The 275,041-nt window shown below is 39.4% G+C and overlaps 13 protein-coding genes across 26 annotated transcripts; 7 read left to right on the forward strand and 6 right to left on the reverse strand.

Annotated features, from left to right (window-relative positions):
* Positions 1 to 14,075: 14,075 nt before the first annotated feature.
* phax (phosphorylated adaptor for RNA export) lies at positions 14,076 to 16,013 on the reverse strand. 2 transcript variants are annotated; one of them, XM_058625191.1, is made up of 2 exons: positions 15,920 to 16,013; positions 14,076 to 15,671 (listed from the first exon to the last, which is right to left on the reverse strand). In XM_058625191.1, exon 2 carries the CDS (start codon positions 15,662 to 15,664, stop codon positions 14,438 to 14,440), a length of 1,227 nt encoding a protein of 408 aa, XP_058481174.1. In that variant the 5' UTR covers positions 15,665 to 15,671; positions 15,920 to 16,013; the 3' UTR covers positions 14,076 to 14,437. The 2 variants fall into 2 exon arrangements, with proteins under 2 accessions (XP_058481174.1, XP_058481173.1); XM_058625190.1 differs by having other exon boundaries at positions 15,854 to 16,007.
* A 1,102-nt stretch (positions 16,014 to 17,115) lies between these two features.
* On the forward strand, positions 17,116 to 19,502 carry LOC131456983 (PWWP domain-containing DNA repair factor 3A-like). The gene is made up of 6 exons (XM_058625711.1): positions 17,116 to 17,313; positions 17,926 to 18,065; positions 18,621 to 18,716; positions 18,798 to 18,983; positions 19,108 to 19,196; positions 19,309 to 19,502. The coding sequence occupies exons 2-6, from the start codon at positions 17,970 to 17,972 to the stop codon at positions 19,433 to 19,435; spliced, it is 594 nt and encodes a 197-aa protein (XP_058481694.1). The 5' UTR covers positions 17,116 to 17,313; positions 17,926 to 17,969; the 3' UTR covers positions 19,436 to 19,502.
* A 1,145-nt stretch (positions 19,503 to 20,647) lies between these two features.
* On the forward strand, positions 20,648 to 28,143 carry pmpcb (peptidase, mitochondrial processing subunit beta). Its single transcript, XM_058623580.1, has 13 exons — positions 20,648 to 20,761; positions 21,520 to 21,657; positions 22,216 to 22,302; positions 22,492 to 22,621; positions 23,190 to 23,388; positions 23,496 to 23,575; positions 23,700 to 23,812; positions 24,976 to 25,119; positions 25,225 to 25,385; positions 26,185 to 26,270; positions 26,356 to 26,444; positions 26,612 to 26,687; positions 27,965 to 28,143. Exons 1-13 carry the CDS (start codon positions 20,684 to 20,686, stop codon positions 28,027 to 28,029), a joined length of 1,446 nt encoding a protein of 481 aa, XP_058479563.1. The 5' UTR covers positions 20,648 to 20,683; the 3' UTR covers positions 28,030 to 28,143.
* dnajc2 (DnaJ (Hsp40) homolog, subfamily C, member 2) lies at positions 28,080 to 36,492 on the reverse strand. The gene is made up of 16 exons (XM_058623579.1): positions 36,319 to 36,492; positions 35,710 to 35,900; positions 35,108 to 35,183; positions 34,918 to 35,016; positions 34,575 to 34,797; positions 34,415 to 34,480; positions 34,232 to 34,323; positions 34,022 to 34,143; positions 32,232 to 32,381; positions 31,561 to 31,649; positions 31,352 to 31,421; positions 30,381 to 30,562; positions 30,005 to 30,105; positions 29,378 to 29,488; positions 28,330 to 28,490; positions 28,080 to 28,236 (listed from the first exon to the last, which is right to left on the reverse strand). The coding sequence occupies exons 1-16, from the start codon at positions 36,371 to 36,373 to the stop codon at positions 28,168 to 28,170; spliced, it is 1,857 nt and encodes a 618-aa protein (XP_058479562.1). The 5' UTR covers positions 36,374 to 36,492; the 3' UTR covers positions 28,080 to 28,167.
* A 249-nt stretch (positions 36,493 to 36,741) lies between these two features.
* On the forward strand, positions 36,742 to 44,745 carry psmc2 (proteasome 26S subunit, ATPase 2). Its single transcript, XM_058623582.1, has 12 exons — positions 36,742 to 36,915; positions 37,232 to 37,269; positions 37,493 to 37,574; positions 37,713 to 37,812; positions 39,142 to 39,273; positions 39,377 to 39,449; positions 40,699 to 40,794; positions 41,440 to 41,604; positions 41,695 to 41,782; positions 42,353 to 42,555; positions 42,711 to 42,807; positions 44,459 to 44,745. Exons 1-12 carry the CDS (start codon positions 36,843 to 36,845, stop codon positions 44,614 to 44,616), a joined length of 1,305 nt encoding a protein of 434 aa, XP_058479565.1. The 5' UTR covers positions 36,742 to 36,842; the 3' UTR covers positions 44,617 to 44,745.
* On the reverse strand, positions 44,707 to 62,496 carry slc26a5 (solute carrier family 26 member 5). 2 transcript variants are annotated; one of them, XM_058623578.1, is made up of 18 exons: positions 62,308 to 62,496; positions 60,238 to 60,526; positions 59,288 to 59,427; positions 58,949 to 59,059; positions 55,076 to 55,257; positions 54,795 to 54,959; positions 53,601 to 53,836; positions 53,153 to 53,300; positions 51,554 to 51,667; positions 51,365 to 51,442; positions 50,835 to 50,930; positions 49,975 to 50,081; positions 49,800 to 49,869; positions 49,621 to 49,713; positions 47,859 to 47,966; positions 46,697 to 46,888; positions 46,528 to 46,582; positions 44,707 to 45,964 (listed from the first exon to the last, which is right to left on the reverse strand). In XM_058623578.1, exons 2-18 carry the CDS (start codon positions 60,393 to 60,395, stop codon positions 45,855 to 45,857), a joined length of 2,163 nt encoding a protein of 720 aa, XP_058479561.1. In that variant the 5' UTR covers positions 60,396 to 60,526; positions 62,308 to 62,496; the 3' UTR covers positions 44,707 to 45,854. The 2 variants fall into 2 exon arrangements, with proteins under 2 accessions (XP_058479561.1, XP_058479560.1); XM_058623577.1 differs by having other exon boundaries at positions 60,238 to 60,530.
* An 8,451-nt stretch (positions 62,497 to 70,947) lies between these two features.
* Positions 70,948 to 95,507, forward strand: LOC131456585 (chloride anion exchanger-like). Of its 2 annotated transcripts, none has more exons than XM_058625050.1 (21): positions 70,948 to 71,036; positions 77,418 to 77,595; positions 79,968 to 80,107; positions 81,444 to 81,554; positions 82,124 to 82,284; positions 84,537 to 84,701; positions 85,145 to 85,297; positions 85,962 to 86,044; positions 88,098 to 88,245; positions 88,335 to 88,448; positions 89,398 to 89,475; positions 89,578 to 89,673; positions 90,498 to 90,604; positions 91,135 to 91,204; positions 91,959 to 92,051; positions 92,304 to 92,399; positions 93,478 to 93,705; positions 93,791 to 93,845; positions 94,424 to 94,569; positions 94,654 to 94,713; positions 95,427 to 95,507. In XM_058625050.1, exons 2-21 carry the CDS (start codon positions 77,465 to 77,467, stop codon positions 95,454 to 95,456), a joined length of 2,265 nt encoding a protein of 754 aa, XP_058481033.1. In that variant the 5' UTR covers positions 70,948 to 71,036; positions 77,418 to 77,464; the 3' UTR covers positions 95,457 to 95,507. The 2 variants fall into 2 exon arrangements, with proteins under 2 accessions (XP_058481033.1, XP_058481032.1); XM_058625049.1 differs by lacking the exon at positions 70,948 to 71,036 and adding an exon at positions 75,819 to 76,048.
* A 5,291-nt stretch (positions 95,508 to 100,798) lies between these two features.
* LOC131456586 (chloride anion exchanger-like) lies at positions 100,799 to 115,488 on the forward strand. Its single transcript, XM_058625051.1, has 19 exons — positions 100,799 to 101,012; positions 101,090 to 101,229; positions 102,469 to 102,579; positions 103,507 to 103,658; positions 103,756 to 103,920; positions 105,825 to 105,977; positions 107,629 to 107,711; positions 107,806 to 107,953; positions 108,180 to 108,293; positions 108,438 to 108,515; positions 108,997 to 109,092; positions 109,164 to 109,270; positions 110,194 to 110,263; positions 111,326 to 111,418; positions 111,499 to 111,594; positions 111,680 to 111,901; positions 113,151 to 113,205; positions 113,318 to 113,454; positions 114,712 to 115,488. The coding sequence occupies exons 1-19, from the start codon at positions 100,885 to 100,887 to the stop codon at positions 114,730 to 114,732; spliced, it is 2,169 nt and encodes a 722-aa protein (XP_058481034.1). The 5' UTR covers positions 100,799 to 100,884; the 3' UTR covers positions 114,733 to 115,488.
* A 697-nt stretch (positions 115,489 to 116,185) lies between these two features.
* cbll1 (Cbl proto-oncogene-like 1, E3 ubiquitin protein ligase) lies at positions 116,186 to 122,719 on the reverse strand. Its single transcript, XM_058625052.1, has 6 exons — positions 122,569 to 122,719; positions 121,425 to 121,589; positions 119,086 to 119,192; positions 118,779 to 118,862; positions 118,622 to 118,695; positions 116,186 to 117,488 (listed from the first exon to the last, which is right to left on the reverse strand). The coding sequence occupies exons 1-6, from the start codon at positions 122,579 to 122,581 to the stop codon at positions 116,483 to 116,485; spliced, it is 1,449 nt and encodes a 482-aa protein (XP_058481035.1). The 5' UTR covers positions 122,582 to 122,719; the 3' UTR covers positions 116,186 to 116,482.
* A 696-nt stretch (positions 122,720 to 123,415) lies between these two features.
* On the forward strand, positions 123,416 to 144,165 carry LOC131456584 (serine/threonine-protein phosphatase 6 regulatory subunit 2-like). 5 transcript variants are annotated; one of them, XM_058625047.1, is made up of 24 exons: positions 123,416 to 123,857; positions 126,678 to 126,847; positions 132,138 to 132,392; positions 132,519 to 132,705; positions 132,790 to 132,927; positions 133,007 to 133,072; positions 133,691 to 133,803; positions 134,029 to 134,142; positions 134,374 to 134,500; positions 134,623 to 134,775; positions 135,304 to 135,528; positions 135,692 to 135,756; positions 136,008 to 136,123; positions 136,216 to 136,301; positions 136,702 to 136,782; positions 138,071 to 138,168; positions 138,372 to 138,429; positions 138,834 to 138,961; positions 139,054 to 139,178; positions 139,292 to 139,400; positions 140,245 to 140,333; positions 140,454 to 140,619; positions 142,142 to 142,258; positions 142,737 to 144,165. In XM_058625047.1, the coding sequence occupies exons 3-24, from the start codon at positions 132,166 to 132,168 to the stop codon at positions 142,783 to 142,785; spliced, it is 2,637 nt and encodes an 878-aa protein (XP_058481030.1). In that variant the 5' UTR covers positions 123,416 to 123,857; positions 126,678 to 126,847; positions 132,138 to 132,165; the 3' UTR covers positions 142,786 to 144,165. The 5 variants fall into 5 exon arrangements, with proteins under 5 accessions (XP_058481030.1, XP_058481027.1, XP_058481029.1 ...); XM_058625044.1 differs by having other exon boundaries at positions 123,417 to 123,857; positions 139,292 to 139,436; XM_058625046.1 differs by having other exon boundaries at positions 123,417 to 123,857; positions 140,451 to 140,619.
* A 2,107-nt stretch (positions 144,166 to 146,272) lies between these two features.
* Positions 146,273 to 215,354, reverse strand: sbf1 (SET binding factor 1). 5 transcript variants are annotated; one of them, XM_058623747.1, is made up of 43 exons: positions 215,133 to 215,354; positions 190,249 to 190,334; positions 187,947 to 188,084; positions 184,200 to 184,328; positions 183,990 to 184,100; positions 183,123 to 183,200; positions 179,545 to 179,574; positions 176,457 to 176,562; positions 175,535 to 175,667; positions 175,313 to 175,421; positions 174,128 to 174,241; positions 171,961 to 172,038; positions 170,890 to 171,003; positions 170,652 to 170,780; positions 170,436 to 170,534; positions 169,511 to 169,718; positions 167,569 to 167,681; positions 167,092 to 167,241; positions 166,597 to 166,665; positions 166,237 to 166,398; positions 165,878 to 166,143; positions 165,122 to 165,294; positions 164,948 to 165,021; positions 163,057 to 163,249; positions 162,324 to 162,451; positions 162,059 to 162,234; positions 160,782 to 160,918; positions 159,695 to 159,905; positions 159,390 to 159,586; positions 158,556 to 158,693; positions 158,364 to 158,459; positions 158,113 to 158,187; positions 157,293 to 157,465; positions 156,415 to 156,591; positions 155,848 to 155,949; positions 155,578 to 155,763; positions 154,365 to 154,491; positions 154,112 to 154,242; positions 153,074 to 153,415; positions 151,853 to 152,058; positions 151,651 to 151,738; positions 151,410 to 151,541; positions 146,273 to 150,747 (listed from the first exon to the last, which is right to left on the reverse strand). In XM_058623747.1, exons 1-43 carry the CDS (start codon positions 215,185 to 215,187, stop codon positions 150,649 to 150,651), a joined length of 5,838 nt encoding a protein of 1,945 aa, XP_058479730.1. In that variant the 5' UTR covers positions 215,188 to 215,354; the 3' UTR covers positions 146,273 to 150,648. The 5 variants fall into 5 exon arrangements, with proteins under 5 accessions (XP_058479730.1, XP_058479733.1, XP_058479731.1 ...); XM_058623750.1 differs by lacking the exon at positions 183,123 to 183,200; XM_058623748.1 differs by lacking the exon at positions 179,545 to 179,574.
* A 13,557-nt stretch (positions 215,355 to 228,911) lies between these two features.
* adm2a (adrenomedullin 2a) lies at positions 228,912 to 242,925 on the forward strand. Its single transcript, XM_058626245.1, has 3 exons — positions 228,912 to 229,041; positions 229,287 to 229,543; positions 239,459 to 242,925. Exons 2-3 carry the CDS (start codon positions 229,446 to 229,448, stop codon positions 239,865 to 239,867), a joined length of 507 nt encoding a protein of 168 aa, XP_058482228.1. The 5' UTR covers positions 228,912 to 229,041; positions 229,287 to 229,445; the 3' UTR covers positions 239,868 to 242,925.
* Positions 242,926 to 263,026: 20,101 nt separating this feature from the next.
* LOC131457043 (suppressor of Mek1-like) lies at positions 263,027 to 266,945 on the reverse strand. 3 transcript variants are annotated; one of them, XM_058625810.1, is made up of 2 exons: positions 266,876 to 266,945; positions 263,027 to 266,590 (listed from the first exon to the last, which is right to left on the reverse strand). In XM_058625810.1, the coding sequence occupies exons 1-2, from the start codon at positions 266,922 to 266,924 to the stop codon at positions 265,608 to 265,610; spliced, it is 1,032 nt and encodes a 343-aa protein (XP_058481793.1). In that variant the 5' UTR covers positions 266,925 to 266,945; the 3' UTR covers positions 263,027 to 265,607. The 3 variants fall into 3 exon arrangements, with proteins under 3 accessions (XP_058481793.1, XP_058481794.1, XP_058481795.1); XM_058625811.1 differs by having other exon boundaries at positions 266,777 to 266,915; XM_058625812.1 differs by having other exon boundaries at positions 266,854 to 266,905.
* Positions 266,946 to 275,041: the final 8,096 nt, after the last annotated feature.

A 275,041-nucleotide genomic window follows, 5' to 3' on the forward strand; every position in this document is an offset into this window, starting at 1 on the left:
GTAAACTCAGAAATCCTTAAGGGGCGATAGAGGTTTCACACTGGAGCTTTAAAGCAGAACTATGCGATGTTGCCCCCAGACAGCTAGTGTCGTTGAGTATATTGTGTAGCTATAATAACCACAACAAAACTTGTTTGCAGCTTGGGAGTGATGTGATGGTTAAATGGCTGCCTCCACTCCTACTACTGTCTCATAGTGGAAAACCAGCCTTGCATGATCAGCGCTGCCACACTCTAGGCAGGTACCAGCTATAAGTTCAGGGCAGTGATTTTATTTTAGACATACATCATGGCAGAGCTGGCAAAAAAAGAAGCAGAGAAAAACGGGGGCCACAAACGAGTAAACATCGGACTGGCTTTTTTCGAATTGTGAGAATTGAAGAACAAAGCAGCATGAATCGGGCTGGTGGGCTGAATCCCCACCAGGTCAAGGAATGGGGTACCTGACACTCTTATTTGACACCAGCCAAGGGGAGGATACCCAGTGTACTCCTAGTGCCGACCGGCCAAGCCTGTGTAAACGGAAGGGTTGTGTCATCCAGCATAAAAATCTCTGCGCAATCAAATATGTGGATTATCCACTGTGGCGCCCCCTACAGAGGTAGAAGCCAAAAGACAAAAAATTACATTACCTTACTTCTCAAGTCCAGATGATTCAGCTAAAGCACTTGAAACATCATAAAATGAATGTCTATATATTTTTGATCTCTTTATTGGCTATAATATTGGGTGATAGTTTCATAGCCCATTTATCTAGAGATAGGGTATCAATGGTAGTGCAAGTTGTCTTTCAAGTGGAAGGTTGTGGGTTCAATTCCTGGGTCCGTTGGTCTATATGTTGATGTGTCCTGGGCAAGATACTTAACCCCAAATTACTCCTGACGGCTGTGCCAGCAATGTGTGAATGGGTATGAAAGATGTGTGATAGGAAATGCGCTACACTGCATGAATATGGGTGTTAATGATGAGTGACCATTTATCGTAGAGAAAGGTTAGACTTGGACACGGTGGAAATACGGCTGCGATTTTCATAATATTCCTTTTCATAACAAAGACGTGACATCTGTTTCTGTCACTCTCAGACACTCCTTCATGTCTCTGTCACTTTTCTGTTTGTTTTCATCTGAGCTGATAAGATGAGACTCCCAAAACACCAATCACACCGCTGTTTGTCTTCCCTCCCTGTGTTGTTTGTCAGCTCACTCTACGGAGCTCAATTACGACAGCTGTCTCAGGTGAATAAAGATGTATTTATCGTCATGGCAACACTGAGACACTCAATTGCAGTCTATTAAAAGAAGTTGGATGTAGGTTGGATTTTCACGTCCCAGATCAACACGCATAAAAAAAGTCTGCTTTTGATAAAACAATGATTTTTGTCACATGGGAGGGATAAAAAAAAAAACACTTTGAAGTTGTGTGATGTTAGAAGAAGAATTAAAAACATGTCACAGACTCAACACAGCCGTCCTGGCAGTTTATAGCGGATGCCATCAGACAAGCAGGCCAAAAGCTAAAGCTGCATGAAAGCAGCAGTGAAAGAGAGGATTAGTGAGAAGCCGCTGTTATCAACGAGTGGGTAAAAGTAAAACGTGCAGGCGTTGATTGGCTTGCTGTGGAGCCTGAGTCAAATTTATTCACCTCTCTGTCACCACCTCGATTATCCAGAACCATAAACGCAAAGACGGGTGAAGACAGGGATGCCTTGATTCACACCAGCGGAACCAAGGGGCTAATTATGGCACCACGGTTACCATGCCGACGAGAGGCGGTCCATTTCTATAAAAAGCAAGTCGTGTGTTACTTTACATAATTCCAGTCACTTTGGATTTTCCACTGTGCTCCTCCAGACGAAAGGGGCTGCATTATTACTGAAGCAGGTTTAGAGAGGCATTGGCCAATCAAAGTGCAGCAGCTCCAGCAGCTCCAGCGTCATCAGTGTATGTAGACATGACACAGACATGGCAGCTCCAACTGGATTCACTAAGTCGGGGGTGGCTAGTAAGTTTGGCCTAAAAAGGTATTCAAAGCAATTGAATATTGGGCGAAAACATTGTATTCATGAGGCAAAACCTGATTTATTAAACTTCTAATCGAAATGATCCTGTTGTTGTAAAAAAATAATAATTCAATAAATTAATTGTTTAAAAAAGTAACTCAAATGTGTCGACAAATGTGGCTAGTGTCTTAAAACTTCTTCAGTCAGAGACAAAACCCACATTTGTAAACTGAAGCTAACAATAGTGGCCTGGTGATCATGTGGACGTTGTCTTTAATCACCAACTTGTTACGAAGACTCGCTTAAGCAGTGCTGGCCCAAGGCATAAGTGAAATAAGCACCTGCTTAACTTAGGTTTTTTTGACAAAGGTTATTTACGTATTTTGTATAGTGCAGTCAAACGATTAAATTACTTAATCGCGATTAATCGCATTAAGGTCATAGTTAACTCACAATTAATTGCACATTTTTATCTATTCTAAATGTTTCTTATTTCTTTTTGTCCCATTATTTTTTCTCATTTTAATACTCTTAACAACATAGAAAAGTGGATCTGCTTGCTTTGTGCAAATGTTTTTTTTTATTGAGACACTATCTGTGTCACCCTGCATATTTTGAGTTATTTATCTTATTGTGAGAGCCGCACAATGATAAGAGAGGCTGTGTATCACCCTGCAGTGCTGTGAATAAAGTCCCGCGGTTTACTGTCTTGTTGCCGTAATGAGCTAATCCGAGCTAAAGGAGCTAGCTGTCTTCGGTGGTCTCCTTACTACGGTTCGGGGTTTCTGCCAGCTTAGTTGGTAACACTGCATACATCATTATTGGATGTGGGGAGTGCGTTGAGAAACGATCCAGGCTGCGCTGGACACGGAGAGCCTGCTTGGAGACGGTCTAGCTAGATCCGGTGTGGTGTTGTATTTTTTCTAACGTTACCAGTTGTTGAAACAGCATGTGAAAAATTGACACTGTTAAAATGTGTTTGCGTTAATACCGTTAATAAAGTGTTAAACTGACAGCAGTAATATTTTGTTCTTACACCATTTTATTATCTTGTTATAGTTCCATCTCTTCATTTAAACCAGAGTGAAAAAGAAAGAGTTGGGTTTGGTACATATTATTTTGCGTTTCCATTAGGAATAGTACCAAAATAACTGGTCCATTCTTTGGCAAACTTCCCTTGGGGTACCAGAGTAAAATGGTACAGTTGGAGCTAGACATACAAAGCTCGACCTCTTGTTGAGACAGTCACAAACCAAGCAGTCATTGTCATGGTTACAATAAATGTGTTTTATATTGTTTTATTGTGTCACTTTGTATTAGACTAACACCATATTCACCTCACCTCACTGGCTGGTGGTAGCAGCGTGATTATTTTAAGAGACTCAGTCTCCTCTTTAAGAAGCTGATGAATTGCTTGCGTTTTCCCTTCTCACTGTTGGAAAGTGCTTGTAAGTGTGGAAGCTGCTGAGTATCTCTATGGCCCCATTTAGACTTGATATTAATATCTGTCCTGAGAGAGCTGAGCACAGATGGACAGCACTGAGTACAACTGACCACACATGAGTATATACCCTGCTGTATGCAAATAAATAGGACAGTGGGTCAGTGGAACAGCGAGACGTCTTTCAACTGGAAGATTGAGGGTTCAAACACACTCCAAAGATCACAGTCTTAGTGACGAACCGACGTGAGAGGTTTGGTGCTGTCCGTGGTGCTGAAGCAACTCTTACATCTAACTAGTTGAAAACTTAAAAAACGTCTTAATATGTTGTCTAGATACAAGAGAAGTTATTAAACACCAATATTTGTGAAGTGATATATAAAGTTGAAATAGCGATTTTGGTAGAAAAAAATCTGGTCTCATTGGACACTTTAAAAACATCTTTATGTCTATATATTATATGACTGTAGATGTTTTGCCTAAATGCACTTTATTGATTTTATTGAATACTTTGCTGATTATGTGATTTTATGTCACACTGTATATGTTTTTATTTTTGTTTGTGTATGCTGTATATGCTTGAGTGGTCTAACCTGTATGCACTGCTACCTGTCTTGGCCAGGATACTCTGGCACATGCAGCATGATACTCATGCAAGATAGTAAATAAAGGATCTAATAATAATAATAAAAATAAGGTATTTATGTCTATGTATTTTTATTTTTATTGCTTAAATGAGCTATTGAGTTATTAAAAGTTCTTAGCCTCTGAATTTAAAACTGCAACGACGCAAAACACAAAACACTTTTTTTGTGGATTTTTCTTCTTTGGTCAGTAGGGGGCAGGACAAGTGAAAAAAAGTCCAACTTTTTGAGCAAAAGCAACAGTTCAGTAGGTTTGGGCAATATGAGTTGAAAATGATGACATAAAATTCTATCATGATATCGCAATAACAATATTTATGATGCTATTTTACATAATAAAAGAGGATATGGAACAACATATACTTCAAAATAAAAACATATTCATGAGGCAAGTTAATCTATTAATTTTTCTTTTAAAACTACATAAATAAAGCACTTTAACTTGATATTAAAATGGTGGGCTGCATGACATTGAATGAAGCAGCCACACGTGACCTGTGGTGTAAAGAGTGCATTCAAAATAACTGAAAAACAAAAAAAAAAATACAACCCAAACACAGTTGCATCGTAGTGATGAAAATATAGTCTCATGGAAATACTTTTTTTAAAGGATTCCAAGCGTCATTACAGAGAACATGCTTATGTCCGGTGGCAAACTTGGTTATTTTCTAATTTAACAGTAAATAAAACATCCCACATCCATCAGCCAAATTGCAATCCACTAAAGAAGAAGTAGAAAGAGTGTTAGAATCTGGCTTTGTGGAGGTGCTCATTTAATGCTTTCTGAATTTATACCATATAAAACTCAAGGGATTTGGGGTGAACTGTATTAAAAATGCTTGAAAAGCATTGGAAAATATTTTTAATACCGTATCCTTCAGAGGATGTTTTGTTAGATATACATTAAAATGTTATTATTAGTGACAAATCATAAACATTACACTTGTAATTACATTTATGCTTCCCCTGCTGCCCTAAGGAATGTGAGTTCTGATGACAATATATGCATGATTCATTTACTATTATGTAAGTGGAACGCTGAAACTGTGCGGAGCGAAGCAGACAAACATACAGGGAAGATTGCAACAGTATGTGCCACTAAAAAGTACTCATTACTCTGGTTTGGGATTATTTTAGTCTCACAGGCCATAAACTTGATTACAGCTCATGCTAATGCAGACATGTAGATGAATTTTATCCCTGCTTGTGTCATCACCACAGTTTGCAGTGCAATGCTGGGACAATTGTGTTTTAAATCAGCCATTTTGAAAATATGCAAATGCAATTTGGTTGTGAGCACAACAGTAATTATGTGATGTTTCTACCGACATGATTCCACTCAGAGTCGCAGTAGCATAAATCATTCTCCTTAAGTCGTTGATAATGTTGTTGTATTGACTGTCAGTTTACCACGTGAACTGTATTCTCATCGCCGTACATTTTCTAGAGATGTCCAGAGACGTGCATGTCGAAGTGGTAGCTTTTCAAATGATTGTGGTTCGTTTGATTTAAATGAGAAAACGGTCATGAATGTGGTCAGGACCTGATTGTATCACATTAGCAAAGATTTAGGACACAAATGCAGTATTTTAATCGAAATAAAGCTGAACCGAGGAGGCAAAAACAGCTAGATAAGAAAATATGGACAAAAATTCATCATCTACCACTTTATCCTCCACATTAGGGTCAGCTGGAATTAATCCCAGATGAAATAACACACCACTAGACAGGTCACCAGTAAAATATTTAATTTTGATTCATTTAAATTGAATTTACCTTTAGTCAAACTAACAGAATAGTTTGATTTCTTTTTTCTTTAATGCCACCTAAACATACTGACAGACTCACAGACTTTAAGGCAGGTTCATGTTAAGTCAGGTCTGGTCCACTGAGAAATGATCAAGTGTCTAAGGGGGCTTTGCAGCCATCTTGTCCACTTTGTGACCTCTTCTTCTTCTTCAGCAGAACATCTGCCTCCATCGTGTCTTCTCCCTTGTGTCCTCTTCTGTTACATCGACTGCCCTCATGTCCTCCTTCCTCCTGCCCGGCATCTCCATCTTCAACAACCTTTGTCCAATATAATCACTCTCCCTCTTCTGCATGTGACCAAACCATCTCAACCGTGACTCTCTTGCTTTATCTCCAAACCGTTCAACCTGAGCTGCCCCTCGAATATGCTCATTTCTAATCCTGTCCATCCTGGTCCCTCCCAAAGAAAATCATCGTAGCATCTTTAACTCTACCACATCATGTCTTCACATCGTCCTCCTTAACATCCACCAACCATTATGACCATTTTCTCTATTGTCGCACTTCACATCAAAACAGTGTATAAATTATGTCCCACGGTTGAAGTAAAGCATTATTCTGATCTCACCTCCAGCGTGCGTTGTGTATCCCTTTAAAGTTATTCAGTGTTCTTCTCACTGTTGTGTGTTTTTCTTTGTCATTTTCAGGGTGGAGTGGAACACCACTCCACCAGCCTTCCATGCTGACTGATTTGCTTGTTCCACGGTCTATTTTTAGCACAAGCGTTTGATTTTAGGGGGGAAAAAACAATACACATGTGACCCCACACTTGGAGTACTTCTGCTTCACATAAATTGTAGATGAGTGGTCTTAAAGAAATGTGTTATTTGAGAAAAGCTCCCATCCTGAATTCCTCATCAGGCTTAACGGAGATGAAGCTTATTAATCTCACAGTGTCAGTTGGATGGCAGTGATTTAATGAAGCAATTAATGTTAAATAGATGAGTTGCACAGATTAGGAGCAATTCATATGAAAAATGATTCCTTAATGATGTGTAACATGTAGACGCAGTGTATGTGCTTTTCTGTCTTACTGGAATTAGAGAGAGTTCCTTTATATGACAGTACATGGTTTTCATGAGCATATAATCCAAACAAATTCACTGCCATGGCCTTATCCGGGCATGGAAATGGATCTTAATTGTGATTCCATGTTTATTTTATTGTTGTATTTATTATTTTGTTTAAATGTAAATGCTGGCTGTAACCTAAATTGCCTTGAACCAACTAAAAGGTGAAATGTGCTTTAGAAACAAATTGCAGACCACACAGACTTTTCATCATGTAACATCCTGTGCACTGCCATATCAACAACCACAGTGTTGCCGTGAAGTTGCGCTATTATATGACCTCAGAGCTGTGATCTGAGCCACCAACATATTTCCACTCACGTAGTTGTGGGTGGAGCAGAGACGCAAAGTGGTTTGGCAGATCGGATAACAATCCGTAAAAAATGGGATTGCAGAAGACATATTTTAATGACAGGGGGCCTTTTGAGGTTTAATAGCAATCTATTGTTGTATGTCCCTGTTTTGGAGTAGCTCTATACATTTTGCACATCAGAAACAATAACTTACAGATGAATCCACAACTAAAGCTACTACCTTATAGGTCACAATCAATCACCTCCAAACATAGTCGAAACCAAGATCGTTCCTCTTTCATGCCAACTCACAGCAGGCATCACCAGCGACCTACATCCTCACTGACCTGGGAGACAAATGAGACACAAACGTGTGTGCACAGTGACCAGAGCACGGCCTCAGTGCCACCAAAAGAAATTCGAGTGGTCAGTGCCTCTGGGCAATTCCACAGTGGTCGCCATAATTGAAAGCCATTATATGAGAGCCAGAGAGAAATGGTTTGAGGACACTGCTTCTTGGTCCAAGCTTAACAATGTATTGCCACATATTTCACATTAAATCAGACACACTGCTGGAACATCAGGACATTGTGCTCAGGAATCAGGAAAATCATTGAGAAAGGAAAGCCTTGGTTCTTTACAGACTGCATGTTCCATTTTGAACTCACTCATCATTTTCTTGTTGAGGCCAGAACACTGCACAAACCTGGTGGAGTAGTTGTCCTTCATTGGTTCTTGTTTTGACAAAGACTCACAAAGTCAAAGCTCAATCAACATCAACCAACACTCAATCCTCTGTCCTGAACCATGTCCGCTATGAATAAAATGAAATGTACATGAGACCCATCAGTTCTTCTTACAGTCAAGCTAACAATTACCGTTTCCCAGAACGTTCTGGGAACGTTATCTTTTAGTTGCAGGAACGTTTTCTAAAAGTTTGCCCTATCCTATGATTGCCATGGAAAGTTTTCCAAATGTTCTCCTAACATTAGCTTTAGGTTGCACATTCGGTTCCCAGGACATTCTCCTTATGTTACTTTTGTTACAACCTTCATTCAACCTTTGTAAGTCATTCTCCCCATCGACATCTGGACAGCGGAAAGCCTCCACATCTTACGCCGCCGACTAAAAACACATTTCTTCCGACTCTACCTCGACTAAGACGATGACGACGACAAAAAAAAAACAAAAAAACGTATACATCGCACTTATGACTAGCACTTCATAGTTTGGTTTACTTGAAGCTCTTACTTACTTCTATCTCTTATTTTTACACAAATGTTTAAATGCACTTATTGTAAGTCGCTTTGGATAAAAGCGTCTGCTAAAGGACATGTAATGTAATGTAATGTAATTCTCTTTTGGTTGCATTAACATTTTCCTTACGTTACTTTTGTCACAACCTTTGGGGAAACTTTGTAGAAGATTATATTACTTTCATTGATATATGGTAGCATTTGGTACATACATGTATTACCAATTGTATTATAAGATTAGTGATGTAGCAAGAGTTTATGCTGACTTGCAGTAGTAGAAACAAGCTCAAACGACAAAATGAGTGAGAGATGGAGGCAAACTTTGGCTGTAACTAAGCAACAAGCTGATGTGAAGAAAAAGAAACTCACTTGTTATTCAGTAAACTCTTTTAAATGAATATACAGCACTTTCCTGCTCTGTTTCACTCACACACACACTAGACCAGTGGTTCCCAAAGACTGGGTTGGGACCCACAGATGGGTCGTGGGAGATTTTTTTTGGGTCCACAAACAAAATTTGCTGAATTTTCCCAACTGTTTAATTCAGATTTATGTGTAAATGTTTAAAAGAAATTTTAAAAAATCCATAAAATTAAGTTATAATTCCTTTCTCATTTGAAAAAGATTTGTTTTACCAATTCAAAATGAGTACACTTTATATTGAGAAAGGGTCACAACATTTTTCTGCCTTTAAAAAGTGGGTCCTCATATAGAAAGTTTAGAACACAGCACTAGACAGATCTATAGACTCTCCTCACTCGTGATATACAGTATCATGTTATATCTACGAATAGATCTATAATATTTGGCCAAATTGTGTAATCTGAAGGTATGAAATTGTGTATTATCATGTATGTATCTGAAAAGAAAAGAAATTAAATAAAAGCATTGCTTTTTCTTTTGCATTTTTGTTTTTTTAAAGTCCCGTACCGTGCCAATCAAAAGGGAAGCCATTAGTTTGACATGGTTATTTCCCTCTTCCCTCTTATTTCCGGCCACTATGATTAATTTCATGCTTGGTTTGAAAGGACGTGTCTTTATTTGAAGCGACAGTGAGGATTTCTTGTCAGCCCACAATCAATTTCACGCTTCATTTGATGAGATTGTCACATCATTTGGTCTGCTTCATCACTACAACAGTGACGGAGCGTCGTCATTTATCGTGTATGTACAAGAATCATAAATGTGTGCGGTGACACATTCATATCTGTAAAGAGTGTTAGAGTCTACTTAGGAGCCTCACTGATTTTGCGGTGGTTGAGTGATTTATTTTAGGCCAACACGTTTGGTCCAGACTTAAGCATCCAGATATATTGCAATCATTTGGTCCACTTTTGTTAATTAAATCATACGCCACCATCAGTTTTGAACTTTCCACTGTTTGTTTTTACTAGCAAGCATTCTATGTTTTTCTACTGCCCAATAAGTTCAAAATATTTAATTCTTTTGGGCTGACCCAAAAATGCACTGGTCTGGATTTGACCAGGATCTAGATTTCTTCTGTATACTGGCACCCTTTAAGGCAAGAACTGTGGAACATGTGCAGAGGCCGGTTTGGGTCAAGTTCAATGTATACTTGCAGCAGTAATATTACTCTTTACTTTACTTACATTATCCGAATCTGAGAAATTCTTTTAAAGTCATATCAACCCATCTGCTTTATCCTCCACATGAGGGCCGTGAGTCACTGGAGCCAATCCCAGCTGAGCTGACACAAGGTGAAAGGCAGGGTACGCTCTAGACAAGTCGCCAGTTCATTGCAGGGCCAACCATTCACTCTCCCATTCACACTTACACACGATTTAGATTTACCTCTGTATGTTTTTGGATTGTGGGAGGAAACTAGAGAACCTGGAGAGAACCCATGCGCACACAGGGAGAACATGCAAACTTCATGCCAAAAAGCCTGTGTACCGACCAGGTTGTGAAACCGCAGGTCTTTTTGCTGCAAGGCAACAGTGCTAACGGCTACTCCACTGTGTGACACAATGAGTGTACATTTTTCTCACATCATGTAAATGTGCTGACTAAAAATAACATTGTCTCTCTTTGCAATGACAGATCCAGCATGTAACCGATGTAACGTGCCCACTTCTGTCCTTGATTTTCTGGGTCAGCAAAGGCTACACTGATAACTGCATTTTCCTTATCCTATGTGATCATTACCGGAAAAAGGAAGACTTTAAACTACCTCCTCTGATTCTCTGAGTGGTGGCGTTCAAGGCAATGAGCACCTGCTCTTTCTGGTCTGTCCATGATCGGTGAGCCGCGTCACAGAAGTTTCATTTGCTGCAGTGAACCTCTCTGAGTGCTGATGTCATGCTGACACAAGCCACAACTCTTTCAGCCGGTTGTCCTGTTTGATCCAACGGAAATAAGAAACAAGGCATTGTATCTAGGCAACAAGTTTGTTGCCAGGTGACAGATAGAGAGGTCATGAGACCAGAGACTACATGGAGCAGTTCCACATAAATGAGATGCGGCAGAACATCAGACACCCACTGCAACGCTTTGATAATCCTGCTTTGATCAGCTGTGCCATTGAAACAAACAATGCAGCTCTTTTTTGCATAATATATGAACATCAAACCATACATCCTCTTCCTCCAGCGCAGGAAGTGATTGTAAAACTCATTTGCTGGAGGTTGCTCTCCTGACCTTTTGCAAAACCTTTAATCACCTTGCCCAACCGCTGCGTGGAATCATGCTGTACACAGTGGCGTCTTATCAGCCAGTATGAAAACACCCGTAAGTGGTTGGGATTATCAGATGTGTTTCTGCTGTGCTTCTCATGTGGCAGCCACAAGCAGAGATAATGATCATTTCTGAGGCGACTCGGCTGACAAATCCACTGTCACCATTACGGGCGTTCGTTCCACCCCGGAGCTGTGTGGGACGATTACATACTTTTATTTTGATCTAGATGCAGCTGCTGCAGCAGAGGGCATCTGTTTATGTTGAGCACAAGTAAAAACACAGTTTTTGTGAGGCAAATATTCAATGGTGAATCGGTTTGTAGCCCTATGTATAAATATGTTGCATTCAAATGGGTCTGTTCTTTGTTATTCCAATAAAGTTTCCAGTAAAACACAACACTGTTTACGGAAATCGCTTTGTCATCCACACAAAAATCCTAAAACCAAATGCTGTAGTACATGTGCCAGGCCTGTACACGGCACTGCCTCGGAGAAGGTGTTGAGCATGCACATAAGACAGGCACGCTGTGTATAAAAAAAGCTTTATTTGAATAAGAATACATTACAATGTATACAATCATAGCAACAGAGACATAATGGAGAAAGCCAGGTTGACTAAGGAAAAAAATAAAAGTTATCATAAATTGTAACAGACCAACTCCAAACCCAACAAAGATAAGCAACATCAAGGTGACATCATTGCTTCCCTAAAGTAGTGTTTTGGTTGTCTACACCCATGGTTCTCAAACTGTGGTACGTGTACCACTAGTGGTACATGAGCTTCCTCTGGTGGTACTTGGAGTGGAGCATAGAAATTGAAACAAATAACAAAAGAATTATATAATAATAACCAGAGTCAGCTTATCTTAAAATGTTTGGGCTATACCAGTGTCTGAAGTGTATGTGAGGAAGAGAAGGATGATGTAATCCCCCGTTTTTTGATGACAGAGTGAGCTGTTTCACTATGGGATTAGCAGTCAGTGTCATTTTTGTTTTGGTTTGACATACATGCTCTACTGCGAAGACTGCAGATGCTCAAGTATTGCATATTGGCCCTTTAAGTTCTTTTTGCACATTATCTTCAGTTTCCTGATAACCACTGTCAAATTCTATCATATGTGCCAGGAAACTGTACAAAAAAAGGTTTAGCAAGCAATTACTTATCATTTTATTTGATTTAAAGATATCTGATGAATCACATTTTTATGTTTCTATTGCACCTTTTCACCACCATCACTGAGGTACCATGAATGAACATTTCAGTAAAGTGTGAACTGCTGCTGCCACCATAACCGGGCCTTTGCTGCCATCTATGTATTGTGTCTGGTAACTGCAAGAATACTTTTTCCTACGCACACATAACAACACAAACAACACAAAGTGGCCACTGCTGATTCAAACTATAACTTTAAAGTAGCATGATTTGACTGAGCTTACATGGTAGCTACTTGTATTATATGTATGTATATTCTTGATGCAAACATCCTAATTACAGGTTATAAGATTTCAAGATTAGGGTATTAACAAATGAAGAGAAAAATGTGAGGAATGCTAATATTCAGTCAGTCAAGTAAAAGTAGGGATTTGTTGAATTTGTAATATTTAAATATTGTTTTATACTGTATGAGCTATGTGTTAGATATTTAAATATAGGTTTGATAGTGTTGTTAGTTTTTGTTTTCATCACAATTAGATTTTTGATTATCGGTATTTTTTTAGTTATCTTTTGTTAACTAAATTACTAGTTTTGTTTAGTATATGTTGTGTGTTGTGTTGTTATTTATGATTGTTTTTTGGGCATAGAGGGTATTGTGTTTCTCCACAATCACCTGACCTAAACCCAATTGAGATGGTTTGAGATGAGTTTGACTGCAGAGTGAAGGCAAAGCAGTCAACAAGTGCCCAGCACCTCTGGGAACTCCTTCAAGACCTCATGAAGCTGATGTAAGAGAGAATGTGATAAGTGTGCAAAGCTGTCATCGAAGCAAAAGGTGGCTAATTGGAAGAATCTAAAATGTAAAACATATTGTGGCTTCTTTAATGCTTTTTTTTCCCTACTACATAATTCCATGTGTTCCTTCATAGTTTGGATGTCTTCATTATTAATCTTCAATGTAGAACATTTAAAAAAGAAGGAAAAACCATTGAATGAGAAGGTGTGTCCAAACCTTTGACTGGTACTGTATATTTTTAATTCATTAATTCAATTGGTGTACTTAATTGTGGACACATATAGGACATGAGGCTTTGTCAATGTAATGCAATGTTAGTGATGAAAGTTTCTGCCTTCCTCTGAGGCAGTGCTTTTAAGCCTGTTTCTTATTTCTCAGTGCATGTGTTTTTCATGTCTCTGGTCTTGTTGTCTTCATGTCTTGCACTATGCTGTAATGCAATTTGCTCCACTAGGGAAAAAATAAAGTTGGACTTCAATACAGACACTGTTTTTCATTGATCGTAATTCTTTTAAAGTGATTTTTACTAAACGCACATTATTAAGCTACTTTTTCCCCTTGTCAATACACTACCTTTCCATGGTGCAAAAGCGTGTGTCTGCCATCTAGTGGACATGAATCTGCACCACTGTGCCTACTTACATTCTCTCACTATACAGAATAGGAGAAGAAAAGCATTAATGTAACACATCCTGGAATGTGAGGAATCAAGCTCAATAATAAAAAAAGTAATTATCTCTTTTAGTTTTAAAGGTATAGTGTGTCAAATTTAGCAACATTTATTGGTGAAGTTATATGCTGCAGCTGAATATCCATATCCCTTAAAACCACTTCATACCACCAGGTGATTGTACACTTATTTTAAATTAAATATAAAAATAAGTACACAGATGTATAAAGAATCTACACATTATTTTATATAATTATTCCATTGTCACCTTTATTTATAATCCAGACAAAAACAGTTGAATTTAACAACTCAAAACCTCAAGAAGAGTAAATGAAAATTATAGAACAGAATTAATATTTTGAAAACATAAAGTTTGTTGTACACACCCACAACTTTTATGATTCAGTTAAGTGTCTCTGCTTACATGTGCTGGACTCTAAGAGGCAGGTTCATAGAAAACACGCTATTATTATTTCTTACTTGCTAAGATAAGATACAGGTGTGATTATGTACTCATCTATTATATAGTGCACTCAGTATTTCGTTCGAATTTTTCATCTCAGGTCGTCCTTGTTCTTTGAACTCTGACTCCAAACAGAAGACAGTTTTCAGAACACCTCCAGGTCTGTGGAGCTGTAGACCACAGCTGTCTCCTCTATCCCCACTGCAGCTTCCTCCTGACCCTCCTCTTCCTCCTCCACAGCTTCCTCCAGCGACTCTAAGGCCTCGTTTGTGTCACTGGCAAAAGTCTCCCTGGATCCGTCATCGTGCTCCTGTAAGTTCAGCGTGGTGATGGCCTGCTTCATCTTCTTGGCCACCATGTGCCGCCTCCTCTTCTGTGCAGCTTTCTTGACCTTTTGGTCTTTCTGACTTTCTTCCATGAATATCTTTCGGACCTGAGATTTGGTGATGCTGGGCGTGTTCTTCAGCAGATTGAGGTACACCCCACCAGGCGTCCGCCGCCTGCTGCCGTCCATAGTGTACACGCCACCGCTCTCCTCCAGTGTGGCGGTCTCTCCGAGGAGCTCTATAGCCTTTTTTGTTCCAATAACTTTAACAACGCGCTCTATGAGTTCCATTTTAGACTCTTGCAGCCTGTATGCGATCTCATCTGCCACTTTATCCTCAGAATCATCCTCTGTGATCTCATATCTGCCCTTGATATCCATCTCAGCTCTGGGGCCCAGTCTATCTTTGGCTGCCCTTTTCCTTTTTGCATCACTTTCTGGCCTCTCCTCAGATCCACGGCCCTTCATGTACTCCTCTAGCTGGTCGTCCAGCATGTTCACCTCTCCTTCATTCTTGGACAGCATTTCCATCTCTTTCTCCTTCTCCATTATTTTACGAGCCAGGACGAAGTTGTAAGTCTCCACATTCCTGCTAGACATGCTAACTTCGCCCTCCATGCCAAATATACCCAGCTCTGCGGTCATGGCGTCCTGACACTGCTCCTGGACCACGGAGCCCCAGATGTTGTTCACCTTGCGCTCTCCCATCGCGCTGGGACCGAGCAGGCGTGTCGGCCCTGGTCGGGCGGTGGAGGCGGGCGGAGGCTGCGGAGCATTGGACACTTTCTGGCGCTTCTTGCGCCAAACTGCCGCCTCCTCGTCCGACGAGTCCGGGTCACTGTCACTGGACTCCGCCGTTCTCCCGACATTGCGGTAGGCGGCTGCAGGGAGCTGGACAGCGGCTCTGCTCTGGAAGGACTGACCGCCGAACGCTGGAGGAACCTGGGGTCGAGCTTGTACTGCTGCTGTTGTCCCCATCTCAGTGTCCGAGCCGGAGATCTCTCCATCTTCCAGATCTCCGTCCATTACGTCTGCACCATCCGCCATTTCTTATCTGACAGAATTTAAGCAAAGAAAACAACTGGTCACTGAACTGTAGCTGAACAGTAAAGGTTTAGGTCAAGGCCCCCAATTAGCGACAATAGCTAACTGTGCACCACTGTTAGCTAACAATACCCACACAACTTTATAATAAACCCGGCAAAGAACCAGGTGAGTGAGTGAATGGAGAAATACCGTCAAATGTTTTTCACAGCAGCTGACTCCCTGCTGTCTGTAGACTCGCGTGGCTTCTCCACTCACCGTGAACTGCTATGGAGAGGTTGATGATCTCGAACAAAACTTGCAAGATCCATTGAAGAAATTCGCGCTTGGTTAACGCCACGCTTCCGCTTTTACAACTGTCACACCCTTTCAAAATAAACGTGATTCAGGCAAATGGGTGAACGACCTGTATTGTTGAAATTGTTGAAATGTTTTTTTGGATCTTAGGCATTAACAGTGTATTAATGTGATCAAAAAATGTGTGTATTTTTCAACTGTGACAATAACTAATTGTGTTTTAAGATTTAAATATAAAATTGCATCATTTAACTTTGAAACAAGGTGAAATTGCATAATTGATTATGCATTTTAAGTGATATTTGTTAAATGGTTCAATGTAATAATACAATTAAAAAAGCTTTATTGCCCATGTAGAGAAACGGTTTTTCAGTAAATAAAATTTGTGACATTTACTGGTGAGCAGTGACATGCACAGACATTTACTTTGAAAATTAAAAGGGCACCTACTGCACACCGGTGGGGCAGGCACCACTAGTAAATTCCCCACATTCTCACACATCTATGTATACCTATACAGGGACATCTTTTACAGCCCAGAATCACATTATGTCACCACTGTGATGGGTATTTTCTATACAGCACTGAATATAATTTCCTCTCAGGACACCCTTTGGGGCACTGTCATGTAAGGGGCAGTGGGGAACTTCATAACAGCACCCTTTTTGATTGGAAGGGCACCCATAGGAAGCAAAATTGCAAGGGGATCTTATAAAGCACTGCATCACGTTTCTCCACTAGAATGTATGCCACTACTGGTGTGACAATACAAGCTGGGTAAATATATCACTTCAACCATTCCACACCTCGATCATTCAACATGCAGTTTAGTCATATCACGGTGTTAGTATTACATTTATCCTAATAATGTTCAACACCATTCCCTTAGCAAGCACATGGCATTAGTCCAGGGGCCCTCACTGTTATAGAAGTAAATACAATAAATAAAACAAGATTTTACTGTAACTCATATTGTAATGCTGAAAAAAACATGTCACCCCTGAACATAAAATACTCCATTTGTGTGAATATGTGTGCATATTTCTTTCTGTTGTATTTTAGACTTTTACTTTGTAGTCTTTTCACCTCGTCATTCCGGTTGGACGCTGCATCCTGTTTGCGTCAGTGATAACGAGAAGGGTCTAGCTGCAGACCCGCAGACCACTCAACGAAACGCCCCTTTACTCAACGAAACGCCCCTTTACTCAACGAAACGCCCCTTCACACTACACGACACTCTGATTGGCTCTCAAGAGACTGCGTCTGAAACGTGATGAAGTTTACGTTGACCGAGTATGAAGAGAGAACCCGAAAAAGTAATACGGGAAAAACACGGGAAAATTACGGAGGAAAAGGTAAGAATGGATAAAAAACACATTTTGATATTGAACACTGGATGAATAGTCATTATTTGTATCCATTAAATCAATTAAGTGCAGTTTATTAACCAGTAATGTCTGCATGCTGTAACGATAGCGATTGTAACAGCAAGCAAGACGCAGCGATTTTCTCCCTTTTTTTTCTTTTTTTCCTTTTTTTCTTTTATTTATATGTACAGGTTATAACATTGACAATATAACATTGTCTCATTTTCAACCAAGAAACGTATAAGATAAACTATATGATCTCTATATATTAGTATTATCTGTTTTTTAATCTTTAAATGACTCTGACAAGTTGCACACAGCTTTGCTCATTTGAAAACGTGTGACCTCAGTTCTACAATTGTTAAGATAAAAGATTTGATGATGAATAATATTTTTCATGTTTAGAAATGAGAAGTTCTGTTAAATCACAGTCAACAGTGTCATTTGATTTGATTAATTTCAGTTAGCCTGCATATATTTTAGGACAGGGAAAGTCTTACAGGCAAATGCAGTCCAGTTCATTACTTCTTGATTCTGGATTAAAAATGTTTCCATGTTAAAAATACAAAATACAATTTTAATTTACATTTTCTCTTATAGAGCAACACTACGTTCAGTGAAGGAGCAGACCCTGAGCTGAGGAGATGCGACTCGGACACAGATCTGCACAAAAAAGGGGAGCTATGCAAAGCTTGTGTCCCATCTGCAGGGACACCAAAGGTCAATGGTGGAGTACGGTGGTAAGTCCTAAATGATCAAATATTTTTTCATTTCAACGCTGAAAGGCTTTAATTTCCCCATGAGCCTTATGTATTATGAAATGTGATGTTATTTCTGTTTGTCCTGACCATGGATAACTGTGACCATCAAACTATTCAACTCATCCATTTGAGTATCAGAAACTCAAAATAAGTAAAGTAAAGTAAACTAATGCTGGAGCCATTTCATCTATGTGTACTGTACTTCATGTGTGTAGAATCTTAAGTCAATGTGTATTTTATTTTCACTCTTGTTGAGAATTTAGATATTGAGAAAAAGTTTCAAGATTCCTGCATTTTTATAGATGCCCCTGATAATAATGATTGTTCTCAGAAGTAATGTAACAATTTGCCTCTCAGACAGGCTTATCTGTATATCCATTTAGGGCAGTGATGTTACTGTGGCCAAACAAGTTGCCAGCCAGGATGACACCTCTTATCAGAGGAAGTGCAAATAATCAGGGAAAGAAAATGTCTTATTCAAAGTTCTTAATCACATGTATTCAGTGTTGCATATTATGTGTAATTTAATTTTAGGAAAGGGCCCAACAAGCCCAACAGAAGCGACGCGAGGCATGTCGTCTGTTAACCAGTGTAATCACAGAGGATCAGGGCATGCTGCAACACCTTAAAGTGAGTGACAATGGCATTTAGTGTGGTGTTTGTGTATTTGTATATGAATACCCAAACTAAAATCCTAAACAATTTTTATAGAACATCATCACAGGCAACATGGTGTCTCCTTGGGCCAAGAAACAGGACAGGGTCATCCTTCTTTTTGAAGATGATGAACAAGTGGACAAAGTCATGCACTTCTTGTCTGAAGTACTCGAACGTACTGAGACAGACAAGAAGTCTGCAGATCCAGTGGCGTTTGTAATGGATGTACTTTTGCCAGAGGTGAGATCTCAGACACTGACACTGATTTGTAGACTACATGTTTTATATGACTGCATATGTCTGTCTCCTTTTAACACATGGTCACTGTCTAACACAATCTTAAATCTTAATCTTCATGCCACAGGCAACAGTACACGCCCTCAGAGCTGTTCACTCCATCTCCCTGGACAAAGCCAAGGAGATGTACATGCGTGGCACAGAGTTTGACTCAAGGTAAGCCGGATAGTTTAGGAAACTGTTAATCCAATTTTCAGTTTATATCTTATTATGTATTTGAGTGTCTTTAACGACTTCATTATTTTGCTATATCATTTTGTCTTGTCAGCGAGATAACCCAGCTTGGGGAACAGCTTCAGAGCCAAATTTCCTCAAAAGCGAGGCAGAAACTGGATAGCTTCCTGAGCAATTACAAGAAAGCCTTGGAGTGTGAGGAATTCCTCAGGCGCCTGTAATCCCTGGGTAGTGAATGTGTCTGCTGGATAGTCTGTTGTGTATAAAATAAAGAAAATATATCATTCATCACTTGTATTCATTACATGGATTTGAAAATTAAACAACTTTCTGTGCAGAATCAAGGGTTTCAGTGCATTTGTTTTACATTCATCAAAAGACCTACTGATGTCCAACTGGCTGGGTTTGATTCAGATACCAATGTTTAACATATCTTCCTGGAAATAGGTAACATCTCCTTAATGACGCACTCAGCAGATCTTGTCTACTTAACTTCTGTCTACCACCACCTGGACCACACCAGCACAGAATTTAAGGAGGGTTTCTTTCAGGTTAAAAACCTGATCAAGTAGACTTTTATTAGTTCTAATCGTTGTTCTGTCCAGTTGAACAACATGTCAAACTACAGACTAATAAGACATTCAATAAATGTAGGCCTATATTAAACACACCTTTTTGTAACATACAGGTTGCCATGATGTTGGAAGTTTGCAAAAACAAATGAAATTATTCAAAGTGTGTGTTCAAAGTGGAATTTGTGATATTATATTGTATAAACGTGATAATATATTGTATAAACGTGATATTATATTGTATAAACATTGTATAAACGTGATAATATATTGTATAAACGTGATAATTATATTGTATAAACGTGATAATTATATCACATAAACGTGATATTATATTGTATAAACGTGATAATTATATCACATAAACGTGATACTATATTGTATAAACGTGATAATTATATCACAAAAACGTGATACTATATTGTGTAAACGTGATGTTCAAAGAACTTTTCCAATCAGCATTTATATATTTTAGCAGTTTGGCTATAACATTTCATACTTTACAAAGTGACTTTAATTATTCACAAATTTCACAGAAAGTACATTTCTGTGTTCATAAAAGTCAACACGAGTATTTATTCTTCTCTATTCCTGTCGCACACCGGGATAAAAGTCTCTTGTCAACAAGTGTCTGTGAAATACGCGTGTGTAAATAAAGTTTCAATAAAAGAAGACGTTATCACGTTAGTAAACGTCATCACGTTTCAGACGCAGTCTCTTGAGAGCCAATCAGAGTGTCGTGTAGTTTGAAGGGGCGTTTCGTTGAGTAAAGGGGCGTTTCGTTGAGTGAAGGGGCGTTTCGTTGAGTAAAGGGGCGTTTCGTTGAGTGGTCTGCGGGTCTGCAGCTGGACCTACTTGGGTGATAACGGCACATCCGTAATGTAACAGATAAACAACATGGCGGCGTCCTTACAGCGTTTCGCATCTTCTGGGAGATATCTCCTGCAAAGACTGAAAACTAATTCTTTAATTCGGGTAAGAAGAATGTGTCAACTGTCATGTTTTTGATACAACGCCTCTTCGAAGGTTGTTCGACAATTATACATATAGAGTGTTAGCGGAGGGAACCCTCCCCGCGTGTCTCCCGGCGTAAGGTAAAGCTAGCTGACAGCTGTGACATGGCCGGCTATGTTAAGGACATTTAAAGTAGCATGTTATGTTTAGCTTGCGTAATACCGTAAAATATAGACAAACAGTTTTAACATTTAATCGGTGGACAGGATATTCACTGCCGATATCTGCGACGTCAATCTTACTAGTCAAAACTACAGCTATATGCAATTCTGACTAATTTTACTAGTCAGGATGACTAGTCACAATTCAAATTCTGGATATCTACATCTTCATTCTGACTGAAACTTAATTCAAGATATCTAAAGATATAAATGTATTTAATATTTGAACTGGGGACTGAAGATGGAGATCTCTATACGCAACTTAATTGTATGATAAACCCCATACACATGAGTAGCAAATGTGACGTCATTCTGACCATTTAAAAACTGAATTACAGATATCTGAAACTGTAGTTTTGACTAGTAAGAATGACATTGCAGATATCTACAACTACAATTCATACTACTCACAGTGAAATTACAACTAGTGAAAATGAAGTCACAGATATCTGTAATGGTAATTCCAGGTAATCAAACTTGGCAGTGACTAGTCACAGATGACGTAAGTAGTGTAATTGTGACTTGCTGGTTAACTGTCCACCTGTGCTTCACCTGTAGGTCACAGCAGGACCACAGAGACTCTTGGCGACAGAGGCTGCTCAACGGGTCTCCCTCAATGTTCCTGAAACCAAGGTGACAGCTTTACAAAACGGGCTCCGTGTGGCTTCAGAGGATTCGGGGCTCAGCACGTGTACGGTAAGTACAAGGGCAGTTGCTGTCCCGCTTGTGTGTTTGACACCTCTGCTTCTACAGTAAATGCAGGGTAGATGTGTGAAGGTAAAATGCTGTGCATAGATGCGCTGTATGAATACATTCACTCACCTGCATTTTAAGCGGGTCGTGTAGATATTTTTTTATATCCTCTGTATTCATAATTGTTGAGATTATGTTACATTCTAATATGTATCACATTTGTCTTTTCTTGTGATATATGTATTTTAAAATAAATAAGGTGGAATTTAACATGTAGTTGGCTGTAATCGCCTGTAATTGAATGCATTTTGAGTTGGTATTCAGTCTGCTATTCACTGTTGTTTGTCACTCTGTAAATGTGTTTAACACAATGACAAGAAGGAACATTAGACAATGACCTTGAGGTCAGACAAAATATTGTTTCAAAGCATTGACAATCACAAGGCTACAAGTTTTATTTCTAGAACAGAAAGGTGATCGGGAGGTTACGGACTTGGATGATGTGCTTCTGTGCAGCACCCAGTGTGAAGATGTAATCTAATGTTCACTGCCTTTTTCTAGGTGGGTCTCTGGATAGACGCTGGCAGTCGCTATGAGAACGAGAGAAATAATGGCACGGCACATTTCCTGGAACATATGGCGTTTAAGGTGAGATGGAAGCAGTGCATGATTGTTTTTACTACTGTGATCTGGACTTGCCTATTTGATTTTTAATTGTTCTAATTCATATCATATGCAGCAATGTGTAGGAATAGAGGACGTTGTAGTTTTAGTGAATAAAAATAATAATAATTGTATGTAATATTAAATGTTTTGTTGTGTGTACGCGTATGTCAGGGCACCAGGAAACGGTCCCAGCTGGATCTGGAGCTCGAGATTGAGAACATGGGAGCTCATCTGAATGCCTATACGTCCAGGGAGCAAACTGTGTATTACGCCAAAGCTTTCTCCAAGGATCTTCCTCGAGGTACAGTACAGCAGCGCAGAGGAGCTGAGTGCCTGTGACATTAAGGCCTTTACCGAGGTGATAAAATGACCCCGATGGCAATTCAATTAGTAATGAAGAGAATATAATATATTCTTATATATTAGATTTGATCATTTTGAGGTTTTTATTTTTCATTCATTATACATGGATGACGAACCTATTGCCCCCTTTGCTTTGTATATGTGTATAATCTGTATATTTCACATGATCGGTTGTGTACTTGAGGTGAAGAAGAGAATGCAGGGTGGAGTGGGTAGAGACGAGCATTTGGGGTGATGTGTGACTGGATGCCAAAAGTGAAAGGGAAGGTCTACAAAACGGTAGTGAGATCTGTTATGATGTATGTACATTTATGAAATGTCCAATGTGACTTGTAGGTACAACATTGCCACTAGTTTAGGGGCGTTTTTCACACCATGAATCATCTCAGTGTTTTAGTTAGTCTTACTGTTGTCCATGACAACCCTGCCCCCAGTCTTTGACTTTCAGATGTGTTTAAATAATTACCAGTCTCTCATGAGTTTTCTGTTTGTTTGTTTGTTTTAAGCTGTGGAGATTCTGGCTGACATAATCCAGAACAGCACTCTGGGTGAGGCGGAGATCGAGAGGGAGCGAGGGGTCATCCTCAGAGAGATGCAGGAAGTGGAGACCAATCTGCAGGAAGTGGTCTTTGACTACCTTCATGCCACAGCATATCAGTCCACAGCTCTGGGCAGAACCATCCTGGGTCCCACCGAGAACATCAAGTAAGAGTGACCAGCCATTAGTAATGCACTGCTGCTTTGAGGTGGTCAGAACAGTGTCATTGCAGGGCTTGTTCATGCTCAGTTGTGTGTGTGTGTTTGTGGTGCAGAACTATCAACAGAGGAGACCTGGTGGAGTACATCACCACTCACTACAAAGGGCCCAGAATAGTGCTGTCTGCTGCTGGAGGTCAGAGCTGTTTATGTTATGTTTGTACTCTCATACGAGCTGATGTGCCATTTTAATATGAACCTGTACCCATGGTCATGAATTCACACCAGAGTGAAAATTCCTACTTTCTGTATCTAAACAGGAGTTTCTCACAACGAGCTTATCGATTTGGCCAAGTATCACTTTGGAAAACTTCCCGGTCATTATCAAGGCGAAGCTCCGGCACTTCCTCCCTGCCTCTTCACAGGAAGTGAGGTAAGGTTCAGTCTCAATGCTAATTAAATGCAGTTTATTTAAGTATTCATGACTCTCGAGTGGGTACAAAATATGCCAGCACCCACACACTGTATGTGGTCATGCTGCTTAGCAACCACCATTACACAACCAATGCAGAAGAAAAGTCTATACCACACAACATTTAACATGTTGTGTTGTCATGGTGAGTTCAGATAACACACGGGAGATAGAAGACCTTTTTGTAACGTGTTCTCATGCTCACACGGCAAGAAAAACTAAATTGCTCCACCAGCAGAGAAACACTGCCACTGCAGAGAGTGAATCAGAGACACGTAAGCTATTTTTCATACAATCATTGATTGTTTTATATTAGTTATGATGTAAAGCAGTGGGTTTACATCATACAAACTGGGCCTGTACCTCATGACTATTATAAAATACTATTTAAAATACTGTTTATAGCAAAATTCCATCTGTCATGTACAGTATATATGAAGTACTATGAGTGGGTGTTGCGATATATGAAAAAATCTCACCCAGAAATGTCATCACTTCTGAAAACACATGAAGTCTACTAACTAAATGCTTGCTGCTGCCACCTAGTGATGATAGATGCATCACAAATAGGTAGTCTTTGGCGTGGATGGTAGAGCTGCAACTACCGATTATTTTCATAATCGATTAATCTGTCGATTATTTTCTCGATTAAGCGTTTGGTCCATAAAATATCAGAAAACCTTAAAAAATGTTGATCGGTGTTCATCAAACCTGGAAATGATGATGTTCTCAAATGTCTTGTTTTGTCCACAAACCAAAATGATTAACTTTTGTAATATTATGTTTGCATTTATTTATCTCCTGGCATTTAAGATTTTCATTACCTCATGATCCCTTTATTTAATGTAGCAGGTGCTCTTCCATGGAGTGACCATGTCCAGGTGGTTGCAAAATGCAGTCATTGAGGAAATATTTGTTTTGTATTTTTTTAAATACATAACAAGTAGTAATTGATTTTTTTTATAATCAAGCGAATAACATTTTTTTTAATACTAATGATCACGTTAAATTTTAGCAGTGATGCTTACTAATGGAGATTGACTGAAAGTGTGGGAAACACTGTTATCTTATATCTTAGTAATAATAATATTCATTCCACACTTTGTGTCTTGTTGTTGTCACAGATCCGTGTGCGTGATGATAAGATGCCTCTGGCTCATATCGCCATCGCCGTGGAGGCAGTGGGGTGGTCTCACCCTGACACCATCCCCCTCATGGTGGCAAACACACTCATTGGAAACTGGGACCGGTCTTTTGGTGGAGGCGTGGTAAGAACTGGTCTACAACAGTGCAGCATACAGACACACACACACACACACGAAGGTCCAGTTCATATTTTTCTCACATGTCCGTGTTGTCCTGTGTGACCTCAGAATCTGTCCAGTAAACTGGCTCAGATGGCCTGTCAGGGAAACCTGTGCCACAGCTTCCAGTCCTTCAACACCTGCTACACAGACACTGGCTTGTGGGGTCTCTACATGGTGTGTGAGCCTGGCACCGTCAATGACATGATGCACTTCACTCAGATGGAATGGTAAGTTCACTAAACTAGCACTGGACACTCATCCAGACACTTATTTCTTACAGGGTTCCCACAGGTCCTTGAAATCCTGAAAGTCAGTGAACTTGAAAAAAAAAAAAGTCCAATACCCTTGAAGGTTTTTGAAAATCACCCTAAATAGTGCTTGGATTTTGTGCAAGAAAGAATTTATATTTAGGTAAATGTCTCCCACCGCTGATGTGCCCTTTGTTTATTACAATGCCACCCACTATCAAGAAGACAAGAAAATCAAGTAAAAGTACTATGAGTGGGGGTGCAGTATATGAAAACTATACCCAGAAAACACATAATGTAACAAAGGATAATGTAAATTTATCACAGCTGTGAGGTGCTGGAAAAGCCTGAAGAATGAATAAAAAAAGTGCTTGAATAGCTTGGAAAAGTGTACGAACCCATGACTTTTGGCCTTAAAGGTGTCTTGAATTAATGTTATTCATCTTGTTAAAATGTATTCAGTTTGTTTCAAAGATACTTTTTCATTTCTCATCAAAAGCACAGGCACAATTATTTGTATTAGCTTCATATTGTAAATTTACATAATGGAATATCTTAAATTGAGATGGCCTCTGATTTTAGCCTGTTTGTGTCATTAGTTTTAAATGCTGCTATTCTTAAAATTCTATTGCTAGATCTATTTTTTACATATATTATTCCAATAGTACTTTAGGACCGTGCAATAATAAAAATACACATTCTTTAGAACAGACAATGCAGGTCTGAATGCTGCCTTCATGGAACCAGAGTGGCTGACATGTTTGTTGTTTCCTGTTAGGATGTCTCTCTGTACGAGTGTGACGGAGAGCGAAGTGGCTCGGGCAAAGAATCTGCTCAAGACCAACATGCTCCTGCATCTTGATGGTAAGACTGTGCGACGTCAGGGGAGGCAGAGCAGAAAGTGCAGCAGCGTCACCGTACATGTCTCCCGTTTGTTTTCTCTCTCCAGGATCTACCCCCACCTGTGAGGACATCGGCAGACAGATGTTGTGCTACAGCCGCAGGATCCCTCTGCACGAGCTGGAAGCCAGAATTGACGTGAGTGGATTCAGTTGTTGATTGAAAAGGAACAAGTCTTCTCCAAATGAGGCTTAAGCTATTTCAGTGATTTTAAATGTTACAAAGAATTCCTTCTACCTTTTTAATAGATGTGTTCAGAAATGGCTGCAGCGTCTTACTTTGTTTTTTTTTTTAACTTTCATTAGGCCATTGATGCGACCACGATTAAGGATGTGTGCACCAAATACATCTACAACAAGGCTCCTGCCATCGCAGCAGTTGGTATGTTGGTGATTATTCATTATTAAATAATAGATTTAGAGCATCATGTTGTAGCAGGTAAACCTGTGTAGTGACGGAGTCCCTGAAGTCTTGAAAGTTCAAGCTACGCAGGTTATGAATTCTTTTCGTGAGGTGCATATCATTTTGATGGCTCTCTTACATACTCTTATACAACTGGCAGAAATAAAACTTAATTTGGGCTAGGGCTGAACATCAAGTCATTTTGAAATCAAAACAGCACTTTGACAGCACAATTGGCAAACTAGCTGCAATTAAGGATTTATATCATGCAGCACATCTGATTTAAAGTCCGATTCACACTAAGCTTTGTGTTGCCAGTCACGCTCATCATGTTCCCCACGGTCAAGTGAATGACCAACATGTTGCACTGTTACTAGACGTTCCTACCGTTTTTCTTCTGGAATTATTACTTTTTATTAAGGCTGCAACTAACCATTATTCTCATAAGTGATTAATCTGATTTCCAACCAGAAACTATTGACGTTTAAGAAGCTGAATTATTAAACACTCTGACCTATTAATCATTACAATTTATTGCAACTTTATTTTAAAAGGTAATGCAGTACTGTAGTTAATATATTGCCATGTGATACTGTTTAAAATCTTTTTAAATCCATTAGTGTATGTTAAAGTGACACATAACTTGAAACACATCTACTACTACTACTACTACTACTACTCAAATTGCAGATATTGTAATATTATTCACACTAATTTGGACTCCATCCATCTCAGTATTAGTCTACCTGAAGAAATAGCTTACTGCTTTTGTCTCACTGTAACAGCCTTTTACTACAGGACACTGAAGTCAGTGTCACTTTGTAATCCTGCCCCAAAGTCCGTAGAGAAAAATCAATGTTTTTAAACGACAGTGCACAGCAGTTATTGATCCACTGCTGCTTCCATCGTATGTTATTTTGTGACTTCAAATAACAAAACAATGTAGCAGCAGACAAGCATGAATTTCTCTATGGGCTTTGGTGCAGGAGTAAACATTTTACTGACTGAAAAGACTTTCTAATGGCGAGATAAAGCACCCGACCTGTTAAGATATCGTAGACTGAGGCAGGCATTGATTTTATCAACTGAGCATTTTGTTAAGTGGCTAAGATGTGTTTTACCTGATGTCCCAACTGGCAATGGAAAAAACTACAATTCAAAAGCATATAGAACTTTTAAAGTGATCATTGACCTCTGAAAATCATGTGTGAGCTTTGCTTCAAAATGTCCTCACATACAACCTGTGTTTGTTTCAGGTCCGATTGAACAGCTGCCAGACTACAACAAGATCCGCAGTGGAATGTTCTGGATGAGACCCTGAGCAGAGACTCACTTTTTAACTGTACAGCATAGAAACAGACACTATTTAACTCCTCTTTAATTTCTTTTTTATTATAAAATAAAGACCAACACAATAATGTTAAAATAACACAGATACTATTGTCTTTTGTGGTTCTTGTCATTTTTTACTCTTGCCTGACACTTGTTCCAGGGCAGCTTTCTTTGCTTTAACCATCTCCACCAGTTCCTGTCAGAGAAACAGAGAAGTGTGTTTCCGAGTTAGTCCAACACTTAAAACATGACGGGACATGATGAGCCTCATGACAGGACACCGTCTTACCTTGTATCTCTTCATACAGTCTTTCTTGTTTCGTCCTGGGACGGCAGCAGCTATCTTCTCCCACCGCTCGGGTGTGCTGACTGGGTACGTCTTCAGAGCCTGTTCCAGAAGCTTCTGCTCCTCTGTGGTCCATGGTGCAGCGCTACCATCGCCACCAGAAGCTGAGGGGCACAGACGGCATCATTATAAAGAAAAACCCAATACATTAACCAACAAAAAAAGGAGAACTGTTCTTTTTTTGTTGGTGGAAGAATAAAAAGTTGTAAAATGACTGGTAAGGCTGGGCGATATGGCTTATAAATAACATCTGAATATTTTTAGGCTAAAATAAAGCTGCACACGAGTTGTTTCTCTGGACTCATGAACACTTTTCTTTTGAGATGCTTGTGCTTCTCAGAGTGACATTGTAAATACACTAAAATAAAATATCATTTATGATCCGTATTACAGGATCTTAATACAATTACCTTTCACTTCAGATTATACCTGGTTTGTTTCTTTATTTTAATGCCAAATGAAGGATATTTGTGTGTGTTACAAAGTTGGTGATGGACAAATTCTGCTGTAACACCAATAATTTGGCTTAAATTTAAAGACATGGCATATAGATATTTCATTTACAATTTGTATTTCACTAGTTTTTCTATTCAATATAATGATTATCAATGCAACAGCATTTAAAGCCAGGAAAAGTAATCATGGATACTTTATTATGATACGAGATCCAAACTCTAAGACCATATTCTGATATAGATATATACATACTATTGATCAGCCCTACTTTAAGGTTTTAATAATTGGCTGTTTAATAAATAATTAGTCAAAGCTGATTACTAAAGGGAAAAAAAATCTATCCACCAGATTAATAAATCTACTCGTCTTTTAAAAATTAAGTTCTGTAATTACTCCATTTAAATGGAATATGTTTTGTTTTCTTCTATGACTACACTACAGTTTGTGAACAAAAACAAAATGAGGACATTTTCAGGTTTGGGGTGAAAACAAAATAAAAAACATTTTCTGACAACAAGAGTTGAAATATACTCACCATCAAACCTCTCTGAGGGCACAGCGTTGTCTATGGTTGGTAGCACTGACGAGTGTTCCTTCTTGAATTTCTCATAGGCTTTTTTGTTGATCTCATCTTTCTGTCCTGGATCTGAGAAGATGACATCAGCAGTTTAAAGGGGTGGGGGCAAAGAATCGATACAGTGACATTTTTTGGATTGTATTGAATTTTACATTTTTATCTGTCTGATATCCTATCCAATGATATTGCTAACTAATCTATCAGCCAATGAGCTATGTTTGTGAAAGAAGCACTTTAACCAAAATGCAAGCACTTTTCAAACCTTAAAAACACAACATTAAAACTCAAGCACTTCCTTCCTCTTTTCTGCACTTTATTAGATGAAAAATTACTTGGTATTTTTGTCATTTATTATTAATGAAATGTTCTCAAGAAAAACTCGGCTATAAATGTATTTTATCTGCTGATTTGTTGAAAGAAAACTGCCCACTACTGTAAATAAAGTTTCTGGGTTTGGTTTCTTTAAGCAGCTTTTAGCAAGTTTTTTGATATTGAGTTTTGTTTATTTAAAAATAAAAAGTCACTACTGATGAACGAGGAAACAGTGATGCTGGGCACAGTCTTGTGTTGCACAGTGTTGCTCACCAAGTCGTTGGAGATTCTTGGCTTTGTTGATGACATCTTTGGCTGTCCTCTTCATGCCACTAGTGGAGTGTAGGTTCATGTAGTTGGCGATAACTTCCCATCTGGAAAGAGAGAAAAAAACATTTTTCATCTTTCACATCAACTTCATTGACCCAAGCAGGGTTCACATGATCTATTAAAACAAACAAAAGCATAATAAAAAAACAAAAACACATAGCACCTGCTAGGGATGGAAGTCTGTATCCAGTGCAATAACAATAAATCAGTAAGATGCACCATCAACTCCAGATGGAACACACAAGAAATGAGTTTTCCTTTGTTTTCTCTTCTATCATGGATCTATCTGCATCGACAGTCTGTACTTGTATGACTGTACCTGGCGTTGGTTCCAGCAGGAAACAGGTTGACAGCTTTAATGAGAAGCTGGAGGTCTTCCTCGTTCCAGCCCTTTCCACCACTGCCTCCTCCCCCGCTGGCCTGTTCGGCACTGCGAGCCGCCTGCCGCGCCTGGATCTCAGCCTCCCTCTCCCTCTGCAGCTGAGCGTTCACCTCCTGCACCTGAGAGAACACAAACAGCAACATGTTTTTATTTGAAAATTCAATATCATTTTGAACACAGATTGTAAAAGTCATGTTGGAATGACATGCAAATGCTGTAAGCTCATAGGCACCTAAGTACTAACTCCTTAGAGTTCAGTAGAGGTGACCTTGAAGATGCAGGCCTACAATACATGAGGGAGACTTGTGTCTCTGCAGATTTAAACTAGGAATGGGAATCAGTATCAGTCAGTATTGGTATTGGTCAGGCGTGAATGTGTTGTTATTAACTTCATAGTTCATCAATGGGTCTAAAATGACTGTATGACACTGCTTTGGGGAGAAACATGGGGTGCACAAAGTAAGTGCAACTCTCTGTAAGCTCACTCATCAATATCTTTGTGTTGCAGGGAAATCTGTGCTCTATGAGAGTGTTCTCATCAGTGGGTAATATTGTAAATAAAAAGAGGACCGCACTTGATCCCGGTCAAGATGATAAATTTCAAGGCCTTTGAAAGTTTTTGAAAATCATACTATATATTTTGTACATATAAACTGTATACTATAATATGCACTACCTACTGGCAGATACTTCTTGTGTTTTTCCTCTGACAAATACACACTACTGTCATCTGCTAGTAGGTCTGTGTGCAAGTGCAAGATTTACCCCCAAACACATGCTAACTGAGGCAGGATGGCAGTTGATCATCGTTCTTTGCCAATGACCAACTATGGGGACAATGTGTCCTGGGCTTGTGAGCTATAATAAGCAATCATATGCAGAAAAACACACATTCATTGTTTTTTTACCTGCTTCTCCACAGCAGACTTGCTTTCCTCTTTGGAGCCAGAGGCCAGGATTTCATTAAGAGACTGCAGACTGGAAAAACACAGCATTACAAACTGTTTAAAATCTCTTCTGGATGTAAGCACGGGCTTATTTTAGGACTAGATCAAATCAAACAAAGATTATCTCAGATTTAAGATGTACTGTATTTAATGATGTTTCTGCTGTTTACCTGGTGAGCTCTAGTCTGTCACAGAGCTTCTCCACCTCCTCCATCATTTTCACATTGTCCGCTTCATTGTCAGCAAAGTAGCTCCAGTTCTGTGAGTGAGGGAAGAGATGGAGGCAGACATTACAGACAATCATGGACACACCCACCACTTACTCCACTTCTCCAAATCACTTTTTCGTGTCCATCACCAAGATAATATCACTGCCATCACATATATCAATCCAATAGGCATTTCAACTACAAATCAGTTATGTTTATCACTTACTCATCATGTATATGATATTATCCTGAGTCAACTGTAAAGTAACTGTGTAATGGTGTAACATGTGTCATTTCTGTATTTATTCTAAAGGCCTTTACACACCAGACCTGTATCCAGTCAGTGCGAGGTCGATTTTTTTCCGAGCGCTACACGTATGAGCTCAAAATGATATCATCATATTCCATCATGATATAGCAATAATGACATTTGCGACAATATTTCGCATAATTTCAAAAGAGAAGTGTTTGTTTTGATATGGAACGATATATAGTTCACTCATTAATGATACATAATTAATAAATAGACATTTAAGTGGTGGGTTGTATGAAATCTGTTGGGGATTTTGTGATGTTACTTGACACTCGAATGAAATGAAAGGCCAGAATGAGATAAAAGACAAAACTCAAACCTTGCAGGTGGTCCTAAGTTTCTGTCTCTCCTTCTTGATGGCCTTCTTCTGGATATCCTTCTCTTTCTTTGCCTGCTGAGCTACCTGTTTGGCCTCCTCATCTTCCTTCTCCTTTGCCAAACGAGCCACCTCCAGCTCTGCCTGACGGGCCTGTGTAAAACAGAGGAAATGTCAGTAAAAAAACAAAACAAAAAGCAAACCTGTGACATTTAAGAATCAAAACTCATCTGACCCTAAACGTGCTGGTTAACAACCTGTTGCTGGGCCTCTGGTCTCTCTGTCACACATCGGTCTCACAGACAGACATTTTACTCACATTTGTGCCACTGGATAAATCAGATCTCGAGACAAAATACTTCCTTGACTAACTCAATTAAAGTAATTAATTAGCAATATTTTACTTTTAACATCAAACACCACGTCCCACTCCTTCAGATCCTCACTGGTCGTTATCAGATCTGAGCTGACACCAATTAGGTCTCCCAGACTGTGGAACGACCTGTCTGAAGAAATCAGACCTATTAATTCTGTTGCCATTAACTCAGACTTAAGAATGGATATTTTTTAAGATTGCTTTTACTACTAGAGCAATGTTATCCATTGCCATTATTTTGCTTAATTGCTCTGTGTTTTAGTTTGTTTCGATTGCTATTGCTTGTTTACCGCCATTTGGAGCTCGACTGATTGGATTTTCAGTGACAGGTGCCGATCTTTAGAAATCAGGGCAGCCAATTGCCACGATATGATTACCGCTTTTTTCAGGCGAATTTTCTTTTCGTCTACATCTGGTAACTTAACAGTTTAATAACAAATTATACACAAAATTGCTCAGCTGAACGAGATGAATTATCCATCTTTACTTACCTATAATACCAACTTTTAGAATGTCACTTTCAGTTATTTAGCAGCATTTATTTGCATTGTAAACATGCATAACGCTCAACTGACGCAACGTTTTAATGTGTTATGTAAATTAACACAAGTTATTAATAAATTGTTAAAGGTCTAGTGTGTAAAATTTAGGTGAAATTAACACCTGATTGTATGAATTAACACTAAATGAGCCTTTTGTATTTTCAGGGTCAGCTCTTTGGAGGCATAGATAGATAGATAGATAGATAGATAGATAGATACTTTATTCATCTCACAGAGTTTTTACAGTAACTTTTTTTTAAGACTTTTGATGCTAACTGAAGGCTACATACAGTATAATCAGTTGGAAGGGAAGCGTAGGAAGAGCTGCAACATGCAACTTCACACACTTTGCACACTGTACCTTTAAAATAAAATAATTGCAGCATTTTTTTCTAAACTGAGTAACAAGGGTGCAGCATCCTCTTACCAAAATGCCGACTTAGTGTTGGATGGTATTCATTTGCACTATCCCACAACATGCAGCCTTGCTTAAAATGATGATTTGCCCCAAAATATATTACACTGATGGCAGTTAACAATATTTTATTCTGGTAGAAAATGCACAATAACTCTAAAAATGACAAAATTGTGGTAAATAAGATAGTCAGGCAGCTTAAACAGCTTTGGATTCACGTGAATTCTGCCATCGCTGGCCATGTTGCTATTGCCAAAACATTACCTTTAAGGTACATAAAAGAAGAAACAATAATTTCCCCCTTAGTGACCCCATTTCACTTCAGGGTTTTCAAACTTTCTTTACATCAGTGTTTTCCTCATTTGCCACATTTCCTAGAAAAAAACCCTATATTGTACAGCACTTTGCAGCATCACTACAGTTGTCAAACACTATGTTAAGAGTGATAATGGAGACTTACCCGGTCCTTCTCCTCCTGCTCTCTTCTCTTGGCTTCAACTTTGGCCTTCTTCTCAGACTCCTTCCGGGCTTTTTCCTCTTCTTTGAATTTCTTTATTCTAGGGTCATAACTGTAGGCAGTATCTGCAGTAAAACAATAAAACTCATCAACACGACACCATTTAAGTAAGACTTATTAAAGATATGTGTGTTTTGCTCTGTAGGACTGTACCAACTAGTGTTCGTATTCTGTTCATCTCCTCCTTCTTCCTCTGAGCTCTGGAGGCTCGATTCTGCTTTTCAATCCACCTCCTCTCGTCTCGACTGCAGGACAAAACATGTTTGTCAGGGTTAGTCATGGTTAATCATAACATTTGGTTCTGTACTTTGAAAGGCTGCGATATTGTTAGCTCACCATTCAGCCTTTTCCTTCTCCTCTTCATCCAGGTAAGAGAATTCCCTCCATGAGTCAAAGTTGTACCTTTAAAAAGCAGACAATTACATCCTATTAATACAATTTTCCCCTCAAAATTATCGTCCCTTGCTACATAATTACCAGAAAACCTTCCACTTACCAAAAAGAGTAAAAATTATCCACCTCTTCAAACGATGACTCCATGGTGCCAAGTTTGGGAACATGCTTTTTGGAAGACCATCTTGCGTTTCTCTCAAAAACTGGAGCAAACACTTCGAAAAACTTTTCTTTGCCTTCGTTCTTTGACGGCACAGTGTTGTCAAAGGTTGGATCTACGCTGTCAAAGGCTCTTCTCTTCACAGGATCCGACAGGGTTTCTATAGCTGAGATTTAAACAGTGACAACAAAGTGAGTACAGCAACTATAAGACACTACAAAATTAGTAGATGGTAAAATGTGTGTCCCCATATGTTGAGGAAACATATAGCAGCTGCATCACATACCTTTAGTTATACAGGTGAAGTAGTCGTTGTCTCCTTCTACAATCTGCTCACCAGCTGCTTTTCTTTTGTCAGGATGATGCTTCAACACAATCGCTTTGTCTGTCCAAAAAATAGCAAAATGTGACTAACGTATGTTTCAAACATATGCCAGAATTTCTTCCTTCAGAACAGGAGGTGAAAAAATACTCACGGGCAGCTTTGATCTGTCTCTGTGTGGCTTTGTACCTCAAATGTGGGAGCCCGAGGACAGCATAGTGATCCTGATTCTGATAAACAAGTGACCAGACACAGAGATTAAATAACTCTTTAAGTTTCATTTGTGTGTACAGTGACCTTGAGTGTCAGAAAGACACCAACAATTTAAATCTATTGTTATTATTATTATCATCATCAACAACAACCACCAAAAGTTACACACTGCAGCTTTAAACGGAACTGGCTCACCCTCAGTAAAACATGGCTGTCCACAGTGACACAATAACAAATTAATTTAAGCCTCACCAGAAGGCTCATCTACAAAAAAATATACCCCAGCTTAGTCTAAAAAATCTGCACCAAATTCCATGTAGAAAATCAACTATTTTAGCTTCCAGAGACACAGGAGCTGCTGCTCTACTACTGCCTTGCTGGTACATGTGTGTCAGAGGTAAATCTGAATGAAGGAGTTTAAACACCGAAGTCCCTGAATAACACATTTAAACTTACAGATGGCAGCAATGGATCAACAACGCATGTGTGCAGGGAGAGTGAATGGTTTACAAAGTGACACAAATCTCTGATCTGGCCCAATACCTTCCAGTCTTTGGGGTCCAGCGTGCGGAGCAACGAATGCTCCTGCAGCTGAAAATCTTCATCGTCCGACTCCTCAGATGAAACCTCCTCTTCCTCCAGCTCCTGGAAAGAGGCAGACGTAGTTCTGTTCCGTCTCTTCACATAGGCCTCGAGCCATCGACCCACAGGCTCCACCTGAACTTGTACAGAGGCTGAGAGAGAAGAAGAAATGTAAAGCCAAATGCACACTGATACCCGTCAGGTTTGGACAGGAATACATGAGAGGAATAAACCTGTCAAATTGGATTGACTGTTGGATTAAACTTGTATAACAATAACAGCAACAATAATAATTGTGTTAATGTAGCAATTTTATGACAATTATACAAAGTGCTTAACACTGATAATGAATAGGCCAAATACAAAGCGCGTAACAAGTAGTAGGAAAATGACGTAGATAGTAAGTTTCCGCTGTGTAGGACATTCAAAGTCAAATCTAACACAGTATAACAAATTATTAAGTCCTTGCTGCTGTGTGCTCTCTAGCTGCGTGCTAACGAGCACACAAGTCTTCATGTAAAGCACTAGTATCTTAGCTAGCTCCTTCCCTGTGGCCTCCTTCTTTCTTACCGGCAGCGGCTGCAAACACAACCGTCTCATCACTGTCCAGCGCTTCTAGCAGCATCTTCTTAAACTGCCCTTCACGAACATTCAGGTGCTGAAATCGCAGACTTAAAGCTCTCTAAAGTGCTGAAGTGAGTAAACCGCTTGACAACCACATGGGCCTCGCTTCACAAGTGCTTTTCCGGGAAAAAAGCGTTGTAACACCGCTAAACAGTCCGGGTTGAGATTGTGGTTAGTCGCCAGTACTGTTCTAAAACCGACGGTTTATTCAGCCATTTTAATTCACTAAAAATATCGTATAATTAATATGAATTGCATATACGATTTATTATTAAAACACAATAATATTAGTATTACATATTTTACGAATTTTCTTTTTTAATTAGTGTTACGTCTTCGATAAAATCCCGACCTCTACTTCCGGTGAGTAGCGCACAGCGGCGGAAGTCCAAAGCTGCTGTGTAATTGTACTGTTTAGCTACCGAAGCGGCTCATTCTTATTTGCTGGACACAGTTTAATCAGACTCAATATGCCGGATTATTTGGGAGACGACCAAAGGAAGGTAAAGAAAGAGGAAGAGAAGGAAGACGGTCCTATCCGAGGTATGTCTTTAAAATAAATAACACCGTTAAAACATAGTAAGTTCATTGCTGCGGAGACATATAGACATTAGCTACTCTGCTAACGCTAACTCACTTTTTTATATGACCCCTTGCTCTGCACCACTGGTTAAGAATGCTGTTTTTCATTTAGTAAACATATGATCATGGTGTACGTGGTGGAATTTAACCAAACAGTTTTGTATAATTTTTGCAGACGCATAAATAAACCGTAGCACCTAGTTCGACAACAATGTTAGCGGCCTACAGACACTGTCAGACTGCATAGTCACTGATGTTGTTTTCACATTCATCACAGCTTTGGATGAAGGAGACATCGCGCTGCTCAAGACCTATGTAAGTGTGGCCGTTGCAGTTGTCATTCTTTATGTGTATTAGTTGTTGCACGACAATTGGCATCCGTAATGTGGCATTACTGCCTCCCCTTTCTCCTTTCCTTTACCTCCTCAAACTCTTTGTGTGTGTGCACCAAGTGTTGTTTACTTTTATTAACAGTGAAAGTGAGCACAGTTATTATACAGTCAATGTCCTTGAAATGTTGCTTGTTGTCTCTCGCCAGGGTCAAAACACCTACTCCAGGCAGATCAAACAAGTGGAGGATGACATACAGCAGCTGCTTAAAAAGATCAATGAGCTCACAGGTGGATCATAGAACCAGTAATGCATTTGTAATGACAACAGAGCTGTTTATTTGGTGGCGTTACTTTGGTTAATATGTCTTTTTCTCAGATTGTATCACACAACCACTGACTGGTGTTGTTTTTTTCTGGATTTTGCAGGAATTAAAGAGTCAGACACAGGTCTGGCCCCACCAGCACTCTGGGACTTGGCTGCTGACAAACAGACTCTGCAGAGTGAACAGCCGCTGCAGGTGGCAAGGTAAAATAAACCAGGCAATGGCCCTGTTTAGATCTGGTGTTAACAAAACATGATATATGTTCTTTGACCACTTGGGATTAAATTCAGAATTAGTTATTTTTTGTTATATTTGACCTCTGCTTTTAACCCATCCTTATTACACACCAGTAGTGAACACACATAAGCTGGGCGCAGAAGCAGTGAACAGCAGTAAACTGTGCAACGCCCCATTCCTTCACCTGTCCCGGTATTTGAACTGGTGACCCTCTGGTTACAAGCCCATTTCCGTTCCTCTTGGCCATGGGCCGCCCATTATTTTTTATTTTCCAGAACAAAATGTTGTTAACATGCTTGTCTGCACACATTTGTTGCAAATGTGTTTGTGTGTGTATTCATGTCTGTATCAGCACAAATGACCAGTAGAGTAGATCTTCATATCTTCATCAGTGTTAATAATGTGACAGTGGCTACCAAATAATCAACATATGAGGCTTGAGAGGTGTAAAAACATAAAACACTATGAAATTACAGCTGGTCAGAGGACGTCAGCTAATGAGCATGGATTGCATTCATACATGTGGAAAAAAGTGGTTGCATGCTCCTTAAACCACCTCCAATGTAGTTTTTGTGATCAAATCTGAGGATTTATTCAGATCCTGATCTTAGAGATGAACATTTGTGATCAGATTACTCAAGATGTCTGAATGGGGTCCATACACAGTTCAAGATAATTTGGTAATATGTTTGGACAGTTTTTTGCTTATCATATTTAATGGGATGCACACTGGTCAAAAAGAAAGTGAAGGTCAGTGTTTTCGATCTGGTGTTGTCCACCATAAAGTATCCTAAATATCTTGTGCTTCAGGCTGTAAAGACAGACCTGTGCCACCATCATTTGGTGATTAGAACATAAGGGCGAGTGAAACTATGGTAAGACTGTAGTGGACTAATATTTGCGTAGATACTCAAGGTTGTGTTATAAGATTACAAAGCTCCAAACTGTATAGTCTTAGTCCGTCGTATCAATTAAATGTCCTGGCTTTAAATGGTTGGTTCTTTGGTTTGGTTGTATGAGGTCAACACTTACTTGCATGTTGTCGAGAGCAAGCCTGAAACACAGATGCTCGCTCTTGTTGAAAACATGGCTGCCAGCAGGGACACAATGGAATAGATTTGAACCACTTGTGTGTAATTTAAGGCTACACCTACTTAATCCATGACTGCTTAAGTCTATGATATCAAATTTTTGCTGCTTTATCTAACTTAGGCAGTCTTGCTTTGTTGCTAGTTGTAATTTGATGAGTTAATATGAATTAACATTGACTATCATAACTTTTTTTGACACCACAGATGCACCAAGATCATCAACGCAGACTCGGAGGACCCAAAATACATAATCAATGTCAAACAGTTTGCCAAGTTTGTGGTGGACCTGAGCGACCAGGTAGCTCCAACTGACATTGAGGAGGGCATGAGAGTCGGGTGAGCCATACGTTTTATTTAAAAGTATAAAATATTACTGCTATAATCTACGAACTGTCTGGTGAAACAACCTGCTAAAAGCAATGTTTATTTCTTCTTGCAGGGTTGACAGAAACAAGTATCAGATCCATATCCCTCTGCCACCCAAGATTGATCCCACTGTCACTATGATGCAGGTATGAGTCCAGGACAGGTCTGGTATTAAAAAAAAAAACACCTATTGGCTTCGCATTATATTTAAAAGAATTGTTGATGAATTAAATGTTGTAAACACTATTCAGCAAAGGTTAATGTCATTAGTTTCTTAGAATAAAATAGAGATTTGCTACAAATAACACTTTTTTATGATCATAGGCTACATCCACACTACCAGGTTTTTGTTTGAAAAACAGGCTGCATCCAGATGAGCATTTCAGCTGAAATATTTTCCATATTAACACACCTAAGAACATATATCACATGAGCAGTTAGGTACATTGCGCATGCATGTGCTAGCGTAAATGGGAAGTAGATTTTCCCCTCTGTAGTTATTTGATTTGTTCAGAAAAATAACAAAAAAGAACAATGATTTCGAAGCACAAGAAACAATTGTCTTTGACAAGCGGAAAACTGACGAAAAGCAGAGGAGACTGCGCAGTTTTGTTGCCACTGCCACATTGGTTGGGCTTAGAGCCACCAAGTACCTCCACTCCGCTCAGTTGTGGATGGAGTGGAGACACATTGGAGATGCATCGCATTTACACTTCAATCTGGTCATAATGCATCTCCAACCAGCAGCTGGAGTGGTTTTTGCAGATTGGATAACGATCCATCCTTGGGTTTATTTACACCTGTGGTCAGGTGCTATTCGATTGCCATCTGATCACAGAAAGCCCATTTTAATGCCAGGTGTAAAGGGGCCCACAAATGTACCATAAACACAATAAGGAAGAAGAAAATGGCAACATAGCACTGTGGCAGTGTTACAGTTGTAAACTTTTTTTTTTTTTTATCTTTTACTCTTTTATTTAAACTCAACAGTGAGTGAGAAAATTTAAAGCACTAATACAATTTAATGTAAAAAATAGTGCTGTCCTAAGTCGTAAAAAATGAGGTTCACTAAAACATTCATGGCTTACAGCAATGCTAAAAGACGGAAGATGAAACTCACTATAGTGCAGTCATTTGACCTGTGAATGAATGCTGATTAAATGCATTCCAACTGGTCAAAAACCTTTTTTAATCTGGAATTAAGTGGTTTTTATGACGTGTGTTGTGGAATATTATCATTAATGTGTGGATATGTGTGGTGATTGCTCCTGCGAACCGATTAAAAATGTAGTGTGAACAGCTGGCATATCCAGAGTAGAAATAAAGCATTTTTAACACAAATACAGTACTGTGGATGTAGCATTAATGAGTCTATGTCCACATGTTGCACTGTAGGTGGAGGAGAAACCTGATGTGACATACAGTGATGTTGGTGGATGTAAGGAGCAGATCGAGAAGCTGAGGGAAGTGGTCGAGACTCCACTGCTGCACGTGAGTGTTCACACAGTCTTATTCACAGATTTATAGAAATCCACTCTTCACCTGCAGTTTGTCCACGACTACTGTTCTTCTAGCCACATTATTTTGCGCCCACAAGCGGCATATGAATCACATATTGTCAGCACATAAGATAGAAGTGTAGTGTCTTTACTATTGGCAGAAGTGGCAGCCGTCTTGCAAGCCTATCGGGGTTTGTGAGGTTGCTCTAAATATCTAAATTGGAAAATCTGACCTGAGGGGCATTTTTCAGGGTTCCCACGTTGGAAGTTAGTACATTTGAAAAAAAAAAAAAAAGGCCCTTGAAAGTTGTTAAAAATTCCATACAGAACAATGAGAGAGTAAGGTTAAGCAAGAGAGGGCAAATTACGTGATGCCTGGGAAATGCAAATTCCAAGATCTCTGGCTCACCAGAGGAAATTACAAAGACTGGCTTGCCAAAGATCCCAAGAACAATCACTTGGCCAGATGCAGAGCATGCTGCAAATCAATGAAAGTGGTCGTCATGGGCGAAGCTAAAGCTGTGTCGGCGCATTTTTACAATTATCGCAGTAATATTATGAATCACAATTATAATATTTTTTCATGAAGTATCTTGCATAATCCTGACTGATCAATAACACTCATGTTTCTCAACAGCCCGAGAGGTTTGTCAATCTGGGTATCGAGCCTCCTAAAGGTGTGCTACTCTTTGGACCCCCTGGCACAGGAAAGACGCTGTGTGCCCGTGCTGTGGCCAACAGGACTGACGCCTGCTTCATCAGAGTCATTGGCTCAGAGCTGGTGCAGAAGTATGTGGGGGAGGTGAGTCTTCACGAGAAACAGCGGTTTAGACGATAAGTGTGGACTAAAAATTAAGATTCACTGATTCTGTTGTCTGATATTTGTTTGTAGGGAGCCAGGATGGTGCGTGAGCTGTTTGAGATGGCCCGCACTAAGAAGGCCTGTCTGATCTTCTTTGATGAAATTGATGCCATTGGAGGTAAGAGATGTGTTCAAATTTAAAGTTCCTTTTTTTTGTAATGGTGTATTGCATGGTCATTGAGCTTACATAAGGACAACATTAAGAATTGGTTAGGATTATTGGTTGATTGTAATCCCATTGAACAGTGGCATGTTAGTCCCATCTTGAATTTTGCCCACTCTCCCATATCAAAGTCCACAGAATAAATGAGCATTTTTAGCCTATGGGACAAAGGAGCTGCTGGTCTACTGCTGCCTTGTGTGGTCATTTTGTGTCATTGGGGTAAATCTGAGCAAGTCAAAAAATAACACATTTGAAATCACTGATGGAGGCAGCAGTGGATCAACAGCTCCTGTGTGCTGTGATGTAAATCACTGATTTTTTTTCTATGGGCTTTAGTGCAGGAGGGTGAGTTGTTTACAAACTTCAGTTTCCTGTCAGAAAAAGCTGTCTAACAGCAGGATAAAGTTGCAGACATCCTTTAGATAAAGTAGACTTAAGCTGTAAGTGGCTGTAAAATGTCTAAAAATAAAATAAATAAAAACCTGAACTATACTGTAAACAGTCTTTTGTGCTCGATCCTGCCAGGTGCTCGTTTTGATGACGGCGCAGGAGGAGACAATGAGGTCCAGAGGACGATGCTGGAGCTCATCAACCAACTGGATGGTTTTGACCCTCGTGGCAACATCAAAGTCCTGATGGCCACCAACAGACCAGACACACTGGACCCAGCCCTGATGAGACCAGGTCGTCTGGACAGGAAGATCGAGTTCAGCCTGCCTGACCTGGAGGTGAGTGTCCGAGTGTCACAAATCAACCGCAACATTGTAGTATACATGGGTTTTCGTGTGGTCTGCAGTTTTTTTTTTTGTTTTTTTTTTAACCCTTCCTTCAGCCATTTTCCATCAATTAGCCTCTTGACCTGTGCACTTCTTTGTGTTTTAAGGGTCGCACGCACATCTTCAAGATCCATGCTCGCTCCATGAGCGTGGAGAGAGAAATTCGCTTTGAGCTGCTGGCTCGCCTTTGTCCCAACAGCACTGGTAAGACTCCACACTACTCCATTTTCTGTTCAGGGCACGTCGACAGTTCCCATCACTCCGTCATTTTAGAGACCAGAAAATTAGAATTTTAGTTTGAAAACTCCAGGAATCTTGACAGTTACTCACATTTACTTTGTGATTGGTTCTCATAAGCCACAACTCAATTAGGGCTGCATCAAACGATTATTTTCATAATGGATTTAACTGGAATGGAATTATTCTTTTTTTTTTTTTATCGTTTTTTTAAGATAATGTCCAGATTCAGTAAATGTCTTGAATTGTCCACAAACCAAAATGAGTCAGTTTCAATAATTTCTTTGTTATATGAAGCAAAGAAACCAGAAAACATTCAAGGAGCTGAAAAATCAGAAAGTTTGTTTTAATTATTGAAAAACACTCAAACCGATTACCAAAATAGTTTTAATAGATAATTAATTGATAATTTAATAATGTATTCATCGAATAATTGTTGCAGCCCTGGACTCAATTATTCAGCTGTAAACTGTCGTTGGTCTCATCCCTGTTTGTTGTTCTTTATGAAGCAAACAACTGTTGAGGAGAGAATCAACTCCCTGTTTACACTTGCATGCACATGACCAGTGTATCTGAACGGTCATGTGATATGTTGTTGCTGTGTGTTTTAGGGATGCAGATTAATCCTGATACAAAGCTGACCCGGAGGAAAACACTGTTTAAATAAAAATATTAGTATAGATGTAGCCTCACTTTAAATAAGTCATTGCAGGAACATTGCTAACCAGCTATTTCTACGTGCACATATGTTTTGGTTGTGTTTACCCATAATGCCCTGCGCTGCAGTCTGCTTCCTGCACTTGGTTCACTTGAAGCAAACCGAGACCTACATTTTTAGGCGGACCAGAGTTTGCTGCTTTGATGCGCATCAGAATTCGGTTGCACATTCTCACCTCCCCAAACAAACTGAATGCACTAGGGTTCAATTAAGAAGGGCTGGTGTGAATGTACCCTTAAATATCTTTGGTCCATGTAGTTCTAATGTATAACCACAAGAGGACACTGTAGTGTCATTCTCACATTGCACAAACAGTGCCCTGCTTACATTGAACTACTTAACACTCCTGTTATTCTCGAATTTACGAACACCTTAAATCCTTTCAGTCAATTTGACCCCAGCAATCTCAAGTTTGTGTTAATTATTTTAAGCGTGTCTGTTAATCTGTATAATCCTTTTAAGTAAAATATAACCCCCTCCCCACACCCACATCCAGAGTACATATTACAAAATATGAAAATCTCCTTTCTATCAAACTGATTGACCTAAAGTTGGACAGATAGACCTTGTTAGTGTTTAATGACTATATCATTTCTAAATACAGAATTTATTTATAACATTTCATTATATTTGAAGTCATTAAATATGCTAAACTATATAAATTTCATGTAAATTCTTTTTTAGACATGAAACATATAGATAAAAGGAGGTAGTGACCCGTTCAAAGTTTAAAATCTAGTTTATTTAACTACACACCAGTATCTTTGAAACAGTGCACTTAACGTGTTTGATTGTAAAAGAGACGAAAATTCACTATCTCCCAAAATGAAGGCTGTCGCGCGTGAGTGACCGAAATGTGCGTTGGTCCTGATAGACTTGTCTCGACTTGTCTCCCGTCAGGTGCTGAGATCCGCAGTGTGTGCACAGAGGCAGGCATGTTCGCCATCAGAGCGCGCAGGAAGATCGCAACAGAGAAAGACTTCCTGGAAGCTGTCAACAAGGTCATCAAGTCCTACGCCAAGTTCAGCGCCACCCCCAGATACATGACCTACAACTGAGCGTGAAGGCACGTGTGTTTGTGTGTGTGTATATGAGAGTGCGTGTCCACTCATACTTTTTACCATCAAAGAAAAACAAATGTCAACATCTTTTGTTCGCTTACAATTAAAGTTTATTTCAAATGTAAACTCTCAGTGCTTTGTTCAATGTCGGACAGTCATGTGTTAACTTTGAAGGCATCCTGTGTTTCTACTGTAAAAGCACGACTGAAGCTTTGTCAAAAACACGGTAATTGTTTTTAAACTAAACACAGACTTCTGTAACATTAGACTCAGAACACAAGTGCAATTGTACCGTAACAAACTTGATAGCGTTGGTCATTATCACTAGTTTAAAATACAAAGTGCTCTTTGTGCGGAAGCCATTTTAAGGTCAAAGTAGGAAAATCACAGGCAGGTACGTCTTAAAATGAAGGGAGTTCCATTTAGCTTGAGAGTGCATTGTAGACTTACTGTCACGCTGTTCTGACTGACTATAATGTGATCAGTATCACCTGTGATGTTCCTGAAAGTCCTGAATGGCTGCGGCGCACAAACTGTCAACTCACACTCACTCATCCAGCATCAGGACACTATTAAATCACATGTAACACAAATCTTTCACTGTCACTTGAACATCAACAGCAGCAGCTCACTTTAAATCACAGTTCTTCCCGCAGAGGAGTGAACTTACACACAACTACAAATACTGTAATAACAGCTTAAATGATAACTCACAAGTGTAGATGGACAGAAAAGAAAGGCTTAATCCTACACTCCTGATTGGCTCTCTATCTACTTCACATGAGATGAGCTGAAACGATATCGATGCTCGTCGAGTCACTGAACTGGATATCGGAAAATGTAAAAAAAAAACAACATAATCTAAAAATCCAATATACTTTGCACAGACTAGAAAAATGTAAATAAATATCAGCAATAGCATTTCAGCTGATTCCTGTTGTGGACTGTTTATTTCTTCTTTATGGGAGAAGAATATTTGTTACACTGTTGGAGAATGATGTCTTTGGAATAGCTGTGCCGTTAACACAGCTTTTCCGACTCATATCGGTATCATTAGATTCTCCAGTTTGTGATATCAGTATTGGACAGGACATGAAAAAGTGATATTGTGCTATCCCTATTTTTTATTTAGTTTATTTAGTTGTTTTTTTTACCATAAAGCACCATGGAAAACGGCTTTGTCTCTCTCTTGGCAGTCAGGCTGTGTCAGAGTCGCTCTGCTCTCAGGTTGGTCATCAGCTGGCAGAACAGTGCAGCGCGGCGTCATGGACTGTGGGGAACACCATGCATGTGCTCATGACTCCGGTGAAGAACTCTAACCTCTCCAGCTCAGCCAATAGGCTTCCTTGTAGATTAAAGCAGAGATTAAAAAAGAAAAAGTCAGAGAACCAGTCAGACCGCAGGTGAACTATATGTTCATATTTTAGGATTTAGTTGAAGAAGCTGCCTTTAGACAAAAACTACTTTCTATTTAATTGAACGACTTATTAGATTTTTCTTCCCCCTCTGAATTCAAGTCTTCACATTTTCACAGACAAAAACAACATTTTGTAACATGTTTAAGTTACACAATGTGTAATGTTTTTTGTAACATTATTCCATCCATGTCTGCTGTATTAAATAAGCTTTAAATGTGAACAGAAGAATCAAACTGAAGTAGATTACGTCCATTTATGCTTAAGAATCAGGGCAAAAAAATATTTCATTGAAGAATATTTTTACAATTATCGCAATACTATCATGAATGGCAGTAATTAAGGTCATAAAATCCCATTGATAAACTGATTCTCTCAAATAAAACCTACTGTACTGATTAAATGGGTCACTTATAAAAAGATAAACGGAGCTTGTTTTAACAGCAAATGATGTTTTAAAAGAAATGCAGACACAAATCCTGATGATACTCACTGCTGCAGGCGGCGATCACCACCTGCACGTTCACAGCCGAGTATTCCTTAATGACCTGCACAAACACAAACACACACACACACTGATTCAAAGTCTGAGGACAAGATCATTATATTTCTGCACAGTGTTTCCTAAACTGACAGTGTAACTGATGTAAACAAAGAAGAACCTGTTTGATGGCTTTGGCGCCCACAGAGTCGATGAAGTTGACGTGCGTCCAGTCGAGGATGATGGTGTGGACAGTGGCAGGAGATTTCAGGAAGACCACGTCCTCCGATTCTGATTGGTTGTGTTCATCTGTGCACTCCTTCACCTCGTGATTAGAGGACATGACCTCCTGAGTCGTCCCCTGCTTCCCCAACTACATCAATCAAAGATAAGGACTTTTGTTAAGGGATTTATAAACACATCTTAACCACAAAAAAAGGGTTAAGATGGGATATTACAAAAACATATTCTTGAAAAAACCTGCGAAAATTAAGCCACATATGTGTATATGATTATTGAATGACGAACATTTATATATTCATTTATTTATTTATTTATTTACTTACAGCAATGAAATATTAAAAGGACACATTCTAGACATCATTTGAAAGGACAAAAGTGAGGGACAGTTGCCTAAAACCATCCAGGTGCTTCAGCGTAGACTTAAAAAACGGTTTCAGCCACTGAACAAAAGTCGATGATATCTATGTGGCACATGTTTATCTCACGTGTTTTAAGGTCAAGGGAACACAGGAGCTGCTGGTCTACTGCTGCCTCCTTTGACAAGTTTGAGTCACTTAGGTGCAATTGAGTGAGTAGTTCACAAAGTTCAGTTTCCAGTCAGAAAATGCCGTCTCAGAGCAGGTTAAAGCATCGCTGTTAACCTGCTTAGAGCCTTTTGCTAAGATGGTTCAAATCAGTTTTTCCTTGCGTTACCACCGGCAGCCATGTTTTTAATGTGGACGAACGAAAGTGTCACTTCCAAATACAACCACACTTTAAAAAAAAAGTTAAACTACCCCCTTTAAAGAGTCTTTTCCATTATACGGTTCTAGCGCGACACAATAAAGGATAGTATACTATTTTTGGTACTTGCTCTGACAAGGTTCCAAGCAAGCAGAGCCAAAAATAACATGTGACGTCAACAGACTGCCACTGCCACTCTGGGAGGCGTTTTCAAAAAATACTGTTTCAGATCCCCTAAAATGCCGTCTCCGTCAAAAAACAAAAAATGCGTATTCACGTAAACCAGATTCTGTGTGGCCTAAGATACACATACATGTACAAATACAACTGTCAAATTTGCATTTGTAGTAAAGTGGACAGTGAACCAACTGACTCACCTTGACACAAATCATTCGTGGTGAGTTGTTCTTGCCATTTTTCTTCCCCTCCTCCTGTTTTTTTCTGGCTTTGTGAGCAGCCTGTAAGAGTTCAGGGTTTACTCCTGTCTGGAAGTTTAAGGGAAGTAATATCAAGATAATGTTAGAAAATGCATCTTCTTGTCATCTTTTTTTTGATAAATCTAAATGTCTCAATGATTCTAATGTGCTCTCTTTAACTTGTCCTACTCTGTAGCAGAGTCTCTTTGAAAGGAAGCCATCATTTATCATATCAAAAATTGTAATTGTCTCTAAATGAGTCATGGTCAAAAGGTTTTCTGGTCTAAGAATATTGCAGAATACTGCAGTATCTAAATGGTATTCCCTAAGGATGAGCTGATACTATACTTTGCCTAAATCACAGAATAAGACATCACAGAGAGAAGAGAAAATCTTTTTGGTGAGTAAAACTCTCCACGTGCTATTTTGTTTGACGACTGTCAACACGTTTCGTGCTGCTGCCGTTTGTTCGTTTTGTCTGAATAAACAGATCTTTAGCCAACCGAAAACAACACCCAATCTTCACCCAACGAAACACAAAACCAAAGGAACTGTGATTCACAATATGAATGTGATAATTGTAGAAGATCTGCTTCAAATAGCCGTAAAACACTCCTCTGTGTTCAGCCTGGTAGCCAGGAACTCTAGCTGCACCGCTGCAGAAAGATGATGGGCTGCCCTCTCCCCTCCCTACAGGACCTCTATAGCTCTGGCTGTCTCAGAAGACAGCGGTGGTGTGAAGTGTCCAGATTCAACTATTAGAATGACCACGGCATACTGTGTGTAGGCCTTTTTGGTAAAAGACTGAAATTACAATATTCGTTTCACAGTAAATGTTTCACCATTGTTATGTTGCTTCACTGTTTGTGTGCACAACATTCCAATCTTTGTTATCATCTGCTATTGCCAACAACGGCCAACAATGGCTCCCTCAAGATACGTTTGTATGCATGTTTTTTTTACTGGAACATGGTGAACATGACATCACTCCCAGCTCTGACGTCTGAGTTCTGAGAGATGATTTTCTTGTCGGCACGTTGAACATTTTAATGTAAATATTACTTTGCTTTGTTTTTTTTTTGCTTGGCAACATAAAAGTTTGACTTCCGTCTGTCCTGAACTACAGATATATACACAATCTTTAGCCGCATATTTCAACCTGTGCAGCGCAGCAACGACTGTGAAAGGATTGGAACGATCAGCAAAGACGATCTGAACATTTTGTTCACAACGTCACACTAACTTTCAACAAGAACACAGTCCTAAATCAACCTGTAACACCTCCACCTCCTAACAACTCATTTAACTAAGAACTGACTAAAGAACTGAAAGGGCCGGGCACAGACAGCAGGAGAGCATGGCAACATTTTTGTTGCAGCACCATCGGCCATAAACACTGAAGTGACTTCTGTCAAACTACACAGTAGTTCCTGTGTCTGCCCTTTCAAAAAGCCATGCATGGGTTCAGCCATATAGGTTATGATTTTATTTTGACAAGATGCAGCTTCAAAAAGAGTGCGGATGGATTTTCAGTTTTTTTTTTCCCCACAGCGACAAAACAACCAATGAAATCACAAACAGCAACATATAACTATGTGTATCTGGAAAGTGGTAATGATGGGCTGCTGCGTGACAACAATTGTCAGTACATGGGAGGGAGGGACACACACACACACACACACACACACACACACACAGACACACAGAGAGTGGGTAGGATTACCTTCTTCTTGAGAGAATTCACGTAAAGGTCAGAGTTGGCAAAGTAAATTGAAGAGTTGGAGTGGAAAATCTTAATCCCGTCATATTCAGCTGCCTGGGAACAAAACACAAGTCAATGACGTTCATAACTCCCACCATCAGAGCTGCTGGGAACATTTGGTGTCAAGTGTTAAGACTCACTTCCTCATACTCATCTACATCACAGTACAGCTCAGTACCAGGAACTTGGCCTAAAATGCCACTTTTAGGGCTGAAAAGATAATCTGGCATTACATGATATGTGATATTAGGTGTACATGATTCATAAATAAATAAATAGTGGGAACAAATACAAACACATTTGTATCGTTAGTACCTCTGAGTTCTGTAGATGACTGTCAGGATGGCAAACATGAGGGACACTAAGAGGCCATAATCCAGGCCCAACAGCATAGATGCTACAAAGGCTACGATCCAGATGCTCTGAGCGAGAGAAAAGAGAAGAAAGAAACATTCAACTGAGTTCAGTTACTGCAGAAAAGCTGCTGTCAGTGAAATAGTTTGGCTCACATGTTTTAAATATATTCTCGATATCCTGATTTGCTGAGGGACAAGGGTTTCTCAGTCTCTGCACGCTGATTGAGGATATAGTAACACATTTAAAGTTTAAATCCAGGGTTAAAAAGGGTTTTGACCAGTGGGAATGTGTTTAATCCACCATTTTGAAATGATTTCATCATCTCTTATCAGCACTGGTGGGAACAAGACCCAGATGACCGTTCTATTTCCGTCTCCTGTGTGTATTCATCTTTCAGCCACCTGCTACGAATGCTACGAATAGCAAAACTTACTTTACAATCATTTGGACTGAATGAAAGAGGGGAACAAAGATAAGATAAGACGCGTAGGATAAACTTTTCCAGCATCGTACGACACTTAAGGTTATAGGTTTGTCGGTGAATACATGCCCCGCCCCCTAACCAAACATGTTTATGACATGTGCTATGGCAGGAAGTTAACAAAAAAGCCTGACATCACTGGCAGAAATCTTTGAGTGTTAAAAATGATAAGTGAAAAAAATAAGTGAAAAATTGTTAAGGGAAAGAAGAAAAGATGAATTATCTACAAAATCTGTAGATAAAAACATAATCAAGTACAAAAGTGAAACTGCTGAAGTATAGTTACACACACACACACACACACACACACACACAGAGAGAGAGTTAACTCACTGACCATTTCGATCTTGCTGGTCCTCCACAGATGAGGAATGTCCCGGACCTGTTTGAACATCCCCAGCAAGTTGACCATGATGATGGACGCCAGTGCAGACTGAGAAACACAACACACAGACACGTAAAATGATATTATTATCACACATAAAAACAGAAAGTACCTAGAGCAATTTCAAATTTACATGTAAGTGCAAGAGACAGTTGTAAAGCAATAAATAAATAAAATGTAAATGTGTTTTAAAAGGGTTTAAAAAAAAAGACATTGACATAGCTTATCCTATTGACAAAAGTATTGTTCCAAAGTTGTGGAACAATAAAAACTGAAAGCTTGTTGTCTCAAGATTTGCCCTGGTTGCCCTGAGCAACAGCCAGGTCGCAGAACAAACAGAGCAAGGAAAAGAATATGGGACAAAAAGGTCTGCCAGGTACTGCAACACAAGGTCAGATCATCAAGTGAAACATGGGGATTTTATTAGTTGTACACAGTAAATAAAATACAAATGTCGGCAGCTCTGTCACTACTTCACCCACCTGAGGCAGTGGCTGGAAAACAAATCCAATGGCCACCACAACCAGCAGCACGATAAAAGACGCCAGCAGCCCCGCAATCTGTACACAAACAAAATGTTAACTGTGTCAACAGCAGCTCACATTCCATTCATGGTTTTACGACCTTAAGGGAAACCAGTTAGTTTGGTGTGAGTGTGCGTTTTTATTAACCTGGGTTTTTCCTCCTGTGCTCTCCTGCACCAGGCTTCTCGACATAGAGCACGTGATGGCAAAGGTTTGGAAGAAAGAGCTGATGAAGTTGCACAGACCGTAGGCAATCAGTTCCTGATGGAACAGATTCAACATGAATTTAAATGGAATGAAAACATTCCATGTGAAGCTGCTTCTGCTCCAGTTTTTACAAATAAGCCCACCAGAGGCCAATGTTTGCAGATGAAGCAAATAAGCATCACCTGGGTGAGACACATCATCAAGCACAGACACAAAATATATTATCTATATCATGACACGACACAATTTATAGTCTTAGATTTTGGATAGCGTGATGAGGCGTCTGTGACGACTTATCCTGGTTTTAAAGGCTGTTGCATTGAAAATCCTCATATTTATTACACTTGTTGTGAAACACAGTAAATATTACAAATGTAATACTTAATTTTTTTAAATTTATTTTAAGCCTAATTATTTGACTATAGTGACTATAAACCATATTTATAGTGACTTTCACTGTTTCTAACACAAAATAAATATCCTTCATTTAACATTAAAAAGCCAGAGAAATAAACCAGGTGTTATCTGAAATGAAAGATAAGTGTATTTTAAGATCATGTAATACAGATCATAAACGAGTCCAGAGAAATAGCCCGTGTGCAGCTTTATATCTCCATATATATCTTGTTTATCAGGATATAGCCTAAAAATATTGAGATATCATTTAGAAGCTATATAAGCCAGCCTTACAGAAATATTTATTTAGACAAAAAAAAAAAAAAAAAAACTTGCTTACACAACACACTTATGACTAGCACTTGATAGTTTGGCTTACTTGAAGCTCTTACTTACTCCTAGCTCTTGTTTGTACCCAAATGTTTAAATGCACTTATTGTAAGTGTCTGCTAAATGACATGTAATGTAATGTAATGTAATATAAAAAAAAGGTACATCGTGATAATATTTTTTCCCCATATAACCCAGCCTTACTTCGACATGGGATTATTCAGACACTGTATCATACAGCATGTTAATTCCAATTGTTCTGTCTGACCAAACTCTGACTGTAAAACCATGTGACTGGCGTTTACTTTCCTTTGTCAAAGGCACACGTGAACTAAAACAAACCAAACACACCAATAAGGTCTTTGGTTTCGTTATTTTTATTAATTTTTATTCTATGTCTATTTTTTTGTTTGCTGCAAACATAACACATTCAATATTGTTACAATATACAATAATTGAGTACACTCAATATGGTGTAAAAATCTTACTTTACTGATTTATCTGGGGAAAAAAGAGTGATAGTGTTTGCTGCCTAAGTGAGACTTGAGACCTGTCTGTGTTGACCTACATTTCAATATGTTTTGTTGTCACAAAGAGTTTTGGAGGTGAGATGAACTGTTTAGCTGAGATTCATGTTGCTAATTCAGACTGTGAAGTGAGTTTTGAATAGACTAATGCTTGTTAGCAAGAGAAAGTTAGACGGTTTTATATGTGAAATAATACACTTTCTTTGTGCCTTACATCAAATTGTCCAGTGGCAAAGAGAACAACGTCGTTAAAGGAAGAATTAAAAAAAGATTATTCTGCACTCACCTGGTTGCCGTCCACACTGTAGCCATGCTTCAGGGCAAACATCTTTGCAAGTGAGATGCCCATTGAGAATCCTACGATCGCTACAGCGAAGGCGTCTGTGATCAGGTTAGGTAACAGAGAGAACTCTGGGACAGCAGGGGGAAGAAGCCTGAGAACGCATGGGAAAACATTTCAGCTTCATCCATCCCAGTGTTCTGAGGTGTTCTGAGGGCTCCTTTTACAGTTTGACGTGGAGAAGCAGATAAAAACAAAAGGTCTATTTCGTTTTGCACTTTCAGATATCACAGTCAGAAAACCCTTCAGGCTACAGAAGCGGAGACAAATAAAGATAAATTGAAGTGATAAAGGGCAAACATACACCAATGTTCACAAAACGTAGCTTGCGTTGTCCAGCCTGGTGCAATAACCCTGCCTATCACCCCCCTGACTACAGAAACAGAAAACGCACCCTGTTGGTATCTTCCCAACCACATCCACCTTGTACTCTTCTGACAGAGACATGCCATACGAGACACCAGTGGACACCATCACGACAATGATCTCTCCTGGAATTGGGATGGGTAGTTTTTTCTTGAAACGTTCATTGATGACTTTGATTGCATACAGGAAGACAATACACGCAAGGCCCAGGATGAGAGTGGTGACGTTGGTGCTGGTGATGTCACTGAAAACAGCTATGACCATCTGGACAATGAGACAAATAAAGATAAATTATAAAGGGAAAATACACTAATATTCACACCACTTAGCCTGCTTTGTCTAGCCTGGAGCAATAACCCTGTTTTTCCTGTTTTGACATGTCAATGGTCACTGTTATAAAAGTGACACTTCAGGTTTTGTGAGGTGTGGTTATATGAGGTTATATGAGTGCTGCCATTGCCAGGAACCAGTCAGAGACATAAACAGTATGCTCCCCCTTACTGAAAACATGGCTGGCAGCTGGTACACAAGAAAAGGCTAAACATAATAAAACCTATGCCTGTTTACATCTACAATATCATAATACGGTTGCTGCTTTCTCGCACTTTTTGACTTTTCCAACAAAAAAAGAAGTTCATAAACTGCTCATGCTCCCACACCAACTTCCATATAGAAAATCATCGTCTTTAACTCGTGGGGATCCAAGAGTTGCTGGTCAACTGCTGCATCATTTGGTAAATGTGACTCCAAACACCAAAGTTACTAACTAAAACTCAGTGACAGAGACAGCAGTGGATCAGCAACTCATATTTTTGCCGTGATGTAAAATTGCTGATTTTCTCTATGGACTTTGGTGCAGGGAGTGAGCAGTTTCCAAAGAAATACTTTGGAAATACTAATTGTAGTTACCACTCAGATCAGGTGAGAAAAAGGCAGCAAATAGACGTTATTCTCAAGATTTCATATACATAATGAGGTGAACATTTTTTGAGAGCCTTTCATTTTGGCTAATCCGTTTTTGCTTGAGTTTCTCAGGCAGGTTCCCAGCTATGACAATACACTGGAGGTGCTCACAGTGCAGTCAGTGCTGACTATGTGTAACTGAACTATGATTTAAGTGTTTTAAGGCCTATGAGAAAGGAGTCAAGTTCCTTATTTTTCTGATATTTAAAAAACCTTCAATCTTCCCACATTTAAACCCTGTACAAGTCATTACACTTACATAAACAGCAGAGAGAGGCCCACTAAAACGAGGCGTCTTCACCCCCATTAGGTACTTTAGCTGGGAGATGCACACATGCAGAGATGCTGCTGTAGTGAAGCCTCGTACCAGGGGCTCAGTGAGGTAGATCGCTACAAAGCCAAACCTGAGAAGACCGAAGATGATCTGTAAGGAAAGCAAAAGAAAGGTGTGGATACTTCACCACATCCCTTTACTTTGAGTAAACATTGACTGAGTGTGGAAAGATTACAGCACAGCATGTGGGTTGTTTCCAGACTCACCTGGATGATTCCCACCAGGGTTGTAAGAGCCACGGCCACCTGAACCCTCCTGGCGTCACGGGCCTCTATGTCCAAGACAGCAGACGCATTGGATCCATTTGCAGGCAGGACAAGAAACATAGAGTCCGGTGCTTCCCTCACCGCAACGCCCCCGATCATCAGACTTATAACTGCAAATGTTCCTGAGGAACACAAACACAGATGCGTGTGATGTTTGAGTTTGACAGTCTGTGGTTTTCATTTAATTACTTCATGTTAGTGCAGAGAATTAAGGCAATGCTCATCTACACTGCATGTGTGCGTTTGTGACAGCACCCTATTACGATAAAGTGGGTAGAGAAGTCCTCCATCTGTTACAGATGTCTCTCCATTAGATGTCACTCATTTTAACACACTGGATCTTAACAAACTTAACAGAATGGAAACACAATTTAAAATACCACTGAAGCTTCATGTAGTTTTTGCGTTAAAGATTCAAAATAAGATGGAACGTTATAAACTAATGCAAGGATGGGAACTTGAATTGAATTGTTTTAAGTATTGAATGTTTTCAGCTGGCACAGAACATAGAACAACAAATAGCTCTATTTGTTATTTGTTAATGATGTTTGATTTTGCAAATTGCTCAGCAAATAGCAAGCAATGGCTTGTTGGTAATTGTGCTGTTTGAGTTTGCACATTGTTCAGCCCTATTCCTCAAAATACAATGTCAGTGGTTTTTGTAACTACCAAACCTTCTGGCTGGTCGAGACTTATTTTCACAGCTGCCATTTTGTCTCGTCATAGTCGGAAAAGAATGCTAGTAAGAGTTACTGATAATTACTGACAGCTACTGTTCGTATTTTTATGTGTGACATATAGGGAATTTTCATTTTTAATGCCAGTGTATCTTTTATATATTTTAAGTGTATTATTTTCACCAGAATCCTTCACTGGTTCCACTGTTTTTGTTTTGTTATTGGGAGTATTGTTTTAGTTTGCATTCTTCTGCTTTTACTTTGATACTTGTTTGTTTTTTGTTATCTTGGGCGTTTATTGTGAAGGGTAGAGGATGTGTTGCGTTAGTTCCTGTCTCTCGTCAGTCTACACTGAACTTGACAGAGAGTGGTACATACCTGAGATGGAGTGATTAGAAAATAACTAATGAAAACTCATTAAACTGATCATTAGATGTATCATCTTGAGGACTGACCTTCAGAATTGAAGGTAGCGTCAGGTCATGTACATGCCTTTCTCAATGTTTCCTCCGTTCTATTTTCAAATAAATTCCTTCAATTTAACTCATCACAGACTCATTTCACGGTTCTCCAAAACCCTACAGGCAAAACTTCCCCAAAACAATAGTATTATTAACTTGTTCAGTAAAAAAAACATACCATAACATGCTGTATTTGCTCAATATGTAATGTGTAACTAAGGGGGTAGTATGGATTGCTGTTATTCTACATGACACCCTGATTTTTTTCCATGCACATGTACTGAAGCTACACTATGTGTAATAATGTTAGACAATTAATAAAACATGCACAGGGTTGTCAGAGGCACAGGCAAAACAGGTGAACTAGGATCAAATTAAACGGTTGTAAAAATCCTACTATACATATATACGGTCACCTCTTGCTGCATGAGTTTCAGTTATACATTTACAGCAGTTTCTAGTCAGCAGCCCTTAACTGCTGACAAAGCATACAATTTCTTGAAACAAACGTTTGTATCATGTCATGACATAATGAGCACAACCCTGTGCAGATTCAAGGTAAACTCTCCATTTTGGAAATGGAAAAATGGTATTTTGTGTCATAACTCTATTTTTTTCTAACCCTAATATACAGTATATATTTTTTTAATAATTTATGAATTAATAACATAAATTATATTAATTTAGCCAAAGGATCCAACTAGTAGGGATGAGCATAAAAAATATTTGATTGTTTGATTACAAAACGTCAATCAGTGAATGTGACTATTTGTAATTTTAATAAAAAGGTACAGAAGTGAAACATGTGTTTTGTCAGTGATCAACAAACTGCAGATACCGCAGAAGTGATTCCATTTTTTTAAGGTCTTTGAATGCATTTTATAAGCTGCTCCTTGCAACTGATGTCACAATCTTGAATTCTTACTGACACAGATATCACTTTTACCTCTTTTATCCAACTATACCACCTCGACGCAACCAACAATTTATACAGCATGATGCTCTTACTATGTGACAGACATCCCTTATTGAACCTCACTGCAGGAGAACAAACATTGAGTCTACATCACCGCGTCCAGACTTGGTGCTGTGCAGCACCATGATTTCCACTTTACATGGACAGGACAACATAACCCATTTTGGTATAGTTGTGTTTTGAGTGTGCATGTTTTTTTTTTATTATTTGTTGCTTTGTTTTCACTGTGAAAACACAGGGCCTTTAGTTATCAGCTTCAGCACTGATCAGCAATGATAAAAGAGAGATATGCTGGGGTGGATACGCTGATTATTGCCTCTGTCCTTATGCAAACCAAAGTTACACATCATTGGAAGACCAAAGGTACTCTATAACTTCTGTGACTAATTCCATGTTAAGCATCAAATGCCACCCATCTCCCTTCAACGAGCATTGGAACTTATTTCAGTGGGGATCCAGTTTGAAGAGACTAAACTTGTGATTAGGTTTACTTTACTCCATCAAGCACTGCTGAAAGGGATTCACAAAAATGCTGGTGCTGTTGCAAAACCCATTTGTTGCAATGCCTGTTTTGCTGCGCTCATCTGTGTCGCACCTAGATTAAAATGTCAAACATTTTGGAATGCAGCCTCTTTCAGCACGTCTTTGGATACTCAGGGCAAAGAAATCAGCTTTTTTTTTTGATTAATTAAGGGTTCAGCAAATCCACACATCACAGCAGCTCACGGGTTTTGGTTGCTTGTTTAATAACAAAGGTGTAACCCCACAAGCGCTTTGATTAAAATTTCTTTCATATGTTTCATTATCAGGCTGTTCCAACAAGCTTCTAGCCGTTTTTAAAAAATATTGCTTAACGAAGAGAAACCGCTAAATGTAGTATTTGGCAGTTTGACTCAAAAAGTATCGGAGGGTTGTGTTTTTCTGTGTTTTCTGCCTGTCTGTGTCTGACTGTGTCATGTTGTGAGAGGCTCTATTCATTTTGGCAAGGCATTTTATTTATTTTCTTACATCACAAAGCTAAAAAAAACAACTTGTTTTCTACTTGGCTTCGTTTTATTATTATTATCGTTTTATTATGTAGCAGTTAACTTGTTGCTCATTGCTAATGCCATGAAACACTGGCCATTGAATTTAGATATGGGTCAGACTGAATGACTGACATCATTATCTGAAGTTATATCACCATGGTAAGAAATACCCTCATTAAATTCTGGTATATGGCAGTGTTTCCCAAAATTTAAACTGGTAAACAAATAATTTACATACATTTTAATAGGGAGAAAAAAAATTGGCGAATTGCTTTGGAGACCCCAAAGCAATTGGGGGTCAAATCTCCCACGAACCCATCTGTGGGTTCCGACCCAGTGTTTGGGAAACATTGGTAAGAGTAACAGAAAATCTCAAATATTGATACTACTGAAAAAAATTAATAAATAAATAAATGATGCCCAAGCCCAACTTGGTGAGATGACCTTTTTGCTAAAAATCTGTCCCTACTGGCAGGCATGTCTTCACTGAGAGTGCGTCTACCTGTCTCATACAAGTTCTTAATCCATGTGGTCTACACAGCACAGTAAGCACTGACTGCAGTATATTATACAACCACAATTCACAAAAGAATGTTTGCAAAAAAAAAAGTACATTTTGCGTGTTTTATGGAGTCTGTCAGATGTCACTGCAGCTCAAGCTCATTTCTTACCTACTGATACGTGTCTGGACGTGCCAAAGAAGGTGTAGAGCAGGACGGGGTAGAATGAAGAGTACAGACCATAAACTGGAGGCACAGCAGCCAACATAGCGTAGGCTAGACCTGTGGGCCAGAAGACAGAGAGAGCTGTAACTAAAAAGTACCATTTCCACCAGCAGAGTGATTGCATCACAAACTCAGAGCTGCAGATCTACCAAAACAAAGACAGCATGAAGTCAATAACAGCCCATCAGGATTTGGCAGCTGCTCCTTCACACTCTTTAGTGTCATTCCAACCACATAGCAAGTGTACAACAGCAGTGGTGCTTCTGCAAACTGCTGGACACTGACCTTGAGGGAGCTGCACCACTCCCGTGCTGAGACCGGACACCACATCTGAGAACAAGTACTTCTTGACTGGATAAGATGGCAGCCATGTCAGAATAGGTAGGAAGCTCAGAGCTGCTGCTTTGGCCCTCGCTGATGAACACCTACAGCATGAGACAGCAAATTCATTTTACATCACTCAGTGATACAAGCAAAGACGGAGCATTTACTGCAGGGCTCTCAAACTCAAATGATTTGGGGGGGCCACTGAGCATTTAGTCTGATCAGTAGGGGGCTGGTCAAATGAAAAATGGTTAATAAATGTTTTTTAGGGAAAAAGCAACATTTCCATAAAGGTTGGTGATATGATGTTAAAATTAAAAAGTACTTGTGATAATATTTCACAGAGTTTCAAAATAAAAGTGTTTTGTTATGGAAATACATCAATAGCCCATAACTTGATTTTAAATGGCGGGCCACATGAAATTGTTTGGTTGCCGCAAATGGCACATGGGCCGCAGGTTTGAGAGCCCTGATGTACTGGAACCCAGTCCAGTGTCTGACATGAAACACAATAGGACTGCACAATATGTTCAAACATTTATATTGACATTTTTTTTAGAATTATTCAGAATTGGTCAGCAGTTTGGTCAGTTTTTTTTTTTTAAATGAAACCATATAATTTATAATTGGTCAAGACAATCGCAACCTATTGAGCAATATATGTATATATATATATATATATATATATATATATATACACATACACACACATATATATACACATACACATACATACACACACACACCTCCATTTAATCAGGTCGCATTAAAACTGAAAACTGAAGAAACCTAGTTGATTCTACATGTTGCATCATTCTCCCATTTCCCATAGTGTTTCTCAGCCTGATGTACCAAGATACTAACCACTGAATAAAGCAAGTACAAGTACATTTCTCCACCCAAACACTTACCGGAGGTGATGTGCCAGCCTCTTTTTGAGGGTGACAGAGTTTTCTTTGGGTTTGAGAAGCTTCGACTGCAGTGCGGCTTCATTGTAGACAGGACGCTCTATCCTGTACATCAGCTGTGAGACTGCATCCACCCTGGCAGCCACATCGTCTTGCTCCATACCAGAGACGGGACAGTATGTCTCTGCAGAGTTAATTGTCTCCCCGACTCTCCATCATCGTCCCAAAGAGTATGTAGTATGTAGTAAAGAGTAAGAGTATGTTCAATTTCTTCTACTGCTCCAACGTTAATCTGTCTACACATGAGGCAAGAAGAGATAAACCAGACAGTGGTTATCAACAACAGTGCCCTTTGCCCTTTTTGCAGTGATAGTAAGATTGAAAGTGATGATAACCAAACAGTTTCAAGAGGGAATTGTGTCAGATTTCAATTAGTTAAGGTAAATGTGTTATCTCACTTTCAGTTAACATTTATTCCTCAGAATATTTACACAATATTATAGGTTGGATAATACATGACCTATTTTTTGGACAAACACTTCCTCTGTGTGGACTATAAAAATTTGACAGAAAAGCTAAAAAAAAAATTAAAGAATGCAAATAGATGTAAATTAAATTAAATTAAATTAAATTAAATTAAATTAAATTAAATTAAACATAAACTAATAACTGTGGAAGGGGAAGAGTATGAGTTTCTTCTGGTAAGCGTAATCATACAATGCTATGCCTTATACAGACTACTGTCCTGATCTGGTTGACATCAGAATACTGCTATCAATGTACATATAATGTATGTCACATACATTATATTGTTTTTCATAGGGGAGTGGAGGAAGAATACAGATGAAGACAACAAGGCATGACTTTTCAAGTACTTTCCACGGTCACCCAAATTCAAGAAATAAATGTGCTGACACAGCTTAAGATGGACAAGTTGTAAGAGGCATCTACTTTAACTGATTTGCAGCATCAATAAAAGCATCCGACCAAGTGATTGTTCTTGTGATCTTGGGCAAAACCAGTCTTTGTAATTTTCTTTGGTGAGCCAGAGCTCTTTGACATTTGCTCTCTCTTGCTTACTGTTAGTCGCTCATTGGCCTGCATGGAATCTCACGTCAACAGCAGACAGAGAGACGGTGTACAGTGTACAACCCCGCTAGAAATTCCGATTCTGTTCTGTGTAGGCCTAGTCTACAAGTATTACATTTGTATCAATAAAAGTCAAGCTTGGGTCAGTACTGGTCAGGAGTAAATAAGGCTGCAGGGAATTTCAGTTCTGAAGTGAATAAGCCTCTTGGAGAGGTGAAACGTCAAACTATCTATACTTCAGTTACCTCCAGCTTACTACCAAAGACAGCTATGTATGGCGAGAATTCTGTTCCTTTATTATTCAATCAAACAGAATAGATTTAAAACTAACTCTTTTTTGCTCTTAAATACCTTTTTTGGTTTCAAATCTATTCTATTTGATTGAATAATAAAGGAACATAATTCTCTCCATAGCTATGGCCTGGACGACTGAAAACCTTCACAGATATATTTGACAAAGTTTCAACTCTGTATTTATTGGTACATTGCTAAACATTTCTGTAAATGTGCCATAATTATCCATATCCATATCCATATTCATGTAATCCATGAACAGATCATGTAACAGTGCCAGCCTTTCTAGCGCTTGTCACTAAAAACTGTCAGCTGATATTATCATTTACAATTTAAAAACAAAACAAAAACAAAAAAAATGTTCCAAAACGGAAAAGATGACTGCTGACTCAGACAATGACTGCGTGGACTGAAGTGTAGTGAGAGAACTTGGAAATGTACCGTCTCATTCAAATGACAACAGCTGTGAGAAAGAAGACAGTAGCTGCCACCGGAAAAGCCTCCACGAGATGCAGGTGACGATGTTTGCGTATTCTCTCAAAGAGATAACCCTAATGTTGGGGTCTCCATTTTGGGCACCACTATCCAGCCACTCTACCGTCACTGTGACATGTGTTTATTTACCTATCTCACCCCACTGCGAGCACTAAAGCTAACACAGAGATGCTAACAAAGTGTGGCAGCTCTTACCAACATCCTCCTCCAGCTCCTGTGAGGATACCGCCGCCGGCAGAAGAACACCAATTTATAGCGGCAACTTCTTCGTGTTGAACATTAACCGTGGCAACGACCTTTCGTTCTGACTGCAAACACACAGGAGCGACAATTTATGGCACACCAAAGATCGACTATAACGACAGGATGAATGAATCTGGAGTGGATCTCTTCCCACTAGCCACTCTCCGGTTAGCAAATATGGGGGTCGGTGCTCGCGCATGCGCTCTCGTTCTCTCTCGCTCTCTCCGTCGCTCTTTTGCCACGTTTTTCAGTTGGTTACCAATTCAAACACATAACATAAATGTATTCTTGATATGGGTCTGTATGTGTTGTACGCCATTTTGAACAAAACAGTTGATAAACACAGGTGTTAGAATCACATTGATAAAGGCTAAGCTTAATGTGATTAGCAACACCTGTTTGTGTTTACCCCCAGCAATGGTTGCAGTTTAATCTTACTCCCTAGCGATGGGAACAAAAGTTATTTTCGGTGTACTGAACATCCGTTCACAAAAAAGATTTGTTCACTAAATCGTTCAGATCTACATGTATCTCGTATCTCTTATAACACAGCTATCAAAGGCATTTTGATTAAAACTGCTCAATAAAGCTGTAATCACATAGAAACACAGTAAAAATATACAATTTAATACGAATAAGAATCATTTCATTGCTAATTTACCTTGGATATTTGGTGCATTTACACACACAGGAATAAGAAAATAGAATATGGAAGGTATCCAGTATCAATAAAGATGAAAGTAGACAATATAACACAACAAAGGAAATGCACAACAACATTAGTGCAGCATCTGAATACATGTGTATATACTATAGGTATAGAATTATAGTCAATTAGCAAGCAAATTATGAAATTGCTGTGTCACTTTGGCTGCTTATGACATGTTAAGACTAATCACTAGACATGTGTGTCTCGTGTCTAGTGAACTTTAAGTCTAAACATCTGATTGGGATGGGTTTTGGCAATGTAACAATAATATAGTATAATAACAATCCACAGTCCATCTTTTAGTTCTAAAGACCTAAATCTCTGGGATATTATATATATTTTATATTTTTAATGTTGGCTCAGATTACATGAAAATATGTGAAGCCATTTTATTGAGAAGAATTGGGCGATGACTGGTGTGAGTCATGTGTCCGGAAGCTGCCATCAGAGTGAGAGCTCTGTGCTTGTGTAACTCTCTGTGTGTTTGGGGGCAGGGATGTGTGTGACGTAAGCACTCCATCCTGAGCAGTCATACACTTACATGCAGTCACGAGCTCCCTCCTGTGCCCTGTTAAACTTCTCACATGGTCCAAACACAGTAAATAAAGACAGGCTTCCCCCTTCTCTAACACCTAACGATGACAGAAAACTTTAGTTTCCTGGATGGTTTGCTTTTTCTTTCACATTTAAATGACACTCAAATGTCACTACTAAAGGCGTATTAAAAAAATAATAAATAATCTGTGTTTAATCAGGCAATTTTATGCTTATAAGGATGTCTTTGACAAGACAGAGAGACACGGAAACAGGAAACAAGAAGTCAGAACAATTACATAATACTTGGTGGAGGGAATCTACTCCATTATGTACCAGTTCTGCAATAAAGACTGTATAAAAAAGGAAGCTTGATCTTTATAAATGATTAACCGGAAACCTTCTATTCCCTTTTGAAAGTAAAAGGCAGACCTATGTCATTTCTGATGAAATGTGTTGTGAATAGTGCTGCAGCTTGACAATGCAAAACATATCAAAATATAGACCATCCTTTTATTCTATACAACAAACCTTGTTTGATATTTAATTTTTTTGTCTTAAGTAAGAGTTTACTATCATACCACACCTAGTGTATTGGTATGACTGGGTGAGAGTAATGTTTGACATTTGGTTTTGCAGAGTCATTGCTTGTAAAAAAAAAAAAAAAAAGACACAGAAGCCATTGTCTTTTACTGGTGGGGGGGGAGAAAACCATGCTCATGGTCCTTCCAGCATGATCATGGAGTGATACCTGAAAGACAGACCGATGATAAATCGGGACCTGGGCTGAGGTGAAGCTTGGATCATTTAAAGGTCCAGTGTGTAACATTAGGCAGGTTCATTTGCAGAAACTGATCATACTACCATTATAAATACGTTGCAAAAGTGTATAATTGCATTAAAATACTTTTATGTAGTGTGAGAATAAGCCTTTAATGCAGGGGTCTCAAACTTGAGGCCCATGGGCTGCATGTGGCCCCCAAGTCAAATTCCTATGGCCATCCACTTAATATCAAATTTTAATGAGTTATTTCTGTATGCTTTTCAACTATTTATTATTCCATATCAAAACAAAACAAAAAATCTGTGAAATATTATCATAAATATCATTATTTCAATACCATGAAGGAATATTGTGATATAATGTTGAGCTCATGTTGCTAACCCTGAATGAGCAGTTGCTTTTTTTTTTCACTTGACCGGCCCCCTACTGACCAGTTTGAGACTCCTTCAATGGTTTGGTTTGGTTTGGTTTGATTTGGTACAGTACAGTACAGTTCAGTGCAATAAGGTTTTGTGTGGTGCGGCCCCAACTCTTCCATATTTGGCACCCTTCCCTTGGGGTACCAGAGTAAAATGATACGGAAAAAACTCACTCCCTTGCAACCGGTGTTACAGTCTATGCTCATACAAAGATTGACATCTTGTTGGGACAAAACTGCCACAAACAGAGCAGAAAAAACCCTGCTGAATGTCCTCTGTTGTGTTGCATTTGTTGCTGTTGTCAATTGTCGGTGCACACTACGTACAGTATATCACTGACGTGGCCATCGGTCCCAGCCCAAGTAAAGGTACTGTGCTCAGTCTGTTCTCAGTATAAATGCATTTTTAATGCATTTAATTTTTGTAAAGTTTCAACATTTAGCAGTAGTAACATTTAAAAAAGGTTTTTGGGAGGTAAGTAACATCAACCAAATAAATGTAAATTACTGACAGAAGACCCATTTCCATTTATACATATATAGTGAATTGCAATTACTTTGATCAGGATAAACGTGACATGAATCCTCCAGTAACAGCTTAACATTTCTATCTGTAAGGTTGTATAGTCTAGTTTGTGATAGTTGTTAAAAAATAATAATAATGAAAAAAATAATAATGTTGGAGAATTGTGTTTTACAGTTTTCTCCAGCATCAGAACAGCTCAGAACTTCTGATACACGATAAGAACCTTTCATTTGCCCAAAGCTCTATAACTATGGATACCGATTGTGTAACGAACTGCAGATGCACAGCGAGTCAGAGACACTCAACATGTCCACGTGGAGTTGTTCCAACAAAGCCCTCAAGGGGGAGACATTTGAGCCAAAGAAAACTTCAAGACCTCAGTTGTTTCACAGTCTTTGCAGGTGAACAATCACAGCACACGAAGACTAATGATTGATGATGATGATGATGATAGCACTGTCAATTATTTTGCCACGATTTTTAGGCTTTAACTGTAACTGTGTTTTATTAGGTTTTGCTATCGCAAGATATTCCTCGAAAGTGATTGTTTTGTTCTTTGAATACCTACATTGTTAAACTATTGTAATATACTGTATGACATAATTATTGTGAAGTATTTGTATACTCCTGAATAACAGTAATATATGGTGTAACTCTGAAGTTACAGTAAATGTTGTCAGTTTACAATAGTTTACTTTGAAATGGTACTGTATGGTATGACATTCTGTGAAGTTACAGTAGAAGAACATATTTATACAAGAAAATACTGCTAAATCATAGTATTAAACTGTATGACATAATTACTGTGAAGTTACAATAATAAAAAATACCAGCATTTACACAGGCCTTTCTGCATGGAGTTTACATGTTTTCCCCATGTGTGCATGGGTTTTCCTGTCAGCTGACATTGGTGCAGCACCCCCCCATGACCCTCATGTGGAGGATAAAGTGGTAGAAGATGCATGGATGGATTATTTACACAGGAAAATACAGCTTCTTCATTGTACTCCTAAATGGCATAACTGTGAAGTTACAGTAAACATTGTCAGTTTACAATAGTTTACTTCAAAATGATACAGTAAATACAGTATCATAGTAACAATAAGATAATAATTCATCTTCTAACGCCTTATCCTCCACTTGAGGGAATAACACAAAAATAATAAATAATCCCTCAAGCCATACGGCTTTAGTACAGTTCTACCATCTCTAAGTCACTGCATGAGTTTCTGGACATGGAAAAGTTGAGTTCATATGAGGTTGATAGCATCTGTTTTATAATGTGATTTAACTATAGTAACAAGATAAGAGCAGTTGGTCTGTGGAGTGTGACCCAGTCGCTGAATCAAAGCTTGTTTATGAAGCTCATTGTGGAAAAAAAAAAAATGATAACGTCTATCAGATTGGGAACACAATTGTGTTTATATTATTGTTATCTAGGGGTGTGTCCCAGTCATTCTCTGAGTGAGTGTGGATCCATCCATTATCCTTGCACACATACATAGCACAGACTATTATAATGTGCACCGTGTCTATGTTAAAAGTTACAAGTGTGGGCCACTGATGGGCTTTGGAGGTATTACAGTTTGGCCTTCAGGATGAAATATAGAAATTGTGCCATTTACCAAATGTATGTAAATATATATTCTTTGTACCACAAGAACAAAAATCACAGTTAAATTATGTCTAATAAAGATGTCTTACTTTGTTATTGACATTTGTAATGATATATGTTATGTTTACAAGTAAATCTATTCTCAGTTATGACCAATTACTTTACTCAATATTTGCGATTGCGATTATTTAACAGTTGTTAATTTCCTCTTCTGGTAGCCCAACATCACAACTACAATTTGACTCCAAGGGCTTTACAGTACCAAAGTAAGCCAAACATCAGAGGCTGTTATTTATGCACACATTTATGCACAGTCTGGACACAAATGAATACTGGAATTCTGCAATTCTGCAGGGCACCCAGGGTCAATAAAATAAGAGGCAGGAAAAAGGCAGATCAATAATGACAAAAATTGGCAAATAAAGATAACACTATACAAAATAAAATACACACTTTAAAACAATTGAAAAGAGCTCAAAAAGATATGCAACACCTGATACTGACATTATGTTTTGGTATTTTTGTATACAATCCTCTGAAATACAATTTGCCCTTTTTGTTAATCTAAATAAATAGAAGAGAACAATGTGTAAGACATTATCCTCATTCGATGTGGCCCAACAATGGCCCAACTGAATTGGCCCTGATTTAGTGTACAGTGCGGGGTATGTGCAAATGTATTTCTTAAATTCCAAATTAGCTTATAAAAGTGATTCAAACACGTAAAATATGGACGTCTGATTAACCTGTGCCAGTTAGGTCAAATTATGTTGGTACAACTGATGATTGAAAATCATAAACATTAAAGAAGAGCATAAACTTCACGTAAACAAAATTATGTTAGTTTAGCAGTTGATAATTGAATATACTTAACGTCAAAAGAAGTTAATCCAAACAAGTCATGCTGATTTGACAATAACAACAATAATTTAATGTGTAATGAATATATGATTTTGAGTAAACATAACTTTAATATGTGCAAACGATTTCTTTATGCAAATCCAACAGAGTTTGTACTCACAGACCTTTTCTGTGCCCTTCGAGGCAAATTGTGTTTGTGATGTTGGGCTATATAAATAAAATTGACTTAACTTGACAATGTAAATACAAGACAGAGACCTGTACCACAAAACATCCACAATGAAGACAAGCAATAAAACAGAAGTAATATAAAAAAGAAACAAAAAAAATCCCAAAAAATAGAAATACATAAAATAAATAAGCAAACAAGCAAAGTTCCAATAAGGACACAAGGTGCGTCTCTTATCCACGGCGTGCATCAGAATGAATTCAACTTGTCCTTCAATTCAAGCAAACATCTATCTTTAAACTTTTTCATATTATATTTTTACAAATTTTTCCTTTGTTTTTTCTCAAGCTACACCCAAATGTTACGTTTGTGTTTGCATGTGATTATAGATCTTTCTATTCTATTGAACGCACGTGACTTGAACCTGTAAACTTTGTATCCCGCCGTGAAGTCTGACCCTGACCTTGAACATGGCCGCAGCTAACAGTCACAAAAGCAAACTTGCATATTCAGCGCCACACGTCCACTACGGTTCAGTCTGCTGTGAATCAGCAAGGCGTAAAGGCATGAGATGGTGACATATTAGAGCAACTGTAATTACACGTGAAGAGTGACCTGTCTACTTCATTCAGTAAGTCATGTTTTTGCAGCTCAATATTGACACTCTTACACCATCCTGTCAACACACATCTGATGAATCAGTGGCGTATTAGTTTGGGGACATTTTGAAATAGCAGCTTAATCATTATAAGCCCCTGGAAAACCTGCTTTTGTTTTTCATTATCACACTGTCCTCATTCATCTTTGATGGTTGTTATCTCTGTGAGCAGAATCTCACCTCTGAGAATAGTAAATAGTTCTGTTGTCTATGGTTTAAAGTCTGTGTCATAAAAACACACACTTCATGTGTATCAAGCCTCAGCTGTTCAGTGAGGCCATGTGTACGAGGAGAACATGATCGTAAAGGATCATTTGTTTTGACTTCTCAGTCACTTATTGGCTTTGATGATAATTACTATGCAACACAACACTGATATACAGCATATACATTTTAAAATAAGTTAAAATTATTGTAATTCAAATTCGTCCAAATTTGTCCCCATGTGGCAATTCAGGGCAATTGTCAACAAACAGAACAACCAAGTTCTGGTAAAAAAAAGCAAACAAAAAAAACATACAGACATTATTTGCAAGGTGCAAATGGTTTGAGATACAATATATGTTCAATCAAAAAAGATGGATAATTCCATAATAACCCTTTAACTCAGTGCAAGTCTGCAGTTCACCTGGTGGGTCATATAGTTACTGCAGATCAGCCATGAGAGGTCATAAAATTAAAAAAATAGAAAGATCTTTCTGATTTAGGATTCTTTTTTTTCTGTTTGGGTTGTTTTGCAAATTGTTTGCTTCATGTGGGCTGATTTGTTTGTAGTATAAATTACATTGTTTTGTGCCCTACACAAGTGTAAATATTTCCTAAGCAAATTCAATAAAATCTTAACTTTTTTTCTTAAAAAAGTTAAGAAGTAGAGTAGTAGTAAAGTAAATAATGGTGCAGAACTCCGATTTCCAACTCGGAACCTCGATATGGGCTGCCACCATACAAACACTGCTTTTACAGTTAATGTTGCACTTATGTCATATTTCTTTCACAGTAAATCAGTCATACACATAGCAATATTTTATTTTAATGATTACTTTTATCAATAAAGGTAACTTTTACATTTTACAGTATAGATATATACACATTAATACAAATTCCAAATATTATTTTAATGAGACAAAATAATATATAATTTCAGTTACGACTAGAGAAGATTTTTCAGAATTTGTATCGGCCTGCAACATTCTAAAGTTTGTTAATGCTGCTTTAGCAAAGTGATAAAAATCCCTGGTCAGCAACTGGCAGCCTGTGGGCCAAAACTTTGAAGGTGCCGTGGTGCTTTACTCTTTATTTCTTTTCCTAGATAGCAATGTTTTACTAAAATCTCAAAATCTCCTTATAATAAGTTGTGTTTTTTTGTTTTCTTCTGTTAAAGTTTTGATCATGATTGGATAGTTTAGATTAAAAGAAAAAAAAGTTCTGCAGAAATTAGATTTCGCCTGATGAACACATGATATTTTTTTGCCCAATATTCAATTGCTCAGGAAAAACTGACCTAGACCACATTTACTTGCCAACCCCTGATGTAAACCTAGTGCTCTGAGACAAAGGCCCCCTTTACACTTGGCATTAGAATGCACTCTGTGATCAGACAGCAATTGGATAGCACCCCACCACATGCATTTACACCTGGTATTAACATGCATGTCTGGTGTAAACATCCAATTGCCATTTGATCACAGTCATCTCCCCTTTATGTCACCTCCCCCTCTTTTTCTGCAAAGATTTCCAGCAGCAGACAACAGTGTCACATCCTGTGCGCTGCTGCCATATCAACAACAACAACGTTAGCCGCATCATGACCATCTTTAGGTGTATTTACACCTGGTCAGGTGCTATCTGATTGCAATCCGATCACAGGAAACACATTTCAATGCCAGGTATAAAGGGGGCAAAAGGAGAGAGAGAGAGAGAGGGGGAGAGATTACCTCATCTGAGCTATGTTTATAACCTTTGCTAATTTTTGACAGGAAACTTTGACCAATAACCTTTGACCAAAAAAGTTCAGAGAGAACAGAACAGGCACTCCTTTTGGCTGTTCTCATACAGATCTATTTTTTTTGGAATGGTTTGCCACTCCAGCCCTGATTACAACCTCTAACCCTGCAAAATAATCTAAAAATAGAAAGGCAACTCAGAAAAGTGAATGCAATAAAACACAATAATATTGTCACAGATGGAGAAATTCCCTCAGATCATCTGGCCTATATAAGAATAAGAATGAATTTTATTTGCACACACAACAATTAGTGATAGTGAATTTAACCTATCCTTTTTTTACACACTAGTTGTGAACACACAAACTGGGTGCAGGAGCAGAAGGCAGAACTTGTCCTGGGATTTGAACAGGGAACCCTCCAGTTACAAGCCCAATTCCCTTCATCTTAGCCATGGTTGCCTGGTATGTATGAAACAAGTGCGTCTGTCTGTGCTCATCTGATGAGAGGAGCTCGGCTGTGACCCCTGTGACCTGCAGATGAAACTTTCTAGTGATTCTGCCTATAGCAGCTTTAACTCTAAAGTGGCTACGAATGGATTCAGTGATGATTTTCTGTGACCCTGTTGAGTACGCATCATGTTTACCACTGTGGGACATTATATGGACACATATGGGAGGGAAAATGTAAGTTTGATGCAAATTAAGCTCCATTTAAGACAGGAATACCATGATAACAAGTCAGTAAAACTTTATTTTTCATTTAACTGGAAGTAATAATGCTAATAATAAACATTTTTGATGAGGTACTGTGAAAATCATTCTCCATTTTGCAGCTCAAAAGTATCCTCTATTAGACTTTTCCTGTACATTTTATGAACGATGAAGTTCATCGCCGTTCCAGTGATGAATGACGGATGACTAATACATTACAACTGTTTACACATGTGACCTGTTACTCTGTGAAAAATAAGCCAACAGTCAAGTGGATATTGCACTGAAAGATCAGATAACATTGAGTGGAGAACAATTTATCAGTTAACGCTTCATGAGTCACTGGATTGTGTGAGTAAAGGGGAGAGATCATAAATGAAAAAAAAGGTTAGTCATTAATGAATGAAAAGGAAAGAACACTAATAATAATAATAATACAAAAATCTAAAAGGAGGCAAATAACTGAGTTTAGGCCATTAGTTGCTGTTAGATCATGAAAACCAAACTGAGAACTACAATCTATCTCTAACGGAAAACAATAAAAAAATAAAACCTAAAATGTTTTTATTCCAGCAATCTGTTAATTAATGTTCAAAAAACTGAGGAACAGCCAAAAAAAACATAGGTTTGATTAATATAAAACAGGTGCAGGTGACATTGCAAATTGAGAGCAAAGATATACAGTATATACAGTACATAAATACATAAGTGTATACCATATACGTACAGTATATAGATTTTACACAAGAATGAAGAAATGATGAGAAAAATGATAGAAGCCAAAGATGCTGCAGATTGTACCTATTGAAGCGTGCAAATATACTCCTACATGTCAAAGATAACGTAACAAATGAAAAGGAAAAAACAAAACAAACAAAATCGAAACAGCAACCCTGTATGTACAAAAGTAAAACTATATGAGTAAAATCAGTGAATCAAACCAACTCAGGAAACACAAGAGCCTCAGAAACATACAAATACACCAGCCTGACTAATCTCAATAAACACAATAATCCCGGACAGGTAGATTATCTGTGGGAAGGACTCAATTCTTCACTGGAGCAGTCCTTCTGTGTGGTCCACTGACACAATATCCTTAAAAGTCAGTCATTAGGGGATCCTGCCTTGACTTTGAGAAACATTCAGTAGGTGAAGGACATAAATGACCCATGAAACACTTGGGCCTGGTCACCTGTGACATATTAACATGTGTGCTGTAACACAGGCCTACATATGGAAACACAGGACATTTTTACAGTGTTGCAACATCACATTCTTCTTTCAATGACTTTACATCCCCTTTATCTATCTCACCACAGTCAGTGCCCTCCAGGTCAGGACACTGTGTCTACTGAGAGCTGACGTGACAAGTCGTTCTTGTTCTCTGTGTGTGACTTTGTTTCGTTTTTCTTTTGTTTGCAAGCACGCTTCGCTCGCGTCTCTTTAAAGCACGTGGTAGTTAGTAAGACATTTACCAAGTGACATTGCTGTCCTACTTTTCTACATCATTTGTAGCAAATCAATGCGTCGAGAGAATATCACGGTACAAACTATGGGGACCGAAGGAGAGCTGAATATGACACAAGCTCCCCTCAAAGCCTACTTGGAGACATTAGCTATGTTAACATGTGCAACATTTCTTTACAATTCCATCCTTACATGGACACCAAATTAAATTAGGACTATTTTGACATGTGCAGTGTTGTCTAATTCTCTCTGGAAGTAGAAGACGAAACTTCACTTCTGCTCCTGTAGTAAACAAACACAGCACATGTCTGCTCATCCCCTCACTGTCCACTATATGTCTCATTTGCCTCCTCTTATGCATCTGTGCCTTTTGTGCCTGTTCATTATTCCTTTTTTTGGAATGAAAATACAGCAGTAACAAAACAGGAACAATCTTGATTGGATCAAATGTTTATTTGAACACTGATCTGAATGATGTTACCAGCCCTCTCCTTTGGAATTAAATTAGTTTGGGCCGTATCAGATCAGAGTTTTCGTTTTGGCATGTTTACGTGACATATTTTTATTGCAATTACTTGTCCGTGTACACATAGTTGTTGACGGGGAGCTTTAAAACATTTTTGTGTCACTTGTAACAAACTTTAACTGCGTTTCCACATGGTGGAACAGTTCGGTACAGCACGGTACCACTTTTTTTTTGCAATTCCTTTGATTGGTACCAAAATAACACTCCCTCGCAAGTGTTTTTTTCTTCCACACTCACAGTCTATCCTCATAGAAAGCTTGACATCTTGTTGAGACAGCCCAGCAGGAAAAAAATTACCAATGTTTTAATCACCATCATCATGATGATGAATTAATTTATGGGTAACATTCATTGACACACACAGATACACACATTCACACGCTGTCACCTTTAGAATTTCTGTTTTATTAATGGAAAATAAATGCCAACTGAGTGGAAATTCAATGACCTCGAGGCAACAACCAGTCATTGTTCCAGCGTTTATATCAGATATTAAACTGTCACTTATCACTTATAGTGTGGGGAGACAAAGAGAACAGCTTTCAAATTACAGTGATTTATTATACTAATTTAGATGAGATGGGGATTTTACACACAGGCACTACTGTTGCACTGATGATGTGTGACAATACAGAAAAGGAAAATAACAATAATAATCACACAATAATGCTGGCAAGTGAAAACATTTGGAAAATAACCATGAACATCTCTGAAACTGGAGCTTTTGTTTTCAGAAGGACAAACTGTACAATCATTGTTCTGGATTTACACAAACACACTTACACTCACACACACACACACACAGAGGTCATTCTTCTTAGGACACTATTAAATTCTATTCATTTGGACAACCTAATCAAAGTGTTTTCCCTTACACAGTTAATGTCTAACCCTAACTCTGAACTTAACCAGTTGCTAAGAAATGAGGTTCTGCCTCATTAGGACCAGATTTTGGTCTATATGAGGACTACTGGTCCTAACAAGGTCAGTGTTTATGCCAGAAAATGTCCTAAAGAGGTAACAAGTACAAGTAACACACATGTAACACACACATGTTTCTGCAGCATTTGTAGTGAGGACACCCCACCCTTACCCTAACCGTAACCATCCCAACTAAACACTTTACCCTAACTTTTACCCTAATCTAAACCCAATCATTTTAAGCTCTTTTAAGGACCAGCCAAAATGTACTCACTCCCACAGTTCAAATCTTAGTCCTAAATGTTACCAGTTCCTTTAGAAATTAGGTTCTGCCTAATTAAGATCAGGTTTTGGTCTCCATGAGGACTACTGGTCCTGACAAGGACAGTGTTTGTGACCGAAAAGGTCCTAAAGAGGCACAAGAACACACACAAACTGTTCCCATAGTGTGAACCGTGCATGAGCCTTGACAAACAGTGGTGGGGCAGATGATACCTCCACTTAATTCTGAGTCGACACTTCAATAAGGTCATTCACACACTTTCCTGTGACGTTTGCATTCCAGCAGTCCACTAGTGACTCAGACACACACACAGTTACAGTTACAGTTGCTGCTCTTATCAGTTTGTTTGGCGTTACTTTAAATAAGAAAAAAAACTGTCTTTCTCTGTCTGTTCTGTCCACTCTTTGTATAACCTTGAGTAAAAGAAGCCAGGGCTTTTGGAAGCATTCTCCCTTTAATCTTATACAGAAAGTGTATAAAACTAACAGAATCACACCAAACACATGTGGAGCCCATAAATAAATTTAAAATAAAAATAAGTTTATATATAACAAAAACAAAACATAGTAAAATACTTATTTAAAAAGGAACCCCAGCCTCTTTGACATCTCCTCAAGGGACTACCACGGCAATTTAAAAAAACAAAAAGGTTGGTGAGAAATAAGCAGAGGCACTTCAGCAACCTGGTGAGTAATTCAATTCAATTCAATTCAGTTTTATTTGTATAGCACCGAATCACAACATACATTATCTCAAGGCACTGTACATAGACAACATCAAGAGCAGAGAAACCTAACAATTCACACAAAGAGAGAAAGGACAAGAGGGAGGTGAGGTAGAGACACAAGAAAGAGACCAGGAGCAGATATACAACAATTGATGACATGTTTATAGAACTACAATGTCATTTATACAAGCAGTAATGATTGGCAACTCCTCGTCCCACTAAGACCAAACACAGGCAATGTTGACAATGTCACCAAAAGTTACGGACTGCAGCTTTAAGTTTTAAGACGTCTTGAGCTTGTGATGTGTGTTGTGAAGCCCAGTCCTGTTTTTGTCAGAGCACCAGATCATCTGATCTCACACGCTGACATTAGAAATCCAACTCCTTCATTCGGGCAGTTATTTCCGCCAACAATCCCAGTTCCTGCAGAACACAAACCATTGTTGCCGTCAGAGTGCCTCCCTCTGAAAAGTCACTTGATTTCCAGTGCACAACAATAACCTGTTCTGTCCAGTCTGTCCCGTCCACATCCTCCCTATCCTGCCCATCGATACAGTATCATTCCGATGCTCCTCTGGCCCGGAAACCCACCGCAGAAAATTGCAGTTTACAGATATCAGTGAGAACAATGGTCAAGGATAGCTCCAGCATCCAGCAGCTGTGCAACACAGCTTTTGAGTTTATCATAATTAGTGTTAATAATTACAGTTGTGATAAGAAACAAACAAGGCTTTTATTGATGGCATAACTGACGCCGATCCCAGATCATCTCCAGGAGTGCGACGAGTCAGAAGAGAGAGCAGATACTTTGGATTTGGGACAGTTTTGAGCATTGTCAGGTATGTGTGGGATAAATCTCTGCAGGTATGAAGGTTAGTGGAGAGATAGAAAGCTTTTGAGCAAGGGCTTACAAACAATATCTCATTATTTGTAGGGCTTTTTCCTTATATGCCACTGACTATTTTTTTAGCTTCTTTTTTAGAGGTTTGTGAAATGAAAATGGCAATAAAAAAGTAACATTAAATAAAGAAATTTCAAGGGAGACAAAACATCCCCTGCTGCTTTTGAAATACAGGTCAACTCAACTTGATGACTCATACTGTTGCAACACAGCTATCAAGTTATTTAAACTCACTATTTCTTGTTGGCTACTGTTTGTAGATATTATCTATATCTGTACTATAAATGACTAGTTTGCCAGTGTAGAATATAGAATTAATTTAAAGAGGCACAAAGCTACACTTTGCTTTCTCAGTTTATCTTTTTTTTGTACTTTAAAGTTTGCAGACATGTGTGAAATGAGACCGCTTGGACAAAATCACAATCAACATCATTCACAATGAGTCATGACTTTTTAATACTTGGATACTTGGTGACAAAGATAAGAATGAAGTTCAATGAACTTAATGAGGATAAAGTATATGACAGTGTAGGCTACTCTAATTAATTCACTACAGTGAAGACATTTCTTTAATCTAGCTGTATATGTATCTGTATTATATTCTTAAAACACACTCGTTATCTTTAAATGGTATTTGTTGTATTTATGTTATATATACATCTTTTATGTACAAGAGACACTGACATTCCCTATAAATATGGTCAAATTCTGCTTTAACACAAATAATGATAATCAAGTTTAAAATAGAAAAAGAGCTGTCAGGCTACGTTTTTTTTTAAATAAAATTTTTAGGTCGGTTTCCTGTTTCAAACAATACCTAAGTTAACATCACTAAATGCCTAAATATGAGTTCTCCAACAAAACCAGTAAAAGACATCAGAGAGGCCAAATCCTGATATGACAATATCCTAAATATAAGGCCATATCTTGTCTCTATTGATATATCAATATATATCCATATATAGAGATAGATTAGATGGGTATAATATTTTACACAACACAGGATATTCATAAGCAGTCAGAAACCCATGGTGCTCAACATTCTCATATCTCTAAAGATGTCAAAAGTTGATGGTAGAAGTGAGGAAGTGTTAAAACTGTAAAGCAAGCCATGCTGGTGTGAGTCTGTTTCTCCGGCTCAAATGAAGCCTGACAGTGCAGGTCCTGATGTGGCACATGTCTTCTTGCCCAGGTTTGGGGGGGGGTCTGGACCTTTGTTGTGTGGCCTCTTAATGTTCTTTGATAAAGTAATTTTCAAAGCAGGACAGGATCCTCTTCCGAACTCTAATGCGATTACTGCACCTCAGAGCCACATAGAGAGGAAGCAGCGGTCCTCCAAGCAGCAGAGGCAACAATGATGCGACCAGGAGCCAAGCAGTATGTGGTGGCCAGGCCCATCTACTCTGAGGAGTCCTTCAGCGAGGAGCATGAGAAGGTCTACAGGCCCCGCAAGACCATCCTGAACCACCTCGAGCAGTTCTTCACGTGAGGAAGATGCTTTTCTTTGTTGTCTGTGTAGATTCTCATTTATCCAGACCATAGTTCTCCAGAAGTAAGTGAATCGTTGGCAGTGTTTCTTCAAAAACTTTCAAAACTCAGGAAGCCTTTTGGATAAGAGATGAATCATCTTTGAGAAATCTAAAAGTCCACTTGCCACTGATTCACTTACTTCAGGTTTTGGTTGTTGATTTGCTGTGTTGTGATGAATTTACAGCTGGGTACAAAGAGTTTCTCCTTGTTCCTTTACATGTATTTGTAAAACTGTACTTATTTTATTTATATCAGAGATTTATTCTTAAGGACAAGATGGCCAATAGCCCAAGTCCGTAGAAATCTGAACGTTTTACTACCATAACTGGCATTTTGTGTAATGTTTTGCTCATTTTTAACACTTTGAGATCAAGCTAGAAATTGGTTGTTGTTATCGTCTCGCTATAACACAGATATATTTGTATTTATTTGCAGAGATTGAAGAACCAAAATGTTCTTTAATCAGGTAAAATTTGAGGAAGTAAATTCAATCTTTTTTTAATCTGATGTCACTATTCAGCTAACAAGTAACTTTCTAATGCATTACGTTCAGATATGCAATAACTTTTTTAAAACATTGTTTGAGGAAAATGTAAGCAAAGTGGTTCAGTTAAAACTCATTGAGTTAAGAAAAATAAGTAGAGCATATGTCCAAGGAAGATCATTTGTAACACTTTACAATGAGAGTATATTACTTGACGGATTACTTCATGCAGTTAGCAGCATTTACTAACAGATAATGAATGGTTTAACTAACTATTTATTCATCTTAATGAAGTCGTTAGTTATTAAAGGTTGTGTCTGTAAAGTGTAAACTGTAGAGTGACACTAATTGTTTGTGTAATAGCACTAAATAATCATTACTTAACTCTGTTAAGCATTTATTAACCATTATTACCCTTAAATCAGAATCAACTTCCCACATGGAAATTAATGTTCCAGCATTGATAAATATTAATGACAGTTAATACATGCCAAATTATAGTTAATGGATGCTAATTAAGTACTCCCATAAACAGTTGCTCCCTAATAAATTATTATGAAATAATTAGTTAAAATGTTAATTAGTCAATGCTTATTACAAATATTTACTAATAACTAATAACTAACTCATGTACCCTTATTGTAAAATGTCACCAGATAAATTACAAAGTATTAAATATGATATGCAAATGAGAGCAGCCAGAATTGTTTACTAACTTAAACTTTTTTTTTTATATAACTTTTTTATAACTTTTAAGCTTAATGGTTTTAACCTAATGAGTTAAGTTTGTTTTTATCTTCACCTGGTATTTGCTGCTTCTCAGGGCCCTTAATCCAAACACTAATTTCACATGAAAACAGCAAAGTACATTATTTATGAAAAACATTCACTTGAAAAATCATGAGGACTTAATGATATTATGCATTTTATTTCTGGAATGAATCATTTTAAAATTGCCCTTGCTCATTATACATGATTGACTGATTAAATACACTATAACTGACTCATGCTACAATGAAATGTCACTGAGCAGAAGAATTAAGTGTCATCAAGTGGAAATTCTGAGAAGGGAATCTATACCTCATATCATTTCCTTCCAACATTCTACCTCAACATGGAAAGAGCCAGTATGGTTGTATGAGTTATTGACATGTTATCAACACTGACTGACACTGCTGTGATAACATATCTGCCAGCAAGGATACAAAGAAAGCCAGTTTAGCCTATCAACAAAAGGTTATTCTACACTTGATTACATATCTTAAGGATATGTTAACTGCTTTAATTGCTGTTAGACAGTGGTTTTTACTGTTCACTCTCCTGTGCCAAAGTCCACTGAGAAAATCAGCATTTTTATCTCACGGGTAAAAAGGGTGGCGAGTCTACTGTTGCTGCATTTGATTAGCTTGTTTCTCTCGGATAAATTATAAAAAAAAAAGGATTTCAAGCAGCAAAGTCACAAAATAATACATCTGAATTTACTTATAGAGGCAGCACAATTTACTGTCCCATGATGTCTAACTGTTGGATTTTCTCTATGGAATTCAGTGTTGGAGAGAGAAGGTGAAATGAGAAAAGAGATTTTTTCAGAATAAGGACAGCAAATATTGATGATATAAGTTTTAAATTCAATAAATTGAGACTGAAAATAGTATTTCCTTCTGTCCCAGGCTATTTCATGTCAACGGTGACACACTCTCTGGGAATAAAGTGTGCAACCGTGTTTGAAAAGCTTGACGTATCCCTTTAAGATCAATTTACACTGTCAAAACCTGCTCTCTGTTCACACATATGGAAGCTGTACGATGTAGACTTTATCCTTGTCTCTGTTGTATCCTTGCAGGTGTGATGCCAGGCGTGCCAAGAATGCAGCGCTCTCTCTCCTGCCCATCATTGGCTGGTTGAAAATCTACAGAGTCAAAGAGTGGCTGCTCAGTGACATCGTGTCAGGGGTCAGCACCGGACTGGTCGCTGTGCTGCAGGGTAAGTATCAACAACACACACGCACACACACACACACACACACACACACACACACACACACACACAGATGGCCAAGTATTAATTTGCACATTGCATTTACTGTAGATAAGTAAACCACTTCAATGGCTTTCCAAAATGTGAACAGATGTGCAATTCTCAACCACAAAATAAAACCAAATAATTTAAGATAAAAACTATATAAATATCTAAAGATATCCATTATTTATATTTATTTTTTACAACACACTATTTGGGGGCCCCGGTCTTGTCATGTCTTTGGCCAGCTGTGCTTAAAAGAGTCACAGCAGCAGCAGTGGAATTTCCTCACTAGCAAATTTGAATTAGACTAATAATAGAAAGGAATTATTAAAATAAAAAGATTGCTGTGATGTAAGCCTGATGTAATGTCCCTGTCAGATTCTGATAGTTGAGACCTTTTTGCATCTTATCATCTTTTCATATTTGTTAAGAGACCACAGCAACTGTATCACTGTATGTTAAAAAAACCTACATGGCAATGAAGACAGATTCTGATTCTGATAAATGATCAACATAAATTAATTTTAACATTAATCATTTTTACTAATAAAAAGAAAAAAAATACATGTACTGTATTAAAAAACTGATTCATAACAAAATCATTATCTTAAGCAGCTGTAACAGACGCCAGAGGAAAGACTTGACTGTAAGGTTAGAAACAAGTTACACAAGTGTTAGTGATAGTGATTTCCCTGATATTCTGAGGGGGAAACAAGTGAAAATAGGAGCAAAAACAACAACGATAGGTTATTTGGAGGTTTTTTCTAAAAAAAAAAAATTGTGCAGATATTTCTGCTCAGAGTAAAACTAGAGATAAATCCGAATGTCCCCATGAACACTGAACTGACAAAAACAAAACTATAGATAATAGAAACAGCAGCTCTTGTGTCCTTATAAGCTAAACAATAACTTTATCAAGTACACCTGTTCAATTGCTCATTAATGCAAACATCTTATTAGCCCATCACATCTCTACATTTAGTATGGTGAACAAAAGCTACTGAAGCTCAAACTGAGCATCAGAACAAAGTATTTATAGAGAAGTGAATATACAGTTAACATCAGTTCTATGGGATAAAATGTCTTGTTGGTGCCAGAGGTCAGAGGAGAATGACCCGACTGGTACGAGGTGATAGAAAGGCAGTAACGTTACTCTTTACAATCAACCTATAAAGAAGCTTTGAAGCAGATGGACGACAGCAGGAGAAGACCTCACTGGGCTCCACATCTTATTAGATGTGCTGTCTGTGTACTTCATGGTGAGTGTATATTAAATGAGCATGTTATTGTGTTGCAGGTCTGGCCTACTGTCTGCTGGCCTCCCTGCCACCATGGTACGGACTCTTCTCTGCGTTCTTCCCGGTCATCATTTACTTCTTCCTTGGCACTTCCAGGCACATTTCAGTGGGTAAGGAATACTACTACTAATAATAATAATGTTATCTCCAACATTTAGCGAGGACATTTCTAAAATCTCAATATTTAAAAGAGGAGTCTGGTGTATTTAGTGACAGCACTGCAGAAAGCCGGCGATCGTGAGCTGAAATCACAACCAGTTCCGCCATATTCCAGTTCAGTGACTGTGACAGCCAGATGTGCTGGTCCATTCGTGCAACAAATCTTTGTAATTAACTGATTATAATGATTCAGCACAGCAAAAATAATTGCTCTGCTCATAAGTAGTTTGTGTGTTTGTGTCAAGTATAAAACAAGGTCAACCCCGTCCATGTTGAGGAGGTACTGAAGTAATGGAAAACGATGTACCTGATACCAAACCAAGAGTCAAGTCGAGCAGAGCCGAGTAGTGCTAGAAGTGTATAATTAAAAAGCACCATTAGTTCTGATGGTTAAGGATAGGGTAAGGGGCTAGAGAATGCATTATGTCAATGATGTCAATGATATCAATGTGTGTGTGTGTGTGTTTGAATCTCTATAAACTAAGACTGTAACATATACTCCCTGTGTGTCTCTTTTCAGGTCCGTTCCCTGTCCTGTGTCTGATGATCGGGTCAGTGGTCACCAGGCTGGTCCCAGACGAGGGTCCACCCCTCAACATCACAGGATTTGAAGGCCTGACGAGGGACGAGCAGCGAGTGTTGGTGGCTTCATCTGTGACCTTCCTCGCTGGACTCATGCAGGTTAAACACCTTCTGGTTTTCATCTATTTTTAACCTAACATCCAGTGTTCAGAATAAAATTTATTTATGATCTGAAGACAGAGGTATGCAGTAACCCCTCCCCCAGTAGGATTGCAGGGCTAATAATATTGTGACAGGAAGCTTTTGCACAGCTACCCTTGCTACCCTTCGTCCATTTACATTGGATCTCGGAGCTGGGAGTGACGTCACCTCAATGTTTACCCCGTTCCAGAGACAAGTCGGAAAAAAACATTGATGCAAACGCATGCTGGGCTAGCCATTGTTAGCAATACCAGTTGATAACCTCTACACCAGTGGTCTCACTTCAATCGATTTCATGTGGCCCTCCAAACAATATCAAGTTGTAACGAGTAATTATTATTATTATTTTGAAATTAATCGATTAAAAAGTCATTTCTGTGTGTTGTTTTTTTAATTTTTTTATTAATAGATTAATTTTACACCATAAACATTTTTTTTTTATTGTCAATATTGTTCCATATTAAAACAGGCATTTAAATTATCCAATTCAACTTTATTTGTAAAGCACTTTAAAACAAACACAGTGGACCATAGTGCTGTACAGAATAATTGATAAAAGATGGAAAAGCTCACACGAGGCAATAGAGTACATATAAAAAAGGGAATAAATGCGGCATATTGATATGTAATTTCGAGCTCTTTTTTTTTACTTGACTGGCCCCCGGCTGACCAGATGAGACAGTCAGTGGCCAACAGGTCATTTGAGTTTGAGACCCCCGCTCTACACAGTAGTTTGCAGAAACAAACAGCATAGCAACATGTCTATGGTTAAAGGTTTAACAGTATTATGTGCTACTAACTGATTTACTTTGAAACAAATGTTACAGAAATGCTGTTAATGGTATAAAAAAAAATAGCAGTATTTGTACGATGGATATGTGAGGTTGCTCCAAGTCGGAGTTTTGACGACAAATGGAACACACCATATAACCTTGGGACAAAATGTCTCTTTATCTTACATCTTACATTATCATACAATCATTAAAAGAGATTTGGGGCCTCTGCAGTTGCGTAGAGTACAGCCAGCAACACAATGGCATGTGTGACTCCAGTAAGAAAATCATGGAGGCTGAGCTTCAGTTTCAGCAGGTTTAAATAAGGAAGAATGTGGCATCTACTGCACAAAGAAATAAACAAGTGATATAATAATGACATAATGAAATAATATGCACAATCAGAACGTGACTAGTGATACTTAGTTATCAATAGTTACGCAAGGGGAATAAAAGTTATCTTACTTACATTTGGCATGAACACACACCTTCCCTGAAGACATGAGACGAACTGTCAGCCTTCCAACTGAGTGAATACATGGGAGACTGACCTACTGTTAACAACTGTAACTCTTAAAGGGCCAGTGCATCAGCAAGTGAATCTTGACATTGAAATAAGATTCACCAACTTATTATGCTGTAGTTGTTTTCACTGCTACTCTCTTGTCTCTCAATTTAAAGTAATTGTTTCCTTTCAACTTTTTAATATTAATAATGTGGTTGTAGAAAGCACTTTTATACAGATTTAAGCCATTTCACCACATACTCAACTAATACAATCTATGTCAGCCCAAGTCTATGATGTCTGAAGAAAATGTTTGCTGCTTTATGCCACCATTAGATAGCCTTTTCTGACTTGATGCTACAGTTTGTGTTGGTTTGACATCCACTCACTCTCACACCAAAGCCCATAGAGAAAATGTTGCCTGAATTACATAACCTTGCCAAACAATGTAGCAGTAGACCTGCAGCTCGTGTGTCTCTGTAAACTAAAAAGAAATGCTGATTTTCTCTATTGACTTTGTTGAGGAAGAGTGAATGTGGCTAAAAATAAGTTTTTCCTAGTGGCCCCTGAAGGCACCCTACTTGCTTCTTTGATAATCATCAGCTGGAAGACACGTCCTTCTTATAGGCGTTGGGTGGAGGGGATCATGTCCCATCTTACACTTGAACAATTTAAATATACTGCCCGTAGCACCACCCAACAAATATTATAAAGTATGGCAACCATTTCTGTAGCCTAAGTGTAACAACTAGTTATTCCTTATTAGTTATTTTTGCACACACAAGCTGGGTGCAGCATTTATCTGTGCAGGGAGCAATGGGGGATTGGAAGCCTTGCTCAGGAGCCGTATTGTGATTAGCATAGCTCAGCATGATGAATGAAACACTGTGGAGACAGAGGTGAGAGATGTGTGACGTCTGTGTCTCTTCCAGCTGGCGATGGGCGTACTGCAGGTGGGCTTTGTTGTCATGTACCTGTCTGACACCCTAGTGTCCGGCTTCACCACGGCAGCTGCCATCCACATCCTGGTGTCACAGCTCAAGTTTGTGCTCGGGCTGCAAGTCCCAGGCATCAGTGGCCCTCTCTCCATCATATATGTAAGTGGAGAGCTGCTTAAACACTTTCTCTTTCTGATAAACAGGGCACATCTCATTTATCTTTCATTTTTTTGGTCCTGTTTGTCCATGATACAAATGTATATTGTTCTGGGAATGAGAAATTTGATGAACGGAATTCATATTGGCAGAGTTTTTGAAACAACATTTCTAGGGGTAAACTTTGTTAGCAGCAGAGGAAAAAGAAAAAAAAGGGGCACCAAATCCCAATCTTGCCCAGGGCACCAAAATGCATAGAGCTGTATTCTTTATCTTTGCATTTAACCCATCCTCTACTAGAAAGCTACATAGAACAAGGGATTGAGAAATGTTTGCCTAAACTGTATCATTCACTTGTACTGCCATACATGTCATATTGTGAGGGAAATGGCTACAAAACAAATATATATACCCTATAATTAATTGAATTCATTTTTTTTTTTTAGACCCTGGAGATCATCTTCAACAAGATCACCTCCACCAATGTGTGTGATGTGGTCATCTCTTTGGTCATCATGGTAGTGGTGTTCGTCGTAAAGGAGATAAACGACCGATTCAAATCCAAGCTGCCAGTGCCCATCCCCATAGAGGTCATCATGGTGAGATTGAGCAGCACAGTCCTTGTAATGTTTTCATAGCATGAGGCTTAGTAGCTATGTAAACACATCATCATAATGGCAGCATTATTAATATTATGTTGACACTTGACTGTGCTTGGCAGGACTGCTTGTCCTTAACACTGTATAATCTGATTTATGAGATTATTTGAGGTATTTAAAGCAGAGCACTCATGTCTGTTCATTGCTCACATTGTCACGTTAATCGAGTCTAGAGCTGCAACTGACAATTGTTTTCATAATCGATTAATCTGTTGATTATTTTCTTGATTAATCGTTTGGTCCATAAAATATCAGAAAACCTTAAAAAATGTTGATCGGTGTTCGTTAAACCTGGAAATGATGATGTTCTCAAATGTCTTGTTTTGTCCACAAACCAAAATGATTAACTTTAAAATGATTTCTTTCTTATCCAGAGCAAATAAATGAAGAAAATACTCACATTGAAGAAGCTTAAACAATCGGAAATCATGTTTTAATCACGAAAAAAGCTTCAAACCGATTACTCGATTATCAAAATAGTTGTCGATTAATTTAGTGATCGATTAATCGGTTCAGCTCTAATCTAAAAGGTCATAAACTGGTCCTGTGAGTCCTGTGGGTATTAACAGCTGTCACTGACAGTTGCAAATTGTTTCCTCCACAGACTGTTATTGCATGCGGACTCTCTTATGGCTTTGACTTCAAGACGAAATATGGCATTGATGTTGTTGGACATATCCCAAAAGGGTAAGAAATGTTGCACATAAAACACATTTGATGTCATGTTATCCCAAAGCCTTCAGGGAAATATACACTTTGTTTAGAAATTAGAAATTACAGTAACTAGCATAGAGTGTGTAATGGGAGATTTTGATTAAATAACTCTATAAAAAAAAATTAGACTTCTTAACCCCAGTGTATTGGTTCAAGAAGTGACAGTACTTGTTATCTTAAAGGTAGATTTCAGGTTCTTTGAAGTGTGGTTTTATGGGGCAATGACACATAATGAATGTGTCAGTGCTGACATCACCTTGTGCAATGCTAGTGGGCTGCTGTGACTGGGAACACAACGAACAATTTTACCTCATAAAATCTACCCGTGCTTAAGTCTACAATACTGTATGTAAAGAACACGCTTGCACCATTAGACTGACTTTTCTGATAAGAAACTGAAGTTTGTTTTGCTTTCTTCATCGCTCACTCTCCCACACCAAAGTCCATAGAAAAAGTCAGCGATTTCACATCAAGGCAGGAAAACCTTTGCCCAGATCAAGCAACTCAAATTTACCCAACGAGGCAGCAGTAGACCATTGGCTCCTGTGTCACTGTGAGATGAAAATGGACTTGGGGTGTGGTTTATAACTATAAAAGAAAATGCTTTCTCACAGTGAGACAGCACTGACTGTGTCATTACATCATTACGATGCAAGAAACCTGAACAATCACTTAAAAGGGCTCTTTCCTCTACAAAAATTACATTTAAATGGGAAAATCTCTGTTTAATCCCAATTCCCCCATTTTTAAAACAGCAAAAGTAGAGTTAGGAAGAAAACAAATCTAAATCAGAGTGATTTCATATATGACTGCAGGTGTAGCTAACGCTGCAAAAATGTGGATCTAATTACAGTAATTCCCACATCTTTGCCATATTTTCTTTATCTTCTAAAATTGCATCTGTATTAACGTAACATATTAACACAATACTGGATTATTCCTTTATCTCTTTTTTTTACTGCTGAGTCAGAGTAATTTATACACCCATCAGTCATTGTGTAAAGGTAATGAGGACATAAAAAAAACAGTATATCTGTTTATCTGTGAAGCCGCACCCCTCATTAATCACTTAATGTGTCAAAAGAATGACTGAGTGATATCAGTTGACAAGTCATTCATCAACATCTGTAAATCAAAAAGAAACAAAAACTATTTGTTGAAATGATTATTATTGTTTAAAATAAAGGTCAAATCAGAGCAGAGGTGGAGATTTTTTATTCAATTTTACATTCCATAAAACAATACAACCTCTCAAGATGGCATAAACTGTGGATTGTATCAACAAACATCATCAACAGTCATATTTTAAATCAAAAAATTAATACAGGTGAAGGTCACAAGTGTTGATGGGCTACGCAGGTTATCATCACGGACAGATTGGCCCCAAAAAGAAACTGAAAAAGAATAGAGACGGGGCGGAGGCTTGCTTTGTGCTAAAAATGCTAACATGCTTTTAGCTACTACCGTGGATCATCAAGGAAGTCTGCTGCCTAACTAGTGGGAACACAAAATGTGAAATTGTGTTGTTGTTTTTACTAGACTAACTTGACACAAGCATTCACCATTCACAAGATTGGTGACCTTGAACATGTTCTCAAAGAGTAATTGAAAGACCAATTAAATGATGATAATAATGATGATGATGAGGAGGAAGAAGGAAAAAAAGAATAATCAGAGTGGATACAATAGGGCCTTGGCACCACTCCATGCTTTGGGACCATTTTTTTACAGTAACAAAAACTTACGGAAACTTTTAATCTAGTGAAATTTGCGGAAATAGTAAAATTGCTAACTTTTAAAGAAAAAGATTTATTAAACCTTTTCTGAAATCAACCTCCTGAAATGTGAGGATTTTCTGGAAAAGTTTGTGGGTTATTAGTATTAAAAACAATAATATCATCGAATATCAAGGAAAATAGCTCTAGTCTTAAATGTAGAAGAACGCATGGGCTAAACTACTTAAGGAAGTGTTAGGGAAGAGAATTCTGTACATGAGCATGAACAGAACTGACTTTTTCAATTTCAGGTACGAGCCTCCAATGGCTCCAAACCTGCACATCTTCCAGGAGTCAGCAGTGGAAGCGTTTCCTATGGCTATAGTGGGTTTTGCTGTGGCCTTCTCTGTGGCAAAAGTCTACTCTGTGAAACATGATTACACCATAGATGGAAATCAGGTTTGTAGAAGATAAAACCACTGTGGTAAATGTTTGAGGGTGATATTAAAAAAAATAAACCAACTGCTTTCTCTCTGACTTGACTACAGGAGCTGATAGCATTTGGAGTTAGTAACATCTTTGGAGCGTCCTTCAAGTCTTTTGCTGCGAGTACAGCTCTGTCCAGGAGTGCAGTGCAGGAAAGCACAGGCGGCAAGACTCAGGTACACCAAGGTCTACTTAGAGTTTGAGCCAGGTTTGAACAGGACATACTGAAAAGTCCTAAAAATAAATATTTTGTATGATTTGCTTGAGCTAATACCACTGTCTGCAGGAAAATATGACAAAAATCACCCAAAGAATGCCAAAATAATATTTCTTTCAAGTCAAATATTGTTTACTAAAATTTGCACTAATGTTACCAAGGACAGTTCAGGAGTCCACTGCAGGGTTATACTTGAAACTTGTTTTGTAAAAGTTTTTCTATTTTAATATATTTTTATGTTCAGTATAATTTTGCATGGAAGATCATTGTAGACTGCTTAGTTTTTTAGTGTGCCACAAATAAAAAGGTGTTGCATGATTAACTCAATAAAGTCAAAGCTTTATTTACACTAAGTCACATTTTTATACAAAGATCCAAAATAGCCAGTCTTTTGAACGGCTCTTTGAAAGGAACGGCTCCTCAAGATTCGACACAGTATATTACTGAGATTTAGCAGTGTTTTCTCTATCAATACTGTTTTAAATAACAATTTTATCATAGAACACAACAATTACAGCATTATATTTTGTTTTGTGGACTCTACCATTGAATGTGTTGATTTATACTGATTAATTTAAACCATTTTTTTTTTTTTATTGGTATTGTATTGTAAGTTTTGAATTGTGGACCCTAGGAAGAGTATCAAGTGCTTCAGGGCACAGCTAATGGGGGGTCCTAATGGAATTACTACAGTTAAAGCCTGCAATATCTTCAAACTAATTTACAGTTTGCTACTGTGCTTAATTTAGGTTGTCACAAGACAAGCACGTTTACATTCCACACATTTTCCCACAACACAATAATAATATTATTTAGGGCAAATATAATATTGCACTAATATATGAACTGAGAAAGATTTCTAAGCTTTTCATTACATTAGCTTCTCTACTTTCTACTGTCCTTTTCAGGTGGCTGGTTTACTGTCAGCTGTGATAGTGATGATCGTTACATTGGCCATTGGATTCTTACTAGACCCACTCCCTAAGGTAAACCTCCGAACTCACTCATACTTGACATTACACAACATAAGAGGACGTAAATGGACAGTGGACAGGCTTAGACCTGACTTCCTTTACCTTATTTCATAGTCTGTGCTGGGTGCCGTGGTCATCGTCAACCTGAAAGGCATGCTAATGCAGGTTAGAGAGATCCCTTACCTGTGGAGGAGGGACAAACCAGACTGTGTAAGTTCATACCTAATCCGTGAGAAGTTATAAAGAAATAGCTGTGTTTGATGATTGGTTGTGTACAGTAGCGTGATGCTGCCACACATACAAAAAAGGTGGGTGCTCAGTATTACGTTATAACGAGATGAGATGTTTTCTCGTTATAACGAGATAAGATTGTTTTGTCGCTATAACGAGAAACTATCACGTTATAACGAGATAAGATGTTTTCTCGTTATAACGAGAAACTATCACGTTATAACGAGATAAGATGTTTTCTCGTTCTAACGTGATAGTTTCTCGTTATAACGAGATAAGATTGTTTTGTCGCTATAACGAGAAACTATCATGTTATAATGAGATAAGATGTTTTCTCATTGTAACGAGAAAACATCACGTTAGAACGAGATCAGATGTTTTCTCGTTATAACGAGAAACTATCACGTTATAACGAGATCAGATGTTTTCTCGTTATAACGAGAAACTATCATGTTATAACAACATAGTTTCTCGTTATAACGAGAAACTATCACGTTATTACGAGATAAGATGTTTTCTCATTATAACGAGAAACTATCACGTTATAACGAGATCAGATGTTTGGTCGCTATAACGAGAAACTATCACGTTATTTCAAAATTGTTTTCTCGATATAACAAGAAAACATCGTATCTCGTTATAACGTGATAGTTTCTCGTTACAACGAGAACACGTAATACTGAGCACCCCACTTTTTTTGTATGTGTGGCAGCATTACACTTCCGTAGTTGTGGAACATTTTGTGGTCTTTTTGCAGTAATTAGATGATTAACCATGTGTTTTTCACCTTCTTTTATTCCCAGGTGGTTTGGATCGGGACCTGTGTTGCAGCCATATTACTGGGGCTGGATCTTGGATTGGCTGTAGGCCTCGGTGTGGAGCTGCTCAGTGTGGTCCTCAGGGTTCAATTGTTAGTATAAGCAAGTCACTAAGCATGGCTTTAGCCTCCTGGCCCTGGGTTATACTTTCCTCATTTCTCTTTTCCGAATATGCATATATGCTCTGGGGGAATTTAAGAAAATTATAAATGACATAGAAATAAGCTCAATTGGCTCTTGTGATTGCACAGTGTAATCATGTAAATCCCACTCTTGTTTTCCTGCAGTGTGTGATCGTATTTTACTTGTGTCACCACAAGTTCACCATCTTTTGTATGTCCTTGTATTATTTGAGTAATGAGTGTTGAGCGTGGTGAGCGTGGTGAGCGTAACACTCAGGCATATTTTCCATTGTTATTGTCTTCTTCGTTGTCTCTGGTGCTCAAGTTTGTCCATGTCCATGTTTGTCCGCGCATACTGTTCCAAATGATGACATTTACGTCACACAGCCCACAGCCAGCTGACCGCTACAAACACGCGGATGTGGAAAGAATGACCCAGGCCTTTGTCTTGTTAACTTTCGGAGTTATGAGTTGTGACTGAAGCTTTGTTTGTTTTCCAGTCCACGCTGCAGTGTGCTGGCCAACATCAAGGAAACAGATATCTACAAAGACAGAAAGGACTATATTGATGTAAGCTGGTTAGTGTTTCTATCATGTAAGCCATGTTAAAGGAAGACATTTTGGCAAAAACAATTCTTCTTTTCTGGTCTAACTTTAGATGGGAAGGTTGTTTTTCCTGTCTATTAAAGGTCCAGTGTGTGACATTTAGGAGGTTTAATTGGGATAAATTGAATATAATATGAGTGTATAATCTCTTAAAATCAAAAATTGTATATGCCTTTTACATGTAGTTTAGGCAAGGGCCATAAACAGACAAACATTTTGTGAACCATAGTTCCCTTATGTGCTTGGGACAGGGAGTGGTGAAGGAAGCCTTCATGTGTTTGTTATCAGTCTTAATCCTAGATGTTACTTATTTTTACACACTGGACCTTTACATGTAAGGTTAATAGTTATAAGCTAGTTAGCATAGGTAACCATAAATACTGGAACCAGGGTAACACACAACCTGGTTATGTTCAAAGTTTAAAAAAAGCTAGAATCAGAATCAGAATACTTTATTGATCTCAGAGGGGAAATTATTGTGTTACAGCTGATACTATTCAAAGAACATGAAACAAGGATAGAAATATATAAGAATAATAAAAGAAATGAACAAGAGTAAACGTAAAGTTAAGAGAGTAAACGTAAAGCTAAGATATTATCATCTCTAAGCTCACTGTTTAATGTATGATTTAATATTTTTTTTGCTGGTTTACAGTCTTCATTATGTCTTCATGTTCAAAAGATTTGTGATATTTTTTGGGGAAATTCCTCTCCTCAGATATACGAGCCAGAAGGTGTGAAGATCTTCAGGATTCCGTCGCCAATCTTCTTCGCCAACATTGAGTTCTTTAGGAACAAGCTAGTGGAAGCTGTAAGTATGCATTTTATCCATTACTTAAGTACCTTAAGTATTCTTATTCAAAATATATAGTTTGGCTTGTTGAGTTTGTCTCACAGAATCTAAATCAATTGAAAAAGCTGTCTTAAAAATAACCAAATTAAGTTTATAAACACATTTAATTTCCTTCAGGATCAATAAAGTATCTATCTATCTATCTATCTATCTATCTAATGGAGATATAACTTGATAACTAATTGATAACTAATTGATCTCTATGCTCAGGTTGGATTTAACCCACTGCGAGTGCTGAGGAAGAGAAATAAAGCACTCAGAGTGATCCGGAAGCTTTTAAAAAAAGGTGACCTGCAGTGGACCTCAGTAAGTAATGGCTTTACCTTGTTCATTGATGACAACATGACACGCCTTAGTTGCTCCATTTTTCCACTATGTCGAAAACAAACACAAAATAAGTATGATTATTGGAACATATGTAACAGTAATTGCTATTCTTAGCTAGAGATAAACATTTAGACTGTGATGACAGTACAAAGTTCACCTATGATTTCCTCATAAGCAAGTAACAGTGTGTTGTACATGATGTGTTGTGTTGACAAGATAAGGTTTGTTGTGTTTGGTTTACAACGTTGTCAAGGTTTACCGCACAGATTTGTGTGAAATGCACTACAGTATATGCAGTCAGGACAATGGCCATTGTACATTTCTGCAAACCACAGATATGAGACAGATTATATCACAAAATTCCATCACAATATTGCAATGATAGATATCTCACAGAATTTCAAAATAAAAATGACTGTGTTGATATGGAATGACATAAAGATCCCAATAACAATGTATTTGTGATGTAAAATTAATCTACTACAAAAAAAAACAGCATGTGGCCCACGGGTCGCCAATGTGAGACCTCTGATTTACACAGTGAATTTGAGCTTCCTCCTTCGGGAATGAGGTTTACAGTCCTGAGATCCAAAACCAATCAATCTTGCAGTAATTTACAAATTTATTTTAACTCTAGTATTGGTACCGGGTCAACTTCTTGAAAGGCAGCTATGTTTACCACCACAAGCCTGGAAATCATGAAACAAGTTGAGATTTACCACAACAAGTTGTAGAATTGAATCATGTTGTCTTAATGACCCCCAGTTTAAAATGAAAAAGGTGTTTAAAGGATAACTAAACCCACTCTTCTGAGGCTAATGTCTTATTTTGGAAAAATGCCAAGAAGTGGGCTGAGAGCAGAGGGAGAGCGAGTGGGGAGAAGTTCAGGGGGCATGGTCTGGTCGTGAAACCTCAACACCGAGTTGCACTTGTATCAGATTCGAGGTCTCTAGACAAGTACTGTTTTACTCTCTCAACCCTCTCTGTCTCAAATCCTCTCTGGCTGAATTATTTTTGGTTGTTTGTAATTTGGCAGACATATTATCTCCCATTACAGACAGGCTTCTTGAATACCTCTTGCGGACCAATAAAAGAATCAGAGGATGAGAGCAGCATGGAGGAGCTGGACCTGCCCACTGACTTCAAGGACCTTCCTGCCCGGATCAACTGGAATGCCGACCTTCCAGCCAACATATATGTTCCGAGAGTGGACCTCCACAGCCTCATCCTGGACTTTGCTGGTGTTTCCTTCCTGGATATCTCTGCTCTGAAGGGGCTCAAAAATGTATGTTGTCATGTCACGGCATCAAAGGTAACAATTATTTCATGTTGAATTCTCTTACAATGTTTTTGTTTTTTCCTTTTTGCAGTTACTGAAAGAGCTGATCCGGGTTGAGGTGGACATTTACATTGTGGCTTGTGATGGTAAGTATGAAACAAAAGTTATTAGTCAGTTCAATTTATCCATCATCAAATCAAGCATTTTTTTTGTATAGCACTTCTCATAAACAACATTTCATATAGAAACAAGCTGACCAAGTTGACACTCTTTTTGTGAAGACCAGAAAGAAGAGCATTGACAAAATGAATTAGACAAAGAATAAAAGCATGAATCAGAGTCATGTCTGCACTGACTTGTAAAACAAATGGTTGCACTCTGGCAATGTTCTTAACATAATAAAAAGCATTCAGTAAAATATGTCTAATCTGCGGATCAAAGAAAAATCTGCATTCAAAATGACTCCCAGATCTTTAACTTGCAGTCGAATATTCACTTGGTGTCTCTCGAGTCCAGCACCACTAACGTTTACTTCTGTCCTGGTTGAGCTAAAGAACATTCTCTGCAATCCAGGATATGATGTCAAGTTAAAATCAATTGGTCTTGGGTCAGTGTAATGTAAAGCTGTGTGTCATCAGCAAAGAATAAAATACTTTGTTTGGAAATTTGTGGATGAAAATACTTCTTATTCTAGTGACTAGTAACTTTTCCTCCCCGTCTGCAGTTTACATCCTGGAGAAACTGCACGAGTGTTGCTTCTTTGATGATGAAGTTCAGCCAACCATGTTCTTCCTGACTCTGCATGATGCCATGCTGCACATCCTCACGAAACATCCGGAGATGACACAAACGAACTCCGACTATGAAAAGGTAGGAAGCCTCTCTGTGAAGAAGTTCCACATAAGATTCAATACTGTATACACATAACACAATACTCTTCATGTTGTCCTGCAGATTACAACAACAGTCACAGTCCACTACCCTGGAGGCAGTTTGTGGAGCAGAGATGGCAACGTAAGTATTTTGATGTGTGAGCAACAGTATGGTTTGTTTCTATGGCCTTGTTTCTGGTCTGGTCTTCCACATGGATTTCTATAGTTACAGGTCACTTTCCAAACAAACAAGTGGTCTAATCAAAATAAACATGTTAACTTATTGTTCACACTGCACACATAAGATTATTTCCTGCGTTTTGACATCTTCCCTATTTTTATGGGGAAATACTGTAGATGTGGTTCCCAGCAAACACCTCTCACTGTAGCTTTAGTGTCTAGGCTTAATCAGAATTTTTGATATCTGTACTGTTTTTTTTATTAACTTCATATTTTTCAAAATTTGCTTTGTCTCTACTTGTGTAACAAAGTACGTAATATGTGTAACTAAAAATATGTCTTTTAAAAAGACAAACATTCATTCAAAGTTTTAATGTGGGATACCTGAAAGTTCCTCCTAGAACTCTTTCAAAACTGTGTTCCATTTACCTTGGAACAAGGAGTGACAGTCATTTTGGAATCCTATGTCGGTGTTTCAACTACAAATGGAACGCACCATAACAGCACAGCATTCACATAATCACTTGGGAACGTCCAGAGTTCAGTGCATATCTTAATGTAGCTATAGTGTAAAGGATGCACATACTGTAAATCCTAAAGCTTTTTCCTTTTCCTAAAAGTATATAACCATTACAGCTGGAACTGTGTTAAATGTTCAACTGCTTCTTCCCACAGCCGACTTCACATCCAGAAACCAGGTTCTAACGTCTGGATTAGAAGATGGCGACTGCTGGAAGAAAACATTAAAACAAACAAGGTTTAAACAGTATATATTATACACTGTAATGTAAAGAAACACATGTGATGCTGTTGCTGTTTTTCATACTGTACATAGTGAATTTGTAGAAATGTGAGGTGCAGGACGTGTTTTCATGATAATGAATTACCTGAATTGTCTTCTTTTTTTTTTTGACAAAATGTTTTCAAAGTTATGTTGTATGTGTATGTACATATATACTTAAAGTATGCTTTACTGTATTTTCATGTATTCAATAACACCATTTGGCTCTCAACAGCCTTGTATACTGTAGTGCAGTGGTTCTCACTTTTTATATCAAAATATTGAGCTAAACATTAAAATACTAGTGTAAATAGGCCGAGTAAAGTCTTCTACAGACTTTTCACAGGAGGCAGATTTATTCCCATCAGATCATAAGCTCTCTCATCATCCTTCTACTCAGACACTGATATATCCAAAATATTTTAAGAGAAGGTGACTAATTATTATTTGATTTGATTTGTCATTTGTTTAATTTTCTAAGCTCTCAGGTCAAAAATCCTCAGCCTCAGCTCTACTATGATCACATACCCTGGTATACAGTAGAACAGTATTTCTTATTTTCCTCCAAGTACCACCAGAGGAAACTGTTGATGTAGTGTTTTTATGAAATATTGGAGATATATGTACACAGTACACAGGTGTTATCTCTGGTATTTTTGAATGAATTTGCTTTTTTTTTTACTAGTTGTGAATGTATATTTTAAGTATAGTGTTTTGTTTCTTCGGGCATTTTGATATTTCTATAATGTGATCTAAAAGAGGGCCTAAGGGCCAAAATGTCACAAGAAATTAAAAGACAATTGTATCTGGAGCTAGATCATTTATTGATCTAATGGATGATATAACCATGATATTTCCAAGTACATCAAGTGTTTCCAAGTACTAAAAGTTGCATTAATTACAATATGAACAGCATTACCTTGAAACTAAACTATAACGGGTCAGGGGAGGACCCAAATGCAGTATACGGAGGCAGGTACACAGTTGGTAATGACGTTTATTTCACACAAAGTTCAGCGATAGTTCAATGAAAACCCAGCAAGGGGAAGCTGGGTTCACTTGTCTGAGGAGGGAGATGACCGGTCCAGTGCAGGGCTGTTCCACCAGAGGAACAAGCAGGCAGGGAGCAGGCAGAATCCGTTGTCGGGGGCGGAAGACAGAGTAGATCACCGGGGCAGAGACAGAGCAGGCAGGTCGGGGAAGGACAGGCAGGGTCGGTACCAGGGAATCAATCCGAAAAATGCCGGAGAGACTAATACTGGCGACATAGAACAATATGGCACTGAGTGTACTGAGAGGTGAGTTTATATACAGGTATATATATATATATATATATATATATATATATATATATATATATATATGAATATACTATTGGTGCAGCTGAGTGCAACAGGTGGGGAGAGTTGGACTAATGAGCAGGGAGTGGCTGGCAGGCAGGTGAGGAGAAGGAGGGGCTGGTAAGCTAAGGTGAATGAGGTGACAGAGAGAAGATCACGACAGAAACATTGTGAAACACAAAAATGAGGATGAATATTGATATAATATGGTCATTTCCAATTAGTATGTCGTAATTTTCTACATCTATCTTCATCTAATACCTGAATATTACTTTAGAAAAAAACATGTTACTAGCTACTATAATATTACCAATTAGCACCTCAAAAATGTTCATTCATCATGGATTGTTTGAAGTGATTTGAAGAGATTTGAAGTGTAACCAAACCCCCTCTTCTGAGGCTAATTTCACCCAATCCCTGAAAAGATGTCAAGCTTTGTATGAGAATAGACTGTGGGTGTTGAAGAAACACCGGTTGCAAGGGAGTTACGTTTTTCTGTCGCCTAATCAGTTGACTGTCATAGGTGGAGCCAGTCTAGATCCACCTGAACCATGACGTACAATTTTACTCTGGTACCCCAAGGGAAGGGTATCAAAAACGGAAGGGTTGGGGCTGGTTATTTTGGTACTATTCCTAATGGATATGCAAAAAAAATGCATACCATACTGTACCAAACTGAACCATTCCACTGGGTTAAGCTTAAGAAAGCCATTGGAAAAATTGAAATGCAGTAGCTAGTGTTTGGCCAGAGAGAGGCAGTAGATACACAGATGTTTATGTGTAATTTCAATATTTCAAGATCAAGAACCGTTATTATCTTTTAACCTTTATTAGTTTCACAGTCAGTAGAAATAAACATGTATGACAAGACAACAATAGGTCATTTAAAAGTATATTTGCTGCAGGGACATATTAATCTTTTAGTCTGTTAATCCTGCATCTCAGCAGCAAATATCTGCATCCGTAAGGAAGCAACCTGAACTCTTAATGTAGTGGGTGGTCTGGATCTGTTGGGATGAGTCTGGCTTTTTTCACTGACCTCACCTTGTGCAAATCAGTGAGGTTATTTAGGGCTGTGCCAGCAATTTTACTGCACACCCTGACAATTCCTTACATGTTCCTATTCTTACCTGTTCCTATTCTTACATGTTAAAAGACAAAACCAGCAGAATTAAATTAAAAGTTAGTAAAGACTCGATAAAACAAAAATAAAACATTCTCATAAAAGTAGAATTTACATTAAAACCACAGAGCCTCCAATAAAATACATTCGCTGTTGAGCCTTTTTACAAAGTGAAACCATGTGGGCATCAAAAGTCGTCAAGCACAGTTCCCAGGTATTTATACTGCTTCACAACATCTTCACCTAAAATAACCACAGGTAAGGTGAGTGTACTGTCTTTACATACTTTACACTAAACCTGGATCGGCAAATAGCATTACCAGATAACCATATATGCTAGTTTACACCTGAAAAAAGGTGGTTTCGTTGTGTAACTTTCAAGGCTCAGTGCGTCTTTATTATCCCAGGGTGCAATTTGCTTCACATCCATTAGCAACAATATGGACAACAGATAAAAAACAGATAAATACAGCAACAAATAGCAATAATCACTTCAGTCATTCACCAGGCTGATAGCAGGCAGGACAAATGTCATTTTGAATCTGTTTCTGCAATACTGCAGATTGTATCTATGCTCTGAAGGAAGTAACATGAACTCACACTGTAAAGGATGATCAGGTTTTTTCTAAAGACCTGACCTTATATGGTCATGGATATTGTTCAGATGTGTTCAGGCAATTTGGCTGCACACCTTAATGTAAAAAAATAAAATAAAAAATGTAAGAACAACCACTTGTGGGCTACAGGCTGTGAGTTTGAGACCTCTGATTTAGAGGCAAATGGTAGTGACATCACCCATATAACTTTGAACTCCTGATGTTCAGTTTGACTGGCGCCATGTTGAAGTTTTGCAACCAGAAAATGACAGACGTCACCTGCAACCAGGCAGGCAATCACACTGGTGTCCACACATTATGGGCCACGCTTTGCTATCTATTTTCATCTAAACTTGAACATTGAAAGGGAAGGTCAACTAGACGGTAGTGAGACCTATGATGTATGGCTTGGAGACAGTGGCACTGTCTAAAAGACAGGATGTGGAGCTGAAGATGCTGAGATTTTCATTAGTGTGACCAGGATGGTCAGGATTAGCAATTAGCACATTCGAGGGACAGCTCAGATTGAACGCTGCTGCTGCTGCTGCTGCTGCTGCTGCATAAGACATAACATGACCATGATGTGTTATCACAGATTGAGAAAACATTTAGTTGAAATAGAGTGTGAGAGAGTGAGGAAATTCCCCCAGCAGTCTAGGTCTATAGCAGCATAACTAAGAGATGGTCCAGGTTTCCCTGAACCAGCTCTAACTATAAGCTTCATCAAAAAGGAAAGTTTTAAGTCTAACTTTAAATACAGAGAGAGTGTCTGCCTCCCAAACTGTCATTGGGAGCTGGTTGCACAGGAGAGGAGCTTGGTAACTGAAGGCTCTGCCTCCCATTCTGCTTTTACAGACTCTGGGAACCACAAGTAAACCTGTATTTTGTGACCTAAGTGGTCTGTTAGGGTGATAAGGTAAGACTAGTTCTTTCAGGTATGAAGGGGCCTGACCATTAAGTGCTTTTTATGTGAGGAGGAGGATTTTAAATTTAATTCTAAACTGTACGGGGAGCCAGTGTAGAGAAGCTAACACTGGACTTATGTGGTCTCTCTTTTTAGTTCCTGTCAGAACTCGTCCTGCAGTATTTTCAATTAACTGAAGGGTTCTAACAGACTTGTTGGAACATCCTGATAATAAGGAGTCACAGTAATCTAATCTAGATGTAACAAAAGCAAGAAGTAGTTTTTCAGCATCCTTTAAGGAAAATTAGTTTTATGTGTGAATCAAATGACATTTCCTGGTCAAAAATAACTTCAATTTTCCTCACAGTGGAACATGGTGATGTCATCCAAAGTGACAATTTGGTCAGAATTTTTTTTTGTTTAGGGCCGAGTATAATGACCTCATGACCTAATGACCTTTTTTCTGAGTTTAAAAATAGAAAGTTACAGGTCTTCCAGGACTTAATGTCTCTGATACATTCCTGGAGTTGAACAACCTGCTTTATTTCATCTGGCCTCATTGATAAACATAGCTTTGTGTCATCTGCATAACAATGAAAGTGTATGTTGTGCTTTCTAATAATGTTCCCTAAAGGAAGCATATATAAGGTAAAACGTATAGGCCCGAGCACTGAGCCTTGTGGAACTTCACAATGTACACAGTTCTTTTCAGTGAATATCCCTTTTCATCTACTTCCAATCTATATTATGGCAAGCATCGCTCAACTAAATTAAGAGACTTGACCATCCATCATCATAACTCTGGAGTTATGACGTGTCGACGTGTCCTTGGGCAAGACACTTAAACCCACATTGCCTGTGTTTATCCTAATCTCTGAGGCCCTGTTATCACTTTCTTCATACTGTCTTTACCCTCTCTGGAATAACCTTATCTATCTATATGGATTTGACCTACATCATAGTCATTTTTGATATGAATATGGTCTGAAAAAAACAATATGTCCCTTTTTATGTAGTTTGATTAATAGTACATTTTTGAAATTTACAATGTCAAATTATACTATTTAACACAGATTCTAACTAAAAATATTTCACTGGTAGCATATTTAAAGATTAGATAGGCCTCTCTCTAGAGCAACAAGGTAAAACAATGCAAATTTGGAAGAAATAAAATTCCAACAATTAAGCCACTCCCACCAAAACAAAATAAAAATCTTTCTGACATACAGGATGAATCATAAAGTCCTCGTGTTAATGATTCAACACAGTAAAGACAAAAGTGTCATAGTGATGAAATTGATCTCAGATGACAGATTAGATAGACACAGAATCACTGCATAGCAGAAGGAGCAACAGGCAAAGGCGCTCAGACACCTGTGTAATGTGAAGATGGCAACTTTGAGGAAACACTACGTCGTTAGAAGAGAGGTGTACTCTGAGGACAGCTTTGATGAAGATCATAATAGAATCCACAGGGTGCACAAAACTATCCTGGACCATGTCAAAGAGTATCTGACGTAAGTTGGCACTGATTATACAGAGAAGAGGAGATTGGAGTTTGTGCTTCACCTAATCTCTCCCTGTGTTTGTGTAGTTGGGATTCAAAACGTGCCAAAAATGCCGCACTCTCTCTTCTGCCCATCATTGGCTGGATGAGGGTCTACAGATTTAGAGAGTGGCTGCTGGGGGATGTGGTATCTGGGATCAGCACTGGACTGGTGGCTATCATGCAAGGTGAGAAGGAAGTTAAATATTGATCATTGTTGATGAACTTTTTCTGTTCAAATCTGTGTTGAACGGCTTCATTTTCTGACTGATATCCATAAGCCCTAATCTAAAGTGTTTGTCCAGTGAAAAAAAGCTAAATGTTTTTTAGTCTCTGAGCTCTGACAGTAAATCGAGCAGAATGTTTTTCGAGTATTTCACAATGAGGTGGTTATTTCTTCTTAAGCCTGGGTCACTCCTTACTACATACTTACTGCACTGCCTGCTCCCACATTTGTATTGTTCACAATAGGGAGTGTGTCTGCTGTGGAGTTGCTGTTTTATATAGGGATTGATTTTGAAAAAAATCCGTAAATTATAGAAATTCTAGCATTCTTATGTAGCCTGATTGTATGTCAAGATCTGCAAATATTTCACAAGAGGCTTGTTGAAATAAATTAATAGATTCAGGCAACCATAATGTGAGTGCTTTATTTTGAAACAGTGTTGTGTTTTTGTCTTATATTTAACATTTAAACTGTGGTCTAAGAAACAATTGCTGTCTAGTTTGCTGTGAGTGCCAAACAAAGATAAAGTAAAGAGACACACCTGAGATGCACATTTCAAAGAACCCAGAACTGGGGGGAACTTCCATCTCAGGATGTTCATACCATGATCACATGCAGATAGCATCCTGAATGCGTCTTCAGATCCATTCACAAAATCCACATTTGGATTTGGGCATGCATGTGGCCTCAGTGGACAAAACAGACATAGCCTACTTAGCTGGTGCTCTCAAACCCGTTCCTTTTTCACTCACTCAAGGCCCATGATATTGAACTATTTGTAGCCACTCCCACAGTATTACTCCCACTGTAGTGGATGACTCTTGAATATAAAGGAATGTCCATTTCAGTCAAATCGCTATGATGTGACCCTATATATTGATTTGTAAATAGGACTGTGTATCACTACTGCTTTCCTGAATTGATTCGATTTCCGACTCACAAGGTCCGGATTCGATTAAATTTTAAAGGAAGCAACAACTGCAGGAGGGGAGTGCTAATAGAAACAGTGGAAAGGAATACTGTACAAGCCATCACCTGAAGAAGAAAATAACATACAAAATAAGGGCAAACTGGCAAGATAACACTGACACAAGTTGGCCAAAAGACAAAATTGTAGCCTTAAATAACTAAAATAACTCCACTAAAACATATGCGTTACAATGTGAAGCTTAATTTTGTGTTTTGCTGTTGTCAAACTCAGGACTGGCATTCTCTCTGTTGGCCTCGCTGCCTGCAAGCTACGGACTCTACACAGCATTCTTCCCTGTGCTCACATACTTTTTCCTTGGTACCTCAAGACACATATCTATAGGTATGTCTTACCGTGCTCAGTCACCATAGATGTGTTTCCTGTTTACACAAACTGCTGAGCACATGCTGAATCACTTCAATAGCCTGTCACAAGATGATAGGAACATTTTTTTACATTTGACCAATAACATCCAATTCCAAGCTGAAGCCATTTGTCTTTGTGCTTCTGCATGAAAATGAGCCACAAATCAATTCAAATAAACGTTAAGCTAAAAGGAGCTAAAACGTTTATGACTCCACTTTCCTGCTTTTCCTGGTTATTCTCTATGCATTTTCTCTTTTTGTTTGACAATTTTATGGGCTTGGCATAAATGTTTGTCTCGTAGTGTCACATGGAGATTCTGTCTCTGTCTCTGTCAAGATTTACACCCACTACTGATTCCTGGGTTTGCATTTTTATGTGGTTCCTTAAATTTGAGTAATGCTCTGTCCCTCCATACTCCACAAGGTTTAATAGAAATAGTGTCTGTACAAGTAGCAGTAATGGGAGTCTACCATGCCACATTTAATAAAACCTCAATCTATTAACTACTATAATATATAACTACTGCAAATTTACTGTACCAAACATAAGACGTGTGACAGTCAGCTATAGCTACAACATAAATGGTTAGTAACACAACTCAGACATCCATACAATTCAATCAGGGGAAATTAGTGACTGGAAAATGAATGAATGCAGATTAAACAGGGTAATATCCTGGTCTTTACAGAGTGTTTGGCACTTGGACATGATGGCACAAACACATCAGACCCATTTAAACTATTTTGTTTTTGTGAACAGACATGACACAAGTGTGGGGTGGGGAAGTCAGAGCTGATCTCAGTCGTATTTTGCACAACATGATGTTAATAACGGTATCACGGTAATAAGGTTTCAATAGAGCCATAGTGTCTCCCTAACCATCCACACACTTCCTCTCTGCAGGTTCCTTTCCAGTCCTGAGCCTAATGGTGGGCACTGTAGTGGACCGTCTTGTCCCAGTGAACAGCACATCAGTCAATATTACAGACTCTGACCTGGACTCGCAGAGAGTCCTGGTGGCCTCCTCTGTCACCTTCCTCATGGGGATTTTCCAGGTAGACTTGACTTCTATTTCTGTAGACTGATGATTCTGCAAGTCCTTTTTCAAGTTTTCAAACCATGCTTTTCTCACCGTGTTTCTGTTTGGTGCAGCTTGCCATGGGTATTCTGCAGGTGGGCTTTATTGTTGTGTACCTGTCAGACACTCTAGTGTCCGGCTTTACCACAGCAGCAGCCGTGCACATCGTGGTTTCCCAGCTCAAGTTTGTGTTGGGGTTAGTTGTTCCAGGCATCAGTGGTCCGCTCTCTATCATATACGTGAGTACAACATGTGACATGCGACTATAGTTTCAAATATGCAAATAGATCTTGTGCAAAGAAACAGAGCAGATGCCAGTGAGTGAAGAGATTTTTTAAAAGAATGATCATAACCAAAAACTTAGCTGACAACTCTTCTTCTCAACTTCTTAAATGTCCAGTATGAAATACTTTCCACGGATGACTCCACTATTTTTGTCTTTAAATGAACAATAATAGAGCACCACAACAGCGTCCAAGAGGAGAAGCGGTTTGATGGAGCCCATTATTAGTTTGTCAGACCACTTTCAACCCTGGTCTAATCTTTCTGTCTGAAGATTTTTTTTAGCCAAAGAAAGAGCTTTCTTTGGATGGTTTGGATGGAACCCATTTACAGTTTGTGACATTCTCCATCATGGAAATGCCAGACCTTGGTATAATCTCTGTCCTAAAGAGCTTTCTTTGGAAGTAAATCTGGAGAGTCACCTGCAGCTAGACATTTTCAGGTAATCTCTGCCATTTTACTTTTATTACCTTTAAGTGAGGAGTAGCTCTCAATCATGGAAATGCCAGATCAGTAGCAACCCTGTTCTAATTTCCCACCTTTTTACTCAAGCTTTCCCGCTATAGGCTTTCAAGTTCTCTGCCATCTTACATTCACCACCAGCAAGTGGACTGTTTTTCTGCTTTTACTTGTTCAAGTGGAAAACTCCTAATTGCAAAATAAAAAATGTGTACAGGACACCATTAACGTGTGGATATGTTGGGAGAATAAGATGGGTAAACCCAACCAAATCTGTCAGCAATTTGTTTTCGCTCCACAGACATGTCTGGCAAAGACTACTGAATCTCAGAAAAAGGGAACAGTCACAAAAGGTTTTTTTTCCCCCTGACATGCTAAAGGTGGACTTAATGTGATGATGACAGAGAAGCAACGTCTGGCAGCTTTTGCTTAAATCCAACATGAAAGCCACCAAAGAGCAGCTATCTACGGAGTTTCCCCGGGCACTAGTGTGAGGCATTTCAATCTGCATCCGTTGGCCATGTCTCTTGGAAGTGGAAGGCGACTACACTTGTTTCAGACCCATAGTCTATCTTAAATGAGATTCAGATGCAGTCTGGCATTAACCAGGCTCACTCTTCTCATGAATATGGTAAAAAAAAAAAACCATCTCCATTTGAACGCAGCATATTTATATACAGGGTCTGACTTTTCCTGCAGCACTCAAATGCAATTGCCAAAACACTATACATTTACATCATAAATATTTATTTCCTGAACTCTTGTTGGGCAGAATTTTGCATATTGGACCTTTAAGGATTAGTAATCAATTAAGATGATAAATGAGAACATGGGCACCACTGTTATACATTGTATTGAGGCTGCATTGTTGGGTGTTTCTTTTATTTTTACCATTCATGCACTTATAATTTTGTTTGTCTTCTGTTTGCACACTTGCTTGTTTTGTGTTGAAGGACCCCCTTTAAAACAAGATGGTGCAATCCAAGGTTTAGCGTTGTTCATCTGTAGTCTGAGGTAAACAGGTTTGCGCTGTTGTCGCTTTAGAGCAAAAGACAAGAAGGATGTTTTGGAAACTTTTGTTAATTATCACCCACAATCTCATTTGATGAGGAGTAACTGGCAACATCTCCTTCTGATTGCCATCATATCCATCTGATAAACTGCTGGTTAATATGTTTGTTTGAACTTTCAAACACAACCCATGCAGACAATATCTATCTGCATGGGTTGCCAGAAAGCAACTGGTAGATTTTATGATTTGATTGTAAAAGAATGAAGATCAAAATATTCTTCCCAGGTATTTTAATTTCAGTGCAAAGAGCATATCATATTAAAGTACAGTACCGTTTCCAATTTAATAGCAATTTTTGTGTGTCTCATGTTGAATACATTTCTGTTACAGACCCTGGAGAAAATCTTCGTCCAGATCACCTCTGTAAACATCTGTGACCTGGTCATGTCAATAGTGATTATGGTGATTGTGTTCATAGTGAAGGAGCTGAATGACAGATACAAAGCCAAACTGCCCGTCCCTGTCCCCATAGAAGTCATCATGGTGAGGAAATCCTGACAGGAGACTATAGAATACTACAATAGCGTCATTTTAGTTTCCACATGGCCACTGCTCCTGTATTTAGGAGGCTTTATTAGCAGAAATTGAATATGCTTGGAAGTGTATGTATATTACCACTTTAGAATTGAAACGTTTTGGTTTTATGGACTTAAAAAAGTCTTGCCACTATGTTGCCCAAATGAACAAAACAGCCACAATGTGTATTTAATGTTTTAAAGAGGAAGCTTATTACACAAATGTAAAAGAAGGACATCTTTTCTCTAAAGGCCATCATAGTTTCCTGACATGCATAGTAGAGGGAGGGTAGTTCCCCTCTTGTTTCACTCTGCATTCCCACCATTAGATTTCACTAATGCCGCTTTTCCATTATATGGTGGTATCTATTACCAGTATGTTCCAAACACTGTGGATACATACAATACAGTACTATTCCAATACATCTTAGTAGATGACCTTGTACAATTCACTCATCTTATTTTTTCTGAGTTTCTGTTCCCAACATGTTAGGGGGTTTCAAGAACCTTTAGGGGCTCATGTCAAAAGGGTCCCAAGGGCCCTTCATTGAGCCATACTAAAGCCTAGTAATCTTGACACAGGGCCTAATTTGGGGGGATTCAGCTATGATGTCATTGCAGTCTCGGGGATGTAACCAATCATACATTTTTTGGTTGGTTTTCACAAAATTGTCATGGCTGTGGACTGATGTAATCAGCCATATTCTTTCAACTCAGGGCCCCAGGCAATTGTCTGCTTTGCCTATGGCGCATTTCCACCGGCTCTACTCGCCTCGCCTCGCCTCGCCACGGCACGGTTTAAGTAGCGTTTCCACTAGCCTAGTACCTGGTACTAGGTGCTATTTTTAGTACCTGCTCAGGCGAGGTTCCAAGCGTGCTTAAAAGCAGGTACTATGCGATGATGATTAGTCAGACTGCCGGCCGCTGAGTCCCGTCACAGGAAGAGACCTCCCACACATAAATCAAGCCGAACAGCGCCAAACTGTAGATCACTTAAACTATTAACAATCCTAACAACGTGGGTTAATCTCCAACAACTACCAGAGAAACCTTTATATTCAACAGGAGTCTTTTAAAGTGGAGTGGTGTATTTAGATGTACTTTTTTGTAGTGGAGAGGCAACCAAATCGTGCCGAGGCGAGGCGAGTAGAGCCGGTGGAAATGCACCATTAGACCGTTGCAACACCCCTGCCTTTATCACTCTATATTATATATTATAATACTATATATATATTATATATTATATACTATATTATAACTTCCTCTTGTGTTTCCTGGGTTAATATCCCCAAAGATTAGATTACATTAGATTAGATTAGATTAGATTAGATTATAAAATAAGCAATATGAAATAGACACAATATACAAATACAAATAATGTGTACAATGTACAATGACAATACTAGACATTTGACATTTAATTTTCACACATTTATCCTGCGGGCCGGATTGGACCCTCTGGTGGGCCAGTTTTGGCCCATGGGCTGTAAGTTTGACAACCCTGCTCTACCCCAAACATATTTTTAGTCTTTTAAAAATATTTTCTCTCCATAATAATGGTTAGCAATAGCTGAGGTTTCTTAGTTACTTAGACTGAAGTGTATTTTTTCTTCACACAGACTGTCATAGCTTGTGGCATGTCGTATGGCTTAAACTTTAAGGACACGTATGATGTTGATGTTGTTGGCACAATGGTCCGTGGGTAAGTTTCCATATAGAAAATACTCACTGCTGTTACAGCTGATAACACCAGGTACATGTACAATTAAACACTGTTTTTTTTCTTCTTCTTTCAGGTATGAATCTCCAATTGCACCCAGTATGAAGGTCTTTCAGGAGAGTGCTGTAGAAGCCTTTCCTATCGCCATAGTGGGGTTTGCTGTTGCCTTCTCTGTGGCCAAAGTCTACTCTGTCAAACATGATTATTCTATTGATGCCAACCAGGTGAATGACACTTAAAACACAGTCTCTGTTGGAGGAAGTGTTAATTAGTTACTATAGTATAAGATTTAATAAGAAAGTCTCATAATTGTTCTTCATGAAGCTATAAAGTTGTATTAAATCAACGTTGGGTGCATGCATGTGCAGGGCAAACTAAATAAGTCCAAGCAACAGTTTCAGGCTTGAATGACGTAAAATGCAACTCCACTTGTTACTTTTTCTTCCCCAGGAGCTCATCGCTTTTGGGGTTAGCAACATATTTGGTGCAAGCTTCAGGTCTTTTGCAGCCAGCACGGCACTTTCCAGAACAGCCGTCCAGGAAAGTTCAGGAGGCAAAACACAGGTCAGACAAAACACTACTACACACAACTAACACCTCCTGTTTCCTTGTTGTGGACATTTACAGGGCCATATTCCCATAAAGATTTATTATAATAGTGACTTTACAGTTTCTTTCATGTCACATGTTTTGATTTTACAAATGCAGGTTGCAGGATTGATGTCAGCCCTGATTGTTATGATTGTTACTCTTGCTCTTGGATTCCTGTTGGAGCCGCTTCCCAAGGTGAGGTTTCCTGCTGCAATGAATTGTTAAACAACTGGGGTTTGGGTTTGTTTTATGAATGTATGAAAAGGCTACTCCCGGAATTGCTTATTTTTATATCTCTATGTACAGATATACTGTATTTTTCATTGTTATTCTGCCCAGTGTCTATGTATTTATTTTACTTTGTCTTTATTCATTTTCTCCTGCCTCAATTTGCACAGCTGCTGTTTACACGTTGTATTTCTAATTTTTTTTCCTTCATTTTTCTTAGGAGTTTTATTTTATGACTAGAAATAAAACTCAGGAGTTTTATTTTAGTTTATGACGGCTCTATGGTAGCCCTTGAAATCCATCCAGTGGACACCTCTGTTCCAAAAGAGTGTTGGAAATGTTGTTATTTCAACACAATACTGTATATAACATTAGTCCTGTCGTTTTTGTTTCATATTATATCTCTAATTAACATTTTTCAAACACCCCTTTAACACTGTGACTGCAGTCTGTCCTGGGTGCCCTGGTAATCGTAAATCTGAAGGGGATGCTGATGCAGTTCAGGGAAATACCGTATCTGTGGAGGAGAGACAAACCAGAATGTGTAGGTACTCAACTTGTGTTGTTTTAGAATTCAGTTGTCAGTGTTTGACCTCAGGTTTTTGTTTCCCACAGGTAGTGTGGATAGCAACATGCTTGGCTGCCATCCTGCTGGGCCTGGACCTTGGTCTGGCAGTGGGCTTGGGGGTGGAGCTGCTTACTGTTGTCTTCAGGACTCAGTTGTAAGGACACATTTTATGCAACTAATATTTCAGTATATGTTCCATAAAGAATGTACATTTGATGGCATTTTTAACCTAATGCCAACCAACATAGCATGTCTTCTTGACCATGTCTTCATGGCTAAATGAGTTGCTGCCACCTGATTGGCTGAATAGATGTGTGCATTAACATGTGATGGTGTGTGTGTGTGTGTGCAGTGTGAAGGTGCTTTAGGGTATATTTGTGAAAATAGGGGGAAACATATGAGATAGGTGACGTGATTGGTGAGGTGTATTTAGTTATAAACTATTCAGCACATAGATGGAGAGAGTAACTGGTAATGGAAAATGATAATACTAAGAAGAGGGGCTGGATGATTTAATAAGTACATTATTTAATAGGCACATTATGAAAGTGTCAAACTAAAATATACGTTTTCCCAGTTATCTCCAAATCTCCAAAGAGTTAATCAACCTCATGAGGAACACACACAGTCTGGTTTCCATACTTAAGAAGACATTACATTAACTTACATTCATTTATTGGAGACTTACTCTAACCTTAACCATGACTACTACTGGCCTAACCCTATCCCATACAAACATGTCTTCACCTTATGGTGAATAATGTGACTGTGTAAACAGCTTTAGGTCCCCACAACATAAGTAATACCTGAAGCACACACAGAAAGATGTATGCATTAACAAGGAGTTCAACAGGTGAACCTAAATTGGACAGTTAGTGTTGCGTGAGTAGTCATCTAGGGAGTGATTCTGTATATGACACTACAAAACCACACTTGTCGTCAGTCACATAGCACTTACAACATCTCCCAACTTTGATGTATCTTTCAGCCTGTGTTAATATGAGTCACAAATCATGAGACATGTTACTTGTATGTTGTGTCTACTGTTTATGCATTATCCTCTCTGTGTCTCTATAGTCCACGTTGTTGTGTCTTGGCTAACATCCCTGGGACTGACCTCTACAGAGATCGCAAAGACTACCTGAATGTATGTATATTACATTTTCATTTACACCTGCAGTGCGTAACTTTTGGGGATTTTTTCTTTTTAAATGTCATTGTTCTGCCTCTGCTTGTGACAATGTGACCTGATTTGTATGTTTACGCCAAGCATGTTCGTCTGTCGTCTTACTTACGAGTGCAACGTCGCTGTTGCCTCCATCTGGTGTGACATAAAACAAATGACTTGCTGTAAACAGCACTTGAATGTAGCCGGGTGACACAAGATCAATACTGAAAATCACAGAGAAAGTCGTGTGGAGCAGATAGCCTTCATCAGCATTGTGTAACATTTGTTTACATTTAACAGTTACTCTTAAGCCCATAAATTTAGCCTGGTTAACGCCAGACTGCATCTCACTATCATTTAAGAGTATGGAAAGGGTGGAGTCACCTCCCACTTTAAGGGGTTAGTGATTGGTCAAAAGCCGTGTTACATATTTTTTTTCACATTTCCATTAGTAATAGTACCAAAATAAAATGGTATGGTACGGTCAGGGTGGCACCCATGACAGACAGCTGATTGGGTGACTATCCCATGTGTGTGAATATCCCATAAAAAAGTCGAGGCAAAACATCCGCAGTCTGTTGTGCCGTTGTCGTCATTTGTTAACGACCTACTGGTACAACGTCATACTACACATCTCGGCACAGCCCACACCCCTGCTACCAAGTAAAGGTATTGTTCTCAGGCCAAACACAAGCCTGACCCAGGGCTTGACCACTCCAAAACCAAACGGTGCCATGATGGAAACACAGCAAAAGCGGCATCCTCGCCAGATGTGTCTGCAGAGAGAAATCAAATTGGCTGGGTTCACCCAGGCTTCGATAATTTCATCAGTCAACAATCAGTCGGTACAAATTGGCTTGTTGTGAGGGTTACAAACACTGTTTTATGTTTATCTTTTTTTTATTCGCAGACAGCTTCATTTATTTATTAGTGACTAATCGGACATGAAAATAATATTACAAGTAACTTGAGAGAGTGTTTCAGAAAAAATATCATCATTGTCCACTGAATTATTTTGAATCTTGATACATTTCCTTTCAGATTTTTGAACCAAATGGAGTTAAGATCTTCAGGATACCCTCTCCCATCTTCTTTGCCAACATTGAGTTCTTCAGGGAAAAGCTTGTCGAGGCCGTATGTATGAATGACGCTTCTACCGCTCATTTGGTTAGTGTTTCGTCAGCAGTGTAACATAATTGTACTGGTTGTCACAGGTCGGATTTAACCCCCTGAGAGTGTTGAGGAAGAGGAACAAGGCAGAGAAGAAAATCAAGAAACTGTTGCTGGAAGAGGGAGAACATGTTACAGAGGTCAGACATGAATGCAGTAGGAAAGGAGATGAAACTGTTCCTTCAGAAAGCTGTAAGCCTATACTGAAATAGGTCTGTCTAACAGGGAGGTGTGGGCCACTTATTTTGCCAAACATCCGACGAGTCCTGCATGAACATGGAGAAGTCTGAAAAGTCCGATGTCCTCAACGGCCTTCCTTTCTGGAAAGACTGGAATGCTGAGCTTCCCGACAACATCAGTGTTCCTAGAGTGGACCTCCACAGCCTGATCCTGGACTTCTCTGCTGTCTCATTCCTGGACATCTCTGCTATGAAGGGGCTCAAAATGGTAAAGAAAAACCTCTCAGAGGCCTCCAGTGTAAATCTGTACGTAGAGACCCACAAAAATGTATTTATCTTGCAGTGACTCCCATCATAGTGATGAGTAATGTCAGTAGTGCTGCTGACAAATCATTATCAGCAAATAAAACAATAAAATCCTTAATTTGTTCCTACTCATATCATGAGTAGGAACACATTTCTCCATTGGTCAAATATTATGTGTTAATGTCCATTTTTATAGCACATTTAAAACAACCTCAGCTGACCATGGTGCTGTACACGCACGCCCAACAAATACATGGCAGAAACAGGCAGAACAAATCAAAAAGAAAATTACAAAATAGAAATAGAAATATATAATGTAATAAATATGAGAAGAAGCAGCACAATAGAAGAAGGCAGGTTGTCCAGTTCATTCTAAATTGAACGCAAAAGAGAGAGCTGAAAAAACTGTGCTTATCTGTTTGTCCAAGCAGCTGTCAAAAATGAACAGGCAAGAGAAGTTAAAGGGACATAAGCGTGGACACAGTTGTCCACACTGTCAGGTCTCCATCTTATATTTAGTGTTACTGAATCTAACACAGTTAGGCTCTTAAAAAAGTGGAAGTTATAATTATTCTGAATCTAAGTTTTAATTTATTTATTAATTTAATTTAATTTTAGCTCAGTTCTAGGTCAAATAACAAAAAAAGCCCCCCCCCCCAGTTGGAACAAGTGTCTTTCTGCATAGAGTGCATGTTCTCCCCGTGTGTGCGTAGGTTTCTCTGGGTTCTCCCATTTCCAATCAAATCAGATCAAATAAAATAAATAAAACAAAAAATAAAATGAAATGGATACGACATCGACAACTTAAACAGTGTCAAAGGCCGATGAAAACAGGTGGGTTTTAAGAAGAGATTTAAAGACAGGCAGGGAAGACGCCTATCTAATGTGCAACGGCTGATCATCATCAAGTGGAAGATGATGGTGCAAGATGACAGGATGATAAAATACACTCAAAGGGCTTTTTCTGAGGTTGTAAACACTAAACATTTCTTGTCTTTAGTGATTATACATTTATACAAACATACTTATTGGTAATATATTCACCAATAAACCCTCCTAAAGCTGGACCTTTAAACAGTACAAAGAAATGTAATGTTGTACCCACAGTGCTTAAATAGATGAATTGTTGTTACCTTGCATTATTGCAATTGAGCAGATCAATTACAAATGCAATTCAACGTTGTGTTTATTATTACTGATTATCTCCACAGGCGATCAAAGAGTTCCAACAAATTCAAGTGGATGTTTACATTGTGTCATGTGATGGTGAGTTTCATTAGCACAAGATAAATACCCATAATACACCTCTCAGGTAGTTGTGAAGCATGAACCATGATCCCCGAGGACGACACTGAACTCAGGTGACTTGTGTTGACAGTGTACATCCTGGAGAAACTGCACGCCTGCATGTTCTTCGATGACGAGATTGTGACGTCCATGTTCTTCCCGACCCTTCATGACGCCATGCTGCACGTGCTCGGAAGAAACGAGGGGGATCACAGTAAAAGCAGAACGGTAAGAAAGAATTCTGATTATTGTCATCTGTGACAATAACAGGGCAGAGACTATGAAGCTGTTAGAAAGTTTTAAATCAGTAACACCAATCATAACCCTTCAAGACAATGTAAATCAGTGGTTCTCAAAGACGGGATCTGGACCAACAGAAGGGACTCTGCGATTTTTCTTTTAATTCCTAACAAATTTACACTTTATGTGTATATATTTTAAATAACATGAATAAAATTAAGTTTTAATTCATCTACCAAACATCTCTTGGAAATTATTCATGTTACAAATATGGCTTTAAATTTGTCTATATTATATATATTATACCATATTATGCACACATTTCTAGCTTCTACTTCCCTCTTGATTTACAAAGTCAGTAAACATTATCTTAATGGTTAATGGTCTCACTTTCTAGTTTCCGCTGTTGTTCAATAGAACATGGTGTCAATTGTGTGACTTCTGTTCCCATTTAGAGGAAAATAGCTGATAAAGAACAGCACATGTGAGTGAACACCAGTGTGATAGACAGCTGACATCGCAATTCTCATAGCTTCAAAATGGGAGTTCAGATTCCTGTGGGGGAAGTCATGACTGGTTGTCAATTGGTCAATATCAGCAGGGAGATCCAGAGTTTGTATCAGGTCATCCGTCACATAAAGAAATGAATGCTTCACTTCTTCTGCTTGAGAGTATTGGTGCGTTCCATTGACATTGGAGCTCTGATATCTCATCCCGTATCTCAGGCTAGCCATTGTTAGTCATTGTTAAAAGTCAATAACAAGGTTGTACAATACATGGTATTTTGCACAGAAACATTGAAGCAACATGTCTATGGTTAAAAATTGAACAGTACTGTGTACGAGTCATTTACTGTGAAACTAAAATACGACAGAAGTGCTTATATGGTGGCAGCCATCATGGAATCCTATGTTAAGTTTGGTGAGGTTGCTCTGAGTTGGAAAGCCAACGCCCCATTACCTTGGAAATACCAAGTTCTGAATGGAACGCACAAAACTCAGTCACTCACTCAGTCACTCACTCATCTTCTACCACTTTATCCTCCACATCAAAGTCGCTGGGGACACTAGTGTCAATCCCAGTTTGAACACACAAAACTAAATAATCAATTTATATCATTTTGGATATTTCTGCCTACTGCAGCTTTAAATGGCGTACAGTAGGCAATGCTTGCCGTGCAAAAAAATGTATTCTTATGACATCAATATTTTTTATGCTTGACAAGTTATTCTTTTTTCTTTACAGATTAAATATACCCAACTGTAGAAGAGCTGCAGTCTTGAGGAGCGTGTGAACACAAGGAAGATTCATCTACTGATGATAAACCCCGTTTACATTCTGCCAATTGAATGTACCGTCCGTCTCTACTCACTATATTGCCTTCATCAGGTGTTCTATGCATTCAGTAAAGTTCTGTTAAGTACCATAATTATGTACACATAATCCAAGACTTGCCAAGCCCCTTCTTAAATGTTTTCAGGCCATCAGCTGAGATTCACTCATACATTACACACAACTCTAGACTTTCATCTCACATTTTCTCTGACTTCTCTCAACCAACACACATTAAAGTACAGTAGACCATCTCTTTGAAACAGTTTATCTGAATCACTGCTGAATCAACATGTACATTGGTTACACCGAAGAACTGCTTAAGGACATCTGTGATCAACAAGAATGCTTGATACATATTCTGTTTTTCTAGTTTTTGTAGTGCTTATTTGCTTGTTTCTAGGAATGTGATTGTCAACATTTAACAATGCAGTTTTATGCCTGGTTTATGTTGCCGATTAGTGTAGCTGTTATTGTTTTAGACACTTTTTTTGGCCTCTAACCTCTACCTGCAATGTCTTATATACAGTATGTTTTATATAATTAATCAATGATTCAGTCTTTAGTGCCTGTGCATCAGTTCTTTGTCTGCATTTGGTGTACAAGTGGCCCAAGGCATAAATGTTCAGTGTTTAAATAACAGTTTGATGAAACAAATGCAATAAAATACACCAAAAGTTTTGCACTGGACACCAATGCCCTACAATTCAGTTGCAGAAATCATAGCTTGTCAGGTTGTAATAAATTACACACTAAGAGATCAACTGCTAGTCCACTCTGATTTCAAACTTGCTTACACCAGGTTAGAGCTGGTGTGAGATTTAATCATATGCTATGCCAATGTACATGTAAATAAATGCAATAACTGCATGGAAATTAGCTCATTTTTCTGATGTATGCATGTTTGATAAATGAGGGCCAGAGTGGTTTGGCCATCTTTAGGATGCAAGTAAGGATTTCACATTTCTCTAAATACGTACAAATGTTACATGTATTTATCAGGATGGACTTCGACTGCAGTTTGAACATTGCTTAAAAACTGGTTTCCAAGAAATGTGCCGTGCAGGGAATTTTTTTTTTTTTTCCCCTGTAAATGTAGATCTGAAATTACAAATGGTTCATCCTGAAAACCTGCATTCTTCAATTCTATCAAGCAAACAACATTTTTTGTAAGGCACCAGAAAAACTTGCAGATATGGACAGTCACTAACTATTCATTTATCAGTCACAGAATTGACTCACAATTGGCTACTCCCTGATATAAACACAAGTTTGCACGACAAGGTGTTGCTTCTCCTGCCCTTCACACTAATATCCAACTTGTTAAATAGCTTGTCATTTTGTAAATTAAGTAACTTAGTCACAGAACAAATATGAGATGGAAACCTGCTGTTAAAAATTTATTGAGCTATATTTACCATTATCTTTCATTGTACATATGCATGGATTCGGCTGACATGTATAGAAATACAAGCTTTTAAAAGGGGGAGGGGCACGATTGCTCTTCGTGTCTGTAGTTAAGTTCAGAACAGCTGTAACTAAAATGTGCACCACCTACACATTTGCTTCTGGGCAGTTTTTTTATCAAAAAGAAAGATCTATATCCTGTTACCCTGAGGTTTACTATCACATTATACAGACAAGTGGTGTGAAACAGAATGAAACTAACAGTTGAGTTGGCAGTTTACTGATAGTAAGGCCGGTAACGGCTTTGATCTGGGTGGTGTTGTCCAGGCATCTGGCCCTGGGGAGGACCTTGCATTCGTGGAGGTGGGGGGCCTCTGGGAGCTGGCCACATCCCAGGACTGAGGCCTCCTGGTTGGCTGAACGGGGGACTGAGCGTGCCCTGGTCTTCAGGGAACTGCTGCATTGAGTTGGGGTTGTAATGATGGGGTGGGGGGGCGTTTACAGGAGGGCCGCTGTGTTGTGGTGGAGGTCCAGGGGGCGGGTGGTTCATGTAAGGGGGCATCTGGCTCATAATGTGCCCGGGTGGTGGTGTGATTGGAGGGGGAGCTGTTGACATGGGAGGAGGGGGAGCCTGGTTGTACACCATGTGTGGTGTCCCAGAGGCTTGGGGAGGATGCTGCATTGGGTGGTTAATAGGGGGAGGGGGAGGAGGAGGGGGACCAAAGTGCTGCTGCGGTGGCGCCATCATGTGGTGAGAGTGGGAGACGACGGGTGGCTGGCCGGGATAGTCTGAAGGGTGGTGGTGGGGCGGCTGACCGGGGACTGGCCCACTTGGGTGGGGCTCACGGGAGGAAGAGTCGTCTTGGATGGGCACGGTGATGAGATTGCTGTGTTTGCGGGTTGTTACTGTGGAAATGCGGAATGTTTCAGGACCAAGACCAGACGTCGGGGGTGGGCCTTCATGGGCACTGGGTGGTGGCGGCTGACTGTAAGGGTCGTGACTGCCGTGCTGGAGCGGGTTGGGAAGGTGAACGTGGTTCTTGGGTAAGTGAGGTGGAGGCACACGGAAACGGTCCTCAGATGAAGGGGGCAGGTGCACGGGCTCCTGGCGGCCAGCGGAGGACTTGGCGGCCCTCAGGTGGCGGTGGTTGACATGGGCCTGCAGGTCACGCTGGGACAGGTAGGTGCGCTTGCATCCTGGCACTACACTGCACATGTAGAGAGAACCGCGCTGGCACTGCTCGATGCGCTGCACTGGATCTGTGCAGTTGTAGAGGGTGAGGCTGAACACATGAAGACAAAATGTCAACATTAAAAATGTGGAAACTATTACTTATTACTATATTTTGAATAATAACATTAAAATGCAATGAAGTTGAGTGTTTACAACACATTAAGACAAAAAAACTTATCACATCACTTGTTATCAAATTATCATCACAACAGGTGCTAGAGTCATAACAGCTGCAGCAAAATTATTTTAGTAGGGATGCAAATGATTAACCTTTCAGTTCATTCAAAATATGTAGTAATACATTAAGCAACAGTGTGTGTTTCTTTCTCTGTGTGTCATTTCTTTGAAACTAAAGTGCTGTTAGAATTTACAACAGCAGAGGGGGAACCAAAGCCCTAACATATTTAGCAGAAGTAGACAATGAGCATGAAAACAAATGAGTAGCTTGAAGAAGCAACCTCTGAGCCATGACGGCATGGGATGATATTATTGCAATGACTGAAAATATGTTTTAATATAATTTTTGCGATTCTATAACTTAAGCGGGCATAGTAGCTGCTTTTTCAAGCAAAAGTGCCCATGTATTAGGCTAATATTAGTGTTTGTGATTCATTATATGAATATACTGTACATAGACATACAAATAAACTAATGTGCCTCGAAGGTGCAATGTTTAAAATTTAAACTAAGGAAAAGACATGCACTTCAATAATCTATTGTTCACGATGAACAGACTATTGTTCCATTGTCGAGGAAAGTTGGTCAAGGGAAATAAAATGCAAAAAACTTGCAACCCTGTATAATTTTAGGGCTGCATTTACCAAATGAATCACCAAATATTTTGATAAAATTCAATACAATATTCTATAAAACCATTCCTACTTGTCTTTTTGAAAACTAAACTGGCAGTAATTAAATACCTAACTAATAACTATTATACATCTGTTCCTTCCATCTCTACCTCCTTTCCCACCTTTCCTCCTCTCGCGCTCACCATCAGTGGCATGTGCTGCACAAAGAGTCTGGTGCTTAATTGCTGCTATTGGGTCTCGCCATCTTTCTACAATTCTGTATGGGCTCTGCCTTGATGTGGTAAATGCCCTGAGATTAGCACATGTTGTGATATGGTGCAAAACAAATTAAATGGATTTCATTTGAATTGATCTGATTCAGTCGCCTCACCCAGGACACATTTTGTCTCCTTTCTTCTCATGAAGCAAAGCACAGTCGTAGCAGAAAACGTGTTTGCAGGGGATCTGAGGAGTTAGACAGGTGAGAGAATTAAACATCAGCAGCTGCCTAAAAAGTCTGCAGATAATGGATTAATTTAAGTACACACCATCCGTCCATATAACTGAATAGGGAGACCGCATTTGTCACAGAAGTGAATTGGTACTTCGTCTCTTTCTCCAATCAAATGCAACTGTGAAGAAAAAAAAAGTTTCATTAGAATATGCTCAAATTTCAGTTAATTCGAATCTGTACATTCCCCACACTAAAGGGGCAAATTGGAAGATCATTTTAACCCAGTCTAACACAGTCTGACAAGTCTGCTCATCTGGATCAGTAATGATGTACTGTGCCTTTGTCTGAAAACAAAGACAGGTGTGCGGAGTCTCTTCTGATTGTCCAGTGGGATCATGTACCTTGTAGTCCCAGAACATTTGTTGGGGAAATCTCCTCTGACTTCCAAACACATCACCAGATTTAGAGCCACAATCAAACCTGTCCTCTTGCTTGAAGCCAAAGTTATCTGTGAAACACAGGACACAAGTATTAAAGAGGCAGTGGAAAAACAAATAAAAAACGAAAATTGTATTTGGGGGGGAATAAATTGATCAGCACTCCCAGGTAGTGTCAAAATAAGATGCAGTACATCTCTCAACTCATAGGAACAACTTGGTTGTGGATTCTTAGTTGTTTTTTTTTTAGTTTCGGAGTGATACGGGAACTGGATTATTATTCATTTTAAACAACTGTACTTTCCTCTTGGTAAGCAGCGTGATGTGCTCACATTGGACAGATTGTGTAATGTAAGGAGTGAATGAGGGAGCATATTCTGTTTGACATTCAAGTGGCCGTTAAAATATATAACCATCTCTTCACATCTCCAGCAGCCTTCCACGTTTTTGTAGCACAATTCTAACAAGGTATATTATTGAGAGAAATCACCAATAACCTGTAGTTTATTAACAGTCTGTTTTAGCCTGTTACTGTTCCAAAAAGTTATGATAACTATGGCTCTGGTGTATCAGTGAGCCAGACAAATCCTGGACACTAGAATAGAGAGAAATTGTTTTCAGTCTTCAAAAGTTATACATTTTTCACATATTCTCAGAGGCACCTTTTGTCCATGCTTAGTGAGACCAATGAGGAACCAGTGCTAATTTGATACCACTTCTCAATACCCATTTTAAGCCAAAACAGAATCGTACAAATTATTGAGATTATTCAATTATGCCATTCCTTTCTCTCTGCTCACATATTAAACTTGTCCTTGGTAATCTTGTCCGGTTTCTAATTAAATGAATAACAAGCACAAATTTGATTCCACTGCACCAAGTATAACACCTGAATAATGTATCATACTCCATAAGCTATAACAGTTAACAAGGGTTATCTAATGATGCCCTCTGGTGGTAAAATGGTAACCTGAGTGATGTTGACAGTCTTCAAGATTAAAAAACAATAATTTCTCTATAGCAGTTATTTTTGAATAAATCTTTGCACAACAGATGCGTTTTGTTCATGTGAATTATTCACACATTTGAAATATTTTTTTGAATATTCCTTTTCTGACAAATTCAACATGACCCAATCAGAATGAGTGTTGTTGATAACGTACAGTCCAAACATTAATCATTTGATTGTGTTTGTTTCTTAAAACCCCTTTCTTTTTAATAAACAAGAAAAAACTATAAAACGATTACAAGACGTGTGGAGGGGGGTTGCAATAGAGCTTTAGAGGGATGGTGTGTGTAAATCAAAGACCTTAAGGCTGAACAGAAATGTCAGCTGTGACAAACTTTTCATATGTATCATCATATCAAAGAAATACCATTTTTTTATATGATCTGGTATACAGCCTTGCACTATATAATCATTATGATTTTATTGTTTATTCTTCATTTTGTAGGCTTTGGTGATATGGAATCATTTAGTATTGGAAAAATAGCTACAGTATCAGTTTCATTACCACCACTAAAATAATTAAAAAAACAGCTGTGCAGTGTGCATATATTAGGGAGCTGACATAATATTTAATATACCTTATTGGAAATCGTATTACAGAGAGTAAACCCACTCCATCCCTGTGTTGGTGAATTTTCAGGGATGACGTTTAGTAATGTTTATGGATATGACATTGTCATGTGACCACTTCTCAGAAGAGAGGAAAGGGCAAGTGTTGCGTCAAATAACCCAGCCCCCACCGGACAAAAAAATAATGCCTCTGAGCAGATATAGGCATCTCCTAACTTGTGTGGTGACAGGTTCTGTCTGCACAATGAGGAATGAGCAAGAGCAAAGGGGGTGAAACTGTCCATGGGTTATAAAAGCATGAAAACAAATAGCATCATGGTGATAGGCACGAAAAATAAACTGAAAGCACCATTGTGTGCAAAAGGTGGTTATTTCACAGTAACACAATTTGGAGTAAATGGTCTGTAATTAGTGTATATAACACTCTTCTAGTCTTGATGACCACTCAGAAGCTGTTTTACACTGTTTTGCCATTCACCCACTCACACATTCTAACAGCCCATCTATGTGCAATGGATTTTCTATCGCTCATCTTTCATACCCATTCACATGCTGCCAGCACAGCCATCAGGTGCAAAGTGGGATTCAGTGTCTTGCCCAAGGACATGTTGGCATGTAGACTAGCGGAGCCGGGAATTTAACTCATCCAACCCCAGCTAAAAGTGCTGTTTACGTTTAAAAAAAGCAATGCTGTGAGACCTGGTGAGCTGCAAAACATGCCTACCATCTTCTCCTAGGTCATTTTTGCATGGCCTGCCAATGGGTCTCTGGGTACGTGGTTGAGGCTTGCTCCTTAAAGGTTGTTTGGAGATGAGCTTGATGGGGATTCGTCTTCGGACATCTGGGCCACCCAAATTCCCAGAGCCATCACTTCCTTGAAGATCATTGTCTGTTCAAAAATTCAGTAATTCATGTTATTAGCCTAAAATGACACGCTTTAAATCTCTTGGTGAGTTCAGTCAAGAAATATCATAAAAAAACAATTCCAAACAATGAATTATACAGGACATTACAGCATCTGATGAGTATTTATTTGGTGTAAATTTCTTTAACAGTAAATAATACAGACTCTGGATGAAATGAGGGATGAATTGAAACAAATGAATCAAAACAAACATGGACACATTTAGAATTGATTAACCAGGAAACGTGGTTGCTGTAAGGAAAAAACACTGAGCCTGGCACTATATTGTCCACAAAATGACTACCTACAATGTTTTGAATAAAAAGAGCAACTACTTCTGATTTTTACGGAAAACGTGCGAGTGAAAACGTTCCAGATACATCACAGTAATACATTCAAACTATTCGCCAACGAAGTTATTGTCAAAACAAATCAAATGAAGACATAACATAGCCGTTAAGATGATATATGATTCCAAATTATGTAAGTAAAAGGTTGCGTTCAGCTAATATATATGGAATAAATACATATAATTAGAATTATGGCAACCCAGGCAATATCTTTGCAGCTTAGTTAGCATTAGGCTAATACTGGCCGAGTAGCTTTCGCGCCCCAATGCGTAGCTGGTGTTCACGCCTAACTAACATATTGTTCAGCATAGAAAGCAGCACCTGCCTAGTTCCATTCCTACACTCTGTCTGGACAATTTGGTTTAAGCCTCGGTGTTAACTTTTTAAAGTGATTTAACTTCACTCAATCGCTAGCCATTTCAGCTAACCTGACCCATGCTAGCTTGTAACGCTGCTTTGGTAGATAACGGGCTGCCGGAGTGACCCCGTACAAACGAGAGTGATGTGTCGTTATCTGAAGAGCTCGAATAACAGCAATTGAACAGCACCTGTGGAAAAAATATTCCACATGACAAAAATTAGCTAACGTTGGCCTGACAGAGCATTTTCCTTACCGCTTTGGTCCATGATCCAACGAGTGAACGCAGTGCATTGTGGGACAGAGTGGACGAGGAAGATGTGAATGAAAGGGAGGAACTGGCAGAAAACAGGTCTAAAACAGTCTAAGGAACTTAAACAACAAATGGAAATATATGTAGAGATAGATAGATAATTACAAAGAACCGATTCTAACTGAAAATACAATAGCTCAATTTATTTGTTCACCTTGTTGTTTTGACCATAGATTAAATATTACAAAAACACACAACAGAATATAAGGCAGAATTACAGCGTCCATAATGACATTTATGTCTGTAAACAAAATGTACTTGTTGGTCGTCAACGCAATGGGTGTTGAAAGTAACACTACAAATGTATGATTCAAATATATTTGTATTTGAACAAGTCACAGAAGGAGCACATAGTACAGGGTATGTGCATTGTACCTACGGAACAGGCAAATAATCAAAATATAAAATGATCAATGAAAAATAAAATGATTCATTTCATTTTGCCTGTTCTGTAGATGCAATGTCAATACCCTGTAATTCCCTGTATTTGCATTGTGCATTGCAGGTAAAAGCACCAAACAAAATCAAAAAATAGATGTGTACATTTATACGAACGTTTAGGGATATCAGGAAATAGTTAAATAACTTAAATTCATTTTCGTTTAATTTTAATAAATATAACCCGTCCAACATTATAGTTGTGTCTGCTTACCCCCCCCTAAAGTTTAAAAAAAATTCCATTTGTTATAGCACATACAGATATATTCCTATGGGTTAATTAAGAAAATAGATTACAGTGTCACCACGGCTGCATTTCTCAATACACTGTCTGAAGTCGGTGCACGTTCCCCCGAAGGCCTATTGCGCGCTCTCGTTACCCATGTCGCCATTTTGATTCGAAAAATATGACTGAGTTTTTCCTGCCGTGCATGCTAAAGTTAGCCTTGCATTTGAATTACTTTGTGCGTGAGTACGAACCACACTCTATATATCTGGAATAACAGGTATTACTTTTAGTGTCAAGCAGCTGTCGACGCCGGGGAACTCTTCATTTGATAGACTTAAAAGCAACATTTAGGTGACGTTAGCTAAGTTCAGCTAGCTAACCGTAACCAGTGTTGTCGCAGACTGACCCCTTCTTCAAAACAAATCACTATTCGCACACAGGCTAATGTGTGTTAGCTAACACTGATAGCTAGGTAGCTAGTGACCTAATAGCTGGTTGCTTGACGCAAAACTCTACCAACAATTCATCACAAACAGGAGAAACGGCAGCGGATTTCAAATCAAAGGTAAGTTTTGGACGGAGTCAACGTCATGAGTTTGGGTGAGTAGCTAACGTGTACTCTACTGCCGCATCGACAAAGTTGAACCTAAGTTGGATAGCAATTTAAGTTTGCGATCTCAGTTCTGGACACGTTAACTGCGAGGTGCTAATTAGCTTACGTGCTAATCAGCGCAAATGAGGAACTAACGTAAACCAAATGTTATAGGATTGCTGTCTTTACAAGCGTGTGCTGAAAATCGTAAATCGTAAAAACTTGATGTTGGTTAAATTGTTACATTTGCCAAGAGGAAACGGCTTACCAGTTAGATCACTTTACGCAAACATAGACGCTAAATTACGTAGATAAGTGCGATTGAGGTGAACGTAATGTATGTTCTCTATAACGCATCATGTCTTTAAATGATCAGTATTATAAAGTGCTCAACGTTAGAGTCATGCAAGCTGTGTTGTTTGGTGTAGCAATTCGGATTTGACTGAGGCCAGCAGTGCTGCTGAGTTACTTAACTCAAGCACACACCGTTTTGGTGAATTTGTTCATTAGTTACAGTTGGATAAATGAAGCCCCCGTGTTTCATAACATGTGTGAGGAATGTAATTACGGCGAACACTTCTATTTTAATCTATGTCGTTGATTAATGTTTAATCTGTGAAAGAGGTGCCCTCACTGGAGTTAAGGTAAACAGAAATCTGAGCTCCATCCGCCAGTCAGTTGATGTGTTTTTCATGCCAAGACTATGGCAGCTCACTTACATTTCTTTAGCTACATACTAGTGTGTTTCTCATTGTTGTAGCATTCCTAGGAATTTGATGCCTATTTTCTTTTTTTATTGATTGATCTTTTATTTAAGAGCCTACCAGTATAAACATCTTATTCGAGTTTGAAGTCATATCTTATTTTGTTTGAGGGGTATCAAACCCTCAGATTAGTAACCAACTGATATGTGTTTTCAATGGTTGATGGCTAGATAATTAGTAATGAACTTAATGAAACATCAGGAAACCCCAACATTTGTGGGGCTTAATAAATCGGTATGTCAACAATTTGGCACAATCACTTGAGTAGCAAGCATTACTTGCAGTTCTGTTCATTATTGTTTTTTTACAACCATGGTGCACATAAGTGCAAGGAAGCAGCAACAGGCTGACTTAAACTGTAGCTTTTGAAAACAGCTTTTGTTTGTTCTCTGAAGTGCACTATTGCAGAGTGGTTGATCATTTGCCAGTACATGTCACTATGTATCTGGAAGAATATGATAACTATTCAGTTGCCACTGGTTGCATTTTGTTTAAAATTCAGTATGTAGAGGAGAGGGCATGTAAATTTGAGGTGGAAATTCCTTTGTCTTGATTTTTGTCGCTTTTAAACCTTCCTAATTACAGACCGCTGTTGACCCACAACATCTACGTGTGTATGCCCTTTAAGTGTACCATTGTTCCTCTTTTCATTGTCCCTTATATGTGGCAGTAAACTGTTTTTGTTGAGATCGCTTCTGGCGGGGTTCTATTTTGGATGTAAAGTCAAGCGTTTGCTTCCCTGCTCAGTGTCCACAGGGAGCATTTAACGGGTTATTACTGCACTTGTGTACTCTGTAAATGTATGCCAGATGGACGTTGTTGCTGCTGCTGCATATGCAAGGAACGGTCCTCGGGAAAATAGGAAAAGAAAAAGGAGGAAGCACTTTTAATTTCCTCTTTGAGCTTTACTTCCACAATCAACAGTTGACAGCTTGTTGTTCAGAGAAGCCTGTCAGGTTTGACAAAGCCAGCAGACATAATTGTTTTATTTTTTGTCTAGATTAGCTGCCACAGTAACCACACGAGGAAAAACAAAACCAAACAACATACATGCTCGGTCATGAAACCATCAAATATTTGTTCTCCATGCAACCTCCATTTACTTTTTTATTTTCGTAGGTCATTAAAAAGCTGTTTTGTTTACAAAGTAATATGATAGGAAATATTAATCACATCTTGTTCAGCAGTGCCCAGATATAGGGTTAGTTTTCTTTTCTTTTCTCAGGTCTGGAAACCTGTCATAATCTTTTATGGTTGTTACCAAGCCTTAAAAATAGCTCATCTTCTCTTTGATACACCTGCTCATAATTTTTTACAACATAATTGGCAGGTAGATGTTCTGAGCATCTTGAGGAACTTGCCACAGTTGTCTCAGTTGCTATTGTCTGTCTATATAATCTCAGTCTGATTTTAGAGGTTTGAGATCAGGACTCTGACTGTATGTTTGTGGTCAGTCAGATGCCTTCTTGGCAGCATTAAAGGTACAGTGTGTAAAATTTAGCAATGTTTATTGGTTAAGTTGCAGGTGAATAGCCCTCACTTCACCATTACATTCCAACTGTGTTGGAGAACCTACCATACGTAGCCTTCAGATAGCATCAAAACTCAATAAACGTTTAGCTTGTCCACTGCGGGTTACTGTTAAAATATGGTGGTCTAAAATGGCCGCCTCCACAGAACTGACCCATTTCCTGATATAAATATAAAAGGCTTATTTTGAGGTAATGAAAAACAACAAATCGCAGAAAGAAGTATTATTATTTTGCCTGCCAAATGAAAATAATCCCACTTAAATTTTACAAAAACTGATGGATAAGAAGTTCCTCAACTTTATCTTGGGACACAAAATGAGGTCAGCCCAACGTAATATTTGTTCAAGAACAGTATAATACCTCCTGTGTACATGTATGTATGTATGTATTTATCCAGGATTTAAAATCTTGTGTAGTTGTTATAACACAGTTTAATTTCTTCTAAAATCTGTTTGGCTCATCTGATGAATCTCTGCTGTTTTTTGTGTTGTGTGCAGGTTATGGTGAGTCTCACAGTGTCTCATCTCCTAAAGAGGCCTGCATTTTAAGAGGAGACCCATGCTGATAAATGCCAGGCCTCGCCACACTCTCTGTCGTCTGCACAAACACAAATGCCTGCCTGCCCGTGGGGGAGGTCTGATTAAAGATATCCACATTTCATCCACTGGTATGTGTAAGCATGCTTCATCTATTTGAAATGTATAGGTTATGACAACAGTCACTCAGCACACACAGAAAAATGTAAATTATTGTGTTAATCTGACCAAATCCAGACTTTTCAATACGTAGAATCATATTAGGCCATCTGAAGCAGTACTAAAATAATGTGGTTAGGATTTGAATTACGATTGCTTGTATTCGTGGAACTGGACCCACACTGGCTTTGGAGCTCTGTGCATTTTCCACAGCAGTTTCTGTTGTCCATCTTTAATGGTCGTATACTGAAGAGGACTCAGGAGGAAACCAACTTTATGCTCAGTCAGCTTAATTAAGTCCGCTTAAATACTTTGAAGTGAGTGGTGGTAGAAAGAAACAGAATGGTGTTAGATATGGCGCAACCACTTGTCAGACAAAGTTGTTTTGACTGGCAAGTCATAGGCCAAAAACTGCAACACGCCAGGTGGAAGGGGGAAACGCTTAATTATATAAAATGATTCTCTGCTAGTGCTTGTATGCTGGGACAACGGCAGTAGTCCAATTAAATGCCATTGTCAGGCCTTGACTTTGCTTGGAAGCTTACTGATTGACGAAGGCAGCTGTAATCTATTTGTTGTGGTCATTATAAATAACAATATTTTTGGAAGCTGGGTATGAGTTGCCATTGGACTTGTGCGATTCTAAATATATATATTTATATTCAGTAATCCAGTTTTATTGGTGACTGATGACATCACAACATCAGAGTTGCCCCCCAGTGTTGTTTTTCCATGTTCAACCATAAACTCACAGGGCCCAGTGTTTCCCCTATATGCACGCGCACTAAACTCTGCTATTCCGTCCCGCGCCGCTTCTCAGCATACACCAAATTGGAGGTAACGTTAGCACCAGGTTTGGGGAAGGTGCAACGAGAAACTTTGAGCTTACTTGATAATATCAGCACAACGATTTTAACAAGCCGACAAGGTAGATGTCAGGGAAAACAGTCCTGCAACTACATGTGGGTATCGCACAGTAACATTACAGCAAACGCAATCATTTGATAGAAATAGCAAGGAAACACATCTAGGCCTATAGGCTTATCTGTGAAATAAACAACATTTGGAAGATCCATCTTCATACAAAGATTGTAGGTATTCCAAATGCACTGTTTTTTTACTGCGTTCAAAGACAAAATCAGAGGTCGGATTTGTTTAACAATGCATGTTATTCCCATTGTTGTGTGGCGTCAGATAAATGATTCTCCGTGAAGTCGGTGTAGTTAGATTTGTGCCAAGTTCAAATCTGAAGGACTCCGACTTTGAGTGGAGTTCCAGTGCACTTTTTTCTAGTAGGTCGGAAAAAAATTCCTACTGTCTCGACGCAGCATTACTCTGCGCGACGGCCACTGTGACCCACGAAAACTGTCAATCTCACATTACTGACAGATTACTTCACAGAGTTAGCCTACATATTTTTTGGATAGGATCATCCAAGAAATTTTGGGAGGGCCAGAGGTGTTAACAATGGATGGAGGGGAGGATTATGATGGGGACAGGGAAGGGAGTGGGAAGATACATGGGTTGGAGGCACAGACCTTTTGGATTGTTCTTGTAATTGTGTCACATTATCACATTATGTGATTTTACTGTATATGGTTGGTATTTTCCTAAAGCTTGAGACACCTCATATGTAAGCTAGACAGACATTTCCCCTGCTCATTACTGTACACAAATGTACTGTTATGTACTTAAAGGAGACATATTATACCCTATTTACCCAAGTTAAAATAGTTCCCTGGTGTCCTAATGAACATGTCTGTGACATGCTTTGGTCAAAATACCATAAGGATGAAGCACCATAGCAGTTCAAAAACCTGTTCAAAAGTCTGTGCTCCGGAGACCTACGACACAAGGATCAAGCCAAACTGTAAATCAGTTAAAAAGACTGAATGACTGAATGAGGAATAAGTCATGCCAATTGAGATAACTGGACATCAGTCCATGGAGATCTTTCCCAACATCCAACAATGATGGAGCCTGGATTGTGTCATCACCCAAAGTGGAAACAAATTTGTCAAATTTAAATGGCAAAATATTCAGTCATATTAACTCTAGTTTAGAGCTCATCCATTTGGTTATGATGCAAGGGAAATTTGTATAAGTAAGTATACAGTCGCGGTGTATCTAATTCTGTACACTAGTGTTTCTACAGCATACATTCAGCAGCGGATATACCGTAAATCTTCTTATCTCATCTTTTCACCACTTCTAGCTTTTTGAGCATAGCTGCAAAAATTTCACATGATCATTAATATCATTTTGCCACTAATGAGTTTCCCTTATAAATTGCAAAAGCTGCAAATTACGGTACAAATGACTAAAATCAATAATTTACACTGGCTATAAGGCTGTTTAAGTTTATTACTAAAACAGCACACGTACCTTTTCCCTTGCATTTCTTATACAAACACATTCATTCAGCACGGCACACACTAGTACCTTTATTAAGTCACCTGCCAAATTTGAAGCCTGTCAAGTGACCTGTTGGATAGTTATGCGATTTATAGACAAAAAGACAGAGAGAACTTCCTTGAATTCATGGAGAGATTTTGAGTTGAATGAATATAGGCTCTGCGATGCACTGGCGAACTGTCCAGGGTGTATCCCGCCTATCGCCCTATGTCAGCTGAGATTGGCACAGCACCCCCCCGCGAGGATAAAAGTGGTAGAAGATGGATGGATGAATGTGGCTAAGGTGCCATGGGATCTTCATGGACACTAGCACAACAGTACTGCTGCTGGAATAATTCTCAGGGAAACTCTGCTGTACATATATTTGTTCTGATCTGCTCAGAATTTGGATTAAATTACACGAACAGAACAGCACAAATTTACGAACTGTCAAACCCCAGTACACAGCACCAGGCAGAAATTATTTTTAGCAACTGAACCTCACTGGAATGTCGGGGAATCGGAATCGGAGCATTTTATACATATTATACATTTTTAAGGACATTTGACCCAAATAAAGATTGATGGTGACATAAAAAATATGCATATCTACGGTGGCCGAGAGAGAGAGATCCCACAGACCCGAGCACTTATGTTTTTGAGTACACTTTTCGTTTCTGTTGGCCGAGAGGGGCAAACGCAAATGTTTAGGGGCTTGCTGTCGTTTTGGGACTTGCCCGTATTTTGGGGTTTGTGTGTGTTTTTGCTTCTGCGTTTTTTTTGTTTTTGTTTTTGAATCTGCAGCGTTTGTTAAATATGCAGCTCGTCTCTCCTCCTGCATGTGTTTTGGGTTGTTGCAGAACGTTTGCCCCTGTCGGCCACTGTACATATCCTCTCATTAAAACATTTGGTGTTCTGTTTCAGTATGCTTATAAAATAGTGTTCACTATAAACTACATAGAATGTGCATTGGCATGAATTTGACTATTGATATAGAATTTACAAAATATAAACTACAGTGGTAGATTATCAGTGATGTAAATCCACCAGTGCACTGAACTGTGATTGGTCTGCTGAAAAAATACATTAGCTACAGGTGTTTCTGTCATCAGCTTGTGTGAGCAAATTGTTTGGAAACAGACCAGGCATAATGACACCTATACCATTGTGTAATTTTAGATAGCATGTCTATTCCCACTGTGCTAGCTCTCCCTTTGCCTCTCTGACTACCACCACTGATGACTTAAAGGCACAGACAACAAAGCCTCTCCATTCTTTGCTACCTTTAAACAGACCAGAAAAGAGGAGTGCTACATTTCTACCTCAAATGGGCTGTGAAATAGGGGTTGAAGAAATGCCTGAAAGCTCTGAACATAATAAAGAGAAGTGGATAAAACATGGTTTAAAAAGTTAGACATTGAGCAGAAAATGATGATCTACATATTTTTTCAACAGTGGTCGCAGTGTAGCCAAAGAAAAACAAACAAAACATGACTTACCCTGCAGCCCTGCAGATTCCTGACTGAAGCGAGTCCTGTTCTTCTACATGACTTCTGACTTGTGTCATGTCTCTGTTAATCACATATTGAAATTTGTCAGTTTAAGAAAAATGTAGTTGACTTTTCAGTGGTTTGTTTAAATCCAGTAGTTTGAGGGAAATGGCTACACAAGTAAGCCCTTCCCCCATTATTTACCCCACACTCAAATATTTTTTTTATTTGAACGTTTGCTTTAGCTTTGCAGATCTTAACATGCAGGTTTTCTGTTTTTATACATGTTGCATTTAAGAATGCAATGACGCTAGAGTGTGCTGCCGTAGATGCAAAGTCATTCAGAGTTAAATTAACTCTACACGGCTTTAAGTAGGGGTGTCATGATCTCGTATGTAAATCAAATATTGATAGAAACCATACCCCCAGTGTGAAGTCTTGCATGTGTGCCAGAGGGTAAAAACGGTATTGTGGTTGTAGCCATTGTACCACGACTACACATTACCTCCTCCCGCAAACATGAAGCCGTTTCTCTGAAATCACCGGTGTGGAAATATTGAGTTTTGTCAATAATGGTCGCGTTGTTGACAAGAAAACTAAGGTGTGTAAACTATGTTAATGTGCCTCTAGCAAAACACAGGACATCTCCACATGCTTCATAAGGACGTAGAGTAACTATGAAAACCCAGGCAACTAACAACTGGACATGTAGACTATATATATGTATATATATATATATATATATATATCTCTGACTGAAGCAGGCATAGATTTTATAAGGTGAGGCTTTTTGTTAGTTGGCTAAAATCTGTTTTTCCCTTATGCCTCTGGCAGCCATGCTTTCAGCCAGCGTCGATGTCTGAGGTGCACAGTATCGACTTTGTGTTAGTAGCTCATACAACGGCATTTCACAATACTGTTCTCAAATGATCTGTTGATACAAAACAATATTGTTCTGCACAGACTGGGATAAAACAACTGGATATAAATAATTAAGATATTTGTTTACTGTCATAAAAGAGCAAAGACCAGAATATGACGCTAAAATCACAGAGCCATTGACTTTTTAATATCTCATCTTAAACTGAAACTTATCAATTATCAAAATAGTCAGTGATGAATATAGTCGTCAATTACTAATTGGTTGATCGTAAGTTTAATACTCAAGCTATTCCTGTTCAGCTTCCTTGATGATTTACATCCATATTTTTTCATCTGTATATTGCTTTGTGTTTTTGAAATACATTCCTGCTTACATCTTATTTTCCCCTGCTTACTTTCCCACCTTCCCTTCCACTCTTTTGTTTCTCCACTACTGGACCTTCCTTGTTTCCTCATCCTCCCCCACTTGCATGTTTTGCGTTTTCCTCTCACCTAGGGCTGTGTCCACCATCCCAGCGGCAACCATGTTTTGGAAGTTTGACCTTCACACCACCTCCCACATTGACCAGCTCCTGGACAGGGAGGACGTGACACTGAGAGAATTGATGGAGGAGGATGATGTCCTGCAGGAGTGCAAGGCCCAAAACCGCAGATTGCTCCTCTTCCTCTCCCAGGACCACTGCATGCAGGAGCTGGTCAGCCTCATCACCACAGAGCCTCCTGCTGACCTGGAGGAGAGGAGCCGCTTCAAGTGAGCGCCACCACAAAAGTGTTACAATGTTACATAATTTACAATCCAGGTTTTATATGCATCATTAATATTTTTTACAACTCATTATTTACGCCAGGACTCATTGTCATTCTGTTTTCCATTAAGATTTCCCAACATTGCTTGTGAGCTCCTGACATCAGATGTGTCCATTATTAACGATAAGCTTGGTGGGAACGATTCTCTCCTCGAGATGCTCTACCACTTCTTGGAACAGGACCCTCCTCTCAACCCATTACTGGCCAGCTTCTTCAGCAAAACTATTGGCAATCTCATTGCGAGGAAAACCGAACAGGTAGAATGGAAAAGATCATGGCTTGTTAATGCACTGTACAACATAAGAGCTATGTTAAAATAAAGGCACCTTTTGTTTTGGCAGGTGATTACCTTTCTAAAGAACAAGGAAGGATTCATTGGTCTGGTGCTGAAACATATTGATGCATCTGCCATGATGGACCTACTGCTTCGCCTCATCAGTTGTGTGGAGCCTGCTCCGTTAAGGCAGGAGGTCCTTCATGTAAGTGTTGTTTGTATTCCTTTTGAGTAAAAAAAAAAAAAGGCAAGTAACTAATTTAGTTTTTGTTTCTCCAACCCAGTGGCTGAATGAGGAGAATTTGGTACAGAGACTCACAGAGCTCATTTATACTGGTAAAGATGAGGAGGTGAGTGTTAAACCTTTACAGCTGTGCTGTTAGTGCATGTTTTTGTGAAGTGTGGTTGTTTGAGGTACTGACACACAGCACTGAGCACTGGTTTCATAGTGCACGCCACAGGTGAGATGCTGTTGCCAGAAACAATCTTGAATCATGGGCACTGAAAACATGGCTGCCAGTGAGGAATTTACAGCATAATAAACAGCTGACCTAATTACATCTACACTTGCTTAACTGTACAATATCTGAAGAACGTATTTATTTGTATCTCACGTGTGTGAAATCCTCACTTTCCCCGCACCAAAGTGCATGGAGAAAAAACGTTCTGAATGATGGATTTGAAACACTGAAGTATCAAATTAACATATTTGAACTTACTGGAGATGGACAGTGGTGGATCCACAACTCCTGTGTGCTTTGATGTAAAACTGCTGATTTTCTCAATGGACTTAGGTGTGGGAGAGTGAGAGGTTTAAATCAAGCAGCTATCATTTTAGGTTTGCTAAAATCTGCTTTTCTTGTGTCAAAAGACCTCAACTATCACTTCAAACGAATGCTTTCTTTGTCTCAAAACTCAAAGAAATCAACTATTAATGTAGTTTAAAAATTCAACAATTTACTTTTCAGAGACAATCAAATGCATCACAAACACTTTGTGACATCATCCGCCTTAGTCGAGACCAGGCCAATCAGATGCAAGAAAACATGGAGGCTGACCCACTATTGGCTGTACTAGAGTCGTAAGTGTACACTGCATTATAGGTAAAGGCTTGTCTTAAGTTGTTTAATGGTGCTACATAATGCTATTATGCTACAGCATCTCACCCATACATTTCCATCGGTGTCAGTAAAAGTAAGTAGAAAACTACAGGACCATTTGATCTTTTTGCTATGGGAGCTCATTAAACATTTAATTGCTGATTCAATTGCTAATTGTTTACAATATGCATTTATGGACTTTTCAGGCAGGAGAGCGTAGCCGGGCTCCTCAAGAGCTTATTTGAGGGCGAGAGGAGAGAGGCCTCCATTGTTAACGGAACTCAAGTGCTTCTTACCTTACTGGAGACCAGGAGGTCTGGGTGAGTCAAACTGTTTGCTGTCAAATATTTTATTGTAAATGTTGAGAGGTTTGGTTTGTCTTGGCCCCGGTTCATCCAATTTTCTCTGAGCAATGACAGCAATAAGAACAAAATAATGAAAATCTTGTTTCATTTCCTGTAGAGCAAATGCTTAAATCTCTGTATGGAATCTGCCCTTTTAAGTTAGTTGTGTGTGTGTGTGTAATGTTTTTGTCTGCTCGTCTCCCCCAGGATCGAAGGGCTGATGGATCTGTATTCTCAGGGTTACGAAAGGTCTTACACTGTCAACAGCAGTATTATAAATGCCATTGAGCCCTATTTAAAGGACTTCCAGCAGCTTCTTCTGGATCCCCCCAAGGTAAAGCCACAGTGCATTCCCATGTGATGAAGCAATATTAATTCTAGATTTAACCATGTCTATGTTCTTCTGAGTCGATTCAAATCATTTTTGTAACTGCACTTTTCTTTTTCCACCTCTAGAAAAGTGCAATATTGACGACCGTTGGCGTTCTAGAGCAGCCACTGGGGAACGCCCGCCTTCACGTGGCCAGGCTGGTGGCCGCCCTACTGCAGACCAATGCCCTCAGCATCTGCCAGGAGCTCTGCAATCTTGCCACCATGGACCTACTACTGGTAGGCTAAGCCTGGCTTGACTGTGGACATTGTAACTCTGGACATTGTAACCACAGTTTGTAATTGCACACATACAGTAGTATGTGATATTTGAGCCCTTGTGCATTTTGAGAAGCAGTTGTATATGATGTGGCTACCTCGTTTGGTTCTGTATATCTGAAAAAAGTTGCATCAGATTTGTATATGGTTATTAAAAAGGAATGGAGCCACCGATTTACCTAATTACATTCAGGGAAGTGGGTGTGGCCTGTTTGAAGCAGGTTAATATTACACTGTAATGCTCTTTGCTGTTCAGCAGACAGGAATCAAACACTCTTTTGTTGCTTCAATTAAACAACATGGAGGAAAGTCTTGTTGATCTTTGTTAAGATATTACTACCATGACCTCTGTAGCAGAGCCATATGCTGCTGCACTAGTTCCCAAAAAAAAAAGGGAAAATGTTTCTACTGGTAAATCTTGGTGACTCTTTTTGTTAGTGATGGTTAGTGATGGTCTGTCTTTCTCTCTTTTTTCTCCTCTTTTCACAGGATTTGTTCTTCAAATACTCCTGGAATAATTTTTTGCACTTCCAAGTGGAGCTGTGTGTGGCAGCTATCCTGAACCACCCATCCTCTGAGGAGCGGCCCAGTCCAGGCCTCCAGAACCACGATGGGAGGTCTGCAACGTCCAACCCAGAGGTGCAGGGGGAGGATGTGGAAACAGGCAGGACCGTTGACCCACAGACCTCCATCCACAATGCCCTCGTGGCACATGTAAGAACCAGCACATAAAGATGTATTACATTCAAAAGTCAATGACTAAGAGTCTAATTAATTTTTGTTCGTCAATCAGTGGATGTGTTCTTTAAGATATCAGAGTTATTTTACACAGCAGTGTTGGCGTAATCGCATTCTGTTTTTTTTCCTAAACTCTCAGCTCTTTCAGAAGTGTCGATTGGTACAGAGGATCCTTGATGCCTGGGAAGAGAATGATAGAATACAGTAAGAGTCTTTTTATAGCTAGAGATATCTAATTAAAACAGCATATTTCCAACCACTACTTTCTGACGTTGTATTTCTGTACAGCTGCTTCTGTTTTGCTTCGTTTATATTTCAGTTTCATGTTAATTATTCATTTGAGATCTAAAAATGTTAACTGCTGTCTTTCTTCTGATAAGTGCAGTACAAATGTACAAAGGTTAAATTGTGTTATTGTGCTGAATATAATCAGAAGTGTCCTTGTGAATCCCCAGGTCTGAGGGAGGCACCAGGAGAGGCAACATGGGTCATCTGACTAGAATTGCCAACATGGTGGTCCAGAACCTAGAGAAAGGACCGGTACAGACCCAGATATCTGACCTCATAACAGGTGATCATGAACTGCAGTGATGTCACATGAGTTATTTGTTGAACTGACAATTCAAAAAAACTTAAAATCCCTGTCGTGGTTCGCTCTTGCAGAGCTGCCAGAAGACTGCAGAGGTCGCTGGGAAAGCTTTGTGGACGAGACCCTGAGAGAGACTAACAGGAGGAACACCGTAGAGCTGGTGAGAGTTCATTTAGAGTTAGTTTTCACATCAAGCTTACATTGTAACTTCTTCAAAGAAGCGCTAACAAACTGCGCTACAATGTATGTTCTCAAAAATGTTCACAAATTTAAATTTTAGGTGGCCTTTTCATCCTTCATCCTTGTTGAATTATTAAGCCTCAGTAAATTCAAGCTATTAAACCAGCATATACAGATAAATGTAGACGTGTTTGTAGAAAACAGTGTCACAGTTCAAAAAGGTCATATGAGATCATATCTTGCTTATTGCTAATATTCAAGTATTTGTCAGCCATATGATAATTGTGCGTACACACGTTATACAAGGCCACTGGACTGCAGGAATGAACTGTGCAATGCTAAAAATACAACTCGCCAAACATACACACTGTGTCTCGCAGGTAAGCACCCACAACATGCACTCATCCAGTGAGGACGATGACATGGAGAGCCCCTTCCCCAACGACCTGTCTCTCCAGCAGGTAGAGTGGACTCACTGCCATGGAAACAGAAGTACATCTCCCACCTAGGGTTGGGTACCATTCACATTTGAAACAATACTGTTGTTTCAAAAGACAATGCAGCTCCTGCAGAACAGCAGCTCAGCTGAGACGGTAGATGTTTCTCTGTACTGACTGTAGTCCACATGATTAACTTCAATTGTAAGGAACATGTTGCATTATGTTCTTTCCCAGAGCTGCCAGGTAGAGGTGGGCAAGATAATACTGTGATTGTTGATTTAAAGACACAATCAAGCATAATAACACACACTAAAATGCCACACAAACTCCACAGCAGAAGCCCTCCTTGCTGCAGCAGTGACCAGCATTCAGTGTCACATGACCACTAGTGGGGCCTACTTGATCACATGACCTGAGTAGCAACCTTCCTGCCACACAGGTTAGCCACGTCTGGTTATGCTAATAGGGAGAAAACGTGGATACAACAGCCCCCGCAACAAACTCTTTGGAAGTGTTTTATTATTGCCTCTTGCTTGTTTTCTGCACAATTTACATTTACAGCAGATCATATGAATGTTTACCCAGAGTCCAATGTTTCTACACTGTAGTTCAGTTATACATCTTTGAAATTTTACTTGAATGCTTAGGTTTGAAGAAAATAAGAGTTGTTTTCCTGAAACATTGTCCATTGATATAATCTGTATGAAAAAATTAATGGCTTAAACTATTAAAATCTAAATTATAAAGGATATTGACTCCTTATCATTATCATCAAAAGCCCCAAGAATATTGAGATTATGGTTTTTGCCCATATGGCAGCTGTACTGCACACTCAAAGTAGCAAGACAAATTGCATAGTTTGAGATGATTTTTTCACTTTTGGGTCATGTTCTGTCATGTTGGCAGGACTCTTTTATATTGATGTGTGTAATAATGGACTGGTTACTCTGTACATGCATGTATTCAGAGAAAATTCAACAGCGTGTCCGAGCAACAGCTTGTATTAGCTGCTTTTTCTGTTTGGGTTTGATATAAAAACAAAAATGCTGTCAGGCTTGGTTCGTTCTCTCTTTCTGGCCTACAGTTTAGAGGTGAAGTATTTGCAGAGCAGAGGATTTTAGATTTCAGTACCAAATTTTGCCACTGATTGATATAACATAAAATGAGACTCAGTACTTTCAATGGTCCCAACTGACGACTGACAGTACTACTGAGTTTGGTACCCAACCCTACTCTCACTAATGACAATATTGACCTCTTCTGTCCATAATGACATTATCTTAATGTGTGACATTCTAACCTTCTCCAGGCCTTTTCCGACTATCAGATCCAACAGATGACTGCCAACTTTGTGGATCAGTTTGGCTTTAATGATGAGGAGTTCAGTGAGCATGATGAAAATATCAAGTAAGTCTGACACAACTTGCAAATCATTGTTTATTCTAATTCTAATTCTAATTGTAAGCACTACTTGATTTGTCTGTTGTATTATTATAATAATAATTATTATTATTATTATTATTGATGTATGAATGTGAAATGTCCTATTCTGTATATGAATCACCTCACCTATATACCTATAATATTCCACTTGTTCTTTTTTTCGTCAGTGCCACATTTGACAGAATCGCTGAAATAAACTTCAATCTAGATGCTGATGATAACAGTGTAAGTGCTTACTCTGTTTCTCACTGTGGCTACTACTGCAAATGATGCCGCTATAGTTGCTAAATGGTGTTTCTACATTTCTTTGTCATTGAAATTTTAGTCCAATTCTGTGCACAATAAATTCAACACTATATTAAAATTAGAGTGACCAACCATGTGATAATGTCATAAAATAACCTGAAAATGTCCTTATTTTGTGCTATAATTTAAAAATGGTGAATAGTTTTACATTGTGGGAGAATAAGAACATTCTCACACTTCAGCCTATTATACTCGTAACCGATTAGGTTTTTCCTAATTTGTCGTTGTGATGAAAATGTTGATCACACAATAAATTTCAAAACATCATTTCATAATTTTTCCAAAAAGAAAATATATTTTTTATTATTATTATTTGTCCCCAGGCCAACGCAGCTGCATTTGAAGCCTGCTGTAAAGAAAGGATACGCCAGTTTGATGATGCTGATGAGGAAGAGGACATTTGGGAGGAGAAAGAGATCAACTATGCAACACAAGCTAAATCTAGAACAAGGTGAAACTGCTAATATGGTGCTAGCTTTTTGTTTCCTTTACATGTCAATTATTATTATTATTTTTAAATCTTCTTTTCTGTGCACTTTTTAGGTTTGGGGTCTCCCAAACCTCAGAGGGAAGCTCAAGGAGTAGCATGGAGAATGGAGGCAGGGAGCAGGACCGCGGCTCTGAATCTGACGAGGATGAAGACTCGGAGCAAAACACATCAGATACAAGTAAATTAAAGGACAGCAGCCATTCACATAACACTAGTGTTGGGGTTAGCCTGGAAACAAACCTTTATGAAAGGCTCTTTGAGTGACTTACCCATGGGTTGTCTTGCTTTTAGGTCCAGGCTGGTCATCAAATTTCAGGGAATCTGGAGGGACTGCAACTACCCAGGTCCCATCAACATGGGACAACTCAGCGGGAAGAGGAGCAGAGACACAGGAAGCAGGGTGGGCCAACTTCACTGAGTTCCAGCCTTTCTCCCGGTGAGAGGCAAACCTGTCTATACATTACAGCACATGAGTCTCCATGAACTAAAATGTTTTATTGAAGTAAATAAGTTGATAGAACACGCCAGTAAAGCTGTGCTCACCTGTACCCGAACCAGCTCCACACCATCTATATCTAACAGATGAGTGATTAACCTCCCATCTGGCTAGTTGTGATGATTCCAACGTTAATCTTGGATGTTTAACCATGACTGGATCAAGTGGATGAACAACCATCTCAGCCTCACTCAGCAGTTAGTCAGGACTGGACGACCATGCTTCTTTAAGCATAAAATGATGCTTAATACCATCAGATAGTATGAAGTGTGGTGTTGGCAGTACCATGGGACAAGGAGAGAGTGGTTCTTGAAGTAATCCTGTCCACCGAATGACTTCGGTTTAAGATCAGGGTGTACCATTCCAGATACTAGCATGACATGCTGAACTAGGCTATAGTTTTCAGATTTGAAAAGTCAAGCCAGCAGGGGGCTTAATCAATAGTTTTGGGTTGTCTTCATTAGAACATGGTATAATGTTTGTGAGTTATGTCATGTTATTTATAGGAAAATGGATGATAAAGTATGTTATTGTCCAATAGGAGCCTGGTTGCTGGTGAATTACTGGTTCCGTAAACTGACATGGTGTCAGTCTAATTCCAAATGTCAAGGCATCACAGCAAGAGTTTGTTTTGCAACCAGACAACTATGCCCATTTTTATATATAGTCTTTAGTCGAAACACAGCATTAGTGATGGATCAGTTTTCTTTTCCAGCTTGCTGACAAGTTTTTCTTAATTCTCTTACAGTTCAGATAATAATCCCAGGTGCAGCTCTCCTGTGGACATGGACAGCGGGGAAACCAATAAACAAGCCAAACAAAACCATGACAAGAGTGGTGAGTGTTAACCTGCTTTTCCACACCTTTTTGTTACAGATGGACACCAGTTTCACTTAAAAAATGTAACTGAGACACATGAAAAGCTCACTATCATGTTTGTTGTGTACATGCCAGCAGACGTCGCGTCTCCAGCAGGAGAAGGGAGGAAGGCTCCCACCATGGCCTCAGACGGCAGCTCCTCCGGGGGATCTGACAGCGAGGAGGATGACAAAAACACTGGTGCTCCTCCTACTGCAGCCATCACCATGGAAACAGCTGGCAGCAAGACAGCTGACCTCAAAAGGTTTGATCCTGTAGCTGTCGTATAGTCCTTCTGTATTGACCAGTCCATTCTGTTCTGTGTGCGTGTGCGTGTGCGTGTGTGTGTGACCACATTGAGGTATTTTTAGATTGGGGATCCAAAATGACCTGATGCATATAGTTTTGCCTTTCTAACTAAAGCTTCTCTGCTCCTCTTCAGAAACAGAAAGTCAAAATAAAAATTTGATAAAAGAAGGTAGTTACTGGGCAAATTCTTCCTTTTTTTCCACCCAAGTGGAAAAAGTAAAAACGTTTGTCCTCAGTCAAAGCAGGGGCACAAAAGCTGGTTTAGTATCAAAATATGAAATATATGATGACAACAATGGCCCTAATACAGCAACCACCAGCTGAGAGAAATATGTAAGTGACATTTTATCACCTGATGATGCTGAGGTTAATATTAGGGATCTGCTAAAAAAATAAATACAATTGTACTGATTCAAATGTTACTGAATTGGTTGTCAGCAAATGCTATGTTGGTAGTTTTGAATTATGCAGCATATCATTTGCTGTTAAAGGTTACTAAAACAGCTGTTGATGTGATTGAGGTAATTATACAAGTTCTGCTTTTGTTATACTGCTAACAAAGAGTAGCCTTCACTGATACTGAAAATACAATAAAATGCATAATTTCCATTGTAACAACATGGTTTTATTCAATAAAGTTAAAAATGTTCTGCCAGTTTAAACACAAATACACCTTAATAATTTAGATTGTCGAAATTCATTCATTCATCGTCTACCCACGGGGGGGGGGGGGGGGCGTGGGCCCACTGGTGCCAATCACAGCTGACAGAGGGTGAAAGGTGGGGTCACAACCTGGACCGATTGCCAGTCCATCACAGGGTCACACAGAGACAAACAACTCGGGGTTCTAGCCAGGATTTTAGTGTAATGGTAATGGCGAGGGAGCACAGTGACCGGGGGGGGGGGGTTGAATTGAAAATAGTCCCAATTTTGCATAACGGGCCGGTATGCTTCCATACGCTAGCTAGAAGCCTGTAACTTATAAAAGAAATCATAAATTATGTTAATTCCTTGATCAAACTAATAGAGCAGGAGGAACCATTCAATGTATCTTTCTTTTTTATGATACATACTGTATATTGTGGATTTTGCCACCATAATGATGATACATTTTCAATTTAATGTGCAGATGTAGGTGTAAGAAATATCAGTCAGCTCCCAGCAAAAACAAAAAAAAGAAATGAGGCTGAGTAAGTAGCATCAATTTGATGTTTAACGGGTGGGTTAGGACATGGAATAGCCCCCGTCGTGGCAGGAAAATAGCAAACGGTTTAAACATAAACACATGCATAGTTTGGTAAAATTGTGATGCCTTCATGTTCAAAGTGAAATGGAAGCCTCTGCTGTGTGAGTGTGAATGTGTGTGTGTAAATGAATCCCTGCAGTCATTCTTTAAAAGTAATTTAATTTCTGTGACACTTTCCATATGCTGTTGTGAAAGAAACGGTACCTCTAACTATCCTGTGTGTGTGTCACAGTGAGGAGACTGCAGTGTCTCTGGAGAAACTCTCTCTGTCAGATCCTGTGAAAGCATCAGAGCAGCAGCAGCAGCAGCCCGCTGAGGACTCACCTGTAAACACACAGACTGACAGGAAGTAAGTCCACACCTGTCTAATCTCTCAATCTCCATGTCCAATGAACTCAACACTTTGCATAAAGAAAAACGGAAAATAAAAATGAACCTCTAGTAACCTCTATACTAGCATCTGTGCATTGACTTTGTCTGTAAACCGCCTGTCCAGTGTGAACGCCCAACGTGGCTGTTGGCATATGTTGTAGGGTAACCATATGAAAGTCTGGATTTTCAATACCCTGTCCGGCGTCCATCACAGACTCGAGCCAGACGCTCATTTGTCCTCCTTTTTGGAGTTGCACTGATCGCAGCATAACTTCCAATACCCTGTGGTCGAACAGATAATTGGCTGAAAGCGGTGTCAATCAAATATGTCAAAAAACTCTTATTTCCATGTCGATTATTGTCCTGATTAATCGATTCGTTGTTTGATCCATACAAATGTTGACAAAATCAAAATTTGAATTGTATGTGACCGTTTTGTTCCGTCTTCCTAACAGAGAGGACTCGCCATCTCCACAGGAAGCGTCAGTGAACGGACCGGTGTGAGCGCCACCCTGTGGCCAAACAGCACCAGTGGACTGGTGCCCGCGGACTGTCGGCCTCCTCCAGAGTGACCTCACTGCAACTCTGGTGTTTTTACTGAATCACTCTGCCATGTTATTGGACCTGGACACTGCCAATCAACACCAATAATGAGGCGGCGGGACATGTAAAAAAACAACAACATATATGTATGAATAATAAGAAAACAAAAGCAACAGACAGGACGGAGTGTAGAGGAATCATCTTCAAAGCCTTTTTTCCCCCGATGTTGCACATAATTCCGTGCGTTTTTAAATGTAGCAGCGCTCTGTGAATCGACAGAATCCGAGGGGTCGAAATGTCATCATTCTTATTTTTTTAATCTACTTGTTCCAAAGTGTCAGAAGCGTACTGTTAGGGATTTTACACACTCGCCCCTGAATGGATAGCACAGGCTAAAACCATGAATCGACAATAATTTGTTTTCTTTTTCTCTTCAAGCTTAAGAAAAAGCACTTATGCAGCTATTTTACTGTACATGATAGCACAACGTTAAGTGTTGAAGCCTCTGGATCTCTGCCGGCTGTTCTCTGTCCTCTCACACATTTTCTGTTTCTTTGCTGAAAACATGTCGTCAAACATCACCAGGTTTCTGAATGATTTTTTTCCCCCACAGCTTCAGGAGGAGGAGGAGGCGGGTCAATGAACAGAGTTCTAATAGTATTACTGTCTTTTTGCTCATGTGCAATAATGTCAATTAGCCATTTTATTTAAAAAAAATGAAATTAAGCCGTTGTTTTTTTTGTTTTTTTTAAAGAATCAATCTATAGTATTGGACTCATTTGGTGTGGTTTGGAGCAAACATTTGGATTTAATCTCAATTTGAGGTTTTTCAGATTTTTTTTCTCTTTATTTCTTTGTAGTGCATGTATAACTGGTTCTCTGTTGACCTAGCTAGTGAGCTAAGACCTTCTGATTGTATTGACCTTTACGTTCTTATTACTCTCCCCTTAAAATCAACCAAACATTATCTACCTATATACAAATATTATCTACATTTAAAGTAATTTTACAAGCAATCTTGAGATTACTATTGTCTGTTCCTTTCTCTTTCTCTCTCCACCATGCACTTAATCACAGAATGAGAGCGGCATCTGGTCAGAGTGATGCTGTATGTTTTTGTTTTCTTTTCTTTTTTAAAGTTTAATTTGATGTCTCTGAGCAGCAGCAGGATTGGAACAAGGGCAGGTCTGCAGGGTTCTGTGAAGCTCCAGGCCGCTTCTTTTTTTTTTTGGTGTATTTACTTCAACAGCGATCAGGTTCTACGATCATTGCTAAAAAAACAAAACAAATTGAAATTAAAAGTGTCTGGTTGACCACATTAATACCAAAGGTGTGGCCTGACCCTGTCTGCTTGTTGTCTTTTCATCGCTGCAAGTTCATCAAGGACTAAACTCTGCAGCCTCGTGCAGGCGTGGTCAGTTAACATTAACGACAGTGTGAGAAAGCTGAGCAGCAGACACTTTTCTGTTTACCACCGAAACATACCAGGTGACTTTTCATTAAAATGTACTTGAATCTTAACCTAAAATTCTCTCAATGAAATGTGCTTTTATGTTAGGAATGAGGTGCTTATCGGCCCAAAACTAGTCACACTATTATGAGAACATTGGGAATTAGTTCCACAAACACAGTCATCCAATTCACAATATAAATGTCATAGGTTACTTCTTACTCCTTTAAAATGTGGCAATATTACTTAATATCAAAAGTTATCAAGTAATATTGAATAAAAAACGTTACGTTAATCGTTATATCACTTTCGGAAATAGAATTATAAAGTGTAGAATACGTTTTTTTGGAACCAAATCCACTTTACTGACGCAAAAATGGCTTTTCACAGCATATTTGTCGTTGGACCTGCCGCCGTTACGTCAATATAACACCAAAAACAACGCAGTATTACTGTTTTATAAATTATAATTCCTTACACTACTCAGTAACTTTGTAAAGTAATAACTACAGACTGAAAATAAGAATGGACGTAATGTTGAAATTTGAAAAGCGAAGCCCAGGAAGTCGAACAGAATTAGCTGTTAGCCACTAGGGGGCGAGACTCTTGAATAAAACTGAAGAATAAAACTAGCTTCTACTTCTCATTTGATTTATAACGTCAGTGAAGATTTCCTGATGAGTTAGTGGTCTCAAATCATTTGTTTCAGCCCTTCTTCAACAGAGAATGATGTTAATTATGTTCCCGTTTAGAGGAAAATAAACGATAAAACACGGTAGATTAGAGCCCGGTGGTCCAACAGTTTGTCTTTGAACTTCCGGTTACTAACACCGTCATGGCGCCGGCCGATGACGATGGCCAGGCTTTTATTTTGAAACCGGAAAACGACATACTTTTTATACATCGTAGTCTGTGGTAATAACAATTCAGGCATTACATTACATGTCATTTAGCAGACGCTTTTATCCAAAGCGACTTACAATGGAATCAAGTACAATTAGCCAGGGGTGGAATCGAACTTGCGACCATGATGTCTTTGGTACACAAGGTAGGGTCTTAACCGCTGAGCCACTCCACCCCGGGTTAGGGTTAGGGTTACTGAGAACTTCAATTTATAAATGTTTTGTGAAACGCTGACACATGAATCTTGAGTGAAATTCTAAAAATAATAATAATTCTGCAACTTTATTCGTTGACCCAGTCTGCAGAATATAGAGTTAATGCAATATCTAGAAATATCAACAACTACCTGTCACCAAAGGTGACTAAATCAACACAAACAGAAAACACATGTGGACATTTAAACCCACGGTTTTTATTTGGATTCTAAAAACTATACGAACATGACTGACAACATAACGCGGCTCAGAATGTCATTTCTAATAAAATAATCTTATGTCATATTGCTGTGATTGATGTAGCTGTTGGGTGTTGTAGGGTGGTTACCATGGAGATGGGAAGGAAAAGATGAGCTGGATTCTGACTGCTGCTGCTGCTCAGGTCAACATTAGTTTAGGAAAGTGAACAAAGACACACATTCAGTTTAAATACACACTGGCTGACGGCCGGAGACAAATTGATATAGATGTTTTGTTTCTTCTTTCTGTGTCTTTCTAACATTATTTTTTAATGATTGTTTATAGAAGCCGAGGAACCAAACAATGAAGATAATTGAGATGCTACACAGCTCCGTTAGTTATAAACCATTATAGCTCAGAAACTATGTTTAAATTGTTGAATTTGTGTCTACAAAATCTTTTTGTCCACAAGGTTTTTATTTTTTCTTTGTTATATGGAGCAAAGACACTAGAAAATATTCATATTTAAGGAGCTATAAACTCATGGAGTTTATTTTAATTTTAATTATTTAAAAAAAAACAAAAAAAAAACAATGAATCAATTATCAAAATAGTTGATTAGTGATTGATTAATAATAGTTTCAGCTCTATTTGAGTAATTCCTTTTATCTTGTTAGGACAAACAAAACAAAAACGTGGCTCATTATTGACAGAAGCAGGTTTAATGTGAGTTTTCACTGAGCTGAGAACTTGGATTTGCTGTTTCCTTGTCTTACGAGAATTTATTGAGACGTCGGAGTAAACAAGATTTTACAGAACAAGCTAACTGATCACTGAAGAACAGAAAGACGACCACTCGCTCTGCTGAAACCTGTCCTAGGAATGTCTCGCACACGGCTCTTTCCTCACAATCACAATGAACTAATTCCACAATCATCATTTTGGCCTCTGTCAAAATCTAAATTTCAAACGTGTGAAAAAGTCTCTTGACTAAAGGTCCACAGAGACAAAAACAGTCATTGTTGATTTAATAAAATGTAATTTGTCCCTGAAATTTCTACCTTCCTGTATTTAAGAAAGTTAGACGTGCATTTATTTAAAGGTCCAGTATGTAAGAGCTAGTGACATCTACTGGTGAGACTGCAGATTGGAACTGAGGACTCATCCACTCATGCATCCAGGAACTACGGTGGCCCTCACTTGCCAATTTAAAACAGGAATCCATTCAGCCCGCTTGGACCAAGACCCTCACCTGAAGTACATATAAAAGTTTGATTCTTAGACTATGAAAACAAAATTCTTAAGATTCCTAAGTTAAAACAATTATATTATTATTATGAGTAGTACATTTAATCTGCCAATAAACCATTTTAAATGTTACACACTGGACCTTTAAACAAAAGAAAAAGATGCATCAGGTACTCTTGGAAATTAGTGCACTTCAAAAAGAAGATGATGCAGGCACTTTAAACATGGAATAATGAGGAAGGGAGCCATTATAGTTATTAAATCATCCTAAATGTTTACATTTACTCAATATAGTGAAGGAATTTAACCATTTCCTCCCTAATTACTCATTACTTTTATTGTGTTTTATTTATTTATCTGATTGCTGTAAAGGAACTGTTTGCCGGGTAGAGCTGTCACTTTTTCCTAAAGTGAAGAATGATGATTACATCACACACTACAGAACTCTGGTTGCTGATGACAAGTGAGCAAAATGAGTCATGTGACGAAGTGTGGGAGTGTTTTAACTCTAACAGGTGTTTAAATGTCCTAATTTTAGATTTGACCACTTATTTGAATTAATATCTTCATTTTGGATCAAAAGTGACAGCTCTACTGCAGAGCAGCCACTAGGAGAGCTTGCTCACTCTGAACTCCTCCGTGATTGGTCAAAGCCTCATTTGACGCCTTCCTGCGTTGTTGTTGATTACTAGCGTTCAATAAAATCCCACCTAGCGTAGCTTTAATCTAACAGCAGATCAGGTCGCAGACTTTGTCTGTTCACATTTATTCAACTGTAATTTACATCCACAGATCCCAACACTGTGGGTGACCAACACAGTAAAATCCAAAAGCCTTTGAAAGCACCTCAGAGGCTTGAACACACCAGCTCCACTCCTGCGTTTACGCTTTTGCTACCGAGTAAAAACAACCGTGTTTAAAAAAAGAAAAAAGAAAAAAATACATTGAGGGGGGGAAACATAAAACAAACAAACATTAGTCACATTAATACAGAAATAAACAAATGGCACATTGAATTCCTAATTTAAAAATAAAGTGGTGCTTGAGGAACTTTCTTACTGAGGAGACAAGTTAAATAAATTACTACCATAAACGTTACATACAAATCTGGAGTAGTATATACAAAGGAGTTATTAGACACGCAAAAAGAAGAAGAAAAAAAAAATCTACAATTTCAAATTTTATGTTCAACAAAACTGCAGTAGAACCATATTTTACAGAGCAGGGACTGTGGCTGCTGAGTGCTGTGTGTGTGTGTGTGTCTGTGGAGGACAAAATATAAAAATATTTAATCAAATAAAAAGAGTTGACGTTTAAAGTCGCTCAGCTACTGTTTGTTTACTAACTAACTGATGTAAACTCCTCTATATGTACAAAGTTCCAGCACTGCAGCTAACGGGTGCTAAATTGAACCAATGCTGCGCCGCGTTCCTGACTGACACTCCACTCTCTGTTCCCGCGTTATTAAAGGAAGATTACAGTATTTTATTTTATTTTTTTTTTTTTAAATTGGTTCTTCCCATATTTGTGTCCAGTGGCTCTGAGTAATGTTTAAGGTCCAGTGTGTAAGAATTAGTGGCATCTAGTGGTGAGACTGCAGATTGCAATCAAACACTCACTCATTCACTCATCCTTCATATACCAAAAAAGATGTAAACACATTTCGTCTTCCTTCTTCATTAGCTTATGTATCAATATTATGTGGGCGGAGACATTCTCTTTCGTTTGTATAGTAATTGTGTGTTCCATTTATATCGGAAGTCAAACTGGGAGTGAGTAGCGTTCCTGTTGGGAAGTCGGGAAAAACTTAAAAAACAGGTACAAATGACAGTAAAGATGGCAGTGTTTGTATGAGAGGTAGCCATCTTGGAATATAACGTCGAGAGCTAAATTGTAAATGCAAGGTGAAGGGGAAAATGACCAAATGGAACGCACCTTTAGTTTGGTTTAAAACGTGAGACACGCACAGTCCGGCGTGATATTAGATATTAGATATTACACACTGGACCTTTGACTCTGCACTCGCTGCTTTCATGCTGTAGGGAAAAAAAATTTTTTTTGTCCGTAAATCTCCCAAAGCTTCCCAGATCAAACACTGACATCAGCTTCTATGAAAGCACAACTGCCGCCTGTTTGTTTGTTTACATGTGAGCTTGTGCTGTACATGCCGGAGACAAATAAAAGGCGTGTCATCTTACAGTCACATGTCAACCTCTACTTGTTTCTAATGCAATGCAAATATTTGTTATTTATGTAAATAAACAGAGAGCAGCTAGTCAACTGCTTGTTGTTAAAGCTGCGGAGGGAAATCCTTTGAAATTGTTTTGTTTTGGTGTTAAAAATCTGTATATTATGACAGATATGACAGAGTGTTTGTTCTGGTTTGGGTTTTTTTTTTTAGCATTAAAGGTTTTAAAAGCTGCAACAGCTGCGTCTTAGTCTGGATGTACAGAAATGAACATCTTTGCAAACGATGATGCCGTTTCTTGAAGTGTCACGCAGCTGTTGTTGTTTTGTTATTAAAACTTCCATCAAAAAGATACTGAATGCAAATGTAGCTTTTGGACACAATTATGAGCCTTGTTTGAAAATATAAAATACTGCAATGTTCACATCAGCACGTGTCCGAACATCCCACATTATCATCTTGTTCCTCCCAATTTCCTTCCTTCCACATCTCTTGTGTGTTTTAAGAACATCACTACAAAAACAAACATGTCAGTTTTCTTTGCACGGCGTGTAAAACTCTGACTGTTAGTGGTTGATGAAAACACGTGGGGGGGGGGGGGTGGATCTACTCTGTAAACACTCTCAGTGAAAAACGCTCACCGACACACACTCAAAACCGGAATGATTCTAATCTCCGACTGGCTCTACTGGTTTTGATCTCTACGACTGATTCATGGCTTTCACAGTATATCTTCATCGTCTGCTGACCGCGGCAGTGACCGCGGCAGCGACGTCCGTCCGTCTGGTACAAATTTGGAAATTTAGAAAGGAAAAAAAAATAAAAATAAAAAAAATAAAGGGAAATCCTTCATGATCCGTGGAGGAGTCGCCCTCTTCTCCTCGCAGCTGCAGCATCGTCGTCGTCGTCATCATCACCGTCCACTTCACTGCAGCTTCTGACCACACGAGGCAGTGAGGAGAGAGAGACAGAGAGCAGAAACCTCGGAGGACTGGAGGAAAGAAGGTTTTCTGCCACCATGTTTTGCTTCTCTGGGTTACTTTGGTCCGTCAACCCTTCAGTCAATCCTTCTGACACGTCTCCAGACGAGTCACACCAGCTTTCTCTGTGTGTGTGTGTGTGTGTGTGTGTGTGTGCGCGCGCGCATGGCCGTCATTCCTCCCCCTGGAGTGTGTTTGTTAAAGGGTGAGTGTGGTTAGTAGGAAGGAGAACACGTTGTGGTTTAAAGGTGGAGGGTCTGGATTCATCTTCATGCTGCTCCAAGCTGCAGGGCGCCTCACACAAACCTGCTTAAATTACGCATGGCTTCTTTGCATACACACACATCCAGCGAACATAGTGGTCAGACGGTCAGGGGTGTGAGGCTGAAGCTACTTTGTTGAGACAACAGCGAGTGGTTCTTCTTCTGGGTGTCTTTTTTTTTTTTTTTGGTCCTTTTTCTAATTTTTTTTATAACAAAAACACTGAAACGTTGTGACGCAAGGTTATTAGTTCAACACTAGCAAACAGAACAGAGCTGAAGTGATGAAAGAGGCCCCCCCCCCCCCTTTTGCCCTTTCCTGTTTCACCGGGATCATCTGTCTCTCAGTTGCTCAGTCGTTCCTGGTTGCATGGCTCCATTTTAGAGTCCAGCCTCTAATCTAGGCGTCTGACAAGCAGCTCTGAACACTGTCCATCCACAGCTGTGCATTCAGACTGTCCTGCGCACAGAAGTTATACACTCGTTTGGTCGTCTTCAGCTAAAAAAAAAAAACAAATAAAAAAAAAGGAGAGATTAATTCCACAAATGTGCAAATACAAACTGCCAGCAGCTACACTAGGAAACACTGACACTATAGGCCCACCTAATAAAAGCTTCAATATCTTAAGACTAGGTTTACTGCTTCAAACCTGGAAACTGGCACTGAAACTGAAGTTTGTTCCACTTTGTCAGCTGCTTACCTCCTGCACCAAAGTCCATAGAGAAAACCAGTGATTTTACATCTGGGCACTCAGGAGTTGTTGAACAACTGTTGCCTCCAAAAAATAAGTGTAAATGTGTTCTCATGTAACTTTGATGTCTGAAATCATTCACTTGAATTTAACTAGGTGAAAAAAACTCACTGAAAACTGTTCCGTTTCCAGTCAGAAAAGGCTAAAATCTTGTATAACTCACTTCATAAAAGCTGCCATCACCACCTAAAATGTGACTCTACATTCAAGTAGTGCTCCTACATCATTGAGCCAGTGTCAAATATTGCAATAAAATATATAAAATAGTAAATATTAGGGGTTAGTACAGTTTTAGAGGTTTTGCTTCAGTCTCGACTGCTGCATTATAACATTTCTTTGGTAAGGTGCAGACTCGTTCTCAGTCAGATTATAATCTTAGCGGCTTTGATCACAGGTCAAGCTGACTCACGTCAAAGAAGGCTTTCTCTTCGATGTTTTTCGGCGCTCCCATGGTGGGTGTTCCTGGAGTGACGGACTCCACGTCGGCCAGCTCGATCACACCTTTACACTCCTTATCCTGCCTGCTCTCGTAGTATCTCAGCTGCAGACAGGGACACGTTGTTAAGACACACAAGAACACACAGATCACTGTCGCCTGCAAAGCTCTTCTTGAGCTCTGAGAATACTGGAGTTGTTGCATATTTGTTTACCTGATGTTTGGTCTTGTCCAGGACAAACCACCGTGGTTTCCATGGTTTCAACAACGCTCCTTTCTTGTACAGGATGCCTTCGAAACTCCTAGTGAGGAAAAAAAATATAAACGGGAGGATTAGGGATTTGATTAATGTCAGCAGAGAACTACAGATCTGTCTCAGCTTTCACATGTCCTCTCAGTCATCTGCAGCCACAGACCTGTTCTCACTCTCCGTGCTCTGAAACTGGCTGTAGAGGGTGCTGGTGCTTGGACGACCAGGAACTGGTGTGGAGGTGGCACTGGCCTCACAGTCCAGACCCAGGTTGATGGAGGACCCCACACCACTCTCCTGCAGGTAGACGCCCTGAGAACGCCGCTGGTGGCTCAGGTTGGACGACATCAGCAGGGAGCTGGAGAACGACGGCTGTGGAGGAAGGAGAAATAGGCACGAGTGACTTGACAGAACGTCATTACAGCAGTGAGAGACCTTTGTTTTTTGTCAGTGGCTCCACTGACCAACAAGACTCAGAAAACATGGGTATGTAGATTTCAAAGAAATGTAATGTTAAAGAGGCAAAACATGTCTGACCATGACTATGACCTTGACCGATTGGCAAGCTTTTCCTTGAAGGACTACAACATTGTTACATTAACAATGTATGCAACACTTGTGACTAATCAAACATTAATCACACATTTCTTTCTTTTTTTTGGATATTGTACTAATAAAAATGTAAAATACGATACAATCAAAAATCCTACATCAGTCTGTAAAAATGTAAATAAAAATCAGCAACAACATTTTAGCCGAGTCATGTTGTGGCCCGTTTATTTCTTCTTTCTGAGAAAACACTATTTGTTACACAATTGGAGAATTATGTCTTGAAATGGCTGGAAAAAAATGTGTTGTTAACAGCTTCATCGTTGAAAAGGTCGAAAATGACTGTATATGACTGATACCGGAGGAGTTTGTGATATTGGACACAAAAAAGGGGTACCGTGCCACCCCTAATTCCTATGTGGGAAACTTAAACTCAACTTGCTCCGGACCCTGCAGAAGTGATGACATTTCTGAGGGTCAGTAAATGCATCTTGTTGCTGCTCCTCTAAGCTCAACATGCTGTGGACCCTGCATTACTCTCACTAGATCTCATGCACTGGAGTTTGATTTTGTGTTGTTTTCTTTTGAGTGAAGTTTGTCCCATTAAACATGTAATGAATATATAGTCTGTTATGTAGGTTTGGCTGGAGCACTGACAGTTTTCTGTGTGTTTGAAGACACACTGTTTGTTTTGATTAAAGCATTGTTTAAAGTAAAGCATTAATCACGTGTCACAAAAAGGATTGTCATTAAAAAGAATTTGCATAAACTTTTTATTATTATAACATTAATTTTGACAGCCCTAACAATAATACATGAAATGAAACCACTATGTCACCTTGCTCTCCAGTTTGGTCTCAGTTCTCTGTGTGGTTTTCATTTTATCCCATGTATCCTTCCACTTCTCTGGCGTCTGACCAAGCTCCGCCTCCAGACTCTGCATATCCTGCAGCAGCTTGGTGATGGCGTCTGGCACCACCTTGCTCAGGTTGTCGTAACACGGCCAGACGACTCGCCGCTGCGACTTAGGCCCACTGCTGTCAGGTTTATCCGGTGTATCCTCTGCCACGCGCTCATGACCTCTCGCCTCCCAGTCGTAGGACGGCCCCTCCGACAGTCTCTCCTCCACGTAGAAGTCCCACACCTTTAGGTTAGAGATGAAGGTGTACGGCCGCAGCACCTGCAGGACACGGTTACTGTGAGTCTGCTTTGTTTTAGATGTGAAAACACTTTTTTCAGGTGTAAATAATATGCATATCTAGTAATGTTATATACCGATCCAGGCGCAAATATTTACAATTTAGAGTGAAATTTTACATATTGTGATAAAATTGTTTTGTCAATGCTTGTGTCACATTTTTCAAAATCAGGCATAGGGCAGAGTTACGCTTTAAGGACGAAGCCAGAAAAAGGCAGGAATGTAACATCACAATGCCGAATGCCATAAAACACCAAAAAGAAAACCAAAACATTTTCTTAACGGAGCTCAGAGCACAAATATTAAAAAAAGATCTGAAAGCAAAACAAAAAGAGTGAGACAGAAAAGCTGCCTCTGATTAACAAGTTGGATTAGAATTTTAGGGTGAGAACATTTTAGACATGTTTCATTTTATTCATCTAAGACCTATTAAATTTGAAAAGAATTATTAAACTTAAATGTGTCCAGTCAACAAGACTTTTCACATCAAAATGTTGCTCATCTCTATAGCGGCTTTTATTTTCTGGACTGAGGTTGATTTTTTATAAGTTTCACTTACACGACTATATGTGTGTGGATGCAGCCTGGTTAGAAAAAAAGCCAGCATTTAAAAAAAGTCTGTAGTCTGAAGTCATGTTTAGTCATAGGGTTTAGGGAGAGTTAGTTTCAGGGCCTCACCTCTTCATCCTCAGGAGAGAACATGTAGTTGTAGAAGATGGGTGTTTTCTTGTTGAGTCTGTCGATGTAATCCCACACAGATTTACACACCTGAGGGCTTCTCCTCTCACCTTTCTCCTCATAAAGGACTCCTACACCAACACACACACAAACACGTACATAGAGGGCTTATCAAAACAAAACAACTGTAAGTGTGACTGTGTTTCTAGAGGTGAAGCAGTGTTACCAGACAACCGTGGAGAAATGTTCTTACCCAGCTCGATGCGTTCATAGTCGGAGTCAAGCAGGAAGGTGCGGAAGCGGTTGGACACGTAGTGGTAGGCCAAGAACTTCAAGTAGTACTGACTGAACTCAAACTCCATGGGGAACTGGAGGTGAATCTAAAGGTGGAGGAACACAGAAACACAGATGAGGATTACAGCTACAAAGTGATATTTGATCTGAACTGATGAATGAAAACAATCCATGCTGAGGCTGATGTCAATGATGCATGAATGAATGACCCAGGAGAGGGTTCAGCATCAACGTGCCATTATGGCAATGGTTCTTCTATGAGGAGCAACATACATTGCATTGAGCTGATTCTATGAGCTCCCATCTCGGAAAGCTGCCATGAGCTCATAGCTCTCTACTACTGCTGCTGAGCAGTGGCAGCATTTGAGAAATAGGTTCAGCTTTAATAAGTCTGTGCTATTTTCATACAACGCAGAGGAAACAGGCAGAGGAAACCACAACAACTGTGTCATCTGTAACAAAAGCTCTGGTGTGTCAGACAGCAGAGGAGTCACATGGGTCACAAACTCTGTGGCCACTAAAGTAAACTGAAACCACACATCCTGCAAGTGATAAGAACGACACGACCTGCGTCACGCATTAGCACTTCAGGAAACATAATCAGTCCTACAGGTAAACACACAGGCAGAGTAATATTATTTATTATATGTAAAGAGGAAAGAGAGGGGAATTCATTTTACATTTTGTTCTGGACAAAGTGTCAAGTTGTCCAGAACAGAATGTAAATGGAATTCAGGTGTTCATTTGTTCTGTTTCAGCCGTTCCGCAGTAACATAAATTGCTTAAATAAACATCTAGTGAACAGCACCTATGGTTTGTCTCTCCTATCTGCATTTTGTGTCTGCACTGCATTGCACTTCAGTATTTTAAATAAATTACATTTAAATTAAATAGGATGAAACTGAACCGTTTGAGTGAAAAAAAATTGAGCATTTATCACATTTCAAAAATGTGTCAACTTATAAAAAAGTAAAAGAAGTTTATTAGAAAACGATTGGTCACTGACAATTATTTAAAAAAAAGCAAACAAAAACAAATGAGCCATTACTGTCTGAAACATCTCAAAAGTCTTGTCTGAAAAACAGCGTCTGTTTATGTAGATTTTAGTCAGTCTGTGCAATTTTGCCGACTTGTGCCGAGTACAACAGTTCTGTGTGTCAGAGCAGACCCACCTGGTGCACACAGTCAAGGAACTGCAGGAAGACCGGCGTGAAGCCGCTGCTCTGGCTGCCCAGAGTCTGAGCTCCTCTGTGGCTGAACCTGTGGCCAAACGACAGCCACTCCTTCTCCACCAGCAGCCGGAAACCGTCGAAGGTTCTGTAGTAGGGATCAGACAGCAGCTGCACCAGGGACACCACCTGCACACAGACACACGGTATGATGTCACGGCAAGCCCCATTCACGTTACACTTTAAGGCTATATTCAGTGTTTCAGTTAGAACCTGTGTGGTGACGTCCCAGCCGTCCTCCAGGCTGACCATGACTGATGAGCCCGTGTCCAGGAGCTCCACCACCAGGACTGATACCTGCAGCACCCTGTGCAGCTACACACACACAAACACAGTCAGAACAAATAACACACAAGGATCATACAATGAGTTGAAACAGTCTATACAAACACAACTCTTGTACAGCATTCTTGTATAGCACAATGCAGTCCCTAGACCCTAAATGCCTAAATCTAAACCTTAATTTAACTTTAATTTTAATACCTCGCCCTAATCCTAAAATCAAATTTGTGCTGTAATAAACTTGTATCCTACACATGTAATATATCATTATATCCCCCAATGCTCCCTGGGTGCATATAAGTGCTGCCCACTGCTGTGTGTGTTCAATACTGGTGTGTAAGGATGGGTCAGATTCACTATCACTAAATGATGTGTGTGCAAACATCACTAATTCTATAGTATATATCTAGTAGTAAAGAAAGCTAAACATATCAAGACATCATTTATAAGCCATATCACTAACACACAAACACAGATGGAAAACCAGTGAGCACTGACCAGAGACATCCACTCGGAGTCCTCCAGGAATCGTAGGTAGGTCATGCTGGCGTCAGTGGGTTGGCAGCTTGGCACGCAGGCCTTCATCAGCTTTTTAAAGCTGTTCTTCACCTGCCGCACATCACACACCTCGATGGGAACCACCTCCCACTGCTGGAACGAGTCCTGTTTCCCTCCCTGAACAAAATAAAAGTCAGAAACTACGTTCAGAATACCAACCACATAGTTCAAATGCAATTCATCATACAGATCAGATTTGACAGTTCACATTCCGAACTACTAATGTCTTACATCTGAACAATGACTGCCCACTAAAACGACCTAAACTATCGCTTTAAGTTTGGTTTGGTTTAGTACAGTACAGTAAAGTACCTACTTTTTGCATTTTCATTAAGAATAGTACCAAAATGACCAAACCCTACCATTTAATTCTTTGGCACCCTTCCCTTGGGGTACCACAGTAAAATGGTATGGTACAGTCAGGGTGGTGCTAGACAAGACAGTCTGTTGCTGCTGTTTGGGCGACAGAAAAACGTCACTCCCTTGTAAGCGGTGTTTCTTCAACGCCCGCAGTCTATACTTGTACAAAGCTTGACGTCTTGTTGAGACACAAAAGCCACAAACCGAGCAGGAAAAAAAAAAAGCTGCTGGATGTCCTCCATTGTGTTGCATTTGATGTCTTTGTCCATTTTCATTGAACTGGTATAACATCAAGCTATGTATCTTGCTGATGCAGCCATCGGGCCCAGCCCACACCCCACCTGACAAGTAAAGGTACTGTTCTCAGTTGAAACAGAAGCCTGACCCAGAGCTTTACCATTCCAAACAGTACTGCACTGTACCACCCAAACCGTATCACTGCATGTGTCCCTGATCACCTTGAGCTGGGCCTTGTCTCCGATGATGTAGAGGTAGGCCTTCTGCTGGCGGAGGAACAACGCCTCACTGGGGCCTCCATTAGCCTGAGGAGACTCTTTTGCAGCCAGACGCGTCCCCACATCTGGGTTGTATGCACTTAGACGCCCGGTGCCTCGGATACTGCCCCATTTCCCTGAAATTCATACACACACATGGATAAAGTAGCTGTTTCATTTAAACTCAACACAAGGGAACCAGTGTGGAAGTGTCACCCATGCTAAACAGCCTTTAAAGAATCATTCCAAAGTGTTCAGAATTTAACACACACTGATGTGTAGAAAGAACATCCACGTCTACAAACAGCCATGCTGCTAAACACAGGCAGAGATGATCGACGACCACCCAGTCCAGTCTGCTACACCTAAGCTGAGCGACAGCTACATGATGATGTCACTCTGACTGTTTCACATGAATCAAACAGGGAACAACAAACAGACGTCAGACAGCAGAGCTGCAGTAACATGCTCACTCACTCACTCACTCACTCACTCACTCACTCACTCACTCACTCACTCACTCACTCACTCACTCACTCACTCACTCACTCACTCACTCACTCACTCACTCACTCACTCACTCAAACAAACAAACAAACAAACAAACAAACAAACAGCAGCTGAGCTCTGTGATAGACACTAACATCAAACAGACTATTAGTCTGCAGTAGACAGCACACTCACATGGATCACCCCAGACACACTGATGCTACAGTTAGAGATCTGATTGGTTAGACAGGAGAGTAGGAAAAAGCGTGGGGGTAGGGGGCGTGGCCTACTGTACCTCTGGGAGGATTCCTGGCCTTGCCAGACACTTTGGGCTGAGAGAGGGAGATGACTTTCGCCCTTTGACCCAGAGCTGAGGTCAAATGACAAAGATGGCCCGTTAACCAACAACGCCACACAATGGAGGATGGTTTCACACACACACGAACACAAACACACACACACACACACATTTTGTTTTGAAACCAGGACTGTGATGAACTAGATTATGCCACAGGAGCAGCACGTAGGTTTTAAATAATGCCTCACCTCCTCTGCTGAAGGTTCCAGGAACATCCTCCTTGGTGCCCATCACCTGTTTCATCAGAGCACCAATCTTTGGCTGCCTCAGCTTATCTGATGAGTCTGCGTGAACAACGAGAAAGCAACAAGCTCTGTCACTTCAAGTGAACCCTGGGATTTTGGAACAAGTGAACGAGGTCAGTGTGTTAATGCACCCACCAGAAGTGTTCATGTGTGTGGAGGTGAAGCCGCTGAGTGTGTTCCTGCCACTGCTCTCACTGTATGACGGCATGGAGCTGATGATGGCCTGCATGTATTTCTCCTGCTCCAGACTGGTGGACTCTGCCTGTGAGGGCACTGCAGACAGAAACACATCAACACACAGTAGGTTTATTTAGTAGCAGGTACATTTACACTCTTCCTCCGTACTTTAAACAAGAGCATGTGCCTTAGAGTGATAGTTCAAGTCAGTTTGAAGTGAGTCTGTGTCACACATGGCTAATGCTGACTTTGCAGTACATGTCCCCAGCGCCAAGACCCAGCCCTTCTTGAAAATAAAACTTAACACCTTATAAAATCTTTGCCTGCTTAAATCTACAATACAATCGAGTTCTTTATTTCAGTAAAAAAAGCTGTAAACACACAGGAGTTGTTGATCCAAAGCTGCCTTCATCAGTAAGTTGTTTTTTTGTTTTGAGATTCTTTTATTTGCAATCCATCACTTAGATTTAGCTAAGGGACGCAAACTTACCAAAAAAGGCATTCATAGACCGGCAGCTTCCGTGTCCCTGTGAGCTAAAACCAGTGATTTTTTTTTCTATGGATTTTGGTGCAGAAGAGTAGATTGTTTATTAAAAAGGCTAAAGTGGCAGGAAACGTCTGCATCTCAGTTCAGTAAGCACTGGCTGTCCACACTTAACCTGAACAAACAACCACAAAAAACCTGAACTATCACTTTTAAAGCCTTTGCAAATCAATCATGAAAGAACATGCTAGCACAGTTTTATTATGTTATATTGTATAAACAATAATTAAGATGCTGTTTTTTTCTACCTGCAGTGGGGGCGTTGGGGGACTTGAAGAAGCCTACGACACCCTTGGCGTGGAGGCCTGCGGAGCGCAGGAGGACGGCCTTGGTTCTTGAATTCCTCCAGCAAACCACTGGGAAGCGATTCTGTCGGTAGCACCGACTGATTCTCTGGATGGTTGTGTCTGGGATGCTCTGAGGCACTATCAGTAGGCCAGGGTAACTGTGAAGCGCACACATGTACACAGAAAACAGTGTGTTAAACCCTGAGGAGCCACTATCCATCTACATCCCACACCTCATCTCTCTGGGACTCCTGTAGGTCTCTCACCTCCTGCAGACAGTGTACATGCGGTTGACGGTGGAAATCCTGAAGGGCTCGTTCTTGGAACGCGTCAGGCTATTACTGAGCGTGCCCAGACCCAGGCGCTGGTAGTCACGACAGCATGCGCGCTCCACCACGTTGCTCATGGTTTGTCTGTCGGATGAGCGGATGGTGGAGGAGAGGGTGAGGGAGCTCTGCTGGTCCACCTCCTCTGACACTGTGGAGACACAGGAGAGCTCACTGCATGGTCCTCATTCATAAAAGAGAACCTGTTTGGTAGTTTTCAGACATGTTAAAACTGTAAGGGCTCCATTTTAGTCTGAAAACTCTATAGCTGCGTTTTAGTCTGGCAAGGTACCACTGAAGCAAGACCAGGGCTGGGCATTTCTAGCATATATACTATTATTGTGTGGTATTATATGTTGAATATTTGAATATTCTAAAATTCAGCCCATGAGAGCTAGTAAAAATAATGCAGGTTTCACAGTGTGTTTAGCTAATGAGAGCAGCTAACGAGATCCTGGTAAATTTCATCACTTCTGTGTAATATATTGTGTGTTGAGCTTAGAGATCCTGTAAATTTCATCCAACACAATTCAAGGCCACTAACTAAATGATTAAAGATTTAATTTATAAAAGCAATCATTTACAACATTTGTTCTGTATCTTTTTAATATATTATGAATAGTCACAGTCACTGATTGACCTTTTATAATCAAGAAAATAATTGAATACTCATGCCCATCCCTAGGCCAAGACCCAGGTTAACACTCTAATTTAAAGAAGCTTACCTTTTTCAACTTAGGACAGTGCAGATGAAAAAAACCTCCACAGGGTGGAAATATTACTGTCAAGTGCCTTTTTTTAAGCAGATTTTAAGTGTGAATGAGGCTTATGGAAGCCCCAATAATGGCTGAAGTGACTGGAGTAGTTGCTTGTGTCAGCTGACATGTTAGGCTTGAAAAGATTTTAACTGTATTTAACACTGTTGAGTTGAAATGGATGAAGGAGGAATTGGAGTTGAATGGAGACAGTTGAATTGCTTTGCTGTGTGTCACACCACCACGGAGATATTTGAGCAGGGATTGATTACCTGAGATTTCATCCTCATCCAACTCTGACTGAAAACTGCTCCTGTTCTCCCATGTGGGTGGAGAATACTTCTTCCTGGTCACATACTGCCGACCTATGGTCCTTTTGGCAGTCTTCACCAGGTTCTTGGAAAGTGTCCTGAAAACGGGGAGGGAGGACGGAGAATTTGAACATTTTGACTGTGTGTATATCACTGGAAGCTGCTGGACATCCACTTCCTGCTGAGTCTTCTCACAGACAAAAGTGTATTTAGATTTGAAGCCATCTAAAACTCCAACTGACAATGAGCTGGTGTGCTACTGCTTCGGCATGCCACAGGGCCAGATTTGGAAGAAATGTGTTTGAATGGAAGGTTTTTTTCATTAGCCAACCCACTCACAAAAACAAGACTGATAAAGCAGCTGCCACATTTTCCACTGATGAATTATTCAAAGGCCTCTCTCATGCTCCGTCCATTCTCCGGAAAAGAAAGAGGAGTGTGTGGTCAGAGGGTTGGTTGGGTATAGAGAGTCGGTTGCTAAGACTTTGAATGAAGAGGAAACAAAATGAATAAGGACACCGAGAGGAAACTAAAACTGTATTAGTCTACAACCAGTGATGGCAAATTATATCACATTCTCAATCTGCCTGAAGAGATCTACAAATAAATTTAGGACAAACATTTGTTGGTAAATGTTATTACTGAAAGATGACAGTGAAGTTCTATCTGATCTAAATGGTGGTGGGGGAAAAAAGGGAAGAGCATTTTCTCAGGAGGACATCATATTCATGAACAGAGCACAACATGGCCGGACTTTTGACCTTACAATAGATAGAAGTGAGACTTTAAATGTACGCTGGTTGCTTTTATGGGTGATTTACTATAACTGCAAATCTCTAAATGTTTTCTTCCTGAAGTTAATTGGCTTTAACTGATATTTTTAAACTTAAAAAAAAAACAATACTTCTTTCAGTTTCCTTCCCAGAATTAGAAGAAAAGCGTGATAAACTCTACAGACAATATAATACAAAATCAGAAGGAAGAGGTGACCATTTGGTGACTTTGATCGATTGGAAATATGAACCTAAAACAGTTAACAGCTGTAAATATAGCTGATGTTATGGATGTGAAGGATCACCTGCTGGGAATGTCTGCTCTGTGCTTTACCTACATGATGGATGTAAAGAGTAATGTAACAAACGGTCATGCCCTTTGACAGTAAAGCTGATTAAATACAACTAGATGTTGACATCATCAGAAAATGACAATAGTGACAAAGTAATTCACAGTTTTCTTACTTAAGCGACTGGTTCTTGTCCTTGGTCTTGTGCTCCACCACCATTTTTCCACTCTGACCCACAGTGAAGGCAAAGGTGCCCTGGACGTGCTGAGGATACCGCAGCTTGTGTAAGTGCTTCCTGAAAACCTCTGCCAGGTCTGATGCAACCTCCTCATCAAACGCAATCTTCATGAGCTGCAGTTGCACACACACAGAGAAGAGTGAGGTTAGAGAAATGAAGAGCATGAAAAGGAAGAGGAAAAGGAGGCGGTTTTGAATTTTACCTGGAAGGTGCAGGAGCGTAACTGCAGCCCCTCCTGGACAAACTGGTCAATGGATAAATTGACTGAGATCCTCTTCTCCTTGGTCAGAGAGGCTATTGGGAATGAGCGAGTGATCACCTGCTCACCCACTGAGGACAAATGACACAGATAAAGAGCTGGGTTTAGAGGATTTACAGATCTGACAAGTGTCTGTAAAAATAATGTATTAGAGTATTAGAGGTCGACCGATTAATTGTTTTAATCGATAAATCAGCTCTGATAGGACATTTTACAACCTATGAATATAAGCGGAGCCTGGCTATGACCACTGATGATGAATGGCATTCCAACTCAAACACTGCTTGACTGACACCAGACATAACTTGTCATAACACGGTGTGTGAGTAACACAGGTTCCACAGTGTGTTGAGCTTGGAGTAGTAGTTATGAGATGCATTCAAGGAACCTTGTAAATTCCATCACTTCTGCAAACACACATGCAGTCTACTCATCAAATGCTTTCTCCCACCTCTTAGTGATAGATGCACTACTATTTAGAAACCCACCTTATGTAATGTGAATAGTGTTACAGTCAATTTTCTATGTATAAAATATTGTCAGGGACATTTATTCATTTATGATGAGTCATCCTTAGGAGTGGGGCTTTCTGCTGATTAACTGGCTACTATCTTTATTCTACTGGCATTTTAAAAAAACAAATCAGTAAACCTCTATTGTGTACGTCATGTCTCACCTAGTGGGTCTGTAGGCGTGCCCTTGAAGATGAGTCGATAGGTAGTGAGGAAGATGGCGCCCTCTGCGGGGAGCAGTGGCGGACCTCCCATAAGCCCTGTGGCCTCCTCACGACCGTCTGGAATCAGATGGACCCGCATGCCATCCATCACCAGCTCCTCTCCCAGCAACAGAGTCGGCCTCAGGAGCTTTGGCTGCATGGAGACACATAAAAGAGAGGACAAACAGGATTATTAATGGTGCAGCGGTATTGAATTGAATTGAATTGAATTGAATTGAATTGAATTGAATTGAATTGAATTGAATTGAATTGAATTGAATTGAATTGAATTGAATTGAATGTGTGAATGTTTACATTCCACGTCCATGAAAGAGCTTATGAAAAAGCTTGTGGCTGACCGACGATCTTTGATGAAGGGAAAACATCCTACACTTTACCCACAGTAGTAGCAACCAGTGTGTCACAAATATGCACATTATATGAAGAAGATGAAGACAAATAAGTGCACACAGGTCACTGCTCTTAAAGGAGAACACTGGGCTTTACAGTGGAGTCATAGTACACCTTACTGATAAAAACTAGAAAGTTCAGCCTTTAAAACAAAGGAGCAGCACCACTGCTGAGACATGTGCTGATCACTTTGTTGCTGTTGCGATAGATTGGAATACTGAGGAAAAATTGTCCATGGCTAGCATTGACAGAGCTCAATATACGGTAGCAGCCGCAAAAGGCATTTGACATGAATTATTACAAGATTCAGTATTAAAGCTTAAGTGCATAACTTATGTTGCCCCATGAGGAATTCTGAGATATTACCAAACATATGCACTGGTGATCTCGCACTATCCCCATCCTTCCACTACCCAGGTGCTAGATGCATTTGAAAAATTGTTGAATCTCCAGGGATTCTGAAGCAGTAGACTCAATTTTTTTAAACATTTGTGGGAGCTTTTTGGGGTTTTCAGACGTACTCAAACCTGAAGCAGTTATCTCGCTTTACTAGGTTACTATTGCCCTACACCTTGCCTCTGTCAGTACTGACGTGAAACCAATCACTTCCTTTGCACATGTAAGATTGTCACAGGGCAACACAAAATTTAAAACACCGCTATTCTAAGAAAAGGCTTGTGGAGCTGATAGACTTAACTAATTTTGACTATGGACGTAACATTTGCTTATCTATAAAAGTTATGCATTGCAGCTTTAAGATGAAAATAATTTGATTAATCACAGATAATCTTTTTTGATTAATTTGTTAAACTGTTTGAAAATGCAAATTACAATGTAGTAATGAGTTTCACAACACCTGATGCCACACACATTATCTGCTGGAACCCCAGCAGCTATAAATTCAGAGCAGTCAAACCACACGAGACTGATCCTTACATGCTTAGGTTATGAAGAGCAGCATGTGCATGTTACAAAGGGAAATGGTGACATGACACTGTGAGAGCAAAACAAGGGGGAATGATGACAAATCTGCTCATATGGAGTTTCAAAAACCCAGAGCTAAGCAGAATTATGTTTAAATCTTAGTGGACGTGGACTCAAGCTCAACATGGCCTCTGTCCCTCTAGAGTACACAGCACGCAGGATAAACAACACCCGTCACACCAAAGGCACTCCATGTCTGAAGGCCTCAAGGAGTCACAGCAGCCACTCTGAGTCCACTGAGGCCCAGAGACCAAACAGCACAGCAAGGAGGGAGAGAAAACACCCAGCATGCTCAGGCGTGCTGTGAGTCAGACGGCTCTGTCTCTGGTGGACAGACGTACCTGAAGTGGTACTGTGACCCTGAGCTGTAAGGATTGGTGGAGAAGGGAGTGGGCGGGGCAGGCTGGGGTTCTGCATGGCCTTTGTCCAGTGGGACGTAAAAATAGGAATTGGTTACCTTTTGGATTGGAGGCAGTCTCTTACTCTCCCTGTGGACTGCGTCCAACGTCTCAATGTGCATCTGAACGATATCTGGAGGGACAAAGACAGAGGGATGAAGATGGAAAGACGGAGATGATGCTTGGTGTGCTGCTCTCTGTGGAATAAAGTGAGATCATCGGTGCTTCTGTACCTGGTATCATGGTATGGAGAGCCTTAAGGTGCTCATTGGTCACACCGCTCTCATTACAAACTTTGTCAACAAAGCGGTTGATGAAGCGCACCACAGAGTTAGCTACGTCTGAGCTCTCAGCATCTTCAAAGCCGCTCTCTGTGTCGTAGCTCTCCGCCATGCTGCCTGCAATACTACAAGACAGAAATACAAAACACTTTAGACAACGATCCCTGCTGCTGACATTTGGCATCATGACACAATCACATGTGTGTACACATAAACTTAACATATGAACAAACTTGGTCAAAATATTTCTTGGAAGGGAACCTGCAGATTATTAACCTCTGGATCAGTCAAAGGTCAAAGTAAAGAGCAACATGGTCTGAAAAACAATAATCTAGAGGTTATTAAAATCAATGAATTATGTGTCTACTTATAAATCATATTATTAGCTCTCTTTTAGTTTCAGTGTAATCCCTTTAAAGTGATAATTCAGGATTTTTGAGGTGTCGTTCAATCGCCGTTTATCTCACTGTTACTCAGTCTTTTCCAGTTTGAAAGTTTGTTTGTGTCACGGAGGTAAATATAAACAAAGGAACTGGAATCACTGGTTTTCAGTGAGGAAAAAAGCTGTCCAATGAGAAAAACAAACTGAACTTCAGCAGTGTGTCTAAAATCTGTTTTTGTTGACTCAGCAGTCAGCACTGACTGTGTGTCAGTACCTTATAAAACCACTGGAACTATCCCTATAAGTCCCTCTGAAGCCGCATGTACCTGTTTGTGACGTAGCTGTTGCTCACACTTTCCACATCTCCCAGGCCCGTGTTCCTCAGCAGGCGGTTCTTGCTGGTGTCCAGTGGCAGCAGCAGGTAGCTCATCCTGTTGGCATAGTGGATGGCCTGGCTAAACACCGTGCTCTCCTCCTTCTGCACGCGCTCCGTCTGCATTTCCTTGCCAAGCGTCGGCCACAGTCTGTTCTGTTCCGACGCCAGCTCCAGCGCACTGATTTTCCTACCACTCCCTGAGCCATCCTGCGTCTCCTGACACAAAAATCAAGATTTTTTTTTTTACTGTAATAACTTGTGATTTCTGTGTTCAGTGCAGTATACTATGTGACAGATGTGATGACTCACAGAGTTCTTCTGCTCGTCTCCATCGTCTGTCTCCAGGTATAGAGCCCTGATGTGGTTCTGGACATCACTGTAGAACATGGCCTCCCAGAACTGCATGTTGGTCCATACCGTGTGCTCCTGTACACAGCTGTAGGCAAACTGAGTGATGCCTGCGCCTAGTTTCTGTCAAAGAAGAGAATGTTTTTCAACTAAGGAGACAAACCTCTCCGTCCAGGACATCCCAGCAACATCAGTTCTCATCTAAAGTCTCTGTTACTCTATGCATTACAAAAATAATGTGGCAAGGTTATGACTGTCTGCAGTTTTCAGCTATGAAAGCTGAATATGTGGAATGTGAAAATACCTTGATTATGAACTTACTCTGCAGAAAGCTGAGACCAATGGAAGCAGGGCGGCTGCAATGCCGTGTTCATCCATATGTGAACAGTCCTACCGAAAGACAGATGAGCAGCACGTCACACAAGATCAGAGACACTTCTACTGATAACCAAGTTAATTGACAACTATTTTTGATAAGCGATTAATCAGTTTTAGTGTTTTTATTTAATAAAATTAAATCAAAATCAGTGATTTCAGCTAGGATAAATATACATTTTTTTCCCATATGTGTGAGGTCTATTTTTACTTTTTTCTTTGTACACACTTATACAATCAAATGATTTTGACCTGTATCAGACCAATACCAATATTGATCACTGGACCAGCTCATGCCTATTAATTACCTAAAATGTGGTGGCCCTGTCATAGTCTAATCTGTTTTATAATCAACCAAATATTATTTTACTTTTCCCAACAATATAAAGAGGTCTCTAACATTGTGTCTTGTGCTGTTGCTCCAGAGTTTTCTAGGCTCACCTGTAAGGTGCAGTTCATCATGCGGACGATGTAGTCAAACTGCTGGTCGTCCAGCACAGCTCGGTTCTGTAGGACATGCTGATTGAGCTCCTGGGTCAAACAAACCCGGGCTGCTCGACCCTTTAACGCACGCAGTACAGCTGGCATGAGCTGAACACAGGGAGAGACAAAAAGCAACACAATATTTGATTCATAAACACAGGCCGCTCAAAAAACAACAAATTAAACCAGAGAGTAAATAAGCAAGAGAGAAGATTCTCAGTTTTACATCACTATTAAAAAAAACAAAAACTTGTGAATTCTTCAAAGCCGCAGTGGCAAAAACTACAGAAGCTCTGGTTCTGTACAGAACAGAACAAATATCTTTGGCCCCGTTTTGCTGCATTAAAAAGTTGGGTTAACACTAACCTTTTGTTATATAGTGCAGTGTACTGTAGTATTGTGTAGTTATGTTATGCAGAGATGCATCACTCTCACCTTCTTTGCCTCCAGCATCTTGTTCTCAAAGATGTATGTGATGCAGTTCCTGACCACCTCCAGCCTGCGGGCGCTGTTAGCCATCACGTTACTGTTTCTGTCCACTACGTCTCCTGCAGAGAGGCGTGTAATGGACACTCATTCATCACTGCTGTTGTGAACTCAAACCATTAAACACACACTGTGAGAGACTCATTGTCCAAGTGAAAAGTTCACACGGGAAGTCTGAGGCAGAAGGACAGAGGGATCAAATTGGTGTTTTTAAGTTGTATCAAAGAAAATGATCTTGAACTTTAAAAAGGAGTTTTGCCTTGTCAACACTATTGTCTTCTGGTCTTCATGTTTGTATCGACTATAGTCTGTTCCCACACCTTTCAGCACTTAAAAGGGACAGCTTAGGTTTGTTAAAGTGTGGTTGTATAAGGTAGAGACACTTTGCCAGTAGCCAGCATTGACAATAGGGCTGCAACTGACAATTATTTTCATAATCAATTAATAGTTTGGTCCACAAAATTTCGATTATGAAAATAGTTGATGATTAACTGATGAATCATTGCAGCACTACATGACACAGAACCTTGCCCAGCGGGCAACAAGTACAATAAGATTTTAGCTACTTAACAAAAGGCTCACCTAATATAATCTACACCTGATAGAGTCTGAGCCTTTTGTTAAATGGCTAAAATGTGCATATTCTGTTCACGGCGATGGCAACATGTTAGTGGCAAAAGTTACAGTGCTGACTTAATCTGAACTACTGCTTGAAGGGGAATTCTGGTATTTTTTGACCTGGGTCCTATGTTTTATAAATGTGGGTGTGTAGGTGAATAGTACTTACAAAAAGTTTCATAAGTGGTCCAGTAAAGTGCAGCAGTTATCTCCATAAAAAAGTGCTCATTGTCGCCAATAGTAACGGCTTGGATTGTTATTGTAAGCAAGGGCATAGGTTTGGTTACAGGACTGGTGGGGACACCGGATCATTGTGTTGTCAGAACAGCACATCACCTGCTCTCTCTCCTCTGTGACTTCCAGCTTATGTTTCTGCTTGGCTGTGATGTGTTCACTCATGCTCAAAAAATCCACTCACTTTCACTCTCCTCTCACAGCATTTGCACACACACACACACACACACACACACACAAGGGTGTAGGTTTGTGTCTGGACGGTCCACCAACATTTGGAGAAAGCCAGATTGTCCCTACCAAGACAGGGCAATGTGTACGTGTGCAGCTGCTGCCCAAGGCAATCTACTGGACCAATTATTAAACTTTTTGTAAGCACTATTCACATTAATAAACATCGGCCCCAGGAATTCCCATTTTAAAAATGCTACAATATCTCTTTGTAGAGTCTAGTCAATACATGGGCTTGATATATAGATATACACAGCAGATATATGGGTATCTACCATTTCATATATGTAGACTGTCGGTTGTGGGCCAAATGTAAATTTGTGTCATCATACAGTCTCTCCAGCAGAGACTGCTCTGTCTCCACACTTTTTAAAAGCATTGACAGCAGCACATGTAGAACAGTCAAGGTCTGAACAATATGGGGAAATTATGTAATTGCGATTAGAGATTTGATGTGTGACATTTTTCAGTTAATGATTCAATCACACGACACCTTCAAAATATTAAGCAAAGCACTTGATATTTGAATGCAAGGGTGACTACTTAAAGATTATGCCTTTTCGTTGTTTAAAAATGTGACTTGGATTTTAATTTATTTTGCACCAGTGTCTGTTTTTAAATATCCTTTCTTACTTAAATCGGTAAACTCAATCAGTCTCCGTCTTTTTGTGAAACGTATTTACTTAAAAAAGGTCTTTCCACTTGGTGTCATAGTAGAAACTAAATTATTCCACATGCTAAGACCAGTATTAATGGCTAAATGCTTTTTCACACAGCAACACAGGCACAGGTCTCCTCCTCAGCTCACCCAGTGCAGGCCCAGATGGCACCATGCCTTTCTGCTCCACCTTGACCACGGGAGGTGCGGTCTGGAGCTTGGCGGCAGCATGGTCGATGAAGAGCTGCACCGCAACCTCGTCCAGCACAGGGAAGAGAGTCTGAACCAGTGCAGTGTTCTGCCTGTTTTCTGATGGCCGCTGGACTTTGTGCATCGCCACAGCAGGGTAAGGATTCTCCTGCAGGAAAGGAGAGAGACATAAAGAATCTTAGCTAGGTTTTAAACATTAGAATGTTTTGCAAAGTTTGACCATATTTTGAAAAATTCAGCACATTTTTGGGTTTCCATCCACTGTGGTCAAGCGACACCTATGAGATAAGTTGCCACAGAAGAATGTTTGCATTTAACGCGATCTTTTGCCTTTTCTACGGCATTTATTTTGTGAGTGATCTCATTCGGTGTGAACAGTGTGAGAGTGCACCCTGATCAGTGGCCTAAGTATCCGCGGCGCAACCGGTGCAGCTGCATGGGTCAGTCCTCACATTCCTACTCTTGTCCACCATTTCTAATAATCCAGTTCAGTGAAATGCAGAAGCTGGAGGGAGATTTTAGTCACATGATTTCTGTTTCTGTTGCACTTATTTACCTTTTATCGATAGGTCTTTCTTTTCCTCCTCCATCAAGTGCATAAACTTTTCTGTGATATTTTTTACAACTTTTTCCAATTTTATGTGTTTCCCTTCAGGTTTTTCTGATTAAAAACCAGCTACTGTTAAAGGAACAGAGGAGAAGAGCAATGAAGAAAGAAATGGAAGAAGCTGGACAGAGCTATGACAGAGAGGGATTTCTCATTAGATTGTTAAAATGGAGGAGAAAACAAACAATCATTCAACAAAGAAGACAGAGGGGTTGAAACAGAGGCACGACCAAAGTGTTGAGGTTTGTGTGAGCGTACGTTTTTGAAGAGCTGCTCAGCCAGCTCCTTGACGTGGTTCATGACTTTGTGTGGACACGCCTCCTCATGTCGTATCCGCTCCACCTGATTGGCTACCAGCTGCAGAGAACAGAACAGAGGTCATTTATCTTAACTTTCTTTTAGTCTCTGGGACTACAATATTTTTCTATACTTGTTCTAGTTCTTTTAGAAATGACATCAGGCAGACAGACTCACATCATCAAATAGGTCTGTGGCTCTGTACGGTTGCCCCCTCTCCGACACAAAACCCGCAAACGCCATGCCGTCTAACAACTTCATGAGGAAGTCATCTTCTGTCAGCGCCCTCTGGCCCAGGAAGGCAGCCTGTGGAAATTAGCACACATTAGCACCATGTGCGAATGCTGATCTGAATATTCTCTTACAACATGTGACCAGTTCTTAGTGGATATTATGCTGTGTTATCTCCCAGCACCTTGTGGAAGCGGATCACTGGTTCTGGGTGAATGCGGATGATGTGCAGACACCAGCGATATCCCTGGAAGAGCCTGGCGAACAGCCACAGGAAAACTGCTCGGATCTCCTTATCCTGAAACACACACAAGTAAAAACCAAGTAAAAAACCAACACACTCACAGGGAAATTTTTCAGAATAAAGGCTCTGAATTCTGCATGTCATTTTTGTGTAGAAAAGCAAAAATACGATTTTTTTATTCCTCCACTTGGAAATGAATTAATGCTGAGTAGTAAGAGTACCCAATAATCTGACTGATAAAATAGCTTATTACAAGTGAAAATGTTTAACTATAAACACAAACAGTGCTGATAGCACATGGAACCAGTGTGAGAACAACTTTTTCCTCATGCTTAGGCAGCTTTCTTCGACTGGAAACTAACGTTTGTGTTGCTTTGTAAACGCTTTACTTCCTGTACCAAATTCCACAGAGCAAATGAGCAATTTTACATCACGGCACACAGGAGCTTTTTTTGGGGGTTTTTTTTAGTTCACATGTGTCATTTTGTGACTTCTGGGTATAAAATCCTTATTTTGAATTTGCCCCATGCAACACTACCTTTTCAAATGAGGTAGTAATAAACCAACAGCTCCAATGACACCACAAGAGTGGATGGTTTACAAACTTCAGTTTGCAGTTGGACAAAGATAATTAACAGTGAGATAAAGTGGCAAACATTCTTAAGATTCTCAGACTTAAGCAGGTGTAGATCTTTATCAGGTGAGCCTTTTGTTAAGTAGCTAAAATCAGTTTTCCATGTTTCTCTCCACTGCCAGCCAAGTTTTCAGTAATTACTCATGTGTTAGTTCCTCATAAATAACCATACATACCATACAAAAATATGAACTATCATTTTAATATTATGCTTCTCTGTTGACTGTACTGGCCAACTTTGAAGATAGTGCTGGACACCCTCCAAACCAGGAATATCGCAAAGATACAGAAGACGAAATACATCAAAACACTTAAAAGTGTATATATATATATATTTTAGACAGTTCTTTTCTCTGTTATTTACTTGTTTTCCTTACCTGTATTTTAAGTGCAGAAGGTTGTGTGGATAGTGGTGGGAAGGCATGATCAGCAATTTCCAGCTCTGGATCCAAAATCTACAACAACATGAAACCACCATCAGTGACGAAAGAAGACATCTAATCAACATTTAGTTCAGTGAATACAGATAACTGTAATATTTTTAACATGAAATATGAATACCTCTCAGGTGAACACAATTACACAATCCTATAAAATGTTAAAGAAACTTTCACTTTTTCCACATGTCTACATTTCGATGAGAAAACATCTTAAAAGCTGATTCTTGAGGAATTGAGTTTAGGAAAGGGACAATATGAAAATTCCATGTCATGATCATCCAGACCAAATTCAAAATATAATAATAATAATAATAGTAATAATAGCTATTTTCCACATTTACTGTTATCCCAATAATGGAAATCCACCCCAATTAACTTCCAAATGGTGGAACGAGCTCCCGATCGACATCCGGACAGCAGAAAGCCTCCACATCTTCCGCCGCCGACTAAAACACATTTCTTTTGACTCTACCTTGACTACGACAATGACGATGACAAGAAAAAAATAAAGCACTTACTTGTACATCGCACTTATGACTAGCACTTTATAGTTTGGCTTACTTGAAGGACTTACATACTTCTAGCTTTTGTTTGTACCCAAATGTTGAAATGCACTTATTGTAAGTCGCTTTGGATAAAAGCATCTGCTAAATGACATGTAATGTAATGTAATGTAATGTAATGTAATGTAATGTGTCACAGACAGACCAAAACAACTTTGGCTAGCAGGTAGTTGTCAGTATATTTTTCCTTTCTGAGTCTTCCCACCATTAATTAAGTTCAAAATATTTAATTATTTGAGCTGATGGAGGATACATTCAGTCTCCTATTCAGTCCAAAAGCAACAGTGCAAGGCCAATTAAAGTCCAGCTTAAGTCAGAATAACACAATAATTACATTTATTCTAATGCCATACAAACATACTTTATAGTTTTAAGACAGACAGATAATTTATTGTCACTGCACAGTATAACAAACCTGAGCAAAGCCTATCTCCTGGAAACAGCCTTTGGTTACAGGGCTATTACATGGACATCAGAGCTAACTGTAAGAAGAGCTGAGCAGCTAAGCCCTGGCTCATGGTTATTGTCCAACAAACAACACCATCATGATTATTTGCAACCTTCACGCAGCTGATCAGATTTCCAGGCCTGCACTTCTCTGCTCCTGTGTCAGATCAGCCTGACTAATACTGCAGAGTCTGTTAATGTATTTAATCTCCACTGGGGGTAATTCATCATAACCTCATCTGCTCAGTTGGAGGTGAGCTGCAAAATAAGGAATGCTTTCATTTAGTTATGATATTGTGTAAATTTAATTAGATGTTTCAGTCTAATCACTTGTTATTTATTTTGTTTATTTCGAATGCAAACCTTTTTTTAGTGCAAGCTCTGGTCGAGAGAGCGATGGCAGCGATAAGGCCGCTTTTGAGGTGAGAAACTCCCAGAGGAAAACAGGATCGTTTATTTGCGATGCAGCTCATGAAATAAAATGCAGAAGAATCGATTATCATTTAGAAATGAGATCACGTGTAGTTGTGAATCGAGATTGCGATTTTTTAACGATTTATCATGCAGCCGTAATGAGCAACCAAAAGTAGTGCGGTCTTTGTGGATGAGTAAGTCAATAAGGCTGCTGGAACGAAGAGCCTGACTGACACTATGGACATTGTATAATGTCCACAGTGCATAAGACACAGAAATGTATGGTCTATATCCTTTTGCTGAGTCACCTTGTCAAACAGCTATAATAGTTTAAAGGACAAGAGAGTTTATTCTGCAGAGTAAATATACTACACTGTAAAAACAAACAATGACACTATCCTGTTGTCCTGTCTGTGAACTTGGCTGCATCTCATAAAATCAGTACAGTGCTGAGACAGAGAAGTGGGCGGCATCACAACAATCCGACCATGTGTTACCAGCATCAGGAAAATATCCTCTGCTCTGTTCCAACCTTGTTGACCTTTTACCACATCATCAATCATCACAATTTACACACATGTGTAGCAATAAAAACAAAACATAACACACCATAACACACCATAACACAATCAATCTCCAGACAGGGTGAACTTATGATGGTCTGTGTGTACAGCTCTTACCATGGACAGCGCAGTCTGGGTCTGCTGAAGGAGTGGTTCAGGCAGCAGGGAGATGTTGACACACTCTGGGGTGGTCACCGTGCCACCATCCAGGTCGGCGATAATCACGTCCAACTGAGCACAAAACAGAAAAGTCGACCCTGTCAACAGTTGCTCATTGCATTATGAAGCTATTAAAAGCCCAGATAACAACCTCCAACTCTTGACCACTGATGACTGCACATACACTGATAATGGGAGTGTGGCTACTGTACAAAAGACAGCATGTCATTTGTATGAGAACTGATTTCACAGCGCACACACACAAGGTAAGGTCAGACATTTCTTTATTGTCATTACATAAAGGCGAGTAGTTCTCAACCTGGAGAGTCCTCACATCATTGCTGAGGTTCACCACATGGTTGTGGAGGAAAAAAACTTTTGAAGATTACTTATCAAACATGTCAATTCTGAAGTCGACTGAACAATGTAAATTAAAGCAACTCCCAAAACAAAAAACAGGTAATTTTCTGTTGCCAATAGAAGGTGAAAAATGATATGAATTTGTATTCAGACTAGGAGCCGAATCAAACATGAAGTTTTTGGGCAACACTGAACCTTTACATTATGATAATGTCCTGTTTTGTAGTAAAACATCAAAACTGCAACCTGCAGCTTTGGTTTTATAATTAATTATATTGTATTATTTATGGCCAGGGACAGACTGTTGTCCCCATTAGCTCAGCTAGTATGGCGTTGCACTTTGGAACCAGAGTCCAGATTTCGCAACCACACCGTGACAGATACATGCATTCACCTCTTATTATGTTATTATCTTATCTGACTCCAGGGGAATCTTCACATTATCAAATCTGGACCTCTTTAGAAAAGGTTTGGACACCCCTGTTTTTCACCTTGAAGTATTATGCTGTTAAGAACATATTTGTACTAGCCATTTCAAAGACATAATTCTCCCATTGAGAAGAAGAAAAACAGCCCACAACACGGCTCTATAATTCTGGTAGTGTTTCCCAATTTGCTTTAACCACCAGTTAAACAAACTGAGACAAAAACTAAAATCTCCAATGGCTGTAGTGTGTATACAACCATGCTACAGCAGCATCTGTATGTGTTGAATACTAGGGGGTGGAACCAAACTGTAGAAATGAGGCATTATGCTCCTTGATCATTGAGATGAGAACTTACCAGTTCTTGTGTTTCGGAGCGGAAGAATGAATTGACACCGATGATGAAGGGAGTGGGAGTGCTCAGCACCTCTAGCAGTTTTCCTGGTAGGATGGGAATGTAGGTGAAGCTGAAAGAAAAATGAACAGAGGAGATTTTTCACATCAGCTTCTCGTAGGTGCAGTTTAACTGACAAAAACAACGAGAGAAGACAGTACTGACAGAGCACAGGTGGAAACACACCTGTATTTGAGGGGGAACATGATGGCCAGAAGTCCCCGGCAGGCGTCCGTTAGTCTCTGATAACTGCTGGACAGGAAGAGGATCTTGTGTTCCGTCAGGGCGGCACAGAACAGATACAATACATTGACTATACCTGAGGAAGAAGAGAGCACATACAGAACATCACTAACAGCTCAGGAGGAAGAAGTAACTTTAATTTAATAACATGCCTTGTTTCTCATTTATCATCTAGACTTACTATACTAACTTGTTCAGTTTTCCTTCATTACTACACTGTAAAAGACAATTTTAAACAATGTTTGTTGTTTTCTATGACACATGCGTGCTGCAAATGAGATGCAGATGTTCACCCACAGTGAAAACAAGTTTAACTGAAAGATTACAGAGAAAATCTGCAATTTTAGTTTGAGGGGACAATGGATTTGCAGGTCTACTGCCGCTCAGTTTTGTCACTAAGATAATATCAAACCAAGGATTTACAACACCAAATAACACATTTGAACTGATGGGGGCAGCAGTGGATCAAAAACTTCTGTGTATTGTGAAGTTAAATCGCTAACTTCCTAAATGGAATTTGGTGTGGCAAGAATCATCATTACTATTATTATTATTGTTATTATCATCATTATTATTGTTATTATTATTATTATTAAGTGGCTAAAATCAGTTTCTTCCTTTGAGGCTGTCATGTTTTCAGTGAACGTGCTGGCTATATGTCAATATATCCTTTAATGAAATATAAACATTGCAACCAGACTTAGCTGGTCAAATACATTACAGTTTAAAACATGTCTAATAGCATATTGCAACTTTTTGTTATTATTTAAAATGTTTCATCACAACTAATATCTACCTGTTTACTAGACACTAGAATTCACTATATGATTTAATTAATCCCATCCCCATATTGTAATGTTCATACCAAGCTGTCTGAAGAGCTGGGCCACAGTACTCCCGCTGATAGGAAGTGAGTCACTGATGGGAGTCTGGATGACTTGCCGGTCGCCCGCACCTAATGTTATAGTCCTCTACAGATTAGAGAGACAAGGAGAGAAAATAAATATCAACAGGAGAAGGGACGGGGGTAAAGAGAAGGGAGGGGGTGAGTAAATCATGGAACAAACTGCTTTTCTCAGAAAACCAGGGTTTGACAGCTCGGTTTAATCACAGTGGTGCGTGAAATCAGCATGAGTCAGCAACAGAGAGAGATGGAGAATCCCAGAAGCTTAGCAGGTACGTGACAAATAAGACAAAAGCCATTCCAGCTGATCAGGGTGTGAATGGAGCTGTGCAGAAGTCGATGCCAACAACCTTTACTGCACTAACATCACCACAACAATGAGCCTTAATGGGACACTGACATCCCAGTGACACGGCAGGTGTCATGCACTGGTGATTTTACCAGTAAAAAGAGAAAAGGGACTTAACAAGGGGAGGATATGTATATGATTCTGTTAAGATGATAAAACATGTGTACTCTTAGCATTCAAAGGTACAACTAATGTAAATATACACTGCATGAGTACCAATAGCTTGCATAGTGTTTTGCTATTGAGGCTCTGAGCTTTTGGTAGCTGGTCCAGAGGGGTGCATTTGAGGAATTGTGTACGTAAATATGCTACATTTATATGGTGTTGTGAAGTATTAATGACCTGTCCTGTACATAATACGAACGTCTTGATTTTAAGCTCATGAATTCTGCTGGAAAGCAGCAACAGAGTAATTGGACACTCGTGGCTATGTGGCTAATGTCGCTAATGGCAGAAAGTAGGTCAAAGCATCCATCAGAAGCACCCTCCACACAGACCAGACTGAATATTGGTCTTGCATTTCCATAATGAAGACCTATACGAGGTGCAAAAAGGCTCCAAAGTCACTGGAAGGAAGCCCTTCTTTCGCTGAACTTCCTGGATGTTCCCTGAAATAACTTGATGCATTATGTAACATGTCTGTTTTCATTGGTGACCAGCTAGTATAGAGGTCAAGACGCCAAGTGACTAGGCTTCTATGAGCCCCCATGTTGGCAGTCTCAGATGAGGCACAATAAACAGGACAGGTGGCTGGATTTAACCTGTCAGAGTTCACTGCACACTTTAAATCTACAGAGATCGCCTGATATATCACAAAACTTTACAGAGTGAATATATCTGATCCTTATGCTGCCCCCAGTGAGCTATTTACAAGTTTAGAAACAGCGAGAGAGGACATTATTGCAGACCTGCAGTATCCTGACATCTTCAACTTCCTGATTACATCCCTTCTTACTCCACAGTCACTGAAAGTTTTACAAGAGCCTGGAGGGAAACAACTGGACGATATCTGGCTTTGCAACAAACATTCAACAATGGAGGCTACCGGCTAAAAATAGGATTGTCACTGGACAGGTAAGAATCGTGTCAGCATAACATTAACATTAGCAATGGGTAGTGTAATGTTAATAGTTGCTGTGTTAACGTTGCTGTACAGACTTCTATGTCAGTTAGACTGAGTCCATTATTTACCGAAAGTTTATCACTCATTGCTCCCATCGCTCCAATGTCTATAGCTCACTGTGAGCACGTTCATAACAGTGATTCACCACCACCGTCTCAATGGATCTGATAAATTGTTCTCTCGTTAGCCAGTGTCTGACTGTTTTGGCATCCCAAGGTACAATAGCTATCCACCATCTTTACTTTTACGATGAAGATGTCATATTTGTGCTCAACTACGACGGCCAATGGCACGGAAGTATTGCATACTGGGAAATTTACTCAGCTGCTGTGTAATATGTAAAAGGGTGGTGTAGTAACATCTTAGACTAAGACACTGTGTCTGATCACTGTGAACCAGAGAAGAGCTGATTGATTTGTTTGTGGTTAAACAGTACAATTACAATTCATCAACACAACTAAGCTCTGCAACACAAGACAACAAGACTATCAGACAAGGAGGAAGTACTTCTGAACCATTTTCATTTAACATTCCAGGTCCTACATTCTATGTCCCAGTGCTTAGGAAGAGCAAAATGACAACTTTAAGCAACAGCACTGCTGTTATGTTAATTTATGAATTCCATTTGATTGGACATGCAATTCATTTAAGGAATAAAGGTGTTAATGTGGAAGTGGTTCACAGTTACCCAGCCTGTAAGGCTGTGTGGGCAGGGTAGGAGGGCTAAGCGCAGTATTAGCTCATGCTCTCTACAGCAGCGATAGCATCTGCAAACATAAACCAGCTGTTAGCATTTCAATACTGTGACCCAACACCTGATCATTTGCTGTATTCACTGATTGGCTTCAGAAAGTTTCTGTGACGGGAGAGAAGGTTTTAAAGACATGTTAATGAATGTTTATGCTAATGTGGGAGTTTCAGGGACTGTATGCCTGACTGACACTGTTCACTGATGTGGATCATTTCTTCACTACTTTTCCATCCTTGCACTTAGTATTCTGTGGTAGACTGGCCATCATTATTCCTGGGTCATATGGTGCCTTCTGTTTGTAGTCTAAACTCGGAATTTCTGAGGTCCTGAACTCGTATTTCCAACTCAGAAACTCAACCGCGACTTGGGATTACAAAATTGCTACCACCACACAAGTACTGCCACTATTACTGTACCATACATACAGAGCTCAGAAAAAAGGCATTCTGCTACTTTGAGCCTTTAACATGTAACATAGTTGACTACACTTGCTTTGAGACTTATTTTAGCTTCACTAGAGAAAGTATTTTTGGAAACATAATGTGTAAATCTGCTACCACTTGGCAATTTTAGATGAATATTTGAAACCATTTAAATGTGTTTTCCATTTCCATTAATGGAGAAGCTAATGCTTGCATCAAAGGTACAGCGTGGTGCTGTGCAAAAGAATGATCAGTTGTTGGTCACATACTGAATCTGAATTAAAAGCATTTTCATTTTTTTTCTCCTGTCACAGGAGGTGTTTGTGGATTGGCTGATGGAGAAGAGGAAGCTAAGCTCAAAGCTGATTGGTAGCGAGTGGGAGAATGAAGTCAGGCTGGCGTACCAAACTCTCCTCTCTCTCCTCTTGGCCCGGCTACACAAGCACTCAGCAGACAGACAAACAAAAACACACACACACAAACACACATACACACAGCAGAATAAGACGCAGGTTAGAAAGACCAGGTGCGAGGGCACCTGATGCCCCCACTTGACAACAATGTATGTGGACAGTAAAACAAGGAAGCTACACAAACAATGGCATCATGAACATGAACTGCACACAATGACAGCTGTGTAAAAAACATAGAATGAGTAGAACAATAGACATGAGCAACACATGCAAAAAAATAAAACCATCATTGTGGGATTCAAAAGCGCAAAAACAACAACAGATGATGGTTCATGTCACTTCATAATGTAATATATAGAATAGCAGTAATAAAATATGATTGATGGGAAAAGAAGCTGCCGTTAGCTTCGTAGTCCTAGATACCGGTTTTTATTTATATTAACAGAGACTCAAAGTTGAATCAGAACCCATTTAAATTAACTACAGTATACTGTATGAACCTCTACATGGTTCTGAAATTACACTGTAATAATAATAATGAAAACTAATCTGTTTTACTTTCAAAAATGAAAGTTGCCTCCTTTCCCATCACCTTGTGACTGTTTTGAAACCACAAGTAATAAATAAACAGGTAATAAAACTGATACTGAACAGCACAGTTCCCAACTGACACACCAAAAACAGAAGAGGTAAAGATTAAAGGAAAGCATGTGTCTCTTCATGTGACAGAAAGTAGCAATGAAAAAACAAAAAAACCTTTTGTTTCACTTTTAAGTAATGCCCTACAGCTTTAATGTGTTAGACCTAATTGAAGCTCTACCAGTCAGAGCATTTGGCAGTGAGACAGGCTATGTCCAGAAACTGAGATTGGAATTTCCTCTGTCACATTAATTATTATAGAGACAACAGCCCACAAACATGAAGAAATTAACTGTCCTCCATACTAAAGAGAGGTCCTCCTCCACCATTTGACAGTAACACACACAGACAACACACACACTTTATCTCAGGGACTGACTGTGTTGTTCAACAAGACTTTGCCGGGAAAGATGCATTTAAAAATGGGTGCTTTTAGCTTGCAAGAAGGTCATATTACTGTTGTTATTTAGCAATTTACCATTATTCCACATCAGGGCAACAGCCTGAAGTTCAGCTCACATTTGAGTTGTGCAAAATGAAGAACCGGTGTTGTTACATCACACTGATCAATTTGTCACAACCTTGTGTTTAACCACAGTAAAAAAAGAAAAAGATAATGGCTGTCTTAAAAAACAAAAACTCAAATATATTTTTAGTTATTGGATTCAACAGCCTGCTTATCTGCCAGTGTATTTAAAAAGGTCTAATATGCAACATTCTGCCTTAAAAGATTATAAGTAGTATTTAGTTGGTGGACTTCATGTGCATTTGCAGAAGTGATGAAATGCATGTGGTTTCTTGAATGCATCTTGAAGCTGCTCCTCTAATGGAGCTTTTCCATTACAAAGTTCTAGCACAACTCGGCTCAACTCAACTCGTTTTGTATTTTCTTTTTCAATAGCGATAGTACCTGGGACCTGGGTTATTTTTTTTAGTTCCAAGCGAGCTGAGCTGATACTAAAATGTGATGTCAACAGACTGCCGGACACTGATTGGTCAGAGAGCGTCGTCACTGGAAGAGTCATGAGTGTGACATCCCAAAAGAGAACCAAACCAAATAAAAACACTTAAAAATCCCATAACATGCGTTAATCTCCAATGGTTAGCAATGAAATTTCTAAAATCTCAATATTTAACAGAGGAGTCTGGTGTATTTGGGGACAGCACTGCCAAAAGCATCAATCAATAACTTTATTCATATATTATATGAAATGACTATTTTCACTGTGAACTGGTAAAATACACATGATAGCTAACTGATAGCCATCATGATCACTTTGGGTTTGGTCTGACACACAAGTTCAACTGCAGTGACCAATGATGCTAATGGTATTACATTTAACCTTTAAAGTTAGCCCAAAATTAAACCCACTTTGTTACCTTTGAATGAGTCTGAATCAGTTTGGATTGATGTTCATTTTGTCTATTTTGTTTTATTAAGTGCATGATAGTTATGATAAAATTGATTTTAATCGAGGTTTAGTTGACTTTATATATAGACATTTTATTCTTAACAAAAGAAAAACATATATTTCAGTGTAGTTTTAGTCAATGGAAACCGCTGACATGTTTTTGTCAAGTTACTTTGAACATATAAAGTTTTACGAGTGAAGCAAAAAACATGTTAAACATTCTGTTTTTCTCCTAAACTCTCGGATTATTTTTTCACACATTTTGTGTGGGCTTAAGAGTACATTTCCCAAAATAAGCATCAGTTTGAGCATCAGTTTGAGCATCAGTTCTCACAGAAAGGAAACACTCAAAAGTGACTGTGCTTTTAACGAAAGAAGAAAAAAAAAGAAAGCGAAAGAAACGAAAGAGAAAGAAATGTGGTCTTGGAGGTAAGAATGCATGTAATGAAAATGTCTTAAAATGAATTTTAAAAAAAAAACCTGGTTAACTGATTGTCTAAATGATAAATATGATATATATAAAATAATGTAAATGTAACACATACTTTATATGCAAACATACAAAACAAAAGTGTGTGTCTGGTAGAAAGTCTGAAGATTACTGTTGCTAAAGCCTACTTGATGTTTAAATATGGATATCATGTTAGTGTCCTGTAGCTGGAGTTTGTTATAAGTTTCTGTACAGAGGTTGGTGTGAACAGACAGGTTCCCTGGTAATGACCAATATTAAGTTCTTCTTAAGGCTTCTAGAAAAGTCTGTGTAATTATACAGTTCCTGGAATGTGTGTTTGTGTATGTGGGTCACTTTTTCTAAAGTGGCCTGTTTACCTCTTGAGTCGAAAGAACAGAACTGTTTGTCCAGACAAAAAACTCCTGACAAATTATAGGCATTTAAAAGACTGACCGTGTTTCTGTTACATTTTACATTGCATTAAGGGTAACATACAGTGAAACCAATCAATAATATTTAAATAAGGAATTTAAATTTTGTTTTGGGCCAAAATAGCTCAGGTACCTTATTTAAAAAGTAAGTTTTTTAGTTTTGTACAGTTTAAGGAAATCTGTGCTTTAACCTCTGATGCTGATTCAATCTTATTCTCTCATTTAGATTCTGTGCTTTTATTTTGGAAGCCATCCGCTGTCCCATATGGCCAACACAGCAAATAAATGACACGTGTGTATGTATAGCATCTGAATGAGGGAAGAATTTGAAAATAATGCTAATAGATGCAACAACTCAACAAAATGATATTGCAAGAGAAGACAACAACACAAGAAATTAAATGTTTCGAATTACTAACACAATCCCTTGGAAGCTGTTTGATCACAAAAACACAAATAGGCAGGTCAAAAACAGCTGAAGCGCCATCAATCACACTTGAAATGATTTGAAATGACTGCAGGACAGAACACATTCCTCAAAGGAAAGAAAACAACTCATTTCTGCTTGATTAACAGAATCAGTGACATCGAGCTGATTGGTTTTGATTGGTGAAGCTTGCGGGATGTGGATGTTACCTGGAGACAGGCCAGCAGCCAGTCACAGGCCAGAGCCTGAGGAACCTTTTCTAAACTACATACTGGAGACTCATCTATCTGTAAGACAGAGGAACCAGCGTATAACAGGGTGCACACACAAGTGACACGTGTTACAATAGTGGAATATAAATTCAGATAAAAGAAAAAGACTAAACCTTTTCCTGTTTTTTGTGTTTGTGCACCACAAGCATGCATCAGCAGAGATGGAATGAAATTACTGACAATAAATCAATAATATTTGGAGAGGAAAACAAAAAAAATGTATTCTTAAAAAAATAGTAATGGTCAAGAAAAACAGATGAAAAATAGCACAATATGTTTTGAGGAATCACTTTGATTTAGCGTCAGTCTGCTTAAGTATCATGCCATATGTAAATCCAAACTTAAAATGTCTACACTTGAGTGAATTTACAGGAGTTTTGTCCATGAGAGATATGAAGTTAAACCAAGTGTATGAGGAAGATTAGCATCATTCTGAACCTTGTGACTTTCTTATTATACATTAAAACCATTTATTTTAAACAAATGCTTATGCAGGCACGTTACCAGCACTTCCACACATGCATAGTTGTCATCTCTATGTCCACAGCTAAAAACTTACCTAGCTGATAACGGTGCAAGTTTTATGATGCCAGCAGTCAACATTGAGTGCAAATGCAGAGCGTGATGCGAGCTGGCAGCACCTAGCTTTGCCTCTGAGCAGTGCTAACTGCTATGGTATGGTAGAACATGTACTACCCAGGAGAACTAAGCAACATAAATGTGTTATGATCCTCTTTTTGCCTTTGCCTTAGTTAAGTTTGTCTTGGTGAAAGTGTGAGGAGGAGGATTGGTCAGTAATTGTACCTGGGAACCTCCAGCGATGGGGATGATACAAGTGAGGAGATTTCCGACCACTGTTTCCAAAGGCACAGTCAGGCCATCTACGTAGATGGTGTAGACCAGACCCAGACAGTTCTGTTCAATCAACAAGAAGCAATGAAGATGTCAACAAAGTCTAGAAATAATGTCTAGAAACAATGTAATGGAGTGTAAATATTGTTTTGTGCATCATACCCTGAACACCTCGGTGTAATCCAGTCGGGACACCAGCACCAGACTCTTTGGCGCAAAGACCTTCGCTGACTGGACGACAGACAGCTCATCGTCTACCTCATCTGCCTCACTGGTCTCAGCCTTCTGCAGCTGAACACAGAACAGAGATGGATGCAATCAAAGCTGAGAAAAACATCAAATCATAAAACTGGTTTCACTCAACAGGGTTCATATAGAAAACACAGAAAAATCAGGGTACGCAAGTTGTACACAACAGAAAATACACACTACCCGAACCCAGACACAATAAAGACCCAGGTTTAGTTTGGGACTGCAAACAGTTATTATTTTCATCATCAATTCATTGAAATATTGATTGACAGATCAAGCATTTGACTGCTTGGTCTCCAAATTGTCAGAAAAAAGCGCAAAATATTTAATGTTATTTCCCAAACCCACAACAATAACATACTCATGCGTCTGGTATTGTCCAGAAAAAAAATGAATCTCAACCTAACGAGTATGAAAATAGCAGGCAATTAACTTAGAATTCAGCTACTAATTGATTTATTGTTGCAGCCCTCGTTCAATCATGAGCATGAGTCTTGTGCTCTATATAACAACAGACAACATTAATATTGTAGGTCAGGAGTTTTAAATTTAAATTAAACAATAGACATGAGCAACACATGCATTTAAATTTAATTTATTTAGACTCAGAGTAAACAGGCTAGCAAATGGTGTGCACCTGTCGGCACTGCGGATGCAAATAAATGCACCTCCGGTCACACCAGCTGTGAAACTGAGGTGTCAGATGTACTGACTGGAGTTACTATGGTTATTACATTAATGATTTACTTGTTGATTATCTAATGGTTAATTCGGCTCAACGTTGACTGTTTATGCATGTTTTCTCACTTCAAGAGCAGATGAGTCATAAGTAACTTGATGCTGTGACTTTTTTTCTCTCTCCCTGAGCTGCCTGTTTAGGTTGAGTTTCTGTCTCTGCTGGGCGTTTTATTTTGTGAGTTGTGTGAGACAGGGCAGAAGCTGCTGCTTTAGCGATACATCTGTTGCATTTCTTATCCAAACACCACCAATGTCAGCGCTGCACACACCTGCCAATTTTGAAGCCTGTCCAAAAAAAACACTTTTGGACAATTGATTAATAGATGTGATTAACTAGTTAATTTAATGTGAATGAGCACATGGGTAGTACCCAAGTGGATAAGTTAAGCCGTGTTTCCACTGAGTGGAACAATTCAGTTCGGTACAGTACAGTACTTTTTTTGCGTTCCATCCTTTGGTATCCCTCCCTTGGGGTACCAGAGTAAAATGGTACGGTATGATCACGATGGCTCCACCCATGACAACCAGTTGAATGGGCAACAGAAAATCACAAAATAAACATTACACTTATTGTGGATTAGCATACAAAAAATCAATCGACGTAGCAGTCCACTGGACTGATGGAGTCAAATGTCCACTCTCACTCGAGCTGTTCTGTAAGTATATCGGAAAAATATACGATTTTGCAAATCCCCAGTATTTTTGTTTCTGTTTCAGTATTTTCTGTTATACTGCCCGGTTTATCGTGATACCACCCTGAGAAAATAGTTTGGTACCCAACCCGATACCTCACTTCCTACAGTGAGGGCTCATAATGGTGGCACATTATGATGTACTATCTTTTAAATGTGTCAAGTAAATGGTAAATGGTCTGTATTTTTATATACCCATTCACCCACCCTTTTATTTATTTATTTATTCATTTATTTTGAACATGTAAAAACAAAACAGACAAAGAAAACATGCAGATGGGCATTCCACCGCATTGGTACACAAACTCTATCAATTTACATGTTCAGGAGTGGGAGGAAGTATAAACTTATTTATTCCCACCCAGTGGCGGCCGGTGACGTTTTATTTTGAGGGGGCGCAATCGGCAAGTCAGTTTTTCAGATGGACTGTGGTAACATAGTCCAGTGGTGATATGCAGTTACCGCACACTAAAACACACCAAAGCACCATTCTCATGCCTGATACCGTAATTTTAAAAGATTCACTTAAATGAAACAAAAAATACACAACAAAAAGTTTTTGTCTGTATTTTCAGGCCTTTGAATTTTGCCTTCTCTATCACTCCTTGGTTCGCATAGCATTTTCCATATGTATCCTTGTCTGTTTGTGTTTATTATTATTGTTCAGAGAAATGTTTTAAGTCTGTATTACCTGTCGTCCGTTCTCATTCGTTTATATTCTATTTTTTTGTCCGGCTTATTGTCCTTGTAGTTGCTATCATAAAGTGTAAAAACAGGGAGGTGGTCACTGATATCACTGATTAATAGTGAAAATGTTATCTATTAACGTGGCACAGTGAGGTGTTATTCTGCTGGGTCTAGTGATTTTTGGATAAAGGCTCATGCTATACATTGTATTGATGAACTCATCTGTCATTTTGTGATTGGTAGGGTTTATGAGGTCGATGTTGAAATCCCCACAAATGAAATGTACTTGACTCCTTCTTGAAAACGTATTTTCCATCCAGTTGTTGAATACTTCAAAACTCGACCCAGGTGCTCTATATATATATATATATATATACACAACTGATAATAACTTTTTCTTTTATTCTTTGTGAATTTCTACTGATATGCATTCAAGCACATTATCAACAACACCTGACATACCATCCACCACCTTAAAGTTCAAAGCTTTATGAACATATATGGCTACTCCTCCACCACCCTTGTTAAGTCTATTTATGTAATTGCTTTCATATCGATCGAGTTCAAACTCCATACCTTTGTCATTTTTAATCCTAGTTTCTTTCCAGTGACAACTTGCTCTACCAGTTTGGGCTTTTTTTCCCCTCAGCCAAATCACATTACTCTCTAGTCCGCTTCATGCCCAAACCAGAGAGACAGTGATCATCCAATCATAGCAAACGATTGGGAAGTGCCATGGATTTTTTTTCTCATTCCCCACCCTGTTTAGAGTGTAGCGGGAAGCCACGGCTTAAAATGAAACAAAATGAGGCAGTTGATCCCTAAAAAGAACTCCACCTCCATTATATGAAACTGGTTCGGCTTTTCCCCATATGACAAGGCACAAACAACAGGTATTTGCAAGGTTTTCACAGACAAGGTTCGCTCGTCATCCACGTAAAGAGACAGCGTCCTGAACAATATGGTAACTTTAGACCCAAACAAACCACTTCAACACAGGCACTTAATAAAGACAGTCTGTATGAGAAGACGAGTAAGCGGTGGGAAGAATTGGAGCAAAGTTCACACTGTTGTTTACCTTTAAAATTAAAATTAAATTTTTGAGTTGAGCAAAACAGTCTGAAAGAGAGTGACCTTGCGCACTTGTTAAATGTCCATCATACTTGGCACAAGTTGGCAAAATTGCAGAAACTCAAAATTTGTTCAGAAATGTTCTTTGGCCTAAATGCTATATGTTATTATTATGTTTTTGTTTTTACAGAGGGAAATTTACATGCAAAATAGTAAAAAGATAATCGATGTAAAAAAACTGTGATAAAATCTCGATCGTGATTTTACTGTAAAAAACAAAACTTTTTTTCCAAATCACCCACACCTAGTGTCGAGTTCCAGGGTGTTACATGACTACCATGTCATAAACAGCAAACAATCACAACACTGCTCTTGTGACAGGACACCAATAATGCATTGTGTCATTGTTTCCTGCATTAATGGCAGGTCAAAGGTGCCCAGGACATGATGTAGCTGATGTCTCTCTCACCTGCGGATTGTCCAGGCCCTCCCAAAAGGTGAAGCAGGCACAGTAGTGACGCTCTGAGTTGATGTCCGTCAAAACCGCTACAAAGAAGGAGGTGGGCTGCCGCTCAGGAACCAGCTGCCAACGGCTGGGCTGACAGAACTAGAGAGAAGGAAAGCAGAGGTGGAAGGAGCAGGTGAGAGGGTGAAGGCAGCAGAGGTGATAGAGGGAGACCATTGGACATGGGTTGGAATCAGATGGAAATGGGAAGAAATGGCAGAAAAAACCAACAGAGCAATATTAACTCACATTTATGACATATTAGGGTCACGTGTTTAAACAGTGATTCATTCAGGGCTGTATAGTAATGCAACTAAACAAGTTCTGACAATGTTCCGTCTGCTTTAATCATATTGCAACACCACTGAATGAATACAAATACTGACTGAACACAAAGAAACATTTCTTCTCCTTTGCAATCACACTGTTTGTCAGTGTCAAACATTCACTGGTAAAACAAGAAATGTTAATGGAGCAATCAAAACTGTAAGTGCTGACCACACTGAGCAAACAGAAAGTCAATATTAGCAGAGTTTAATGGCATTTACTGTGTTATGGTGATTCACTTGGTTGCTCCATTGATTTGATGACTCTGAAGTTGATCTTTATCCATGTGTTAACATGTTTCACTTGTGTCCTTACAACGATTCACATCACTAAAGAAGCATATGGTCAAATCCAGAAAACTGGTCTGTTTTGCAAATTGTGTTCCATTCTCTCATTCTCTCTCTTCTCTAACCCTAACCCTTTGTGCAGTTAACTAAAGAGATCAGCTCATCTGATGCATCTGTGGCAGACGTTATGTCCTTAATTGCAGCACTAAAGTTGCTTTCTCAGTGTCAGTGTTGAGACGGACCACGGAGTGAAAACAATGAAAAGTGCACTCTTAAGAGTCTGTCAACACACGTTTACTTCATCGCAACTGTACTTGATCCTCGTCATAAAGATCATTAGGTAGAACTTTATTGTCATTGTACAACATACAACGAAATTAAGGGGCTTGGGTGTGGGGATAAAGCAGCGCATAGGGAAATGATCCAGGCTGAATTTGATATGGAGAAGCTGCTTTGAGACGTAAATACGTCCGATAATAGTAGCCAGCGTAGATGTCAAGGAGGTAGCAGCCTATTCAACCTCCTGTTAGGAGGTCATTGGTCATCGTGGTGGAACTTGGCATGTTTGCCAATGTACAATAACACATTTTAAAGCCAATGTTGGTCAATATCAATATTGTCCCGCTTTCCTTAAGAGTGGACACCAGTGTGATTGACAGCTGGTATCATCCTATAGGAGCCTGGTTGCAGGTGACGTCTGTGAATTTCCGGTTGCAAAACCTCAACATAGTGCCAGTCAAATTGCCAACATCAAGGCTTGAAACAAAGAGTTTAGATTCTTAAGGACGATGCGAGTAGATGAGAGGAGGAGGAGAACTGTGAGAGGGCAGCAATGCGCCTCTCATATACAGCCAGCTAAAAACTATTAGAAGAAGTAGAAGTCACCTGCCAAGTTTGAACCAATGGACTTGGACTCGAGATTAAGAAATGTGACCAAGGACTTTTAACTGTGGAGGGCAGTATTACACCTCTCAGTTCACAGCCAGCCGCAAATTATTAGAAGAAGGAAGGAGAAGCCACTACCAGTTGCCACTTGGAACTAATATCACAGCATGGTACTGCACAAAAGTGGAACAGAAGGCTTTGCAGTACGCTGTGAAGACTGCACAAAACATCAGTGGTGTACAGCTGCCTGCAGTGGAGGACATCTACTTGTCTAAATGTCAGGGCCTCCAAGATTATTGGACTCTAATGTTGCACATCATCTCTTTGAACTGCTTACCTCTGGCAGACATTACAGGTTTTACACTCACACAACACAAGGATGGTGAGAAGCTTCTTTCCCATAGCTGTCAAACAACGGAAGTGAACCTGACTGTTGAAATGACCAAGGTTTCAAACTACATAGAGAACCATGGAAATGTTCTCATAGTTGTCATACATCATTTTGCTGAGGCCCTAACACTTAGACACACATCAACTGATATCAAGTGACACTGAAAAAAAAGAAAAACACCTCTCATCTAGGTCAGCATGTGATTAATGTTTCCAATTATATATCTTGTAATACTAACAGTTGTGCCACGGCCAAAACCACTAGTCTGGCACAGGAAATAAATTCTTTGACCTGACAGTGTTAAGTGTCTTGTTGTAGCTACTGAGCTACACAGGAACATATGTATGTGTGTGTGTGTGTGCGTGTGTTGACTTACCAGCTCAATGCCTTGTGGGAATGGGCTGTCCTCCCAGTCTTTCTCAGGAAACCGCTGGAGAATGCGACCTTGACCTTCACCTTCCACTGTGGAGACAGAGGGACACATACAGTTCATTCTGTTTTTCATCCACATTATTCGTTGACTGATTAATTCCACTAACAAGTAGAGGTGTAAAAAAAATTGATTCATATTTCATGTTTGTTTTCCAGAATGATTCTTAATTGATTCAAAGATACTGAGATATCAGTATTATTTCAAAGATCTGTACCATTGCAGCATAGTAGAAAACACAGGCTTCAGTTTTATGATTACAAGGGAGCCATAGTATGTCATCCCGTCACATAACTTTTATTCACTTCCTTTGTGTAGCTGCTAAAGTATGTTTATATCTTCTTTGATATAAGCAGACATCTATTGTTACAAATATAAACATTTACATATCCAGGGAAGTGTGTTGTGCTGCTGTCTGTCTGTAGTCTGTTAAACAGTAGTGGGATGTGTTAAAGGGCCTGTTTGCTGGTTAGTGAGGCCATTTCCACTGTTGGCCTGAGCCTGTTTCTTCACAGCAGCACTGTGTGACATGACAAAGGCCGGCTTATGTAACCAACCACTGCATTTCGCTAAGAGAATACAATATATTTTCCCAATACAAATACTTTCAATCCAACATAAAGCGTGACAAAAGGAAAAAAACATGATCCATGCCAATATAAAGAAGATTTTAATTAGGACTTTGATATAATCTGGATTTCAAGTACTACAATTTTGCCCCTAAGAAGACAACACAGCATATGTGTCTTTACCAAAGCAACAAATATAGAAGCAGACACACAGAGACAATATAAATAACAGAAAGTAGACCAGCTCCCAAAACACACAGATAAAGGCTGGTGCATACTCAATCCCCATGCAAAAAACTTGCAACTTTAGTTTAGATGCAAGTCGAGGAGGTCAACAGGCAGTATAATGAAAATGTGTCACGTTGCAGTGATCATGTCAGCTGTATGGGCTGCGAGCAAGAAAAAAGTGTGATTTTGCGTGTAAAAACACGCCAAGAGTGCTAGTTATCACTTTAGCGCGAGTTGTTTTCGTAGTTACATCTCTGTCCTTATGATGCATGTGGCGATGTCCTGTGCTCTGCTACATGTGCAAAAGATAGCTTACACCGTGGTTGTCTTGTCGACAACACGAATGTTGTTGACAGAACTCACAGGGAACGCAAAATATTTCCAAACTTGGTATTTCAGAGAAGTGGGAGGGGGTTTGAGTTCTATCAATGTGTCGCCCAAATCAGCAGTTGCCATGGTTACAATTAGTTGGAACCAGCTTGGGGTTAGTGGGAGGAAGTAATGTGTAGTGATGCTACAATGCTACGACCACAACATTGTTTTTCTTCCCCCTCTGACAGGACGACACACTGGGGGCATGGCTAAATCAATCAATATATAATATTTAATTTATAATATTTTGTGTATTTCACTATAGGTATTCAATAAAGTAAATATAATGATTATCAATTTAACAACCTTTAAAACTGGGATAATTGTTCACATGCCACAAATGTGTATCTGACTGTGGTTTCATGGTGTGTACATGGAAGATTTCCATTTATCTTTGGTGGTCGTGTGCATTCATTGTAGGTCATAAAACGACATGGACATACAAATATTGTACGTTTACACAACACGGCTGTGAAGTTATTAATAGTAATGTAATGATTTTTTTAAAAAAACACTATTCTGATAAAAAAAGGACTTTGTTGTGACACTTAAGAATATGACTTGGCCCTCGTCTGTACACTGTGATGAGTCATGTGGTACAGTACACTGAGGCTGCTGCATGCTGGGACATGATGTCACATCCCAAATATCTAGTCAGAGAGAGCAGAGAATGTGTCACCTGGTATGGCCATAAGTTATGTAGGTGTGTGTGTGTGTTACTGAGACACACACACACACACACACACACACACACACACACACACAGAGGCACCATCTGCCAGCAGTCAAGCAGGGTGGGGTTTATTCCGCAACAAGTTAAAGCAGGACATCCTGCAGCTGAGAGAGGACTGTATGAATGAGCCCGCTGGGAGTGACACGCAGGCCTCCGGACCACAGACACTACACACACACAGAAGAACACACCACCTCTCAAATTTGGTTTCTTGTACACTTTTCCCCTTAAAAGCATTTAACCAAACCTTACTGCACTACAGAGTAGACAGTGCTGAGAGAAAGATGCTAAATCTGTGTCTCCTCCTAAGATTTTCATTCTTATTAAAGCATTCAGATGGGTAAAACTGGCAAAACTGCAGTGTAAGGCAGCATATTGATGTGCAGTGCATTTTCTGTCACACCTCTTTCATACCCATTCACACACTGCTGGCACAGCCGGCAAGAGCAAGGTGGGGTTAAGTGTCTTGACCAAGACTAGTAGACTAGCAAAGCAGGGAATCAAACCCACAACCTTCCATTAGAAAGACCACTTGCCCAACCACTAATCCACCGTCGCCCCCCTCTCACGTCACAATTATCCTGACCAAAATAATTGCTCTTCACATTGTAATACTGTAAAAAAGTCTTTAAATGGCTCAATGAATGAATCACATTACATGAATGGTTGTTTTCGTTTCATATCTGGAAATGGACACAACCATATGACCATACCCTGCCTTTATTTGGTTCAAATCTGTGAGGAAATGTTACAAAAAATATGTAATTATGTTGTTGTATGTCAGAAGAAAACACCAGTCCAATGTTTTGAAGGTGGAGCTTTCACTAGAGGGCCAAAGGGAATGACAGTGATTCATAATATTATTGTAATAACAGCAATACATCTACTTCAAACCCTGACACTGGCTCCAAAACACACTCAAATGACAAATAAAAAAAAAATAGTGGTATGGTGCTTCGCAGATAAGATTCATATTATTATTGAAAATATAATAATAGATAAGATTCTTGAATAAAATAAATCATACATTCATGAAATAAATGTTAAGGTGTAGGCTCCCTCCTCTGGTACTTCAAAATAAATCGCTACAACTGAATTTTACCAAGCTTTCCAGCATTTTACTGACACGATATACGAATGACTTTCTTATTCACAATAAACCATTCATTCATTGTTTACTGATTTATCTTACACATGAGGGTCGTGGGGGCCATTGGAGCCAATCCCAACTGACAAAGGGCGAAAGGCGGGGTCACACCTTGGACAGATTGCCAGTTCATTGCAGGGTCAACATACAGATACAAATTTCCATTATACAGTTCGACCCTCGACGTGGGCAGGGTCGTTAAAGTAAAGCTGCACGAAACTGCCGCGACACAAACATACAAACTAGTGATAAGCAAAGTGAATCTTTTCAGTGTACTGAATCATTAGAATCAGTTTATTAAAAAGATTTGTTCACCAAATATTTATATTTATCATAGAGTACATCTGGCACGACCAGAGCACAGTCTCTGTCTGACACAGTCACGGGTTGTGATTCGGCTCACGATTGCTGGCTTTCGGCAGTACTACCACCAAAATGACCAGACGCCACGTTTTATTATTGGCTAAGCTTGTTTGGAACCTCACTAGAGAACGTATTGAAAAAAGCACCAGGTACTATCCGTAAAGGAAAAGCAAGTAAACAAGTTGAGCTGAGCCGAGCTCAAACTGGATAATGGAAAAGCGCAGCAAGTCCAGTATGATGTCTGTGTACAAATACAGTAGGTTCTTTGGAATGTAAACAAAACTTGACTTCACAAAAGCAGCAATTACTCAGAGAAATGACAAGGTGCAGGGTGAGCTAGTGGCTGTGCCGTGGTAACGACAATTTAGAACCACTGCAACACCATTTTATAAATGTTTTAGTTACAGAAAAGGAAACTAGAGACAAAAATGTCAGCATTTGTACTCGAGTCATTGTTCATAAAGCTTTTTAGCTACACTGCTGTAAAACATGCAGATTTATCTCTGCTGTGATTGTAATCAGGCTGAGTCCAACCAGTGACGAGACAATGTACAAAGAGATTCTCACTTCACTATGAAACTGTGGTGGGACAAATTTTTCCATTATAACAACATGACGGTGATGAATCGCAAACAGTGACATGGATATGCTGCGCTAAGTTAAAGCATCTGCTACTCACAGTCCATGTGTCTTATAACTTATGCTTTACTGTTTTGTACTCCTTTAGCGTTAACGTTAGCCAAAAATACATTCTTGGTCCACACATAAAGCAGGAAAATGTGTTAACAATTAAGACAAAGGCTGCAACTAAGAATTCATTTCATAATCTATTAATCTGTCGATTGTTTTCTCGATTAATCAAGTACATGTTTGGTCCATTAAATATCAGAAAATGTTGATTGGCATTTCAAAAACTCCAACATGATGATGTTCTTAAATGTCTTGTTTTGTCCACAAACCAAAATGACTCAGTTTTAATGATTTCTTTGTTGTGTTTGGCACAAAGAAACCAGAAAATATTCACATTTAAGAAGTTTAAGAAAACTTAAGTCAAACCAGTTATTTGATTATCATAATAGTTGCCAATTATTTTTGCAATCAATTGATCGATTAATAAAATAAACGCTGCAGCCTTAATTAAGACATATTTAACTTTGGTTTGAATAAAATATATAAATCCATCTTGAGGCTTTTACACATAAACGGCAAAAAATAAATAGCATTATAACTCAGAGGTGACTTTGGACGCACCCCAACAATTAAAATGAGTACAACATGACTCAGCAAATTAATTACAAGAAACCTGGGGTGAAAAGTGTGGCACTAATTAAAGTTTAATCAGCGTCTCAGCTATTTTAGTATTTAATCATTTTAACATTCAATGTGGTGTGTGCAGTGATGCTAATACACAATGTTACATGCTAATACATGAGGATGTTAGCATATCATCTCATGTTATTTGGATGGGCCTGTGCTCTAAACATTCAGTCACTTTATGTTAGTTCATGTTGTTTTTTGTCCTTTGTTAATTACAAGTACCACCTAAAAAAATATTGAGCTCTCAAAGTAACATTATCGCCGACGTTAAAATACGGTGGTGTAAACAGGCCGAGCAAAGTCAGCCATTGACTTTTAACAGGAGGCAGATTTATGCCCAATTAGGTAATTTGCTCTCTCATCATCCTCCTCTTCCTCTCATATACTTCAGACACTGGTAAAGCCAAATTAGATTAAGAAGGAGCGAGAGATAAGGTAAATTATTATTATAATTTGATTTGTTATTTTTTTATTTTCCTAACCCTAACCCATGTGCGCCAGTAAAAATTCCTCAGCTCCATTCCAATCACATACCGTGGTATATAAAGTAGGACAGTATTTCTTATTTTCCTCCAAGTACCACCAGAAGCTAGTGTACCACAGCTTGACCACCATGGATCTAGAACACTTAATATTAATATGTTATGTCTTTCCTGGTCCTCCATTGACACACTCATTAGTACCACTGCCACACATCAAGTGACCTCATCCGTAAAATAAATAAATGAATTAAACTTATATAAAGTTTAATTCATAAAACTAAACATATAAAAAACTATGTAGCTGTCAGTAATATCGCAATATCATCTTGCACCAGGAGTGACACAATTTCCATGCATTTCGCTTTAAACTACAAAGATTTCTTTAAAATACTTGTAAAGAAGCCAGAGACGCTCATTTAGCAAAACAAAACTGATAAAAGCACTGAACTGGAAGATGAAATAGGATTCCCTACAAAGATTTCCAAATTGAAAAAAAGAAGGGGTTATCTAGAGAACAAGCTACATGAACAAACTGCATTCTTAGATAAAATTCTTCAACGCCATTACTTATCACAGAGGCACTGAGTTCACGATGCTGATGGAGCAGACTGATACTGGAGTGGAACTAAGCTGGTTACAGCAAGCACAGGGGTCACATCAGAGCTTCTGACTTATGAGGGTGGTTTTCCCAGAAAACACCGACTTCTCCTCAGTTACAGCGACAAGGTTCGTTTAGAGACTTGTAACACCATCTGTCACAACAGCCACTGCACACAAATCACTTTCACTTTGAGCGAGCCAGTATGTCATTACAGCTGGAGTACGCAGAATGTTAGAAACATTGCTGACTGTGGAGTCTCATCCTTGGGTCATGACACACCAACTTTTAGGATGGAGGCTCTCTGTACTGAGCTCCAGAGGAGCATGTTCAGAAACACACACACACACACACACACACACACTTCATAAAAGGACAGACAACCCAAGGCACGCTCTCCATCTCTGAAATTCTACACCCATATTAACATTTTTGAATGACTTTTAGGCTTCTACTACAACTATTGTTTAAATTAGCACTTTAATGCCTTGAAAGAACAGCGTTAGGTGCAAAATGTGCACAGCCAATCTTGCATGGCACAGCATCACAACATCACTGCATGAGCACATGAAGAGGAAGCATGTTGGAGCCATGGGTGAAGGAGATTCACAGTAAGTTTGTAGTAAATTAACAAACTTGCAGACCTATTTAGGACACGTTATTTTTATACGAAACAGCACCCAATCATTAATTTAGCCATCAACTCAAACACAATTGTAAGTTTTTTTAACAGATTTTTTTTGCCCATACCAGCCCAGCCCTTTGTAGTATGCATGTAGTAAGGATAGCACAATATCACTTTTTCTTTTCTGATACTGATATCACAACCTCGAGTACCCAACGATACAATATTAGTCCATTACAGTCATTGTAGACCTTTTAAACTATGAATGTGTGCTAGCCATTTCAAGCTATTTTACAGGCATAATTCCTGAACGGACATTGTGCTCCAATAAAGAAGAAATAAAGCACATAACATGAATTGGCTAAAATCCTGTTGCTGATTTTCATTTACAACTTTACAGTCTGTGCATAGAGAAGCATGCAATATATATAGAATTTTTGGAATGTACCGGATTCAACATGTTTCACTTACAGTATCTGATCCCGTGATCCCCGAGTATAGGACCACATCCCTAGCATGTAGCATCTTTTTACTTTTTCAGTGTTCCATTGCATTCAGGCAGTCTGATGCTGGGATAGCAAAATTTACCCCAAAATATTGTGCATGCAAGAAGCGCTGTCTCACCCTCTGAACTGTCCAGCTAAATTTCCCCAAGACTATAAAAACAGTGTCCGGAGGAGGTACAGAATTCTAGTTCTTTCTGTCACTAAATGAATATCATGAAAAACATGATCAACAAGGCAATCAGTGATGGCAGACTTCTTCCCATTCATGCAACAAGCCTCTGTCGGCCTATATGCACAACAGACTCTGTGATGCAACGTTTAAGTGTCTGACTCCAGATCAGAAGGTTGCATGTTCAAATCCTGTTAGGGTCAAAATTCTAAAAAAGTTATTCTAACCGGCCTCTGTTGCTCATATTGCAACTATGGTGTGGAAGCGTGTGCACGGACACACACAGCCACCAAAAACAATACTCCACTCCCACTTTGTGGCCGAAGTAATAAGTCCAAAACTATGCTGCTTACACCAGCCTTTATAATAATTAAAATAACATCACTAGATGTGGTGATATATTGTCGTTCTTTGTCATGCAATAAGATAATTGATACGCCAGGGCAAAGAATATTTGAATTAACAAATAAAGTAAGTAAATAGTCCCTGCCAGTTTCACTCACTGGGCGTCACTACTTCATGTCTCCTCATGGCAGCGCTGCTCAAATGAATGAGGAAAACCAGTTACCTGGTTTTCCTCATTCATGGAAAATATTGTTCTCCCAAAAAGAAGAAATAAACAGCCCAAACATGACTCAGCCAAAATGCTTTGGCTGTTTTTTATTAACATGTTTTTATTGTATCGGATTTCACATTTATATGTGTCCAATATCCGATCCAGTGATTTTTGACCAGTATCGGACAGTGTATACCGACACTGAACGATACCGATTCCCATCCCTACTATTCAGTCATAGTAACTCTGCTTTTTGGGATTCATTGTCAAAGATGGAATGCATCTTTGGCTGTTCAGATCGCCTGGATCAAACCAGCAATTATTAAATTTTATGTTTTATTTCCAGCTCCTGCTGAAGTACTGCAGTGTGTCACTGAATTGCACGCTTTGTATTGGCAGAATGATGAGCTACCACACACACAGCAAGGTTCTACACCAAGGTCTGTTGATCTTGTTGACCGCATTTAAACACTATGGTGAGTTTCTGTAATACCAGCATAGCAGAATACGGCCTGTGAGCCACAGCCCAGACCTCCCAGCACGAGCCAAGCAAACAGAAAGAGAATATGGTTTTAACTATTTAAAATACAAAAAAAAAGGCATTGATATGTGTCGGCCACTGTACATATTGTTGCTGTACATACGTTTTTTAAACTCACAAAGTTCAAATCATACAATCCATGAGCCTGACGAATTAAGTGTGTTTGGTCAGGGTAGAATAAAGGAGGCCAGGAATCTGTTTCATTAAATAATCCATGATAACTAATTATCCATGATAAATCCTTCCTGGGTTCCCACAGTATGAAATCAAACTTAAATTTTGCAAATAATATGACAATGTTGTACATGGTACTTTGTGGGAATAGAAGAATCACACACACGTGACTGTGGCCAGAGGAACCGACGTGCAACTGAGTCAAACTACTGTGGGTTTACAACTAATAGAAACATTTACTTTAGATCAGTTTGACATTGAAACCTCACCCTGAAAGGAAAGCTAAATCAGAAGATGAATCGGTTATTAATCAATTAAGAAAGTAATTGATAAATATTTTGATAATTGATAAACTGGCTGGAGTGTTGTTTTAAATTCTTAAATGTGAATATTTTCAGATTTGAGGACAAAAAAATCATTAAAACGGAATACTTTTGGTTTGTGGACCCAAAAAGACATCTGCGAACATCATTATTTCAAGGTTTGGGAAAGAACAATCAATGTTCTGACATTTTATAGACCAAACAACGCATCAATTAATCAAAGAATTATCAAAAGATGAATCAATTATGAAAATAATTCTCGCTGCTCGCTGCCAGATCGTTACCGTTCATGAGTGGTAAACTACGTCAGGCCGATCTCTGAAGTTTTCAAAGTGATTCTTCCCCGTGCTTCTGTGAACTCATTCTCGTGTTTTTTCTACTCGTTTCAGAAGATCCTCCAACCTGCTCGCTGCCTCCCTGGACCCGCTCCTCTCCCAGCTACCTCACCGCTACCCTCCACCTGCCATCTTCAGCCCCCCTCCTGCCAAACTTTTCCACCAAATAAACCTGTTTGTTGCTCAGCTCTAAGTCTGTGTACTGGTCCTAATACCCACTGGTTGTCACAGCCTGTCTGTGTTTGAGTGGCACATGAAACAGGAAGTCAGGCAGTCTGTAGTGATGACTGTACATCAGTGTAGCTAATGATGTCAGACAACAGTTTCCAAAAGGCTCACTATGAGTCTGCTGAGTGAGAGGAAGTCACCTTTCAGTGATGTGGCACTGAAATTCCACACTGGAACTTTAAATCTCACAGGGGCAGGTTGGCTTAATACATTCATGCTGTTGATACATAATTTAGACTCAGAGCGTCTTCAACTGTCCAGCGACAACTGCAAACTCACATATCTGTTCTTGGCTGACAGGAGCAGAACCTGGGCTACATCCATACTACTCTGTTTTCATTTAAAAACACATGGATGCACCTAGAGCTGGAAAGAATAAGATTCTCATTGGAAAAATCAGGAAGGAAAGTTCTACAGAATGTGGCAGCCATTTATAGATCGTTTTAAGCACAATACACAGACTGATGGCAATTGTTATTAAACCCTAATATAAGTAAAGAATTAAGTGCTTACATTTTTAGTAAATTAAATTAGATTACATACTATTCTGATTTATTATTGAGATACCATATTTAACTCTAAATATTTACAGTCCTGGGTATCCTGGGTTATGTTCAAAATATGCAAAAATCTATCAAGAAAAAAAAGAAAAAAAAACACTTATGCTCTGGTTATCCCTGCAGACCAAACTACCAAACATTTACAAACATCCAAAAAAATACCAAGTAACAAACATCCAAACTGTCCAAACATTATGACCCTAACCCTAACTGTCTGGAAACTAAGAAGTTTGAAAAACAATGGAGACCTTTGTAAACAATGAATTACCCACATTTGCTTCCCAAGTATTTCTCATTAGTAGTACTTTCTAAAACAAAGCAAATAACGGTAGTGGAGAGAATCAACACCTGTTAACACTGCCACCAAGCACATGCCAAATGTTCCTAAATGGTCATATGAAAATGCTGACACTGGGTGTGAGGCCTGGCAAGTCACCAGTCTATCAAAGAACCAACATGTAGACAATCATTCACTCTCATTCACACCTATGGGAATGTTAAGCGTCGTAACTTAGAGTAATACTACTGCTCTATGCTGCCCCATGTTTCTGTTATTTTATCTATGCAATCACTTGGCAGGAGTGCAATAGCAGCTGTGTCCACACAGTGTAAGCGACACAATCAGCAAGCCACAATCCCTACTGTGATGACCAGAGACTCTATCAATGAGAAGACTGAACGGGCGTTTTCCTCCAATGATGAAGCTTTAGCAGCTAAATCTGGCTTCTATATTTTAAAGTAAGGCTGGGCATTTCAAGCAAAAATCGAAATATCGAATCTTCAATGGTAGTATTCATTCAATTCAATATTGTAAACTCTAGAGCTGAAACGATTAATCGATTACTAAATTAATTGACAACTATTCTGCTAATCGATTAATCAGTTTGAAGCTTTTTTTCATGATTAAAACATGATTTCCGATTGTTTAAGCTTCTTAAATGTGAATATTTTCTTCATTTCTTTGCTCCACATAAAGCAATCATTAAGAGTGAATCATTGTGGTTTGTGGACAAAACAAAACATTTGAGAACATCATCATTTCCAGGTTTGACACACACTGATATTTTATGGACCAAGCAATTAATCGATTAATTGAGAAAATAATAGATTATGAAAATAATCGTTAGTTGCAGCTCTGGTAAACTCCAGTGCATGAGAGCTAGTAAAAAGTGACACATGGTTCACAACATGTTGAGCTAACAGGAGCAGCTAATGAGATGCATTCAAAAACCCTGGTAAATTTCATCACTTCTGCAGTATCTACAGTGTGTTGAGCTTAAAGGAGCAGCATATTTTGATGCAAACTTTTTTGGCATTAATGATATGAATTTTTCACAGGTTTCTCTTTAGGAAAATCTCTCCTTTTGCAGAATATCACAAATTCTGGACAATCAGAACCCAACACCAGCCACAATCACCAAGGAAATGCTAGTCAACAAATACTCAAATCTTGAATTATCACACACTAACTTAACCTGATCAAAAAAGATAAAAACAATGGGAAATGGCAAAGAGAGGGGGACAGGGATGAAGAGATATTGCACAGTGGTTGTGCCAATGTGTGAGCATGAGTGGGTGGCGATGACTCCTCACACAGATGACTACTACAAGTGATGCTCTCTGACAGAGGATGGAAGGAAACCAGCCTGTCATGTGACCACTGAATAATGGCAGTCAAAGATTTGAAATGAGTGTATAGTTCAAAGTGTGTGTGTGTGTGTGTGTGTGTGTGTGTGTGTCTGCGTGCGCGCTGTTGGTGCTGAACTAAACCGCAGCTTCTCGTTCTGAGGCCTCCAAACCACAGTGATGCGTCATCATGCGACTGCAGCAGTCAGAACAGAGGGGCTCACAGTCTTGTGTGTTTCGCGTGCACAAGTGCAGATTTAGAAACAAGCTTGCTCCCATATTATGTGTCGAGATAAAAGCATCACTCAGTCACCACTAAAAACACAAGCTCACGCTGACAACATCTACTTAATTCACAGACTCTATGACTCTTTCATGTTATAATTCTTCCATCAACAAATCAGTGCTGGAACACAATGTTCCATGTAATAATACAGTTAATGATGCTATTACTACCACCACCACATAATTAACAATCTAATTTGAATCAACAAAAGTGTGTACACATCAGTGCACTACTTTTCACCATGTGCACTGATGACATAAGACATTCATAGTAAGGATGTTACAGAGAAGACGTTCTCCCAACAGTTCAGTTTGGTACAGTATGGCATGCATTATTTGCATTTCTATTTAAAATAGTACCAAAATAACCAGCACCAACCATTTGTTTTTTTGGCACCCTTGGGGTACCAGAATAAAATGGTACGGTAAGGTCAGGATGGAGTTAGACCAGCTCCACCCATGACAGTCAGCTGATTGGGCAACAGAAAACGTCACTCTGTTTGCCTATGCCAATCAAAACAAAGCAAGACTAAAAGACTAAATCAATAGGGATGTCACGATTCACCAAATCCTTGATTCAATTTGATTTTCCATTTTAAGTTCACAAATCAATAAGATTCTCAATCTTTTTTTCTCTTTTGACACAAATGGGTCTGCCATGTTTAGACTTGTCTAGGTTATTATTGGTTGAATGATAATGCATTTCATTTTTTTAGTTCTCATTTCAATTCTCTACATGGTGTCAATAGAGATTTAATGTCGATCATTTGTTTGCAATGTACCACACTAAGACCTTATTAACAAATGTAAATAATTTATTAACAATATGAGAGTAAATGTTTAAATCCAAGGTTTTCCATCACTGAATAAGGTTGCATGTCTGATACTAGTTATAGCTTTAGCGCAAGTTGAATTTGTACAGGGGTTTGAATTTGTTTGCTATGTCAGCAGTTGTCATGTTACTATTAGTTGGCAGCAGCTTTGGGTTAGCGGAAGGAGGTAATGTGTAGTCGTGCTACAATGGCTAAAACAACACCATCACCTCTGTCACGCCTGCAGAAATTCACCTTTGCTTTTGAAGGTCGAGATTGTGACATCATTTTGATCAATATTCAATTTACAGTCGAGATCGTGACACCCCTATAAATCGATTTGGACGTTTTGAAATCGATTTCGAATCTTTGAGGATAAGGATCAAGGTTTTTACATGAATCCATTTTCTTTCTACACCTCTAGTTTATACCATGACTTCTCAAAAATAATTGGCTGTTTGCGCTGATGCTGCACAGAGCTGTCATGTGCCTCACTCAACACCACCGTTGCTCATTTGCTTGCACACATGCAACAAGCTCAAGCTTCTGGCCGAAAAAATACAAAAGTATGACATCATCTAACTTGGCTCTCCACCACCACACCCCCTGACAGCACTCTCTCTTTCTGTTTACCCAGCCTGCCATAACACACGCATCCATTGATGCAATCATAAAATAATCCAATGCACACCCATTCTTAGGCAAGTTTTTTTCAGTCATTTGAAGGAGGCTGAGTCACTCTATGATTAAAAGCAGAAGCACGGCTACAAACTGAGGCCCATCACTGGGGTCAGAGACAACACAGTATGGTTTTTAGTCCACACATCAACAGTTGACATTGGCAGCTGTCTAGATTTGACAGAAGTGGTAATCCTGTATAAATAAATGAGCCAACGCATGTTTAAAAAGTGACTCGCTGAGCAAAGCTGTCAATTAGGAACCAAAAAAAAACCTCATCACCCTGGAGACAATGTGGGACATTTTATTTGAGTAAAAAGCTCTTCAGTAAATTCACATCCTTCCTGCACACCACCCAAAACCCCACAATGAAAAGGCTTTTCAGGAGAGGAAATGGCTTCAGAGAAGAGAGGGGGGCACAATAGCCAGACCGACTATTATTTCACTTTTTGAGCTGCTTCAGATCTAATTTGCATGACAATAGCACAGACTGATAATTGATGACTTGAGCGTTGATTTAGTTTGGTTAACGGTCTACCAGTGTCCTCTGCTTTAGTGTCCTCAGCTTTAATCTGAGTAAAAAGACTTTACAGAGGGATCTGTAAAGTCTTGGGGTTAACTTCCTTTGAAAACATAACATTAAGTAGTAAGTAAACCAGAAGATTTTAATTCTAAAGCGATCATATACTTTTTCAAATATTGTTTCTCCCAATAAACCCTCCGAAATGTTACACACTGGAATTTAAGTCATATCCTTCTTACATGTGGTTTGTAAACCAATATATTAATGATGAAATCTGCAGTGTTTCTACAACTCTGAACATCGTGTAATATTTTACGGGCAGCCAGTCAGAAGGGAGAAGCTGTAACTTGTTGTGCATTCATTTGATAAACTATCAGAGATTGGAGCAAGAACAAACCATGAAAACATTATTAAATGTTAAATATACTTTACAAAATACAGTTCAGTGTTGGCCTGGGGCAGAGACTCATACAGAGGTCACACTGCCAGCTGACTGTCACTGCCCAGTGCCAAACAGCCGAAGTGGCATACAATTACCAGCACAGAAAACTTGTACAGACGCCGACAGTTGTCACTAACCACCAGCTCAGCACAGTTTCAGCCTGTAACAGACCAGACACTACTTACTCCTCACTTCTTACTCTCTTCTGGACAACCTATTCCAGCTGAAAACTGAAGTCTGTAAATTGCTCTCTTCACACACCAAAGTCCACACAGAAAATCAGCAATTTTACAGCACAGCACACAGGAGTTGTTGATCCACTGCTGCCTCCATAACTAAGGTCGGACTCGGTTCAATTAGGGGTTGCAACATTCCAACATTGCTGTACCGCGTTTGCTTTCACACTGCACTTTAGTGAAACGAACTGAACCTTTTGAGTAACGTATTCCCCTCGTCGCTGCATCAAGAATTACTGAAAGAGAAGAAGTTCAGTTCAAGAAAACTCACTCATCTGTTGGTTAATGCAGGACAACTTATGTTTCCTCCACATAAGAGCAAAACACTATCGTTAAACTATCGTTTATGTGAACATACGGCACATATATACGCTGCAACAATAGACTCAGCCATTTCTACCGGCTATCGTTCTTCATGCGCACATGTTTTGGTTGCGTTTACCCACAATGCCCTGCGTTGTAGTCCGCTTCCTGCATTTGGTTTACCTGAAGCAAACCGAGACCTACGTTTTTAGGCGGATCAGAGATTTGTTGCGTATAGCCAAAGGAACCAGACTTTACGAGTAAACGAACTAGGATTAGATTTAGAAAGGCTGGTGTGAATGCACCCTAAGTTTAAATGTGTTATTTTGTGACTTCTGTGTTTCAATTTCTTTGGTCAAGTTTAACCAAGTGACACAAACGAAAACAAGGCTGCACTAGACCAGCAGCTTGAGCATCCCTGCAAGCTAAAAACACAGATTTTCTCTATGGACTTTGGTGAGGGAGAGTGAGTGGTATTATGCAGTATTAGCAGTATTTAATGCTGAAAAAAAGCCCCAAATACAGTATATTCTTCAGATGAGAAAGACACTTTGCCTGCATGCCTGACATAATGTTCCTCTGTCCTGTCTTATAGCGCTCTAACTAACGATTAATTTCATAATATTATTTATGAAATATATTATCATATATTATTTGTTTGTCCATAAAATGTAAGAAAATGTTGAAAAGGTCAATTGGTGTTTCCCAAACCTTGAAATGCTGATGTTCTCAGATGTCTTGTTTTGTCCACAAAGATTTCTTTGTCGAATGGAGAAAAGAAACCAGAAAATATAAAATGGAATTTTCACAAGACTTCTCAAGAAGCTCAAGAATTACTTGTTTTAATTAGCCGACATGGGGGGGCACCCTAGACAGGTCGCCAGTCTATCACAGGGCCATATAGAGACAAACAACCATCCACCCTCACACTCATACCTACAGCAAATTCAGAGTGTGCAGTTTGTCTCCCCCAAACTGGAGGAAACCGACGCACACACAGGAAGAACATGCAAACTCCATGCAGAAAGGATAAAGCGGTAGAGGATTAATTCATTCATTTTTAAAAAACTCTAAAATCGAATAATTGATTGACGATTAATTTAGTAACCGATTAATAACCGGTTAATTCAATCATCATTGCAGCTGTATCTAAAACCTCAGCATGGTAAGCGACTCAAGAAATAACCCATTGGTAATGAAATAAATAATTGGGTGCAAATGGCATAAGGAATCCACAGAGCAGCATCATTGATAAATTCTGCATTCATGCTCAGGGCAAAACACACAGCTTTTATCTTAAAGTCAAGAACTGATCTAAGGATTAAAAGGAAGATGACAACCGTAAACAAGAGGATACAACAGGATTAATACATATGATAATCCACTGCTGACACAATTAACTGCAGGAAATGGTAATGGGTTTTTTCAAGAGGAAGATGCAAACAAGACTTCCGTGAGCTAACCCAGAATACTGCAACAGGAAACAAGATAGTTTGAGCTGAAGAATGCAATCACAATGTATCTTTAGCATGCAGATCTATTGTCTTCACTCTGTGACACACATCACATCCTACAACATCGTCTTCTTTCCTCTACCTTGTCTCTGCATCAGATTTTAGTTTTAAATCAAGCCTTGGAAACCCAGCCACAGCATTAAACATGTTCCAGTATACTGTTATGTGAGGTAGAGCAGAAGTAAAACTGAAAAAATGTCTGAATAGTGTGGTCACATCAACTGCTTATTTTTTATTATTTATAAGATTAGATTAGCACAGTTGTTTCAGATTGATGGGGCCGGTTAAAACCATGATGAATGATTTACAGTCAGCTTTGCCTCAGCTCTTACACGACCACACAGATTGGCATTTACGGTGTTGTGAAATGGTCTTGGATTAGGGATGTCTTGATATTACTTGTTTCATCTGATACAATATGACAACTTTGAGTAACTTCTGACACCAAAATCAGTCTAGTACAGTTGTTTTTTTTTCTCATCTTTGTGATGTTTTTACTATCCATCCATAAGCAGCCATCTTAAAATTATAATGCCCAATATCCTGCACCCGTAAAGAAGAAATAGCCAACCCACATTTTATAGGTTGTACATTTGGGAAATATCAGATTTGGCGTCTTTTTCCAATATCAAATCCTGTGACGTCGACCAGTGTTGGACTGATACAGTCCAAATACAGTGCAAATAAAATTAATTATTAATTGATCTGTTTCAGTGTTTATTTTAGGGATGGCATGATATTATTTTTTCGTGTATGATATACATAATATCGCAAATTCTACCGATACCAGCCCAATACATTCATTTTAGATTATGATGTGTGCTGCTGTGTGCTGCTCCTCTTGACCAGGTCACCCTTGGAAAAGAGAATTCGATTTCAATAGGTTCTACCTGGTAAAATAATAATTAATAATTATTTTACAGCCATTTCAAAGACATTATTCTGCAACTGTGTAACAAATATTCTTCTCCCATGAAGAAGAAATAAAAAGCCCAACATGACTCACTAGATCGGATATCGGGTCCTATTCCAATACTGACACTGAGCATCGTATCGGCCCATGCCTTGTTTTTTATTTAATTAATTAAAACAAGTTATCTGACTCTTCTGCTTAAATGTGAATATTATCTGGTTTCTTTGCTCCATATAACAAAAAATAATTAAAACTAAATCATTTTGGTTTGCGGAAAAAACAAGATATTTGAGAATATAATTTCCAGGTTTGGGAAACACTGGTCAAGATCTTTTGACATTTTTGACATTGACAAGCTTTGCTGCTGCACTACAGCCACACAGGTGAAAGAGCAGTCAAAAAGTGCTGTCTGTGCAATTTATTATCCTGGCCCTGACTCACAACTGCTACCATGGTTGCAATGTTTTTCCTGTTTATAGATACATGCAGTGTCTCAGACTATCATTACACACATGCATATCAAATAATAAGATTATTTTGGCTGTCTAATCTACTGAACTAATCTAATGGAACATAATATTCACAATGATTGTTTCATCAGTGTTTGATTACCCACAACTAAGAATTGTTCTGTTATGTTTCTTAGAATGAGCCTTTTATATCTAAACCACTAGCAGGACCTCTTTAACTGAGTCCTCCGTGTTTGTACAGCAGCACAGAACAGTCAAACCAGACACTGACTCTTTCACATTTCAGTATGATATAATATCTTTGTTCTTCTCTCTCTCTGGTTTTGCAGCTGCTCAGGAGTGTACCACCACCAGTCTAAAGCATTTAGCTTTAAAAATAATCTAACCTTTAAATAACACAGACCTATTACATGTAAAATAAATACAGACCATTAAGCTAGGTCTGGACCGATAACCATTCCTTTTACACGTGTTACACATAAGATTAGACAGATTTGACCTGAAGGCCATTTTAATAAATATGAGCCCGCAGTTGCCACTCACCCACTCTTACTGATGCAATTATTTGACCATCACAGATTTACTGGAAACTGACTGATCAAAGCTTAGAGATCTGTTAATATTATGACAAACTTTTACACAAAAGACTGCATCAGTCAGTGTTTTATACTGACAGTTTTTAAGATGGATTTTGAAGGTAAAAGAGTGCAACATTTTTACATAACTGCCACTGTACACAGTCTTTAGCACCTCATGAGTAAGCATGACACAGACATGGTGTTGCAGTGATGCAGCTACCACATCTCCCAGCCAGGCAGCCTCACACATCAATCACTGCTAATCCTACCAACCCCCCTATCTTCAAATGAAAACGGTTCTGGACACGCTGGAAACACCCCTCAGGGATTTGAGCAACCACCAGCGGGGTGACTGAGAGCAGCACTGACTCACTATTTGTCCCAAGAGGGGACAGAGAAATTCTCCAAATTCCAGGGAAGCCATCAAAGCGCTTAGGAGGAGGGCATCCCTATTGCACCCCCTTTACACACAGACACACAAAAACATGCACACATACAAACATGTGTATGTACAATATTCATGGTGAAATTTCCTTCATTTAAATTTAACAGAAAGTTGCTTCCAGTCCAATTTAATGCATGTGCACAATATGTTAAAACACGCCCTTGCATGAAAACACGCAATGTGGAAGTAAATACCAAATAAAAGTATTTTACAAAAGATCCTAACTGTAACTACACCTTAAATGTGCAGACTTAAATCTAGTGCAAAAGACAATTATTGAGCAATAGAGACATATATGTAAAGATAATCTACACAGCCTTGGATTACAAATTACTACTTAGCTTTTGATAGAAGTAGTAGTGTCTTCTGAAACAAGTGGTCTACATGGTCCCGTCTGTATAGAAGCCTAAGTGCATCACTATCATCAGCATACACACACACACAGACACACAAACACGTGCGCACACTCTTGTCTATATCTGCATAGTAGGAATGAGGGCAACTTTGGGGCCCTGGGGCCAGCAGCTCCCTCATGAATAACAAGCATTCAGCACAGCAGACAAGACTGCTGTGATTCATACACACACACACACACACAGGACAGTTTCTCCCTGACCACAGCACCAAGGCATCCATCTGTAAAAATTACAAAAGTGTTTCCTTTTTTTTCCTTATAATTGCAAGAAAACTTTTTACAATTAAAAGAATTCCTGAGATTCTTTTAATTAAAAGATCAAATTTAAAGCAACATTTTTAGCCACCGTCCACTTCGGGCAAAATCATTTAACTGTGAGAATTGGTCAGTGTGCTCATCACAGAGACACCAGCAGCCCGTTGCCACGGCAATGCAGCAAACACACAGAGACGGCCACAGGCATTCGGGCGGCCATCTGAGCGGCAGCAGGCGGGAGAGCGGGACGCGCCAACACACAACGCCAGTGTATAGCCTCCACCAAGCATCACTCTGTCCCTGCATGAAAGACAGATTGTGAGGGGCTATTTCTGGAGGGCCTGATCTGCTCTGGAGTGGAGTGATGGAGGAAGTGGCTGCCCACAGGCAGGCACTGCTGGCACAATCTCACACAGACACAGACACACACACACACACACACACACTTTATCCAGCTTCAACTTGCACTTAACTTTGCATACAGTGGCTTCTGCATGACATGCACCTGCAAGTGCCAAATGAATTAGTCAAAGCTTTGTCACAATAACAGAAAAATAGTGACTGTGTGATATGATGACAGGAAAATAACACTCATGTTATGCCTCTACCCTGTCTGCAATCCACTTTTTGTCTTTATGACAATCATTTTCATTATTTGGACAAAAGCTTTGCGCTCTATGCACAGACGCACAGACGCAGGCATGAAAATTGCAGGACAGCAATGCAAACAAACAAACGTGAAGGAGAGTGCATGTGACAGAGTGAGGTAAAGGTGAACTAGCCAAGATGAAACAAAGAAATTGTACAAGAGGAAGTACTTTTTTGGCAAGGCGACATCTTCTTTTTTACTGGAAATCTACTACAGCTCCTTCCAGTACCCAATGGCTCCAGGACGTTATGTCTTTTCTGAAGCTTGAAAAAATTAAATATTCACTGAGATCTGATTCCACTAAATTTTATTCTAAATGGCAGTCTCTCTTAGATTTTTTCAGGTCTCTTCCATCCTTATCTCTCGATTGACGGATCCCCCTGTAGGTAGTTAGTTTGATTATGTTTTGTGTTAGTTTATTTATTTTTCATTTTCTCCTTTTGTTTTTTATAAAAAATGTATAAGTTTTATGAATATTTGTTTGGATTTTGTTCACTTTGAGGGAGGGGAAAAAAAACAAAAAAGTAATATGGTTCTTTTACTACTCCTTTGTGATGCACATTACATTACAGGTATTTTTTTGTTTTTTTTTTCTGTTTTCACAACTGTGGCTTATAGTGCTGTTTTTCCAAATGTGCCATATTTCTCAATAAAAATATTTAAAAAAAAAAAAAAAAGAGGAAGTACTTTTTGGTATAAGAAAACGTATCTTTTAAAAACAATACTGTAGTGCATAATGTTTTAAATACAAATGCTATCAGTTCATCCCTAAATGCTACATCGTTTCCGTTCACGAAAACCAAATTGAGGCAGAATAACGTCTGCCTCAATAATCTGCAAAAGTTACGTGCTGCAGCTTTAAGTTTCCAAAATGATTTTACGTAAAGCCACTGTGATCAATGCTGTTTTGACTGGCTTCCTTTTGGCAAATGGCCAAACTTCATGTGCAGAGACGACCGCCACTTTGTGGACTTCAGGTTCCTGATTGGATGAAGTGTTGTGGGATACTGGACAGGTTCAATTCATATGTAGACTATGTTGCCAGTGTTTTCTGAACCTGAATGAGTAAAAAAAGCTACTCTTCTACAGGCTGGTAGAAGCCTCAATGACAAAGAACAGCAAGATTTGAAATCAAGGATTTTACCACTAACAGCAGCTTTAGATCCTGGCACACTACAATCATCACAACACTATCTCAGTTACAGCACTCTGCATTGTGTATTTTTTGTTCTGTTTACTTTGTTATTACTATTACGGTGCTAGCATGGTTAGCAAACAGTAATGTCATAACTCCCAAGTCAACCTGAGTTAAGTAAACACAAAAGCCCACAGGAGCTCAGTCTGCGCAGATGAGTATGTCATTGTCTCCCCACCGGTCTGTAAAGTTATGAATGGCCTGTATTTGTCTGCAGGGCTGTCAGGGGTGTATGTGTGTGTGATTGTGTGAGCAGAAGAGGCTGGGCTTCACTGGAGGTTGCGTATGCCAGAGCTGTCAGTCCCGGCCTGAAAACATCCGCCCTGCATTCATTTGAGAGCCACAGGAGCAGCGGTGACCAACACCCTCAAACTGCAGCACCACAGGCACACAGATGGAGCAACAATGCAGCCTGTATGTTAGCGTCAGACAACTAAACAAGAGCCCTTTTCCCAGTATTCCAGACATACACGCAGAGAATAACGGGATTCTCATACTAAACATGTCTCCCTTGGGTCTCCTCCTCCTGTTTCCTGTTTGGACTTTACACCATGTATCTAATTGGCTGCCATTCTTTTGGTGCAGTGAAGTTTACCACTGTCAAAATACGGCATCGTGCTGTGTTCGAGAGACCCTTGCAAGGGGGACCACACCCCAGCAACTATAGACTCATTCCATCTCAACAGCAGCCATTTTGGCTCTAAACGTGCAACTTAGCATCTAGGTTGAGCACAATGTAGGCAATCCGACACCTTAAAAGAGACAATAAAAGAGGGTGAATGGAAGATTCAAGGCTCGGCCCTCAGGTTAGTGTCTCTTACACACAATCACCATCCACGAACTGACTTCCATCTAAAATCTTAAAGAGATACATGTATGTAAACACCCACAAGGTGTTTCTTACAATGTAAGTCCTGAAAGCCTGTCAGTGCCCACGCTAGCAAGACATTCCACTTTGCGCGCGCATTCACACACACACACACACACACACACACACACACACACTAGCACACACGTAGACAGGATGCATGAGATGTTTAGACACAAAAGGAAACTCCACTGTACTGCAGAATTCCTGGTATTCTTATGATTGAAGACCTTGAGTTGTAGCCAAGTTTTGTGGCCGAGTGATTTCTAATGCAGTGCCAGCAGCACCACAGCTGGAAAAATGAAAATACAACAAAAATAAATAAAAAAATAAATGTTTACGGCCTTGCATAAACAAAGTTTAGAAACCACCATTGTCAGAGTCTGAAAACAGCCCCACCCCCAGACTTTCACTATTGATACTGTGGCAGACCTTGGTTATTCATTGGTGAACACACTGTGAAGAGGAAAATGGCCACCATAAGCTGTTGTAGAAATCTAGACACATCTCTTTGGGCGATTAAGTGTGACAGACAAAACTAGTGGAGCAGAACACGGCATCAAACTCAAAGACAGAGCAGAGGTGTACTGATCTTACTTAAGGTTGTCAAAAATATCAAATACTAATCAATAATCTATCATCTACCGCTTTATCCTCCACCAGAGGGTCACGGGGGGTGCTGTGCCAATCTCAGCTGACATAGGGCGATAGGCGGGGTACACCCTGGACAGTTCGCCAGTCCATCGCAGGGCCACACACAGATAGAGACAAACAACCATTCACTCTCACACTCACACCTACGGTCAATTGAGAGTGTCCAGTTTACTTAATCCCTCCATATTAATCCATATTGCATGTTTTTGGACTGTGGGAGGAAGCCGGAGAACCTGGAGAAAACCCACGCACACACGGGGAGAACATGCAAACTCCATGCAGACGGGCCCCTGGTCTTCTTGCTGCAAAGGCAAGAGTGCTAACCACTACACCAACCATGTGGCCCCTAATCGATAATAAAACATTTATTTAGATTTGCAATGGTATCAACAGTGGTAGCTGAACTTAACAACTCTTTTTTCCACACAAATGGAAACGTGGTGCCAAGCAAACAGAGGCAAAAAAATTAACTCTAAAAATTATATTATTATATTGTGTTGTCATTGATGTCATTTGTGTTTTTTGTTCTAGTACCCTCCTCCTGTGGGGTTGAAAATGGTACAGAAAATGTAGTATTTTCCTGAGTATCAGAATCGAATTTGAAATTCTAGCTTTCAGGCAACCCTAACTTGCCTACAGAGGAAGTTCTCAATAATAAGTTAAAGATGGTTTGTGAGTGCATCACGACGATGGAGATGTCAATAAATATGGGTGCAATGTCATGGCAGCCACTGATGATATTTCATACAACAAAACATCTCCACCTGGAAGCACAGAAGAGAGTTGCTGCACAGACTGAGGTGGCTGTAATGGGGAAACGCCAACAATCATTATCACCCTTTAATGTTTGGGTTTACAAGGCATGGGAGCCTTGATTCATTAAAACCATTCTGTGGCTTTATTGTCTGGTTCCCAGATGCTTTTTACAGGCCTGTTCGGCTCTGTGTTGCACTGAGGCAGGGTAGAACAGGAAGGAGAGTTTCTGCAGCGTATGCAGTGTCCACGTTATAACATCCTGTATTCAGTCCCTTCTGAAAACAGAAAAATCCAAGATGCAATAAAAGTGCTTCCATGCAATCAGAGATGTGATGAGGATTGCTCCAGCAGCATAATCGAGCTAAAAGCCAGTTCCTTGCTTGCTTTTAGCCACAGAGGGGCTGTCATGTCACAATTTACGTCCACTGAATAAATCATAAACAAAAAAATTCCACTCTGAATAAAAGGCCCCGGCACGTTACAAGTGGCATGCTCCCATCAGATGAATATTTCATGTAAAAACCGGGTCATTATAGTCTACTACTAAGATCTAGGCCAAGGCTCAGGCTGGGGGGGGGGGGGTTCAGATAACGGTCCCCAACCCCGTCCCGACAAGACAAGGGGAGCAGAGCTTTGGTCCAAGGGGTTCGGGGAGGGGCAAAGCCATCAGGGTTTTAATCCACACTAACCACAGACAAAAGAAAAACAACCAGCAATTATGCAGAGAAGTTTCAACCCCCAGTTTAAAGAAGCTTTTCAATCAAGTCCAAGCGGACATCGGGCAGCGTTTTCGTGCTGCCTGTCCCAAGTGAGAGAGCTGTTAGGAGCCTGCAGCAGCAGCAGCAGCAGCACTCTGACAGCTCACTAACTACCAGCTTCAAAAGCAGCTCTCCTTCAGCTGACCACAGTGGCACCGCTGCCAACACGTGTGAATGAGGGAAACAGAAAGCGGGTGATTAAATCCGTTTTAAGGCCACAGTCGAGCAAACAGGACCCCCACCGCCCCCCACCCTCCTCTCCCTCCCTCTCTCCCTCCCTCCCCCAGAGCTAGTAGTGCTACCGTTAGCTCTTAGCAAGTTTGCTGTCAACAGAGTCCAAGTGTTTGTTTTGCTAAAGCTAAAACGTATGCGAGTGTTGAGCGTTGCGGCTAGGTTGTGCATTCAATACGTCCCCAGGCCGGACATGCGGGACACAAGCTCACAGTCGGACATTTAAGTACGCTAATCCCGTGAGGCCTGTGCGTCCCCAGCCTGCCGTGACCCGCCAACTCCGCGCTGACAGCGCTTAGCGTCGGTCAGCTGTGAGCGGCGACCGGCTTGTCCCCGCCTCCCTTCTGCAGCCACAACTCATGCTAAGCTAACAGATCAGGCTAACTCAAAGCACCCACCTCGCTTGTCGAGGTCGTAGCCGACAACCACAAAGTAGTCGGCGAGCCTGGCCATCTTTGGAGCTCACGGCGACAGGCCTTTCTCGCTGTATCCTCCGCTCTCTCTGCCGTCAATAGTCCATTCACGTCCTACCGGCGACAGACACATCACGGGCGACAGTAGCATCCTTCCAGCTGCACCCCGCCGCCATACTGTCAGAGTGCCGTGCCCTGACAGTGGAGAGCCACGAGTCTGCGCACTGAGCGACTCACAGGGAGGAGGAGAGGAGAGGAGAGGAGAGGAGGGGCTGCTCTACAGGAATGTCCCGTGAGGAGCAAGAGTGGAGCAAGTTTGACCAAACGAACAAAAAACAAAACAGTGATTATGGGGTGTATGGTGGTGATGTCTACAACAACCATTGACTCCAAACAACAAAAATGAAAAAGAAGGGCCTTAAAAAAAAAATTCAAATGTGGGTTTGTGTTGAGGGGACTTTAACTGAAACACTAACTCCTAACCACACATACGCCAGCATGGGATACCAAGATGGCCGCCACGCGTTCACTCTGGCGCTTTTACTGTTAATTGCACTTATTTGTTTCACATTAAATCTGCCGTACACTGTTTAATTAGTATCCATGGGCATGCTGTTGGAGTGTGCAAAATACCATGTAGAGTGTTATCGTCTGGCTAGCCCGAAATACGTCAAATACACACATACAAATACAAAATACACAAAAACACCGTCAATTTGGATATGATGTCACTCCCAGTTCCAACATCTGACCTGTCACACTTGAGGCTGCATGCACTCTGTCAAAATGTCTGCCATGAAAAAAGCCTGATAGCGATGTAAAAAGTTTAATATATATATTGATACAATTGGCACCATCCAAAACGATGCTTTGGACACAGCATCGTTGCCATTTCAAGTCAAATCATGACGGCAAATTATGAATCACCTTTGCTTTGCAATGGCAGTGTCATTAGTATAAAGCATGGATAAAAAAGTATATTGGAAAACATTTCTTAAAATAACAAAAACTCCATTACTATACAACTACAGTTAGAAATTATTAACATATCCACTGGAAAATGGGACAAAAATGTAACAACTCTCTCAAACACAACCTCATTTGACAGTGAGAAAGGAACTCAGCCATCATTTATTTGAATATTACAGCAGTGCTTGTCTTACTGTGACCCACAATGTCTGCCATGCAAGACACCTACGGCAATATAATAAAAGTTCACAAGATATTAATATAAAGCGTATGTATTGCACAAACACAATGACCTTAACACATTTCTGCTGTATCGTCCCAAACATTAATCTATTATCTATCTTAATTCCAGTGTTTTCTCGACTGACAGTCCTCATTCTGGACGCAGACTTTTATTTGCAGACCAAGGTCATCAGTGAGGAAAATATAAATATGAAAATATTGAACTCTTGTCCATTTGATTCATGCTAAGGCTACAGAAAACACTGTCATGTCGATAACATGTGAGTAGGAGGTGAGAGTGCGGTCTGGAGGCCGACAACCATGCGGCCTGTCCTTGGCTGTCACCACTGCCACAGCCTTGAGAGAATTCCAACACTTCCTGTGCTCTGACCTTTGAACTAAAGTGCTTATCACTCTCTGGCTGAAAACAACCCCAAAGCATGAGATGTCACATTTTTCATCAAGGGCTTTGTTTTGCTAACACTCAGATGCGAGTTGTCTCCCACTCTCTCCCACAGCTGATACTGCAGGACAGCAGCGCTGCTCTTTGGTAAACATGGCGTCTTTGTTAACGGGAGATAACATGCAGCTCTAACAGCCTGCTTTGTGATCGTTGCTTTTCAGGGAGTCGCACTGAGGTCACTGGTGCTTTTTGGTTCTCACAGCTGACGTTAACTGTATCTTTGCCTTGAACTGCACTTGACATGTTGCCAGAGATTAGAAAGACGAAGAGACAGTAAGACAAGAGGAGCACTGTCTTTCCGCACAGGATACAAGGATACACACAGTAAGGTTGTCTTTTCTAGACAAACTCTGCAATTGTCCACTCGCTTCATTATCACAGATGTTCCCTTTGTCGAAAATAAACATGCACATTAAATTATCAGTAAAGACATAATGCAAAGATGGTATTTTGCATATTTTTGTGCAAGTTATATTTTCTTAAGTAGAACACTGTGTGCAACTAAAGCTGCTTTTTGGTGGTTGTTGTTGATGATGTTATTCCGTCTCTGTTTAGTCTTCATGAACAGATGTTATATAATCTTATTTATATGGTGTGTCCATCTGAGAACAGGGTCTGTTAAGCAATACTATCAGACCTGACTGAGGGAGTGTAGGGGTGGGTGGAAGCATTTATCCCATCAAACTGCTGAACAAGTGTTTTCTTTTTTGCGCAGGGGAATTCCGTTAGGAAACTTGCCTCTTTGTGTTTTCAGTCATACTTACGCACATACTTGTGCCCTGTTGCTGTTGCCTCTGACTGTCTTGACATGTGACAAATCACTTCCTGCGTGCAGCGTGGGCCTGTCACCAATCTGCACAAGATTTAAACACCGCTGTACTGAGAAACACAGAGAGAATCATGTGGAGCTGGGAGACTTACACCATGTTTCCACCGAGTGTTTGGTACAGTACGGTAAATATTTTTTTGTATTCCCATTAAGAATAGTATCAAAATAACCAGATGATTCCATTATCAGCACCCTTCCCTTGGTACCAGAGTAAAATGGTATAGTATGCTCAGGGTGGAGCTAGATCGACTCCATCCATGACAGTCAGCTGCTTGGGCGACAGAAGAACGTCACTCCCTTGCGACCAGTGTTTTTTCAACACCCGCAGTCTATTCTCACACAAAGCTTGACGTCTTGTTGAGAACAGAGCTGCTGGATGTCCTCCATTGTGTTGTCTGTTGTGTCGTGTTTGATCCCGTCGTTCGTTGTCGTTGCACCGGTATAACGTCACGTTATGTATCTCACTGAGTTGAAACACAAGCCTGACCCAGGGCTTTACCATTTCAAATTGTACTACACTATACCAAATGAACCGTACCATAATTGAAGCATGGCATTAATCAGTGTGTGTGTGAACTTATTTGATAATGGTTTTAATGTAACAGACATTTATTTTTTTATTAAATGTTACACTAGAGTGTGCAGTTATAGTATTAATACATATGTTCACTTTGGCTAAAATAAACATTTACATTCAACTGGTTTTAGCTGGAAATAAATTGCCTCTGTATCAAGAGATAATACATACATAATACAAATGTAAATAGCTTATATAGAAGATATTTGAATAATTACACTTAATTATTTTATATATTGAGGTTACAGGTTAGGTTTTTTTCAATCAATTCAGTCACCTAATTATATAAGTTTCCCTAGAATTAGCTTTTTATATTTCTATCAGGGACTGGTTAAAGCTCTGCGGAGACAGCCATTTTGAACCATCATGTTTTTACAGTAGTCCACAATGGACAAACTAAAACATCTTTTGAGTATTGATGTCACTTATGGTGCTTTTTCTATTTATAATATTTACTATTTACATTATTCCTTTTTCTATTTTCTATTCTAGCACTAATCAGTTTTACTCAACTGTACTTTTATAGGTATCAGTCATGTTATTTTCCATCACTTCATAGTACCTCCTCAACGTGGGTTGTCATAGCTGACACAGTCACTGAACTGAAATACAGCCGAGCGGGTTGTGATTCGGCTCACGACCGCCGGCTTTCAGCAGTGCTGTCACTAAATACGCCAGACTCCTCTGTTAAAGATTGAGATTTTAGAAAAAAATAATGTTGGAGATTAAAGCATGTTTCAGGATTTGTAAGTCTTTGAGTGATCTACAGTTAGGCATTGTTCGGTTTGCTTCCTGTGTCGGACGTCACGCTCATGAGTCTTCCAGTGATGACACTCTCTGACAGGTACTATCCCTAATGGAAGAGCAAAAACTAAATATGTTTTTGTTGGTAGCACAAATGGGTGTTGCAGCTTTGCTGTTGTACTACTGTCATCATCACTTGTACTTCTTCAAATATATTTTCAGCTCCGTATATAATAAGCTCTGCACCTGTCACTGATTCTTAGTAATTCACACATGCAGCCTAATCAGCGCTCAAAGCCAGTCTCTGCAGGATGCAGCAACCATGTGACTTCCTGTGGACCAACCCACAGACAGGAAGTGGTTTCACATCTCTGTGCACATCGTTGCTTTTCACTGGTCTCTTCCAGTGGCTCATTTCCCTTCAGTGCAGGTGAAGCATGCTACATGACAACTCTGCTCTGAGCAGGCAGTGAAATTCCCCTGAGCTGAGAGAAGCAGATGGCTGCAGACCAAGTGACAGGATTTCACTCAACACTGTCGCTACACTGGGTTACTGTCATGCAGGTAGCTGATTTCAATTTTATGGTGGATGATAAATCATAAACACACCACCTATTCTCTCTGCTGAAATTGTAACCCCTCTCTGTTTACACAAGGAAAGACAAAGTGGCAAAAATACTGTTTAGAGTAAACAATGGTCAGTCTGAATGTGTAGTTCATGTTTTTACCCAAAACACCCTGAGAAGATGAAAAGAGACAGGAAACATTTGCTGTGTCCACCTGTAACCAAGGGAACTCTGTGATTTTGCATGATTTGGGTTTTGGTTTATTGCGTTTTTTTTATATATTGTGAACACTGAACATAATGGTACTAGCACATTTGCAGGTTTGCAAATTTTAATTATTGAATGTTTGAACTGATTGGAAAACCTTTCTTGTATCATAATTGTTGTAGGTTAAAAACATTGTATTTCTCATATATGCATATTATTGAGCTCTTTTAAATGAAGTGATTGTTTTATCATATTTTATGCTCCATTTAGTAACTTGTTGTTGTCTTTCTCTCTTTTTATAATTCTGTGCTCTGTCTTATTTATGTTATACTTGGGTTTTGTTAAAATTGTAAATCTGAATGTTATTTTGTTTGTATGTAAAGCACATTGAGTTGCCCTTGTGTAGGAAATGTGCTATACAAATAAAGCTGCCTTGCCTTGCCTAATGTATTATCTTGTTCACATGTATGCAAATATTACAAATGTAAGATTGCACAACTTTCATATTTGACTCCCATTAAATCAGGTCTGTAATTCTCTTTGGAGCTGGCCATTACAGCACGAACAAGCTACCTAATGCAGAAATATTCATGTATATACACATTCAAATGATCCATACAGTTTACAAAGATACACATTTCCAATGCAGAAAAGATGTATTTTTGTTGAAGTAAATTTTCTTAATTGAAGTATTCATCCTGAATGGCTGGATCACACGTGTTTCGCTCTAAAGAATAGTCTGTATTTATTTAGTGCTTTTCTAGACCACTCAAAGCAGCTTTACACTACAGTTTTCATCCATTCACACCCATTTACTCACACATTTTTCATACCTATTCACACACTGCAGGCACAGCTGTCAGGAGCAACGTGGGGTTTAGTGTCTTGCCCAAGGAAGCGATGCCGAGAATCTAATCGCCTACCTGGCCTACCTGTTACCTGGGGGGTGGCTCAGTGAAGTGTATCCACCTCTTACACTCAGAGAGGAGGGATCAGACATTATCAGCACACTTTATTTAGTGAACTTTGATTGGGCTGACGGACTGCGTTTAAAAATATCTAAGTTTCTATAACTGTCTAAAAAACTGTCCCTAAAATCAAATGGGTAAACAAAAGAGATTAGTTCAGAAATATGGATATCAAAATAAAAATGTTTTCATTTTCAACCTGCCCTAGAAATGACTGCGATGAACAAGTGACGGAGAACCTGGGTGCAGCAGTTTGATCTACTCGGCTGCTTATCAATCGATGAAATAGTTCAGTTGGATAGGGCTTAAGTCAGTTTCCTTGCAGACATGTCTGTGTACCAGGAAGTTTCCTGTTTTCCTCAATAATCTCTGGGAAATCTGCTGTTATCAGTCACTTCATTCTGTAATCCAATCCCTCATTTTCTACACAAACTTGGCAGAACTTTGTCCTGTTATCTCCCTCTTCCTCCGCCCACACTCGACGTTGCACTGGTGAGCAGCCATTCCAAACGAGCTCTACTCAGAGAGCACAACGACAACAACAAACAAACCCACTCATGCACCATCTCAAACAAACAAGATAAATAAAGTTGACAGTAAAAAGGAACCAGCTACCAGTAGAGTGACAGAGCGTATCAAGAATAAAATTAACCAGTGTCCTTTATTGAGCAGTGATAGACTAGAAACTGATAAATGAGAGTTTGAGACGCTTGTGGCTCTCTAAAATGTCCAGAATGTGTGACGGGTAATTTAGATCCTTTTTTTTGGCCAGTTTCATTATAGAACCTTCAAAGGTTTAAGGGAAGGATGATCTTTCACAAGCATCAAGTACACTGCTGTCCTCACAATGTTCTCAGTTTCACTTTTATGCTGTGCTGTCAGGGAGTCACACCTCGCTGCCAATACCGTATCTGATGACACTCTCCAGCCACGGGAGAGTAAACATGTCATTATGATGGCCAAAAAAGAGCTTATTTAAAAAAAAATGAAAGTAAAGAGACAAGCAAAATTAAAGGTGACCAGCTCCTCCCACTCCCATGAGCATCAGGGGTGCGTGCTGAACTCCAACTGATATTTGAGAAATTACAGCAGAAAAAAAGTTCCAAATCCTAGCCAACTTTCTTTGTAAAGGACTTTAAAACAACCACACTGGCACAGTCAGGAGCAGCTGATCGACTGACCTGAGCGAACATTGTCTGTGCATGTCTTCATTATTTTTATTATTATATCTGGGATGTTAACTTAAGCTGGTTCTACTAGAAGAATTCAGTTTCCCTCAGAGCAGGATGTTCTGCTGATGAGCTTCACTAGGGGGCAGCAATCAATAGACTTCGGCACTCATGACTGACTGAGTCAGACCCAGGACTATAGAGAAAGTTGGTTTCAAGTCTCCCTAAAAATAAACTGTAAAGCAAAGCACAGTGTGCATTTTTTTTTGTGTGACAAAGACATCACTGCCACTGCCACGTTTAAATGATCTTTGTTATATTTCATTATATCTTAAGGAGAATTAAACATTTTGAAGAAAAGGCAGATTATTCTCTGTGGATATTGAAAGGTATCAGATGATATTCGATTATTTACTTGAAATCTCTCTATCACACGTTTAAAGTGTCCAAACAGCCTGGATTTCGATGAGCGCTCATCTTTTTAAAAAAATACAGAGAACACTGTTAGACTATCAAATATAGACCTGTAATTTGCACGATTGCCAAAAATTCAGCTGGATTATTCATCGTATCTGTGTCATTATTATCTGTGCAACACAATTGCACAATAATCTTGCACTTGTTCATACACTGTGAATATTATATTCCTTATTTTATCTTGACAATTCAATTGCTATACTCAATAAAAAAACATAAATGAGTCGTAGCAAAAGATATACGATTAGTTAACACTGCACTTTTACTACAATAAACCATATGAAGATGCTGATTGAAGAGCATCCTTAAAGAAAGAAACTGACTTAAATGTCATCTATATTTTACATTTAAAACGTATGATAACACTTTATTTCTATTGCTGACTCTATTAGTAATCAACAGGTATTCACTATCATTTAACAAATAATCAGCTGACACTTATTCAACTGATAGGTGATATACAATTAACTAACTAGCCAGTAGACTTCTAACTACTGTTGACTGCAAATAGTATTTTTAAAGTGTAAACTAACCATCATTTAACGTCTTCTCTGTAGATTGTGTCAGCATCTTATTTACTTGATCTACTTCTGTTTAACAAGATCATGTCATCATCCCATGTATGATCAATTCTTAGTTGATTATCTGTTGAAAATATGGCTATTGTCAAGTAAACATCAAATCATAGATTAGTTGAACATTAGTTGCTTATCTGGTAAATATCCTATATAAATATTGGACAATCAATAGAATAATAGGTGGGAAATGACACTTGCATCAGTAAATGTGTCAGGATCTTCTAATTAAAGTGAAAAACCCTTGAGAACAGTAGATTTAAATAACTGCACTAACAATGGACTATCAAAATAAAGTGATACCAAACTTATTTCACTCTGTAACGGATGTCATTATTTTGTTCTTATTCTGGCTAATTTGATATAGACAACACTTTGAACAACTAATAACTGTTAAAAAAAGAAAGAAAAGAAACGTAAGTGGTGGGGGAACCCTCAGTCCTGCAGGTGCTGTGTGTTTGTGTCGGCCAGTGCACATCACATTCCCTCTATGGGGTGATTAATATGTTTTGGATCGTAGGCCACATTGTGTCCGAGCCAGAGAACATTAAGCATCTGTTTATGTGCCTCTTTAAGAGCGACGGCCAAACAAGTATAGCACACGTGAGGTGAAAATAAATCACCAGCACTGTGTTCATTCAAAATGAAGAAGTCAAGTAACATATTCATAGTTTTTTGTGATTATCTCAATAATGTAAATTCACAACAAAAAAAACAAAATCACTAGTGTGATAAAATCATATAGTGTCCTCATTCTGGAGAAGGAGCTTGAACAGCTGCATAATCACTGGGGAGAAATGCATGTTTAAAGTCCAATTTTAGTCCGACTAAGACAATAATCCTGTTTTCTTAATGTCATGTTAGTCTGACTAAAATTGAGCTAGTCTTAGTCAGACTAAAATACCTGGATAATGTGATTCATAGTCTGATTACTGCACGTATACGCTTAGTCAGACTGGACTTGACATTCTGCATATGCAACCACAAGAGCCATGCTCATTCTAATTTGTATCACGATTAACATACAGAACCACAGCATGAACCATCTCACTGTCTATCTCGCCGGTCACTGTTTGTTTTTCTGCGACGTAAAGGTCAACAGGAAACTGCTTATCGAGAAATACAGCGCCACCTGTGGAGGTGGAGTCAGGCGTACACAGCCAATAAATGGATTTTCTCCTCCGCAAGTTGTCCGACTGCCTGTCTTAGTCTGACTACGGTCTTAGCTCGATTCAACTGTGCATGTAAACATGCTCATTGATACTGCTAGTGTAATCAATTTACGCCAATAAACCCTCAAAATGTTACACACTGGACCTTTAAAGTGATATTGAACATATGAGAAAGGTTGTGGCACTCAGGGTCAGTGTCTGCCTGTATCCCACCTAACGAGACAACACTGGTCATTTGTACTGTTTACACAACCTTTAAAGCAAGAGGCGGCACAGTCTCACCCATTGAAAACAAGACAGAGAACACAGCACAATCAAGCAAAGATCTTTGAACCACTGACTACGTCCCAAATGTTCCCATTTTCTCAGATGATGTTCAAAGCCTGAGTGATGGAGTATGGACTCATGTTCACTAATTGCTGCCTAAAACAAAAAAGGTGATGTCAGTGCACGACTGAGAGATCAGACCAGGGCCTGTGTTTGAAGCCTGAGCCAGATTCACTGCATGGCTGATGTCACATGCCAAAGAACTCTTACGTAAAAGGAGAATTGACCTGTTTCCACAGCGACACTGATAAATGACTTATTATCAGTGGGGTTGCATTGTGCCATCACTGCTAAATCAATAGGAACCACTGCAGAATGTGGGTTAACGTCGCTAACGTAGCGTAACGAGTAAATATCAAACATTCAACATGAACAAATCAAGCCAAAAACCAAGGTCCGACCTAAAACAGCCTCAGCTGAAAACACTGCTGTGTTTCACGAATTAGTGACATCTAATGGTGAGACTGCAGATTGCATGAATGCATGAAAAAACCTGTTGGGGTTTGTGGTGTTGTTCCGACTCCAACTTCAACTATTCAACCCCCCAACAAAATGTTTTATCTTTTAAGTCCCCTGTGTGACATTTAGGAGGTTCTATTGGCAGAAATGGAATGTACTACTCATAAGTATCTTTATATAAGTGTTTTGCTTTAAAATAAAAAAAAAGGTTTGGTTCTAGCCACCTTCGACCTGGGTCATCCTTTCCACACATGTGTACTCAATCTCACATTCCCTTCAAGTAGTGATGAGTTCTCACCAGGGGTTTGACACCATTTCAAAATGCCCTTGTATTCTCTGAGCACTGACTTCAACCTCTTCAGATGACCTCAACTAAGTTCCTGTGGTTACTGTCTTTACAGCAGACACGTGGACATGGGAAATATGACCCAGAATACAGAACGAGCCTTTAAAGTGTACTTTAGGGGCCTTGCTTTTTGGAGGCGGCCATGTTTCTACAGCAGCCTGAACAGACAAAACAGCAAGAAGAACTTTCTCTCTGGTATGTGCAGGCCACCGTAGTTTTCTAATGTGCTTGGGAAAGTAAAGAGTGAATAGAAGAGCCCTCTTTTGGTCTCACCATTTCATGTAACTCACCTGAAGTGATTATATACTTCCAAAACTACAAAAAGTTATAGGTAGTATATTCAATTTCTGCCACTAAACCCTACTAAATGGTTCACAAAGGATGTTTTAATGTTTCAAAATCAAAAAATTACAGCTATAAAATATCAGGTGAAGGTGAAATGGGGATCTTTTTATTCCACCCAAACCTGGATTAATGTGTCATTTCAAGGTCACTTCTTTTTGAGGGTATTAGTTGAAAACTTCATGTGAAGCTGATAGAGGGGATTAAAGAAAGGCCTGAGCAGATCCATGCTGTCAGATGATATCGGCCAGGGTGAGGAGTTGGCAACTATCGGTAACGAATCTGTCTAAATGAATATGACTCACACGGTGCCTCACATTACACACAAGGCTGGGCTCACGTAGCATTTGGGGTTAAAATCTTGTGTTGGTGATGACTGCTGAGAAAGGCTGATGCACGAATGACTTTTAGCAGGTTCCCACTGTGACTTATCATTCATTTGTGAGGTTCCCAGGAAATGAGTGGCTAAATGGCAGTTAAACAGCTACGTGATGCACAAATGGAAAAAAAAAAAAAAAAAAACATCTGCGATGTTAAAGCCATGTGTCCAAGATATATTTTATTTCCAGTGGAAATGTCTGGTTTACCTATTTAAAGCAATATTAGGAATCATTAAAAAAATGGAGAATCAAATGCACAAAGGTGCTTTTTTTCACAATGCATTGATAGTTTGTCATCTTTAAAATGTGGGTTCCTTTTCTGAAAAGTTTGGGAAACACTGTTTTCAGAATCAGAAATACTTTATAGAACAGGAAATAACAGAGATTCACAGCCTACACTAAGATATTAACAAAGGTACGATATATTAAGAAAATGAAATATAACCACCACCACCAGATGGTGAAAATATATACATATATATATAAATAAAACAAATAAAGATTATGAACAAGAAATATTTACGTCTGTGTCAAATATATATAAAATATATATAATATAAGAACTGAATAAATAAGTGGGAATATGCTGTAAAGAAACAGTATTAGAAAAGTATTTGGACCTAAATAAGTGGACTGTGTATAATATAATATATATAGATTTAAGTGTTGAAATCTGCAACTACTGTGCATTGGAACTGACTATGTTATTGAGTATTTATTTCTCAGAAAACTGGATACAATTTGCTCTGTGACTCAATACAGTATGATATAGTACTTTCTGTCCTAAATTGAAGATCATATCTTTACATAAACTACAAGTGCATTTTTCTATGCCCTGGTGCAGAGCTGGCCCAAGCCTATATGGGGCCCAAATCTGAATTTTATTTGGGGGCCCTCTCCCACCACCTCAGACTAGTATATTAATTTGCGTATATGAAATACTAATTCCAGGCCACAAAATATTAATTTGTATTTCTTGGCCACATATTAGTTCCCCCACGTCATGTTTGGGGCTCTGTAGACTATATCTAAAGCTATCTGGATTTCTATAAATGTAAGTAATACATTTTACGCCACACACTATTGTCTGGGGCCCCAAGCAGCTGCACTGGTGTTTATTTAGAAGAAGACGTCATGTGCCTGATTTTTGCCTCCTCAAAAATCCACCTGTTGTTGGTGTTGTTGTTGTTTCACTTTGTTATATTCGGAGCAGACTCTTGACATGTTTTCTAAGAAATTAAAGTTGGGTAACTTCATTTATGAGGGGAAACCAGGTGCAGCTACAGTATATGTTGCTGCAACGCTCGGTTTAATGAGAAAGAAAGGAGGGAACTTGGATGCAGGCAGAAATAAGCTCAGTTGTAAGATGCTTGTTGAGACCTGCTTGACACGTGCTCTTTTGTCTGTTATAACAAGTTCATAACACACCTCAAAGTAACAACACAACCGGTTGCTCTGCAGTGTTTATCAAGAAACATGACTTCAAAGTGAAGTTCTGGATAGTCTGTGACGATTCCTGTACCTCATCTTATCTGTCTGCAACACACTGGTTGTCGGTAAAGATAAGAGATACACAGAGGGTTTGGCCCGGAAGACAAAGTGCTGGCGAAATTTGTGAAAATATGTGCTAATTTCCTGCACATGGCTGATAATGGCTGTTCTTGGTCAGTACATTATTTATAATAAGACCCAGCCAGCATGTCCATGTGGGCCCTTAAGGGTTACAGTATATTCAGGCAGACAATATGGGTCCCAAGTGGATTTGTCCACAGTTTCCATGATGGCCCCACCCGTGTTGGCCCACTTTAAATTAATGTTTTTAGCTCATAAGGACACAGGAGCTGTTGTTCTGCTGCTGCCTCGTTTGATGAGTTTATGTCACTTTGCTAAATCTGCAATTGTTTATTCTTATTCTTGAGTTTAAGTACATTTGAAAGGAAAATGTGTATTCTTTTAAGTACGTGTGCATTAACAATACATGACAATGAATGCAAGTTTTGAATCAATAGATTTCACATGAATTGAACTGATGAATCCATGCAGGTTCACTACTCTAATAGTGTCAAGACAACACATATGCAAGTTTCAAGCAAGTTCAAAGCCATTCTTGCAAGAATCAAGTGAGTTATAAGTCCTAACGATTCCTGACATGCCTCAAACATGACGATAGTGCTCATTTCGGCACATTTTCTCCCCCATTTCCAGCATCGTTTTATCACCTTTCTTTCAAAAGCAGGCACCAATGTTTCCGATGCAAATCGTAATGTTACCGCCTCAATATTTGAGAAAATGTAAATATTCATAAAAGACAAAAAATCAAGTCATTTCGAGTCATTTTACTCAAATCTCAAGTCCTAAAATTTGCAACTTAAGAGAAATTTGAAATTAAAAAAAGCTAAAATCAGAAACAGCATCAGAGATAGATAGATAGATAGATAGATAGATAGATAGATAGATGCAAAATACACATGACAGGAAAATAAAATATAAAATAAGATGTTAGGGAGGACAGAGACAGCTATAATAGAAGGTTGAAAATAGAATAAAATATAAAAACATGACAATAACGTGTCAAATGTGAGGGCATACACCACAGCTGTACAAGGAGGGGAAGTACAGATAGAATAATTGCTTTTAGTTGTATTGCTTATCATCTTAACCCTCTGTAATCTAGTAAAATCAGTTTTTCTATATAGATAGATAAAACTATACAATATAAAAGATGAAGTGCAAAAATATAAGAATATGCTAAAAAATATTAATAAATTATTAAAATAAAAAATATACCCTTACTTATTATCAAATATAATTAAGACAATACTTGTTATATGTCACCTTAAACACACTCCCTGCTGAGTTCCCTGCTTTGTCCAGTGTTCCCACATTAACAGCAGGGTTTTACCACCTTTCAGGCGCTAAACTCCGCCCACCCACTATTTAAACATCAATGTCAGCCGGCCGGCACAGCAGCAGCAGCAGCACTGCTTGTTCTCACTGCGACTTCTTGATCTTAACCAACAACAACACTTGCGTTTGGATTCAGAACAAAATAAACAAAGTCAGAGCTGACGCAGAATATTGACAGGTGTGAATCCTGACAAGGTAAGACATTACCAGGCATGATTTATTAAATATAAGGGGGCATTTGCATAATTGATTTGAGATGGAGATTTTTTTTTATTTTTTAGGAGAATGTAAAGTTTATATGTGGTGCAAAACTTTATTGGGGAGTAAAAGTAATGTGTGTGATAAATGCTCAATAAAGTCAGGGGCTCTATTTTCTCTTATTACAGAAAATGTTATGCAGCAGGTTCATTGATTATTTTCCCTTTTCCCATCCCACTAAGGTTTCAACACAGAATCTCCTGGATACCTGAACTCATCGTCAAACTTTTTTTGGGATAATTTTTTCCGTCTGTCCCCCCCTCCCGCTCCTTCGGGATTTAAACTTGGCCAGCTCCCTTTCAGAGAAGGTCTACTTCCGAGAGGCTAAGTTGGAGCCAAAGATGCGGTCTCTTCTCCCGCTCACTGTGTATTGCATCAGCCTGGTCTCCCTCCAGCAGCTGAAGGCTCTGCCGGCTCAGGAGCGTCCCGACAGCAACAGGTAACGCACACTCTCTCTCTCACACACACACACACACACACTACATTTACACCCATACGCAGTGCTACTTTATTTAGGATTCGCCACATGAAGCTCCCGCTACTCTCCTCTGATTGGCTGCTGAACTCCTGGAGCCGCATTACACTTTTATTTCGATATTAAATATTGATGCGCCATTCGTAGCTAATATAGTAGTGTCCACTTTGGACTACTTTGTTGTACTGTTGCATATTTATTAGTTGTACTGTATTGTCAATATTATTGTTATAATATTAAATCATATTAAACATTAAATTATAATTTTAACAGAGACAGTAAGGTGTTTTAGTGCGCTCTTCCCTTTGCTAACAGTGGTTTAAGCTAGCGTGTATTATCTCAGGTAGCTAATTTTCCACTTTAAAACATGCAGACATGATAGCAACATTCATAGTTTCCTTAACTGTTAAATGTAAGCCTGGACTGTAGTCTGTAGCATTTGTTTTACCAAATTATTATTTAAAAAATATATCATTAGTGACAGAATGTTATGTGTTAACATGTTCCATACTAAAATATTAACATGTAGTAGCTACAGCCAAAGGTAGAGTTGTTCCACCAAGTTTGTTTTACTCCCGATGGACTTTTGATGATAACAGCACAGGAATATGCACAAGCTGTCATAAAAAATGTTCACCTTTCATATCCTTTACAGTCAGAGGCTATTTTTTTGAGGTTCAGTAGCTGATAAATTTAGATTTGCTGGGTCGTAGCCTTTAGAGCGTGCAATAAATCGTCACACAGTGTTACTCTACAGAGAAGTGAAAGTGATGTGTTAGTGTGTCGGGCTGATACCCGCAGTTTAGACTGCAAGGTTAAAGGCTTTCCCATGACACAACTGAAATAAACTTTCACCTAAAAACAAAAAAGGAGCCTCCTGAAAGGTTTGTCAGTTATTAGACTGCAGTAGCAGTGTTTGACAAGGAACAGTATTGAATATGAACATTCAAGAATGTTTTAAAAAACTGACCCAGCCAAATAAATATGTATTTTCTAATAGTAGTGTTTGTTATCAAAAGCCCATTCATAATGGCAGTACTGTGTTATAATGTGATTTCTATGGAGGGTTGTATGTGATGATTAGCTCAAAACATTTTATACATACACTAAGAAATAAGGACGATTTTGTCCATCCCTCTTTCCCTCCACCTCCACCTCTTGGTCCCTCTGTCACATGAGTAACTGTTTATAAAGGTTTTGTTTGGTTTAATCTCCTTGTGATTCTGTACAAGAAAAAGTCTTTATTTCCGAGGTTGGAAAACCTGTTTGTTTCTCGACCTGCCAGAAATTCCAGTGGGGACGATTGTAAAGAATAGCCTGATAGGCTCTGAGAGGCATCTGTACTTTTCCATTCCCTCAAGTGTCAGAGCTTTTATTAGCACCGAATAAGACATTAAACAACAGCCAGTGTGTTTTTCCAACACATACAGTACAGTCTATTAATTTTAAAGTGTGAGTCGATCAGGCAGCGATGCAATACGTGTGTATTTGCAGTGTGGAAAAGAAGAGGGAGGATTGTGGATGAGTCAGTGCATGAATGCCCTCTTCTGGTGGATGTTGGATCCACAGCTAATGGCTCAGTCAACTTAAAGTACATCACCTTTAAGTTCTGCATATTATGACCTGGATTCAAACCAGTATCATGTCTAACCCAATATGAAACATCAGACAATATTTCAGGCCCGGATCATGCTTTCCACATTACCATCTGAGTGTTTTGTCTCCATTGAAGGTGGTGGTTGTTGTTGCTTTCAACTGTTGTTGGTACTTTCATTGAAAAAAGTGTCAAATGTTATCAGCAGCTTGATATAATATAACAAAGGAAATAAATAGGTTTAAATAAGCTCTTCTTAAATAATGAATGAATAATTGAAAGTGACATGGACAAAATTAAGACACGTAACATCAGATACTTATAATTAATTAAAAGAACAGGGGTTGGGATTTTCCTTGTACGCAGGTGACACTCAAATGTGTGTGACCAAACTCAAGTGTTTAAACAGTGAACACCTGCTGCTGAAACCTAACCGCAAAGACGGAAGCCAAGGCTCTCTGTTTGTGTTGGTCAGGCCTGTAGAACCTGATAATGTAATAAATTCCAGATAATGTAATAAATCCCCGATAATGTAATAAAAATGTGCACTTGAGTCCATTGAAAATGTAATAAAACCTGATAATGTAATAACTTCCCGATGATGTAATAAAGTGCATTTCCCAATAATGTAATACACTTTTTACCAATAATGTAATAAAGTATTACATTAAAGGGAGGTTATTACTGTAGAACCTGATAATGTAATAAATCCCCGATAATGTAATAACCCCGATAATGTAATAAAAATTTCTCTGCAAGCCTTTAACATATTTTAACCAAACTTGGTACATAGATTCATGACATCATCCTTGGGAAGACCACAAAAATGGTGACCTTTGACCTCTGGGGGCGCTGTGTTTAAACTGTTTACTTAATTTCAACACACAACAGTACACACACAACACACAAGTAACTTATATCCAGAAAAGCAACCTCATTTTAGAGCCATCATTTTAGAACTTAGAACTCTATGGTTGATGTCTTCATGGATTTGAACTTTCTTTCGGCATCCAGGCCTCCACCACTCCTTGTGGTCTCCTTGAAAAAGAAGTAATACAATATGAATGTTTTGAAAAAGTTTGAGATATCAACATATTCACAAAATTCTGTATATAGATATGAACTCATATCCTTGGCAATAAATACAGATTCAGGATTTTAACTTTATTTTTGAACAGCATAGAAGTGACCAATGCAACAACAAAATCTAGATCCCTAACAAAATTGTTCTGTTTGGCATCTATTAAGTAAAAAATAGCACATTTACCAGTGTTGTCTACAAGAGAGCACAGTGAACAGTCAACAGAACAAAAATCTGTTGGAGATTTCTCCACAGTCTACATCAGTGGTTCCCAAAGACTAGGTCGGGCTTAATAATATAATTTAATATGATGACCTATGATACATTAGGGCTTTCAATCTTCCTCTATATCTCAAATCCATTCCATTCAAATTATATTCAAATGTTTTAATAAAGTTGTTAGACGCCATTATTAGATAGCCATCCCTTCTAGGAAACTACAACAAGCACATGTTGATGGGTTTTCTGTCACTCATACATATGTCGTCCCGATCACTGTCTGATTGGTTGTAGGTCTATCCATTTTCGGACACAGGCATTTTGATCTGTTGGTCACACCTCTTGGAAGTGGGAGATGACTACACCCTGGCATTTGCCAAGCTATGTTTATGTATGATGAGCACATTGCCTGTCAGAGAACAACTGAGGGATAATCCAGATAAAGTGCTGGCTGGCAGGAAACTAAGCTCTCACCCTGGAGTTCAATTCAGGAATCTCTGGAGTTCAGTGCAGCCTCTGTCTACCAGGACACCTTCTCTAGATCAAACACATGAACTACCATTGTGTGACCTGAAGCTGATTCTTCCAAGTGATTCCAGTATTCCTGAGCATGTAAATCTCTCACTGAAGGTCTGCCATCGGGTAGTATAATTTTTATGAAGACCTTTAGCAGTGCAGCTGACCTCAGTCTCCACAAATGTATTTTACTCTGACAACACAGGGGGAGAGTTAGCTCCCGCTGAAACTCCCTCCGCTTATTTCACTTTGCTCATCTCACATAAATGTCCTGTCAGGCTTTAATTAGGACAGTAAATTCTCCCTCTCTCTGAACCCCATGGTGCACATACTGTCCTGTTACCATCACACACTGACAGCGTGAAACGTTTTTACTCCTCGTGAGTGTCTCTCAGCTTAGATGTCTGTCATTCCTTTCCCGTTCTGTGTTCATGTCCACACTGTCCCTCTGTGTCCTGATAAGGACAGACGCAAAGATGCTCTAACAATGCCTGGTGGCTGCTTTCCAAACAAGGAGAAATTGCATGTTCCTTCGATCACACGCAGCACATACCCTGCATTGTTTTTACATAACATCGTGAGGTCCCTTTTCCTTCTTTGCGAGAGAAAATAAGCCAGAGTTCATAATCTCAAAACAAGTTAAATATGGCTTTAGTAGCAAAGTGGCATTATAGTACAGATTTCAGAAATGGGAAGAGGCTTGTTGCTTCCAGACGTAGGAAGCGGATTTGCAGCCAAACCGACGATGACACATCAGTCTGCATGTTTATATCATGGGTGATATAAACATGATTCAAACCTTTCCAAGGACCAATACAGTCATATTATTGATAAATTATCATTTTATGTAAAAGATTAACTTGCTCTTTTATCTGTGGATAGTTCAGACCTTCCAGCATAGATTCTGTTAACATAATATTTACCTGAGGAAATCAGGACGGCTTCACATGCAGTAAGGTCTGCCCTCTTGAGTTGCTATCTCTATTCTGACATATTTACAAGTTATCAAGGAACAACAAGTACATTACTCTGTCAGTATTGTGTACACATGTGTGCAGAATGATTGAAAGCAGGGTTGCCTCTGATGTAAATAATCTCAAGAGAGGCCTCCTCTCGCGCCCCCACACACATGTACAGTATGTAGCAGCAGTATGGCTCTGTTGGGATAATTTCACCGAACTCAAGCCAAAGTAGAGGAAAGTATAAGCTGCGACCAAAGAGGCAAAGAATTCCACTGTGGATTATTTGCTAAGACCCAAATTCCGCCCTGCACTTTAAAGAGCTGGTTTCCACTCAATACTGAAAGCCACACCATTGCGAAGACAAGAATGTGCATGTACACTGTATACGTACTGTATGTGTCTAAGACGAGCAGCTAGTTGAAAAGGTTTTTATGGAAACAAATGTGGCTCCTGAAGGGAGATCCACCCTGCTGTTGTGTCTACTCTGCATAGCAGTGATGCAGTTTCCGAGCAGGCATATAGTTTTCTACTCTGTGTCCGGTCTATCCGTGCAATTAACTGGCTGCCATGAGTGCTCTTATTGTCAGATGTTGCTTGCATAAAGTAAATCCCATCCCAGAGAAGAAGTTATGGAAGCAGAGGTACTTCTGAACAGCCACGTCCGCTGTTTCATGGGAAATAAATGACCAAGCCTGTTTTTCTTTTTCATTCACGCTAACAAATCTCCCCACTGTTACTGAGCGGAAGATTAGAAATGAATGTTCCATATTTGCGCCCGATTAAGGCCATCAGCGTCTGACTCTCTGGTAATCGTATTGTGTATCAGCAGCGTGGTACTACGGTTAACACAAGGTAAATCAGACTTTTCTACAGGGATAAGTCTGATTTACTGTTTATACTCCGGCGACTGACACTTTTGATGATTGATGCTTTGCAAAACTTAATTTTAACTTTCAATGTATACTCTGGTGAAAGGGTCCAGGCTCCTATAGGGATGGAACACTGCATGATACGATGTTGCTCATTTCAAAACAAAGTTTTGTTAAATGGACGCATTTGATCAAGTTCTTGAAATGAAGAAGCAATGGTTTAAACAGTTGGTCCAACAGTTAAAGACCATTGCCAGTTGGGATTGGCACTAGCAGTTCCTGAGAGCTTCATATGGAGGATAAAGCAGTAGACAATGGATGGATGGATGGATGAAGTGTTGAGTGACACTTTAATGTTAATATCTGTTGCTTGAAAACACATGTTATCAGGCTGTAGGGTTGGGGTTAGAGTTACGAGAGCTTCCTTTGGGTGGGTGAGCCAACATGAAGTATGCACCTAATCAATCTTCGGTCCTGCCTTCAAATGAAGGCAACCTGCTGTGTAGTTCAGAGGGAAAAAAGGATCATGCTAGGGCTTTAATTGTGATGGATTGTTTGATTTAAACCTTCAAAATACATTTCAGGTCAAAATCATCGGCACTCCCAAATTTAAAGTGCTTAGTTTGGCTTACTGAATCAGGCTGAGACCTTAAAGGTGACATAGAATGCTTGTATCACACATATATGTTAGTTATGGAGGTCTACTTACATATATTAACTTGTTTTCATGATTAAAAACCTCCTAATCGCTGCAAACGAGCCGATCAAAATATCTCCTCACTGACGCTCTCGTCAGCCGCGCTGTTTCAGACCAAACAGTTGCTGTGATTGGCCAGCCAACGAGAGCTTTCCTACTGTCCTGTGATTGGCCAGGTACCTGGAAGTGACGTAATAGATAGGCCAGCTCTCAGATACACAGCTCCCCCTCTGGCACGGTGGATGCTCTGCATCTCAGCAGCTACAACGAGACTAGTTCTTCTTCTTCTTCTGCGGTTGAATGTACGCAACCGGATGTGCCCGGACTAGTGCCGCACCAGGAGGCGATACGGTGGTGAGGATTTCTGATGACGACATCAAATTAAGGAAGTGTCGATCCGCTTCGCAGAGCCCAGGAAAACAATACAACACTATTTCCTCAGCAGTGGCTGAACTGTTTGTTCTGAAACTTTAGGGTTTCATAAACGAGGTAATGACGCAGATACACACACAAACGCAGCGTTAATTGGAGCTTCCGGTCTATGTCACCTTTAAATATTGTAGAAAGAGAAACCCAACAGTAAGCAAACAACTTGAAATCAGTGGAGAGATAAATAAAAATCCCTTTAAGAGTCTGTTATTCAAGTTAGCTTTTTTTTTCTTTTGTTCAATAACTTTTTAAGTTGGCAGTCAACATTCTGAGCATTTGATTTGAAAGTCAAGGTTGTCCATGAGAACAAAGAGCAATAGTGAAATGGAATATTTTTGAATGCCAGTGACTGACATCCCTATTTCTTATGAGTTGTGGGAGTAGACTTTTCCAAGAAGACTGTTCATCTTTGTAATTTTGGCTGTATCACAAAGTCACAGTGTTGCTGTATGCCAGCAAGTTCATATGTCCTTACTTGCCGATTGGTCTCTGGTTAAAACTGGATCTGACTAACATGCAGACATGCAAAGTCTAATCCTACGTGATGGCTGGAGGGCCTATATTACTGTATATTACTGTTGAAAATGTATTACGAAAAGCCAGCATTGTTCCCATCTGTGAGTAGTGATGAGCTGGCAAAGAAGAAAATCATCCCAGCCTTCTGTTAACAATTAGTAAAGCAATAGTGTCACTCACCTTTAAAGCAATTTAAAAACAATGAGAAAGCTCCAGTGTTTATGAAAAACAAATAGTTGCATTTGGTGCTGAGCCACCACTGCTGCCTTGTGACTCATGTTAGAGCTGTCTCCCCGCAGACAGGGTGTGTGTAACTTGGTGATGTGGCACCACAGCACACCGAGCCCAGCCTGGAAATAGAGCCGACCTCTGTCTGTAGCCTGGCGTTGGACAGCGGGTCGTCCACAGGCTACCAAACCTGCCAGCAGTAAGCCTGCAGCTGTACTGGCCGAATTAAGCAAATGCCTCACGTTCAAAAGCGAAATCACACCACAACACAGACCTAAAGAGAGGGTGTCTGAAATGTTTAGCTTGAGAAAAAGTTTAGCAAACACTTTTTATTATTAGATTAACTTTGGCTTCTGTCTCACAGAACATGGGAAAATTGAACCCCAAACCTGTGACGGTGCCAGGATTTTTCCCTTGACTCAGGAAAGCAAACATGGCAGATATATTTGCCCTCATGCTGTATTTAAAGATTCCATGTGTCACACTTAAGGAGAATTCACTGTCAGAAATTGAATATGCTACCATAATTATGTTTGTGTAAGTAAATATTTGCTTTAAAACAAAATTGTTGGGTTCTCGTAGAGATAGATGACGTACGTAAGGCCACGGTTGGTGCTTTTACAAAGTCCACCATCTTGCACTGCCATGTTCTGCAGCAACCACAAAGGACAAACCACCCAGAGAGTGCCTTTCATGTTTTGAAGCAAAAGCTTCAATGACAAATGACTCCCCCCTCATATAAATGAACTAACAACGCACCATCTGTATCTGTGGGAACCTCATCAGCTGATGGACAACTTTTGTTGACAATGACATTCAAGGTCACTGTAGTTTCCCGACATGCTTGGGAAAGTAAGGGGTGAGCAGAAGAGTGCTCCATTTTTCTGCAGTCTTACCATGGGATGTGGCTCATTTGTACACACCGGAACTTTAAACCTCTATGCAAAACAAGAAGTGACGTTAACATTCAACACTTCAATCTGTCAGACACAAGCAAAAGTGCTAACTACTCCTGGCCCTCTGCTGCAGTGATGGGTGAACACTGGGGGACTTGAGTTGCGATGCGCTGTTCAAACACAGTGGTGACAGTTCAGTGATGCAGGGTTACGTTGCAAGAAGCAACTGTCTTTGTCAAACAAAGAACAGATGGTGAATCAGTTGCTGCCCCATGTTTGCTGAATAGCCAGTACCTGCTGGTCCACTTTGCAGCAGGACATGTCCATCTTAACAGGTCATTTATTCTGATGTGGAGCCTCAGGACAACATGTTTCCCCATGGGTCAGTTTACATAACTGACACACACATTTTCTTATGTAACTGTAGTTTTAACTTAGTCAATTTTCATCTCTCGTAAAGTTTAGGCAAAGCCTTCACATAGCAGATAGGATGTAAACACTCACTTCACAACTGTGTCCACTCAATGGTGGTGCAAGATAGTGGCCTCCTTTAAAAAGGCTTCTTTTATTTTGTTGGTTTTCTTTGGGTACTCTGGTTTCCTGCCACAGTCCCAAACATACAGAGGTTAATTGGACACTCTAAATTCACCTTAGGTGTGTTTGTGTTTGTGAGAGTGACTGATTGTTCATCTCTGTATGTTGGCCCTGCGATGGATTGGTGGCCTGTCCATGGTGTACTCTTTCGCCCTATGTTATCTGGGATTGGCTCCAGCCTTGCTGCGACCCTCATGTGGAGGATAAAGCAGTAGAAAATGATTAAAGGAATGAATGAATATGAGTGAGGCCTATTGACCGTTTTTGAGTTGAGATGGAGGTTTTCCGAACAATAATTCCTATAAAAACTCTTTCAGGAACCTTTGTACATTACCAAGAATAAACACGCCCTCCATTGTTTGCTGAAACTCAGCTGGCCATTAAAATGCATCGAGCTGCAGGATTCCATCTCAGTCTAATAGAACATGTTGTTAGGGCAACAAGTGAAGGATCATTAACTTAAGAGATGAGCGTGGTGTCCACGTGTATGGGTGCAGGGAGCTGCTCTGTGTTCAGACGGGCTGAGATGTTTTTTTTTTTTTATCAAAGCTGCTTTTTACAGCTAATCGGATTGCTGCAGATTTATCAGTGACCTTGCAACAGCATAGTAATAATGTTGGCAGGAACATTTTCTCGCCTCATTATATTCTTGGTCTAGCCAAACAGTAGGTGACAAACTCATTCAGACAATGGACTCTTTTATTTTGACAGCTTTACAAGTCTGTCCATGGTGGTCAAAATTAAAAAAAATGTTAACAACTAGTGAATGGATCACTATAAAAGTTTGAAAAGCGGATATTCATTCATTCATTCATTCATTGTCAAGTGTTTTATCCTTTACATGAGGGCTGTGTGGCCGTTGGAGCCAATCCCAGCAGAGCAGAAGGTGGGGTAAACTCTGGACAGGCTGCCAGTTTGTTTTTAGAAAAGTTGATATAGCTTAACGGAATGTATAGTGAACTCCTATACATCATATCCATAGGCAACAGTCGTGAAAGGTTGGATAACTCGGACAAATTGTACTATTTGTACAAAGTTTTCTCATTGTTATTGTCATTGTCAGTGTTAGCACTTGAGCTACAGCCTCAGTAAACCACTAGCTTAGTTAGTAGCATTTTTGCGATGGTATTTTGAAGTTGTGATATGATACAAAGTCTCCTCCATTTTATTTGTGCTCTTCTCCCTTTCTGTTGTAACACATGTGGTTTGAATCCCAGTGTAAATTGGGAGAATTGGGAATAAATGAGAATACAAACCTGATTTGTGTTTTCTCCTCAGGTTGGGCGTCTTCACTAAGCTCATCAACAAGAGGGAGGAGAAGGCCATGGCGCCAGGATCACAGTCTGATGTTGCGACTCCCTCCCCAGCCCCCAGCCAATACCCAAAATGGCTGGAAAGTTTCCTTGGACACCCCCCGGCCGCAGGAGTGAGAATTTCCTCACCAGGCCTGGCATGGCTCAAAAAAGCTTCGCAGAAAACGGGGAGGGCACTGAGAGTTCGCCGCCATGCCCACTCAGGTTTACGAGGGGGCCACCACCCACATCATCCCCAGTTGATGAGAGTGGGTTGCGTCCTGGGAACCTGCCAAGTGCAGAACCTCAGCCATCGGCTCTATCAACTCATCGGTCAAAATGGCAGAGAAAACTCGTCCCCCATTAACCCCAGAAGCCCCCACAGTTATGGATGAGTGAGACATCTCCAAACACCTACAGCAAGTCTATCTATATCTCCATTTATTTATATCTTAATGTATTACTGGTAACCTTTGCATTAGAGTTTGATGTAGTCCAAAACTTTCATCTTTCGTCCATCTCAAAATGACAATGAAACGACTGAATGCCGTGCCTGCATATTTTATGTGCTGATTAATGGATTTGAAGATACAACTTCTGGCTGAATCCTTTGTGAAACCCCCATTTTGAATTCTCCCATCATCATGAGAACTTTTGAAAGTTTTTTGGTTTTGATTCTGCCCCCAGAACTTGGACAGCCTTGGACAGGCGTCTTAATCCTGTTAATGTAAGACTGAAGGCTTGTCTTCAACAATCCAGTGGTCTGGTCCTGTCTGCCAACTGACCTCCTCAGTGGTGGTTGTCCTGCAGCTCCTTGATCAAACACCTAAGCCCCTAATGTGGATTTCAACCTGCACTCTGAGCTGGAGCCCTGTCATACCCAATGTACTCCCAAAGACTTTGTAATTTGACCCAATGAACCCTCCCGCCTCATTTTTTGAGCCCCATTTTATTTCATGCCTGCACTTACGTCCCTGGAATAATCCACACGGCTTCATTTGAACTGGGAATTTACTCATGGCCAAGGTTTACGTTTGAAACAGCCACAGCTTTTGAGTTGCATGCAGAGTCAGAGCTCAACCACATGAACTCCATGCTGGAAAAGGAAAAAAAAGAAGGTTCAGAATCCATAGTGGCCGCTTGGCCGACACAGTAGGTGGTGGCAGAATGAACGGTGGTGTCGTGGATCAGCACTGTGGGCATTTTCTCTGACAGAGGCCAAGTCTGAAATATTAGCTCTTTCACATGATTCATAAGTTCTTGCTGCAAGTCAGGATTTGGCTGACAGCAGTTTAATAAACCTGATTTAGTCACGTTGGCCTTATGTAGTGCAACAGCAGGGGAGGGGGGGGCCTCCTCAGTCTCCTGGGAACGTGAACACATAAATGTAAAGAGTGAGGTATATGGTTTCCACACAGGGTCACTTCATCCAAATAAATGATAAAATCATAAAAATAACCCTTTTTTGGGTTCAATTCCAGAGAAAAGTGATTTTTTTGAATCCTGCTGTTAATTGTGTTGCCCAAGTACTTCATGGATGGAACTAAAACTTCCATTCACCCTCATTACGTTTGGGGGGGAAATATAACCCAGATTTCCCACATAACACTGGCAATTTGGTTGAACTGATCCTTTAAATTGTGGCAAAACAATGTATTAAAGTATACTGAGCTTGAATGAACTTAACTCATTTAGGTGTTGCCAAATTAAGTTTGTCAAATTTATTGAGGTTGAAGACCACTAAGAAGTTCAAGTCTTCTAATAGAACACACTTGCCTTTGTATATGCGACATGTCAGTGATTTTATTTTTGATTGACCATGTATAAGAAAAGGTCATTTTTTTATTCTTTATATGTCCTGTTGGAGGTTCCTCATAGCACTTATTGTAGGGATATTCAAACTTTTGTTGGCAACCACAGGGACCCTTTGTTGTTACAATGCGAGTTTCTAATGAGAGACCACAGTGACCAAAACGTTTGGCGTTCAAGAGCCCGAATTCAAAAAGGTGCACAAAATAGCATGCAACGCACACCCTGACATTTCCATGTTCTCTATTTATACCCATCCTTAAAAACGGTGGGAAGACGACAGACTGAGAATAACACAGGCCTCGAAATACACGCTACAATTTGACAGGCTGTAAAAAAATGTTTTTAAAAAAAAATGCAACCAAAATTATATCACCCGTATAACATAATATATTATTGACATTCTTTGTAAATGTTATTAGTTACTTCACTTGGTGATATCGCTTGATCTTAACTTGTAGAGAGCTGTTGAATGCTTCACAGACGGCTGGCTCTGTCTTTTTTTAATTCATGTTAATGTCACTCATTCTGATCATTCGCATATCGTTCCATCATATAAATATTGTTATAAATTCACAAATATAAATGGTTTGTGTGAGCGTTAGTTTAAATTCACCAAAAAAAATACCTGGCAATACTTGACATCATATATATTATATTTTGTTATGTTACATCTTAATCTGTGTTTCTTGTGATTGTTGTTTTTTTGTTTTTTTTTTCTCAAAAGCCTTCTTTACATTTCGTATTTCTCCGCTTTGTCCGTGCCTCTCCTTTTACTTTCTGTAATCATTGGAGCCCAGAGGTCACAGGGTAGTACTTCCTTAGTCCTATACATCTAATCTGTTCATAGGCTTGCTGAGGTGAAACATGCCATTCTCTCAGCTGTAATGGAGCTAATCATTGTCTCGTGACAAATCATTAAAAGGCTTTTTCAAACGCTGAAAAAAATCCTGGTGGATCTCTCTTCTTTTTTTTGCAATGTGCCTTTTTCCACACAAATCATGTGTTTGACCTTATCTACTGATTCTTGTCTGAGCTCTGGACCATTGTGCCACTAGTCCTTTTGTTTTGTTTTGTTTCTTTTTCTTAATGACGTCAGGCACTGCGTCATGTTAAAGTTGTGTGAGCAAACTGTGCACGACCGCAAATACCTCCCCCCATAGAGGCTCAGTATTGCACAGACACGTACTGTAGGACTGAGGAGAATCACCAGCATATGAAAAATGTCTCTGTTGGTTTTTGTACGACATAGGAGCGCGCGCGTGTTGCGCGTTTCCTCGTTTGTGAGTCACATGACCTCTCGCAGGGTGAATTCCACTCCTTGTAACGAACATGTGAACCAGTTTCCTCTTGTAAATGTTGCATTTGAGATGTGTTTTGAGATCGTGAACGTGTGAGTGTGAATGTGTGAGTATGCGTATATAACAAATGTATATTCGGTCAATTATTTAAAGTTATGTATTTAAGTTATATTTGTGAAGTTAATATCTGTCTATGTGACCAAAGACTATTTATCTCATCTTTTTTTTCCACTGCTCCTTAAACATGACCTTGGTAGGAAAGGAAAAGTCTTAACTGTAGTTAAACTGTTACTGTTTGACAATGTTCTTCTCTCTCTGTAAAATAAAGACCTATACTGTAGTGTGACGTGAGTATAGACTATGATTTAACAGTATGCTTCTATGTGCATGTGCATTCATGAAGGAAATAAAGACATACACACTGATAATTCATTGGCAAACTTTAATAAATAAATTAAGTTAATTCAAACTATTCACTTGTGTGAATTCAGTTTATTTGCCAGATCATTTACAATAACATTTTTAGTTTTAAACAAGTTTCATTTTTATGACAAGTGGTCTAATACATTTGTTCTGTTAAGTACTGTATATATTTAAACAATATATATTATATATTAAACAACAGAGAATCATTTCCAATCTCCCATCAGGATATAGGATATTAACTTTTTTATAAATATGTATTGGGGCATTTTGAATAATTTCTACACTGTTATTTTGGGGGAAATACCTTGTTTCTTCCATTAAGATACTGCCAGGATTCTCTAAATCAGATTTAAAACCTTAAAAAAAACACCTTTTAATTCAATTTACAATTCATTTTAATGCCAACATCACTACCATAAAGGATATAGTAGAAGATCAGTTTATATTCTAAGCCCTAGAAAATTAGCTGCCCACTTATGTTGCATGACAGACCTTTATAAATCATTATATTTTGTAAAGTACATGTCAAACAATCACTTTCATATACTGTATAACATTCATCCAATCTGTAATCGTTCATTACTGTTATCGGAAACGTTTGTTTTGCGAAAAGTTCTATAGAAATCTATTTTACGGTGACCCCCTTAAGTGAATTTCAAGGTCAGTTACAGATATTTCACTACTATGTCGTTGACCACACTTGTCAAAGAAGTCAATCATTACACGACAGGATGCACTCGTCTGATGGGGAACATGACACGCAGTCGGAATCAAACGTCTGAGAGGCAGACTGTACGATCAGGCCATGATGTGACAGCACAGCAGCCACGTTAGCAGTAAAGGTCGTATGACTGGACGGAGTTAATGAGTGACCGAGGTTTTGGTCAACAGCAGACAAGACGTGGGTTAATTTAGCAGCAGACCCATCATGTGACCCATTCATTCATACAGTAGCTCACCCAGTTTATTCCAGACTGTAGGAGTTCATCCTCACATACTCTCTGGATCTTGCTTTGTTAAGGGTGAGGTGTTGCTCTATGACCAGCATTCCACATTGTCTTACATTGTTTTTAGTCTCATTATTCTCACTAATAAAACCATAAACATTCTTATTCAGGTTTTTGGTTTAATTAACCACCCATTTGCATGTTATACTCAAAATGATCCTATTATGAAATGCAAAATATTCTAGGTATTTTGTCTGAAAGCTACGGAAGCGCATTGCATTCATTTGAAAAAAAACAACAACAAAAACTTTTTTTTCTGAGTAATTTTTTGGTTTGTTTTTTGAATAATTTTGTTTCTGTTTTTCTGACATTTTTTATTATTATGTTACAATAAAAATATGAAATATTTGTAAACAAAATGACGACATATCAACATAAATGGCTCCTACAAACACAGATCGAAGTTGTCCTTCAACGCAGTTCAAAGTACCTTCAACGCAGTTCTGCTGACCACACGGACATCACAGGAAGTGACTTGTTTTGCGTCACAATTGATGGAGGCAAGATGGAAACACAGCAGCAACACTGCACTGGTGAAGTGAGACCACGCGACAGACAGTTGGAGTGTGACTGAAAATGCCAAAAACACATTTCAGACGTTTATCCTAGACCTAAAAAACTGGATTTTTACTTTGACAACAGGATAAATGTTTACAAAAAACTGGGTAGCAGAGGGGTGGAGGTGATGTGGAATCACCTGGGCATGTGTGACAGCAGTGTTTTGGTAATTACTCATGATTTTCTCGGAGGGGCAACAGAAGTTCTGCACTGGAGCTTTAAAGTTGTAGTAGACGAGTTGTTTGTCTTAATATTATGATGTTAAAGACAGACTGCACAGTGCAGTATGATAGAAAGAAATGAATGACACTGTCTCCAATTATATTACTTCATTCTGCTGATTAATTAATAATATCTGTCTAGGGCAGGGTTGTCAAACGTACGGCCCGCGGGCCAAAACCAGCCCACCAGTGGGTCCAATCTGGCCCCCAGGATGGATGATTTGAATCTAATAATGTGAAATTTTATATTTTTCAACTTAGGTCAACTTAGGCGCAATATTGTTGCAATTGCACTTCTTGAGACATTTCAGGTTGTTAAATAAAGGGAAACATTTGGAGTGCTTGTTGTTTATAGGTTATTATGTTATTATTTGACTGGTCCAGCCTACTCCGAGTGACCCTCAGAGAGCAGAGAAAAAGAGCTTTGTGCCCATATATTGTCATTACAGTAACCCACAGGACTTCCACTGAATGGCAGACCAATCACAGACAAGATTCAGCTTATTCCTAAATGGTTGAATAACCACCAAATATCGAAAGTGAAAGTTCTCTTGGAAAGGGGCAGAAACTCTCACTCATTGAATATTTTTTGACAATTCTACAGCCATAAAAGCAATATGAATCCAGGCAGCCTCATTATCTTGATGGTCATAAGAAGGTTAAATGCATGTAAAGTAAATGCCAAACAATTATGTATGATATGACACAAACTGAGACTAATTGAAAAGGTTTATAATAAAATAGGTGTTTCAGTTAGATATAAAAACCAAAATCTAATATTTCTGATATTCTGCACAATAAAACAAAAAATTATCTTCTAGATAACACAAACAACAGGGGCAGGATCCCATATCTTAGTTGAGCACAGATAGATGTGTGAGCACTGAGCAGGTTCACCGTGATGTTATGCTCAGAATGGTACATGTTCTTGATCAGACAGTGTGTTCTCAGTTTAGGGATACACACAACATCCTCAGACCACTTCTGTTTATAACTCTCAAACAGACATAACAGGATCATTTATCTAAATATAGGTATTTCAAACCTACCTTACCAAATGTTTTTGTCTGCAAGTGTTGCCTTTACTGTCACTCTTGGTCACACAGACATAGAAGTGTTATTCTTTATCCAAAACACTACAGAGAATCGTATTCACTAACTGCTTATACACAGTCGGGTGTTTAACATGACACAACACCAGCTCTTTGGAAAAGTACTGGTTGTCTCACTGGTGCCTCAATGACAAAAGTTTTCTGTTGCACCTTTTTAGTTAGTAAGTCATACTGTTTTAGAATCAGCATCATGAGGTTTCAAACTTCAGTGTCTCTATAGAACTCTAGAATAATTACTGGATATATTGCATTTAAATCATACTTATCTGATAGTTTCAGATCAGTTTGTTCACGTGAATGATAATGCCTCATTGCATACAAACATTAATTGTGGCATTCCACAGGGCTCAGTGTTGGGCCTATACTTTTTACCTTATGCTTCCTTTAGGGAACATTATTAGAAAGCACAACACACAGCTTTATTTATCAATGAAGCCAGATGAACTAAATCAGATTTGTTCCCGAAACACCTTCGAGAAAAAGAATTCTGCCCACATTGTCACTTTAGATGACATCCCCACGGCTTCCAGTTGGAGTTATTTTTGTGTTATGTCATTTGATTCACGCATAAAGCTCTCTCTGTATTTAAAGTTAGACTAAAAACCTTCATTTTTGATAAAGCTTATAGTTAGAGCTGACTCAGGGAAACCTGAACCAACTATTAGTCATGCTGCTATAGACCTAGACTGCTGGAGAAATTCCTGTGATGCACTCACACTCACTCGCTCACATTCAGTGTATGAATATGACTTCATTATATGTCATTGACCTTGTTCTTTCTCTCCCTAGTTTGTGTTTTTCCTTCCTGTCCCCTCTCTCTCTCTCGCTCTCTCTCTCTCTCTCTCTGTCCTCATTTTGCAGGCTGCAGGATCCAGATCCGGTTTCAATGCTATTATTATTATCATTCACATCATATCATCACCATTATTATAGTGCTATAATTGAAGTACTACTTACATGTCCTAACTGATTCAGAACTGTCTTTCTCTTCTATCTCTACCTCACTTCCCTCTTGTCCTTTCTCTCCCCTTCCTCTCCCCTGTCCCCCATTTGTCCTTTCAACGCAGATGTCTGCACATCTTTGAGTCTGGTTCTGTCAGAGATTTCTCCCTGTTTAAAGGGAGTTCTTTTCTCTTCACTGATGCCTAGTGCTTGCTTATTGTGTGAATTGTTGGGTTTCTCTGCTCTCGATAATATTGTTTTTGGTTTTTACAGTACAAAGATAATGTATGTTGTGATTTGGCGCTATACAAAAAAATTGAATTTGATTGAATTGCATATAAGAACAACAATAATAATAAAGGTGACATCGCCTTTATAAAAGAGGGACAAAGATGAGTCACCTAACGAGAAGCAAAACAAATCCTGAGTGGGAGAGTCGACTTTGGCAGAAGACTGTCATTTCCAGAAGCGGTATTGTCCACAACCCTGAGACCAGATGTGGTGATTTGGTCTCCAGGTACCTCCTCAATGTGGGAGGGGTCGTCATACCATGGTTGCGTGAAACTGCCGTGTCATTGTTTTATACTCTATACAGGTCTAATCTATAATAAAAAAGATTAGTAAGACTGTAAACTATAAACCTTCAGGAAGCTTAAACCACTTGGTAGTGACAGAAAGTAATATACTTAAATAGTATAGTGATGTGCAGATTGAGAGAAGGTTAAATCGAGAATATATGTATACATAGATTTTGTATAAAATATGCATAATGTATTATGGTCAGTCAGGAAGTAACAATATATTAAAGAGCCACCAGAGGGCGATTCCACATACGTTTTAGTTTGTTAACAAAACGAATCGCTAGTTTTCTTCAATAGCACATGATGTCAATTTACTAAGTGATGTTCCCAATTTAGACGAAATTAAAATGAGTGGACACCAGTGTGATTGACAGCTGGTATCATCCAATGGGAGCCTTGCTGCAGGTGAAGATAGTGAAGCTCTGGTTTCAAAACGTCAACTTAGCACCAGTCAAGAACTTCATCCGACGTGTCCAATTAACTCCCTCTGGGATTTGTCAAACTTACCTGCCCAAATGTTTTAAAACACATTCCTTCTCTGTGTTTGTACATGGGTCCACATGTTTTTCTCTTATCTTTCACAGCCTATGTTTTATCTCGAGGTAAATACCAAATAGTAAAATGTCACCAAGCACAGGTTATGTCATATCACCTTGCCTGCAGTCAGGCAGCAGAAACTGTGTCACATTCCAATGAACCATTCTTCGTCCCCAAATTCCTCACATTTACAGTTTACACGTTTATATTTGGACAACAATAATTAGCCCTCCAAGTGGAAAAATAAGTTAATCTTAAGTGAGATAGATGACTTATTACAATGTTGTCTAACCTTGTGGAAAATCAAAGGAAGCCAGATCTTATTTGTGTTGGCAAATAATAGTGTTAATGTTTCAGGTACATGTGATTGTACAGTTAATCCTAATGTCAAATATTTGAACAATTTTACAAATAATTGTCACTGAATATAATATAATATAATATAATATAATATAATAGAATATAATATACTATACTATAATATATAAAGATTATTTGCTATGGTGACGATGGGCAAGATTTTTGCAAAATGTAATCCATTACTCATTTCACATTTATTCACTTAATTTACTAAATATTCTCCTTCTTCGTCTAATAAATTCCAGCTGGCTGTACACTAAGAGGTGCAATGCCGCCCCCCACAGTTCATAGTTCCCAATCACATTTTAAAGTCCAAAAATAGCAGTTTTTAACACAAATCCATGCAAAATATGATTCAATGGCAAACTTAAATATCTGCATTAGTTGTTGCTGTGTTTGGCACACTGTTAAAAACCTGTGACTTTTAGTTCAGAATATACAGCACCAGAAACCGAGTCATGGTTTTATATGATGGTGGCAAAGTACAGTGAGCAGACCGTGTTCACCTCACACACCTGTGCACACTTTCGTAACCTTTACATTCCAACACATACACTATCACTCAGAACTAACTATATAAGTACAGTACATGTTGTACCTCCAACACACACCCAGACACATACAGTACTTTGAACTATTTGCAGATGCACTGTGGAAAGTGTCATCTGAAGACCTTTCTTTTGAAAGTTCCCTCTGCTTTGCCACTCTTTGTGTTCAACACACAGCAAGTGTGGTTTTTTTTTAGCCGTTCCCTCCATGTCCATGCCAATGGAAGAAAAGTCAACCACCCACCGAAAACAAATCAGCAACAGACATCGTTCATACAAATGGAGACTTCACAAGATTTCGGGTCGGCAGCCCTGATCTTGCAAGGCTAGTTTTCCACTAAAAGACGGTAGGGGGAGTGGAGATAGCCCCCAATCTCCACAACATTGAACCATCACTATGACACTGAAGCTGTTAAATTAGGGTAAAAATCCTGCATAGTTCTGCTTTAACCCAGGTTCTAAATAAATAACACAACAGGGGACCATTTATATTCTCTATTCATCCTCCTATTCCTCACATATACTTCAGACACTGTTATAGATAAACTGACTCTAATTATTATTATTATTTATTATTATAATGTATTATTATTTGTTTAAATTTCTATGCACCGCCCAGTTCCCCCAAAAATTCCCCGGTTGTTCAGGAGAGAGAGCTTACGATGATGGATAAAACAGAGCTATATACTATCGTAAAATGTGGCGGCAGAATAGAGTCCATAGTCTAATCAGTCAACGATCAAGATTCTATATGGGCATTTAAAAATGTCGGAAAAAGGACGGATATATTGAAAATGCTTCTTGCCATCAACCTCCCCCAAATCTGCTCACGTTTCCGTCTGTTGGAACAAACACAATAAAAAAACCTCTTCAATGGTCGCCATGTTTGTTGATGCCTGCAGCTTGGTGCTCTGCACTGCCCTCTAAAGGAAGCTTTATGCAACATCCATACCAACGCAAAAGACGCATGGAGGTATGTAGAGTAGTCACCCGTGGTGCTACTGTAGAGGTACCTATCAGACCAGTATCTGTTATGGCTGACCTTTTGCTAATATTGCTAAAAAAATCTATGCCTATAGTCTATAGTGCTGCAATGGAGGCAGCAGTGGATCAAAAACTCATCAGTGTCTTTTTCTTTATGGACTTTGGTGCAACTTTGGTGCAACTTTTGGAGCAACACAGCTTCAGTTTCCTGTCGTTAAAGGTTATCTGATGTTGAGAAAATGCATCAAAGTTATTCTTCAGATATGCTGCTTAGACGTAAGCCGCCGTTAGATTTCATTAAGTTGTTAGACAGCCTTTTCTTGTCACTTATGGTTTGATACACTGTCTGTACCAGAATCCACTCACGGTTTGCGTAGAGAACAGTACGCACACTGGTTATCTGTCAGCTGACGATGGTTTGGTCTGTAACAAAGAAGATATGTGAAGAACAAGAGATTGGCTTCAAGGATTCTGCTTTGCTCTGCTTCTCTGTTCTCTTGGAAACATCACATGAAGGCACAATTCTCACCAGCTGTTCCTCGCCCTGCTGATGTAGAGATAGTTGCCTTTATTTTTAACAGGTGACATGTAAATATGTGCCAAAATGTGACATTCAAACACAGAATATGTCATGACCCTGAAAGTTTCCCTTGCTCTCTTTCCCTGTATTTTTGCCTCTTGCGGTGCTTTAAGTGACTTTGTTTCTAGTGTCTACAGTAGAGCTTTTATTTTTATTGTTAAACAAGAACAATATCTAAACACTAACGTTTACTGTCACATTTGTGTCCTGGAGGACAGTATAATAACAGGACACTAAATAAAATGGACTGCATGCTTGAAGTTTAAATCATTGTTGGAAATCTTAAGGATAATCTGAATATATAAGTTGGTAAAATGCGTAACATAAGTCCAGCTTTTTACTTTAATGATTTAGTAATACTAATAGACATACAAACCTTGTATGGATATGAAGTGTTGCAAAAAATGAACAAAAGTCTTTAATAAATCAGACTACTTTTGGGTCCTAACTTTTGTTTTTTTTCATAGGTTTGCAATCTTTGTCCAGAATGGGACAGTACCTGGTACCTGGTGCTTTTTTGGTACCTGCTCTGTCGAGGTCCCAAGAGAGCTGAACCAATACTAAAATGTGTCATCAATAGACAGCCGGCCACTGATTGGCAGAGAGTGTCGTCACTAGAAGAGTCATGAGCGTGACGTCCAACACAAGAATAGAACGAACAATGCCTGTACAACTGTAGATCAGCTGAAATTACTTAAAAATCCTGAAAACGTGTTAATCTCCAGAATGAAGTTTGCACTCCAGTCATGTACGAAATACTGAACGATTCTGTGAACAAATCTTTTTAACGAACTGATCCTAATGATTCAGTCCACAGAAAAGAACTGCTTTGTTTGTGTGATTGTGTCGCCTATGAAATGACATCACAGCAGTTCCATGCAGCCATGCTATGACCACCCCTCCCACATTGAGGAGGTACTAACTATGAAGTCACGGAAAATGACGTGACAACTACATTTCATAGTAAAATTGTGTCAGTTCTGTACTATCTTTATTATTTGAAGAGAAATACAAGGCACGATCGGTGCACCACAGAAAAACCTAATTTAACTCCACCTATATCCTCACATGACGTAACCTTTATCCTTTATGTGTCAAAGTTTGCAAAGCTGGAGCTGTTCAGTAAAACGCTTCATGATAGCGTCAGTGTCTTCTGATAACAAAGAGGGAACTCCTTAGTGTCATTTCGCTTTATCAAAGGGTTCTTTTTTCCCCTTTAGTCTAGTTTAAGCTGTAACTCTGCTTTCAGGAGGCATGTTGTGTAGTAGCCAGGTCGGGTTTTGCTCAGACAGGAATATAGTGATGAGTCACTGGTTTGAGCACGAAGCATAGGAGGTAGGTGCTTAGGACTGTGCTTAGTAATCCATGGCACAATTATAGTGATTCATGCAAAGCCTAACACACCCACAGAGGAAATTAGACTGACAAATATAAATGTATCATAAGTACTGAAGGAAGAAAATGGCTGCCACATTGACAGTTCAAGGATTCCTGTGAGAGCACAGTCACATCTCCAGTCAAAACCAGTCTGCATAATCTGACAGCTGAACTGCAGACTGACAGTAGTTGTACAGTGTAAATTTAGACTTATTATTATTAAATTTAACAGGTTTACGGGGTCTGAACAATTGTGGCAGTCTGATGTCGTACAATACGCTGCCAAAACAGCTTTATTATGTAACATATATAGCATATGTAACTATATTTGAACTATAAAGAGGAAAATAAAGGGATGTATAGAAGAATGGTAGTTCTAAAGTTATATTTATACAGGACTGTGCGAAAGTCTCAGGGCACTCCAGCTTGGATCCACCACACATAATGTTAATAGCGCTGTCATTTGTTTTATAGTTAATGAGTTGTACACGCTGTTTAATTTCTACCTTTAGACATTTGTCCACAAAATGCTATGTCGCGTATGTTATTGGCTGGTATTGCTAACAATGGCTAACAAGTCCAAGATACACTTGTGTCTTCGTCTTCTCAAATGTAACACAGTGAACTTGGTGGGGGGGTGACGTCTCTCAGAGTTCCGAGTTCCATCCTTTCGGGGCGAAGCTAACAAGCTAACATGCTGGTTGTAGCACTGGTCGGCTCTACCTGACAGACAGAGAACATTTGACCAGATCCCCACAGATCCAGAGAGACAGTGAAATGTGCTCACAGTGAGAAGAAGAAGACGGAGTGTTGGGAACAAACACAAGCAAAGGATTTAATGGTTAACCCTTTGTAAATAACGGCAAGTATTTCAATGACACTGCCCATTGCTAATGCTAACGTTATGCTAACGTGACACTTACCCGTCCAACACTATCTTTATCCGGTAGATTCCAGAGTTGAATGTTTATCACAAAGCCAGATATTCTCCATTTGTTTCCCTCCAGACTCTCTGGAGTAAGATAAAGGGAAGTTAATCAGGAAGTTGTCAGGATACTAAATAATGTCTGTTCTGGCTGTTCCTAAACTCGTAAAAAGCATGCCGGGGGCATTATTAGGATCACACACACACATATATACTATGTACACACAAACTCTGTCAAGGTTTGCAATATATTGGTCAATCTTTGTGGATTTAAAGTGTGCAGTGAACTCTGACAGGTTAAATCCAGCACTGGTCCCACTAATGTTGCTGCATCTGAGGCTGAGGCAACATGGTGGCTCCGAGACACTGAGACACTCTGTGTCCAGCTGGCTCCGTCCAGCTCTCTCTGGATCCTCTCATCAGCCACCAAACACAGGAACGTCTGCACCTTGTTGACAGACCAAGTTGTATTTTTGTGGACAGCAGCCATCTATGTTCACTGTAACACTCTTGCTGGTTATTAAAAATATGATGGCTTTGATTCTTGTGTTGGAGTTTGAGCTCATGACTCTTCCAGTGACGACACTGAGGGTTGCAGGGGGCGCTGGTGCCAATCTCAGATGACATAGCGTGAAAGCCGGGGTACACCCTGGGCAGGTTGCCAGTCCATCAAAGAGCCACATTTACCCATCCACTCTCTCACATTCACATGTCAATTTAGAGAGTGTCCACTTTGCCTCACCCCCCAATTCTGCATGTTTTTGGACCGTGGTAGAAAACCCCCACACACACGGGGGGGGGGGGGCACCCTAAAACTGAGGAAGCTAAATAGAAAAAACGATCCCTACTAGAATTAAGACAAATATTCTTCAATTTATTTCAATTTTCTTGTTATAAGAAAACAAATCTGTCTTTCTTTACTTAAAAATTAAAATAAGAACAATTTACCAGAAACAAGGCTTATTTTACTCTCTTTAAAATACATTTTTACTGTGTATTCATGTGATTATTTACACCTGTGGTCTGCTGTGCAAAAGGACAAATACACTTTATTCAAGCAGTTGTATGAGGGGGGGAAAAAGAGTGACTAGAGCTCCAGCTTTTAAAACCAAGTATTTTGCATTGGAGCAAACCCTCTACGATAAAAGCAGATGTTTGATGACTTCTACCGTTAGTCTTTTCTTTTTTTTTAACTGACCTTCAGCTTTCTTTTTCAACTTGCTGAGCCTGATTCTACCACTTCAAGTCTGTCATTATCTTTCCCACAGTGTTCCTACACACTCACCAAACTCACAGAGTGCAAGCTAGGGTTATATAACTATGCTGACTGTGCATATGCACACTTATATGGTTGAAAGGTTAATCCATAGAGGTACCAAATGAGCCACCACACTGACAAAACTTAATATGTAAATGTTATGTCCTCCCAGTGTCTCTTTTATAATTAATAAGCTTCGGACAACAGTTTAGGCCATTGACACAGAGGGTATTGCATCCACAATATATACTAAACATACTCAATTTATATATCCACAATTGCACAGTAAGAAAAATGCAGAATACTGATCAAAATTAAATTATGTGTGTGTGTGTGTGTGTGTGTGTGATGTCGCTAAACTGCAGCAGAGTGAACATTTTAGCAGAGCAGTGGAAACTAATCTGTGGGAAACCTGCTAGGAGGGCGGTGATGTCAGCAGTCTGTAACTCAAAGGTAAACGTGACTCCTCACCATGCTCCACACACACGCACACACACACACACACTTCTCAATAGTTGTGAACTCATCATATTTATAATGCATACTCCACCCCTTACTCTCAAGTACATGCCTAACCCTAACTTAAATTGAATTCAGACATTTGGAAAAGGTCTGAAACCGGAAAAAAAAACGATTTAATGTTGTGACCTCACTGCCTAATAAATAATAAATACTTATACACACGCGACGCCTTCCCTAATTTAACCTAATCTCGAATAAATGCCAAACCACACCTCTATCCCTAATTCTAACTCTATCAGTTTGAATCCTCAAAAGGCTCTTTGTAGTTGCGAGGAGCAATTAAATTTTCCTCACAAGGAGGATTTTGAGACGCGCACACACACACACACACACACACACACACACAATTCTCAACCGTTTTTTTTATCTTTAACCACATTCCCCCTTTCTCTGTCTCTCTCTCTCACACACACACACCTTCTTGTGCAGCGGCCACAGTGAAGATACTGTGCATTCACGAGCCCCTTACCTTATAAACCACCACAGCTAAATGCCTAACCTCAACTCTAAACCTATCCATAAAGCCAAGTCTTAATCTTAAAAGAAAAACTTTAAATTTGTGAGGACCATCCTCCAAATGTCCTCACAAAGTACTACAAACATGTACACACACACAGCCTAAACAAAGCCTTATCCCTAAACTTAACCAGGACCAGTTAATGTCCAACCCTAATTTAAAGTCATAACTAGTTCCTAACAAATTAGGTTCTTCCTCATTAGGACCAGGTTTTGGGCCTCAAGACGACGACTGGTCCTGACAAGGTCAGTGTTTAGAACACTCAGCGCACACACACATTCTCACACAGCATTCTTACCGAGTCCTAACCCTAACCTTAACCACCACAACTAAATGACTAACCCTTAACCTAAACTAATTCTAACCCTAACAATAAAACCAGGCCTTAACACCCTAAAAGCCCCTTAAAATTGTGAGGACCAGACAAAATGTCCCTCACTAGTTTTTTTCTAACCCTAACTCATAAACATAATTCTTCCCTAGCCCTTTACTTAACCATCACAACCAAATGCCTAACCCTAACCCTAAAACCAAGTCTTAACACTCAAAAAGCTCTTTAAGCGGTGACAGAACATATACAATGTCCTCAGTTTTCATAGTTTATAACTTCTTCTGGTCCTGACGAAGACACACAAACAAGAACACACATACACCTCTCCTCCACTCCCTCTGCCCCGTGTGCCAGCTGTGATCGGCATACGTGCCGTCCAACACATCGTCTCCTCACAGTCTTGCTCTCTCACACTCCTCACAGTCACCAGAGCTGGATAACTTGGTCTGTTGCTCTTCTCCATGGTGATGTGTGAAATACTAATCCTGTCTTTTTACCTATCTATCATCTTTGCCTTTACAGTTTATGTCTTTCTTCTTTTATTTGTGTTGTTGTCCCCGTGACAAAAGACGGGGTTAGTCACCAAACCGTCGACTGCACTCGGGGTGTGTTCATTACAGCATTGTATCACTGTATCAGGTGTGGTGTGGTCACAGGTCGCACACCTGTGACCACTTCTACCTGCACACATCAGTGATGCCAGGTGCCAGGTGAAGGAAAGCAAGAAAATCACCTGAATGTAACATGGAGAACTGCTGACTCATCGTGCCTTTTCAGTCTCTGCTGTGGTGAAACAGTCGACCTCAGTGGATTCTGAGAGGCTTCTCTGGTCACCACAGTAGTAAAGAGTGATTATCTGACCACTGGAGCCTTTCTGTCAGCTCCAAACACTCTCGCCACTCTCCTCTCACCAGATCTTCTTAGAGTAGAAACTCTTGAGAAGTGTGAAATCAGCATCATCATAAAATAAGATATGTTATGTTACACCTGTCATCTGTTAAGGTATAATCTCATTTCAGATTATTTACACCATGTGGCCTGATTTAGAACCCCGCCCTTATTGTTTGCACCTGTTTCATTTGATCCCTACCAGTTCGTCTATTCAGTTGCTTTATTGGATTCCAGAATTTTTCCCCTGACGAGATTTTCTATTGTATGATCTTTTGTCGGTTTTTCCACTCTGCTTTTGCCTCTCGATTTTGTGCTTCTGCTCTACAGACTGTTTTACTGAGTACTGACCTTGCATCACCCTCTCCCAGTCTCCTTTTGGGTCTTTCAAATTCTTTGTCAAAAAAAAACTTTATTTGTTCCCAGGGGGGCAACTCAAGGCACATAGAGCAAACACAACTGAGTCAAAATAAGAATTAGACTAAGAGTGAAACACTGGTGGTTTGAGGTATAACTTGAGTGAATAAGTGTAGCAGCATGGTCAGTGCAATCTTCCGAATACAATAAAAATAGAAATGTGCCGACAGTCAAAAAAAATAGTTATTATATAATCAGTGGCGATTTTGGTCTGGAAAATCTAATGATGCAATCCAGAAATAGCACATATTACTCTCATACAGGGTTCTAAATTAACTTTTTCGGCGACAATTGCACTTTATTGGACACGCCCTCAGGATGCCCATAGAGGACATATGCCTTCTATGTCCCATCGCACGGCAGAAGGACGTCAGAGGACGTCAGAGGACGAACTACCTGACTTACGTCCAGAACCTGTTGGGGGACACGGAAGGTGAACTGAACTGAACTAAACTTGTGATCGACTGCTCTGCAGCTGACTGATGATGATGATGATGATGATGATGATGATGAATAAGAAAAATACTCAATAAATATTGTATTCATTCATGTATTGTATAGTGTATAATAATATTAATAGAATTCATATTATTACAAAGTCATATACTGTATATGTGTATATTTTCATATAATAGTAAAAGTACTATATCCAGCCCGTGGATTTGGACGAGGCTTTATTCTCCTCTGTTTGTTTGTTTGTTTATTTGTTTTCCCTTGATGGTGATGACCAAACTTCAAAATTCAAGGCTTCAAAAGGGGAGTTTTCAAATCGGGTGGTGACATCATAGAGGCTTTATCTCTGGCTCTGGCTCAACACTAAAGATAAGATTATACTTTATTGTCAGTTAACATGGACATTGTCATTGCATCACGTCCAACAATCATTGTCTTTTTAAGCCCAACTGCCATTATGTGCCATAAAAACTAAAAACACAGACTGGAAACAGTCAAGGAAGAGCTTGTGCCTTCTGGAATATTAACAGCGCTCATTTGTCAACTTGAAACAGAATTCAACTGACGTAAAAGAAAAACACAAAGAAGCCTTCCGTAAAGATAAGAACACGACTATCAACTTTGGCAAATTAGCAATTTTTGTGCAGAAAAACGATCATGTTTTCCCTCTCAGGAAGGAAACGAGTGGAGAACACCCTTTCCCTCGCAGCCTCTGTGAAGGGAGGAGCTACAGCTGCACGAGAGCAACAAGCCTGGCCGTCATCATCATCATCATGTAAATTTGATGGACAATGACAATGGAGATTAGTTAGTAGAGTTGCTGTTAGTATACTGTTAGTTACTAATACTGTTAGTAGAGATAGTGGAGGGAGTTCCCCCCTTTTACAAGTGTTGCAAGTGACCGTCTTGTCGTCTTTTTGCGTGAAATATAACCAAACTTTAGAGCGTTTCTGCCTCGGCGCCATGTTTACTGCGCTCTGAACCGAAACAACGCAGCGGGTGTGTGACGTCATGATGCATTTGCAACGAGCGGAACCGTTGGCATGCTAACGGTTCCGAGGAATCAAATTCACTATTCTCGACTCCCATCTCTAGATATACCTTATTATAACTTTATTAAGTTGAGACTTGGCTTATAAGTCTTTTAGTTTTATTTATTTTTACTTTAATACCTAATTGAGTGGTACAGTTTTTCTTGGCTGGCTTTCACCATCACCCAGATACATTTTTTTACAAATCACATTTTACATTTACATTTATTTTATTTAAATCATTTAAATATTTACATTTAATTAATGAAATAGGATGGAGGTTTATGTTGTGGATAAAGTTACTGTACCTTTATTGCATCAAATATGATGAGCCTGTTACGCCTAAGTCTAATTTATTTGAATTGTGTTCTTATCTTTCACTTAAAGCTGCCTCCTCATCTGTTTTTCACGCACATGTTTGCAATGCAATATCAATACCTTAATTATTCTATTCTAATTAGTGATTAGAATATGTCAGATGATCAGAAGCATACTCTCTGAAACGCGCCCCATGTTCTCATGTGCTCTGGTCCCTGTTCGTGCTCCCAGTCATTCATATCCTGGTTTTAAGGTTGTTGTTGTTTCTCCCTTCACTTTCTTGTGCCGTTTTGAGTATTTTTTTACATTTTGTTTTTAGTTTATGTTAATATAGCCACCTTTTTCTTTCATATCCAGTTCAGTGTGCTCATAATTAGTATAAATAAAAGTACAGAATGTTGCCTGGACATTGTGTGACTGACAGATAGTATCGTCTACTCGGTGCATGTCTGCAGGTAGAAGAGTCAGGCCCTAACCGTTTCAATAAACCAACATGGTGCTGCACAAAATACTACACAAACCAACAAAGTGATCTCACATCGGTCAATGCCGGGTAATTATTATCCAATAAATTCTTCTAGAAGTTGAGAACCTTCTGTCACCTAGTTATTTTATTTAGAATTACACAAGACATTACAGCCAAAAGCCTTATTATATAGACCTAATTTATTCTGACATCTGTTGTTTGCGCAGTAATCACATTTGTTTAGTGTGAGTCTGCCTGACAACATCACAATCACCACGGGACTCTGGGACGTCACAGCACCTGGCCAAGTAACGGTCAAACCGCAACTCGTTGGATCGTATTACTTTTGGACAAAACCCATTTCTTTGCTCGTGATTGTTTTCAGCCTTTATGCTGCGTCATGGTAACCAAAACAAGCTGGCTGCCGGCTGTCCCGCTTGAGTGTTTGTTCGACACAAGGGTGGTATTGATCGTCTCGTTTAACTCTTGCCCAACCAAAAGTGTGTTTACCGCAATTGTGCAACTGGCAGTTTCAAACCAACCTCATTTGACGGCTGCAGCGTGTTGTTTGCCTTGACCCCCAGAGGGTGGGTTTTGAGAGACAGGAGCTGGAGGAGTACAGCAAACATGGAGTCAGTGGTATCGATCAATTCATTCTACAGATGCAGTTCGACAGAAATGTGTCATCTTTCCACTCTTCCTTCTCATGTACGTACACCTATGTTACAGTGGTGGATGTTTTCGCTTGGCTGCGTCACACCTTCCACGCTCTGACGTGCTCTCAAAGTGCTGTGTGATGGTTCATCAACCTGACAACAACCTGAAGTTGAACTCTGAGGTCATGATGACGTGAAGCGACACACCTCCACTTCTGATTCACACCACTGCCAACTAGCAATGTCCAAAAGTCAGATTCGGACTGGGGTAAAGGGCAGTGATTGATGTTTGAGAGGCTCTTTTGCTCTTCATGCACACACACATTCAAAATGGACACTCACAATTGTTTGACTGTGACACAATAACTACAATTACAATGATCCCATATCAAAAGTCGTAATCGGTGCTTTCATTTTGACAACAGTGCCAGCAATTTGGTTTGGCAAGGATGGCATTTTTGGCCAAACTAATGACACATGTTTGTTTTTGTAATGTATACATCCAACAAGAGCAGCTGTTTCTCAATTCGGAGCCAGGAAAAAGCCACTAGATGCCATTATTAGATAGTCATCCATCCTAGAAAACTACAACAAGATCGCAGATCATTGGTCTGAGTGGTTGTAGGCCTTCCCAACTACGTACAGAGGCATTTTGATCCATATCCATAGGTCACTCCTCTTGGAAGTGGGAGGTCACTACACTCTTTCCAGACTCATAAATGAGACCTGTGTGGTCTGACGTTAGCGAGGCTATCACATTTATGTCTGGGTCATACCGTCCGTGTTCTGCGTCTACAGAACCTCTCAGGAAGTTTTCCTTTACCTTGTTAACCAGTTTCGGCGTGTGTCTTCCGCCTTCCTCAGAACTGTCAGCTGATGCGGGGTGGTGACGTGCCTTATCAGCTGTCGACCACGCCTCCTACTGTCCGGCACGCTGGTGTACAGGAAACAAGAGCTACTGGGAAACCAGGAACAGGAAACCAGAAACTGCACTGGAACAAATGAACCAATACAGACAAATGGGAGCACAGAGACTAAGGTCGTTTTCAAACCTAATGGTCCGCTAGACTCGAATACTTTGAATAACATGTTCCCCTCCTTACCTGAGGTGGTGCTGCATCAAGAATTACTGAAAGAGAAGAGAAGACAAACGATGAACAAGAAAACTCGCTCATCTGTTGCTTAACGTAGGACAACTTCTGTTTCTGCCACAGGCGAGCAAAACATGGAGCTAATTCGTTTTAAAACTGTGTTCTATGTGTGCATATGTTTAGGGTGTGTTTACCCACAATGCCCTGCGTTGTAGTCCACTCCCTGCATTTGGTTCACTTGAAGCAAACCGAGACCTACATTTCTAGGCGGAGCAGAGTTTGATGTTGGATGCACATCAGACCTTGGTTGCACATTCACACCTCCCCAAACAAACTGGACTTTGCGATCAAATGAAATAGGGTTTAGAAGGGCTGGCGTGGGAAGACAGGAAGTCAGTCAAACTTAACAAGGTACACACACTAGGTACATGTACAAACTAAGTACACACTACGTAGAAAATAAGGTAAGGTAAAATAAGGCTTGAGTCTCCAGGTTCCTCCCACAGTTGCATGAAGTAAATTGGACACTCATAAGTGACTGTAGGCGTGAGTGTGAGAGCCCTGTGTCAGCTCCAGCTCCCTATGACCCTTATATGGAGGATGAAGCAGCAGACAGTGACTGACAGGCCAAGGTGCGGTGTGATCCAGGCCTTATAAAGTAGCTCTATGTCAATGCAGTCTTAGATCACAAATACCTTTTGGAGACATGAATTGTATACTTCTCAATCAAGGAATCAAAACACTGAAATAAATCCTGGGCTGATATTTACAACCGCAATCTCTGTGACGTCAGAAAGAATGATGCAAGATTAGAAGCTGACTGCAGAGACTCCCAGTGTTTATTTTAGTTTGAAAGCTATTTCCTTGCTTTATACACTAGCAATCATGTTTGGTTCACACAAGACCTGTCAGGTCAGGTGAAGAAAATGCCTGGATTTTCTCCACTGGTGAAGGAGACTGAGAGACTGACTTTATAGCCGCCTATTTAACACTTTACATAAATTCAGTTATTTTAGTTTAACAAAAAAACAAAACAAAACAGGAAAAATTACTTTTTGACTATTGACTATAGACTATTTAGTTTGTTAGTATTTGACTACTTTTGGTCACATTCAAAGATAACTATAATTGTATTATAATACACTTTACACAAAAAGAAGGTCCATAGCACACATATGGCAGCCCACGGCCAAGAGAAAAAGGAAGTGGGCGTATAAACGAATGGCTGTCAGTTCACATCCAGGGACAGGCCAAGGGCTGGGGTGCCCCTGAGCAAGGCACTCAGTCCCCCATTGTACCCCAGGCGCAGATAAGTGCGCCCACTGCCCCTACGTCTGGTTTGTGTGTGTAAAAAAAGGATGGGTTAAATGCAGAGATTAAATTCACTATCACTAATTAGTGTGTGTGCAAAAATAATACATTTTTAACAATAACAAAACATAATAAAGATTTGAAGAGTCAATCAAAACAATGAATACATAAAACCTGTACATTACGTTCTACATTGCAACTCTAGCTAAACTCAGGCTGAGTTAAGGCCTGAATCACACCATTTTATGAAGCTGTCATTCAACATGTCATTTCTAATTATGGTGTAACAGCTTGGCACACCAACACTTACAATCATTTGACTGGCACTCATCCATCTTGGCAATTACAGAGACAGTTTTATGCCATCGTTATAGGCCTATTATCTGTGCATGTTACTCTTCCTATAAGAAAGCCACTTATAGGCAGGGAAATAATAACAACTTTGCAGTTATGAATATGAAGGATTGTTTACAGATACATTTTCATGCAACTTAAGTAAAAACAAACATCTCATATGATTTGAAAGGTGAACTATTTCTGACAAACCTAAATTCTTAGTGGCTGCTCTGAAGACATGCACACCGGGCTCCAGTAAGGAGGCTGACTCTTCCTCTGGCACCTACAAGTGGAGTAATAATAACATTACACTTACACTTAATAACAAACCCACTGTAAAGGATGCTGTCTCCTCACCAACAGTCAACGCTGGGTGCATTGATTTGAACTTGATCATTATTACCAGGGCCTTTGTTTTGGACAGTAAGAGGAATTGATACTTAATGATTTAAAGCTGCTGTCAGTCTTTTGGTTTACACGCCCTCTGCCCTCTGAGTCCTAGCTCCTGATTGGATTAAGTGATGTGCGATGCAGGAAAAGTTGTTTCCTAAGTTGTATGGTGCTTTTCCATTATACCTTTCTAACACTACTTGACTCAGGTAAAAAAAAAATCGATCTGATATGATACCAGCCAGTATCTTCAATGTCAATACAGATATCAAAACTTTTTACTGATCAAAAAGTTGGAGCCTGTGTGCGGGTTGTTTATAATGGAGAGGAGCAGTCAAGTGGATGATAAAGTGGTAGAAGATGGATGGATGGAATTCTTGTGTTTTGTGTTTTCACACAAAATTAATTGACACACCTACCACCTGTTCACAAAACACCTAACAAAGCTGTAACTGATGCAACTCTCCCTATGGCACCTCACGATAGTCAAAAACATTATAGTTATGAATACAGTTTGTTGCAAGAGAAGAATGTTTGTTTTTAAACCTGCACTCTTCTTTCCTTCAGTCTAAGGTTTTTCACACAACGTTAAATTTAAACTAACTCTAACCCTTAACCTTAAAACCCCAACCCTATGCCTGAATGCTGCTGGTAAAGTAATCATAGTAACACATTATCAAGCATTTGAATGTCTCAAAATAGTTTAGACTTAAATTTAAAAAAGATAGCCCATTACTTATCACCATTTCAATATTGTGTGTGAGCTATCTGGATACGCATTTCCGCTTTGAAATGACATCCTTTTTTTCTTCTTCTCTTTCTCATGCAGTGTTTATAGAGATTAGTTGTGTTGCCAAAGTAACAAACAATTCTTTTTACATTTTTGGCGGATAATGTGTCCACACAATGCTCCTTTTACTCTCTGCCAAAATGCCAACTTTAGAGTCATGTGACAAAACATCAGTTATACTAGAGGAAGATGACCTTTTATTCTGTCACGTTTCCAATCCAGTCTAGGATTGCCTACAGGAAGGCAGTTGAATGGTTGCTGAGAAATCAGGCACCTGTTTTCAGCAGAGGTGGAGTTTCCTGGTGCAGTCCAAATGAGGAGAGGAGGAACTGGCTGAGGCTGCAGCGCAATACTCCAATGGGAGGATTGGGAGCTGGACGAAATGGAAGAAGAGCACTGGAGTATTTCAAATTCCGGTTCACAAATATTGATATGTGGATGTTCTGCGAGGAGATGAAGGGTATCTGACATTCTTTGAATGCCAGATGGACCACATATTGTTTTGTTGTGTGTAATAAAAGTTGTGTCATTTACTTATTGTAGTTATTGCACCACGTTGACAAACGTAAGGTGTAGCTTTTTAAGATACATTAAACTGTTCCTGCCCTTCGCATATGCTGACATTGTTATATATTCAAACAGTTAAAATTTGTATTGGCTTATACGTCTTCCAAAGACTAAAGCATTTTATTTATGAAAGTTAAATAGAACCATAGCCACTTCTATCAAGGCACAAACCATCAAGTAGGTGGACAGTAAGTAAAATTGAGTGCAGGACGAGACACCAGCGTCTGATCTGTCTGCAGAAGTCGTCGTGGTTCCACGTGTTTAGAGTTGTTTTGTGTGTACAAAGACATTTCTTGAAACAATTTATGGAAAACTCTAGAATGAGAAATGAGAAAGGTCACACTGGGAAAGTTCTGATTCCATTTGGATGAGGCCTTGACCTTTGGTGGATGCACCTTTTAGTACCAACATTTTCAAAACCTCAACTGTCACCAGTTCACTTGCAGAACCTTCCAGAACAGCATTACTTTTGACTTTTTTCTCTTGCAAATTGTCCCAACTACTTTTGATTGTGTTGCAGGTGTCAGTTTCTTTCTCTTTCTCATTTGCAAAACACTAATGGGGTTTTCAATGGCAATCTTATCTGCCCTATAAGATGTTAAATAAGTGATTAAGGGAATAATTAAATTACAGACTTACTTTTAAGTGGTTTTTATTGGATATTTAAAAAGCAGGAAAGGGGTTTGTCAAACCACCTGCACATGACTAAGTCCTGAATGTCGAGATGATTACACATGAAAAACACTATTATTGTGGTACTTTTTTGTTTTGCTAGTGTCTCTTCTTCGAGGAATTTCCCACAGGCTGTACATGTAGATGTGCTGTGCTGCCCTCCACAAGAACAAAATCTTCCTGTCTGCAGTTTAAAGTTTTTCAAGTAAGCTGAACTATTTTCTGGGCCACACAGATGGTGTAGTGGTTAGCACTCTTGCCTTTACAGCAAGAAGATCTGGTTTCAAGCCCTGGCTGGAGCAAGGGCCTTTCTGCATGGAGTTTGCATGTTCTCCCCGTGTCTGTGCGGGTGTTGCTTCCTCCCAAAGTTCAAAAACATGCTATATGGGGATTAGGTAAATTGGACACTCTACATTGACCATAGGTGTGAATATGAGAGTGAGTGGTTGTTTGTCTCTATCTATGTGTGGCCCTGTGATGGACTGGCAAACTGTCCCGGGTGTGACCCTGCCTATTGCCCTATGTCAGCTGGGATTGGCACAGCACCCCCCGTGACCCTCCGGTGGGGGATACAGGGGTAGATGGATGAATTATTTTGGTGTTATGGTCTGACTACAGCAAATATGGGGAAGGACATGCTAACAATTTAAACACTGAGAGTAACTAAATGAAATGGTTCCATCTATCAGATTACAATTCTCTATCAGTTCAGTCAGAACAAACTAATGAGTAACATGATGATACCTTTACCTTCAATAAAGTTTGTGGTTCTTATGCTATGAAAAGCTTAGTTGAAACTGATTATCATGTTCAGGGCCCTCTTCAAATCCAAATCTTACTGCAGGAAAGAGCCTCAGTCACTGTCAGAATCATAATAAAAACTTGGTAGCTCTTGATGTCTGAATAAATTCCTGTCTAAAGTATCCCGGTTTGGTTCGATGTGTTTCCTCTTTCGAGACCTCTTTCGTGGTTTTGGCTCTGTAGGTTCCTCCTCCAACGGCTGTTTGACATCCTTACATGCAGCACCCTCATCTTTAGCCACATCTACATTTGTGTTGGCCACATCTATATTGGTGCTAGTGTCAAAGTTGTCACACAACTCATAACAGGATTTTTGGTTTATTCTCTTGTCATCTCTTTCATGCTTGCTTGGCTGGTCTCGTTCGGCATCCTCAGACTCGTAACCTGTATTTTTCACTGGACTTTTGACAGTTGTCTCATCATTATCTCCAGAGTTATAGCTGTCCACGTCTTTGTCATTGTCAGTGTCATCAAACTCAGCCCACAACCTCAACTCCTCGTCTTTTCTGGACATGATCCTGTATCCTTCAAGCAGGGTGTCAGCTTCTTCTACGTTAAGGTAAAAGTCAACCTGACCACTTAGATCAGCATCTTCTGCATTCTCATCACTGACATCACCACTGTCATCTTGAGCATTGTTGCAGAAGTCATCATTATTGACAGGGTCTTCATTGTTTTCTTCGGTAACACTGATGTTGTCACTGTTGTCATTATTGTTGTCTTCTATGTCGTCATCTTCACTGTCATCAATGATGACGACATCAGAGTCATTGCCAACAGGAGCTGCATAATCATTGGCAGCGCCGTGGTCAACAAGTTCCTCCTCATCAATGACTAGGATATCATCGCTGTCTTCTATGCCTTGGACTTCGTTATCGTTGGGTCCTTCGCCATGTTGTAAAAAGTACATAAGCTGCGTGTAGTTTTCTGCATCTACTCCCATTGTCCACTGGACATTCAGCCAATCTATCGCGTCGTTGCTAAGCTGGTTAGCTGTTGGCTGCTCTCCTCTAGGGTAAAGGTAAATCTCTGGACCTGCAAAGTAGAGAACGGGTTCCCATTATCTTTATCAGACTTCAACTGTAATATGTAAGTCTTAAATAGTTTTGGTAAGGCAGAAATGCAACAGAACAGAGATACCAAATGCCTTTAAACAAGCACAAGCTTTTGTGAAAACTGGACGTCAGAGGATCTGTGTAAAATGATGATCCTGGTACTTACGATTAGGACCTACATGCTCTCCATCTCCACGCCCATCCATTTTTACAGCAATTATGATATAAGTATGAAAAACTTACTCAATGTTGAGCGATCTATTACCTCTTAGTGCATCTTCATTACCTTGGGATTTGCTCCTTCCATCTAACATCCCAGCTCCAAAGCATTTTCCTCTAACATATCAAAGGAAAACGGGGCTCTTTGATGTTTTGACAACATCACCAACATGGCATGACATCACAAGCTGTAATGTCCTGTGACACATTCTATGGAATGTCCAGTAAAACTGCTTGTCTTTGCAAATAAATGGTTCTGATTGTTATTGTAAGAGTATAGGAACATTACTGAAGCACTAGTGCCACTCAAGTCTCACTCAAGTCTCAACTCATGTATGAATTCTCATGTAGCGTGAGAGTTGTTACAGGAAGACAAGACGGCAAATGTGTCTCCAGCACTGCTCTGTTGATCAGATGGAGCGACCTGTCCTCCAACTGAAACGTAACTATGGGTCGTTTTTTCCAACCCCTGAAACGTAACTATGGGTCGTTTTGGGCGCTGGTTTTGAAAACGTATTTCTCCGTTTTCCGGTGCGGTATTTTTCAACTCAAATATGCACATGTGTTACTGAGGTTATGGTTAGGTTAGGGCATAAAAGACAGGGTTAGGCAGTAAAAATAAATTGAAAAGTTGATATAGGGGGTCGAACATTTGTTGACCACACTCCGACTGCCGGTGGCGACTCCGGCGAAGCGACTAGATAACACTTCAAAGCTACTACCAGGTTGCTGTCATGTATACAACAGCTAGGGGCGCTGGTTTTGAAAACGTAGACATAGGTCGTAATTCCTGCATATGACCTATATGTACGTTTCATTGGAGGACAGTCTTGATGGAGGATTGTGTAGTGCTTGAGGTCTCATTAATGGTCATATCACAACCTCATTTTAGGCATCAACTGGTCCCTGGTTCACAATATAGGCCCCTGCCTGGGTGTTATGGGCGTAGGGTCACAGCATAGTAACACCTCGTCTGCTCTTCAGTTTGTTGGAGCTCTTCCATATACTCTGGCTCAACAAACATGGATAGCCATCAAATTTAAATTACTCACCTTCATTGTCCACATCAGCTGCATCTTCTTTTTCTTCTTCATTTGGCTTCTCCCTTTAGTGGTCGCCACAGTGGATCATCATGTCTCCATCCTGCCCTATCCCTTGTGTCCATTGGTACCAATTCACGTCGGTACTACTGAGTATTGGTTCACTTTTAATGAATCGAGCCAAATTTCGGTACTTGAAATGTCTGGGAGAATGTGCAAGAATGTGAGAGCTACAGGTCGCGAGACTACGAGAGCATGACAGCAATAATAGCGAGCCGAAAGCGGTCGAAAGTGTGGCTGCATTTCACATAATTAGACGCAGACACCATTCAATGTAATATTTGAGATGCGAAATGCAAGGCGGGCCGAGGAAATACCTCAAACCTGATGAAGTACCTGGTGAAACGCGGAATTTATTGCTTAAGAATGTACCGTTTTTGAGTCATGGAAAGTGACGACTGTTGCATCAGCTTAGCGCTAACACTAGCAATGCTACTACTTGCACTGCTAGTAGCAACACCCCTGAAGCCAGTCAAGCTAGAAACGTTGACAACGAAATGAGCGATGAATCCACCTCATCGACACTTTCAGGTAATTATCAGCTAACAAACTAGGTGAATAGGAAATAAGTGCATTGTGCAATATTTTTTTGTTGTGGAAGAGAAAGGTCTTGTTGTTGTTGTTGTTGTTGTTGACCTGTTCCTAAATGTTGTATATTTATTTCTAACTACCATTTATTTACATTTATTTATTTACCGTTTTTTTATAGACATGTATTTATTTAATGAAGCAAATAACAGTCAATCTATAAAATTATCCAGCTTCTCTTTAAATGTGGTTTTTTATTGTGTATGTTAAATTTTCAAGGACAAGGCATGCTGATAATTCTTTCAGCCAGCGACCAATCGAAGGGCTTTTTGACGTCTTTCCATCCTGTTTAGCATACAGTTCTTTGGGTACAAATTAGGAATACAAAGTGTAGGACAGTCAGGTAGTGGATTAAAGGTCATCCGAGAAAAGCATTTTATAACTTCATTCCAGAATTTAAGTATCTCTGGACAGTCCCACAGACAATGAAATAAGGTTCCCTTTTTGATATTGCATTAAACACAGATATCGGGTTGAGCTTTCGAGCACACCTCCCTCTAGTCCTCAGATATATCTTTTTGCCCATTGAGTTTTAATATCCTCAGTAGAGTCTTTATGATTTTTTAGCAGTATATGTCATAGAGTAAGGATATCTCACCTTTGCCAGTACATTTATTCACTGCTAGGTTTTCTTATATGGATATATGAATATGAAAGGTGTTGTACATTGGAGTGCGTCTGTGCATAAACAAAACTCCTCAACTGTAAATATTTAAATAAATGTGTCCGAGGTATATCATATACATTTCTGAGTTCTTCAAATGAAACCAGTTTGCATTCCTTATAAATCCATAGCTTTACAGATGCCCTTTGTTGCCCACATTTAAAACCTTGGTCTCTTCTCCCAGGAGAGAAGTTATCATCCCCCCATATTGGTGAAAAGCCTGAAAACAAAGTAGCTTCACCAAGAAAAGACTGTACACTGTGCCAGACATTAATTGTGTTTCTCACAAAGGGGATATCAGTAAGTCGCTTTAATTTTGCAGACAGGTGTAGCGTATAAATAAGTGTCAAGTTGCAAGTCGTAAGTATTTTCCATTTGTACCCATGGTAAGTAAGGTTCAGACGAAAACCAGTACATTGCAGCTCTAATTATGGCAGCCCAGAAATACATTGTAAGATTTCTTCAATCGGAACAGCACCTACTTCTTTGTTCTACTGTTTGAATGGCGGATGGCGCTTAAGCCTCATCACGGAGTAAATAAATATTAAACTTAATGTATTAAAGAGGCCATAGCATGGTCCTATCTCACTTATATGTGAGATATGGAGGTGTAATTACAAACATGAAGTCGTTTTTATGGTCTTAAACGTCCTAGTTGCTGCAAACGAGCCGATGTTAATGTCTCATCACTGACGCTCTTGTCAGCCGCGCTGTTTCAGACCAAAACAACTCCTGCAGAACACGGGCTGTCTTCTGATTGGCCAGCCTCGAGAGCCTCCCACTGTCATTTTTAGACAGTAATTGGCCAGTTACCTGGAAGTGACGTAATTGGCACGTCAGCTCTCAGAACCGCAGCTCCCCCTCTGGAAAGGCGGATGTTATCAAAACATTGAGTAATGCTGTCGTCACGACCCCTCGCTGTAATTCCTTACGCATTTGATCCAGAGTCTGACCCAGAGTCAGAAGACACTGTGACAGGTGAACCACTGCCATCACAACGACTGCTGCAGGATGCCTGTAACTTGGATAACGTTGTGGTTACCAAGATGATAAACACACATAATGCCAGGTGTAAAGGGGGCCTGTGTTTACTATTGCTGAAAATACATTTTGTTTAATTCATCACAGCCCTCACTGTCTTTTAGCGACACTTCTTGACTGTGTTACACGTACATTCAAATGCAGTCATTATCCAAACCTAGAGGTAAGCTTAGCGGACAATGGCTTCTCGCGCTCCCTTATGCATTTTATGTCCATGGCGTCAAGCACAACTGTGACAGTGGAGATGAATACAGCCATTGTTACACAATCACACTGATAGAGGAGATATTAGAGAGGGAGGAGAGAGGGACACACAATAAATAATGTCCTTAATGAGCCGAATATTCACTGTCACTGTGGGTGTGTCTTTACCTGTGTGCAGTCTAATCTGCTGATCTGAATCAGCTCTGTGGCACCTGCAGTTAGTAGTGGTCTTAGCAAAGGCACTTTGTGAGATACAGAGCAGGTCCATTAAAACTTCCGAACATTTTAAAGCAAAGACCGTAGTTCCTATTGCTCAAATGTCTTCACCATGAGTGACACAAGACTTCCCCTGAAGATGGTTTGCAGCAATCCCACTAATTAATGATTGACACGATTTTAACCAAAACAAAGATTTTAACTATAAATTTATTTTTCTGAACAACATCTTCTGAATAGTGCACAAGAGAGGTGAAGAAAAGAGTTCTGGCAGGGTGGAGTGGGTGTAGACGAGTGTCAGGGCTGATGTGTGACAGAAGCATAGCAGCAAAAGTGAAAGGGAAGAGTCCTGCTATGATGTATGACTTGGAGACAGTAACACTGCCTAAAAGACAGGAGCTGGCAGAACTGAAGATGCTGAGATTTTTGTTGCGAGTTACCAGGATGGACAGGATTAGAAATTAGCACATTTGAGGGACAGTTTGGAAATAAAGTAAGAGAAGCAAGGTTGAGATGGTTTGGTCACGTGCAGACAAGGGATAGTGATTATATTGGACAAAGGTTGTTGAAGATGGAGCTGCTGGGCAGGAGGAACAGAGGAAGACCACAGATAATATTCATGGATGCTGTGAAGGAGTTGCCTCCAGCAGCTATGACACTATAGATGATAAAGCATGACACATGAGTGGACACTATTGCGATTTACAGCTGGTATCATCCAATAGTAGCCTGGTTGCAGGTGACCCCTCTGAAATTTTTGTTCTCAAAAACAGACATGGTGCCAGTGAAATTGCACATCCTCAGGCCTTTGTTTCAACATATAGACCATGGGCATGTTTCTACCACAGGTACCAGAAACTACTGTATGTGTGTTTCCACCACAGGAACTACAAACTAAATGGAAGTACCTAATAGATTTTTTTTTGGGCTCAGGGGGTAGTACTTCGCTTCTGCAAATGCTCTTTTGAGATGAGCATGGACGGAAGCAGTTTCTCTGAAATCTCTGAAACACTGCTGATTTTAACATGTTTCATTTCAATTCATTGTTAAATATTGCTTTGAAATCATTTATTTAACTTAAAGATTTTTTTTGTTGGTACCTGGCGTGAAAATCTCTGCTAAATCAAACATGCAGTTCAGGGAGAAGCCGAACGAAGTTGTAGCTGTCTATGTCATTTATGTCAGTGTCATTTAACATCTCATCATATGAATCGTCTGTTGCTGTCATCATTGGTCCTGTTCTCCTTCCTTGACATTTCCTGGATCCCCCAGTAAAGGTTGTTATGTTTTCTACACCCTGGTAAAAGTGAACCCCACCGCTAGGACCAGCATCTTCTGCATTCTCATTGCTGACATCCATACTATCATCAACGATGATAGCGCTGATAGTGTTGACAGCATGTGACCATCCCCTTGTGTTTCCATCATTGTACAGTTTGGAATGGTATTGCATTTACTTGGTAGGCGGGATGTGGGCTGTGCCTGACGTCGTACCGGTGTGACGACAACGATTGACGTCATTGAACACGACAACACAACAGACAACAATGGAGAACAGATGTACTGTCTGGGTACGTGTGGAGGGGTCGAGCTGCTGTTGATCTGTGGATGAGCTGTATGTGTACTGTGTTTTTTTGTCTTTGCCTCGGTTAACATCTTTGGGGACAACAGATGGAAACTAGCCTTTCGCTATAATCTGGTGTGTTTACATTCTTGAAATGTTTAACATGCACTGTCCCTTCCAAATGTACTACAAATAAACGTCCAGTAGCTCTTTTTTTTCCTGCTCAGTTTGTGGCTGTTTGTCTCAATGAGATATCCAGCTTCGTATGAGAATAGACTGCGGGCATTTGCCTGGACTTCCATACGATATTCACACCTGTTGCAAGGGAGTGACGTTTTTCTGTTGCTTCTGTTGCCCATTCAGCTGACTGTCGTGGGTGGAGCTACCCGGACCGTTCTGTACTCTGGTACCCCAAAGGAAGGGCACCAAAGGATGGAACAGTTGGGGCTGATTATTTTGGTACTATTCCTAATGAAAACAGAAAACAACATCTACTGTACTGTACCAAACTGAACCGTTCCACTCAGTGGAAACACAGCTATAGAGACTGATGAGAGGAGTAGGGTAAAAGCAATTGATGTCCATCTTCGTCGTCAGTGACATTGTCACTGACAACATTGTCAGGGGCATGGTCATCATCAATAACAGGAGAGTGCTCATTGTCGTCGATGACAAGGCTATCATCAGTGTCATCAATGACAGCGGTGCGGTCATTGTCACTGATGGCAGGGGCGGAGTAAATTTGACTGATGACAGGGGCAGGGTAATAGTAATAATAGGCATGGTAATTGTCATCGTCATTGATGACAGGGGCACTAACATTATCCCCACTGTCATCGATGACAGTGGTGTTGTCGTCATCAGCCCTGTTATTGTCATGGTTGCTGTCACCAATGACATCATCATTGACAACTAGGGCATGGTCGTCATCGTGGATGTTGCGGTCATAGAATTCAATGGCAGCCGCATGGTAATAGTAATAGTAATCGACAACAACGTCATCCTCATTGATGGCCACATCCCACACATTAGCTACATCGCGATGGTCATCAAGGACATGGACTACGTCACCGACAGGGACGTGGTTATCGCCATCGATGGCCACATCCCACATATAACCGATGTCATCATGGTCATCAATGTCATGGACTTCTTCCCCAACAACAGGGACGTGGTTATCATCATTGATGGCCACATCAGTGAGAAGCATGTGGTTAGCCTCCTCGATAAGAGGGGGGTTAACATAGGCTACGTCTATATGGACATGAACTTCGTTGCCAGTGAGAGGGTTGTTATTGACATCTATTAAAGGGGCGTCACTACGAGCATGGATTTCATCATCGAAGAGATTGTCTTCATTGTTGATTTGTAGCTCACCATGTTGTATAAAGTACATAAGGGAAATATAGTCACCTATGTCTATTCCCATTACATTCCACACTACATCCAACCAACGTATCTCTTCATTTGTAAGCTGATTCGCTGTTGGCTCCTCTCCTCTTGGGAAAAGGTAAAACTCTGGACCTACAATTTTTCATAGAATTCAACTGTGATTAAGTTTGAACTATGACAAGGAACTTCAAACTGTGGGGGGATAAGAGCATTACACCTCTGTGTGGAGCCTGCCGGAAATTATTAGAACTGGACTGTTGCTTTTGTAAATGCAATGTATCAGAGAGTCTATGTACAAAGTTAAACCTGGTACTTACGATTGTCACCATTATGTTCTCCATCTCCACGATCCTCCATCTTCACTGCAAAAATGACAAGGTTTTCTTACTACTCCGCCAAGTTCATTGCACCACACATATTTAGTTCTTTATAACATGAAGTTTTAATTTCGCAACTCCATACAACAGTGCCATTGCGTTGTAGCGTGTGCAAGTTACAAACCAGAGAAGAGGAATGATATTTACCTTACTGTTTAATTTAAGCCTGATACAAAATGGTGGTTTTCATTTAAAAGAAATCCTTGTTTCTTAAAAACGTCTAATAATAATATCCAGCTGGCTGTACTCAGAGAGTTGTAATGCTGCCCTCCACAGTTTGAATCACAGTTTTCATTTCATTTCTTAATCACAGTTTAGAAGTTGTAATTTCCAACACACCCCTTTGATGTGTTGTGATGTCATGATTGTGATGCCATGTGACAGTTGTACATATATTCAGATTATACTGTTAGCAGGTCTGGTGTTGAGGAACAGGAAATTAAGGGCCTGCCCTATACGAATACCAACTTCCATAAAACATCATAGAACATAGAAGAAAAGAAGATATTTTTTCATTGCACTGATATTTTCTGTATTTATTTATTCAACAAATCCATTGTCTAAAGGCAAAAACACAAAGATATGGACTAAAGATGGGTAATCCATACCTTTGCATTGAATAACTAATTGGCTACTGTAGTTACGTCAAAGATGTACATCCACCAAAAGTAACTCACCATCACCACATTCATGGCTTCTCCCTTTAGGGCTTGCCACAGCAGATCATCTGCTTCCATGAGGAAAATGATAAATAATCCCCAACAAAAAACACTGTAACCTTTACTTTTGCAAAGCTCTGCTGTAAATACATGAAATAAGTGAAACTTCTGTGACCCTTTTTGAAATATGTAGTATATTTTCTGTCAAAGAAAGAGGGTTCACCAACAAATAATACAAACAAACCACACTCAATATATGTGCTTAATGAGCTGTAGAGGTGCTTTGTAAACCTTTGGTACAGTTTATTATAAGGGAATCGTCTAATCTCTCCCTTTAGGGGTCGCCACAGTGGACCATCTGCCATCTGGTCCTATACCAGATGTCCAACTGTTGTGGGGAGACCAAC

The sequence above is a fragment of the Solea solea genome, chromosome 3, assembly GCF_958295425.1.
Source record: "Solea solea chromosome 3, fSolSol10.1, whole genome shotgun sequence".
NCBI lineage: Eukaryota > Metazoa > Chordata > Actinopteri > Pleuronectiformes > Soleidae > Solea > Solea solea.

Bases quoted from the DNA above. Each gene is read 5' to 3' on its own strand.
- pmpcb (XM_058623580.1), top strand. From the start codon at position 20,684: ATGGCGGCGTCCTTACAGCGTTTCGCATCTTCTGGGAGATATCTCCTG. The intron at 25,386-26,184 runs GTAAGTTCACTA...GTTTCCTGTTAG, and splicing joins CACTTCACTCAGATGGAATG to GATGTCTCTCTGTACGAGTG. The intron at 26,445-26,611 runs GTGAGTGGATTC...AACTTTCATTAG, and splicing joins AGCTGGAAGCCAGAATTGAC to GCCATTGATGCGACCACGAT.
- sbf1 (XM_058623747.1), bottom strand. From the start codon at position 215,187: ATGGCCAGGCTCGCCGACTACTTTGTGGTTGTCGGCTACGACCTCGAC. The intron at 157,466-158,112 runs GTACAGTAGGCC...TATGAATTTCAG, and splicing joins GGCCAGGAATCCTCCCAGAG to GGAAATGGGGCAGTATCCGA. The intron at 152,059-153,073 runs GTGACATAGTGG...CTTCCTCCACAG, and splicing joins AGACCAAACTGGAGAGCAAG to CCGTCGTTCTCCAGCTCCCT.
- psmc2 (XM_058623582.1), top strand. From the start codon at position 36,843: ATGCCGGATTATTTGGGAGACGACCAAAGGAAGGTAAAGAAAGAGGAA. The intron at 36,916-37,231 runs GTATGTCTTTAA...CATTCATCACAG, and splicing joins GGAAGACGGTCCTATCCGAG to CTTTGGATGAAGGAGACATC. The intron at 37,575-37,712 runs GTGGATCATAGA...TGGATTTTGCAG, and splicing joins AAAGATCAATGAGCTCACAG to GAATTAAAGAGTCAGACACA.
- LOC131456584 (XM_058625043.1), top strand. From the start codon at position 132,166: ATGTTTTGGAAGTTTGACCTTCACACCACCTCCCACATTGACCAGCTC. The intron at 133,073-133,690 runs GTGAGTGTTAAA...TTTACTTTTCAG, and splicing joins ATACTGGTAAAGATGAGGAG to AGACAATCAAATGCATCACA. The intron at 134,776-135,303 runs GTAGGCTAAGCC...CTCTTTTCACAG, and splicing joins CCACCATGGACCTACTACTG to GATTTGTTCTTCAAATACTC.
- LOC131457043 (XM_058625810.1), bottom strand. From the start codon at position 266,924: ATGTTAGATGGAAGGAGCAAATCCCAAGGTAATGAAGATGCACTAAGA. The intron at 266,591-266,875 runs GTAATAGATCGC...TCTACTTTGCAG, and splicing joins TAATGAAGATGCACTAAGAG to GTCCAGAGATTTACCTTTAC.
- cbll1 (XM_058625052.1), bottom strand. The intron at 118,863-119,085 runs GTACATGATCCC...TTTTCTTCACAG, and splicing joins AAATGTTCTGGGACTACAAG to TTGCATTTGATTGGAGAAAG. The intron at 117,489-118,621 runs GTGAGGCGACTG...TCATGTGTTCAG, and splicing joins GGAGACAAAATGTGTCCTGG to CCTCACCCTCTACAACTGCA.
- LOC131456586 (XM_058625051.1), top strand. From the start codon at position 100,885: ATGGCAACTTTGAGGAAACACTACGTCGTTAGAAGAGAGGTGTACTCT. The intron at 101,013-101,089 runs GTAAGTTGGCAC...GTGTTTGTGTAG, and splicing joins CATGTCAAAGAGTATCTGAC to TTGGGATTCAAAACGTGCCA. The intron at 107,712-107,805 runs GTAAGTTTCCAT...TTCTTCTTTCAG, and splicing joins GTTGGCACAATGGTCCGTGG to GTATGAATCTCCAATTGCAC.
- LOC131456983 (XM_058625711.1), top strand. From the start codon at position 17,970: ATGCGACTCGGACACAGATCTGCACAAAAAAGGGGAGCTATGCAAAGC. The intron at 18,066-18,620 runs GTAAGTCCTAAA...ATTTAATTTTAG, and splicing joins GTCAATGGTGGAGTACGGTG to GAAAGGGCCCAACAAGCCCA. The intron at 18,984-19,107 runs GTGAGATCTCAG...TTCATGCCACAG, and splicing joins TGGATGTACTTTTGCCAGAG to GCAACAGTACACGCCCTCAG.
- slc26a5 (XM_058623578.1), bottom strand. From the start codon at position 60,395: ATGGAGCAAGACGATGTGGCTGCCAGGGTGGATGCAGTCTCACAGCTG. The intron at 53,301-53,600 runs GTGCGTTTTCTG...ATGCGTTCTCAG, and splicing joins GTTGGGAAGATACCAACAGG to GCTTCTTCCCCCTGCTGTCC. The intron at 45,965-46,527 runs GTGAGTATCATC...TTAATCTACAAG, and splicing joins GGTGATCGCCGCCTGCAGCA to GAAGCCTATTGGCTGAGCTG.
- adm2a (XM_058626245.1), top strand. From the start codon at position 229,446: ATGCGGTCTCTTCTCCCGCTCACTGTGTATTGCATCAGCCTGGTCTCC. The intron at 229,544-239,458 runs GTAACGCACACT...TTTTCTCCTCAG, and splicing joins GAGCGTCCCGACAGCAACAG to GTTGGGCGTCTTCACTAAGC.
- dnajc2 (XM_058623579.1), bottom strand. From the start codon at position 36,373: ATGCTGCTAGAAGCGCTGGACAGTGATGAGACGGTTGTGTTTGCAGCC. The intron at 34,324-34,414 runs GTGAGCTAACAA...TTTGTCCTGCAG, and splicing joins GAGAAGGAAAAGGCTGAATG to TCGAGACGAGAGGAGGTGGA. The intron at 34,144-34,231 runs GTACAGTCCTAC...GTTTTACTGCAG, and splicing joins CAGAATACGAACACTAGTTG to ATACTGCCTACAGTTATGAC.
- phax (XM_058625191.1), bottom strand. From the start codon at position 15,664: ATGGCGGATGGTGCAGACGTAATGGACGGAGATCTGGAAGATGGAGAG.
- LOC131456585 (XM_058625050.1), top strand. From the start codon at position 77,465: ATGATGCGACCAGGAGCCAAGCAGTATGTGGTGGCCAGGCCCATCTAC. The intron at 82,285-84,536 runs GTTAAACACCTT...TGTCTCTTCCAG, and splicing joins TCCTCGCTGGACTCATGCAG to CTGGCGATGGGCGTACTGCA. The intron at 94,714-95,426 runs GTAAGTATTTTG...TTCTTCCCACAG, and splicing joins TGTGGAGCAGAGATGGCAAC to CCGACTTCACATCCAGAAAC.